Genomic DNA, 229874 nt, shown 5'->3' with positions numbered 1-229874 from the left:
AGGGAGAGAGAATAGGATAAGATATGAAGATAAATTGAGCAAAGAGGGAACAATGTATGAAGATGTCACATTACCTGTCAGACTTTTTACTTTTCATCTTTACCTCCTAAGATCTGTCTAGTTTGTGTTTTTGTTTTTCTCTCTCCTCTGTCTCTTCATTTTCTCCACTTGTCTTACAATTTTGTATTGCTATACAACCAGGATTGACACAATTCATTTTTTATTTCATCCTCTCCAAATGGACTTGTGTGGGTGCCTATATGAACACAAGCAGACACAGTAAAAATAAATGTGCAGCAAAGTATTCTTAATGATGCAAATTGTATCATTCAAACAGAATATTTTGGAAATCTCGTCCTATAGATTGCATTACAGTCAATTCCTGTCATTGTTCTGACAGAAAAACGAAGAATTCATTCAGAAATGATACCAATGATTACTGTAAAGCAAGGAATATTTGCATGCATTTAATTTTGCGAGGGCCAAGATTCCGGAAATTAAAGGCACGCAAAAGTTCATGACAGTTTTGAATGCATCTGCCTGTGTACGTTTGTATGCGTGGTAACTATGCATTGAATGTCAGAGGCAACTCGCGAAAATTTCATACCGTGAAAAAGGCCGTCGGCTTCAATTCCCAAAAATTTCATGCTGCAAAAATACTGTGTTTTACAGTCATATACAGTATTCAAATGATATGAAAGCATTTCTACTATTGGCTGCTACTTAGATCAATACATGGTGTACATGTACGTGTACCGGTATACAAAATGTGTCATACATGTACAAATTACATACGATTCTTCCTTGCGTCTTGCGCGGTAAAATGCCTACATTAACACAATTCTGATGTCTCATGGTTGTTTTGTTGATAAACAAAACATGGTCAGAGATTTTTGAATAGCTCTTACGAGTTCTTGTCATTTCACACACAAACATACACACACACACACACAAACAAACATATTCAAACATATTTCAAACGTGTTTGCGATTTTGGTCGGGGGTATAGGGTTGCAATTTGTTCGTTCTGTTTCTAGGCTGCTTTTCATTGCTTTCAGCTGGCAAAATCATGAGAACTTTTGTTGCGTGTCTGTATTGAGTGTACAGTTTAAAAAAAAAAAATCAAAGTGGTCGGATTTTGCTAACATTTGCGGTATTTCTTTCCTTGATAATATTTCCGTACCCGTATGTATTCAGAATTTTTTTTTTTCAAAAAAAAAAAAAGTGTTTTTTTTTTCTGGAAATCGGAAAGTTGACCTCCTTTGCCGAGGTTGTCGAGTTACAGCTACCATAGACGGTATGTTTGTGTTCTTCCATGGTTGATGAAGCAGCAGCTGGCCAGGGCCACTGACTGCGCGAGCTCGAGGCTCGAGGGTTATTCGTGGGGAGTTGTACGATACGAGTAGTGGTATCCGGGTTATCCCCAAATCGCGGTACTATCGGGTACCATTGCATTACCGCATTTGTGAAGACTGATATTGTCATCCTGTGTGTGAGGCCTGGCTGCTTATTAACGAGGTTCAGTGCATGTGAACAAATGTGTCCATCGTAGAAGAAAAGGCGAGCTAAGAAAGAAAGAAAATACGGATTGATGGGCGATACAGGGCTGTGAAAGGTCGTATAAATCTGAATCGCATTGTGTGAATCACTTTGATTGAGCTCTGCCTCTGGACTGCATTGCGACTGTGGACAAATAATCATTACCACCGCCACCAGGCAGGGCCGGGGCGGGGTGCTGCGGATCTGTGCTGTGCCTGTGGACTGTCTGAGTGTCGACTGACAACTGCCGACTGACTGTGTGAATAAATCTTGCTGTGCTTATAGAACTTCTAGTACATGTACTATTGTACTGACTATTAGTTATAGAAATTACTCTACCAGCTCGATAAAGGCGTGTTTCTTCAGCAAAACAAAGACAGTTGTAGTAGTGCCTGTGGTTAGTGCCCATCGTAGTGACCTGGCTTTGTGTGGTAACTGGTCGTTTATATTCTAGATCTATTTCTAATTTCTGTGTTACACCACTTGCTTAGTACAGTAGGCTTAGGACCTACAGAAATTTTATTGCCATGGGAAAACCTGTTAAACAAGGCAAGGAGGAGGTAACGGCCACCGTAAAGAGAAATTTTGCTCGGATTAGTGAACGGATAGCAGAGCTTCAGATCAACCATGCAGAATGGAAGAAGCTTGTAACGTCCAAGAAGGAATTTGACCTAGCCATCAATGGATGCAACACCAGCAAGTCCACAGTGTATGACATTATCAGAGTCATTATTGGTGCAACACTTGTTATCGTCAGCGGACTCTTTCTCTTCTTCGCCCTTTGCTCAGCCGGTGTAATTCCCGAGGAGTCATTTCTAGGATCTGTTCACTATGGATTGTCCAAGTTTATTGTCGAAACAGTTGATGGGGCAGAGCTCGATGGAGAAAAATGCATCATCCCTTTCCATGAGGCTCTGCAGGATTTGTTCCGACCTCCTGTTGACTGCAACATGTGCCTTAACATGACTTCTATAGACACTCGTGTTGACCTGAGCCCCGAGGAATTCAAGGAACGCTATGCCTACTCGGGACGTCCCTTGCACGTCACAGACGGCATGGACGGATGGACGGCCGTGGAAACTTTCAGCTTCGGGTACTTCAAGAAGATCTATGCCCCTGGCTCGCAGGCGCTGAACAGTTCCGAGAATGACTGTCAGTTTTTTCCATACAGGACCACCTTTGAGAAGCTCGGGGATGTGTTTGAAATGACAGAAGATGAGGCCTACTTGCGAGATAAGTCAAATAACAAGCCGTGGTATGTTGGATGGTAAGTCAAGTGTGCGCTCAAACGTCATCTCTTCTAGAAAATGTACTTCTAGAATTTGAAGGAGACAGTCAATTATTTTTTCCAAACAATACATTGTAAATAATCAGATGTATTTCCAGTTAGTATTGTGAGTTAGGCCAATTGAAGATGGTTATACCAGGAAACTCTACCGGTTGGTAATCTAACAATGTCAGTGTGTTGACAATTGTGAGATGTGTAACACTCCTGTTGCATGCTGGAGAAACCTCTACACTACATTGTATTGATGAAAGTTATAAACAGGAAATATTACTTTGTGCAAAGATAAAAAGATGGGAAGATGGGTAGAAAAAAGAAATTGTGTGAGAGGTAACATTCTCCAGTTGTGAGTTGAATGTTTCCAAAACATGACCATTATGTAGGAATTATATGGGAATCTGAGTACAGTGTAGTTCATTGAAGTCTGATATTCGTGACCCCTGGAATAATTAATAGATATGCTATACAGATATTCTTCTGTTACACTATAAATGCTGGTCCCATCTTGTCATTTTTCCAGGAGTAACTGCGACTCTGCTGCGGCCAACATGCTGAGGAAGCACTACAAGAAGCCGTACTTCTTGCCGGAAGACTCCGAGTCTAGTCGCTTCGATTGGATTTTCATGGGCAGCCCTGGCTACGGCGCACCTAACCACGTGAGCCATCCAGCTGTCTTCTGTTATTTTTAAGATTAAACGAAACCCTGTGGTGATGGACAATTCGCTTCAGAAAAAAACCCAAAAACATTAATATTCTGATTAGATTATTAATTGATTTTGATCATTAAAGCAAATAAAACAAAATGATAATCAGGGTTTTCTGAAATCTGACTGAAAACACAATTTGCAGTGGAATTGTAAGTGAATTCATGTTTTTGAGCAATTTCTTGTCCGGCATGCATACATAGTTCTGCGCAACTTCAAAATCACACGCATGGGTATCGCAAATTTGGTCTAAAAAGATATGGGAGACTGGAAAGCAAAAAGTCATGAAACATTTTTTTTTTTTTTTTTTACTATGGTGACATACATTGTATCTTACAGAATGTTGAGGGGGCCTCGTGTAGTTCATGATGTCTTTGTGGATGACAAATCAAGAAAATACTAAGGAGATTTCCACAAAATTTCTTTTTTCATGAAAAGTTGCACATTCCATTGACTTTTTACTGACATGTGTTAAGGGTAATATTACTCCCCCTGCATTCTGAAAGAGGTAAGTCAAAAGCTCTTTCGTTATGGCAGAGAGGTGAAAATAAGTTTAATTTTCTTTATATCTTCTTTATATTTTCATTACATTGTTGTCCATAATGATGTTGTGAAGTGTAGTGGTCTCCTTATCCAGCGATGATGGCACTGTAACTTCAAAAAGTCATAACTTTTGAATCGGTTGTCCAATTTTTCTCAAACTTTCACTCAATTCACATTTATATTTAGGCTTTGGTTTCCTTTTACCAGGTAGGAAGCAATTAAGTTTCTAGATAATGGTGTTTTTTTTTGTTTTGTTTTGTTTTGTTTTGTTGTTGTTTTTTTTGTTGTTGTTTTTTTTTTTGGTTTTTTTTTTTGGTTTTTTTTTGGGGGGGGGGGGGGGAGGAGGGTGTGAGACCAAATGCTATCTTCCCAAACATACTTTTACACTATGGTTTACTATTCCTTGTATTTACAGATTGATGCAGTTGATCTCCCCTCCTGGCAGGCTCAGGTCAAAGGTCATAAGATATGGACCTTGACCCCTCCGCCCGAGTGCTACTTTCAGTGTGGGTCCTCCATGGATGTCACTTTGCATCCCGGCTCAATTAGTAAGTTGGACACTCAAGAAGTCTCAAATTCATCAAATGTAGAATAATGTGTAGTACCGGTATAAAACAAACATAATGATATAGCGGCAGTCATTGTGTGAAATCCCTCTAGATATGTACATTGTATTGTAGTTGAGGGAATGGTATCACAACACATTAAAGAGAATTTACTAATAATAAAATGCTTGTTCATTCATAACATACACCAGCCTAAGTTGACAGTACTGTAAAAGTGGAAATTTTCGCGGTGTTGAAATTTTCGCGCATTTCGCGCAACCAGAAACTAGCGCGAAAATAAAAACACGCGAATATTTTTGCTTGCCATACGTTCCTGTGCGTGATGTCTTGATTCCGCGGAATTAAAAACACGCGAAACTCTTCTGACCCGGCCTAGTGCGAAAAATTAGTCGCGCGAAAATATCCACTTTTACAGTATTCTTCTGGTTTTGTGAGAATAAAAATATTTTTAAATGAGGGTAAAAATATGTTTTTCTAGGTAACTACAGGCCTACAATGTGTATGCCCTGTACATTGTATTATTCGTTACATGTTTTTAGTCAAATATTTTGATGCAAACTGTAGATAAATCCCAGTGTGTAAAATTAAATGTTAACGTTGGAGTGTGTGAATTTACAAAGAGTTGGGGGACAGAAGAAATACAACAAATTACAGGACAAAGTTTGTCAGGAAGCCAATATAATGTGCCAGGCAGGTAGGTCCAAAAAGGATTGAACTGAAGATATTGTGAAGGTTGTACAGACACTGATATCTGTAAATGCTGTGCCGTCAGAAAGAGATTTCATAGGGTTATTCTTTTCGAGTTATATGTTACTGTACCTGGTAATTGGTATGTTTGAATAGTCTGCCATCCATGTACTGTGTAAGATTGTAAACCGTAACAGAGCAACTTACTTCAGGCGAACCTCATGGTAATGACCTACTTGGGACCACTGAAATTTTCTCATCATATGTGGCATCTCGTCTTATCAGGGATAAAAACAAACAAACATAAGAATATAAAAGGAACAGGACCTGCACAAATACATTGTATCAGGTATCTTGCTATATCAGGATTCCTTTTAAAGGGATCATATAGTTTTGGTTGAGACCTGATTTCAGGTTTCTAACATTTTTTTGGTGAAATAATGAGAAACCTCTTATGAAATATGAAAGAGCATGTAATTGCATGAGGAATTCAACGTTTATTTGATGAAAATGGCTGAGATTTTGAAATGGCTGAGATATCCAAAACAGAGCGATTCTTATAAGTGTGGGACCCACACTTTATTACGATCGCTTTGTTTTACTTTGTTTTTGGATGTTTCAGTAATTCCAAACCCGATTTTCATCAAATAAACTTTGAATTCCTCTTAAAATGGTATGCTCTGCACTATTTCATAAGTGTTTTCTTGGTGTGTCACAAAAAGTTAAAAGCCCAATTCTCATCTCCACCATTACTGTACTATCCCTTTAAAGATGCTCTTTATCTGTCCTGTAATTTTGCTCCCCAGTGATGTTTCCTCTCTGTATTTCTTTCTGCAGTCATAGTTGATACAAACTCTTGGTTCCACTCCACCAAGGTCGTCGGCGATGAGATGAGTATCACCATCGGATCAGAGTATGACTAGAGTGTGGAAGGCCAACGTCTTAAACAGTCTGGAACTGCTCCATCTTTTGACAAAGACCTTCTTTTGTTCTTCATAGTATCTGCAATTGAAATGTCATTAAGCCATAATACACTGTCATCCGTCTTTTATCAGCCACTTGTCTATAGTGGATGTATTTCCAGAGTGGTCACTATAAAGGTGTTTGCCAAAATAGTCAAGCTCTGTCTCAACCGTTTGTGAAGTAATCTATGTTCTGTGGTAGTCTGTCTAGTGTTATCATTGTTAAGTGTGGTGTATGATGTATGGGAAATTTTTATTGCCCTGGTATATTTTGTGGTGAATATATCTATGCTTGATCAGTACTACAATAACTACATTTTGTGTTGTTTGAAAGTATGTTTTGTGGGTGCAGTGAATAGGTCTTAGAATTGGAAATTGGTGCTTTAAGATTTTGTAGTGATCATCATGTTGAACAAAATTTTTGTCAGTCTGTAATATTCATGTTAGGATATATTTTTGGGTGGAAAAGTTTTTTTTTCCCCTTAAAGTAGTCATGCTATTTTCTATAATGAAAAATAATGTGATAATGACCTGTAATTGTGGTGTGTAGAGTGACTTGGAGCATAGTTTATGAATTAACTTTGTACAACTCTTATAGAATGTATTATGTATATACTTTGGACAAATTTATCAAGCATTTTCTTTTAATACTGTCCTTTAAATTTTGTCTTGGTGCAAGATGTTAAGAAACAGATTATTGTTCATTCTAAGTCTTTCCATTTATGTAACAAATTGGCATTACCTGGAAGGGAAATGTGTAGTCTTCAAAGATCAGAGCTAGTGAAATCCTGCATGAATGTTTGATAGGTGGTGAAAACACCATACTGTCCACCCTTCATCTTCATAATCAACCTGAGATGATACTGAATAAGCTGTTATTTTGGCATACAGATATTTTCGCAAATGGGGAGGTCAAAGACATGGTTGTTTTCGCGACACCAAGGCTATCGTAAGTGCGCAATTACTAGCACATATAAACTAAATGTTAACATCAAATATTTCCCTCCTTTTATATGATGTACTTGGTATAGTGGGGTGAAAATTACAACGAGCAATTGTTGCGTGATATGTTTTGTCCACAGTCCAGGTGTACAGTTGTATCATTAGCCTGTCTACAGTCCACAGAGAAATGACGAACTGGCAAAATTCTTGTTCTGATCAACTAAAAAAAGTGAATGGTATGTTAGTGGATGTACATTGACACAATGTATGTCAGCAAATTGTATGGTAAACTGGAGCTATTGGGAGATATTAGTCAAGTTAGACATTTACAGCTGTACAGTGTACATTACAGCACCGTTACGAACATTTCACAAGAACAGAACCTAGGGCACTTTAAAGCGTGGTGCTGTCAAGTAAATGTCCAACAAACCCACTATGTGTGACACCTAATCTGTGTAACATTGGCCAAAGTTTTGATGTCTTTCATATATTTGTGCAGATGCATTTTGCTACGAGGAAGTGCAGTTTGAATTTTAGTATCAAATCCTGGAATGCAACCTCTTTAATTCCTTCTATTGAGGTAATAGACTTTGGGTCAATAAAACTTGACCTTTTGTTTTCCTATTACTATAGCAGAATTTGCTGCAAATTTTAAAGGTCCTGTTTACCTTTGGGAGCATTGATTTAGAAATGTTCAGGATATCACATTTGATGCATACATTGTATGTGTACATCAGTTGTATCACAAAACATCCTACTGTCTAAGAATTTTGCAATGGAACCTAAAATATATGGAGATACCAATATTTTTCCCAATAAACCCTAACTGTAGATGGCTTGGTCTGGAAACATTTTTATTATAACCATTGTTCACATTTTGTGTATTTAACAATACTTAACATTGATTATACTAATTCAAATTTTTACATTCGTTTTTTTCTATCCCTAACTCATATTTTAGAACTATTTTGTTATGCAGGATTTTAATTTCATCTGCAAATGGTAAATTATGCCTTTAAATGTATACTGTTCCAAGGGTTAATGGGTTTTGTATTGCAATTGATTGTAATCTGTGTACCTGCTACTCTTGTGGGTCCCGTTTCATAAAGCTTGTTATCAGTAACCACTGCCACATTTCTATGACAAATTTGCTCTCGGCCAATCAGATGCAAGGATTTCAGTAGCTTATAACAACTACATATGTATCGTTAACTTCCTTGTTATCGATGACAAGTTTTATGAAACGGCCCTGGTTGGCATCTCATGTTACTGTCAACTGTATGAATAAAGACTTCAAAATTACATTTTATTACAGTGTACGACACATTTTTGCTTGCATAGACTGTATCAGCATTATTTATTACGTTCGTGCTGTTGTGTTAGAAATGGGTTTGCTATTGCCTCGAGTTGATAAAGAGTGTACGTATGCAATTTATATATACAATGTGTGTCCCGCAATAATTGTCCCTGATGTGGTGATTGCATACACTGTATTTGAATACAGTTAAAGGCACAATTTACCATTTGCAGATGAAAGCATCAGTGCTATAAAATAGTTCTAAAATGTGAGTTAGGGATAGAAACAACCACTGTCAAAATTTGAATCCGTATAATCGATGTTAAGTGTTGTTAAATACACAAAATGTGAACAATAGTTATAATAAAAAATTTTCCAGACTAAACCGTATACAGTTACGGTTTATTGAGAAAAACCCTGATATCTCCTTATATTTTAGGTTTTATTGCAAATATTTTATATGGTAGGATGTTTTATGATACAACAGACCTACACATATGCATCAAATATATCGTGAAAATTTTTGAAATCACTGCTCCCAAAGGTAAACTGGACCTTTAAACTCGCATAAGTCGATCTTCTCGGGACTGAGCAAAACACATCGACTTAGGCGAGTTTCGACTTGTGCGTAAGTCGAAAAAAATCGACTTACAGTTACACAACGCGTACACATGTATAATGTACATGTATGTTGTCTACTCTGGAGCCGAGAGCTGGAGCGGTGTGCCCGATATTTGCCCTTCAGCATTGAATATTACCGTTATTCATTTCCAAAATTGAGAGCAAACATCTGACATTTATTCTAGCATCTTGTGGAGCCGATTGTTACCGCTGTTCATTTCCAAAACTGAAGGCAAACATCCGGCTTTTTTTTTTTTTTGGTGGTGGTCCGGCGTGCGTTTTTGGTGACCCCGGTCGCATATTAACCATTCGCGAAATCGTGATTCGATTCGCGAAAAGACTCCGCTAAGTATATAAGGCATAGATCGCTACACTCGGCAGGGGCGATACGTTGTCCTTTCACCAGGTCTGGGTAACGGAAACCAAAATCTCGCGTGAGTTCTTGCGTTACCTATCGTTAATGTCAACGAAACATCGTTGATTTGCGCTTGGGATCGTTACTCATCGTTACTACAAACGTTAATTTTCCCGATCGTTAGTTTGCGTTAATAACGACTCAGGTGAATCCGCTTGCGTTAATGAAATGTTAATGTTTATTTTGACAGTGATTTATTACACAATAAAATCTTATTCGACTTAGGCACAGTGAATTCAATGGTTTTTCCGTGAAAGTGTTCTTGGAATTTCATCGACTTAGGCGAGTATTTGACTTAAAAAATTCAACTTGTGAGTGAATTAATACACGTAAGTCAATGGGGAAAAATCGGGACTTTTTAAAATCTTCGACTTGCGCGATTATTCGACATATGCGACGTCGACTTAGGCGAGTTTAACTGTACCTTGATATTAATTGATAGGAGTGAACCTTGAAAAGTCAACATCACAAGTCCTAACTTTTCCCTGTTGTCATACCTTCTACAATTCTTCGCCTAAGTCTACATTTACAAGTTGACAAATCACTTATGTCAACATAGTTTTGTAGTCCCAATAGTGTAAAGTCCTTTGTGATAACTGCCTCATGTATGTCCCTGGGTATTTTTGCTTGGATAACTATAAACACAAGACACAGAATGCTCGATCTTTGAGGAATGTGTTTCAATTCTCTATGGTGTTGACCAATGCCCCAAAAATCAACATGTTCCATGCACTTAGTCTTGGAAGTACCGATGTGTGTGATCATGTCAACTGCATGTGTGTCTGTGTGTGCGTATGTGCATGTTTCTGTGAATGTCGACATGCTTACTGTATGAAGTTCTATTTAGTATATTAGTTGGGGTGAATTCCTGTGTTGTGCAGCATTTTGTGCAGCCGAGTATACTTATACAATAATATGCAGATGGTCTCGTACATGTATACAGTACCAGTACAGTACAATCTACTGTACAGCAACAATCCAAGACAACCACAAAGCCAAGCTCACAAAATGTACGTGTAGGAAAATTCTCAAAAGTTTATTCCACCTCAAACACTTCGAGGTAGACAAAAACAACAATAAATATAGGGAAAAGAAACAAACGGAAACGGTGATCCAAATTTGTCATGTAAAATCTACAACATCACAAGTAAAGCTGACTAAAGAAGTGACCAACTCTCCCTCTCCACAGAACTGTACAATCCTACACACCTTTGGCTTTTAACCTCAAAATATCACATCCACTGTGCACTTGTGTATCTGAAAACTCTATCTATAACTATTCTTTTTTTTCTCATGTTTTGTACAACTATGACACGTTTTTGTATCCATCATTCAAGTTTCTTGCATTTTGTCGTATCTTACATTTGACCATCAGAACACCTGTACACTTCACAGCCTCTTCACTGTTCCCTCTTCTCCACTTGATATTCAATCTTTCATAGTGCCTCGGGATATCCTCATGGAATCAATTCTCTGTACAAAATCAAATTGCATCTTATTTTTCTGCCAATATCCACTGTACAGCATCACCACCTCCAAACTCTGCTATCCAGTCTAGCCCTGTCCTTCGGCAGAGCTGGACAAACTACATTTCATGTCCACTGCAAACTGACCATCCACCCACTTGGTCACCTGAAACAAACCAGTGACCGCCAGAGATACCTCCTGGACTTTTCCGAGAGGAGAAACCGCCCACGTAAATTCATTCTTAGTGCACAATCGAATATTCATGATGCCGAAAGACGCGCTCTTTACTTGCGCTAACATCCTCTGACCCAAAAGGTCAATCTACACCATAAACGTTACAATATTTCTTCACGATATTTCAACATCTTGCCACTTTTCTCGCCAGCATTTCGGCAACTTCAGTCAGTACAGCATATATTTCAGTCCTCGCCAATGCCAACATGCCCAGGTTCCACACATCCAATGTTACGCACCACTTGGTGCATTACACAACCTGGAAATTGCAGCTTCCAATATCGTTCAACTCCCCCCGTTGGTGTTAAATTTCTTGTTTGTCATTTTGCTGCTACAATGTAATAGTTCTCTGCTTGCCTGATCTACGATCATCAAAAGATGACTTTTCCATCAACTTCAAGATGAACTAGGCATACAACAATAAACTTCTAAGCTACTGCTACTGGTCAAACAGAACCTAAAAACTAACATGCACAAATGAATCCAGGCACAAGTCTATTAAACACAACACTCAACTACAACACGTAAAACCATCATGATTTCATGCCTAGATAGATCTTGGATATGATATGAAACTTGTTCTCCCTTTCGTCTGATTCAGTAACGGACAAAAGAGGCCATTTTAAACATTCCCTACATAATTGCATAATATTTTTTTTTTCTGCAATATAAAGTATGACATTCACACACAGTTTACACCAAGGAGGATCGAGGGATTCACAATTGTACGTGGTCAGTTTGCGTCAATATTGGTCAGAAATAGAGTGAATTCAACAGTGTAAGTCTGACGAGGCACATATTCGATGTTTCGAGAGAGAAAGAATGAATACATCGACTGGAAAGTCGCCAGGGAGAAGAACTTCATGTGTAACTTCTGTTCTTTCCCCAAACTACAAAACTATGAGTAATAATGCGGACACATGTGATGTCTTGGAGCACAGCATCAATGATTTCATCTAAAGGCATTCACTTAAAATCATAAAACCATTTGATAATAAAAGACAGGTTTTTTCTTCAGAGGACCGAAAGAGGAAAAACACATTTCCAAACTGCGCAAACCTCACTAAATGTTGAGTTCCCTGACAATATCACACAGAATGCAGTGTTCATTAGTCCTATAAAAAGCTTACTATGTGTCTGATGCTGTTTATACAATCAAAGGCAAATATGTAAAACAAGTTCCGATTAATGAAATTGGTCACCAAAAAAAGAAAAAAAAATGGAGGAAAAAAAATCACACAGAAAGATAATCAATAGAACACTGCCTGTAGATGCAGGATGTAACCCTATTTCAGCATCTACCCCGAATACAGCATTTCTTTTTGTGTCAAAATACTTAGTCAGCATGAATGAACAGTTCCTCTATCACAAACCAAATAAAGTTGCTGTGTTGAAATTCAGCATTTTTTTTTTCATTCTTTCTATGTACCTTAATTATACAAGAAATACGTCATATTGATTATCACCTATATCACCTATTGTGAAAAATATGGAAAGTATTTTCTGTATAATCGTAGTCATCTCATAATCAACTCTCTGACTTGAATCTATAAATATATTCTGTGACATCTGAAGAAAAATAGAGATATTTGCCACACCCCTATGAGCTGAATACTAAATTGTGGGGCTTATTTTTCTCTCTTTTTTTTTTAAAGTATGAATTAAATTTATTTACATTCAGTAACACAAAGGATTGTTGGATATGTTCCATATAAAAATGGGTTCACAGTTGGCGAGTATCTTCTTGCTCCAATTGCAACAATCACTGCAGCAAGTTGTAGAAGAGGAATAACTTGTGACTTGATGCAAACAAACTCTGGCTAGAATTATTGCCAATTTTTATGCCACCTGACATAATAACAAAATTATCACAAAAAAAAACAAAACAAAACTCAACATTCTTCTTTAATTCTAATATGTGAAATAAAGATAACAGAGCAATGAAATCCAGATTCACTCATTGACAAATGTTTCATAACCTGTGACAGCAAGTTGAGATAAGTACCTTGAGCACTCATTAGATGTCATGTTGGAATAATCAACTGATAATTTAACTCTCATCCACTCAAAATATCTGATTCCACTCGGAACATGCGTGATACGTTGCTTTCACTCGAAAGCTCATATTAGAAATAATTTATCTTTGTTAATATGACTTTTATGCGAAGGATAGGTATTTGTTCTATCCCGGAGGATGTTTAACACAAAATAAGCAACGACCATGATGAAGGATTACATTACTGGGTAATCATGTGTCCAGCACATTAATGAGTGATGATGCTCAAAAAGACATAACACAAAAACTACACCCAAACTCTGTTTTATGAACCTTGAGGACTCTGCCATAGTACTTGTCTCCATGTATCTGCAGTGCACACTCAGTGGAGCCCATAGAATACAGGATTTTAGCATGGCATATTATCTGCAAGGGCTCCACTCTATGTCTCCAATGAACATTAACTGATGCACACTTAGGGTACTGTATAAGCTACATACTTTGTAGGGTGTTTTTTTTTTTTTTTTTTTCAAAGTGGTGCTATTCGCAAATTTGAACGGTGCACAAAAACTCTGATCTAAACATGAATGAGACATGCCCACGCAAACTGTGCATGTCCTGGTACGCAGTCCGCAGTACATAAAACAGGTGCATGGTAGTAATACAGTTTAATAGGCCTATGTCTTGGTTCGCCTGCTTGTGAACGAATTCCTGATTCCTGATTTTTCCGTCCATTACTCAAATCCAGGATTGCGAATTGCACCACTCGTTAAATTGTCTGAATGCCCCAATTCACATAAAATTAGACCAACTAAGTATACCGCTTATACAGTATATATGTGTACAACCTCATTCCAAGTGATAGTAGAGCCCATTGTAATGACAGCAATGTCGCATATTATCGTGGCAACTCCCCATCCTTGCCCATGGATAGTACATTGTGGTGTGACCAGCAATACATGATATTGGCCCCTGTTGCTACCTTTATGAATTCTGTCAATAGAGGGCCCATGGTAATGCTACACCTTAAAAAAAAAAAAAAAAAATGATTATAATTTTTCCATCAAAACTAGCCAGAGCACACATAAAGTACTCGGCTACATAAATATTGTGTTGGTACATGTACTTCATGTTTCAGCCGACACTTAAAATTGGTGCGGCAGGCTTTGTTAGCCATGTGAGGTAGGCAGGTCCATTCACAGCATTAAGGATAATGGACTGTATCAATTCTAAACATTTTGCTTGCCAGTACAACACGGACTGAGTCGACGAAAATGGGCTCAAATACTTAGTGAAAAAAAGAGAGCATCAAACCCTACCCACACTATACTCACTGGGATCTACAATATATGCCTCGCACAATATTCTGAATGTTTTGCTGCACGTAACCAATGTGCGAAACCTGATCAAAATTAATCATGTGAATCTCTGTTGTAAGTCCTAGGTTCAAATGCACATTGAAACTTCACCACGGAAATTGTTCCCTAATTTAAATTGGCACAAGGCATTTAAGTTTCACTTGCATACAACACATTTGCCTCTTCGCACCTTCCAGTGTGCCAAACCGTACACTGGAATTTGCAATTAAAAGAGAAAGAAAATGAGAAAACACCAAAAAAAAAAGTCAACAGTTATGCTCAGAATGAGAAGTTAGCCGCAAGTAGTAGAGCCATGAATAAGGAGCCTCTTCAAGTGCCGATTCTTGAAGGTAGCAATCACCTATTGGAATCAACCAGTTTTAATGTGTGTACAGCACATACTGAGGATCCTTCAGTAATTTAACCAGGCAAAAGTACTACGCTAAACTGACTCTACAATGTACACCCTTTGTGCATCTAAAGCCAGTTTCAAGCAATTCACAAACAATAACTTCCAACTTCTATGTGCATCAGTGGACACCAATACCTGGTTCCTCCAAATAAAAATGTTTCTTGGACTCTATGGCACTGCATCCATCTAATGTTGTCCACAAGTGATAATAAATCACAAGTCAGGCCAGTGACATACAAACATCCATGGGTAATTTGAAACCGTCGTTGCCTTTTTTTTTTCAGAAACTTTGTGGAGCCTTGAGCCATCTTGAGTTACACGCTGTTTTTTATTGCACTTCTGACGACGCACTCGCTTACTTTCAAGGCATGGCGGGTCACATCTTGCCTAACGAAACCAACCAACTCATAGGGATTGCCAAATGCAATACCTGATAGAAAAAAATGAAACGAAATGATTGCCAATGCTCAAAGAAAAAACAATAAACATAAGAGGGGAAATGAAATATTTCCCAACAATGTTGGTGTAAAGCCACATAACTATGTTCGTGGAGACTATGCATTTACATCCATAAACATGCAACTACTGTCAGTAGTGGCCTCTTACACATTGCACCTGTGAGCCAAACTCTGAAGTCCTGACAAAATAATAAAAGCAGACGATACCCACACAATAATCCTCACCTCCTCCTCCTCATGCACCTGACTACACTGCTTTCTTAAAGCAACAACTCGAAGTAGCAGTGACAAAAGAAAACAGTTCATGCCCGTCAATCAACAACGAAAATCATTCTCTTCTCCTAATTTTTGCAGTGTTCCAAAATAGTATCACACACAGGACAGGGCCAAAATGTGAATGAACCGACAATGAGCGTTATACGACATCTGCTGCAGGGATGCTAAAAAAAAACACCACCTGCTCTACAAACAAATCATTTAGAGTAAACTACAAGATGGTCAAACTATTATCACAACAAAAATCAAGGTTTGGCGACGATCGATATGCAGTGAACTACTGTAAGCCCCTAACTGGATCAACGCAACATTTATCTACAAACAAACAAAAGAAAAAAGAAACGTCCCTGTACAAATCATTATGGAATGTTGCAGAAATATACATGATTTTACACACGAAGAGAATTATAACACAGAAAAACAAATGAAGCTCAGTAATGCTCTGTAAAACAGAAATATAAAGCAAAATTGTACAATCACAAGCATCTATTATCCGTTTCTATTCATGCTCAATTTCCACAATGAAGGCTTACAAAAGTGACCTGATTTTCATTAACGTTGGACATTACCCTGTGTAGATCAATACATCAGCACAACACTATTATCTTAAATGACAATTTGATCACTGTCTTATACACACACACACACATGCACACACAAAGAAATATGAAATTACAAAATTACAACGAAAAAGAAAAGGAGCATCAAACTTTGATTGGCTCGCAGAAATAACAAAAGGTATCTACGCTATTCTAGGGCTAAAATCATGAAACACTAGCAGAAAAAAAAAGGTGCATTGGCAATATACAATTGTGCACTAATTGTAACGTACGTTCCATTTTTTAAACACTAACCTCCAAAGCACTGACAACGAAAAACTAAAAGAGTGGGAAAAGTGAGATAACTTAACACCATCTGATCCTTCAGCTTCTTTTTTTTTTCTATTCAGTAATGCATAGATCTAATTTGTGGTACTGGACAAATTGTGAAATTGAGATCTAAACAATTTCCTAGGTTTGTATAGTAGGCAAGCACACTTACAAACCAACAGGTGAGTTCTAAAAAGGAAAGCATGGACCAAATTTTGGCCATCTGCTGTACTAACTGTAATACCAAGGTACTCTATAATGGACCAACACTTCTGCACTGTAGTTTATCACGTAAAATCACAATAGGGAACCTTGCTCACATATGACTAATCTGTTCAGGTTGTATTCACAAAAATCTCTCAACAGCTAATTCTTTCCATTTTTCCCCCCTGGCTAGATTAAACATTTTGCGATTACAAAGTTATATTACTTCCCACAATTTCAGACACAGTTGATAATCTTTAGTGGTGGAATCCCGTTTGTGCCACTGTTGAGCGGTAACGCACCCTCTGCTCCGATGAGAAAGTTTTTCAGCCGCGAGAGGTATCTTTGGGAATACGCAAACTGCAAATGGATCCCACGAAAGGAAGTTGTGTTTCTGCAGCATACCAGGGACCTGTGGATTTCAGTAGCCTCATCCCAAAACACTTCAAAGAATGTCGGAGGAAATCACCAGCACGTTCTCACAAATTCAAATTGATTGAAGCAGCTTTTTAGATACTATAGAAGCTGTTAGTTTTGCAAACGAGGTCACAGACATATTTGCACGATGTTGTTTTTACAATTTGACACCGAGGCTATCATAAGTGCATGCCACTTAACTGCACATGGCGATATTTTTATGTGTTGTTGAATTCGCAGCTCAACAGCGATTTGCGAAATTCACAAAAATCAAACCCTCGCAAAAATAACAGCTTTTACAGTACTGTTTCATATTACCCTTCTGCAGAAGCTGGGAATGCAAAAGTCTCATTTGAAAAAAGAACAAGAGAAGCAACCTCAAGGATGCAGAGCTGTTTCCAGAGCAGATGAAGAGAAAATAGGTAAATACAGCACAGGACATAGCATACGACGGCGTGGATGCGACACCTGATGTACGAGAGGAATCAAAAGTACCGCTTGACAACGAGCTGAAAGTGCATCATCAAAGCCGTCACTTTCAGAAGAAGAAAAGAAGGCAAATATCCCGGTTTGATGCAGCATGGCTGGGAGACAAACTTCACGACGCGACATGACACATCGATATGTTGCATATTATGGATTATTAGAACGATAAAACACAAATCGAACAAAAAGCAGATGGCAGCACTGAAGCTGAGGTCCAAATAACAAAGTTTTACCATAGAATAGAACCGGAGGCTAGAAACACCTCTTACTGGCACGTGTACACAGAGCAAGATACAAGATCACACAAGATTATATACTGTGTCTACACTGCAGCCCTTATACGTCATGGTAAGACCGACTTGGTTTGTTTTTTGTTTTTCTAATCAGGTTAGTTGCATCCTAATTCAAACTTTACACTGATGTCAAAACCCGCAGGTAGAGATCAATACTGATTTATCTAATGCATGACATATCCAGGATTTGTATGCCACATAATGATGTGGTCTTCACAAAGCTCATGTCCTCACATAACATTTTCTGCATAATTACTGCTGGGAGTATGACATGCAGACCAGCATTAACAACTGAAGAATTCAACTCGGATATAAATTGAATGCAGCATTTGTATGTGTGAGGATGTTGCTATGGTAATTTGACTGCATATGGATCAGTCTGTGCAGCTTTAAGCAAATGGGTTCTATCAATACACACTGTGAGGCAGGAAGTAGAAATACACAATGTACCACGGACTCAAAATCTTGCTGGAAAAAGTTATTTCAAGAGATAATTTCCTTTGTGACGCATCTAAAAAGCATCATCTAACAGCACTCCTATCAATAATGTTAAATATATTTACGTATCGAGACACTTTCCAGAAAAAAAAAAAAAAAAAAACAATGGGGCAAAATTTTCACTCTATCAGATCCTCACGAAGAAAAGCAGCTCTTGAGGCCTATTACTGCAATGAAAATATTCAACAAATGTTGTCAAGCAGCAAGAAGGATTAGTCAGGCAAAACAAAATCAACACAAAGATAAACTGAACACATAGATGAGTCTATGTCATCATTTTGGCCATGTTACTACATCACTAGGAAGGAAAACAGTTATCATTTTTTTTCCTTGACTATCACACTTTGCACAAAATTAAACTTTCTATTGCTGAAGGTCATACACACAATAATAGAATGCATTCTTGGAACCACATCCAGAGCTTGACAGATTACATCTTTCTTTCCAGTATTGGACATCATTTTCGATACGGGGAACAACAACAAAACTTAAAATCATGAGATTATCAACTATAGAAAGATAGGTGAGTTTTTCCAAGTGCAGCAGTACTAAACATTTTGCATATTGTCAGGAAAAAAACATGAAATCGATATGCCGATAGCAGACATGCCGTGGGCAAGGAAAAGTTAAGGAAAATGAAATACTGAATCAGTAAAGCAACACTAAGTAAGATGTACTGGGACTATTTAGTCTCATACTTTAAACGTGCATGACTCTGAAGATTTCACAACAATTGAAGTACACTGCCCATGGTTAATGATGACAAAAATATACTCTCAATTTCTCTCTCCTTCTCTCTCTCTCTCTCTCACACACACTCTCTCTCTCTCTCTCTCTCTCTTAAGAACTTACGTAAGGACTTTTTTACTTTGATAACTGTGAGGTAAAATACAAACATGCAGATATCCCCAACAAGGTATAGCTTAAGTTCACACGTACAGTAACGACACGCAGTATACAAAAGAAGATGTCGTTTCTCAAACGATTGAATATGCAGCATTTCGTAATCAAAAAAGAGACAATTGCGAGGAATGTCTTCGTTGCACAGTCTGCAGCAGTTTTATCGACGTCAGGTGGAAATTCATCTGACTCATGCACCTCTACTACAGCAGTGTCTCTGATCTTCCTTTAATAAGTTAACTTCCGTCGTTAAATGTCTCCCTCTATGGGTAATCACTCTCCCGCATTCCCATTTGCTGCCTTCGTTCTGTCACTCATTAGTTGTTTTCTCACTGGTTCACAACTTGCCTCTTAGCAAATATTTTTTGCTTGTTTGTTTGCTTGTATTTAAGCCTACGGGCCTGGTGATCATTCTCCTTATTTTGACCATGGTACAACTACAGCTAGACATTCACTTGAAAAATTCACAGCAGCAGGAATTTACATCATTCCACCAAAAAGAAAAAAAATTGTTCTTGCTATGCTTCCTCCGTTTGTTTACTTTAGTAGTCTGTTTGTTTGTTTGTGTTTATTTGTTTGTGACTGATAGGTCACAGAGGGGTGGGGGGGGGGGGGGAGAGAAGAGTGTCCACAGACTGGTGAACATTGTCCTGAATCAATCAAGCTATTTTGAGCCACAGAGGGCACCAGAGTGGATTTGCTGGCCAACTACACTCAAAGAATCAACCTCTTGATTGAACCAGCTGGGTGGATTGGGGGGGGGGGGGATGGTTGTGATGTAACATATGCAATTGGTGACCAACACTTGGTATGTATGATCCCAAACTAGATTTAGGGAGAAAAGACTAGGAAAATTACATGTATTTGTACTTGATGGAGAATGATGCAAAGTTATGGACAGGCAGTCTTTGTAATGACCATTGCGAATTCCCCCAAATTTTAGTTGAAGAAGAAGAGTATATACTTGGAGGCCAGTCCATGATGGAACTGGCTGTAACAGAACCAGAGAAATTGATATCTATATCAATTCCCAGCTGAAATCATTGGAACACATGCAAAATGCTTTAGTACAATGTAGATATTGCATCATTCCTGTTGAGCATGATAAAAACCTGACTTTCAAAAGTCTTAAGAAAACATCCTTCATCCAAAATGCTGCTGGATACTACATTTCCTGTATCCCATTTAGAAATGCTTCAAAAGATTTCAACTTCCCTTCATTCCTGCACACTTCCTGGACAAAAAAATATATGTAATTAAGAGGCTATCTAAATAAACACACAAAATGACAACATTCAAAACTCCTACAGAGTTTAAAAATTCATGCGTGATCATCACAACAGCTGCGCCAATGCATCTTTGACTGACTTCCTTGACTTTCACACACATTCCCTAAAATGCTGCCATAATTTCTTCAAAAGCATTCACTTTTGTCAGTCCAAACAGCTTGGATTGAATACTTTTTGAAGTCATATACTGCTCTGCCTTGTGTTTGCTTTTTGTTTTTTATGTTTGAGTTGGTGGTTTTGGGTTGTTTTTTTTTTTCCTGCTGCTGCTCACTTCAAGCCCTTGCCTTGTACACGTCCATATTCCATTTCATGTTTGCCTGGTCCTAGTCCCATTCTCACTACTTCATGCACTGCTGTAGTATGGAAGACCAGATGATACTTTTTTTTTTTCTTGCATGACCTGGTTGGATGGTTAAAAACAGTAGCAGCATATAATCACAAAATACTCTGGAGTCATCAACACACTGTAAGAGGACATGATTAAGAAGTTTCATCACAATCACTGCTTAATAGTACATTGGCCATGACCACGAACAAAGAGATTGATGAAAAAAGGAAAAGAAATGTGTTTTTTTTTCCTTCTCTGCTTTTGATAATTTCTTTTCATCATCAACATCATCGTCACCTTCTCCTGGTCATTGAAACTAAAGGATATTACCATAACGCTAAAATGGACACTTCTTCATAGGGAAACTGTTTGGGACAGTTGGAATACAAACATACACACACACACACACACACACACACACACACACACACACACACACACTTCCATCTCTCTTTCACACAGACAGACAGACACATACACACACACATCACTGCCTTGAAGAAGAGTTACCAAACACTCCAGATGCACACTCGTTGATACATAATGACATTGCCACTATTTTTCCATCTCATTCATACTACTCCCACGCCATTCATCCTCTAACAGCACCCTCCTCCCTACATCTAAAGGAAAAAATGAAAACTACAACAACAATCAAGAAATAGTGCTACAGACGATAAGGCTCTAGTTTCTAGCGGAGACTTTGCTAAACCCACACGACGATTCCCTACTGTACAGGTAGACTGAATATCACATAGAAACGGAGACACTGCAAAAGCATTCTTTATTGACAGTGACAGTATAATCCTGATGCTTCGAGAAGATGCACTTTATTATTGCATTGTTGCCATGACGATAACTCCAGTTTCTCAGGAGCCCACATCCTGCACACTGGGGACATCCTCATACTGTTTGCTGTGACTGTTGTTCCGAGCAGAACGTCTCTTCTGACTGGATCTATTTCTTGCGTAACCTGGACTCCGATGGTGGAATAGCTACTGTTGAATTCGCCGCACAAGATGGCGACGATGACGCATCGTCGGGCTGTGGCACCGAGTCGGCAGATGATGGCGAGGGTGATGGTGGTTGTGGCTGCGGTTGTGGTTGTGGTTGCTCCTTCTCCTGTTCTTGTTCTCCTTCTTGTTTTGGCGCTGGTAGCATGTTTGGTGGCTGGAGCGATGCCGGCACTGAAGTGGTAGTACTCGTGGTGGCAACACTCGTGGAAATGCACTCCCCTCGCGACGTTTCCGACGCCTGGCGAGTCGAAGCTGATGTTTCCATTGTCGTGGTTGTCTGCGTGGCTGACGTTGAAGCTGACGTTGCTGATGATGATGACACTGTGTCTACCACACTGTTGGAGCACTCGAGGCTCGCAACAAGATCCCTGAGTTGGCTCTGTGTTGGAATTGCACAAATGAAGGAAAATTAAATTCCTCTAAAGATACATGACTGTCAGACCAGTGAATACAAATGTCAGTAAAGTAACCAAATATAACCGCTTGAATTTGATTTTCATCTCCTTTATACTCATCCTCTTGACAACAAAAACACCATGGTCCTGTTACTAAATGAAAAAGAAGATGAAATCAAGCTTCTTTTTTTTCCAAACTTAATACAATAATTTCCAAATTATAACTGCCAAAAACTTCCTACTCAATTTTTTTTTTCAGGAATGCACTTTGCAACTTTCCTCTCAAAGATGGAAAATGGAGGTCAAATTCAGTGATTACTCACTTCAGAAATTTGGCATCGTTTGTGCCCAAAAGATACTAAATAGCAACATTTAAAATGTTCAATATCAAAAGATAGGGCATAGATGTCTAACCTAACATCAGATCCTTTCCCAGAGATTACTTGCAGAAAAATCATCATCATCACTATCATCACAAAAATCATCCTCAAATCACCATTATCAACACAGCCTACCACGTCATCACTGCATAACATCAGTTGCCTATGAAACTGTATATGAACATAAAAATCTATTATATACATGAAGGTACCACTGTCAAAACCACAGTATATTTATCATCTTCATATACCATTACCACAACTATCACACCATCATCATCATCATCACTATCATTATAAACACCATCATTAGAATTATAATGAAATATCACCATTGTCCCATTATCATAACAATCACAATAACTACCATAATGATAATCATCATCATTAAAATCAACATCATCATATTGTATTATTATCATTATCATCATCATCAACATCATCATCATCACCGCCTCACAACCAACCTTACTTTCTCAATCAATTATTATCATCATCACCATCACAATCTTCTTACATAACCCGATCATTAGTGCCATCCTTGTCACTATCATCACCACAAATGTCACCATGACAACTCACTTCACTGTATCTGTACAGCAGCTTGAAGTTTCGTCCTGACATTGTGGTCTTGGTTATCACCTGTAGCGCGTGCCGCAGACAGTAGACCCTGTCTTCTCTCTCATTAACCACCTGCCAGGGACAGACAAACATGATAACAAAAAAGTAGGTTGGTACCAGCATTTAGCAATTCTTCAAGCAACTCTCACCACAGGAGCTCTGACTGTTACAAATGAAAATTTGTGAAATCAATTAACTTCAGAGCAACAGACCTACAAAATTTGGAGCATTAATTGGACCTGCAAGAATGTGAAAATGTTGGAAGAGAAGATATGACTTGTCCCTATGGAACCTGATCCAGTCACATTCTGTACTTAAGAGGTCAATAGTTCTTTTATTGATTATTGATTAGCTAAACATCTTTTATGCATTTTTGATATTTCAAATAATTTTAATGTCAAGAGAAAAAATTATTGGCAGAGCTTTATCTTGCAATGTGAAATATCTTGATATAGCATCAATCACATCCATATTCCATTAGGTCAAGAAATACAAAAGGGTATGTACACATAAAATTAATCAATTGACTATAGATACCAGTCTTCATTCAAAACTTTTCATGTCACAAACATGCCAGGCGACCGATGGAATGTTTGATATTCTTAGTTGCCATTTTGTAATATGATCTGTTGTGACATGGTTTTTCTTTTCATATGAATATTATGACATAGATATATTTCCTTTGTTGAAAACAAAAATGTGATGTGCCATGTTCAACCGATTTTGAATTTTTTTAGCCAGGAACTGGACAGATGTCGGTGGTTCGTCTCTAAACCAGGCAGTTCAAAATATGCTTCAAGAAACTATGGATCTCCAGGTGCTGACCATTGAGAGGTAGCAAAGCTGGTGACATGTATAGCAGCCCTTCTCTGATGCGTGCTGGCTCCGATTCTTGGACGATGAGGCGGCGGCGGTCGGCGTGGACTGACCGTCTACGGGCGTCTCGGACTCGGTGAAGCAGATGGAAGACTTGAGGCCGGCAGCGAAAAGTTGTTGGCGCAGACTCAGTTCCGTGTCTCTGCAGCAGATCGGGAGAGCGTATCGAGGAGCAATTAGTGAAATTTCCGGCCTCACCGACTGGGCGGGAAGATTGGAGGAGACTTTTTTCGCCCGTTAGAGAGCATCATGGTGCGGAAAAACAACACCCCCTGTCGTACGGTGAATCGCACATCACAATACTATCTGACAGAAAGCTGTAAAGAAGTCCAGCACAGAAGCACTATGCACAGTCCCACACCATGCATTGTGTGTAGGGTCTTTATAGAGCCGAAATGTCACGTTCAGCATAGACTCATGTAATGTTGCCTCCTCCTCACCCCACCCCCCTTCACCATTTTACCAATCAAGCACCAAAACAACAAATGGTCAACCCATATGGTCAAGCAATATCTACAGTATGTCATCAATGTGATTCTCCTTATAGCATAAAACAATGGGCTCAACCAGCATGTTGCTTAATGCCTTGTGGCTGTACAACTCATCACATTTTTCCTTTTTTCAATTCTTCGAATTTCGTTCAAATTCACATTCACAAAACAAAACATTTTACAACTTCAGACAAAATGCATTATACACAAACATTGTACAGAAATATGTCAATCTTTCATTATGACTCATTTGACCAAAAACATTTGACCATATATTGATATGACTCTGTATAAGAATGTAGCAGACAGTCAGTCGTTCAGTCAATAATTCATATCAATAAGCCACTCCCCTTTTTCAAAGTCATAATTGCACAATTGTTCCAGTTCTACAGCAACTTCACACATAAAGGATAAAAATCTTCCTTCCTTAATTCCTGCCCAAGAGGAAGTCCAGTGAAGATTTGTGCATCAGTGAAAGCAGATTTTGAGACCAGGACTTCCTTTTAAATACTCCCATCTTCTTTTGCATAAAATATTACGACTGTGACTAATACCAGTCTTTTGTCTTTGAAATTCAGTTTATCTTAATTCTTGTTTTAATCTGAAGTACATCTTATGTTTTGTTTATTAAAATTTATTTCATTCTTTTATTTCATCCCCTTTATGAAAGTGATTACAAACCAAAGAGGTTTTTCTCCTCCCCACCACTAGAGGGCGAACTATACAATGGTGTCAGTGATTTCACGGGGGGCTGCCATCACCCACTTAGTAATGGCGGACTTTGCGTACTGAAGTAACATTTTTACAGCACGTATTACACGAACTTGCAAAGTGCTGCCTGTGCGCTCACAAAACAATACAACAGGGCTTATGAAGAGTCCGCACTCTAGCAGTTACTGGGGAAAAGCTCTTTATTACAAACATGGAGGTGCATTTTCACTTCAGGAGATTCCGGCTGTCTGCAGACCCGCCACCTCCCCTCACCTGATAGCTGCGAGCTCGGTTCTGAGTTCCCTGAGGTGGAGCGGATCTATCTGGTCCGTGGCAGCATTTTTAGCTAGGATGCAAAGGAGATGTTCCAGGGAGAAGAGGGTCGGCTGTTTCAACTCCCGCGAAATCTGTCAGACAACAGGGGGATTGACATTCAATTATTTCTCTTCACAGTGTATAAGCTGTTATTTTCAAAAGGGTTTAATTTTCGCGCATTTTGCCGATCACAGTTGGATCACAAATTTAACAAGCAAAAATGTCACCACGCGCTGAGGTAATAGTGCATGTACGAAAGCACCATTCAGTGTCAATTTGTGTAAACAACATCTCGCAAAAATGTCTGTGATCTCCTCATTCACAAAAAAATCTGTTCGCGAAAATAACACCTTATAGAGTAGTTTTGAGGGGATGCGCCTTTCTTTTCAGAGGGAACATATACTTGTCAGCACAGAAATGTCTTATTCTTCACACAACATAAACGGAGTTATTGAAGGTTTTCCATATGCAAACATATTTATGCATATACATTGTAGAGGAGTATGTAGAAAAACTGACAAAACATGCTTATATGTATACATACAAACATACTAACATATCTACATACAATGTACATAGGTACAATTGTACCTATACATCTGAGAGGGGAGATTGTTGTGTATGGTACACAAATGTATAGCTTCTATTGATAATAGTAGTACAAACTTGAAAATATATCAGACAATCCCCATGGAGAGAACTCACCAACACTGATTACACACCAGCAATGGCTAGATAAATGCATAGACAGATGAATAGGTGCAGTGTCGATAGACAAACAGGCAGACACACCAACAGACAGACAGACAAGAGAGATAGATAGATGAATTTATAGACATACACATATTTTTTGTTGATGTATAAAACATTCAGAGATAATTTTTTAAAAAAAGAGAAACTTTTGCTGAAATACGGAGAACAAGATCATTTGACAGGATTGGTTATGCTGCCATCACCTGGCTGGGCCTTCATCGTACCTCGAAAGCTTTGAAGCAGTGTTGTAAACTGGAAGGCGAGGCGAATGGGATGCCCTCCGACATGCTGTACCCCGTGCAGAGGGTGGAGCGGGCCGCGCCCTGGGCAACGATGATGAACTCCCCCGGTTGCTGGAGGAGGCGGTAGACGGGAATACCATTGGCAGCTAGTACTGATGGAGGCACCTGTGAAGGGGTGGGGAGGGGTTCAAAGTGATAAGGCATATATCAATGACAGGTGCACGTGTAATTGAAATTTTGAAGTAATGATAGAAGTGTGATCATTATGGTGATGATGAACAGGGGCGGATCCAGGAATTCCGTAAAGGGGGGGGGGGGGGGGTGGAGGGTGCAAACAATATTTTTGATGTTACTTCCAGATTTCATCTCATTTTTTTTTTCTTTTTATTTCTTTTGTTTTAACGACAAATTAAGAGGGGGCGCGCACCCTGTGTGCCCCCCTCTGGATCCGCCACTGATGATTAGACAACTAACCCTTCATTCAAAGACTGTATTCTGCTATCTGCATTCCCAAGGAACACTAGACCATTTTGGTGATGCATGTATATTTCTGTGCATGTTCTGTTCACAGGCCAGAAGGCTTGCAGTCTTGCCCTACATAGCAACAACTTGTGTAAGCAAATTCCTTGCTAAGGGACTTAATTGAAGAGAGCTGGAGAATAAGATGATACGTTACCAGGCTGAAGAAAAAGAAACATCCATGAATTGGAATACATCACACAAATGGTCTATTGGGCAGTGAAATAATGCAGTTCTGAATAAAGATCTATACAGACATAACTCAGAGACAGACAGACAGACAGACAGACATGAACAAACAAAGAAGGAAAGAGAAGAAAGGGAGAATGGAGTAAGCAGGAAGAAATGCAACTATAAACAGTCACAGACAAGGAAACATAATACAATGAGGATAGTGTGAGAAAGACAGAGAGAGAAAGAGAGGGGAATCATGAGAATGAGAACAAAAGAGACAGACAGACAGACAGACAGACAGAAACACAGACACAAGCACAGCGAGAGAGAGGAAAAGGGGATAGAGAGGGAGAGGGAGAGCCAGGAGAGGTCCTCACCATGCAATGTAAGTTCTGTTTGTAGAGGCAGTGAGGTTCGTTGGCGCCCGATCTGGGCTCGTTTGATTGCAGCACATGTTCGAGATTATTGCAGTGGCTGGCCGGTACGCCATACCTGTATGGGAAAAGGGGAATACCATCATGTATCTGTCCTTCAAATACACTATACATCATATTTCTATCGCCGGCTAAAATCTCAAGTACAGCACATGGTACACGTGCAATTAAACGAACTTTGCGATGCAAAAGCATGTTGACTTGTGTTTATTTGTGGTACTCTCAACATCACTTCTATAATTATAATAATAATAGTAATAATAGAGAGACTCTTATAAAGCGCTCATTCTACCTAAAAAGATACTCATGGCGCTATAGAACAGAGTACATACAATGTAATGTATCATGTTACAACAATATCACAGAAGATAATAAGAACAATACACAAACAAACAATACGTACACATAAACATACAGGTAAACAATTGTCAATTTAAATCAAAAAGGTAGGTCTTGAGGTTCTTTTTAAAACCATCAATAGAAGATTCTTGTCGAAGAGATTTTGGCAGGCTATTCCAAAGTTTTGGGCCCATGTATGAAAAAGCATGATCAAATGAATACATAAATATAAGCTGTATATGTTATCATAATTTTTCGACTATTTTCCTTCAGATTACTTGGATACACCCATAAAAATAAAAATAAAAAATCCTTGTAAGTCAAGATTCTGCCAGTGACATCAACTGTCAATCACTGGTTAAGTACTAACATCAATAACAAAGGACAGTGGGATACACCTTCCCCTAGATATTAGTAACATGGAAACATGCAATAACACTCAGTCCAGGGAAAGGCACATAAATCTCTTAAGTTTATGGACTGATGATGTCATCGCCAGAATCTTGGTTTGGAAGTTTTCGTGGGAGCATCAGATTATCTTGGAGGAAAATAATAGAAAATGACCATAAAATATATATATCGCACATACTTTGACATTCTTTTGGCCACATAAGTGATGTTGAGGGTATCATAAATCAACACAAGTCAGCAAGCATTTGTATTGCATAGTTCCTTTAAGGATGATTAGTCAGAGTCCCAGGGTTTGTCATTCAAAGCATTCCAACTTATCATACTTGAATTTTACACAGAATTTTGCTGGCTAATTATCACTTTTGCTGGTACAGTGCTGATCACGTTAAACTTACCTACGCGTTACCCCAAAAACGCGTAGGTACGTGTACTTTCCGCGTTGCGTTTTGCCATACGCGTTCGCAACGCGTACACATTGTACAGCAAAATATTCCCCTCCCTTTCACTATTGTGGAATAGCGCCATCTCGCGGGCAACATTTCAATATCTGTATGTTCGCGCCCGCGCTCACACCGCAATGCGATCCACATCGGGCCGCGCCATGATATTGACTCAGAGTGAAAGAGCTTTATAACTGACTGTTAATTGAAGAAAAAGAAGAAAACACGTGTGCTTTTATAGTTTTAAGGTGTCACTGAGAAGGGGTGATGTATTCAAAAATGAATAAACACGTATTTTCGGCGTTGACTTGCTCATTTTTACCTGTCGGTGCTGAATATTGCTTTAGCTTTAGTTTCATTTTTATGGCATACTTGTTCTTCATGTTGATGTTTCTTTCAGTCCTTGGTGGTTGGTGTTGTTGTTTTGTTTTGTTTTTCGTGTTTTGTTTTAGTGTACGAGCTGAAATTTTCGCGGTGGTTTTATTTTCGCGAATTTCGCGAATCGTCTTTGAACCGCGAAAATAACAACACGCAAAAATAACAACACGCGAATAACTAAGGTTAGTTTACTTAGACCCTCGCAACCGCGAAATAAACAACACGCGAAAACGTCCCCCAAGTAGCTCTAGATTTGCAAAAATATCTGTACGCGAAAATTTCAGCTCGTACAATAATTCCTATCGTTCTGAACGCATACAACCGCGTTAAATCACAAAAACGTAACTTAAACACGTATTTTCGGCACTGGCTTGCTCATTTTTGCCTGTCGGTGCTGAATTTCTTCAGCTTTAGTTTCATTTTTATGGCATACTTGTTCTTCATGTTGATGTCTCTTTCATTCCTTGGGGGTTGGTGTTTTTTTTTTTCCGTGTGAGGTGACCTATTTTGTTTTAATTCTTATCGTTCCGAACGCATACAACCGCGTTAAATCACAAAAACGTAATGAATAAACACGTTTTCACGGCGCTGCCTTGCTCAGAGTCATTTTTGCCTGTCGGTGCTGAATTTCTTCAGCTTTAGTTTCATTTTTATGGCATGCTTGTTCTTCATGTTGATGTCTCTTTCATTCCTTGGGGGTTGGCGATTTTTTTTCTTTCTTTTTTTTTGTGTGAGGTGACCTATTTTGTTTTAATTCTTATCGTTACGAACGCATACAACCGCGTTAAGTCACAAAAAACGTAACGAACAAACACGTTTTCACGGCGCTGACTTGCCCTTCTTTTGCCTATCGGTGCTGAATTTCTTTAGCTTGAGTTTCATTTTTATGGCATACTTGTTCTTCATGTTGATGTCTCTTTCATTCCTTGGGGGTTGGTGTTTTTTTTTTTTCCGTTTGAGGTGACCCATTTTGTTTTAATTCTTCTCGTTCCGAACGCATACAACCGCGTTAAATCACAAAAACGTAATGAATAAACACGTTTAAACGGCGCTGCCTTGCTCAGAGTCATTTTTGCCTGTCGGTGCTGAATTTCTTCAGCTTTAGTTTCATTTTTATGGCATGCTTGTTCTTCATGTTGATGTCTCTTTCATTCCTTGGGGGTTGGTGTTTGTTGTTGTTTTTTGTGTGTGAGGTGGCCTATTTTGTTTTAATTCTTATCGTTGCATACAACCGCGTTAAATCACACAAAACCGTAACGAACAAACACGTTTTCACGGCGCTGACTTGCCCTTCTTTTGCCTATCGGTGCTGAATTTCTTTAGCTTGAGTTTCATTTTTATGGCATGCTTGTTCTTCATGTTGATGTCTCTTTCATTCCTTGGGGGTTGGTGTTTGTTTGTTTTTTTGTTTGTTTGTTTTTGTGTGAGGTGACCTATTTTGTTTTAATTCGCAACGTTCCGAACGCATACAACCGCGTTAAATCACAAACACGTAATGAATAAACACGTTTTCACTGCGCTGACTTGCTCATTTCTGCCTGTCGGTGCTGAATTTCTTTAGCTTGATTTTCATTTTTATGGCATGCTTGTTCTTCATGTTGATGTCTCTTATATTCCTTGGGGGTTGGTGTTTGTTTGTTTGTTTTTTTTTTGTTTGTTTTTGTGTGAGGTGACCTATTTTGTTTTAATTCGTAACGTTCCGAACGCATACAACCGCGTTAAATCACAAAAACGTAATGAATAAACACGTTTTTACGGCGCTGACTTGCTCATTTCTGCCTGTCGGTGCTGAATTTCTTTAGCTTGAATTTCATTTTTATGGCATACATATCGGTACTTGTTCTTCATGTTGATGTTCCTTTCATTCCATGGGGGTTGGTAATTCTTTTTGTTGTTTGTGTAAGGTGACCTACATGTATTTTGTTTAAATTCTTATCGTTCAGAAAGCATACAACCGCGTAATATAAAAAAAATAAAATAATTTGGATACGGTAAATCGCGGTAGAGTGCATTCTTCTTCACCACAGCCAGTTTCATCATCGAACCTTTCGACAAATGCAGGAGACTAAAGCTGTGATTGTTGTTTTATGAACTGTATTATTGACATGCAACGCTTGCGCAGCAGTGAAACAAAAATGTTATTCACAGGCTTGTAATCCTTTTTATTCCAACCCATTTGTTTACATATCTTAACCACACGCAAATCGAAGCGTCCACATCGTTCTCCAGCGCACCTCTAGCCCTAGGCCCTTGCCCGAAATGGGCTCTGGGACATTCCATTCAATGACGGGGTTTTTATTTTGCAACGTTGTCAACTAACTCTCATATAAGCAAGTTCATGCTACGGCTAATCTATTTTATGATGCATCATAATCTCATATGCTTAGATAACCTAGGTCGAATTTGCAGCTAGACACAGAAAAAGATTTGACATTCAATCGTGATACATTTGGTACAGGCACGTTTAACTACTCATTCACCCTGTACTGTAATCCATGTCTGCTCCGCGCGTGTTTTCGCTATCACTAAAACTTCGATCGCGATGGTGTGTGTGTGTACTGTACTGTACGGTTCTTCGGCGGGGGCGTGGGCCGGCCGGGTCGATCGGCCGGCGGTCGTCAGATCGTCGACGAAACATAGACCACGCACCGCGCGGCGCAGCACGTGACTTGGTACCAAGGCACAAACAAATTGGACATACGTTGTACGAAGTCGTACGGTCATTCAAGAGCTAAAACAAACAATGGCGAAATCAAACTCCACTGAAATGGTATTGACGCTTTAATGTAATGAGTATATTCCAAGTTCATGTTTGCCCGAGTTTTGAGAAGAAATTCTATACTTTCATTTTTCCTCGCACGAGAAAAGGAATGTGATCGGTGAACTAGCTACCCGTACCCATACAACAGTAGTGTGTACTGAAGAACAGTGGAGCGCGAGCAGCTAACACGCAGCTGCTAGCTTGTGTAGCTATCAAAGAGATTTTTCTCCTCCCCACCACTAATGGGCGGACAATGGAGTCGGTGATTTCATGTCTTCTTTTAGACGGCACAGATTGGGGACCCTAACCCTAAACCTAACCCTAACCCTAAAACCCTAACCCTAATCCAACGTGTTTCCCATAGGTTTAATACGCGCCATGCCCCAATCTGTGCCGTCTAAAAAAAACAAAACAAACAAACAAACAAACAAAAAAAAAAAAAAAAAAAACGCGAGCCCGCCATTGTACCGTACCACTTAGTAATGGCGGACTTTGCCTACTAAGTAGTAGTATCGACCACCCTTCTTGAAACCGACCGCGTATAATGCAGCTGTCATTTGTATGACGCACCTCTTGACCCCCGGGATAGGTGCGTCAAAGTACCAATGTGCGTCATACCTTTTAGGTACCATGACGTACCCTCCGTCACAAAAAGTGACCCACCTCTATGAGACATTGACGCATTAACCAGTCAAAATGGTGACGCACCTCTTCGTGAAAATGACTGACCCTTGACGCACATGTTATTCGCAGTACGTGCCAGACTGGAATGCTGCAGAGCTCTGTGTGCGCTCACGCAATTCGCTGCCTGCGAACTGTGTACACCGAACGGAACTTCGCCCGCGTGAATCCCTGTCGCCTACGGACCCTGGATGTTTACTTCGATCGCCGTGGTACTGTATCCCCATGCTGTGGGCGGCTGGGGAGCGTTAGTGTAGTAGCTTAGCTGCACACTGTAGCCAGCTGCCACGACAGTACCCTGTTTCGATTCGAATCGGGGTAGAAGCGTTCCGTTGTGCAATGTCTGCTTCTTTTTCTCTTCTTCTTCATCCGCTTGTCCCTTGCCTCCCAAGTATGAAATGATTTTTAGAGTGTTGTGTGTGTTTTTTGTAACGTTATTGCATCATTTTTCTGCAAGGAAGAGGTGAGTTTCTGTTCGTGTATTGATGTGCACTGCAGTATGTGCAGGTGAAAAGCGTTCGAACTGTCTTTCCCGAGTATCGTGGAAGCTCGATGTATTTCTCGGCCTATCAAAGGAGATCTCATACAACAGAATACTTATAACAAACTATTTTCCGGTCAAAATGAATTGATTTCCTTTGTTTTGTATCGTTTATTGACTTGATCCTAAGGATCTTGTCGCAATACCGAGTTTCCAATGTGTATTTATTTTCACCTTATTTTCGCGTAGCTTTCGGTGCTGTAAACTGTTGCTAGGGCCTAAGCCTACTACTAAACTTAACGTTTTTCACTGTCGTTTCTCACACATCGTTTGGTACGATTTCTTCCATTTTATATCACTTTATCCGTTCCCTTTATACTTTGAAGTATTTGACGTAATTCTTTCAAGTGTCTCGCACTGCTATTTTCGTAACGGCGATTTCTCCGCTTTGCTGCAATACTTTTTCGAATCGAAGCGACGAAGTTTGATACCAGCCGCTGTAGTGTGCCGTGTGTTGTCTTTTCTAAATATTTGTGTTGTTGGGAGGTGTTGATACTTTGTATTTGTTATTTATTTTTCTTAATGTTGATAGGAAAAGGCTAAAATGGTCTGAGTGATGTCTGATGGTGATGATACTATGCTGGTGTAAAAAGACGGCTTACTGTGAATGCTGAGCGTACGTGCCGTTCGTTCCATTTTACTTTCCCTCTTATTCTTCTTTCCCCCTTACTCTTCTTTTCCTTTCCAAGAATGATAAAAAAAAAGAAATTACATACACCTCACAACAAAATAGAACCACGTGCTACCAACCTTCGTAAAGTTAAATCTAAATGTTCAATATCAGCAAAGAATAAGGGGAAAGCACGAATGACAATAAATTAGAGCGAAGAGATTGTTTTACATGCAGTCTCTTCGGCTCGAAGAAACTTGACACCCCACCCCTCTCCCCTTGTGGAAATTTCCACAAAAGCAGGTGCCACACCCAGGTGCGTGCCAGACGGAAGAATGCGCGCACTGGAATAAACAGCGTGTAAATATCATGGAAATATCGATCGAAGAACCAGCTCATTAGTTGAATTAAAGGAATCATTGCAAAGATATCGTGATTCTATAGCCTTTCTTTTGGCGCATAGTAGGAAACATCAAACAGTCGAATATAATGTACTTGATCGAATATCTTATGTTCCCTGAACAATAAAAAAAAAAGATCGATTAATCAGTCAATTAAAAATGCAACTGAGCCAGAAATACTTAAAAGGTCTCGTATGCCCAGAGAAATTCACTACGAGTAGGTTCAATGAGATGCAGTCATCACCTGGTTAGACAACAAAATCATGACAATTAATTTCAGTTCACGCTCATGATAACTGCTTATTACTTATCAAAGTTTTGGCTATCAACATTCGTTCGTAGGTGTTTTTTGTTTGTTTTGTATGTTTTTCCTCGTGAAAGACGTAATGATTTCTTCGTATCGAACGTAGACTGCATGTTTATCGTTTATCCAAACAGTAGGCGCCTAGGCGTACTTTCTGAATATATTCAGAAATTTCTATCAACATTTTAAATATATTACAAGACTCCCAAATACCAGTTGAAAAAAATTAAGAAATCGAATTTTTTAGATATGAACAAAAAAAAAAAAAAAATGCGTAGGAAAAAACCACTTCAACCTCGAATGACTTCGAATTTCTCTAAACCGTTCCCTAGTTCATGGACATCCCATAGAAACGCGTGTTTTGATATACACGTTGCTATGGCAAACTATCTAGTTTCGCGAAACTACGGCCTGGCCACAGTAATTTTTTCCGTAACCTCCCGCCTCCCCTTCCCCGATTCGAAAACAGCTTGATTGAAGCCCCTGCCTATTTAAACACGAACCTTATTAAACCCAAGTTAGGTACATGGTTTATATGGCTAGTGTTTAAATAGAATTTACTATTTTAAGTTAATGCAGGTTTTAATAGACTCTCAGTAATGTTAGTTCCATAATCGTTTGTATGTGTTTTGGGGCCTGGCCTCTGCCATATGCCTCGCCTTCTGTATACGTATGTACGCGTGTACTGTATGTATACATGTACCACATGGTCGACATCACGCACGTGGTTTTGCTGCATGTTCCACGGTCGACGGTCGATGCTACACTACAGTGAATGCGATTGAAGGATAGCGAGCTTCGCGATGCCGCGGGCTGTATGTGATGATTTTAATCACAAATCGTGTTTGGTAGTGTGGTTTTGGAGCAAATTTGTACTCAAACTTTCTGAAAAGACCTTTAGTCTGACATCAGATAGAAAAAGAAGACATACGAGAATGAAGTGAGTATCAGTATGTTATAATAAAACTGATTGAAAATTGTGTCATTTTCGCGTTTCCAGGAGCCGGTGAATTCGGCCGACTCGCGATCGCGAGTTTGTTTTAGATGTTACGGAGGGATACCATGCCCCATGCAAGAAGCCTCGCAAAATTATACCATGACGGTCCCATTAACGAACCTTTTGACACACTCTGGTTAAATGACCGACTATGACGCACATAATGGGTCAGTATTGTGACGGACATTTTGCTCCCGTGACGGCACCACGCGTCATCAAATTGGTGGTACTTGACGCGACCATGACGCACATTTCCCGGGGGTCAAGAGGTGCGTCATACAAATGACAGCTGCATAATTCGCGCACTGAACACTGAGTACGCACTTCTCTGCGCGCAAAGCACATAAAAATGGATTGGCTTTGAATGTAGATTAGGCAAAAAAAAAAAAGGTTGTATTGGCGTAACATGAGATTTTCAAATAGGGTCGGTCGGGCGGATTTTTTTTTTTTTTTTTTGCTACCTGCATTTTACGTGTAAAACTCGTGCTCAGTTAACAGTTACAACTGCTGCACCGTATGTGCTGTGTTCATCTATTCTACAAATCATTTATGAGGCCGATATTACTCAAATTATACCCCTTCACAGAATTTAAAGATGTTGAAATCCCCATTCTGAATGTTTTCACTTCATATTGTACTATTTTGACTTAGATAAGATAGATGCAAATTGACCCATATGTACGATCTTTTCATCGCACACGGCGATCTCTATTACAGTCCCACATATACAGATTCGTGTAAGTTCTCCACACAAGAAACCTATGGCAAAACTGTGCACAATACATTGCAGTCTAAATGCCAAGTATACACTGTATAAATCTTGATAGAGTACGCGTCCGTGTTGGAAACAGATGACGTACTGATCAAGCGAGGCTATGCGAGGCGCTAGCGAGATCTCTCCTTCGTACATCCGATATCCCCAGAGCCGTTTCCACTTCCGGGTTTTTTGCGATCACGATCGCAGTCAACAAGATACTTGATATCGATAGCAAAAAAAAAATAATAAAAAAACATAGGGTCGGCGGAATTTTTAGGGTCGGGCGGGTTACGCCAATACAACATTTTTTTTTTTTTTTTGGCCTTGTGGGAAAACGCGATAATTCACTGTTCATTAATGGTTTTAATCAAGGACAAAATTTCGAATGAATATTTTCACCGAATCGTAATGACAGCACAATGTAATGTCTATGGAAGTTTCTAAAAGGCTTCTAAAAAGCTTCGTACAACACGGTGTTCAATACAACTCGGTTTACGTGCATTGTCAATGCAAAATCAGCGGTCGATCCTAAAAACGCGATTTACCGCGGGGAGCTGAAACGAGGCCACGCAAGTTCGTCGGCGATATTTTTGCACTGAAACTTCGAATCGAAAAGGGAACAACGGCATTTGATAGAGCTGGATTTTCTCAATCACGTAGGTCAAGTTTTTTACGTGAATTTCAGTGTTAAATATTCTTATCAAGCAAATGAACATTAGGCGGTCGATTAGTAGTAGGTCCAACCCTATACATTTTCTACAGCGCGTATTACGCGAACTTCTGAACTTTTACGCGAGTACGCACTTGATTTTGGCAACGTTAGGAATGCACCAAATAAACTTTCAAACTTTCAAACTTTCAACCAGGGCCCCGTTTCATAGAAGATGTTAGGATGTCAACTCTTGCTGGAATGGCAACTTCCCATAGCAACACATTGTGAAACTTCGTGGACATAAGGATTGCGCGAGCGGTGCGCACACGCGCGGATTAGCTATAACGTGTAATTTCTCGCATCAAAAAACGTATCTCGATGCTATATGTTGAAATATGTCATATTTCTTGTTGATGGCACGGAAGGGGGCGAAGCGATTTGAAAAGAAGACAAAATTTACTTTCTTTTCATGTTATGATCTTTTCCAGAGAGTATTTATCTTCGCTGCTTTTCAAGTTTTAATTTGGCTAAGCATGTTCACTTTTTGTAAAAAGTCTATGGAAAATGAAGAAATTTCCACGATTTCGTACGTACTCGCTGGTTTTCAACATCGATCAAATCAGAACCATATATCGTATCAACTTGGGGCGAAGTGTTTTGGATAGAGCAGGCTGTAATCTACATGACTATATAAAACTCATTGCTATTGGTTATTTAACTCCGCTGCTTTCTTAGGCTAAAACTACTGATCAATTGGAAAAACTGTCTCAAAAGTAGAAAACCTAGCGATGACGTAATGGGCGATACTATTCATCGCAAAGGGAGATGACCGGATGTACGTGGTATTGTACGTACGTACAGTCCATTGTCACTCACGCGAGAAGCCCGAATGTGACAACGGTGATCTTTCCCAAGGTATTTTAAAGAGGAATCCTCCTGTTTTGTCCGAAAAAATTTTTTTACAACGGCCATGAAGGTGGTTAAAATGATCAAGTATGCTTTAAGATTGGTGGAAGCGTACATAATTTCATGAAAAAATGTCTACATAGCCAGAAAATGAGGTAATGAATGAGGTCCTTCGGCAGCCAAACAATGAACGATCGGTTCGTTGCAATGAGTCCCACATGTACAAATTTGCGTATGGTTAATTACAGTACTGTACGTATACTGGCTTCCATCAGGTAGGTGGGGAGTCCCTGCTTTCATACTCGAGCTGTGGCTGTCTATGTAATCCTGAGGCATTTCAGGAAGCATTTTTGTCCGACAAAGCTGTCAGACAAATTTACTCTCAGGCAATCAGATGCAAGGATTTTTGTAGCTTGTAACAGTGTGTCCGCAGAAATTATGCTTCATCAAATGCCTCCATGCAATGCAGCGAACCCCTATTTTGATAATGGAAACGCCCCGTCTCTTTGCTATCTCCGTTCAAGCGTGAGATGAGTAAACAACGTGACCCGGTGACCTGAACGTGCACACACGTTGTTGCTCGGAAGGCTTGTGTCCGAAATTGGGGGAAAGTTTTCATAATGGCCAATCAGGAAGCTGCACTCTTGTTGTTACCATGACAATTGACATTCCAGCAAGAGTTGTTATCATATAAACTTTTTATGAAATGGGGCCCTGATAAGCCTACGGTGTGCTGCAGATTCTTGGGGCGAAATTTGCCTTTATTAAAGCCCTTCTGGTATTTTGAATTTGTACAATAATTCTTATTCTATATAAGATAACAAATAAAACTACTTCATATATTTACTATATATTTTAAAGCGTAATACAAAATATTTTTTTTTCAGTCTAAGAAAACTTGTTTCAAATAAAAAAAAAATAATATGTACAGTTCTTGATTCAAGTCTAAATTCCATGCGCCTTCTTGCAGTTACCCATGGATAAGATGCATTTAAGTAATCAGCTGTTACGGAGTTGTAGGCCTACTACCTACAGCCCCTATTAGACTGTAATTCTGGCTGTCATTTTATCGGTGGCGTTTATGATTTTATACTCTTACCCATAAAAAAAGAGGCAAATACGAACATTATGAAATGAGTAAGTTTTTGTCAGAATTCCTTATCAATATCAATTGTTGACATAATAGTTTTCAGATTTCACTTGCTTCATTATCAAAGCTGTTGTACATCTTAGTTGCTTCATAAGAATTCACCTTTGATTTATGATTTTACAAACGAATTTTCATTGTTCACCTATTTTTTCTTAATTTCATGTAATATTTCACGATGGCATGTGTAGGGCTGCCAACTCTCACTCATTTTGGTCCTTTCTCACTCTAAAACTTTATTTCATTTGCATGCATTTCTACTGATCTCACTCATTTTGACTCCTAAATTATAGCACTGGCCTATGGGAGTCTCACTCTCAACTAGTTTCCAATGTTGGCAGCCCTGGTGGTTGTCTTTCCATGGCAAGATGTGGCATTTTTTTTTTCCATCCAGGGTCAAAGAAGAAACCGACAGGAAGGAAATGAAAAAGGATAAAATGAAACACCTGCTCAGCAGGCTTTTTTTTTTTTATCGATATGACACAAATAGTGAACGTAGTACGGTACATTAGAAATTCGGTAAAGTTCTGAATAGGTCATTAGTGGAAAAATAAGCAAATAATTTGGGGGATTCCATCGGATCGAGATCTAGATCTAAATAGAAACTATAAGTACGCATTACAGCAGACTGGACCTGATACAAACCTACTGTCTAGCTATGATTATACATGTATGGTCTATAGACTCTATCTAACGTTAATAAAGATGTAGTGAACTTATAACACGTGGATCATTGACGTGCGTGACATCGAAGATCCTATATTACGATCTTTATTATACTAGTTGTGCGTTGACCTCTAAGCTAGCTGGATGAGCACAGATGAGCCGCAGACTTTACGCACCAAATCTCTACTGTACTGTGTATCTAACACACAGACACACACACACACACACACACACACACACACACTGCGTTCATTCGGCATGCAGCACACTGGGCATTTTGCCTCTTTGATATAACAAGGGTATGTGTACATGGTAATGGTAGGAGACTCTGTTGTGGTACCTTGTAGGTGTGCGCGCTACCTATCACGCCTACCGTACATACGGTGTATGTAATATAGAACCTCTTTGGTACACACCAATGGTACACACTGGCTCCCCCCCCCCCCCCCACACACACACACGATGAGATGAGCATGCTGTTGCTGCATGCTGCATGAAAACAGCTGCTAAACACGGGCAGCTCGCGGTACGGTACTGTGTGGCAGTATACTACTGCTGTGTAGGCACCCAGGAGATCCACGAGTGCAACAGTTACTTTGTACAGAGATAGCGTGTAGGCTATGTCGGTAGGATTGTACAAGAACAACAGTAGGTCTACTACATACTAGTACAAGTATACTAATAGTACGTAGGTGTCCAAGACTGCATTGTAACCGACACCCCATTACGACAATTATCAAGCTATAAATAGATCCCAAAAAAAATCAGTAACAATACAGACTGTAGGGCCTATACTGCCTTAAGGTGTTTGGTTCAGAGTTAATTTTCTTCAACACTACACTAGTTGAGAGTGAGACTCCCATAGGCCAGTGCTATAATTTCGGAGTCAAAATGAGTGAGATCAATAGAAATGCATGCAAATGAAATAAAGTTTTAGAGTGAGAAAGGACCAAAATGAGTGAGTCTCACTCTCAATGAGTGAGAGTTGGCAGCCCTGTTCTAAGCTGTTGACATTCATTTACAAAGATATACATACAATTTGTATCTTTCTAAATTACGTGAAAATTGCCTGTCAGATATGCATATTAGTCACTTTTTAGAGTAATTAGTAAAAGATTAAAAAGACAATAGTTCATACTCCGATGTTACTATCTGACTGTTTTGCAAAATGTCATTGATTTGTTTATCATAGCTGTAACTTTGATACATTTTTTTTCGGAGCTTTTCTTTTAGTTCTTACAAAGTTGTCTTCGCGTATACTTCAATTCTTTCATAATGGATGGTTCCCAGTTTGCTTTACATTGTTGTTCGTACTAATCACTACCAGGTTTTTACAGTTTTGTTGAGACAACGCAGTTTGTGTTTCCCAGCTGAAGAGAGCAGCGTAAAGCTTTTCTGTGAACTTGAAGGGAACATTTTGTTTACAGGTGTTTTATTCAATAATTTTCCCAATCAATTTCACAGAAGGTCCCGGACACAAATTGGTCTCAAATAACCCTATAAGGGACCGAAACTGGAAAAGGAAATTTAAGAAAGGAAATTCGTTACTTGAAATTTGAGCGGTTATAACAACCACATTCTGTGTAAACACCTAATCAAAATTGAATGGGGACAGAACTGCAAATCATGCTTTCGAATTTTTCCTTTTCCAGTACTGGGGACTTAAAGTTCCTCTGTTTACTTACTTTAGTTGTTACTGTTACATTTCGCGTAGTTTTTCTCTTTATGATAATGTATGGTCCATAGTTTGCTTTATATTGCAATTCGTACTAAATCACTACCAGTTTTTACAGTTTTGTTGAGACAACGCAGTTTGTGTTTCCCAGCTGAAGAGAGCAGCGTTAAGCTTTTCTGTGAACTTGAAGGGAAAATTTTGTTTACAGGTGTTTTGTTCGATAATTTTCCCAATCAATTTCACAGAAGGTCCCGGACACAAATTAGTCTCAAATAACCATATAAGGGACCGAAACTGGAAAAGGAAATTTAATAAAGGAAATTATTTACTCGAAATGTGAGCGGTAATAACCACATTCTGTGTAAACACCTAATGAAAATTCAATGGGGATAGAACTGCAAATCATGCTTTCAAATTTTTCCTTTTCCAGTACTGGGGACTTAAAGTTCCTCTGTTTACTTACTTTAGTTGTTATTGTTACATTTCGCGTAGTTCTCTTTCATGATAATACATGATTCACAATTTGCTTTACACTGCTATTACATTGCAAGCCGATATGAGAAGAAGGACGGGGCGCATGCCTAGCACCTCCCGCCACGCGAGCCAGAGAGTCATCATGCAGTCTTCTATACAAGAAAAAAATAGCGGAGGAGGTATCACTGGGAGCCGGCAAGCGATATCTGTTTTAATTTCTGAAGCAGTACGAGTCAACGGGCTCCACAGGAGTGAAGAAGATTAATCCCCGCCCTCGAAGCTCGAAGACTTCCGTACCATTATCTACAACCTGTGAGGTCCTTTCAACGACAGCTCTGATAGGGACATTCAACTTGCCACAGACTACCATCTTGATATAGACGCGTCTTGCTCTATACCATCAGGCGGGGTGCAGGCAAGGCCGAGGCTGGGCCCCTGAAACAACGGCTCTTTTTAGAGCCACCAGAGATTCAAGAAAGAACAAAGATATACTCTCATGATTGAACATAATATCACTTTCTCAACTTTCTTCCCTATCTTTTCCTACCCTACATTTATACGAATAGGAAGCTCCCTATTGCATGCATACGAAACTGTTTTTTCATCCCTCTTTTCCCTTGCCTCCATTGTAAGAAATAGTGTTGTGTGACATTGACAATGTTATTGCTTCATATTTCTCTGCAAGTGAGAGGTGAGTTTCTGTTCATGTGCTGATGTGCACTGCAGTTGAAAAGCGTTCGAAATTCCTTTCCCGTGTATCGTGGAAACTCGATAGATCTAGGCCTACTAAAGGAGATCTCACATACAAGGAATACTGTAAAACATGATATATTCGCGGCATGAATTTTTCGCGAATTGGAGCTGACGGCCTTTTTTGTGGCATGAAATTTTTGCGAACTGCCACTGGCATTCAATGCATATAGTGTGGACAAGAACTTTCGCGTGCATTTTAATTTCGCGAATCTTGGCGCTCGCGAAATTCGCGAAATTAAAATGCACGTGAACATTCCTCGTTTTACAGTACTTACATCAAAATATTTTTTCCGTTCCCAATGAATTCATTTCCTCTTCCTTCTTTGCTTTGATCGTTTATTGACAGTTGACTCGACGTACCGAGTTTCCACTGTACATTATTTTCGCGGAGTGTTCGGTGCTGCGAACTACGGCTATAGGGCCTACTTATATTTCTATTTTCATTTCTGTCGTTTCTGACCTTGTTTGTTACGATTACTTCAGTCTGATATTACTTAGTTCATTCCCTCTATATTTTCTTTCAAGTGCCTCGCACAGTACATGCACTTTCGGAGCGGCAATTTCTCTGCTTCACTGCAGTATTTCGTAGGAAGCTGATCCCAACCGCTTCGATGTGCTGTATGTTATCTTTTGTAATGTTTGTGTTGTCGTTGGTTGTGGGGAAAATTGCAGATACTTCGTGATTTTGCTAAGGCGTTTATCTCGAGTGATGATGGTGGTCGTGTTTCTTAATGTTGATAGGAAAAGGACAACATGATCTGAGTGATGGTGATGATAATGATGCTGGTGTGAATGCTGAGCGTACCGTGTCCTTCTTTTACTTTTATTTCATTTCTCCCTCTTTTACCCTTCTGGTTGGGGGAGGTGGTTGTGGCCTATAAGTTACCACATAATTCTTTATTATATATGTTGACAAATTCACTCTAATAGTTGGTAATTATCTTTCAATCATTTACTGATGATCAGGGACACTTCCGTTCCTGTTACTTCGGCGATGTCATTTCTATTGAGCATGTGTATCTATATACACTGGTCGTTTCGTGGTTATTACGCATAAAAAATATATGCGTTCATTCGATACCTTTACTTGCAATAATGCGAATCTACGCGTTCTATACGTATACATGTATTTAAACACAATAGGGCGGTTTTTTGATGCACAAATAATCTATCGTGCGTATAAGGTCTTTCACGATTTTTTAGAGACTATAAAAGCTCACATTATCCTAATGAATCATGTAAACATTTAAGACATCAAGCCAGATACAGATAGGTCCAGTAGGTCTATCATTTCCTGTTGACCAGGTTTATTTACATCGGTATATATACATCCGAACACAAACAGGCTTTCTAGCGGTTTTATAAGAGAAGCATACACGCATTTATTCATTGCCTTTTGCTGTTGCACACCGAATGTCTGCCTTTTGAAATGAATAATTATTATGCAAGTTTTCCATTACAAAAGGGATCTGCCACATTAATTTCTTTCTAACCCTAACCCTAGCCCTAACCCTAACCCTAACAGCAAAAGATAATAAATGCGTATATGCTTTAGAGTGAATTACAGTCAACACTATAAAGCATTTTTGGTAACTATATAGGCCACATAACCCCCCCCCCCCCCCCTGCCGCCTCGCCCAGGGACACTTCCCATTCCTGTTACTTCGGCGATGTCATTTCTATTGAGCATGTGTACCTACACGTTTGGTGGTTATTACGCATATGCGTTCATTCGATACTTTTACTTGCAACAATGCGAATCTACGCGTTCTATTACGTATACATGTATTTAAACTCAGGAGGGCGGTTTTTTTGTTTTTTTTTTTTTGGTGCACAAAATAATCTATTGTGCGTACTAAGGTCTTTTACGATTTTTTGAGACTATAAAAGCTAACATTATCCTAATGAATCATGTAAACATTTAAGACATCAAGCCAGATACAGATAGGTCCAGTAGGTCTATCATTCCCTGTTGACCAGGTTTATTTACATCGGTTATTACATCCGAACACAAACAGGCTTTCTAGCGGTTTTATAAGAGAAGCATATACGCATTTATTCATTGTCTTTTGCTGTTGCACACCGAATGTCTGCCTTTTGAAATGAATATGCAAGTATTCCATTAGAAAAGGGACTAGCCACATTAATATCTTTCTAACCCTAACCCTAACCCTAGCCCTAACCCTAATCCTTTACAACAGCAAAATAAAATGCTTTTTAGTGTTGACAAATTCACTTTAATAGATGGCAATTATATTTCAGTCATTTATTACTGATCCAGGGACATTTTCCATTTCTGTAACTTCGGCGATGTCATTTCTATTGATCATGTGTATCTACACGTTGTGATTGTAGCTACGCATATTAATGCGTTCATACCTTTACTAACTTGCGATAATGCGAATCGACGCGTTCTGTGTTTACATGTATAGACACAAGAGGGCGGTTATTTTTTTTATGCACAAAATTAATCATCTATCGTGCGTACTATAGATGTTTCGCGATTTTTTAGAGACTACAAAAGCTCACATTATGCTAATGAATCATGTAAACATTTAAGATGTCAAGCCAGATACAGATAGGTCCAGTAGGTCTATCATTCCCTGTTGACCAGGTTTATTAACATCGGTATATACATCCGAACACAAACAGGCTTTCTAGCGGTTTTATAAGAGAAGCATATACGCATTTATTCATTGTCTTTTGCTGTTGCACACCGAATGTCTGCCTTTTGAAATGAATATGCAAGTATTCCATTAGAAAAGGGACTAGCCACATTAATATCTTTCTAACCCTAACCCTAACCCTAACCCTAGCCCTAACCCTAATCCTTAACAACAGCAAAATAAAATGCTTTTTAGTGTTGACAAATTCACTTTAATAGATGACAATTATATTTCAGTCATTTATTACTGATCCAGGGACATTTTCCATTTCTGTAACTTCGGCGATGTCATTTCTATTGATCATAATGTATCTACACGTTGTGATTGTAGCTACGCATATTAATGCGTTCATACCTTTACTAACTTGCGATAATGCGAATCGACGCGTTCTGTGTTTACATGTATAGACACAAGGGGGCGGTTATTTTTTTTTTATGCACAAAATTAATCATCTATCGTGCGTACTATAGATGTTTCGCGATTTTTTAGAGACTACAAAAGCTCACATTATGAAATGAATCATGTAAACATTTAAGACATCAAGCCAGATACAGATCAGGTCTATCATTTCCTGTTGACAAGGTTTATTTACATGTATATACATCCGAACACAAACAGGCTTTCTAGCGGTTTTATAAGAGAAGCATATACGCATTTATTCATTGTCTTTTGCTGTTGCACACCGAATGTCTGCCTTTTGAAATGAATATGCAAGTATTCCATTACAAAAGGGATTTGCCACATTAATCTTTCTAATCCTAACCCTAACCCTAGCCCTAGCCCTAACCCTAATCCTTTACACCAGCAAAATATAATAAAATTATGGCCTATATGAGTCAAGTTACCAAATTATGGTTTTTAGTGTTGACAAATTCACTCTAATAGATGGCAATTATATTTCAATCATTTATTACTGATCCAGGGACATTTTCCATTCCTGTAACTTCGGCGATGTCATTTCTATTGATCATGTGTATCTACACGTTGTGGTTGTAACTACTAAATTTGTACGCATATTTATGCATTCGTTTGATACCTTTACTTGCAATAATGCGAATCGACACGTTCTGTGTTTACATGTATTTAGACACAAGAGGGCGGTTATTATTATTATTTTTTTTTTTTTGATGCACAATCATCTATGATGCACAATCTTTCGCGATTTTCTAGAGACTATAAAAGCTCACATTATCCTAATGAATCATGTAAACATTTAAGATATCAAGCCAGATACAGATAGGTTCAGTAGGTCTATCATTCCCTGTTGACCAGGTTTATTTACATCAGTATAATTATACATTCGAACACAAACAGGCTTTCTAGCGGTTTTATAAGAGAAGCATAACGCATTTTTTATTCATTGTCTTTTGCTGTTGTAAACCGAATGTCTGCCTTTTGAAATGAATATACGAGTATTCCATTACGAAAAGTTTCTGGCCGGCAGTTTCCAATTCAAAGTGGTACAAAAACAGATGTCATCAAGGAAGTATTGCCACATTTTTCTGGATGGCCCATTCTTAGCATCAATCTCCACAAAATCATAATTCGCTCAGCAAAAAAAAATATTCCAGAAGCACGTGTATTTTATTCTACATAGGGACCGAAACGCTCTTGTCCGTGTTAAGGGTGGGGCGGGAGAGGGGGGGGGGGGATGTATGTGGCCTATATGTTTTTAGTTACCAAAAATGCTTTATAGTGTTGACAATAATGCACTCTAATAGATATATTTCAATCATTTATTACTGGATCAGGGACACTTTAAATTCCTGTTACTTCGGCGATGTCATTTCTATCGAGCATGTGTATCTACACGTTTTGATGATTATTACGCATATTCATGCGTTCATTCGATACCGTTACTTGCAATATTGCAAACATACGCGTTCTATACATTAAACACAAGAGGGCGGTTATTCGATGCACAAAAATTTAATAATAATCTATCGTGCGTACTATAGATCTTTCACGATTTTTAGACACTATAAAAGCTCATGATATCGCAATGAATAGTGTAAACATTTAAGACATCAAGCCAGGTACAGGGAGGTCTACTTGGTCTATTATTCACTGCTGACCAGGTTTATTCACATTGGTATATGTATATTTATCAGAACACAAGCAGGCTTTCTAGTGGTTATAAGAGACATAAATATGATTATATTCAATATCTTCTGCTGCTGTAAGCCGTATGTCCGCTTTTTGAAGTGTATATTCCATTACGAAAGGATTCTGCACCGGCAGTTTCCATTCAAAGTGGTAGAAAAACAGATGTTATCAAGAAATTATTGCCTCATTAATGTCTTTCAGTGGCCTATTCTGAGCATCATTCTTCACACAATCATATTTCGCTCAGCAAAAATTATTCTAGAGGTAGCTTATTTAGGGACCGGAACGTTCTTGTGTGTGTTAAAGGAAGGGAGGGAGATGTTGTGGCCTTTGATAGAAGTTAGCAAATAATGCGTTATATTGTTGACAAATTCACTCTAATAGATGGCAATAATCTTTCAATCACGTTTACTACTATATTAGGGATACTTCCCATTTCTGTACTACTGCGATGTAATTTCTGGCGAGTACAATGTATGTTAATTCACACGTTTTGGTGGTTAATAAGCATATTGGTGCATTCGATACCTTTACTGGAAATAATGCGAATGTACGCGTTCTGCGTACATCTAAACAGAAGAGGGCGGTTATTCGATGTGTAGATAATCAATTACGCGTACTACAGATCTTTCATGATTCTGTAGAGAGTATAAAGGGTCACATTAATGTTTACAAGATTATTAGGATTATGTGAGCCTTTAAAATGCTTCAAAATCTCCCACTACATAACGATGGCGAGCTGCTTTTTTTTTCCTTCTATACAGTGCGTATAAGAGCCATTTTCATTGGTACATGTATAAGTGTTATATTAAGGTTAGCAACTAATGCTTTATAGTGTTTACAAATTTACTCAAATAGCTGGCAATATCCCTCACTCATTTATTACTGAATCAGAGACACTTCCCATCCCTGTTACTATAACTGCGATGTCAGTTCTATTGAGCATATTGGTATTGTGTATCCACACGTTTTGGTGTTTATCACGCATACGCGTTCATTCGATACCTTTGATGGTTACAATGCGAATGTATGCGTTTAACGTACGTTCTAACAAAAGTGGGTGGTTCTTCGACGAACAGAATACAGTTTGTAACCTATAAAACGTGCAAACAATAGAACTTTCATGATCGTCTTAATAGTAATATTTGCCTACATAATCGTGATGGATTTCATGAACACTTTAGACATCGTAGGTGTTTCACACTCAATGATGAGCATATTTATTCACATTATCCATTCAAACTGTGGTGGTTACAACGGAAATATATGCATTCTTTATTACCTTTTCTGGTTATGATGCGAATATACGGGCTTCACGCACATATCTAAACACAAGTGGACGTTTATTCAATGCAGACGTTTTTGGTTTTTTTTTTATTTAACGTCATACGATATATTTTTTCACGATCGTTATATACAATAGTGGGGAAAAAACATACATAGGCCGATAGAATCATAATGGAACTTAGGAACTTAGAAATCACGCAAGGCACAGATAGGCCGAATCCGTCGTGCACTATAGTGAAGCATGTTTGTTCATGTTTATGCACACTTTGTCTTGGTTGTAATCCAAATATACGCATCAATTCACTTCGTTTTGATGATTACAGCGAGAATGCATGCGTCTGAAATGCATAAAGAACCAATACAAGATTCGTAGGTGATATCTAATGTTACGTTTAGACCAATCTAAAATTGTCAACATAATAATAAACACTACCATCCATGATTCATTTTCACGTCGCTACCCTGCTTTGGACTTTCCAGGAATCCTTAGATGTTTATCAGTACCTGGGGACGACTCGTCAAAACATCATTTTGGTACTAATGTGACGTAGAATACACAGCGCGATTAAATGAAATGCTTAAAATATCATTATGTATACGAGGTACATTATTTTATCATCACTTTATGTTGACTTATATGTTTCAGTTTAAATATGGACACTTTCATCCAAATTTAAAAAAAAAAAGTATTTGAATATGATCATACATGTAAGTACAATCTGATTGTAATTTATGTTATGAAAGAGGTGTTATGCATATCACAATAACAGAGAAAACTAATTATAAGTGCACATTCTATTATATCATCGTACTGAAAATGTTCACTCTGTAACCATTTATTATCATCATACATATTACATGATATCATAGTTACACTGTGTAATAATATCAAATTATAAAAACGACATACTTCTTTTTCTTCTCTTTACCGACAATGTCGATGTACATGACCGTATAGGACCTACTCTTGTTAGAAAAGAGAAAGATATGATTTTACGAATACATGTATCTATCATGTTACACCGATAATGATTTCTCAATTACTCTTAATCATATCATGGAAGCTGGAAATATGCAGATGTCAGTTGAAATCAGTACTGTCTAAAGAAACCAGTTAAATGGAAGGAGTGACAAATAAGCATTGAAACAAAATCATTCATAACGCAGTCATAGGATTATGCCTCATTCACTTTGTCAAAACGTCGGGAAGAACCTCAAACATTAACCACTTCAAATTCTGTCATTCGGAAGTTGTGCATAACTTTATGATCAGCTTAAAGAAAAATACTTGGTATCCCAGAGTACGTAGTCCCCGTTTTATATAGGGCTACAGTTGTAACATATACATTTACCGGTACGTATAAAATGCAATATATCAGAATATAGTCATGACCGTAATTTCATGTTCACCCGTCTGCTGATGATAAACGCCTAGTTGCAATAAGCATATCTAACAACGCAAAGGATTGCATGGAACTTAATAATAAACGCGTACGGCAGGCTGTCATACGAGATGTATACATGAATACTTTAGCCATAATTTTTTTTTAATAAAATTTCATAGAGCAATTGAATATCAAAAAAGCTAAAACAATACGAAGAGTATTCAGTGATTCAAGCGGTATATTATCAACGCCTTTTCAGCTGCATGAGGATTCGTATAGCCATTCTAATTGTTCTTGAATTTCTAATGTATAGGCTTAGCAAAATGTGGAAAGGTTACAAATTCGAAAAGGACTTACTTGACTAGGGACAAAACAATCGAAACACATAATAGAAACTAAATATTCACTATTTCATCTCGGAAAATGTAGGACTCTGACAGGAAACATAGATACAATTGTATTGTGGTCAATAGAAATAGGTAAAAGTTGTTTATCACACATTTTCAGCTTAGAGGAGAAAAATAATACATCACCACTACCAGAATGGACAGTTGGTTTTCTTCTAAAAATGACCACTTAGACATACTGTGCATACATTAACAGACATTCACCAGAAGAAAATATGCACACACACACACACAAAAAAAAAAAATACAGTCTGTCCAAAAAACAAATAAACAAAAAAAAAAAAAAAAAACAGAAAGACACCAAGGTAATTTGGTTTTCTGAACCAGGACGGGGACTTTCAGCGACACAGGGTTTGAGAACAAGTGAATAGTAATAATGATAATACTAAACCCAGTAGAATACTCCGATAAAAGTTGTAAAACTGCTGCACCCATGTCCTTGTTTTCATGACATCATTTACACGAAATAGCTTTGAACAAAAGGTGTCGACAATTGAAAGTATTTGTATCAGATTGGGTGTGTATGCTCTATTGGTTTCCGTTGTTCACAGACCCGCTGGCCGGAACGTTCCCCTCTCTGTTTTGAAAAGTCCATAAAAAAAAAAAAAAAAACAAGCGTAGAATTCTTGTTGTTGCGCATGCCATAAAGTGTAGCAGACGGTTGTGCCAGTGTCAGTAAGTATGTCGAGTGAGGGTCTCGAACGTGGACACCAAAGCCTGGAAGATAAATGAAAGAGAAACGGTGAGAATATGAACGTTTTTTTTTTTTTTTTTTTTTTCTAATAACGCAAAGTAATAACGAAAATAAACTGCCACTTTGGGCTCGCTGCACGAGTACTCGACCCTAGGATCAACCCGATTTTGATAAATCTAACCTGACCAAGCAAAATAGTGAAAAATTAATTACACTTGAAAGAAAAGTCATGGACTTTTAATCTCTATAATATTTGGAAACTTTGATTTGTATTCTGCAAATGAGGACTCACTAAGCTAATGATGACGTAAATCCACTTTTTTTTCTATTAAAAGTAAATTGAATCGGAAACATTTCAATTCTTTTAGATGTACATTAATAATCGCAAATATCCATAAAATTAGCTACAGTGAACAGAGATATAAAAATTTATTACAATAATAGTTTACGTCTACATTTCTATTGACAGCTGAATAATATCTTAACGAACATTACGTTAAAAACAATTAAATTTCGTTGTAGTCATATCAAACGGTTGAATGTAAAGAAGGTATAAATTCCCATTCATAAAATTCACAGCACTACAAAAGTTCTGCATTTCTTCATATCTGATTTTAGGGAGGTTAACATAATTAGAACAAGAAAAAACAAAACAAAATAACAAAGACATCTATGCTTAACTTTATTTGAAGTGGATTTGAATAGATAATTACAGAGTACTACAGTTTACACTAACTAATCATCAGTTGCTGGAATGGGCGCAACCCAAATGAAACAGCGTTTTCATATCAAGGCGGAAAAAATATCAGAATATACGAAATGTGCAATTTCAAATATCTACATGACACTAAAAAAGTAAGTATCCCAAGTAACACAAACACAAATTGATGAAGTATCAGTAAAATATAGAATTCAGAACCAACAGAGAATTACTATTTGAATAATAAATTTCGAACAGTAAAAACAATGTAAAAAAAAAAAAAACTTACGTGTATAAGTAAATAACGGGTACAAGTTCGGCCGTAACAGGAACAGTGACAGCAACTGTTCATGGCATCACAAATTAATAGCAAAACAAAAACCAAACCAAACAAAATAAAACAAGATTTTATAAAATAATCTGACGAACGAAAAAAAAAAAAAAAAGAAGAAGAAAAAGCCACAAACATTTGAACGTGCACTCCTGGATAGATGCTGCCCCGGCGTCAGAAGTTCGAAGGCGTTCGCTTTCAGCGGTTTCTCCGGGTATTGTTTTTTCGCTTTCAGGTCGTTATTCCGAATGTTCGTAAAATACGGGAAGGTTTGTTAATATAGAATAACGAAACTCCAACGAAACGACTAACGAAACGACAATCGACCTTCGGAATAACAAACGCCACATACTAAAATTGTGTTCGAATGAAGCAAGCCTTTTCCACTTTCGACCTAAGGAATGTAACTATCGGTATTCGCAATTTGCGTGTTTCGGAATAGCGAACCCTCGGAATAATAAACCTTTCGAAATTAACATCATCCGGAAACAGAGATCAATGAGATAATAAAAAAAAAAGAATGATTGATCGCATAATTATCGTAACACGATAAAAATCAGATAAATGTCAACACCATTTGTTGAAAAAAGAAAACGAGATAAATTTCAACTCAACGTGTTCAAAACAAAAATACAACGAATTTCACCGCCATTTTATGTTAATAAACTACGTAGTTATAGCGAAGTGATAAATCATTTCACTTGGCTAATATTTTTACGACCAGCCTTATTTTTTTTTTTTTCATTGTTGACTTTTTTTTTTTTTTAGTCGGGAAGATGTTCATCATCGTGGTAGAAACTGAAGGAAATAAAGCGGATCTGTGTCACCAAGCGAGGTAAACACGAAAAAATAAATACTACTTTGCCAGACAAAGGTGAGACGAAGGCGTAAAACGTTTGAACGTGCACTCCTGGATAGCTGTTGCCCCGGCATCAGAAGTTCGAAGGCGTTAGCTTCCAGCGCTTTCTCCGGGTATTGTTTTTTTCGCTTTCAGTTCGTTATTCCGAATGTTCGTTATTTCAAAGGTTTTCCGAATGCGCGTTATCTCAAAGGTTCGCTTATTCCGGCTATTCATTAGCCGGAAAATAAGGGAAGGTTTGTTAATCTAGAATAACGAAACTCCAACGAAACGACTAACGAAACGACAATCGACCTTCGGAATAACAAACGCCACATACTAAAATTGTGTTCGAATGAAGCAGGCCTTTTCCACTTTCGACCTGAGGAATATAACTATCGGTATTCGCAATTTGCGTGTTTCGGAATAACGAACCCTCGGAATAATAAACCTTTCGAAATTAACATCACCCGGAAACAGAGATCAATGAGATAATAATAATAAAAAAATGATTGATCGCATAATTATCGTAACACGATAAAAATCAGATAAACGTCAACACCATTTTGTTAAATAGAAAACGAGATAAATTTCAACTCAACGCGTTCAAAACAAAAATACAACGAATTCCAACGTCATATTAAGTTAATAAACTAAGAAGTTATAGCCAAGAGATAAATCATTTCACTTGGAGAACATTTTACGACCAGCCTTATTTTTTTTTTTCATTGTTGACTTCTTCTTCTTTTTTTTTAGTCGGGAAGATGTTCATCATCGTGTAGAAACTGAAGGAAATAAAGCTGATCTCCTGTCTCACGAAGCGAGGTAAAAAAAAAAAAATCATTTTGTCGCGTTTTGTATGAAAAGGAGGTGCCGCAATTTAGTTTCAACGTTTGAGGAAACATGTATTAGCGGAAAAATGAGCAAAGAAAATGGGATTCTATCGTGATAGTGTCCGATTTTCTTTGCTCATTTACCACTGATAAAATATATTCATTTCTATGGTCAGTTTCCTTCTGTTTGCGTTTTAGAAAAAAAAATACAGATGTGTAACGATTTACTTGACGGACATAATAAAAACAGTTCTGACACCTCGTTTTCATAACTTTGAGAATCAATAATGAAGGATAAATTCGGTAGACCGTTTGGAACAGCAATATACAAAGTGAATGGCTAATTAACAAGTGCAAAACGTCTGTAAATCGATGTAGAACAACAACGAATCAACAGGTCATTTATGTAACTGAGAGCCCGGACAATCTATATTACCAGACACTTATTTTCTGTTGCCGTGAATTCCGTCCTCAGAGGCTGAAAAGCGAGCGAAAAGAAAAGGCACCAATTATTCACAAAGATCTTAACATTACGATTGTAAAGAACTAAGTGAATCACTCTCTTCTGTTCCACTGCAAAATTAATATTGTGTTTCAATGCGACATTTTGCGCGGCGCAAAATCGCATTGCAGTTACGCGCGATACTTTCACTTAGGCGCCGTAGATGGCGCTAGACAATTTAACCGGAGGAGATCCGCCGGTCGGTGCGTTCGCGTTGAAACGTGTTTGCGTACGCGTTACCGATGCGCGGTTCTACGCGTAGGTAAGTTTAACGCGATCAGCACTGTATGCCTTCTCTGCTAAAGGGCAAAAATTAGACACATCGAACTCTCAATGAAAAGCATGATTATGTACAATACCCTTTATCACTGACTCTGTCTATGGATTACGTAAATCCCCTCCACTCACTATTCATTACATTGACCTTTTCTGGGGGATTGACGTATTGCCACGCCTGACAGAATTTGTGTAATACGCATCAAGGCCAAGGTAGGTGGGCAGTAATTACTACATGGGATAAAACAAGTGGGAGAGTTAAAGTATTTTGCTCAGGCACGTATAGCAATGACATAAGAATAAATCACTGTTGTTGCTTTCGTAATGCACAAGTGCCTGGGAGATATCATTCATTGACTACAACCTGTCACCTGAGATGATCTGAACGGAGTCGGCATGTTTATTTGAGCCGTTTCCTGGATGAAGTGTGAAACGGGCCACTTCACTAAGTTGTCATGCTGCTCTTTGCAAAGGTGTGAAGTGGGTTTCTTCAACCCTTTGTGTGCTTTGAGTATTGATTGGCACAAAAACACCACAGTATCCTACACACTGTCCAATGTCCCTGGCATAGAAAGGGTTAATATGCTTGCATTATCACTCTCTCTCTCTCTCTCTCTCAAGCAGAACTTCAACTTTTTTGTCTTTATCTCTACGACACTAGTGCTCTGCCTCTCAGCAAGTGGGAATTTGGTTTGATTTCTTGCGACATCTATCATCTGGTCTCTCCAGGCCTTGAACCCATGACCTCATGATTGTAATACCCCTCTTCCACAGAGCTTTTAGCTCATCCATCACTCGCCTGAAGCGAAGTTTTCTTTTGTTTTGTTTTTTTCCTGGTCATCCACCGAAGCGTATCACATCACATTCCATATGAATCCAATTTGTATCGGTCAACTATCAGGTCAATGTCAGACGTGTCGGACGTGGACCGAGGAGGCAGGATCGTCCAATGAAGGAACTACCGGTACGCTCTGAACTTATTTCACCATGAGAAACCATTTCCAGGTGCAAGTCAGGTCAGTGTTGGCTAAGTGTTATTGTGTTGGTCAGTCCGATGCACGCCAGATTATGTTGTGCAACTATCAAGCATGGGCAGCCGACATCCAGTGACAGTCTTCTGTTTTGAGTGTTTGATGATAAACAGCTACCCCACAGGTTGACTTGAGTCTTAGTTCTAGGGCTCACTCTGGCATTATAATCACCCTTGGTGAGCCTTGGTGCGAGTCTCTTGAGCTTGTTGGCTCACATTTCATCAGAACTCATCAGAACGCTGACATTTTGGGGATTTGGGGATAAGACAAGTTTCAGATAGTCAGTGGTAGGGGCATAAGGCAGACACACTTCTAACTGAGCTAGCTTCGTACTACTCTTTGAATCAACAGTAAATGGCAAGTGACACAAGTATACAGGATAGACAGTCAGTCTGACACTCCCGGAATAAGAGATTAACCATTCTTACCAAATCTTACTAAATGCAAGCAAAGAGAAATTAACCACAAATGCACACAATATAAATGAAAAAATGGCAAAGAACCAATGGAATCCCATTTTCTTTGCTCATTTTTCATTCATATTATATGCATTTCTGATAAATTTCCCTTTGCTTGCATATATCATATATTCAACAAGCTGCATCAATTCGATGATCCCTCGCATTTATTCCAAACTTGATTTCTATCTGTTGGGTTTATGTCAGCTTCTGACCACACGAGCACTGAGAATAAAGGGGTTTCTGGGATGAACACCGCACTAAGGTTTTCCACGGCTCAGTTGGTCAGCGGTCTAGCAATCCAGAAGTCTCTGGTTCATATCCCGATGGAAACGCATTTTCTTTGCTCATTTTTCACTCACCAGATCTTGGCGGAGCCCGTGTGGAGAAACTCAAGCTGGGCCAGTCCCTGACCGTCCACCAGCCAGCTTTCCGTCCCGTACAGCATGGACAGCTTCAGCTCCGGGACGTTGACCCGCAGTCGGCCCGGCAGCAGGTGCAGGACGTTGGCCCGATTCTTGCCCACGTTCTTACAGTTCCAGTTGTGCCTGTCAGTGCCACATGTACACACACACGTACACACACAAACAAAGTAAACATACTTGGATTAATTGGTAACATGAAATACTGTACCCATGCATGAGCTGAACACTGCTGTACACTCACACGCATACATGCTCACAGTCACACACTCAGTGTGTACATAAAAAACAGAGAGTGAAACTAGCTATCCTTGAATGAGAACAATACAGACATAAGAGTGCACTGGTAATAAGAAGAAAATCACATGTGAACTGGTGCATGGTTGACCTTTGACCTTTGATGAATGAGCTCTTCTCCCTTTTTCATCTTTCACCCTGGTTTTTTTTTTCTGCTATGTTTTCTTTCATTCTAGGTTTGATACAGATAGCTATGAGGAAGCATCAAAATGAAAATAAACCAATTGCTTGTTTGTTTTATCTAGTGTTTGTTTGTCTTTATTCTAATATTTATTTTTTGTTTATGCAGTTGATCAGCAGAACAGTCACTGAAATGGTTTCAAATCACGCATTTATTCACAACCCACAGGTTTTGATTGTTCCAGCCAACTGGATGATGTACAGTCCAGGATATATCAATCTCTTGAAATAAGCCATGTTTCTTTAGCATTCACTCCAAGTCACTGCCAATGTTCCTATAATCAATTTGTCTGTGTGCATGTCTGTATTTTGACTTTGTAGACAAGGAGATCATGCGTGAGATAACATCTCCCCACTTGAACAAAGTCTTATATAAGATATACACATGACATGTATATATGTGCTCATTTCTCATTCAACACACGTTACTATGATTGGTAATGATAAAGTAATAATACAAAATACTGTAATCTTGCAAACTGAACAAAAAGAAAAATGGAATTCTGCGTCCATCGTATTACTACTTTTGTAATAGCACTATATTCAACAAAAATTTCAGGGAGTAAAAGATGTAACTATATATACATGTATGTGGCAAGATGGGGAAAGTGTTCAAATGAATCCAAAAGAACAGAAGAATTGGGGATATACTACAGCTCTTTTCAGGTTAGTAACTCGAGTGTTTTTAGTGCTTCGAAATTAGAGACACGATGCATATTAAATCATACTGCATATGATTTCAGGTGCCAAGTAAGTTGCAGGGGTCAACATTAGCGGATACTAATAGGCATGCTATTTTTATTTTTCATTTTTAAGTGGGGGAGAGCAATATCTGGAAAAGATAAAAGAACAGCAAAAATAATCAGTATAAGGTATGATGTGAGTATATATCTTGCTAATTAGTCTTTTCCAATCTTTTTTTTTCTTTTTTTTTCTTAATGAAGGTTAGTGGCAGGGTTTTGTGCTTCAAAATGTTAGCTGCATTTACATTGCATTTCTGTCATGCAGGGCCATTATTTCTGTTAGGCAAATTAAAAATAACATAGGCATTTCTGTTGGGCAAATCTAACTATGAAACCAAAATTGCAGGCATGATTTCTCTCTTTTTTTTTTTCTTTCTTTTTCGGGGGGGGGGGGGGGGGTTGCATGGGCTAACAAGACGTGAGCAGTTTAAAAATCTGCAAAATCCAAATGCACAATGTCTTGGGGGAGAAAACAATTTTGGCAGGTGCATGACTGTGGCAAAGCCCGTGCATAAACTACAGTGTATGTGACATAGATCATGCTATTAGCAAGATTAGAATTTTTCCTTTTTTTTTTTTAAAATGTCAGCCGCATGATGTTTCCTTTTGTTTTTTGCGAATGGCGCTACTTCTATGAAGGAATCTTTTCTTTTCTTTCCTTCGTTTTTCTTTTTCTCAAGACAGCACCACGAACAGGAGGAGAGGCTGGGGGAGACACTTACTTTGCATACATGTTGGCTCTATTAGTAGTAAATCCACTACAATTAGAGGGAACAAAACACAGAGAAGAAATTTGAGACTTCCAAAAAAAAAACGCTCCAGATCATGTGGAGATAACAGGATGCCGAAAAGTGCAAAACCGCACTCTGTTCAAGTCGACTTTTATAAATAGAGTAAACGCTTCACAAAAATTACAGGAGTTTCATTACAGTCATAAAAAGACACACACAAAAAGAAAACTCCATGCAAGAAAGACATTATGAAATTTTATATTTCACGCAGTTTGGTCCAACATATGTTAATTAGTTGAGAAGACGATTTTATGGCCTCCTCATTACTCTACAGCTGGCTTGCACATTGCTTGAAACTATTCCTAACATTTCTCTTCCCTGAATACCAGGAGTTTCATTACAGTCATAAAAGAAGAAAAACATGTTATAAAATTTCAAGTTTCACACAGTTTGGTGCTACATGTGCTAAGCAATTTGCGGTGGCAATTCTCTGGCTGACCTGCTAATGACTTTAAGGGACTGTACAGTACTGGTTGAGGTGGGAATTCATGTTTTGAACATTCCTATTAAAGTGAGATAATGAGAAACCTCTCATGAAATATGACTAGAAATGTCGCTTTGGCGACTGGTATGCCTCCGCCATAATGCATGATTTTCCCAATAGGTCTAGATAGTACATGTGGACAATGTGTGATTACATTTTCACAAAATTGGCAAAATATTGAAATGACAAGTTTGTCACAAATGTGTTGAATGTTCACCTTCCTTGACCTAGGTTTAATTGGATGAATAGGAGAGCATGTATCTAGGGATTTAAGGACTTTAACTCGACTTTGACCCATTCATACATTTAGGCATTGAGTAATTTTCAAGGTACAGGTGTGGAGAAAAAGTGCAATTTCTGAATTGAATAGTAAATTGTTACCATTTTCATCTGGCCCTTGACCCTAAAATTCATAAGATAATCACTTTCAGGTAGAACATGCATAATATGTACTAAGTTTCAAGATAACTTGAGCCACTTCCGAGATATGGAGGAAAAAGTTAGTTCAGCACTTTCACTTGATCTTTGACCTTTTGACCTTTGAGGCAAAAAAAGAAGAAAAAAAAAACTTTCCAGAGAATTTCTATTAGGTTACACATGTATGCATACACCAAGTGTAAAAAAAAAATAACCCTGCTGGCATTGCATGATAGGAGGGAAATAGTAAAATTTTGAAGTGTTGCACTTGACCTTTGACCCCTGACCTTTGACCCCATGAACCCTACATTCTCTAGATAATCACTTCCAGTCAGTATATGTATATACTATGTTCCATTAAGATACCTTGAACAATTTTCCAAGGTATGGAGAAAAAAAAGTTTTAATATTTTTACTTGACCTTTTGACCTTTGACCTTTGACCTCATGACCCAAACTTTCACCAGAGAATCTTAATTGGGTAATACATGTATACACTAAGTTTCAAGCAAATATCTTCAGGCATTCAATAGATATGGTGGAAATAGTGAAATTTTATGTATTTGACCCTGACCTTTTGACCTTTGACCTTTGACCTCATGACCCAAACTTTCACCAGAAAATCTTAATTGGGTAATACATGCATACACTAAGTTTCAAGAAAATATCTTCATGCATTCAATAGATATGGTGGAAATAGTGAAACTTTATGTATTTGACCTTGACCTTTTGACCTTTGACCTTGAGCATGTGCACCCAAAAGTTGATAGGCACAACTTCACCCCCTAATACACATACATGCCAAGTTTCATTAGGATACCTCAACAGGTTTTGATAGTTACCTTGTCCACAAAATTCATTACGGACGGACGGAAGGACGGACGGACGGACGGACGGACGGAAGGACGGAAGGACGGACGGACGGAAGGACGGACGGATGGACGGACGGACAACCCGAAAACATAATGCCTCCGGCACCACTTTGTGGCGGAGGCATAAAAAAAGCATGTAATTTTAAGAAGGATTCAACGTTAATTTGATGAAAATAGGATCTCTTTGTTTCACCTTGCTTTTGGATATCTCAGCCATTTCAAAACAGATTTTCATCAAATAAACTTTTGATGCCCCTTAGAATTGCATGCTCTTTGACATCTCATGAGTGGTTTCTGAATATCTCGCAAAACGTTAAAAGCTAAATCCTCACCTCAACCAGAATTGTACACACCCTTTAAACTTTTCCAAAAAAAATTTTCGTCTTGGCATAAAATGAAGAAAGAATAAATTTTATTTGCATCAAATGATTGTACAACTGTATTGATAGAGCACAGACAGAGGGTTGCCGCAAAGAAAACATAATTTTCATCATGTTTTCATCTACAGACCATTATAGCAGGTATGCAGCAACAAAATCATCATCGGATCTTATTTGCATATGCATAGTACTTGTTACAACCAATTTTGCTGTGTAATAAAAATGTGGGGACAATTTAACATTCTCGGACCTTCTTAAATTTTGTCCAACATCAACAAAACTTTTACCAGTTCTTGTTTATTGGAATTCAAAAGATTTTTGCTTTTTGTTCAACAGTAATGAAACTTCTCTATTTCTGTTTGTCTTGCTTTATTCTATTTATACAAGTCAACTTTGAACATGGGGTGACTCAACACTTTGATGTTTGAGTGGTGAAAGGCGATATTGCTCGCTTGTTAATTTCACTCATGTAGTCAATTTGGCACACTTCAATCAATCAATGCATTTGTCAGTCTTTTGGATTGAATCTGAAAGAGTGGAAACTTTTGCACGATCACCTTTTTGTGCTGGGCCAAACTCAGAGAACTTCATTGTTAATCCTTTTGCACACATGAGCATTTTGTAACATAATTTGAATACCTCAAAATATTTTTTTTTTGTGTAATCCATTTCACAATGATGTTGGTGAGCACGAATGAGCAAAAATTTCCACATCACCAAATATTGCAAGTTTACAGTATTCATCCTTTTGTCAGTACCCTTCACAAACCACAGAAGACTGGTTATGTCTTGCCATGCATGCAGAGAGGGAGTCTAAAATATTGCTTGAACACACTTCACAACGGGGCTTATAAAAACACTGCACTACGTCACTACAATGCTCGTATGATCATCACAAATGATTAACCAGAAATATCACGATATCCCTCTAAAAAGAACACAAATTACACACACAAAAAAAGATACTTCGATCCTTTTAAAGGAACACTTGAACCTGTAAGTCTCAGTATTCCTAATGATTTCCCCCTTGAGAGCATTTTTTTTTCATTTCTCATCACAAATCTGGAGTTAAGATACTGCCCATTAACTGTAACAATAACATAAACTTTTGAACTCTATTTGTCTCCATATTTCATCCAATTGTCTGACTCCCTTCATTGAAAAAGATGACATCCAAGACTGTTTATTCAACTTCAGACTTTCCTTTTTCAATTCAAACGATTCATTGTGCATGGTAACACTGTCCCCTGTTTTTTTCCGGAAGCTCAATGTTTGTTTTGTCCACTGATTAAAACCTGCCTCCATTTGAGGCAAGTCCTGAATTACAGTTAACGATTACATAGTGGCAGCTGCACAGTGATGATACAAAGGGTAGTAATGACCCCTAGTCTCTTTCGAGGCTTTTCTTGTTCGCTAAAAGCAATGTTCACCTTGCAGAGAGCGTGGCATTGAGCTGCCCGGTGTGAATGGCCACATGAGGTTCTCCAAGGTCCAGCATCTGCCAGTAATCATTCTGGAAAATGGATCCAAGCATAAAACACAAACCAAAGTGATGCATGAGAAAATTATTCAAAGAATCTGCTGACCATTCCTCATGATTGGCAAGACATGAAGTACATGCATATCTAAACAGCAGTGAGAAAGTTTAGGTAAAGTTTTTTTTTTTTTCAATGACCATTCCAGAAATTCCTGTTTTTGAAAGAGAGAAGCTAAATTTATGCAGACACTCAAGTGTTGGTCTGTGAATCAATATTTCCCCAATTCATCTGACAAAATAGCACAAGCCATCGAAAAATTAAAGTCAAGTTTTGATATTGATATAAGTGACCCAATGAGGTCCTAAGAACATACGAGAAATCAAACTGAAACCTAAATATTGTCTATATCAATACCAATTACCATTTCCCCATTAAAAACAAAACATCATACCCTCTTTATGTTGCTTCTCATTTTCCTTTCTACATTGTAATTATGAATCATCAAAAGGAGACTGGTCCTCTACAAATAAACTGTACCTGCAGTCAAACCTTCCCCAAAACCATTAAGCAAACTTAATTGATCGGTGAGATTGTGACATATGAATAGAAGGGTCAAAGGTCACTCACCTCTATGTTTTCTGGTGATGCATTCGTCCTTCTGCAGTGCATTTGTTGCGACAGGCCCGCCATGCGACAGTAGTTGGACAGCGTCGTGGGCCGGCCTTTGCAGACAACTTCCTCCGACCTGTCGACTTCCGTGTCTTGTGACCTCAATCTGGCTGCTGCCGTTCAGAGAAGTACAAAAAGGTAAAGAATGAAGACATTCATGGGGTTAGTCGCGACCTGCATCGTAAAGACACCCAACAACTGATCCCACAGCTGTAAATGTTGATGACTAGAATGCCTGGTGTATCTAAAATGTATTACAAGTTGTTGAAAGGTCATGTTATCTACCATTGTTTTTGATGGCGTGGTATACTCAACTGACATAATTGATTGCCATAATACTCTAGAAATGAAAATAAAGAAATATATGAAAATATGACTGGATATTATGCAAAAAGGAATATTAGCAAAAGAAATAAATTAATGAATTCAAATAGAATGGCTGGTGTAGAGTGTATTTACAATGTACTACATACAAGTCCTTGACAGTCCATGATATCTCACATTTTGTTGAAGGCATGGCATATTCCACAGGTACACTGTGTATGCTTGACTGCCATTGTACTTTTCAAATTTACATGGAAATAAATCTAATGGGATATAATACAAATAGATACATACATGTAGGTAAATAATGAATATATAGGTAGATGAATAACAGGGTTCGAAATTGGCGATGGTCCGCTGGCCATTGGCCACCCAAAATCACGTCGGACTAGCTAAAAATCGAAAAATTCTGAAGTTACTAGTCCGTCTGGCTAGCCAAAATATTGCTTCAGTGTCAAAATTGATTCTAAGTAGTCCGCCTGGCTAGTTTAAAAAAAGTGAAGTGCGACCCCTAGAATAAATAAGCACATACATGGAGAGAAAGTGAAAGTACTGGCAAGACAAAAAAAAAAAGCAATAAAACTGCAGAGGGTATTCAATTCCAAGATGTATGACGAGGAAGACTATTTGAGCCAGGTCAGTTAAAATATATCTTTGTTAAGATGTCTTCAAGGAAAGGTTCTAAACAGTGTCTACTAAATAGATTGAAGCATAAATATGTTGTGAAAATTTGACAATCTGTTCAAAAGTTATGAATTTGTAAAGTTTCAATTCCATGAGCTGCATTCCTTCGAGATCATTTTCATCTTCAAGTTGTGATAACCACTACAGCATCACAATTGATATCGTGAAAATATATAAAGAATTTCACAAAACTTGATTTCTTGTTGAAAGTAATCATCCCTTCAACTTGAATCTGAGATAACATGTTGAAAGCAATATCATTCTCCATGCCTTCTAGAGAAGGCAAGCCAAATGCTCTTTTCTTGTCCTGAAAAAAAAAAAATGAAAAATTTATTCTGAACACATTTATTCTGAACACATTTAGTAATCATAAACCAGTGAAAATGTTTGGGGAAACATTCCCTTTACGCAATTATATGTAATTAACACTCTCGCCTACTCCAAATCATGCATCCACAGACAGATATTGCTCATGGTTCCCAATACGATCAATCTCATTCTCTTTCCTTCCTTAAAGGGATGGTATAGTTTTGGTTGAGGTGTGGTTTCAGGTTTCCATTTATTTGTGAGATATTGAAAAACCTTATCTGAAATATGAAAGAGTATACCTTTCTCAGAGGAATTTAAAGTTTATTTGATGAAAATTGGTTTTGAAATGGCTGAGATATCCAAAACACAAAGAGGTCCCAATAAAAGGTGGGACCCGCCGTTGACCACTTTGTTTTATTTTGTTTTTGGATATCTCAGCCGTTTCAAACCAATTTTCATCAAATAAACTTGATGAAAATAAGAGGAATGGAATTCAGAGTTTATTTGATGAAAATTGGTTTTGAAATGGCAGAGATATCCAAAACACAAAGAGGTCCTAACAAACGGTGGGACCCACCTCTGACCACTTTGTTTTACATTGTTTTGGATATCTCAGCCATTTCAAAACCAATTTTCATCAAATAAACTAATTCCTCTTTAATAGAATTGAATGCTCTTTTATATTTCAGAAGTGGTTTCTAATAATCTCACAAAAACACAAAGCGCAAAGACAAAATTGACCAGAAATTAATATGATTTATCATGAAAAATTAAGCAAAAAAAATGGGATTCAATTGGGATTCGAACCCGAGACTTCCGGATTGCCAGACTGGCGCTCTACTGACTGAACTCTAGAAAGCCCTAGTACAGTGTTCGTCCTAGAAACCTTTACCGGTAATTCTCAATGCTTGTGTGGTCAGAGGCTATTGTTGTGAGTGTGTCTGACACACACACACACACACACATATTGACCTGACATAAACCCGAAGGATGTAAATCAACTTGGGGATAAATGCGAGGGATCACTGAAGTGATGCAGCTTTTTTGAATATGTAATAAATGCAAACAAAGTGAAAACTGACCAGAAATTAATATAATTTTTCAGTGAAAAATTGAGCAAAGAAAAATGGGATTCCATTGGGATTCAAACCCATGACTTCCGGAGGTCTCGAAAAGTGATCTCGAAATGGTCTCGAAAAAAGATCTCACAAAATGTTAAAATCTGAATCACCATCTCAATCAAAACCATACCATCCCTTTAAGAGGGTCAGATAAACGTATAAATATTCTCACCAACTTGTTGCTTCCTCAATAGTTCTGTCTCGATTTCCAGTTTCTGTTTTTCCTCCTTGAGTAGTTGAGAATTGTGGATGAAAAAACAAAAAAAGTGTTAAGGAGAGATTTATAGTGTCTTCATATCTTTGTCTATACACAGCTCTCGGTTAAAACAGAAAAGAAATAAAGATAACACTGTCTTCTTCGTCCCCTTTGTTATGCCTTCCAACAATAAAGATTATGTTTTGTCACGTACGATACAAATACCACTTCTTGTGTATTGCAAATTCTCATTTCTTCAATAGCCATAGAGATTCTTTCAGCTGACCCAGCAAGGACTGAGATGATGATGTCTGGAAAAGATTTCGAGTGCCACTATTGTCTGGCAGGAAAATTCAAAGTGCATTCAAAATTAGTCAATCATTGTAAGCAATACTTGAGCACCTTTGCCTGAAGGCAATAGCTTCCTTTGGTAACGCTCAATTTCTTTTTCTGTTAGTTTAAAGGTATTATATACCATTTGCAGATGAAACAAAAACCTAGCATTTGTGCTTCGAAATAGTTTGAAAATGTCAGTTAGGGATAGAAAGAACCAATGTTAGTCAGTATAATCAATGTTATGTATTGTTACATTTTGTCAACAATAGTTATAATAAAAAAATTTCTAGACTTTTTCTAAACCATCTACAGTCATGGTTTATTGAGAAAATTAGTGACATCTCCTTATATTTGTGGCTTCATTGCAAAATTTTTATATGGTATCTGTAGAATGTTTTGTGATATAAATGACAAATGTGATAACTCAAACATTTTTCAAATCACTACTCCCAATGGTAAACAATACCTTTAAATTGTCATCTGCTACACTCCCAATCAGATACTGTATATGCCACATATTTTGTGCGAATACTTCAAGAATAAATTGTGTGCATACTTTAAGAGCAATTTAAGTCTTACAACTCTGCTTTTCAATATATTACTCTTTTCCAACACTATATTTGTTTTGTTATTATTGCAAAGTGTGCATTGTTTTCTTGTTACATAATTATCTGTACATGTATATATGTGTATTGTGTATGACTCGTACTTCTAGTGTGAATTGACAAATGTGTACTTTGTATTCTGTATTACCTTTTGTTTGATGGAAATAAAGTATAATTGAACTGAAAACTGAATTGAATTTAAGACAGTCAATGAGAACTTACCACCTTTTGAGGTGAATATGATTAAATTTGTGTTATGGGAACCAATATTTACGCATTTTGTTAAAATTGCATAAATATCAGTCGACTAGCAAAATTTAAACAACAGAAAAATATATGGCATATCCAGTAATACCAACTGCATTAAGCTCTACTTAATAAAAAAAAAGCTGACTTTGCCAATCACATTACCAATCACAGATAACATTGCTTGAAAATGAATGTGGGATCCATGCATGATTACATAATTACCATGAACTTGAAAGAAAGAAAAAACTTTTTGACGTGGTACATTACAGAAATTTCAGCATAGTATGATGTCACAATTAAAACATGATCTGTTGTTTACAATCAGTTTTCCATACTTAAAGGACAAGTTCACCTTCATAAACATAAGGATTGAGAGAATGCAGCAATATTAGTAGAACACATCAGTGAAAGTTTGAGGAAAATTGGGCAATCGATGCAAAAGTTATGAATTTTTAGAATTTTTGTGTTGGAACCGCTGGATGAGGAGACTACTACAGCTTGTGAGTCATATGCGTACAACAGTATAAAGAAAATGGTACAGAAAATTCAACATATTTTCACTTTTTTCGCATAATAAAAGAGCACTTGACTTGCCTCTTTCTAAAGGCAGGGGGAATAATATTACCCATAACATTTGTCGGTAACGAGTCGGGGGAATGTGTACTTTTTTCAAAAGATGAAATTTTGTGAAATTCTCTTTATATTTTCCTTATATTGTTGTACGCATGTGACATCTAAATTATTCATACACTGCAGTAGTCTTCTCATCCAGCGGTTACTGCACAAAAACTTCAAAAATTCATAACTTTTGAACGGATTGTCCGATTTTCCTCAAACTTTCAATGATGTGTTCTACTAATATTGCTACATTCTCTCAATCCTTATGTTTACGAAGGTGAACTTGCCCTTTAAACTACGCTAGATACCAGCATAAATCATACATTGAATCACACTTTTTGGTGGAGCTGATACAGAACAGTTGCTTTTCCTTGAGAAAGGCTCCCTTATAATCTATACTTCATAATCCATGTTCACATTAAAGGGATCATGTAGTTTTGGTTGAGACCTAATTTCAGGTTTCTAACATTTTTTTGTGAGATAATGAGAAACCTCTTATGAAATATGAAAGAGCATGTAATTCTACGATGAATTCAACGTTTATTTGATGAAATTAGTTTTGAAATGGCTGATTTTTCCAAAAAGAGCAACTGGAACCCACACTTTATTACGATCACTTTGTTTTACTTTGTTTTTGGATGTTTCAGTCATTCCAAACCCAATTTTCATCAAATAAACTTTGAATTCCTCTTAAAATGGTATGCTCTGTACTATATCATAAGTGTTTTCTTGGTATCTCGCAAAAAAATTAAAAGCCTAATTCTCATCTCCACCAATACTGTACCATCCCTTAAAGTATTTAGTGAATTTTCTTCACTGATTTTGTTTCTTCCTGGCATTTTACAATACAGACCCAAAAAGTCTGTCAAGTTTATCTCGAAGAGACTGTCGCCATGACAACGGAGCCTACCTTCGAGAGTGTGTCGTAGGATAAGAGGTACTTGCAATACACACTGTCCAGCCGGGATACCCTTCCTTGTATCTGCGCATCCAAGCAAAAACGACATTCACTGGAAATTAATGTTCGCATTCACCCTGGTATTGTATTACGATCTGTGGTGTAAAGGCAAGACTCAAGGCAGCTTCAAGGCCGCCATGGCAAACATGGCAACTTTTATTGAACTCTAATGAGATAACCATTAAACATTTACAACCATTCTATCTATTGATAATAAAATGACTGTTGGAAGAAAATCAAAGGGATTTTTTTTTCATTATGAATAATATGCAGGGGGATACAAAAATGATGGTACCTGTAAACATTTTCCGCAGCTGTGCCTGCTTGATTTTAATATTTACTACTTTCATTTATATCACTTGGTCGAAAGACTTGTGAAGGGAGATCTGATAAGCAACACTAAACACAAGAAGGTGCAAAGGTTCGAAACCTGGGGGACTACTAAAGGTGTACTGGATTATTACGCCGTGTAATATCAGAGATTCATCAGATTCACTTTCTAACAAGATCTTCACGTACGGCATCGACACTGAGCATTTTGTTCACAGTAAAATGGTCACAGGCGCCCTTTGATGTATAGTTGCAGCAGGGTTTTGAGTGTCATAGGTCAAAACGGGTGTCTGATGTTGAACAATCACAACAGGTGTTTTTCATTTGATGGGCCACTGCAGGTGCCATCTTTGATAGCACCTAGTGTTTGGTGTAATAGATCTCAGCAGGTGTTTGGTGCAGTACATCTTAGCAGGTGTTTGGTGTAATAGATCTCGGCAGGTATTTGGTGTTGCACATTCACAACGGGTGTACGATGCTCATGGTCTCAATGCATGGCAAACGAATGTAGGGTGTAGAATTCAAGGAGTAAGTGTACCGATTTGGGTATGTGTAGCAGGTCGGCCACTTTGTTCCATCTCTTGTTGCTGTTGATGGTCTTCAGTCCCCCTTGCTGGGCAACAACCTTGGAGAATTCCACCAAGTCTATCTCACAACTGTATATCTGCATTGCACGAAATGGGAAGGGGGAAAAAAAATAATTAACATCGCAACCCCCTCACAACACACAAATTTCTCCTAATGTATCCACAACCAAAGTTGAGAAGGAATTCTCTAAGATTTTTTACACATTCTCATAATACAACAACAGCAACAATTTATTCATGAGTGAAGTTTCTACTCATCTATCGTCCATATCACAGATTATACATTTCTGAAGCTGAGTAAGGATTACACAACACAACCTCATCAGCAGGCAAGGGAAAAATGAGGAATTTAAATAACTTTAAATGTGAATTTCATAATGGCATGAAGCCAGAATCTGCCCATGAATACATCTATTCATAGACATACAGAAATTATGAGTGTATGCAGTCACACACAATCATGTTGCTGGTTGCTGCTGTCTGTGTCGTTTTGTGGCAGTTGCTGCTTATACAAATGTACCTTTGTTGTTGTTTGGTAAGTTACTGCCACTGTTGCAGTTGCTTGGTGATTGCAGCTTTTGTTGTTATTGTTGTTGTTTGATGGTCACTGTTGCTGCATTTGTTGTTTGACAGTTGTTGCTGCCATTTTTATTTGGCGGTTGCTGCTGCCTTTGTTATTGTGCTGGTGGTGTGGGTGGTGACAGTGGTGGTTAAAACTAATGCTGCATGCTGAGCGATCATGTGACCACGCTGAGCTTATCACATGACTATGCTGCAAGCTGGGCTCGTTCATGTTTAATCTTTTGTCTAGCTTGGGGCAAATTGAGTATTTCCTTCTCCACGAGCATCAAATCCTCGCCAATTCATAGATGTTGAGGGGGAGGCACAGACAGAAATATATATCTCTCTCTTAAGCTGGCAGCTCATACAAGAGGCAGCACTCTGAAAAAAAAGGGGGGATTGTACGATCAATTTGTAGTTGTCTTTTCCCCGACCTAAAGCCGTCTAATCACCATCATTACAACTTAAATACAGACACAAAGTCCTCGCTGACTGAGAACTATCTCACCTGAGGAGGGTTGTACGCCACTTTGTCTCTCTCTTCTAAGTGACGCTTGATGCACGCTAGCTGCTTGCTCCTTGATTTCCACCTAATCAAATTTGATAGAGGGAGTGTGTCAGTTCACATTCCTAATTCTATCAAGTGTCTTCTGGTGTGTCTGCCACACACTTTAATAATGATAATAACAAAAAATACAACTTGTGCATTCTAAATGAAAGAAAGCAAAGAAAATCATGCAAATGTACCTTGTTAAAGTGGAAATTTTTGAGAGAGTAATTTTTGGCACTCAGCCCGGAAAGATAAAGTTTGCATGTTTTTAATTCTGCGAAATGAAAAATATAGTATTACATACAGCAAGCAAAAAAAAAAAAAAATTGCATGTTTATATTTTTGCACTAGTTTCATGTTGCGAGAAATGTGCAAAAATTTCCACGTCACAAAAATTTCCACTTTCACAGAAGTAATTTTTATGGTGCATACAACATACTAGTAAAATTGTTCCTTAAAAATTCTGCAGTTTGATAATCATAAAGCCTATATGACATGTAGTAATTGCCATTATACAAACTATATCCACACCCACACATTACAAAAAAAAAGAAATAAAAAATACCATCCAGTATGGGTTGCATCTCACAGCTCTCAAAAACACCACACAAGTATTGACATACACAAAGTAATATGTGCACTAAGTTCTCTCTCTCTCTCAAGAGAGAGAGGTATACACAACCTGTATACTCTAATCAGGGCAAGTAGAAAAGGTTGCAATTGTAGGTACAATGTAGGTGGCCAATAGGGACAAACTGGCAGCCCACTGGAAGTTATAGCTGTAATAATATCACACTCATGCCTCCCAAACATATATCAGTGCATGAGGCCATAGAATGGTAGTAGTTACAATTTGTATTTGAGAGATACATCATGAAAAATCCTACTTTCTAGTTTCAGGATACAATATCTTCAGTGATTTATCATGCCATGAACTTTGATGTTGCAGATGAAACGTAACTTCTTTTCACTTCGTTAACATGGATCATAAAATCTCACCTGTGTCTTAGTCTGTGAATGTACTGCACTTCTGTTGTAAACCTTGTGTTTACATGGAGCTTGCACTCCGGCTGGGGGAAACAAAGCAAAGCAAGACAGTTGTAAATCATCACCCCCACTTTCACTTTCTTTCAGTTCCAAACACGACAGATTCTGAGACTCTAAATGAACCAAAGTGGACAACTTATTACAGAGATATTTCTCACCTGATTACTCAGTCAAGTGTCAAATGGAACACTTTGGCTCATTTGCTTCAATCTATTGTACAAAACGGCCTGACAGTCTGCTTCTTTAATTCATTGACGTTAAGACAATATGTAAAAAAAATTAGTAATCTAAGCAATGTTGGATCCACATGCAATGGCACACATACCTGCTCAGGTGTGGCCTTTCAGATTACCATGGGTAAAGGCTTTCAGAAGTTTCACCAACAATCCTAACTCAGAATATCAACGCAGCCAACAATCAAACTCTACACTCTAAATGCTTCTGCAACTGATAAATTTACATCAAGGACATATTTTTTTCCCATCTTAGAGGCAGTTGTCACCAAGAAAATACATACAGCCCAAGTTCTAGAGCACAGGTCTCCATAACCAGGTAAATTTTGGTATTTGGAAGCTGATGCCGACAGGCTAATGTGGCTCTCTTACCTTCCATCCATCAGGAGGAATAACCCTGCATATTCCATAGGTACTGAGCTGTTCAGCGATAGACTCCATGAAGGTCACGGGGTCACTCCACTCTTCAGGACTTGGTCTCAACACCAGGCCCTCCTGCACATCCTTCACAAACTCGCACGGTCCCGTCGGCACGTCCTGCTTGGCGGCACGGGCTGGCGACAGGCCGTTCTTGGTGCGATTCCTCTTCGGCGCCTGGGTCTGAGACTTCTTTGGTGACTTTCGCTGAGGTGTAGCCGGTGCCGTGACCTTTGGTCGCGCCGTCTCCTTGTCGTTCTTCAGGAGCAGTGGGTTCCTGACCTTCTTGGACTGGGTGGTGGCTTCCTTCTCTCCCATCTCCTCTTCATCCTCCTTGATCTTCAACTCAGTCAGCTTCCTCTCAATCTCGCAGTTGAGATGGGGCTTGGGGGAGATCATGCTGTCTTTCCTGAGAACATTGTTGTTGAGGGTGCAGTTGGTGAGCGGGATGGTCAGCTTCTTGCTGATGCCGTTTGTCGACAGGATGGTGTTCATGGCGTCTGCTTTGTCCAACAAGGAGTCCTCCATCTCCACAGCCTGCACCCTGTCCCGGAGCATCATGGAGCAGTTCCGCAACTTGCGGGAACTCCTCCTCTTGAACTCCTTCAGTTTCTTCTGCCTTTTGGCCGTCTTCAAGACCTCCTCGAGGGCGTCATCAATGGCAAGGTCTCGGTCACCATTTTTATGCTTCGATGGCACCTTCATGGAACAATCCTGTGAGTGGCACGAGCACTTCTTTTCCTTACGCTCTCTCCTCGTCCCTTTCAAGAGCTTGATTTGACTCAAAAGGGTGTGTCCATTTGCAGGACCTTCCAACTTCTCCAAGACGTGGTTGGACCCATTCAGGACACCCCTTCGCTCCAACTTGAGCCGATCGGACTTCCTGCCTTGCTTCTCCCTCAACTTGCTGTGCCTATTCTTCGGAGCCTCCTTCTTGCGGCAACTCTTGGCTGTTGAGGTAGCAGTGGGGGTTTGGTCCCGAGTGTTGGCTAGTCTATGGTTAGTGTTGTTCAAAGGCACGCAATTGTTTCGACCGGAGGTTCTCCCTGAGGATCGGCCCAGGCTGGCCTTGGTGCTGGTCTTCCTGCTGGGTCGGAGGGCATCCTTGCTGCTGTTGGCCTGGCAACGCTTGTTCTCCCAAGGAATGATGGGGATGAGCGGGGGTGGATGTCTGTTGTGGGGGATGGCCAGGATTGGCGGAGGCACTGGGGAAAGGCTCGGAGGCAGCTGTTGGGTGCTGCCCAAAATACTCTTCTGATTCGTCTTGAACGAGTTTCGAAGATTCTTGGTCAACTTTCCAGATGCCTATAACACAAAGAAGGACAAACAAATTTAGCTTCTCCAAAATATTGAAAGCCCATGAATTAACTGCATTTTAAAGGTACAGGGTAAAAATACATGTATGAAGTCAGGGTTTGTACTGATCACCATCAAATAAAAAAAAAAAAAAATGCCCCTGTGAATACAACAATTATCTTGTAAAAGTAGTAATTAAAGTAAAAATAACAGTATTTTAATATCAACAATAAGAGTAACTGGAAGAAGTGTAAATATGCATCTCTGCTTTCATGATCTGTCAAACAAATAAGTTAACTGAGTTAGACTGAGATGGAAGATATGATGTTGGGTCTCCAATGGTTCATGAAAGATTCACACATGATGTCATACTTTCTACAACATCACAAGTGTTCCCATAATCAGGATAATTATTTCCCAATTTTAAAGGAGACTTCCGGACGATTTTCAGGCTTTTGCATTTTAACATCTATAAATTGGGTATACTTGGTACTGAGTTTCAGAATTTATAGTAATTAGGATGAGGAATAAAAATGCCTTAAAAATTCACAACAAATCACAACGAACAAGGATGATGACATAGCAGCTTCACGTACGAATGCATGACTGAGTGCTCAAGGAAGCAGAACAAAAGAAGAAGGCATGCACAAATTCTACACAGGTGAAGTTGTTAAGCAAGTGGTATTGTAATGAAATTACATTGCTACATTACTGGTATATGTGAGCCTCGTATGTCATCGTCCTTGTTCAATGAATTTTATTTGCAGTTTTCAGAATATTGGCTTATCTACCAAAGGACCACAATAAATTCCACAAATCGATACACGGCACTATCGATTTACACATTACATGATGCGAAATTATATCAATTGTCTGGAATGCCCCTTTCACGTCTCAACTGCTTCGATCATAAAAATTCTACATGTACATAAAATACACTCTGTATCAAAGACCACCATCCAGGTTTTTTTTTGTTTTTTTTTGTACAATCACAATTTGCTTTGTGATATGTGAGTATCAATGACAACAAGCTGCCTCCTCTTCACCTTGAATTGTCTCGCGTCCAATCTCAACCGCCGCTCCTTCAGTTTCAGCTTCTGCTGCAGGAGGGCGGGTGACGCCCTGTTGGATCTGGGGGCCGGGGCCTTGGCGCTCCGCGGGGGCGTGGCAGTGGGCGTGGCAGTGGGCGTGCTGGAATCCTCCTCCTCCTCCCCCTCCAGTGGGAGGGGCTCGATGCCCGCGATGCTGACGTCCTCGCTGCCACCGACACCGTCGAAGCTGCTGCCGCTGCTCTGCTTCTGTCTGGGGGACTTCTTCAGGACCGGCCACCTGGCAGTGGGCGTCGGCTGCTTTTGAACTTTGAAAAGATCGAGACTGGGAGGTAGAGCGGATGTGCCTGAAATGAATAACAAGGTGATGAAGCCATTAATGAAAACTTATGTAGAATAGTTGTGGCATCCTCTGGCATGTAAGTGTTAAATATCCATATATTTCCTTTTCAATTAGTATTCATTTTCTGGGACTAAAACTGTGAAAGGTTTTAACCAACTGCTAAAACCAAAATCTACACCACAACATAAGGAGTGTAAATGTTCCTCTGCAACATTGGAGTTAGCAAATTTGAATCCTTTGCTGTGATGCCCAAAGTGGATAGTCACTTTGACTGTACCACTGTTTCAATCTATTGCCACATGGCTTCAAACTTTACATGTGGGTTGCACACCATTTCATTCACTCATCACAAGTTTCACAAGTTAATGAACAACAGCTGAAGAAAGTGTATGCATACATGCTTTTCAGCTTTGTTTGTTGTTGTTGCTTCTCTTTTTTTGCTCTTTCTCTCTCTTTTTCCTGTTGCTAATTCATTGATATGAGCTGATCACGGAGGGGTTACAAAGAAAGCACAAACAACATACAATGTACAAGGATGATGTTCTATACATATTGCTTCTCCCTCTATTCAGCAGGTAACATGAATCCTCATGAACTCCTACACCACAAAGGGCATGCAGGCTTTCCTCCCCCTCCCCCTCCCCCTCCCCCTCCCCCTCCCCCTCCCCCTCCACTTCCACCTCCCTCTAACTCCTCCACTCTTTTCAACTCAGATGTCGTTGTTGATGTGTATATGCTGGCATCATTTCACAATAAACGTCATTGTATTGAATGTACACATTTATCTACATCAGACCATTCCAGCCTCACATCGCTGTCATTCACAGGGAGGGAAAATAAGACAGATGCATAATACTGATGGGAGTAGCTTGGAGAGTGAATTGACAAGATGAATCACTGTAAAATCCGTATACGTCAAACATCAGTCATCCTTTTCTTCTCCCTCACAAAAGACACGGCAATCTACGCAAACTTTGGTATTTACGAGTGGTAGACGTATCTCATGAACTCACATGCCCACATTCACACAACTGCATTGCACTCTGACGCAAAGACACCCGCAGACGACGTACAGACATGACCTTTGAGGCAAATTTGTGATGCTTACGAAGGCAGCAGCAAACAATACATCTTTCTCTCACTCCACAAATTAAGTAGAACACACCAATTGTGGTCTCAGCTTGAACTAGATGTTGGCTAACAAGATCATTTACAATATTCAACACGTCTCTTTGTAGATTATGAAACTTCTGTCAAATCTGCGGGGGGGGGGGGGGCAATGGAGGGAGATTGGGTGAACAACTCCTCATGAAGACTGTTTGATGATTTTGCATGGGAAACCAAGTTTTTTGCCAAGTATGTACAGCTCAAAGGCACTTCCAAAATGACTCACTTAAAACTTTAGTGTGATCTGACTCCCCCCCCCCCCCCCCCCCCCCACCAGCAGACGGCTGATGAACGAAGCACAGAACACAATATTGTCCCTAATGACACACAGCATGCTACAGATGCCATTGAAATCTCCCAGCCTACTACGGGACGAGACAAATGCGCTTCCATTGAGAACTTGGGAGGTGAATTGCTCGTTTCCTGTTTCGGCTGAAGCACCACGTACCTAGACATGCCTGCATCGAAGTTATCTCACGCCACCAGAGACATTTTGCCGCTAAGTCCTTTTCCTGCTCGCTTTTCATTACTCCTCATTGCCGTTCTTTGTTCACAGAAACCAACTTTCCAGGAACAAAAGGAGAGTTCCCCCTTCCGAAGGAGGAAATAAACTCTGGGCACCAGCAGATCTCAAACGCAGCATCACAATTTCTTCCACTGACCTCCAAATTAACTCACGAGGTCCCCTTAACATAGTAAAATTAAAACAGTATTACAGCACAAACTTTACAATGTGAAAAGCACAGAGCTATAAGATATAAGAATGGGAATAAGGACTCACAAGATTTTGATTGGAGGGAAAAATCCCTTATAAATGAACAATATAGTCGCCTATCCCTAGTATGGTTACTAGGAGGGGGAAGTGAAGAGGGCAAGTTGGATTCTATGTCATCCACATACATATGTATTTTATATGCAGTCTCCATGGATGATTGCTGTTTGCTGGACTCCCTTAAAAACCTCTCTCCCCCACCCCCACCCTCTTGTTCTCTCTCATTCAATAATAAAGAAAAGACATGACTCACCGATTTACCGAGATTTACCGCTCTTCTAATTCGACTAAAAACAAGGCTGTGACTGAAATACGTGTACTTGTATTAAAGCTTAGACGTCAGATGATTGTGATGCCCATGTACAAGGAGGCCACAGCATGACAACAGATCCACAGACCACTCAAGATTTCTCGCATCCCCCATCCCACCCTACCTCCAAGAGGACAGTCTCCCTCTCTCTCCCCCTCTATCCCCCCCCCCCCCCTCCCCCTCTCTCTAATCCTTGTCACGTTGTTGAGTACTCTTCACAGCCTGGACATCGACAGAAGTACCACCAGATTAAAAAGAAAGAAAAAAATCATAAAATTTGCAGTTGGGAGACACGGGCAAATACAACCATCTAACACTCTTGGCCTTTTATTGCAAACCAAGTCCTTAATGCTCGAGATGATTAGGCCACAGGCATTTAAAATGCAAAACCTGTCTTGTCAGGGAAGGGAGAATGATAAACACAGTCGCAAATAAGCAAGGGAGAGTAATGAAAATGTAAGTGACTCTTCTGTCACTACATTATAACGTGAATGTGCCTCTTAATAGTGGGGGGAGGGGGGGAACAAGACTTTCCTCGGGTTTAAGAAAAACACCGAAGAAGTCTGCGATGTTTGTATCACGACCATGAGGATAATGAAACTGTCTGCACTTTGCGTAATCATAGCGTGAGGACATTCCCGCGCATCCCTGGACGGCAGGACTTCACAATAGAACCGAGATTAGCACCTTTTTATCAGTAGTTGCCTTTCACCAGTCTAGCATAGATACTGCATACTGCAAAGCCAGAAATGTTTGTGTGCATATTAATTTCTTGAATCAGGAAAGCCAAGATTTTTGTGAAATTAGAAATTAGAATGCATGCAAAAGTTCTTGTTTACACTATGTCTACGCATTTAATGCCTTTCGGCAATTCACAAAAATTACATGTCGCACAAATATCTTGCTTGACATTATTTCAGCATTCATTCTCAAACAGACACATGCAAGTTTTTCAAAATGTACGCCTGCATGTATGTAAATGTATGAATACATTTTTACCATCGTATATTTATTATGCATACATGATACAGGCAATACAGAAAATGTGAAAGAGACAGATAGAGGAAGAGCTTGGGAGGATTGACTCAAGAAAGGAGAATGCCCCAAATCGGGAAATATACGGTAAAACACAATATTTTCACGGCATGAAAATTTCGCGAATTGGATCCGACGGCCTATCTCGCGGCATGAATTTTTCGCGAATTGCCACTGGCATCCAATGCACATTGCCTAGGCAAGAACTTTCTGAATCGTATCCGGGCAATTACCCCCGGAGGGCAATTACCCCCCGGCCAAAAACTGGTTAGTGGTAAGGTAAGAGTAAAGATTAGGGTTAGGGTTAGGTTTAGGGTTAGGAGTTTGGGTTAGGTTTAGGGTTAGGTTCAGGATTAGGATTAGGATTAGGGCCAGGGGAAGGGTGCGGGGTAATTGCCCAGGGGGTAATTGCCCTAGACCCTTCTGAATGTGCAATTCAATTTTGCGAATGTTGGCACTCGCGAAATTGAAATGCATGCAAACATTCCTCGTTTTACAGTAGCAAAACGGCGTGAGAGAGGAGTTGCTGTGAAAGCTGTGAGGTAATTCCGGCCACCCCTGTAATAGGGGACAAATTTTAAACCCCCACAAAAACTTATATGATGATGATACATACACTCTTGTAAAAACTGTACATACATGTGTCATACATATGTTATATATACAAATAGAAAGAGAAAGAAAGAGTTAGAAAAAATAATGAATCTTTACATGTACCCTGGATTGAAGAGTCATTTGCGATTGTTGAATGTCATTATGATAACAGTTTACATTGGCCAACACAAGGACAGCGTATATAATTTTATCCACTTCTGGTCAAGTGTTTTCACAATAAAAGATTCTGGCACTTGACCAGTTTTAAAGGAGCAGAACGTGATATAGAGCTGTGTTTTCATCCTTTGTTAGATCCTTCATCTCTTGAAAACACAACAACGGTTCAAAAGTGCTGGTGTAGTTCCAATCATCACCGGTTTAGAAAGTTGAGTGTGGCGAACTATTCAGAGAAAAGAATGCACAGTTTCTATGGGTCCAGTGATCCAATAACTGCTTTCGTGTGTGTCGAAAACATGCAGTAACATGAAAAGGGTTCCCTGTAGAGGGTAATTTGGGTTTTCAAAAATGGAAAAATTTACTTAATGGTGAATTATGATAATTCACAGCATTATAGTTCTTTGCACTAAACAATTCCTTGTTCAGAGGCATGAGAGCAATCTGAAGTCTACCCGTCCATTCAACAGTGTAGTATCAGAAACCAGTAACATGCCATTCCCTCTCAGTCCCATGAGTTCATATTGATGTACAGCTTTGATGCTTCATCACTGCACCTTGTGGCATAGGCAGTATAGCAATGCCATGATACACTTTCGCATTAATCTGGCATAATTTCAACAAAATTGAGAGTATGGAGCCCCCTGTCAAAGTCTCTTCCCAGGTTCATTAATTCGAGTGGCGCTTGAACGCACTTCAGAGTCAATCAAATTGTGACCCAAAGTATGCTACCTCTCTGTTAATTAATTGATCATAGATAATAATATTAGTAATAGCACAGCTGAAGTAGTTCTAATAATGATGATAATAATACTGATGATGACAATGACAATACAAGGATATCATTCCCATTACCATCATTAACATTATCATTACTATTGATATTACTGTCATTGTTACCATTTCATTATGGCCATCATTATTTCGTTTGCCAGCTTGGGACATGATATATGACAATTCAGTAGCAACGATGACATCACATGTGCTAATGACGTTGATCTCTGCATGAGTCGCCCATTTCTGACAGTGGGCTGAAATTACCCTATCTCCCCGACATGCACAGCCTGCCGTTGCCTCCCCAACCTCAGGAATGGTAACAAATTTCCTCTTCAGTCTACTACTTTGCACAGTTTTTGCCATTTTTCATGAGCATGACATTCAAACAAAGACGCAGTCTGCAACGAAGACTATCGCAGTTCTTGAAATCAACACCATTTCTCACCGATGTTGTTGTCAATCATAACAGATGATGGTATTATCACTCAAGAGGGATTCATTAGATTTCTTTTCTAGACTGTCAATATGTAAATGATGCTCAATTTCAACCATGCTCACGCACAAAGGTAGCCTGTAGCCACAGTTTAGAAAAAAAAAAAATGGGGAAAATATGCCAATCCCTTTTCCATATTCCACACTCCATACAAAAATCAAGACATTCTGTATTCGACCCAAAACATATCTGAAAGCACTGCATACTCCACCAGTTTTCCCAGCATGAAGAGGCTTTGAGAAATACACATGTAGCATTAATACGACAACAAAATTGTAAATGTTTAAATGACAAAATAAGATAATTCATTAATTGATATTGTACAACATTAAAAAAGTAGTATACTTATTAAAGGTTTGCTGCTGTCTTCAGTGGAAATATGTTTGCACATTAAAGTTCTGACACACAAACGATACTACTGGAGTTACCACTTTATGCTGAAATAGAAACTTATGAATATGGTTTAATTTCCTCTGAAACAACCATGACAACCAGTAACACAACTGCAATTTACTATTTTCCTTTCGAGAAAGAAAGATACAGGTAAAAATAAAAAGAATAAATGAATGACTTACAAATAAATAATCAAAATAAAAAGGTATCAGTATTAAACCACACAAACATGTTTTTCTGGGACTTGAAAAAGTTGAAGTATACCACACAGATGCCTTACCTCTAAGACACAGGAATGTTAAGAAGTCTTCAGTGGAGGGACAGTGGTCAAAGATGTTGGACGCCTTGCTGATGACGGATTGTCCCCCATTCTGGACTTTGGACGGTGTGCAGCCAGGACTATAGGCCAGTGGGTAGGCAAACTTCCTCTGGGCTTGGACCTTGGCCCTGCAAGGGGAGGAGAAGGGTAAATAAGATTTAAAATATCGGGATGACGATCGCGATATACACAGACTCCAACTCTCCCGCTTTCGATGGGAGATCTCCCGCCGAAAGCCCATTTTTGCAAAATCTCCTGTTCTCCCGCTTGAGATTTGATTTCTCCCGCCCTGGCTCTGTGTCTCCCGCTTGAAATGATTTCTTACTTAATGCCATCGTATGTTGAAAATTAAGCCTTAGATAGCACGAGAGAGCATCTAGAACCCCAGAACCCCTGGACCCCGGCCACAAGGAACTTTGCGCTTTGCACTCGTGATGTGCGCTTCGCACACATCAAGTTGTAGTCTCCCGTTTGCTAGGTGTTTCAGGCAGGAGAATCTCCAGATCAGAAGGTGCTTGGGGTTGGAGTCTCTGGATATAATACCAAGAATCTTTATGCCTGTCCAGACAGAAAATATCCCGATCATGATAATATGCTGACAAAACTGTGTCACAAATGTACACACAAGTAGTTATGTACATGTATCAAGGCTGTATGCATGGTTGTTTAATGTGTATGTACACAGGGTGACCAGATTAATGGAGAACATTCTATATGATATAGATATAGTACATACAGGCTGACCAGATCAGTGGAGAATTTTTTACATGGTATACAATGTAGCTACAGTACATGTATGCGTCTGACAGGAAATACATTATAGCTCACTCAATCTAGAATGATTTAACCCATTCCAGAAAATTCTAGGAAGTGCTGGCTGAGTGAGGCACTGCCCTTGTAACCCAATGTGATTGGTAGTTAATTTTGGCAATGATGTTATGCACATATTAGGCAGTGAGTCATCCAGGATTCCTGGAATTTGGACTTGCTAGTATGTTCAGGTATGTGGCCCCAGGTTGGAGAAAATTACAGAATGTACTAGAAAGGGGTGAATGGATAGTATATAAGCTGGAGAAATTCTGAGGTAGGCAGAGTACCCAACACCTCTGCTCTGAGAGTTACGTCACTTCTGGCTCTGAAGCGACTTGTTATAGTCAGTCCTGTGTTACCTGCTGACCTGCTATACAACCTGTGTTTGTGGAGATAAGGCCTGGGAGACATTTTGCCTGCAGAGAATTAATTTGCCTACATTGGAGATAGACTCCATATTTTAGTGTCAACGGACATTATTACGGCAAAGCTGTGACGGGCTGGATTCCTTGCTGGACATTATAAAGTGAATCATCATTCAACGCATCAACTGGACGTGGTCGTCATAACATTTGGATTCTGCCCGTTTCCTGTGGATTCTGCACGTTTCGCTGTGGACGTATATCCTGGACTTTTACCCCGGATTAATACGGAGGATTATCACAACCTGCGCCTTTGGAGTTACGGCGGAGGTATCATTCATCGGTGCATCGCGGATCATTCATCTGTGCATCGAACATCGTATCTGGACACTGTCAAAGGATTACTTGCTTTTAAATTTGGCTGTACTACGTGTAAGTAATTCCACTACCGATTTATAATTGTTTCTATTGATCATTATTGTACTGATGTGAGAACTGATTACGAGTCTGTACCCACAATATCACTGTTAATAAACCGCCTGAACATTAGTTGATTGTTTCTTTTGTGCGATCATTCTCAGAGTGATTTTGGTCGTAACAAAATTGGGGGCTTGTGTCCGAGAAGTGAATGTAAAGCCAAAACTTAGAATTTGGAACGTTCCGGAATCCAGAATATTGGTACAGATAAAATACCAGTTGAGTTGATTGTTCAATTGTACATTGTGTGTAATACATTGTGACAATGTCAATCAGTACAATGGATGTTCAGGCATTTGTTCAGAGGACAGATTTGTCCCTCAAAGATTTGCAAAGGTTACGCAAATGTGATTTGACTGCTATTGCACAGCATTTGAATGTAGATGTTCCACAAGGTGTAAGAAAGGCAGAGATTCTTGACTTGGTAGCTGGTCACATGGAGCTCAAAGAAGAAATTGACACTCCAGATCAAGCTCAAATGTCAGATCAAACACGGCTTGAGCTTGCAAAATTGGAAATCAAGGAGAGAGAAAGAGCAAGGGAACTAGAACTGGAAAAAGAGAAGATGAGATTAGAAATAGAAAGAGATCAAAGGGCTAGAGAAATGGAATTAAGAGAAAAGGAACTGGAAATTAAGAAATTCGAAGTGGAGCAACAAGTGAAATTGCGTGAGATGGAAATTGCTCATGCACAGACTGTTGGAAATCGTGAAAGGGCTCCCTCTGAATTTGATTTGGCCAAAAACATTCGATTGGTGCCAAAGTTTGAGGAAAACAGAGTTGATGCATATTTTGTGTCATTTGAGAAGGTGGCTGACAGTTTGAACTGGCCACAGGAATTTTGGCCCATGCTCCTTCAGAGTGTGTTTGTCGGCAAAGCAGCTGATGTGTACTCATCTCTCTCAAAAGAGCAATCACGTGACTATGCTACAGTCAAGAAAGCAGTGTTGAATGCTTATGAGTTGGTGCCAGAGGCATACAGACACAAGTTCAGAAATTCGTACCGCAAACCAGGCCAGACACATGTTGAGTTTGCTCGTGAAAAAGAAATGATGTTCGATAGGTGGTACAGATCCTTGAAAGTGGATCAGGATTTTGATAACCTACGTGAGGTTGTTCTCTTGGAAGAATTCAAAAAGAGTGTTGCTTTCAGTGTGAGGTCGCATTTGGATGATCACAAAGTGACAAGTTTGCATAAAGCAGCCTTGATGGCTGATGAGTATGAGCTGACCCACAGAAATGACAACAGACCACCTTTCAGGAATTTCTCTGGAAATAAGAGAGACAAAAATCAGTCGAGCAATCCAAAGAATGCTGGTTCTGAAAAAGGCACGAGTTCTGAAACTTCATCGGCACCAAAGCCTCAATCTGACAAAGGGTCCAGTACAAGTGCAAATGTCATCAAATGTTTTCACTGTAACAAGACAGGGCATGTAAAGTCACAGTGTTGGAAGTTGCAAAACAAAACAAAGAAGGACATGGGATTTGTCATGTCAAAAAGTGTCCTACCCGAAAATAGTGTCCCTTTCAGTGAAACACAGGCCATTGAAAGTCGATCTCCCAAATTCAAAGATAGGCTGAAGCAGGTGGATGAGAGCTATCGTAGCTTTTTGTTTGATGGTGAGGTGACCCCATGTACTTCTGGTGAGGCAGGTAAGCCAGTGGTCATCCTGCGGGATACGGGGGCCTCTCAGTCGTTGATGGTGGATGGTGGTATGATTTTTCCACCAGATAGTGCAGTTAATGCAAAAGTCTTGATTCAGACTGTTGATGGCAGTTATATGTCAGTACCACTGTATAGAGTGGATTTGAAGTGTGACCTAGTTTCTGGTCCTGTCACTGTTGGAGTTGTTCCTGAGTTGCCCATGGTAGGCATTGACTTCCTGTTGGGGAATGACTTGGCTGGGGACAAGGTGGTTGCGTCTCCAGTTGTTTCGGATAAACCAGTGGTGGTTGCTGAAACTGAGCAGTTGCAGGAGGAGTTTCCTGGGATTTTCCCAGATTGTGTCGTGACTAGGTCTCAGGCTCGTAGAGCTGTTCAAGATGATGCGGATTCTGTTGATGTGGAGGAGAATTCCGGTGTTTGGTTGGCAGAAACCTTTTTCAAGGATTTGAATGATGGGGTTGCTGTATTAGGCTCCGAGGCTAACAGTGATGGGCTGTTTAGCAAGTCTTCCTTGGTTGAAGCACAGCAGGCAGACTCTGAGTTGAAAGGCTTGTCTCAGACGGCGTGTTCTGAGGCTGAGGCTGAAAAGGTCCCTGAGTGCTATTATGTCAAAGATGGCATTTTGATGAGGAAGTGGAGACCTCCCCATAGGCCAGCTGATGAGGATTGGACGGTGGTCCGTCAAGTTGTTGTCCCTCCCAGTTACCGCGGTGAGATCTTGAGGATTGCTCACGAGTTACCTGTTGGCAGCCATTTAGGCGTCAGAAAGACAAAGGATCGGATCATGAAGCATTTTTATTGGCCAGGGTTGAATGTGGATGTGGCTGAGTTTTGCAAGACTTGTCACACATGTCAGGTGGCTGGTAAACCACAGCATTCAGTGAAGCCGGCGCCATTGATTCCGATACCTGCGTTTGAAGAACCATTCAGTCGGGTTCTAGTTGACTGTGTTGGACCTTTGCCTAGGACTAGGTCGGGTCATAAGTACCTCTTGACAATCATGGATATGTCTACACGGTTTCCAGAGGCTATCCCATTGCGAAATATCACTGTTAAGACTGTGGTAGATGCTCTAGTGCAGTTTTTCACTAGGTATGGGTTGCCCAAGGAAGTGCAGTCTGACCAAGGGTCAAATTTCATGTCAGGCATATTTCAAGAGGTGATGTATCGTTTGGGTGTGAAGCAGCTGAAGTCGTCAGCTTATCATCCCCAATCCCAAGGTGCGTTGGAGCGCTACCACCAGACCCTAAAGACAATGATTAGGGCATTTTGTGAGGAGTATCCCGAGGATTGGGATAAGGGCATCCCTTTCCTGCTGTTTGCAACGAGGGACTCCCCAAATGAGTCGACGGGTTTCAGCCCATTTGAGTTGGTGTACGGTCATGAAGTTAGGGGCCCACTGAAGCTCATCAAAGAGAAATTCATGACTGAGGATGATGAGGTCCACCTACTTGACTATGTGTCAAAGTTTCGTGAAAGGCTTTCAAAGGCTTGTGAGGTAGCTAGGGAACACTTGAAAATGTCACAAGACTCAATGAAGAGAAAGGCAGACAAGAATGCCAAAGCCCGAACGTTCAAACCAGGTGACAAAGTTCTTGTACTGCTGCCCATACAAGGTGAACCACTGAAAGCCAAGTTCAGTGGCCCATACTGTGTCAAAAAGAAACTCAATGACGTGAATTATGTGATCAGTACACCAGACAGAAGAAAAGAACAGAGAATGTGTCATGTGAATATGCTGAAAGAATGCTATGACAGAAAGTCAGTTGGTGTGACATAGATAGTGGATATAGCACAATAGAAGTTAAGGGTGAAAAGTTTTCACCGGCATATCACTTTTACAGTGTATGTGTTTAGCATATCCATTAATGTATGCAAAACAGTTTGACATGATTGTATAAGCTTCGAGAATCCAAGCAATATCATTGTAAATGGTATCCATGAAAAGTAAACATGGAATTAATGCAGCTATTCAAAAGGCATGTGATAGTATGTGATTGTTGTTGCTTGATTTGGATTTTACCTCACATTCGTTGTAAATAACAATGAGAAATTGTGAAGGTAAAAGAAACCCTTGCTACGGCAAGGCTTTCTTTTTCCCATGGGGGATGGTGTCACAAATGTACACACAAGTAGTTATGTACATGTATCAAGGCTGTATGCATGGTTGTTTAATGTGTATGTACACAGGGTGACCAGATTAATGGAGAACATTCTATATGATATAGATATAGTACATACAGGCTGACCAGATCAGTGGAGAATTTTTTACATGGTATACAATGTAGCTACAGTACATGTATGCGTCTGACAGGAAATACATTATAGCTCACTCAATCTAGAATGATTTAACCCATTCCAGAAAATTCTAGGAAGTGCTGGCTGAGTGAGGCACTGCCCTTGTAACCCAATGTGATTGGTAGTTAATTTTGGCAATGATGTTATGCACATATTAGGCAGTGAGTCATCCAGGATTCCTGGAATTTGGACTTGCTAGTATGTTCAGGTATGTGGCCCCAGGTTGGAGAAAATTACAGAATGTACTAGAAAGGGGTGAATGGATAGTATATAAGCTGGAGAAATTCTGAGGTAGGCAGAGTACCCAACACCTCTGCTCTGAGAGTTACGTCACTTCTGGCTCTGAAGCGACTTGTTATAGTCAGTCCTGTGTTACCTGCTGACCTGCTATACAACCTGTGTTTGTGGAGATAAGGCCTGGGAGACATTTTGCCTGCAGAGAATTAATTTGCCTACATTGGAGATAGACTCCATATTTTAGTGTCAACGGACATTATTACGGCAAAGCTGTGACGGGCTGGATTCCTTGCTGGACATTATAAAGTGAATCATCATTCAACGCATCAACTGGACGTGGTCGTCATAACATTTGGATTCTGCCCGTTTCCTGTGGATTCTGCACGTTTCGCTGTGGACGTATATCCTGGACTTTTACCCCGGATTAATACGGAGGATTATCACAACCTGCGCCTTTGGAGTTACGGCGGAGGTATCATTCATCGGTGCATCGCGGATCATTCATCTGTGCATCGAACATCGTATCTGGACACTGTCAAAGGATTACTTGCTTTTAAATTTGGCTGTACTACGTGTAAGTAATTCCACTACCGATTTATAATTGTTTCTATTGATCATTATTGTACTGATGTGAGAACTGATTACGAGTCTGTACCCACAATATCACTGTTAATAAACCGCCTGAACATTAGTTGATTGTTTCTTTTGTGCGATCATTCTCAGAGTGATTTTGGTCGTAACAACTGCGTATGCCTGAAATCTACTGAAATGGTGGCCTTTGCCCTTGTGTTTGTGCATTATTGTGATGTGTGTTTTGCATGATGGGATATAAAAATATTGAGATTTTTGCTCAGGGTTCACACACGCACCGCATTGCAAATTATCACACTATTTCTGAAACTATCGCTATGATTTCATGATAATCGCACACTTTCTTAGGATTTGGATAATGATGTTGATCACGCTACTGAGTGAAATTTTTTGATCTTTTTTATCAAACTGGAAGACATGTCGCCTCAACATCACTATACACACATCCGATACAGAAGTAGAAACTTTTGTACAACTGATTTGTTGCACTAGGTCAGTTTCAGTGAACTTTGCTTATTCAAAATTCTTGAGGATGGTAGTATTTTTGTACATGATTTGGATATCTCTAATAAGTGACACATCAAGCGTGTTGTCATTTTTTTTTTTTGATATTTTCATCAGAACACAAAAAGTATGAATATTTCCACACTGAAATTGTTCATGTTAACAGTACACACATTCTTCCTTAGGGTGCATTTACAGCAAACTTTTCCGGCTAGAAACATGGTTTTGCAACTGTGTCTTGTGGTTTACAGTTTGCTATAGATGGTAGTCGTGATTACAAACTTGGTTTCGAAACATGGTTTCGATATGCACTGTGGAGATGTGGTTCAAAACCTTGTTTCGCTATACGAGAAAAAAGTTTTGAAAATCTTGTAAATGCAACTGTGATCTCAAACACAGTTTAAATGACGTCAGAGTTGAGTGCTCTCTGTTTGACCTACGTGAGTAACTGCCAGGGGACAAGCTGCGCATAATGAGATGCGCAATGGCACAGTCTGAGCGACAGTCAAAGACATGTTCAGGAGAAACTCTTCTGTAAATCCCCCACTGTAAACCATGTTTCAAAACCGTGTTTCTCGGTTGGTGAAATCTTACAAATGAAGCCTCAATTTTGCAGACAACTTGAAAGATCTCCAATTATACAAATTCGCAACGTTTAATACATGTACAAACTGTATGCTTGACTGCATTGAGCTCTATCGGTTACCAAGATTTCACTCTAAACCTACTCTGACATCAAACCAGCTGTTTGATTTACTAAATTTCTTTCCCCCCCCCCCCACCATTATTCATCATTTATCTCTACTCTGTTACAGAGACATGATCTGAATATCAAACAAAACAGAGCACTTTGCTGTATGTTTACAATGAAGGCGGTACAATTACAACATCTCACATAACAGTACAATCTATAGAGAGTCACGCCCAGATGTGATTGTTTAATCAGATACAGCAAAGATTTGATTGCATGCTAATGGGGGTGGCCTGACATTTGCTCCAGCAACAATTGCTCCGGTCTTATTTTCTACCAAGGACTTAGGGTTAGGGTTGTGATAGGGTTTTAGATTTACTTTGATGTGAGGATTAGGATTAGGGTTAGGGTTATGTTTGTGAGTAGAATTTCAAGTTTGGCTTAATGTGCAGATATTTCAAAGGAGCAATTGTCGCAGGAGCAAATGCCATGGAACCGCTAATGGGATAGCGGTAAAGCAGTGGCACCATCATTTCAGCACCTTTGTAAATGTGATTATTCTGACCGAGGTCATGAACTCAGAAAAAAACATGATCCATTTAGAATTTCTTCCACTTCTTCATTCTTTGTCCAAGCAAACTGAAAACTTTCTCTCATCTGTCCATTTCATTTGACTCCCTCTTCTTCAAGTCAGCTTCACTTGGAGGGGAGTTCTTGTTCACACTCTTCAACTTCATTCCATTTTTTTTTTCTTTCATTGTCATCAATATTTGTAGCAAGCATTGCTTTCCCTCCGATTGATGCCTTCAAAAATCAGATGGATTCACTTGGTTGCCTCTTCTGTCATTTGTTCCAACAAATATTGACAAACTGCAGAATTTACTGAGTGACCTGCACGTGTCAATATTTTCTCTGTCTGGAGCCCAACCCCATCCATCAGCGAAGAGTCAGAGTGAGGTGGGGGGAGTGGTATGGCAGTTCATAAATCTGTTGCCTTGCTGCTCTCGCAGATTTAAATCACAGCTACGAATAGCACACTCCCAACAGACAGTATATCAGTCAGTTCTGTATAGACCTATTCAGTTTTGAAACACTGTAACTTTAGTCAACAATGACTGGGGGAGGGGGGGGGGGGGCTTCCAAAATAAGAAGATAAGATGATTGTTGTCCACATTCAAGCAAACCAAAAAACTGCTTATTGAATCTCACTGTAAGCTCTGAATGTTGGTTTTCAAAATCATGCCAACTGCAACATGACTTTTCTTTTTTTTTATAATATTTATTTACTTCCATTCATGTACTGCCAAAACTAACAATTCAAATTTGGTATTACTGTACAACGTAACAAAAACAATTCCGTTTTCACACTTGGAAAAAGAAATTAATTGATATGACACAAGCACAGACAGACATACACACAAACACCAAAGTGCACATTTGCTTCACTAATGCTAAGTCCAGTTGTCACATGCACATGCACAGTCTACGATTGAATTGTTAGCCAGCTCATGGCTGACTGCCTATCAATTGATTTCCCCAGGTAAGACATCTAGGGACCTGTTAAAAATATAATATATATACAGGCATTGCTCAATTCACTTGCTACCCCACATACACAAATACAGCCATAACAATTAAATACTTCCTTTTTCATACATTAGTCACAAATATACAGCAACAACCTGCTATTAAAACGAAGATCCGTATCTGAGCAATCAGTTGTGCATGCAGGGATATCTACAACCACACAACCATTTCACAACCATCAACTTTATAATCTAGTGTCTTCTTCCAATTCCAAGAATATTTATCTATCAAACTGGAAAAAAAAAATATCCAAAATCTGTCATAAAGAATGCCATAAAAGCAACAGAAACATGAGAATATTTATCTCTAAATGGATCTCCTTTGTCAATCTTGTATTATCAAATTCAAATCCCAAGTAAATATTTTGTTACATTAGTGCTTGCAGGCTATCAAAATGCATATTGCAAACAATGCTTCAAAATTTGAAGCTTTTAATGTGTTTGCCTATTGAAAGATACAATAGTAGTTTTGTTGTTTATTGTAACTCTTAATCCCCTACCCCCATGAAGTGGGGAAAAAATTGTCACTGGCAAATCCACTGCTGTGCTATCTCTATAGACACAAACGCTAGCATCATTGAAAACTCATGACATGTTAAAAATGGTTCAGTTTAGTGACCCGCCTAATCATCAAATGTGCACCCAACCCGCCCCTATTTCTTTGGGGGTATCACACGTACAAAAGTACTTCTCATTGTTCAAAAACATATTGCATTTAAAGGGGATGGCTAGTAACTGATCAGTGGGAATCAGTGGGAATGCTGGGGGATGATCGTTCTTATTCTTGTGGGATTCATTTAAGAGTACATTATATATCAATTGTTGTGTGAAAATCATTTGCTTCAGAACGGTCTCATATTCAAGTAATGTGCAGTTTAATGCCCCTTCACTGTACAGGCATGCTAACATGGAAACATTAAACCATGGAGCTACTTAAGTAGCTCCATGATTAAACTGCGCTACTACTGACCACTAGAGACAAACTGTAGGTCTCTCTTCCAACTGATTCTCAAATAGGCAAATACAGTGACAGGAATGGGCTTCCAAACTGACCTTTACATTCAGCTGCTTTATTTATTTACATATCCATGTTCATGATTAAATCTATCTACTGTTTCCCTTTTCCCCTATCCCATGCTGACAGGGTATCTCTCCTATCTTGGTTATCTCTGGCAGGAGGTTATTCTCATTGATCTAATCATATGCCAACCCTAACACCAGTCTCCAGACGCAAGGAAGCATCACGGCCAGTATCTCGCTGGCTGCTCTGCGCATGTAAATACTTCCCCCCCTTTTCCGTGTTTTGTCTCGGAGCCGAGCCCACTCGAACCTGCATTGGCTTCAGCTGGCTCCTCCCCCTATTAGCCGATCTACTGCTTTTCCTATTGATTGAACTCTGTATCACCTCGGCTCTCTCTCCTCTCTTTTCTCTCGGATCCCCTGCCCCATGTAGTGAGCTGAACAGAAGTGGGTCAATTAGCGGTAGTCAATAACAATAGGGATCACTGGGGTCAATTAAAGGTGATACCTCCCCCCTTTCCATAAACACAGGCCCGGTCTGCTCTCATTGAGAGTACAAACAAACCCTACCCCTAGACTGGTGTCCGACTCACATGCACTCATTAAAGGAACGACTTGCATAACTCGCATGTTTCCCTGCAATGTCTTTTGTTCATCATATCAGTAAAACATGGAAACATGCAAGTTATGCTCAGTCTCGGGGAAGGTGCATTCCAATATCTTTAGTTACAACTTACGTGTAATCATATCAGTACTTTAACAATGATTGACGGAAAACGTCAATGGCAGAATCTTGGTTTGGAAGGTTTTTTGTGAGCGTATCCAAGTACTCGGAAAAGAACTTGTAGAAAGTTATCATGAAATGTATGGCATGCGTTTATGGCCACAAATGTGATGTTGAGGGTATTCTGAGTCAACACAAATCAACACTGCATTTGAGAGATTTCCATTAATCGTCTCAGTGCTATAACACTCTGAAATACTACACACATCTCATGATGGGTGGCTAATGGATGTAGTAACAGGGTTAGGCCTGACTTGCAAAGCGTCATGGGAAATAAAAATTGAATACGCAAATGAGATCTGAAGGCTCTTCCTTTTCGCCTGATGCTATGCCGATATCAAGCACTTGTCATAAATTTCCATGCACATCACAATTTCCTGTTTTGCAGGTACACCTACTTCATCCTATATTTGTATTTTGCATGTAATTGTGTTTTTCCTGTTACCAGAAAAACAAAAACAAAAACAAAACACACTAGCACCACATATAATAAGACATGAATTACAGTCTGTACAAAGGTAGTTTAAAAATTATATCTGCATAGAGTACAGGACTACATGTATTTAAAAAAAATGGAAGCAAGCACTATAAAGTCTTCTTTCACAGATGCACATATGTGGTGAAAACATTAATAATGTACATGACAACATTGCTTGTTAGCAAAAATGAATTACATAGCATTGAGTTATCCCACATCCAATCAGCTGCTCAAACTGCCCCTTCTGTTTGTTTGTTGTTGTCTTTTTTTTACTGTGTACAGGATTCTGTCAAGTTACCACGTGCTATTGGTTAACTTAAACATCTGGACGTGATTCTCGTCAAACTCTTTTCTGTACTGCTGCAGGATATTTTCTTTCACTCTGGATAATCCGGTGACAAAGAAAAAAAAAATCTGCAAAAGTTTGAAACTGAATCTCTGCTGAAGCATGCAGGTATACGACAATCATTATTCAATGCCACTCAATCTCCGTGACACTTCAAGGTCCTGGCCTACATTCGATGATGAGACCTAACTAGAACCCTTTCTGCACAAATTAAATAAGAATAAAACGTATGGCCCCAGAATGACAGAGTGCCTTGAATGATGTACATTTACTGCCTACCACCAAGTGGTATCATCACCACTTAATGGCAAGGTTGTTTTAATCACAGTTGTTTTACAATAAAAACCCACATAAAAAGCTTGACCAGTGTTAACAAAAAACAAAAACAAATGCAAAACAGAAACTGTGACCTCTAAATTAGACATGCGAGTGATATCCACAGGACATTTGCCCCACTGTGCAACATTTGTTCTGTTTTTGCTTCCCCCCCCCCCCCCCAACAATGCACAGCAAAAATGCTACCCAACTACCGGTATGCATTATTCTTTTCTTTTCTTTTTTTCCCCACAATGCATCATAAAAACGTGAATGATTTATGGTACTGACTGATGAAGAAGTAGTCTACACATTTGCATTCATGCATCAGTTGCAGCCACCATAAAACAAATGCGTGCGAATGTACATGTACTTAGGGCTCGTACTGATTACATTAACATACAATCTATCAGTCGACATCTTTTCTCCTTTCAGGGGTCCATTATGAATGGAGGAACAGAAAACGATAACAACAAGAACTGAAAAGCAGTACCTGTCCTTGCCAATTTTATTTTCCGGGAGCAAATCAGTGCTCATTTTTTGGAAAAGTTTGATTTCAGCTTATGTACATTCTAAAAAAAAAAAAAAAAAAAATCACATCTGACGATCTAAAACAAGTAGTTCTTATCACAGCTGCACATATAAAATTCACTGGATGTCATATCTTGAGAAGTATTCAGTTCCATAATTAGTACATGTAGCTTGTCAGATATGTCAATAAAGATCTCTGATGAATGTGTCTAGCATCAAAACTGGCATCACTGCTAGATATTATGTTTATGAAAATTAACTGGTTGATAATGCAAAAGCTATCAATGTGTAACTTGAACTATCGTTCGATCAAAATAATAATATAAAAAGGACTTTAGCAAAGAAGGAAAAACATACATCGTCTGACTTACAGCAATGGAGCATGTCATAAAATTAAAAATATCTTTAACAAAAGATTACCATGACAACAGTGAGGTAAACTGACAATTTCTGCAAGGCTTGGTTGCCCAGCAAAAAATAGCTGTTACATGTATCACTTGCCTTCTGTTTACAGGAAAATAATTGTCTGTCATGGTTTTATTTTCCTGGTTACTAGCTGACAAAAGGCAGGATATACAGTAATAACTACTCAAAGTCTATGAAATATTCAGATATAGAGGGCCATATAAAAATGGGAGACAGCCATTTGCATACTTGAATGTTCAAATGCAACAGTGAATTCTCATTTTTTTTTTAAAGATAGGTGTAAAACCGTGATCAACTGAAAGTGTTATTCGTCTACACTTAGCAGATATTTGCATGTATACTCTTTCTCTCTCTCACTCGTACAAATTAGGATTCAAACAGACACAAATTAGTGGGTTACAAATCTCGAGATTTGCATGGGAATCGTAAGCCCGAGTTTTTTGCACGTGTGGACACAAAAAAATCCCCACAAATTAGCATGATCAGCAGCACGACGCTAAACCCAAGAAATCTTGCGCTTATTTCTGAATTTGCTCCACGGTGACGGTGTGAACGCTTGACCAAATACGCTCGAGATTTTATATCCCATCATTTAAAGCGCACATCACAACAGCGACCACACCACACCACTGTGAGGAGCAAGAACAGATTTATCGATCGTCAACTAGCTGGCTATTTTTGTCCCTGTGAATGCTTGCAAAAATTCATGAGATTTGGAGCGCCATCACTATCCTGCTATTTCTTAGCATGTGAACACTTACAAAAAATCTCGAGATTTGGAGCTCGATCATCATCCCGCTATTTTGTATACGTGAATGTGACTAATATGAATCTGTGTTACGAATAGCTTTTTTTTTTTCACGCGAATTACAATGATCACTGATTCAACATTATGAGTAATGTACAGATTATGAATCCCATTCTCTCGCAAAATTATCACAAGCATGCAGATTGTGGCTTGTATTACACATACTTTCTCTCTTGCACAGTTTGGAAATTAATGTGAATCTTGTACGTATTCATTTTTTCGTCCATTTGAGGATATAAAAAAGCCGAGAATGATTTTCACGCACCCTTATCCCACATACAGAACTTCTCCCTTTCAATCAATGTTAAACAAAGACACATGGCACTTTTAATGATTATCATGGCTACCACTAAAACACTGAATCATCGGTGTATACTGAAGGCGATGAAGGGCAATTTCTCAATTAGTTGCAATAAACACAACTTGACACAAGAATTACTCGTTTGAACTTTCATGACTGTACGAAACTTCTTACTACCTGAAAAGGTAGAAATATGGAATATCAGTTGACACTTCTGCAAATCGTAAGTGTAAACAACAACAGGAAATTACACATTCTCTGCACCACAAGTTCAAAATCCCAGCTTTTGTTGTTGTTTTTTTTTCTCAATCTGACAACCTGCCTATAGAATTTCTGTCATTTGTGACTGCCCTTGGCTAATTTGTGGCTGCCCTGGTCAACCAGGCCACTCAAGATTTCCAGTCTTGCCGGCATTTACACTCACAAATATGAAAATACCTTAAGGAGCTGTTGACGCTTAGCTAACTGTTTTCTTCACATCAATGTATCCATCACACATGAGCACAAAAACTGGCTGCTTTCCAGTATTTCTTCCACCCCGAAGTCTTTAACTATTTACCGCAAACCACAGAGTTGGCAACATCTCGGGGATTTCATCGCCCCGTAACCACCGTCTGTGGGTTTTTCGGTTCATGTCCGTGCCACGCACAGTTTAATCTAGTAATTATGTACTTTCCTCCCTCGGCTACTTTTGGGGAATCACTTTGAGCCGATGGCCAAGTACGTGCAACTTGTGTAACAATAATTGCAGAAACGGAAGTGGTGGGTAACGACCATATGAGAATTATATCCACAAAGATCTCGGGTGAACTTTCTGCTACAACCGAATTTGATGGTTCATCTTCAAGATGAAACACTTTGCAGTGGCTTTATGATGGGTTACAGGTGAAACTTGGAATGTTTTTTCTCCGCGAGGTTCTCACTCGATGCAGGAGAGAGGGCATACACCACCTCAGATAGGAGGTTAGCTCTGACCAATAGTCGCACTTGACCAATCATACTTCATTCCTCTTTTACCCCAAAGTGATTGCAAAATATCTGAATTGGATTGACAAAACCAAAGGGCCACTCTGACTCTGACAAAACGTCCAAATTCATAAAATCATTAGTATCACATAACAATGTTTAACATTAACTTTCATGTTTCTGAAGTAAGACCTACACTTCAACATGGAGCACTGCCCTCACTGGCTAAAAATATAGTGTCACTAGAAGGATCTGTGGCTGGATATTGGTTTTTCATGTTTGCACACATGTGACTATCTCTGATGTCTATAGACCAGTAACTATGATGTCCCATTTGTTTGCTTTACTTACATCAAACTTTGAGCATGGGGCCATTGTGTAAACATGACGTACCATTTTGGGTGACAGCTGTAGGCATCAAATGATTTTCAGTAGCTCTTCAAGTGTGGTCTATATAATATGTTCATGTGAAGACAAGAGAATATTTCCATGAACCTAAATTGTCGACTTACAAGTATTTATGTAGGCCTATACAAGAGGTGGCTGCTTCAGTCCCACATTCCCATTTCCACGTAAGTGATTTTTATATGTGTGGGTCAATGGTCTCCAGTGGGTGTTTGGAGGATTTTGTTTCATATAGGCCTACTACAACTTTGTAAGCAGAAGACGCAGCACTTCCAATTAGAACGATAGCTCATTGCAAAATCACTTTTCAGCAAATTGATGTCGAGTCTTTCAGATGCAGTCACACAGAGCCCCATTGTCGTGACTGTGTTTGGGAAAATTAATGTTGCTTTCTGAAGCTTGCACTCGGTGAGGATGCTCCCCCAGTCTCCCAGACTTGAAAGTATGCCAGCTACCATAAAGAGGCCATTCGGGTGTCAAGAGTATGGAGTCTAACCAATCTCCCTATCTCTCATACTATATCACAGAGGGGAGATGGCAAGATGAAGGACATGGTGAAAGGGATAGGGGAGGGGTGGGGTGGGGGAAGGGTGGAAAAGAGGGTTGAGGAATGAAGAAACGTTCGGTTCCAGCCAGCTGAGTGGATACAATCTCCATGCATGTTGATCAACATCTAACAAGAGGTCGATGCACTCTTTGCAAATCAAATCCATGCCCGAGATAATTCACAAAAGGCAATATCGAAGTCACAAACGTGAATTTGGTATGTCCCTCCACCCCCCCCCCCCAATAGTTGTGTATATGGGTATGTGTGTGGAAGTGTGTATTTGTCTGTTTCATATATGTTCTGCCCAGACCTCCTGGTTTATTGTTCTTGGCAGGAATCAGCAAAAACTGGTGGATATTACTTGCCCGAATTTACCAGGCCAAACATGCCAGTCTCCGACGGCCAGACTAACATTATTGAGGGGTTCCCGATCGATCGGCAGACTTTGCGCCGTAATTGTGTCATTGCCAGAGAGGACGGAATCTAGAGTGAACTCGACTCCTTATCAGATCTGGATGGCCAATTCAACAGTCGGACTACGGAACCCATTATTATCAATTTACCTGGTGCTCGATGCAGGGCAGCTCTTTATGCCCCACATATGCACCTCGTGGTTCAATGTCATCAGAATCATCCCCGTAATTTTTCAGCGACACAATTTACGTCATCGTTTTGCATGCAGGCTGCTCGCTGATGTACATTGGAGGTACCCTCCCGAGGATTAGGATGTGGCATATAAATCACTTTTCATTTCAGCGGCCATTAAAGCATGTTCCATCTATGTAAGCCGCATTTCGTAATGGCACAAATCAGGGACAGAATTCTGCACGAAACAAGCAAGGAGCGGCCATTCACTGGATAATTCAAAGGCAATAAACAAGCTGTATGATTCCTCTTTCAAGTCTAAACAAGGCACACCCATCTAAGATGTTGAATGTTTTATCTTTGTAATGATCTACAAAAATGTGTCCGGTACTGCAGGCAAAGGAAGCAAAGGAGGGAGATATATTTCTTATTTCTTATATATCCCTGTAAATGTCTGTCAAATCATCCGAGGAATTTAGTTCAGAACAAAAATTTGTACATCAAACATCAAAGTGGTGCCAACATTCTTCTTTTTTTTTTTCTTCACATCGGTAAACCTCTAGCAAATCATCGCAGTAAACTTGTACTTGTTCATAAATGTGTTGGTGCTGGTTTTCATCAGGCTTTCTCCACAGTAATTAGCAGTTCTGCGGACCAAGCAGAATTTATGGCCTGTTTATCGCAAAATAAAACACATAAAAATTTACGTGTAATGCCCAGCCCTACGATGAAATGCTCACTGTTTGCGTTACCATGCTGATGAACAAGATCTACTGCAAATCATCAGGGTAGAATATTCATTTATAGTGTCTGCTCACATACATACAATACAATGTATATTATGGAATCATGACCAGGACAAAATCTGCCTTGAAAGTCTTGCTTGAAATATTTTTTTTAATACATTATATGACATTATTTGTCATTCGTTTTTGCTACATCATACTGCACTGCTAAATATCTTGATGTAATTGCGTCATTCATTTCAAAATGCACAAATGTGACCTATGTGTACATAATGTACTACAGTAAGATTCACATTGCACTGGAATTGGACAATGACAGTTACACATTGTTTGTATCCACTGTTTGAAATGAATGCTTCAAATCTGCTTGAATTTCATGTTTTCTTTCAATACCACTATCTTGCAATACAGAATAGCTTTATCCAAGAAACAGACATCATCACTTTTGACAGCATTTAACAGTTAATTCAAGTGATAATTCATGGTGCAATATAAAACATCAATTATCAAATCAATGCTGGGTCAGAACAGACTCTGTACACGAGGCATCATGACATAAAATGCTGTCAAGTAATTTTAGAGTGAGCAACACCACTGCAGACATGCCAACAGGGCTTTAATTCAATGGCATCCCCCATGTCAACAACGCTCCATTTTTGCCACATCCTCACACAAATATTTGCCCACACCTTTCAAACATTTGGCATCCACACGTCATCACAAGGGTGAACTTTTTTTTTTCTCCTTCTCATGCCTTGCCTCATTTAGTAGCACACATTAAAACAGTTTTAATTCGTCACTCTGTGCAGCTTAAAGGGATGAATCAGTCCTAGCTACAGTAGGCATGTTACAGTGCCACCCACCTTCACAAATCAATATCAAGGAGGTTCTAACAAGCCATCCGCAGGGAATTCATTGTTTCACATGCATCTTGATAGTTGAATAAAATTCAAAAAAAAAAATTAATTAAAAAGTCAAGGAGATGTTTTATTACAATGTGCATACTTTTGTCAAGAAAAGGAACATCTCCCGTTTCAGAGCTACATATTGTACTGTAGCGGAATATGGGAAACTTGGTGGGTGTGAACTTCAATAGCAGTTACGAGTACTACAATCATTCATGGAAAACCACACCTAAACTTACACAATGAATTCAAATCAATTGACTGAATATCAACAATAATAATTAGTAATGATAACAACCTACATACAGAGTTATCACATCAATTAGCTGACCCTGGAAGATAAAACCTTGAATCTATATAGTTGAATGTTTTATTTAGATTTGAATTATGATTTGTTTTGCATGGCCACTTATGGAGAAATAAATGCTTGTATTAAAGAAAGCACCCTTGGGGCCAAGAGCTTGAAGTCCCCTCTGAAGGGCTAGGACATGGAAATGAAGTCCTTAGGGGTTACAACCTATGCTTCCAGGGGGCCTTGAACCCTGGGACTTCATGATTGATAACCCATGGCTTTATCCACTGAACCCCAACAGCTCCTCCAAGAAGAGATGAAAGGACATTTTGAAGTAGAGCAAGATAATAAACTAGAAAAGTATTCTTAGAGCCAAGACCTCTGCCAAGTAGCTCATTTCCACCCACACACGCATTCTGAAAATAGCCTAATTTCCAAATGATGAAGAAGCCTTTGTTTATATTACTTCCTCAGCTTCCAGCATGCTGTGCGGCGCCTCCAGCAGAGCACACGCTTTATAGTGCGCATACAAACGTGTATATAAATATGCAAACCTCAAATACACGCAGCTTGAACTACTATTAGTTCATTGACCCTATCTGCCAAAAGATTAAAAATCCTTCAAAAATTCACTCAAATTCCTAGATCACTACCAAAATTTAATCATCTGTTCCTTGTGTCATTATCAACTTTTGCTGTGAGTTTCATCCAAATCTGTACACAACTTTTTTAGTTATTTTGCAAACAATATCTGGGTAACATAAAAGAATTCTGCCTATGGATTAAATACAATGTGGTATACAGCATACGACTAACATGTAAGCAAATGATAGGTATAGTGCACATCTTAGAGTGGAAAAAACAACAACCTTATGTGCATTTGAAAAGTTATGGGCATCAGTAGAATGAAGACTTTGACATCAGTAATACATCAATAATGTTGATCTTGATGTCATAATTACTACCATTATCACTATCATAGCATCATTTGTACGATAAATATAATGTATGCTTTCTAATAGCAACAGTAGGTTTGTGCTTCTTGGTATTATTCTCAATATGTTTGTGATCATTTCAACTTGAATATGTAAGGTTTCATCAGAAATAAAAACTAACTCCACATGCATTTACTCACAAAAACAGATGTACAATGTATACTCTATCGAAAGGACTGAAGAGTACACATATATCATATCACCAATGTACCCTTGCTATTCAAGTATGACGTGCTGAAAACACTCTCGATAATGGAGGGATATACAAACAGATAAATCATGGATGCGAGTTTCATATTGTTTCACATCAACACACAACACGAGGTTCACTTTCAATAAATGCAAGGTCAAAGGGTCGGATTCACGACACCATTCATTTTGCTAATTACACACCAAGCCAGGTATGAAGGCCATGTTCACAAAGGCAGCATCACGCACTAATACCAGGTGACAGGAGTAATCACCCCAATGGCAACAGTTGCCTACTGGCCCTTATTTGTTTTATAAGTTGAGTGTGGAATTGCTATAAACTAGGATTAAGCATCCTTACACCCTTTTCCCTTCTAAAGCAGAATACTACTCCAAATCCATGTTGAGTTTGATAGAGTAAAATCAAATCAATGGAACAGCAAAAGTTTCACTTCAATTGGAAATAACTCACTTGACATTAATTTTTAAGTTTCAAAAGTTTTGACAAAAAAGTAATATCTGTCACTCCACATACATGGGTAAGATGAGGCAATATGATATCAATGCCTTGTGACTACTTCATACAAATGACAAAAGAAAAGTCAAGTTTCAGTTTATAACTTAAAAGCATGAGCCCTGCTCACTTAAAAGTTAAAATTGAAGGATCATCATGCGTCTAATATATATATATATATATATATATATATATATACATATACATATATAAATTTATATATATTTAAAAAGACAACAAGTGAAGATTTGTGTAAACGTCAATGTGAGACTTATGGGGTGATGAAACCCCAACATGATTTCCTTTGCATTTAATTAGATATGTGCAATTGTGACTAATATCACTATTTTTTTGAACACATGGGACATTTTAACCTTCAATAATTTTCCTCATTTCATGTTTGTTTACTCTGACAATAAAAAACAAAATGTTCTCAAAGTTTGACTTTACCTTAATCTATAAAGACAACTTGACATTTTTCTTAAACCCTTTCTTTGCCAGGGAGTTTGGACAGTGTGTACAATGCTATAGAGTTTTCTGTGCTAATCAGCACTCACAAAACACACAAAGGATTAAAAGAGATTGATGGTTTTTGAAGTGAACACCTTCTTCCACAGTGAATCGTGATCCTCCTAACTAGTTTTACAACCACTAGTTTGTTTCGCACCTAGCCATTAATATCAAATCACATCGTACAGATGATACCAAACAACACCAAGCAACACGGAGGAGGTCGAGCGTCAAACTCCGAGCGGCATTTATGGCTCTTTCACGATATATGAACACGTCTGGCGGATGGCATCAATCGAAACCACTCACAGATAACTCAGAGTGAGAGAGGAGACCTCCTGATACGACAAACATTACACACCATTCAGCCTTATATAGCTGCTTCACACGCTGCTCTGAAAGCACTCACAGGGTTAAAACTAAAACATCATAATTTGCCAAGGTCAGATACGACACAAATAAAGCCGGCTCAATTCAGCCAACTTCTATTACAACAGACATACATCAACTGACATACACACTTACATACTTACACACACACACTCTCACACATAATACACACAGAACACAGATCCTTAAGTCACAAAAATCAGCTCATTTCATCATGGGCACACAGACTCTAGACTGTGCATGCTATTCTGTCCCTCTCCCCACTCCTTGTTCTCAAAGCTGACCTCTGAATGATAATCAAGATGGGTATGCATTCATTGCCCATCAGCATCCTCCATGTGAGGAAGAGAAGAATCTAAGAGCTCCTTGAAAGCTTTTTGGTATTGGGGTCACTTCAAACACAGACTGGAACATCCTCCTGACTCCATCCATTCATTTATTCCACTCCATTTCTTTGCTGAAATCAATACGTCACGGTTGACTTTTTCACACTGCATAAAACACTCTTATTTTCTACTCACACTTATGACAGATACATTTTGAACCATTTTTTGTCTTTTAGTTTTCTTTTGATTCTTGAGAGTTAGGTGGGAGTCTTATTGGCCTGGAGACTAGATGATGACCTGGTAGCAACTCCAGTCTCCACTGGTTTCTGAGACATTGTGGCGACATCTCCTGCAAACTAGCCTGGTCTTCAGGGAGTCGTGGGAGAATCAAACATGTTTATTGTTTTTCTTGAAGACTTTTTCCAGTCTCTAGCTTCTCTCCATCAGATGTGGCCATGTCGCTGAGACTAATTATTGTCCGTGACTTGGGAGATGTCTCGCATGAAATCTGCGCAACCTTGCGGAGAAATGTGACGACGTACTGGCAACAATGTGGAGACGTCTCTGACATCTCAGAGACGTCTTGAAGAAGTCGCTGTTTGATTGCAGCAACATCCCCATGACTTCTGGACAAATATAAAGCTGTTATCTTGATTTGGAGATATCTCGGAGGCGCCCAGAAGTTGCCACATGGTCGAAGCCAAAGCAATTTTTTATCTTTCAAGTTGCACGAGTCACCATTACTGATCAGTCACAGCAGATGCAGCAACATCTCCTCCAGTGAGGTACAATGTAGGCCCTTTGAAGAGAGGGTTCAACACCCTGAAATGAGTCTTCCCATCAAGCACACAAAGTGCAAAGACATTCTATACAGCAGCTGTGTTGCAAACTCCAAGATGTGTCAATCAACCACACAGCAACCACAATCACATGCACATATGAGTGCAAATATGTACCAATAGGGTATATGCATGCACCATCTTCAAATGATACATGGTTTGCTGGTGAAAGTGAATGGAGTTGAACCCAAGTTCCTCTTTAAACATGGCTTGGCAGTCCAAGCGGTCAGAGTAAAAACGGACATGCAGAATCTAGCAAAATTTTCACTGGAAAGCTCTTCTAGACCGCAAATGGCCAAAAGTGATTTGAAAAACATGTTCGCGAGAAATGTGACATGAAAGATGTCCTTGCAAAGAAACATGATCTAAGCTGGACCACAGACTTACAGAAAAACAAAATTAGCATAAAACGTGATTCTAAATATGTTGAACAGTAGAGAGTTCTTCATTGATCTGAAAGAACTCCCATCAATTGAAACAGGGATGGTCACTTATTCCACTCTTTCGTCATGCCTCTTCAAAAGTCTCATAGGCTTTTTAAACACATTTATCACCTTATTCCAACATAAGCAGTAAGGTGGCTCAGTGGCAGCCCATCTGCCTTGCAATCAAAAGGCTATGGGTTCAAGCCCCGGTGAGAGTAGCCGAGTACTGTTGTGCATAAACATGCAGACAGCTCCAGTATTAGGTAAGAACACTACATCCCTCAGATAAGACATACACTGTTACAGGGAGTTCCCATGTTTTGAGAGAGTCACAACTCACGCACATATGTGTAAAAGATCCCACTCCACTTCTTGGAAGGAGCTGGAGCGCAAATGTGGTAAAGTCGCACACTGTTGTACATACACACATTCAAAGCGGGCAAATAATGCCAACCACTGAGCCCCAGGTGACTAGCAACAGCCTGCAAAGCAGGTATCAACCCACCGCATTGCGCCACTCCAGAAACAAATGCTCTAAATACCTGTAAACATGGGTTTGAATTCATTCCACACCTGCAACTTCTATACATCATGCCTCTGACTTTTCCATTCCCACTGGCCCTTTTTAAGAAGACAGGTATGCATTTCTGACATTAGGGATTTTCAGCATAGAAATACATGCAGAGTAAAAATTTGCTCTTTTGGTCATCTGTCGGACAAACATACAATTAAGTTAATGAATGAGGAAGCAATTCACTCGGCCTCTTCCAGTCCGACTTGGCTTCAAGTGCAGCAAAATTTACCCCAAAACTGAATCAACTTTCACAGTTACATTCAAGATCTCAAGTTGCAAGTACATTTCCTACATCTCATAATCGCTCACACAGACAAAAATCTCTGGACAAAAACCGAAACCACCACTTCTCACTAAATCACTGGATCACTCTGTATCGGACTTGCATTGGTCCAAGAAGGAAACAGAGCAAAGATGATCAGTGAAGGATGCGTTTAGAGTGTCATGAGAATATGTCATGAGAATATCACACACAGAACACATAAAAGAGTGTTAGAACACAGGCATGATGTCATGTGATATGGCTCGCCACAAACCACTGCAAATTCACAAAGGGGCATAGGCATTGACAATGCTTTACTATGAAGACTGGAAAAGCAAATTTTTTCATGAAGTTTGATAAAGTGTAACTAATTTCTACCCTTTTAAGGTTATAACATTGCGGAGTGTTTTTTCAATGCGCTATTGAAAAGAAATTTAAAGATTTTTGTTACATTGTTAATCTAATCAAATTAAAAAGTGAGAAGGCTTTTATTGCCTAGGTAAGCAAACTTTGTCACATGAAAAAAAAGTTCACACAAAGTACATAAACATTGTTTAAATATACTTCATACCCCTTCTGGTTTATGTCACCGTTGATATCATATTTTGTATGTGTTGCTATAGAATCATGACTAATCATTTCCTACAACTGCATAATAGCTATACAGCATATGAGGGGAAGTAGGCTTAATATAACCATACCTCTCAGGACCAAAAGGTATACCAAAATACCACCAAAATAGCGTCAGTTGTATTGAGAAAAGTGACATTTCTCCATCCAAAGGATTAGAAAGCTTTTTCTTTTTACACGAAATGTCACAAGTCAACATTTATGATAGTTTGATCTCTTTAGATAAAGGAGTGAGAACATGCTCATGGTTGACTTTCAACAACTTTGTGACTGCAGAATATCACAGAAACTTCATTGACTTCTGGAACCACCTTTCTCCAAGACTAAAGTCAAGACAGTAACCAGCACAATAGCATACATTCTAAAACAGTGACACAAAAAGCAAGAGAGAGTGAAGAGAACTTACTTCTTGGGTTTACATTGGCCATCTTCTTCTCGCTCCTCTCCTGACGTGGAGGATGCCGAAGCCGGGTTGCTCTTCCTCTTAGTTCCCAATTTTTCTTTCACCATCCGCGGTCTGGGTTTTCGGGAATCCGAGGACGAGGTTGACTTTGCCTCATCTTGGCTCTCGGCATTTGAGGAGGCAGCGGAGGATGCCGCTGATGATGACGGCAATGATGGTACCTGGTTCCTGGTGCTACTGCGAGTTGAAGGACCAGTGATGGGTTCCTGCTTGGAGACCTTAAACTTGGTCCTGCTTCTCAGGTCCCGTCGCAGCGTGCGCAGCGGCCGCTTGGCCACTAATTTGGGTTTGGAGTCCTTGTCCGCAGTGCTAGGTGCTTGCTTGGGCTTGGCGGCAGTCCTGTCTTTTGAAGATGATGGTTGCTTCTTGGCCGATTGCTTGGCCTGACCCTTTTTCTGGTGGGATGCAGCATTAGATTTTGATAGTTGCTTCTGCAAAGGTGACGACGATGGCGGCGATTGCGTCAAATGCTCTGACACTTTGCTTTCCTCTGCAGATGCTGTCGCAGTGTTTTTACTGGTCGCTGCGCCACTGTGGTTAGATACTGATTCCTGAGTGCGGAATGGGCGCAATACATTTCCCATTGTACATGTAACTGAAGTTCGTAGTCTTTTAGCTATACTTTCCGAAGAATCAGTGCTGTCTCCTTCCCCTTTTATAGAAGCAACACCGGGACTACTCGACTTGGGGGAGCGTGCTCTGGTGGAAACAGCTGGAGGAGAGGACACAGGTTTTTTAGAGGCTAGTTTTGCCGACACAGATTTTGCCCCTTGTTTGCTGCCTTTGCTCTTACTTACTTCCTTTTTGGCTGTGGAACTCTTTGATTTGGAGAGTCCTTTTGGCTTAGGAGCTCCCTCTGCCTTGGATGATTTCTTTGCCTTTGATGTTTCCTTTGCCTTTGATGCTTCCTTTGATGTCGAAGGCTCCTTTGCCTTTGGAGAGTCCTTTGGCTTAGAGGACTTCTTCTTACTAGGAGAGTCCTTACTCTTGGACTGTTCTCTTGCACTCTGAGAACTGCCCGCTGGAAGGTCAGCAAACGACTCCTTCAACTCTGTCGATGACTCACCAGACGTGCCACTTGCCTCCTGGACTGGCTGCACTCTTGCTCTCTCGGTCAGTCCTGGATCGGTTAAGCCCAGTGGTGTGGGAGACTCCTGGAGTGCAGGATGTTCGGTCACAGTGGAAGGCGCGGGAAGGGTTGCTGGAGAGTCCGCTGGCAGCACTGGCATTGCTTGGTCTGTGGCACTGTCCGTGGGGTCCTCTTTCGACTGGTTCCGCTTGTCCGTGGTACCGACATCCTGGTCCGACTTGGGTCTGTGCAGGGAGGCATATAGGGCTCTGATCAGTTCTCGTTCTTCCTTCCAAAGGAGGCCTTCATTATATTCCTGCATTAATGATAAAAACAAACAAACAAACATAGGAAATGATTCATATTAGTTGACTGGCATGTACAACACAAAACTGAATACCTGCATAAAAATATATAATGCAATGAACAACCTAATGGTTCATTTCTGCAATGCAGGTGGACAAAGACATTTCTACATCCTGGAGAAGACACTGACTTTTGTCCCCTAGAATGCTGAAATAGTTGAAACTACACACAAAATACTTTGGAGGAAAATTTTAAGTTTTTTAACATGTTGTGAAGAGATTGAATGCTGCCCAGTGATGAGACTTAGTCTGTTTTTAGATGGTAAGAAATGCATCATATGTAGTAATTTTCTTTAAAATATTTTCTTATCGTACCTGGAATCATACAAAAGCTATGTCACAAACTCTTGGCCTGTTAATCGAACACACAGCTCTCAATGTGCATGCCTGCAAGATTACATGTGTGCATATGAAATACACAATACTTGAATAGCATGTGGTTGCTATGGAAATAAGTTCAAGGGCAACTTAAGTTCCGCCTCCATCGGAATGGGCTGTACCATCAAATGATAGGAAGGCTTCAGGTAGATTTAGTCCGACACATTTGGAAAATGTGTGCAGAGGTGATAAGCTCCACCGTTAGGAACATTCATGCATCCCATGCTGGCGAAAGGAAGTGGTTAATATAGAGCTGCACATAGGAAAACATAGAAGTAAATGAGGGAAGCAAATATTTGTACATTTATTCATAAAACAGATCTTTTTCCTGTAATACCCCTACAGAAAGTCATCTGTGGTGTAGATTAATTAACCCATTAAGGCCGATTTTACTACAGCACACATTTCCCATACACGTCTGCCAAAGTATACTCGGGACTCGTCCTCAACAAGTTAAGAATATCCCAACACTTTAACAAATCGGGGCAACATGCTCAGACTGTAATGTCCCCCTTCCTAAATTATGCAAATAAGGATAACTCCCTCTATTTGTACATGACTGGTCAGTGCACACTTGAAAGACTTGGAGACCACAGGGATTCAAGGGAGACCCAATTCATTTGCTGCTCACTAGGTTACATTTGAAACCACAAATAGCACTGGTCAGCGAATATGTACACCAAAGTGTACGCTCATTGGTAACAGTCAACTCCAGATGAGATTCTCCAACTGTGTGTGTATTTACATACAGATCAGTGATAAAGCTGTACGCAATTCATAATGGGGATTCTCAAATGCATAATTTGAGCCAGGCCAGCCTTTGCACTCCAAAATGCCCCCATGCTACCATGTCTTTCACATCAGGATATGCACTAAGCCACTAAAATTTAAAATTTTTAAGACATGTTTGAAGACTGGCCCTGGCCCATTATTTAGATGATTTGGTTGGTCAGAGTGTAAACAAACAACTGGTTGGCTTCTGGCTTTAAAAAAGCAAAAACAAAAATATCCTGGTAACGCATATCTATTTAAAGAAACCATGACAACTATAGAATATGGATATCAATGAGATATGATTGACATGACACTCATTCTAGAACACTCATTCTAAAACATTGATAATCATCAACTTGAATGATTGACATATTTATTACACTGTAAACCCAAGATCCCATGCCTATTATAATACCTCAGCATTTGGCTTGAGTTTGTGCTGCAAAAACTTCATTTGTTGTAAAAAAAAAATAATAACAACAAATAAATAAAAATATGAATCTGCAATGTGTCTAGGAAGTACTGACAAAGAGATATGGAGATCATATCAATGGGTGCATTTTATATTTTTATTGCAGTTCAATTTTAACAGAGACTTGATCGTCGAAAGGATTATTTACAGGGCTGTTCTCATTTCACTGATTGTATTCACACAGCATGCTTGACTTACTGGATATTTTTATTCATGGTATTTCATTTACTGTATGAGCTGAAATTTTCGCGGTGGTTTTATTCTTTGTGAATCGCCTTTGAACCGCGAAAATAACAACATGCGAAAATAACAACACGCAAAAATAACGCGCGAATAACTAAGTTCAGTTAGACCCTCGCAACCACAAAATCAGTAACAACACGCGAAAATGTCCTCCAAGCAGCAATTCGCGAAAATATCTGTATACGAAAATTTCAGCTCATACAGTATATGTACAGACAGAAGAAAATTACATTTTTAAAAGTGTGTGCATCAAAGTACTTCAATGAAGCATTAATGTATTGATGCATTGAAGTATTATCAAAAGCTTACTGAAGTGTAGCAAGTTTGAGCTATTCAAAGATAACTATCCAATATATATCTTTCAGCTCCTTGCTATTTGCAACTGATGGTACAGAAGTTGTTTCTGGATATATATTTAGGCCCCCAGGAAGGAAAAAAAAAAGCGCACGTTCATAGTTGCACAGATTTTAATCATTCAACAAGACCGGGCTCAAATCAAATGACCTTTAGAGATCCAAGATGCTAATTGATCGAATATAAATAACATCTGTCAAGGTGTCTGCCGGTGCTTCCAAAAATAAGAAGTAGAAAATAGGAGCACACCCTGAACAACCTGTCTTTTTTTATGTTATGTCCTGCAGGGGTAACCTGTACCCAAGGAGGTATCACAGTTACCTCCCTGCTGTACCCCTGATGGTAGCGGGTGGTTACCTGTTGAACTCCTTATGATTCATCGAGAATTCGACTTGGGTTTACCGGCGATGAATATCTCCACCCACCTTTCAGAACGAGATGCGATGATGCCGGATTATAATCACAAGTGCGGAAACTAAAGTCCCTGACTTTGGTTTTGCTCTGCATGCATGCGTGCCGCTTCAGCAGAAACTCCAAAATAGCAGAATTCTAAAGGATAAGAATCTGTGTTTTACTTCTTCTTTTGTTTGTTTGTTTTTTTGCATCGGGCCTGGATTTCAGCTGTATAAATATAAAATTTGCCTTATAACCATCCAAAATAAAAAAAGAACAAATGTTAGCTATGATATAAATATCTTGGTACGAGAACATGCTTTTTTTTTTTTACTTGCATTAGCTAAAAATAACAATTTTTCTGAATTTCATCTATAACAATTAACATACAGTTAAACCTGTCTATAGCGGCCACCCAAGGGAAATGAAAAAAAGTGGTTGTTATAGACAGGTGTATGCTATAGACAGGTTATCCAACTTTGTGTGCATTGCCTACATGTACACGTATCATCGCTGTATACAAGTACTTACACATACATGTATGTGTGTACGTATGCACACGTGTGCTTCCTGCATTGAGCAATGCCGGTATAAAATTATGAAATTGTTGTACAGCATGTGTACAGTCGTGAAGTATTATAACTGAATGAGTGATGAATGCAGCGGTGACGACCACTGAACGTTGCCAAGGAATAACTGGCACAGCTACAAAGCAGAAAAACACGCTGAATTATTGGCTCGGTTACGACTCCATCGGGTCTGTGGCTGCTACAGACAGGTTAAAATCTACCACGGGGAAACAAACTTTGTGACCGCTGGCCACGTTAGACAGGTGGTCACTATACACAGAGTCTTAACAGGGCTTTTCTTTGGGGGGATTTTTCAGTGGCCGCTATAGACAGGTGGCTGCTATAGACAGGTGGAAGGCAGGTTTGACTTTACATGGAAAATTGTGAAGGTATGACATCATCAACTTGCTCATTTGAATATTCATACGGACTGGTCAAGAATTGTTTTCCGCAAAAATGTACAATTTCAACATGTCATATCCTCCTTATTTCTTATCCTATTTTTGTCATTTTTCTATTGTTCTTTAGGGAATATTTCTCTCTTTCTTTTGAAGTCTATTTGTTTTTGGTGTGGATTTCCTCATTAATAACACATGTTTTGTAACTGGACGTCTGCTGGCACTTTACGTGGAATAAATTTGGATGAACCATGGTCTAATTCTATAACCACCTACATGAATTCAGGCCAGAGTAGTGAGCAATGGTCACAGAAAAGCACTTAATAACACAGCTGTACTTCTGTAGCCTGCTTGTCATCTCATAAGTGGAAACTTTTGTATGATTTGTATGTTTGCTTATGTTTGGCCAATTTCAGTGATCATTACTTGATTATGATTTTGTGAATGAGTGTATTTCTGTCTATGTATTTTGTTTGATATCTGAAATAATTTTCTGTGTTCTCATTCTCCCACTAGCTTGGTAGAGCACAATATAAACAAAAGTTACCACAGTGCAAAATATTTAATGTGAAGGACTATAATGTGATTTTGGACATGTTCAAAATTAAAAAAAAAATAAAAAATCGGCTCCAGCATATCTCTATGAATCCGAACATATAGCTAATGAATACAAAGAACGTCAAATATGTTACAAACTACAATACAACAAATGTGAACATTATGTTCAAATTTTTATGATCATTGGGAATTTCGTTGGCTCAATAAACTCTAGTGTGATGCGGCCATAATCTGTGTAAATGATACATACAAGTGAAAAGGAATTGAGAGGAAGATAAAAGACATGGCAGTTCTACTCTTACTGCACATGCAAGAAAACAGATGCTATTGCTAAAAAGTTCTTCAGGAGTTCACCGCTCTTGTTTGTTTGAAAACTGCACACAATGAGATTTACAAAGGATGAACGGCAGCTCGAATTCCTGAAAGTGACCAAGACAATGGGTCTGGCGCAACTTTCATTTGTGGTCGTACAACTGAGAGTACGCACACTTGAAGAGAAGTCTGCCCTCGATGACAGATCATTGTCAAAGAGAGAATCTTCTTCAACCTCACTTGATGCTAGTTTTGGTTTACGAAAAGCTTTCTGTGTGTATTAAAACAGAGTGGGTTATTAAGATGCTGGATTGTGCATGTAGAGTGAATTTTCAGGTGTTGGAGCACTGGAGATTCTAGAGATCTAAAATACTCTTGAATTTATGAGCCTTTTATGGACATACTCAAGAACCTTTACAAGATTCAGCATGCATGCATTATTTGAAAGATTAATTTCTGTGCTCGGTTTGCTAACATATACTGACCAATCAGAGCTGTGTGTGCTGAAGCTGTGATTGATTGCCATGATAGCTAATAAAATTGAAATATCTCGAGAGTTGAGATCACTGAAGAATAAAAACCTACGGGGAGGGTTTAAATGCTTTAAATACTTCCTTTTAAACAGCACGCAGTGCATCCAACAAAAGCAAAGAAGAGAAATTCATGGGGGGTAGTTTATTACGCAGGCATTGAGTTGAATACCAGTCACTGAAAATGTCATCTCTTTGTGAATGCATACTCATAGTAACATTGACAGTGACGCTACAATTGAAATTTATTTGCGTGTGATGGAACACACAAAGACGTTATACACTGCTCTAATGGACTGCACCAGTCATGATGCAAGCAGACAGCGAAAGAGGGGAAGAAAGAGGAGTGTGGTTCTTTTGAATTCTTCGCATTTCTCTGCTCACCACAAACTGGTCAAACTTTCGTTTTGACCAGGGAGACTCAGCCTTTCCATCAGTCATGCCTTTGTCCAAATCCTGAACCTCAAATTTGAGGAGTAAAGTAAAGAGCTTAAAATTGATGGCTCTTCACCCCAAGGATTCTTATATCTAAACATTACACCAAGACTCCTTCCAGTTTGCGGTTTTAAAGAAAGATTGGAATCATTTGTTTGAGAAAATAACAAATAAGTTACTCTGTTGATATTTTCTCCCTTTACTCTGTTCTTGTATTCTCCCATTTCTGAGAAATGCAGCTTTAAATGTAGCTTAGAGCACATAAAGCTGTATTTGTATGGTGTTTTTCAATGATAGGATGCATGCGGGTCATGAGAGGGTCACAACCACAAGCAAATGTGTAGCATTCCATGGTCAAGAGATACTGAACCAACTATTTCAACTTCCAATCCTTTTATTTTTTAAAGTATTCTTTTCTTCCCCTTCCCCTGACTATACTATCAAAAATACCTCCATTTACATTCCTTTATCATTCTCTAAAAAATCCTTGATTAACACCAGCGCAAATTAAAAAGCTATGTTTGTCATTGTTTCTGTGATATAATTACACCATATGAGGATGTAATGGCACTAATGAAATAGTAACTTTTTGGCACAAAAATGCTTAATGACAGACAAAGTCACTTGCCCTCCTTTCTGCTGCCAGAAGGTCATGGTGTTACACAGTCAGATCTTACACCCTGTTCACACCCAGCTCCTCCTTCAGAAGTAAACCCTGTTTGTAGGCAAACACAACTAATGGAGCAGACAGTGGTTGTGTTCACACAATTTTCACAGAAGTGGGTCATATCTTGGAAAGTTGAATACTTCAGCTTCGTGCAACTCGGGTAGTAGTGACATTATGACCTGGTGTGGTTGCTACTTGTAGCATTGAAAATGTGAAAATTTATCATTCCATGACTTTCTTATTCTAGGTCTGAGTTTGATGATTCTGCTTGTATGAACTTACTCTAGTCATTAAAAGCCAACATCGTAATGATGTGGTATTGTACTTCAAATCTTCTTATATGATCAAGCAATATTCAAAATCCTGGGATGACAAAAATATATCTCCTGCATGAGCATGCCCATGTGAGCTTTCAAGGCAAAATGGGAAAAACAAATGTTGACTCTGTGTATGTAAATCACAAATGTACATGAGTTCCTGCTTAGAACATCAACTGAAACGAAAATGCTTCCAGGGCAGACTTGAACTTTTCGATGATATCAATGTCGGCCGGGGAATTTGAAGATGCATCCCAGCCCATATCTGAAGACCCGAGGCAGACACAAGACATCCATGCAAGGCGCCACTTGTAATACCGTCTGGAAACAACATCAAGAGCAGTGTCCCCTTTAAACCTTTAGCTACCCCCCCCCCTCAGAAAATTAAAACAAAAACAAAAAATATCAAATTAGTTGTAGGAAGACAGCATGGAGCAAATGGCCGAACCATTTTTTTTTTTTAAGGAACAATGGCATTTGTGCCAAATAATCCCATGCCTCCCTCAATACTCTAAATTGTCCTCAATTGGCCACGCCATCACCAACTTGAGGACAAGGGGCATGGCAGTGACCACTCAATTGTATGATCTTGTAGAGTTCTAATAATAAGTGTACACTCAAACTGACCCTTGCATGACAAGCAGTGATACAGTTGTGGATGGTTGGTGACTAATTGGAGTATAGCATATTTTTGGATATACAATATTTGCCCCTTGATGACATTGGTTTGTGGTTTCATAAAAGCTGTGCCCCCCTGTAGTTTCGATAATTAGGGCCCTTTGTTTGTCTATTTCATACATTTAAAAGGATTTCGAAGGAAAAATCACCAAAATGAGGCAATAGAACCAGCAATTTATTTAACTTCTGTATTTGTTTCAGTGAAGCAAAGTCTCTATTCTTGCACAGCATTCTGAACACAAATTACACTGTACCTCATTAGATCCATACACATTATATAAATACAGTGCCTTCTGATAGTCTCACATAAAGTTTATGGAAAACGGATGTCATGCTCTGAAACATGAAATCATCAATTTAAAACAAATATTGACATAGACTTTAGTAAATATACTGAATACCTTGTCAGTGCTTCACAAATTATGTAATTGGTAAATTCTTGCACCCTCAAAATTCCCAACTTCCATAATGCATCAAATGATATTAACAGGCCCTGAAAAGAAAGCTAGTTACTGACATATTTTGCCTATAGAATACTTATAGAGTATTGCAAAGAGGCATATATCCCTGTAACATTTTGAATTATATCCCTGTAACATTTTGAATTAATGCATCAGCTGACAAATTGTTCCTGTAAATAATGGCAGAGGAAGGAAATGGAGGAGAAATTGTCGAACCTGACCTCACTGCACCTTTAAAGTGCAACGAGAGTTTAGGGCTGGATATTGCTGTAGGAGAAATTGATCGGGGGTGGAGTGCTATCGACAATCATAACATGACTACGTTAACAGTCCCCGATGGCTCGATAGCTTTATATATTCACTCCCTCCTTTGTCAGGTGGGATATTCCGGGAGAGGGAGCGCGAGAAGAAAGGGCAAGCAGAGGGGAAGAATCAATCCCGTGCATCTCCCATGACTGTTTCCTTGTCTCTGACCTTTTCGGGAAAGGTAAACTGGAGGTGACGACGACTGAAGGGAGTAGCACGGTTCCTGGGATTTTTGACTCACACAATTTCTTTTCCCACCATCTCTTGTTTAGCTCTCCACATTAGCAGCCATTTGCTCTCTTTCCTTCTTCACCATATGTTCTCTTTCTTCTCCTCCTCTACTACTACCACTACTACTACCGCTTCTTCTCCTTGTCCTCATCCTTCACCTTCTCTTTCATCTCCTCCTCCTCCTCCTCCTCATCCTCCTCCTGTTCCTCCACCCCCTTGAGGGGACTGGGTACTGATATTTGGATCATCATGGGGGTTCCTAATCTGAGATCGGCTCCCTGAAGCTCGAAATGACAGCTCATGTGACGAATGTACCGCTACATTCAATCGAACGTCAGCACTTGTGTAAAATGACGTCCCGGGGAACATCTCGAAAATAGCTGGCCCTGCTCAAGTGAGTGTGTGGTAGACAATGATGTAACCAGGGCGGAGAATGCAAGATGTCTGCTTTGGGCATAAAGGTTACAAACTGATCATTCTTCATTCTTTTTCTTTTCTTTTCTTTTTTTTTTTCTGCAGGAACACAATTCTGCTCAAATTATATCATGAGCATTGTTTTTTTATACACATCCAAAGAAAGGGGAAGGCTATCTTGGCAAAATGCTTGAAATGCTGGAATTTTTTGGCTTTTGTGTGGAAAACAACCAACCGGCTACTCAAAGATGGATACTCTCGTAGTGCTCATTACATATATTGCAATGATGTTCTCGTGGTCATTGCATGTTCATCTCACGTCAAATTGCATTTAACACTTTTATATGAGGATCTCTTTTAATAATCGTGATGTTCTCCCCACTGTGATCTTTCCAATCAATTTATTAGTGGGAGTCACGTTTCCTTTAACTCCGCTCGTGAACAATCTTTTTGAGTGCATGTGCTGTGACACAGAAAGTGAGTGAACGGAGGAAGGCGGAGGTCGCCTTAGCTGTTCTCTCCTTGTTGCGACCCTCCGGTCCTCTCCATGAGTTATTTAATGCCAGGATGTTACCACATCTGCTTGAAGTTACGGCTTACAAATTGAAGCCTCCTGATGGCGAAGGCTTTTGAATCCTACGACTCGACTCGGAAGCAGAAGTAAGATTTGTAAAGCCACTATTTGCTCAGTGTCAACTAAGCAGCTGTGATTGTTTCTATCAACAATGTCAAATGGTAGTCTTGAACCAAAGCCTGATGGGGAATTTTCTGCCCTGTAAATAACAGCCAATGCCACTCTAGGTATTGGGAAACTGTCAAAAGCTGTCTTTACTGTAAATTTTTGCACTCTCACATTTGAGGTTATACATGCAACACCAAGGAGGTACAGTTCGCCTAGTACCTCCTTGTTAATATGGGGTACTCAAAACCATGTGCCATTATAGGAGAACTCCGTTACCACAAAAACAAAGCCAGTAGGGGCTTGCTTTGGCGAAATCTGAGTAGGAGGCCCAAGCAGTATAAACAGACATGCCATCGATTTTTCAAAAGCATTTTCGAAACGGTCTGAGTAGATCCCAAATTTTGGCTACAGTATATAGGGCACCTGTTACTATTTATGTCTATGACATCATCCCCTCATCTAATTTGCATAGATGTACTTGCTACTAATACAAAGATGATGTGATGTTTACATCACAAGTTCTGGATGTTCTGCATTCTGGTGTGGTGTTGGAGTGTCCCAGTGATATTGTCACATGATTTAAAGTTACCTGGGTTCCCTCTTGTGATAATTAAGAGATCGAAAATTCCAATCACTCCACGTTGAAGAGGTCAGTTGTCTAATGCATGCAAATCACAAACATTTCCCCAATTTTCTCAGCTGAGCATCGAGCAATTTAATCCACCCATTCCTGCTAAAATACACTTAAATACCAGGATCCGGCTTGCATGCATTTCTAGAAGTGTTGCTATGATGGGTGAACCTTCCACAAGCTTTCAGGCTGTCATAAGTGAAATTTCTCATAATAACATCATGCATGGACTCTGAATGACTTAATGCACTGGTTAATCGTCAGATGTAGCGGAGGTCAACAATCTTTGTAACAAGTGAAAGTGAGATCTTGGCCCAGACTCCTCCTCCCTTCTCTTGCTTCATAAATCAGCATCAGACACTTGTCACCATACTGTAAAGCAAAATGAATGCAGACTTTTCTGCCTATGAAACCAGCAGCTATTTCTAAACTTGCATATGACTTGGCAGAGATTGCAAGCTCTCTCATTTTTAAAAAAGAAAAGACACAAAACAAAATGGAAAGGAAACAAAACGAAAACAAAACAAACTGAAAATAAAACAAGACAAAGGAACTGTCACCTCTGCATGTGAGCTGTCTAAGCAATAACTTTGCTTGTTGTTTTTTTGCTACACTGCTGTCTTTATATCATTTCATTACATTCATTTTCCACTTCCATCAAAGAATCATACATAATCGCAAACACAACATAATTATCGGAATACAAAGTATTTCAAATATTTACATCAGCATGTGAATTGTTATATGATAAGGTATGACAACCTGTGAACTTATATTAAAGTCATTTAGAATTAATGTCATATCAAATAATGGGTAAATAAGTCAGCTGATGAAAATGGAGGGGACTGTATTTAAAAACTGGTGCCTTTAACACAGAACTATCCTCATTTTGAGATGTTGCCTAGAGGCTCTGTTTAGAAAGATCACCTGTTACAATGGTCTTCCTTCAACCCTCTTACTACTACAGCCCAAAAATACCTTTGATGAGTTATGCATCACAATTGCTAGAAGCAAGAGGGACTTAATAATGTAAGGTGTGGAATCATACTAGTGGGAGGGGGGGGGGCTCAGATTGTTTGCAGTTTTGTTTACTCTGCGCTCATTGATAAAGCTCTGAATTATAGATGACTGTATAATTATGTTTACTATCTACATGGAACAGAATTCTACTGTTTTGGACATTCTGTGTATTTGATATACAAATAGTCCTGAATGAGACCTCTTGTTTTGTTCAGAATGCTGCACAATTCAAGAAATGCATTCTTTGGGGGATTCATAACTTCTTTCAGCTTTTACCTGATCTCTGAAACCTATAAAGAGAAGGAAAACTTCGTTTGCTTGTGATTCACTTAATTGAAAACCTAGAATCACCCAAAAAGAGTCACAATTTATCAAAGTTGGCTATACAAACTTATTGCAGTTAATCCTGGAAGCAGCAAGGGTGTTCTTAGCTTCGGTAACCAGCATATTTAGGCCTGACATGCCCCACAGAGGCTATCACATGAAATTTGCTCTCTCGCAGAGTGCAAAAAAAAAAAAATTGAGGCGTTCAATGTACATGTTAGAACTGACGCAAGAAGGATGAACCATGGTGCAAGAAAGCCATGTCTTTCGTACTGATAAAAGTTTTGAGTGTAATAAAGTTCTGAACTTTCCATATTTGATGAACAAAAGCTATTTATATCAGCAGGCCATCTATTATGAACCAGAAGGGGTACGTTTTCCGTGAAATTTTGCACATACTAAAAGCCATAACTCTGTTTACTGACATGAATATCAAGCTTTTCATGGGTTTTGGTCTACAAAAATTGATCGTCCAGACTGCATCCTGAAAGAGAGAGCTGGAGAAAAGGACATTGTGAATTACTTTTAAGCTACACTTCATGAGATTCTACCACATTTTATGGGAAGCAAATTCAAACATGACCATGAAGTGGATACCCTCACTTGATTCAAACATTCCATGCCAGATCTTGTTCATAGAAGTTGCATTCACACAGACAAAATAGCGAGATAATGATCGCGATCCAAATACCGAGATATTCTACACCTATTCCGATGGACAGAAATATCGGGTTAATTGCCAAATGCAATAATTTGTTGACCAAACTGCCCAGGTCTGAAATCCACCAGAATGGTGACCCTTATGTTCGTGCACTGTCGTGATGTGTGTTTTGAATGACGGGATAAAAAAATCTACAAATTTTTCGCTCCAGCTTTCACACACTCTATATGGTGCTAATCATCATGCTATCTCTCAAATTATCGCAATAATTCCAAAACAATGGCAAAATTTCTTGGGATTTGGATTGTGGTGCTGATCATGCTATTTAGAGGGATTTGAATGTCCACACAGGCAAAAATTTTTAAATTTATATCCTGCTAATTTGCATTGGTGTGGATCCTGCTCATGGCTTGATAGGATCATTGAGCAGGAGATGAAGCTATTATCTCAGGAGTCATGTTACAATAAGCAAAGATGACATCAGCGAAGCGCATTTTTTTTTTGTGTGTGTCTCTTGTGGAGTGGAAGATATGTAGCAAGAACTCACAGGGAAATGAAAAGAGAAGTTGAGAATGCTGCCATTTCTTACTGCCAAGCCCTTTGAGGGTCAAGATCATAAGTAGAGTCAGGCAGTCAGGGAAGAGTTTGTGGATTAAAATGATCTTATTTTGAATTTGATTACAGACGAACTCATTTTGAATTTGATTACTGTGAAAACAGAAATTTTTGTGAGCATCTTAATTTTTGTGAACTTCGCGAGAGTCAAGATATGCAGTGATTAAAATGCATGCAAAAGTTCTTGTCCACACTGCATGCATTGAATGCCAGTGGCAATACAGGAAAATTTCTTGGTGAGAAAATTGCCGCCAGCTCAAATTCACAAAAATTTCTGGCTTTACAGTACTGTTCAAAATTGTAATAACATGTTTCAAAAACAATTACTAATAAGTATTGGAATATCACTATTCTTGTTATTACAGTAAAAGAAAGAGTCATAACATGGTTGAATTAGAATTGGGATTAATGTTAAAATTTGGCTGCCATGATGGTGGTGTGTAACTGTACATCTTACATACACAAGATGGTAAAAAAGGCAGTGATGGGCCTGATCCATTATAGCAACAGGTACTGCATTACTTATGCAAATTAATGATTTATTTATATTAAAGATGAAGGGCAATTTTTCAATCAGTTGTAATAAAAACAAAACTATGCAAGAATCATCAAATGAATTAATATCAAGTAGTTGAAAAAGTGTAAATCTCTGAGTGCCCATATCTACCATACTAAATGTATCCCATAGGCAGTAATGTAAGAATAAATCATTCAGTAAATGGTAAATTAGAATGATGACATTTGTTCATAAATCTCTTGACAGTAATAGCAAAAATATATTATATGTTTTAGTGTTTCTTTTTTGCATTTTGAGCATCAACATATAGATAGCTCTGTCTGTGAAGTTTGACAATTCATATCATTCCCTAGTGAGATTACAAAATATATTACTTGCACTTTATTTACCCTTATGGGCCTTGGAGTCAAGAGGCCCATACTTTGAATAGGGAATCGTGCCCATACATTTTCTGTGCCTGACAGTGCGTGTTAGTTCCCCAGGGTAAATGGGTCTCGTTGACAGTCCCCTCCACCCCCCCCCCCCACCCCATCAGATCGAATCCTTCTGTTTCAAAGAGGATTTCCGTGCGAGACGGCCAGTATTTCTCATATTGTTATGATTAATTACAAATCACATATCTGCTATGATTACTTACAAATCCCCTGGTGGTAGTGATCAATTGAAGCCTGATCACCGTTTGACAGCCACTCGAGTTGAGAATCATTATTGCTTTTCATATTTCAGTGTTTGCATTTTGTTTTTAGCTTCTTCTTTTTTTTGCTCTTTTTTCACTCTTTCTGTCTCAAAATGTTAAGTTCTCACATCTTCGTGCAATATAATAATACTGATTGTTGGCTGCATTTACATGTATCTTTGCGCAACACTATTTCAGGTAAATAATTCAATTATGGCTATCTACATAAACCCCTACACACCACAAATCTCAAATGGAAACCCTTCCAAAAATATAAGAATGCATGACTTCATAGAACCATCAAAATGTGCAAATGGTAAGGATGATGAAAGTGCTGTGATGTGCTGATTTGACCAGGAAACCAATGATGATGATGACGATGATGATGTCCTGTAGGCATATTGGAAGAGGTCCATCTGATATAAACTTCTTCTGTGCGCCTAATTCTGAAGCAGAGATATCTGCACACGCTATTGATTGTCTCTCCTCAGTTCTGCAAAAACTTTGCTACATTCCCACAGAGTGGGCACATATGAAACCAGGGCAGTTTCGCAGTAGCTGACTTCTAATCAATGATTAACATATGATGCAGTTTTTTGGTACCCTGGAGCACCAAATAAAAATCTGCCATTTTATTGAATTACTTTTTTTTTTAGCACTCTACCTTGGGTTATCGAAAAGAGGGTGAAAGTATAAATTTGTAGTGCTTTATGGAAGTGAAAATTTTGTTGCAGCAATAAGCTCAGCAGTGCAGCAGCATCAAAATATCAGTGCTCAATACTATACCAAAACACTGGTACCAAAAACTGCATCATATGCAGCAAAGTACTCAAAATGTCCCATAGGATATTCTTCCAATTTAGACTCAAAGGTATGAGATGCATACAGTTCAGGATCCTTGTAGTAACTAACTGCATGGCACCTTGCTCCAGGCTCATCTCTTAAAGGACAAGTCAACCTTCATATGCATTATAAGGATTGAGAGAACGCAGCAATATTAGTAGAACACATCAGTGAAAGTTTGAGGAAAATTGGACAATCCGTTCAAAAGTTACAAATATTTAAAGTATCTGAGCAGTCACTGCTGGAAGAGAAGACTACTAGAGTGTATGATGTCACATGCGTACAACTATATAAGGAAAATAAAAAGAGAATTTCACAAAACTTTACTTTTTGAATAAAGTGCACTTGCTACTGACGTATGTTAAGGGTAATATTATTCCCCCTGCCTTCTGAAAGAGAGAAGTCGAGTGTTCTTTTGTTATGCCAGAAAAATGGAAATATGTTGAATTTTCTTTATTCTTTCTTTATATCGTTCTACTCATGTGACATCACAAGCTATAGTAGTCTTTTCATTCAGCCGTGACTGAGCAGAAACTTCAAAAATTCATAACTTTTTAACGGATCGTCCGATTTTGTTCAAACTCTCACTGATGTGTTCTACTAATATTGCTGCATTCACTCAAATCACATGTCTATGAAGGTGAACTTGTCCTTTAAGTAAGATTCAACAACTTTGTGACCCAAACAGTGAGTTATCATCCCACCCCACAAATCAATTAGCCAATGTTGCAATTCCCTCTGTGATCTACAAAGCAATCATCAAAATATACTGTACACAAAGCTGCTATCTACTTCACCAGTATTTTCTAATCGATGAGGTCAACGTTCGTGTTTTCCTGCTGTGTTTGTGCAGACTGACAACTGCAAATTACAAACAAGATTTCATATGTAGAGTGATGTTCACATTATGGTCTGCTAAACACTCCCTAGACCACTATTAGTGTTTCTCCGACTGCTAAGCCCAACAGGGATAAAAATAGGGATAGAAATAAGGAAATCTGCGAGGCCAGTCTCCTTTTCATGCTACTTTGGGATTTTCAGAGCTAAATGCAGCACCTCCCTTTCCCTTTCCCATGTCTGGAGTCAAGCTCCTTACAAGTTGGTTGGTCTAGGTACTTGAGGGGCTCTGCTGAATTATGTCTCGCGGTCACATTTGCCAAGGAGTCACTTTCTTACACCAAAGAAATGGTTTCTTGGGCCATTTTCACATGTACTGAGAGTACTTGATTTAAATCACGATTCTAATGATGCATCGGTAGAACCATAATTCAAATGACGCATTTTGGCCGTGTGTATGCAAACTGGAATCGTGCACAGTGATCGGAATCATAATTCAAATCATGATTCAAATGATGGCGTGGTGGTGTTTTCCAACCACAATTCTCCAGAATTAAGGAACAAAACAGTCGTGTGATACAGTTTGACGTCCAAATCGTGTTTTGGGGGGCGGAGCTTACAGAGAGTGACCTTTCAACCGCTTCCGCAGAAAAACCAAACTCCTCAAATGCTCACACTGCAGTCAACATGCACGCTACTTACACGCAACTTACTGGTCAAGAGTGATTGATGGGAACTCGACAAGAAGCTACACCTCCCCACCTCGCTCTGAAAATTAAAAACCGCAAAACTAGCGAAGCTTTCCTCAGTTGTGTGTATGGACGATAATTCAAATTGTAAATGTAATCGCAATTGTAATTAGGCGCTGCAATTACGTTCCTCAACCCGTGTGAAAACAGCCTTAATTTATTAGAGGCACAAGCTGCTCTGCCTTTCTTTTTCTCATTTCTTTTCTTTTTCTTATGCTCAAGCAATCATGTCATGGTTTGTGCAGGAGAAAATGCACACTGGCAGGGCAGGCAGAACATTCTGACTTTTGCAGGAATTTCAAACACAACACCTTTATTTTGAAAACTTTATTCGGAAAACCAATACATTACCACAAGTGTGCAAACATGAAAAACGCACTGTAGCTCATGCAACACAAGAATACTGATATCATACGACAAAAAGTTCTGAATGGCAAGTTAAGGGCTACCAAAAAGAATCACACACATTTTAAAAACACCAGTTGGCAATTCTGGAAATGGACTGGTCCCATTCACGTAGTTTTCAGTAGTACATCTGTGGGCTTTTTCAGTGGAAGAGTATATGTACATCTTACACGGCTTACAGATTGTCCTTTTTACACTAATTTCCTTCTTTTTTTTTTTCTCATCTTAAATAGCTAGACCTCTTTCCGCTATGATCGAAAAGCAATAATCTAGTTTTCATGCAGAGTTCAATATTATTAGGAACACGCTTGTCTCACAACTTTGGCAGGTCTGTGATTCCGTTTTTTCCCCCTTTTCATATCAGGCTAACCTTTTTCTCCTAACCACATGAGCGTCCTAATTAGAAGTTAGAGAAATCGAGCAGCCCCCGTCGGCTCAGAGTGAATCAAGCGCAATTGTCACACAGGATTTCAGCACACTCTAAACTGACTAATGCCAGCTCTAGGCCAACAGGGGGGAGAAAAAGAAAACCCTCACTGTCATTTACGCTATGACTGCGTGGAATCCATACATTCAAAGTGCGTCATCGCTCTTCCAAGGATGATCATAGTTTGATGCGTGTGAGCAAGCTGAAAACGAACATCACAACTGCGAGACAGCTTCCGCACACCTTGGCACAAGAGTTAGCCTGAATGATGACTGTTTGTTTTGAATGAGAGCCATGACATACAAGCAACAGACTCATGAAAAGTTGACAAAGGTAGGAAAGACAACAACAACATCAAAAACGCTGCTATTTATGTAAACTGAAATTCATTAGAACCTTCCTGAGAGAACATGATGGTGCTTGTCTAGTATTCCCCCAATTCCTTTAAAAAACAAAAACAAATATTGAACGAATGACTAAGTATGTTACACATCCCCCCCCCCCACCTTGTATTTAGACACTGAAGCCGACTTATTCCCATTTCCACTACCAGTATATGCCCGAGTGTTACATCACTTATTTACCTCAAGCAGAGTGATGTAAAAAAATGATAATGATAATAATAGAAATGTTGCTATAGCGACTGGGATGCCTCAGCTATTTCGCACTATTCTCCTAATACGTCTACAGAACATCTTGTCAATGCCAGACAATGGTTTCATAATTAGTAAATAATCACTTTCAGTGTACACCAATTTTCATGGCAAAACTTTGAGCCATTTTCAAAACACGGAAAAAATAGTTAAATTTCAGGATTTTCTATTGACCTTTGACCCCTATGGCACAAATCTTCACCTACCGAATCATTTTGCAGTATATAGTAAGTCATTCTAAGATACATCTCTGTATGGAGAAAAATAGTGTAATTTCACCAGTAAGCAGTGTAATTCTAGCATTTATAACCTGACCTTTGATCCTTGACCTTTGACCTCATGACCAAAAAAGTTGCCAAGGGAATCTATGTCAGGCAGTACATGCATGTGTAATAAGTTTCATGAAAATACCTCAAACTATTTCTGAGATACAGAGAAAAAAGCAAGATTATAGCATTTTTACTTGACCCTTGACCCCATGTCCTAAAACCTTCTCTGGAGAATCTTTACCTGGTAATACATACACTAATTAAAGCTTTATGAAAATACCTTCTGGCAATGCAGAGATACAGGGGAAAATAGTGAATCTTTAGCATTTGACCCTGACCATTGACCTTTGACCTTGCACCCACAAGTTGATGGGCACAGCTTTGTCAACTCATACATACACATGCCAAGTTTCATTTGATATCTCAAACGGTGCTAAAATTACACCGTCCACAAAATCAATTACGTACAGAAAGACGGACAGACAGAAGGACAGATGCTACAACAAATGGATAGATGGATGGACGGTCCGGCAACCCCAAAACATAAAACCTCCGGTGACACTTTGTGGTAGAGGCATAAAAAAAAAACCAGAAAAAACATAGAATAGCATTTAAAACCAGATATCTTCACATGCATGAAACTTTTGCGAATTGTAGTTTAGCCTCGTGTAAGCACACTTGAAAGTTAGCAATTCTTAGGATTAGTCGATGATTACATCTGCAAGATTTTTTTGTGGTTAACGCTTTATCCACAAGTCGCGGAGGGGGGGGGGGGGTGGGATCCCCCACTTGTAGTTTTGAATTGTGTGGACACAATAATCAACGAACTCGAAAGTTAGCATGACCTTTCCATGAACCCCATGTCCCTTAGCTTCCACGTCAACCTCCAGTGTATGGAGTACACTACTGTATCGTTGGATATTAGCAGGTTTATTGCGAGCGATGTGCGTATGTATTTCTCCTGGTTCCATGGTGTAATCATCGAGTGGGACTCTCGCTCGAAAGTGTAATCTTAAAGATTAGGTATCTTGTGGATGCTCATCGTAGTTCAAAGGGTTAGCCCCCATCGTCTATGATTAGCTATCATCATAATTAGCCTCCTTGTGAACGTAGCTAATAAAAAGAACGAGTAGGACTCACAAAGTAACACCTATTTTTGACATACACTACAAATTAGAGTTGCCTTGAGGCACATACTATACACATAGGTCTATATGCACATCAATTCGTAATCAAAAGTCTCCACTGAAATTAATTTCAAATCAATATATCATCATCATCTAAACATACTCCACAACACATCAATGCAACAGGGAAGGTTTCCTGTCACTAAACCAGTCACGTTTGCTGATAGCTCGTAAACAAGAGACCGAACGATTCCAGCCTGCTCCCACAGCAGAAAAACAAAACACAAAACAAAGAGGACACAAAACACAATTATATCCGCCCCCATTATCACCCTACAATACCTAGCAGAAATGATTTCCATACGACATACGTGAACGTCCGTCTACAACATACCTGATACATTATCATGCAGGATATCACCAACAATAAAAAAAGTGAAAGGCATGATCATCACCCTTCCAACATCCCCTCATTCGCACAGCACACTTCCTTGAACGACAGACCGCTCTCTCCACGCACGTCAATAACACACACAGTTAGCAAGTGAAAGTAATCATTAACAGATATTCTTATTCCATACACAACATTCATTCTCCCCCACCCCAACTTCCCTATCCCTTTATCTCTCTCTTTCCTCTCCGCACGTACACTGTACGTCCCCCAAACAAAGCCTTTCGGGAGGTTTCACACTTGCACGGAGAATTCCTTGGTCGCCGTGTTTCTGCAACAATATTTGCGGATGTGCGTGAGAATTCTGGAGTGTTCGGACACCGGAACAAGTCTCCTTGCCAACGACAAACTACAAATGACATTCAATTTAACATTTTGCAACTCTGTCACAAACTTTGCAGCCTCTCTCTCTCTCTCAAAAAAAAAAGGAGAAATAAAGTTGCATATAGGCCTATTCCTCCATACCTCACATGCAAGGATATATACATGATGATATCAAAATGGGATCAGCCTCAAAAGGCTAATGACCTGCTACTGCATTCCTTCACCCAGTATCTCAACTTCAGCGTCAATCTCTATCATACGCTTTTTACCAATAAATACTATATTTGCCATTATATATATATCTTCTTCTTTTTTTTTGGGGGGGGGGTATGTATGAGTGTATTTTGACCGATTGCCTTTGTGTGTACTCTAATAAATTTGTGGAAACATGAAAGTGGAATGATAATGTGCTAAACATAGAAGAAGTAAATGAAAGGTGAAAGTGTGGTGAGAATGCTAAAGTGAACCTTGAATTAACATTTTCTGTTCCAGGGACTTTGGAATGTGAGTAGAATACTAGGGATTTTTTTGTGCTAATTGGCACTTAACCCGTTTCAAACAGGAAGCTGGTGGCCTGTGCATTAAGTCTATGGGGATTTCAAAATTCAGTATTAAATGGGTTAGAGCACACCAACAGATGGAAACGCCTCTGGACCACATATTGAGATTTGAAGACTTGGTTTGTGAAGAGTTGTGTAGAGTCTGCTGCCAGATTGTCGATTTTAGAAGTAACATGATGAGCATGAATTTTTCCTATATGAATACTGTACACGCCATATATTTCGCGAGTCTAAATTTTTGCGAATCCGGAATTTCTGACGATTTCGCGAGTGGTTAAATTCACGATCGTGGAGTCAAACGGAGAAGAGTACACTCGTACGTCACATTCACATCGGAATCAGAGTCAATATTTTTGCGGGTCTTTAATTTTGCGAATAGCACCTGACTTCCGAAATTCGCGAAAATAAAAACCTCGCGAAATATTCGGCGTATACAGCATTAAAAAAACTACATTCACAAACAGGTTCTTTTATTAGTGTGAATCCCCTCGACTGTCATTTCCTGGACGTCCTAGTTTCTCTTCCAGTGCAGGGTTTCAGACTGAAGTGCCCTTTGTTCATAGTAGCTGTGGCTATCAGAAAACACGGGACCATTTAGACAACAGAGTGAAACCACTTTTTAAAGGAAACGCAATCATTCTTCTACTAGACTTTGGGGGTATAAAGTAATGGCTCTACAACATACTTTGTGCCACACATCAGAAAAGAGTGTGTTACATCTTTTTACAAAAGTTATCAATGAGTCATGATGCTCAGGAGCTCGCATCAAATTGTATTGGCAGACCAACATAGAATTGAACATTTCCATTAAATCTGGGATGATACTTCACGAAAATCCACACATTACATTTTGTCCTGTAGCCTGTATCACAATTAGTCTGGCAATCACAACAACAAAAATAAATAAATAAATGAATAAAATTATTCCTTGCGCTACTTTCGTCTGTGTGTGTTAATGATACACACATGTTCAATAGTTTACTGCTTTTAAACTATCACTGTAACTAGAAAAGCACTCTGAGAGCGCAGACCTCCACCAAGCATGCAGCTCATTTCCAGCACTGATCTTGTTCTTCCATAGAGATATCAGTGATTTCCACCCATACGTACTTATATAGCATTGTGTGCTGAAAGTCGCCCGATTTCCCAATATAGAAGCCTTTGTTATGTCATAAACCTTCAGCTGCAAGGCGCGCCTCACCCTAGCAGAAACTAGAGCATGCACTTTAGTGCGCGCATGCAAACCTCAAATACGCGCAGCCTGAACTCCCAAGTTCATTGACCCTACCTGCAAAAATATCGAAAATTCTTCATAAATTCCCAAAAAATTCTCGGATCACTACCAAAAGTTAATCGTTCGTTATTTATGTCATTCTCAACCTTTCTCGAAAGTTTCATCCCAATCCGTTAACTACGTTTTGAGTTATTTTCACACGGACAAACAAACACACAAACCAACGGTAACGAAAACATAACCTCCTCCCTTGGCGGAGGTAATGATAGTTCAGCATCCACTATACATGAGTGATACACAGACTCGCAATATTTTCACACATTATGCACATGTGGTGGTTATGACTGGGTGCATGGACGGGGCTAGAAAGATGCGGTGTTCGTTTGTAAAGCATTCAAACAACAGAGTGTCAACCCAGTAAAAGACTACACAAAAATTGTCCCATTATGGAGTAGATTTCATTCTTTTACATGAAAATAGTCATGATACAAGTCTATTGTGTTGATGAGTGGGGTTTCTGTCATTTTATATAGCAAACACAAAATAATTGTCAAGTGGCAGCTTTAATGTTGACTGCCTTTCACTGACTTCTTAACTTCCTATTACGAGTTTCAAGCTGCAAAACCTTGCTACCCCTCAAATAAGTAAATAAATAAATAAATAAATAAATAAATACATACATACATACATGATACAATATTCCTCTGGAAAACAGACTGGTAATATACACATTAGACTTCATATGCTTCAAATTACTATGTGTGTATCAAATCTCTGTACCAATATGATAGGTGTATGGCAGAAGGCCTCAACTCTACAGACTTTATACAGTGTAGTCTTGAAGTCCTTCTGCTTCTAAATTCATCACGCATCTTTAGTCTTCATTCATTGCAGTCATCCTCTTGGAAACAGTCCAAATTGTGATTAGCTGAAAGCCGATTTTTGGAGATCATAACAGCTAACGTAGTGGGCTGATAAATACTCTGGTAGCTTTATCTGATAAGCCATGGTAGTGCAGTTATGCACTCCAGAAGTCATCCACAGCGAGTGCCGGTGAGCCCAAGGCACGGCTGTGATGCATTCCACGCCAAACAATTCCACAGTATCAGGTAAAATGAGTGGAAGAAATTCCACTCGGTGCGTGAGCGTCATTCCGTCAATGAACGGCAACTTCAGCTGTTTCCATGGCATCTAATATGACTCTGTCAGTTCGCTGGAAATTTGTACATCTGATTCTTAGGCAGGTCTTACTGGAATCATTTTACTGCATTTAAACAGCCATTTCCCATCCCCATTCAAAATCCTACCGAGGGGAGTATCCCCAGTCTATGAATACATATAAATATGATGGAAGTTTATGCCCACCTACATCTAGTGTACAAGATAGTGAGGATTCAAGACTAGATTTCACCACACAAATCCCCTTTGCACAAAAAAAAAAATCAATAGAAGACGCACAAACATAAAATGAAAACGAAAAAGAATATGACTCAGAAAAAGAAATTAAAGCTTGCTATCACTGGAAAAATTTGTTCCGATTGCGTCATCCAGAATGCATTTATTGTCTCATGATTACCATCAGTCTATATGTAATCAACCAGAAGCTCCCAATATCACATGTATGAAAGACAATAAACATAACATAGATGATCTAATATATTCATAAATGTATGAATACTTTTGTGTGTTAGGCAACGTTGAGTCACATTCCTTATTCTTAAAACATTTCCCTCACTGCAGTCATCAAAACAAATGAAATGGCGGAGACAGTAATCTCATCGACTTTCCGTCGCTGTGAACCACCATATGTCTCTGTATTTTCGATTTTGGCTGACGCTCATAAACAATGAAATGATAACAAGCTGAATCATCCCACCAAATAAACTGTTGTCATTCCCGCAATTATTCATGATGGATTTGTATGATTGTTTTGAGGTGCCTTTACTGCTCCTTTTTGGCTTTTGGCGCTTTTCTAGCATGACTCCAACAAATTAGAACAGAATAATTCTCACTCGACACAAAAATAGTTTCTGCAATGTCTGGCAAGTCAGAGAAGGGGGCATTCTCTTTTCTTTTCTTTTTTATGTCATGGACAACCTTTCTAATAAAGGTACCGGTACAATCTTTGAATATATCAGTAAATCAATTGGTTGTCAATGGCAACCTTTTTTTAAATAAAGGCATGCATAAAATTTTACTCATGCATTGACATTCATTTTGGTGTTTCTAGTGACCAGCGGATAGTCTGTGAGATTTGAAATTTATTGTCTTAATGATATATCAATTCCAATTTATGCAGTGAATATTATAGACTTGAAAAAGTGCATTGTCTAATTGCTGTGCAAAATTAGTTTTCAGAGGAAATTTTGAATATAAAAATAGCATGATCGTTTTTCATCTTTCAGGGTTTGTGAGATCAAGGTGTAATGAGATGACTGGGAAAAGACATCAAATGTCACGGACCGGCACAGTATATCTAATGATTCTACCCTGCATCGCCTGCAGACTACCGTGATGTTTTCCCCCGCTACCGTAACGTGACCCTGGATTATTACATGCCCCATATAATGTGCCTACAGAGGAAGTATTATACTATAAATAATCATCACATTGCATTCATGCCATTCGATTACCCTTCCCCCCACCATCATACCCTGAATAACACGGTCACGCTAAAACTGACTTGGTCTCCTAGCGTAGACATCTATAACTCGCACTAATGTTCATGACAAAAATGCATCTGGAGCTTCCCCCGCTGAGACATACAATGAGTATATATCTATTACCCATCCATCTTTAAGTTCTTGTTTCACCCACGCCATTGTGCCAACACAGTCAATCTCAAGATTTGCCTAACGAGGACAGAAAACAAAAAGATAAAGCATGCATATAGGGGCAATTAAGATATAAAAGAGCATCACGCAAGGATGGATGAATTTGCTCTGACTGGGGAATATCGGTCGATGATAGTGCCACCAATTAATACTTTCCTGTGTGGGTTTTGTGGAAAGATATCGAGTGGGAGGGGTGGGGGGTGCTTGCACATGAAACCGCAGAGATGGGACAAGATGTGGGACAAGGGCCCTGGTGTAACGAATGACGAGGTCTTATGCGAAGAAGCGACTCTGCGCTGCTGCACATCCCACGCACAAAGGCATCGAATGGGGCAACACGCTGTCACAGGGAAATCATAACCACCTACGACACAATACTTGCGATCAAAGGACTCACAATTACAAACTAGACTATTAATCACAACTGCAAACAGCATTAAAGGGGCCCTGAAATCCAAATGCATGTTGATTTGTGTTGATTTATGATACCCTCAACATCACTTTTGCAGTGAAACGAATATGTAGAAACATGCCATATATTTTTAACGATTTTTTCTTATATTTTTCTTCAGATTACTTGGGAACACCCACAAAAAAATCCTTCCAAACCAATCAATATTAATATTCTTGAGATGACCTCATCTGTCAATCATTGCTAAAGAACTGAAATGTTTAACAAAAGACATTGGAATGCACCTTCCCCTCAACTCATTAATATGACAGAAACATGCAAGTTATGCTGAGTCGAGAGGAAGGTGCATTCTAGTGTCTTTTGTTAAACATTTCAGTACTTTAGCAATGATTGACAGATGAGGTCATCTCAAGAATATTGGTTTGGAAGGATTTTCTGTGGGCGTTCCCAAGTAATCTGAAGAAAAATAGAAGAAAAAATTGTTAAAAATATATGAAATGTTTCTAGATATTTGTTTTACCGCAAAAGTGATGTTGAGGGTGTCATAAATCAACACTAATCAACATGCATTTGGATTTCAGGGCCCTTTAAGTTAAGCCTTCTCAGGAGTAATAATCACAAAGTTACATGCACAAAGAAATTTAAGCAAACAGCATTATCAACCTGCATCCATTTTTGTTGTCTTTGGCAAGACTTTTAAAGATATACTTTAGAACATTTTTGCCATCACATACTTTGACAGAGATTTTCACGTCCGAAAGAGTAGCTCTCTTTGAACTTTCATCTCTGCAAGTCTGAACAAGTAGTGCTAAATTTGTTGTCCTTTGTTTTCCGGAACTGTGGATATGAATAAAACAATTCCCCATCAATGCCATCCTTCATTTCATTGAATCCTAAAGATCCTACTTGAAAACCGCACAGCCTGTTTTTAATTATTTCCTTGCTGACAGGAAACCTACATAATGCAATTGTGCAATGAATGTGAGATTCCGTCACCACAAAACCTGATTTAGGGTGGTTGTTGATATTCTAACTTCTAAGGCGCATATCATTCGATTGTGAATATTTGCACCAATAAAATACTACAAGCAGTAGCCTGTTTCTAGCCACATTGAATAAAGTAGAAATAAAAAGATGGAAATCTACACATCATAGCTGCTACACTAACTTTACAGATGGGTAATCTTTCATGGTCTTCAGATTTGACACAAGATCTGACCAAGCGTTCAATCTTCACGCTTTAATATTCTAGTTTAGCTCCCAGACATTTGGTTCTTTACTGGGGTGCTCTTATAATATACCTTCCTACAAAATGCTTCTCTATACATATGGCTATATATCGAGCCAGAGATTGTTCCTTTCCCAAACGTACATATGCGGTGTCTCATTGTGGGTTGCATATTTGGCTACAAATCTACCAGTTTATCAGTTTGGATTCCCACAAGGCACTTCCAGTATTGCCAAGGTTCAGTGCATGCTGTATAATGTATCTGCCCCTCAAAAGAGTTATTTGGAAAGATTTCAACCACTCTTCCAGTTGGCCCGTACTGCAATGAGACTCATGTGAATGTTCCAGTACTGGGTAACTCTCAACCATTACTCTCAGCAAACTGTTTGCGTACAAAAGTCAATGGAAGTTTGAGGGAACAGCCTTGAAAGGGTTTAACAAAACAAGTTTCTGAACCATAATCACAAACAAGACCTTTTTGAAAGTCTGAAACCCCTAACAGACTGACCACAACTCCCCACCCCCCCATTGTCCACTGCCCTGCCTAGGGAGTACTGCCCTCCTGCAAACCCTCTCCCATAAACAAACAGATAAGAATGCAGGTCAGCTGAGGTCACTCTGAGGTCAGCAGCCTTCACCCAAAATAAGGTCATGAGGTATTACATGTATACACCCTATCCCTTCTCACCGTATTCCCCATAAAGCCACTGCAGTTTGTTCATATCATATTGAGAAAAAAAAAAACATTTCAAATATAACACAAGGCGCTCTATAAGCACTAGCCCGATTGCCTGGGGCAAGTGAAAAAAAAAAAAAAGGTTAATAGGCAAGTGTTTTGAAACAATAACATGTTTGTTAATTTACAGATCAGCAGTTGCGATCTTAACAAATTTAACTTGTAGAGGGAGACAAACTTAAGAAACTCACACCTGAACCTTTACCCCTCTGAATAATATCTTTCTTTCAATAAGGAAAATGCTAGCCTGACTTCGGCAAGCACAAAAAGTTTTGAAACCACGTCTACTGTTTTTTTTTTTGTTTTTTTTGGGGGGGGTTTTTTTTTTTACTGTTCCCACCTACAAACCCACAAAGTCAACCATTTAGAAGCCCCAAAATAATGACTGTTTAGTAATGCAATGCACTTTAATTTCATTTCAGCGACTTTCAAACCCTTACATAAAGAAGCCCCAATTCAATGCAACACCAACACTTGACCAAACCAAGTTTGTTACTCCAATGTGTTTAAACATTAACGTGTAACATGCAAATTAATGTGAACTGTTTATTCAAATGATTGTGTTTTATTATTAAGCCCTTTTCTATGTCCTTTTCTTGTATTTTCAGACTTTCTTTTTGGGCAAGTCGTACTCATGTTGGGGCAAGTGGTAAAGAAAAAGTGATGTAGCACCCTGTTAACACAGGTACAACAATGTAAGTCCTGGACGTTTTATGAGGCATCTTCTCATCGTCAAATCTAATAAAATTCCTCCAAATTATGAATGATGTAAGAAAGCAAAGTACAGGTGTAAATGATCAGCGCAAAATGTAGTGCATAAGGAATACGGACCTCCGTTTGCCGCATCGTTAAATTTCAATCTCCTTGGAAATAAAAAACAGCCCCGTGTCATTACACTGCCACTCATCACTGTAGTTATGACTGTCCTTTGCTGAAACAAGCCTTATTCCACAAGGAAACTTGCATCATTCATGTGTACAGTCCATCAGCACAGTATTACCAGCATGATGCTCAGTCCAACATGGCCATATAGGACTCCCCCAGGAAAACTGGCAATTTTCTGCGAATCTTTCTGAATTTTTCAGTAGGACGACAACATCACCATGTACGAACCATATCAAGCAATTCTTGGATGCGCTATTAACGTCACATTAGTGCGGTCCAAAACCCACACAAGGTATCATCTGTGCTGTATACATTATCTAACATTGTTCAGTTTGGCTGAACCCACAACTTGAGCTCGAGGAGAAAAATTATCCTGCCTACTTTCGGGAAAAACGAAGATTCTAAAGTCGGAAGCAAATAACAGAAAAGCAATTTTGAAGATGATACATCAGAGTGTAAAGATTCTTGTAAAGCCTCTTTCTAGGCCATCACTGCAACAAATTTGTTTAATTTGTAATATTCTGCTATTTATATGTAGATTGTATGTGTATCATTTCATTTTACTCATGTTTGTATTCTCATATACACTATATAATCTTGTATATCTTTTGTGTCATTATGTGTAATCTACAAGAATTGTATTTACTGGTTTGTCATTTTGTTATTTATATTCTTTATTTGTACTCTCATACCCCGAGAGGGGGTCGAAAGAGTCAAAATTCACTAAAATTCACAACACAGGGGAGATTTTGAGATTGCACTCCTAATGCTCACGATGTAGCAAAAATACAGAGCAAATCTCTAAATGAACTTGTAAACACACACACACTCACAATCAATAAACTAAGTGAAATTGTATGATGAAACATGATATATACACACAAAATGAACAAGTAAACCCATCAACAATTCACAAAACATTTTTTCCCAGACATTCTCTCATTTTGTGTAAAAAAATAAATTAATTTAGAAAAAAAATATCAAGCTGGACAGACTATCGCATTGTGATGCATATCAAAAGAGTAAATATTTGTGTGTGTCTGCCTGTCTACACACAAGAATTAATGATTTTGCATCACGTTGCTAAAACTGATATTCAAAGACTAAATTAATTTCGAGAGTATGTGAATGGGACTACACTTGCTTTTGCCTAGATAGTTTTATGTGCATGACGTTCGGAGAGTTTATCTGATTTGTGATCGCTCTAATCACGCATATGATTGATACCGTGTGGGGGTTTGCATGAACTGGCATTCAAAAGGATATTTTGCCACAGTTTCTCTCTAATTCGATTTGATGCAGCGATGATGTCATCATTTGGCAAAGTCTCCCTTTCACACTTCTCCACTTACCCTCATTTTTTTTTTTTTTACTTGAAAGGGAGTCGCTAAGAAAATCCTTGCATTGAATTAGTGAAGGATTGTAATAATCTATGGCAATGATTGCTTTATAAAAGGGCAAGAATTGCAGTTTTGAAATCATCAAGATGATTATGTTTACAAACCTATGGAGAAAGCTACAGTAAAACTCAATTATTTTTGTGTGATTAATTCTTCGTGCTGAGCGGCTCAAAAACATATTGGCGGGTTCTTGAATTCACACTACTCAATTGTCATCCCATTCAAAATGGGCAGAGAAAATTGTGACGATATTTTTGCGGGCATCAGAATTCGCGCTAGCCAGAAGTAGTGCGAAGTACATGAAAATTCATGTACCGCGAAAATTTATGCATTTACAGTATGATGCAATAGTGCCATCACCTCACCTGATTTCATTTCCACACAAGGTTGTAAACAAATATCGCTAGCTGTTTTATGAATACATGCAAAACTTTCATTTCATAAAGCCACATCCAATTTTGAGTCAATTCTTTACCTACTATTCCATCCATTTCATTGACTGTTTAAAAAATGGAAGTGATCCGAGGTGTGTAAAATTTATGCACTAAGCAATATATCACAATAGAAACAGAACAATAACATCAGAGATATCAAATTTTGTGCAAAAAGAATATCAACATGTATATCTTTTAAATTATTAACAAGCAAGGTTCAGTGAAATTGGATAGGTGTGAAGATTCATCTCGCAAATGCTTCTAGTTTAACAGTGCACTGCAATTGTATCTGCATGTACACGTATTAAAGTCAACTCAAACAAGGGATGACACTGCACTACATTCTTCTATTCAGATTCACTTACGTTCCAACCTCAAAAACATTTTGTTATAGAACACTTGAATTGAGCTAAGACCACAGGGTACACAATTGTCAAAGCGCTTTAAAGGGGTGGTACAGTAGAGATGAGAATTGGGCTTTAAAGTTTTTGAGAGATACCAAGAAAACACTTATGAAATAGTACACAGCATACCATTTTAAGAGGAATTCAAAGTTTATTTGATGAAAATCGGGTTTGGAATGACTGAAACATCCAAAAACAAAGTAAAACAAAGCGATCGTCATCAAGTGTGGGTCCCACACTTTATTAGAATTGCTCTGTTTTGGATATCTCAGTCATTTCAAAACCAATTTTCGTCAAATAAACGTTGAATACCTCATAGAATTACATGCTCTTTCATATTTCACAAGAGATTTCTCATTATTTCACACACAAAAAAAAATGTTAGAAACCTGAAATTAGGTCTCAACCAAAACTATACAATCCCTTTAAGATGAGAACAGCTTCCACTCATTGTCCCTCCCCCCCCCCCCTCCTTCCTCCATGTAAAAGAAAGAAATAAAGAGAAAGAAAAAGGAGGAAGCTCTGTGTTTTCTACCATGGGAATAAATAAATCATGGGTGTGTATACTTGATTCACATGTCTATAATACACTTGCTGACAATAGAAAGAGGGACATAGCAATGCAACTGTAGAAAAAAAAAATACTGAAAATCATCCTGACATTGAAGTATTTCCTCCCATTGTTAATGCGTAAATATCCGACAAAGTCTTTATCTGAAAAACCCAAACAGACCTCATGATCAGACACCTGCAAAACCTTTTAAACAACCCTGCTGAGAACTTATCATTCGCCCTCACACACGAGTATAATAGAGTCCCCCGTATCGCGCAAACTGTTCGTCAGCAACTCCAATCATAACGCAGACCATCTACACGTATTATTCTCCTCTGTGTTTGCCCACAATGGAGTAAACAGAGCATCAATTCCCCCGCATCAAAGTTTCACATAACTCAGCGTCGAGTTCGGGATTGTCTTTTGCTGCGGCTAAAAAAACGTGAACTTGTCACCTGATTTACCCTGCTACATTCTTGCCCCTCGGAACAGGGACACCCCCCAGTCCTGAAGTGCAGTCACCCATGCAAGCACATGATGCAGGCCTAATGACTGACGGAGGAGGAGTAGCTATGGATTTTGAAGGTCACCGAGAGGTCAGACAGACGGACATACTCCGACACAAACACCTGCGGTGTAGACTGCAAGTCTTAGGACCCCTCATACACACAGCAGGGACACCATTCATGTTATTGTAGTGGTGATTATAAAGACCTCTTTTTGAAGTGTAGACTGCAATTATAAAGCTTAGTCTTACAGTCTGAAAATAGCTGAATTCAACTTGAAGGCAAAGGCTATAATTTGAAAGTACATGTAGGCACTACCCTATAAAAAACAATGACAAACAAAGGAAGGCTTTATTTTTGAAAATGTGATGTTTGGTGAAAGGAAAAATTCCCAATCTTTTTAAGAAGAAAAAGCGCAAAAACAGCAACAAATTACATATTCTTCTCACATAGAATTTAAGTATTCTAGCTGTAAAGCAAACACCCTTTATCGGAACCTGATAATCTTTTATGGAGGTATTAGGGAAACTGTACTTCTGTCAGTCAATTTTTAGTGGGAGCAAAAAACTTGGATTGTAAAGAAACATGCAAGATGCAAAAATACAATGGTCTTCATCCAATTTAGTCATAAATACATGACAACACACACACACACAGACACACACACACATGTATGTCGGTACACATTTGCCCTTAATTAGCACATCTCTTGCTCTTCCGACCAAACTTTGGCAGCAGATGACGATCAATAATAGACTCGTCAGAGTCAACATTAGTCAGGATGTTCCATGCAGAGAACTCAACACTGTGACAGCCTAATCATGTCTCTTTTCAAGTAAAGTCTTGATTCCCTCACATCCAATGAGACTGCCCCCCCCCCCCCCCCCCCATGTCGATCTGCACATGCAAACCATGTTTGAGCTCTCGGGCTAAATGCTCTCTGTAGCAATACTTCTCGGTGTCCACCGCATTTCATTACCGAACATGAAAGATTTCATAGTGGGGGAATTTTTGTTGGCATTTGGCCACTGAGATACCAGCAAAAGACCTGGACAAAAATGTTGGTTACTTTTCTTTTTACAAGCTTATCACCAGTACAAAATCAACAGTCTGCAAAATTCAAAGCCCTTAAAATCTAGCTTAGCTAACCATGTGTGAAAAATCAGACGTGTGAAACTTCACATTTTTAGTGTGATCAGTACAGCATGCATGAATGGTTGGTGGAACATACTGTATGTACCAACCAATTTAGAGACAATGAAAAAAAAAAATCTTTGCATTATCTTTGATGTTTACAAATGCTAAAGAAATCTTCCGGTTGCCATAACAATAATAAATGCACCTTATCTTTTTAGCAGCCAACAGAAATAAAATATGAGATGAATGCTATCAAATGGCACACACACTATGTGTAGTCTTTACTTTCAGGCACAATGCTCATATTTCCGAACAAGGTACCCCCCCACCCCATATTCTGCCCATAGGGGCTGTGCTATCAGAGCTTGAAGTCGATGCAGTACTTTTGCACAAATGCAAAAAACACACATACACAAAAAGTCAGAGATTTCTCAATTCTAATTCCTCGCATGTTACATTCATATGCCCTCTAAGCATAATCAGACACACACACTGCATACTGATAATCTGTAAGATACTGATGAACCATGAACACAATAGCAGTGTTAGCACCACGTACGTTGTTGTTATTGTTTTTTTTTTCTAGAGTACATGTGAAAAAATAGAGAATATTTCCTAGTAACAACACAACAGACAAATTGGTTCTCTAACCAAGCAAGAATAAGTCACAAGTCAGTTAGGAAAATGCTGGAAATATCTTGCATTCTTGTTTATGAACTAATAAAATCAGGTGGGACCCATCTTTTATAAGGTCCACGTTGTTTTTGGATATCTCAACCATTTCTTCTTGCTTTTTGTTTCATACACTACTGTCTTTATTCTCCTTTAAAGCAACTTTGGCTCATACTGCAGGCAAGCAGCTGTCACCATCTTCCAGAGAGAACTTCTGTCAATCTTTGTCTTTGTACCAACAATCAAACAAGATCAAAACCTTCTGATAGCCGATAATCAGTAGGCAAAATCAACTACTCAAAATGCACACATAGAAATATGCACTGAAATAGCATTGGCCAGCTGCGACCCTAACCGCACTGGGGTTTTGCAGCAGGAAGTCAAATTCCACTCAACTCACCAGCACTGAAAGACAGAAAATGACTAAAAAAGAACTTGTGTGACCGATGAATCAACTTGACCTCACCCGTTTTAGCCATCAGGCTATTTTCTGTGTCCTCTGAAGGTCAGACTCTCTCGGGCCACAACTGGAATTTGGTGGGTCTAATGCCCTTTTCCCTTTCCCTTCTAATATTAATCCATACGCATGTAGTGAAAGGAACCTGCTAGGCTCTCAGTAACTATAAGCACAGGGTTCAGACTTTTTATTATTTAGGAATTCCTGTCTAGTTACAATGGTATGAGACAGTCATCAATCTATGACAGCTGTAAGGTACCATAAGCATTAGATTCAGAAATATCAACACTATCAACAATATCAACAGCTATGATCACATAGAAAGACCGATAGATACTGTACACGCCATATATTTCGAGAGTCCAAATTTTCACGAATCGGGAATTCCCGCTGATTTCGTGAGTGGTTAAATTTGCGATCGTCAAGTCCTGTACAGAACGAAGAAATGTACACGCATACGTCACATCCACATCGGATCAGAGTCAATATTTTCGCATGTCTTTAATTTCGCAAATAGCACCTGACTCGCGAAATTCGGGAAAATAAAAACCTCGTGAAATATTCGGCGTATACAGTAGATAGATAGATAGATAGGTAGATTGTATTTAGATAGACAGATTGATAGAGTGATAGCGATAAAAGAATAGACACAGAGCTCAAGACAAAGAGAGGGAGATGATTTTAATACAGTCAAACTCGGATACCTCGACGTCGGATAAGCCGAATATCACTTACCTCGGGGGCAAAATGAAAGTCCCGATTGTTCCGATGAGTTTCCGTGTATTAAAATTCGCGTAGCTCGAAAAAGATAACTCGAAGTTCGGTTACCTCGAAGCGAAATCTAATGTCCCGATCTTAATTAACTTATTATTTTTCCCAGCATGTTGCTCGAATCGAAATTGCAAACATCACTCAGCATCTCCGATTAAGCGCGCGTGGACAGCGAAGACATGTCGAAAATGTTTTCACACTCGATTGTAAATATTCTGAGACCAGAACAATCGCGCGCCCAAGAAGAAATACCCGATACACAGCTGACAAGGAAAATCCCCAACACCTACCAACACACGTACATGGTATGCACATAGCACCCGTGCCAATGGAGTGCTTTACGATAGCACTACGCGCTGCCCCATCATTTGCTTTTCTTTAAAGGGATGGTACAGTATTGGTGGAGATAAAAATTGGGCTTTAACTTTTTTTGCGAGATACCAAGAAAAAACTTATGAAATAGTGCAGAGCATACCATTTTAAAGGGATGGTACAGTATTGGAGGAGATGAGAATTGGGCTTTTAACTTTTAGCGAGATACCAAGGAAACACTTGTGATATATTACAGAGCATACCATTTTAAGAGGAATTCAAAGTTTATTTGATGAAAATCGGGTTTGGAATGACTGAAACATCCAAAAACAAAGTAAAACAAAGCGATCGTAATAAAGTGTGGGTCCCACACTTTATTAGAATCACCCTTTTCTGGATATCTCAGCCATTTCAAAACCAATTTTCATCAAATAAACGTTGAATTCCTCATGGAATTATTATGCTCTTTCATATTTCATAAGAGGTTTCTCATTATCTCACCAAACAAATGTTAGAAACCTGAAATTAGGTCTCAACCAAAACTGTACCATCCCTTTAAGAGGAATTCAAAGTTTGTTTGATAAAAATCGGGTTTGGAATAGCTGAAACATCCAAAAACAAAGTAAAACAAAACAATTGTAATAAAATGTGGGTCCCACACTTTATCAGGATTGCTCTGTTTTGGATATCTCGGTCATTTCAAAACCAATTTTCATCAAATAAACATTGAATCCCTCTTGGAATTACATGCTCTTTCATATTTCATTAGAGGTTTCTCACTATCTCACCAAAACATGATAAAAACCTGAAGTTAAGTCTCAACCAAAACTGTAGATCCCTTTAACCACTGTGTTTTGATTTTTGATCGAGACAGTCATACCGTGCGCGTAGATTTCTCAACCTGCTTACGTTGACAGTTATATCTTTGCCATTAATCACGCTCCACTGTCAAAACATCAATCTCCCTCGTAGTGCCTTTTTTTAAACTATTCACATTTTTTTTTTGCCTTTCACGAAGTTTACTTCCCCGAGAACGCAAACACTGAAACTTTTTTTTTCCAGCAATGCGATTATGAAAATCTGGAAGTATAGGCCGATCACAATGAAGAATAGAATACACAGGGCTCCGCACTAAGTTTTATCGGGCCACCAATATCATTGATTTTTATTTTCTGGTGGTCGAAAGTAAAATCTGGTAACAAAAAAAAAAAAATCAGGAAAAACATTAGAAAAACTAAATCGGTCCTACTAAACATAGACAAATTAATATTAAGCATTATTGAAGTGATACAGATGCCCATGTCTAAAACAAATGAATAGAAAATTCAATCATCTTACTCTGTGTTTAAAGATTTGACAAATAGGCGTAGAGATTATTTAAAAAGTTGATGCCCATTATATTGAGGAGGTCAAAACTTACGTTTGAAATGAGAAAATGGGAGCATTTGCTGACATTTGTTAGAATCCGACATTTGTTTTAGCATTGTAAAAAGCCGAAAGTTACCGTTATTAATTTTTAAATGTAAAAGCAAACAACCGACATTCATTTTAGAATCTTACGGAGCTGAATACTATCCTAATCCATTTCCAAACGTGAAAGCAAACATCCGCTATTTGTTTTAGCATCTAACTGAGCGGATTAATACCATTAATCATTTCCAAATGTTAAAGCAACAATCTGTTATTTACTTTTGCATCGTACGGAGCAGAATATTACCGTTATTCATTTCAAACACCCGACATTTATTTCATTATCGAACGGAGCCGAATGTTACTGCTGTCCACTTCCGAAAGTGAAATGAATCATCTGACAATTATTTTATCATCGCACGGAGCCGAATGTTACTGTTTTTCATTTTTGAACGTCAAGGCAGACATCAGACATTTTGGACCATGAAACGTATAGCTGAATGTTACTGATATTTATTTCGAAATGGTCCGTAGCAAATATCCAATATTTTTTTATCATCGTATGGGGCAGAATGTTACTGCTGTTCACTTCCAAACATGCCAAACGTAAAAGCAATCATTCGACATGTATTTTAGCATCTTCCGGAGCTGAATGCTATTGACATTTACTTTCGAACGTAAAAGCACACATCCGGCATTTATTTTATCAGCGTACGGAGTTGAATATTATTGTTATTCACTTCAGAACATCAAAGCAAACATTCGACATTTATTTTAGCATCTTCCGGAGCTAAATGTTATTGCAATTTACTTTCGAACGTAAAAGCAAACATCCAGCATTTATTTCATCATTGTCAGGAGTTGAATATTATTGTTACTCTTTTCCGAACGTCAAAGCAAACATCAAACATTAATTTTACCATTAAACGCAGCTGAATGTTACTGTTATTCATTTCGAAATTTAAAAGCAAACATCAGACAGTTATTTTAGCATCATATGGACATGATGGAGCAGAATATTACTGCTATTTTCTTCCGAACATAAAAACGATCATCTGACATCTATTTTAGCATCTTCCGGAGCCGAATGCTATTGCTATTTACTTTCGAAAGTATAAGGAAACATCCGACATTTATTTAACTATCGTACGGAGTTGAATGTTATTGTTTTTCATTTCCGAACGTCATAGCAAAAATTCAACATTTATTTCAGCGTCTTCCGAAGCCGAATGTTATCCTTATTCATTTCCGAACGCAAAATCAAATATCTAATATTAGTTTTAGCACCATACGGAGCTGAGTCTTATCGTTATTCATTTCCAAAAGTATGAGCAAACATCCGACATTTATTTTAGTATCATACCGTGTCGAATATTACCGTCATTCATTTCCACAATTAAACGCAAACCCCTGACATTAAATTTTATTTTAGCATCTTATGTAGCCGATTGTTACCGCTGTTTATTTTCAAAAGTAAAGGCAAACATCCGATTTTTTTTTTCTTTTGTGGCGCGATCGGGCCACCAAAATCTTTATTTCTGAAATTTTGATTTCATTTCCGATTTTCACTCAATTCATTCATATAAAAGTTGATTCAATTCAAATTGACAAGCATGCAAACAATCAGTAGGCACTATAACAGACACCATGTTGAACATTGATAAACGTCGAACATCGATAAACATCGGATAAGTCGAAGAAAATTCGACGTACGCGTACCTCGAAATTCGCGTACGTCGAACCATTTTCTTCAGTCCCGACGAATTCGAGGTATCCGAGTTTGACTGTATTGTTATAATTGATATAAAGGCCTACTATATAGACACATAGATAGATATACACATCTTTATCAGTCTTCATCTTATTATCACAAAGCGGGATCTTTTAGTGCCACTTTAACCCATTGAGGAAGGGCTGACTTTGCGGCAACACACATTTCCCATAGACATTTGCCCGAGTATACTCGGGACTCATCCTCAACGGGTTAATCAGCAGTGAGGAATGTGGGGTTTATTTTCTATGAGTCCATCAGTTTGTTTAAAGACATTAGTAATGTTATTATTTTGAGTTGAATACCATTCATAATGCAAACAACCATCTGCACATGCCTTACTTCTGTCATATATTTGTTGTTGCAAAGCTCGCTGCACCGATTGCCTTGTCGAGCTTTGATAGAACTACATGTATAAACGCAGACAGCTACAAAGCCTTTGCCTCTATAAATCGCCTTTGTGTCTTCCTAAATAATACGTCATTTTCACACGAAAACAGTAGCTCGAGTTGAATACACAGGCCCCAGGTAACTTCAATGTACTACTATTAAGTAGCTTTTCCAACAACGCCTTCTTTTTAAATCATGTTCGTGAAAAGGATGTTTGGCATTGCCTTTGAAACTATGTCTGAACTCTATTTAGACAGGGAGGTGCGTCCAATGGCCTGTGATATATTTACCCTGTGGAATGGAACACTGTGTGATATGAGATGTTATTCTTGTTCTGAAAATCCGACTGGAAGAATGCAAAGTGCACAACAGATAAGCAAACATACTGTCTGCACTCTGATGCGTGATATATATCTTTCACAAAACCTTAATCACTGGGGTATGTCGAGTCAACTAAAAGGCCAGACGAACAAACTGGGTCTCCTACCTTTTTTTTTTTTTTTAATAGGTTGTAATAACCCATAATCAAAACAGCAATTAGCAGTCTACTAATACCAGACGCTATCATGTTCCTAGAGCTCATGAGGTCTAAGCTTGCAATGTCAAGCATTCAAAGGCGGATCCAGAGGGGGGCACGCCAGGCGCGCATCCCCTCTTTATCTTTGGTTAAAACAAAAGAAATAAAAAGAAAAAATGGGGGTGCATGCGCTCCCCCCCCCCCTCCTTTAATTTCGCAAAGGCGCCTCCCCTTTATGGAATTCCTGGAATTCCTGGATCTGCCCCTGAGCATTCACGGTAAAAAGCAATAATCTTTTCTTCTTCTTTTTTTTTCATGTGGCAGAAAACACAGGTCTGTGCTCTATTGCAATCTCAAAATAGGACACAATCACACACACGAGTTATCAGATTTTGCATCATGACACAAAACTGAACTCAAACACTTGGTTGCTGCAAATAAAGCACTTTGAATCTCCAGGTGGACTACGCATGCCTAAACAAATGACCACAGCTTGGCCCCAGGTCCCCGAACGTGCAAAACTCATATGCCGTGTTGCATTATGGGATTTAGAAAACTGATGGGTTTCTTTGCGTGCCTTTCACACACACCCAGCAGGGCAAATTATCATGAGAAGTTCTTTTGAAAAATGAAGTTGGACTGACATTTGCACAAGTAAAAATTTTGTGTGTGTGTGTCCAGACACCAAGAATGAATGGTTTTTCAAATCATGTTGCAAAACTTTGATTTTCAGAATATGTTTCGGTCATGTGTGAATGCAGCTTATGTATAAATGCAGCTGATGAGGGATGAGATTGCTCCTGAAGTGTCCTGTATTTGTTGCTCTTGCATCCCCAGCGGAGAGTAAACAGACTGAAACCCCTTTCAGTAACTCCCCTGGCTAGCGCCAGGCCCGAGCTAAGTCGTAAAATTTTGAGTTTATGAATGGGTCGGGCCAAAGTGGCCCGCACCAGGAGCGGGCTATTTTGGCGCTGCTGCAGCTAGCACCAGGCGCGGGCCAGGCACGGGCCTGGCGCTGATCGAAGAGTTTATGAACGATAGCAGCGCCAGGCGCGGGCCAAAATTCCTTTCACGGTCAAAGGTCACAGCTTACGCTGCTCAGCTCATAAGCACGCGGCATGCACATCAAATATTGCGCAAAAATGCACTTCCGCTCTGTCCATGACGTGTTCAGTTACCATGGCAGTTATCCCTTACGTGGCCGAGTTCGTGAATGGGTCATCATAAAAGTAGCGCGGCTCTGCTGTAGTTACTGAACGCAATTTTTACTGCTTGGCACGGGCCAAATTAGCTCGGGCCAGGAGCTGGCCAGAAATGCATGAGTTCCTGAAAGGGGTATGAGCGGGGTTGCATGGGAGCCTATTCGGAGGGTGAATTCCTGAGCCCAGGAATGGCATAGCAGTCTCATCTGTTGGACTGATCATAAAACATGACTGGTAGGGTGGGGGGGGGGGGCAAAAGGGGACTTCTTTATGGGTTCGAAAATATTTTGGCTGTGAAAATTATGGTGCCCTCAACCATGAGATATTGCCTAACAAATGGCTGTTAAAGATAATCCAGTAGTAGCCCTCAAAGACATGGTGATATTCCTTCACATTTCTGATGACATGTAAAACTTGGGTTTGTTCACATTGATCCACTAAGGTGAATGGTGTGTGTGTGAAGGGGGGGGGGGGGTAAAGGGGAGGGGAGTCATTTGTGACCAATCAAGATGTGTAAGCATTTCCAAAGCACTTATTGGATGAGCTAAACACACATTGGAGTCAACAACATTTTCCATAGCATGAAATTTTCATGAATTAGAGCCAATGGCCTTTTTGGCAGCATGAAATTTTCGCGAACTGCCATTGGCATTCAATGCATAGGCACCTACAGTGTAGACAAGAACTTTCACGTGCATTTTAATTTTGCGAATCTGAGCTTTTGCGAAATTCATGACATCAAAAATGCATGCAAATATTTCTGGTTTACAGTATGGTAGTCTCCTGCCTGCTCAGCCCCTCTGATAAATGAAACTTAATTCTTGAAGGAACACAAAAGTTGAATCTATGTCAAGAAAGATTACTCTTTCCACAATGCAGATGACTGTTAACTATATTAGCAGAGCTTGATTTTCACCCGAGTCAAAACTGTTCTTTAGAAGCACCCAAAACACCCTCACATGTACGAAGCAGTGTACGCTTTCCATCAAATCCAAATTCTAAGCCAAGATGGACCCAGAATAAAGAACATAAATATCAATGACGATGGTCATGTAACCAATTTGGTTTCTGGGCTACTTTACCGTATTGGCTATACGTCAGCGAGGGACACCCATAAGCGTAAGCAAACCGCGGCTGGAAGATGAAATGGCATGAAAGTCAGTGAGGACAATCCATCTCGACAGCCAGGGAGGGCAGCAGTCTAGGATGCAGTGACCTCTGGCTGACCTCCACACCACTTCATACAGACGGACGGACGACATTCCTCTCCTCACACCTCACTGTCTCCCTCTCTCTCTCTCTCTCTCGTCATCGTTAATATCGCTTACAAGAGTGCGGTCTGGCTCCCAGCGCTAAAATAACCCGTCTGCCCATATCTGGGTTCGTAGTCCGGCCGACCGAATCGGGTCGAGCTGCATCGACGCAATCTTGATGTGACCTGGGTGGTAAACAATTTACGGCTCTTCGTGAAATAATCATGTGTCACCAAGTAGCAGTGTCACAGCAAAGTCCCAAGATGAAATGAGCATGCTGACGTAGACTCTATAAATTGTCGATCCAGAATATTATATCTTCTCTTTGATGCTGAACCATTGGGAAGGAAAAGTAAACATTATTTTGATCTTTGTAATTTGTACAAAAAAAAAAAATGACTAGTCTAAATACAGCTAGGTGCATAGACACTTAACAAAGGTAGAACGGGCAATGGTGGCCATTTTTTCCCCCTCTCTTTTTTTTAAAGTGAAGCATTTAAAATCACATCTAATGGCTGCCCGAGTACTCAATAGAATATTCTGCTTGAAGCGTATATTATGTGTCATACCAATACAAGTTTTGGTAAAATATTCAAGGTTATAAGTGTCATAAACCAGTCATATTTCAGTCAGTACTCTTCATCATCAAGTCCACTAAAAAGCAAATCTGTAAAAAATGAAGGTCTTATTGCTGTTTGGAGGGGCAGTGGTGCATATATGTGAGAGCAAATGAAAAAGACAGAGTAGGCCTGTGTGTGTATATATTTGTATGAGAGAGAAAATAGAGAAAGAGAAAGAAAGTATGTTGCCACTGGAGTGACAAGACCTTAGGCCCTACAGTATATCTCAAATTCTAGTGAAAAATCACTTCTCTGAATGAATTGTCTAACGATCAGTTAATAGTGATGTCCTGTCTAAATCATAGCTGTCTTATCAAAATAAATAAATTAATTAATAAATCTATTTAAAAAAAATAAGCAACCACAGCATGTCAAAGGAAAGGTGATCCCATTCACTATAGTTTTTTGGTTGCCATGTTTTTTTGCTTTACTGAACATTTGATATTTTTGACATACAAGGTTTTGTCACCCCAACAGCCATGTGTATGTGTGTAGGCCTGTGTGTATGTGCTATGTACATGTGTGTGAGTGTAAGTGTGTGTGCGCATGTGCATGTGTGCATGTGTGTAAATGAAATAATGGAGGTCAAATTAACCCCCTCCCTACGTGACAGTGATGGCTAGAACAGATGGTGGGATATTGTGTGTCGGTAACGGACACCATCTCCCATCCAGGTGGTAACACCACCATGCACGCATCCTTGGTCCTGTGAAAGCTGTGATCACAGGGTGAACGCACCCCTTTGTCTGTATGTGCATGTGTGTATATAGACCTACAGTCAAACTCGGATACCTCGACGTCGGATAAGCCGAATATCACTTACCTCGGGGGCAAAATGAAAGTCCCGATTGTTCCTATGGAGTTTCCGTGTATTAAAATTCGCGTAGCTCGAAAAAGATAACTCGAAGTTCGGTTACCTCGAAGGGAAATCTAATGTCCCGATCTTAATTAACTTATTGTTTTTCCCAGCATGTTGCTCGAATCGAAATTGCAAACATCACTCAGCATCTCCGATTGAGCGCGCGTGGACAGCGAAGACATGTCCAAATGTTTTCACACTCGATTGTAAATATTCTGAGACCAGAACAATCGCGCGCCCAAGAAGAAATACCCGATACACAGCTGACAAGGAAAATCCCCAACACCTACCAACACACGTACATGGTATGCACATTGCACCCGTGCCAATGGAGTGCTTTACGATAGCACTACGCGCTGCCTCATCATTTGCTTTTCTTTAACCACTGTGTTTTGATTTTTGATCGAGACAGTCATACCGTGCGCGTAGATTTCCCAACCGTCGGGGCGCACCTGCTTACGTTGACAGTTATATCTTTGCCATTAATCACGCTCCACTGTCAAAACATCAATCTCCCTCGTAGTGCCTTTTCTTAAACTATTTTTTTTTGCCTTTCACGAAGTTTACTTCCCCGAGAACGCAAGCACTGAAACTTTTTTTTTTTTTAGCAATGCGATTATGAAAATCTGGAAGTATAGGCCGATCACAATGAAGAATAGAATACACAGGGCTCCGCACTAAGTTTTATCGGGCCACCAATATCATTGATTTTTATTTTCAGGTGGTCGAAAGTAAAATCTGGTGACAAAAAAAAATCAGGAAAAACAGAAAAACTAAATCGGTCCTACTAAATATAGACAAATTAATATTAAGCATTATTGAAGTGATACAGATGCCCATGTCTAAAACAAATGAATAGAAAATTCAATCATCTTACTCTGTGTTTAAAGATTTGACAAATAGGTGTAGAGATTATTATAAAAGTTGATGCCCATATATTGAGGAGGTCAAAACTTACGTTTGAAATGAGAAAATTGGAGGATTTGCTGACATTTGTTAGCATCCGACATTTGTTTTAGCATTGTAAAAAGCCGAAAGTTACCGTTATTCATTTTTAAATGTAAAAGCAAACTACCGACATTCATTTTAGAATCTTACGGAGCTGAATACTATCCTAATCCATTTCCAAACGTGAAAGCAAACATCCGCTATTTGTTGTAGCATCTAACTGAGCGGATTAACACCATTAATCATTTCCAAATGATAAAGCAACAATCTGTTATTTATTTTTGCATCGTACGGAGCAGAATATTACCGTTATTCATTTCAAACATCCGACATTTATTTCATTATCGAACGGAGCCGAATGTTACTGCTGTCCACTTCCGAAAGTGAAATGAATCATCTGACAATTATTTTATCATCGCACGGAGCCGAATGTTACTGTTTTTCATTTTTGAACGTCAAGGCAGACATCAGACATTTTGGACCATGAAACGTATAGCTGAATGTTAGTGATATTTATTTCGAAAATGTACCGTAGCAAATATCCAATATTTTTTTATCATCATATGGGGCAGAATGTTACTGCAGTTCACTTCCAAATATGCCAAACGTAAAAGCAATCATTCGACATGTATTTTAGCATCTTCCTGAGCTGAATGCTATTGACATTTACTTTCGAACGTAAAAGCACACATCCGGCATTTATTTTATCAGCGTACGGAGTTGAATATTATTGTTATTCACTTCAGAACATCAAAGCAAACATTCAACATTTATTTTAGCATCTTCCGGAGCTAAATGTTATTGCAATTTAGTTTCGAGCGTAAAAGCAAACATCCAGCATTTATTTCATCATTGTCAGGAGTTGAATATTATTGTTATTCTTTTCCGAACGTCAAAGCAAACATCAAACATTGATTTTACCATTAAACGCAGCTGAATGTTACTGTTATTTATTTCGAATTTAAAAGCAAACATCATACAGTTATTTTAGCATCATATGGACATGATGGAGCAGAATATTACTGCTATTTTCTTCCGAACATAACAACGATCATCTGACATCTATTTTAGCATCTTCCGGAGCCGAATGCTATTGCTATTTACTTTCGAAAGGAAGAAACATCCGACATTTACTTAACCATCGTTCGGAGTTGAATGTTATTGTTTGTCATTTCCGAACGTCATAGCAAAAATTCGACATTTATTTCAGCGTCTTCCGGAGCCGAATGTTATCCTTATTCATTTCCGAACGCAAAACCAAATATCTAACATTAGTTTTAGCATCATACGGAGCTGAGTCTTATCGTTATTCATTTCCAAACGTATGAGCAAACATCCGACATTTATTTTAGTATCATACCGAGTCGAATATTACCGTCATTCATTTCCACAATTAAACGCAAACCTCTGACCTTTATTTTAGCATCTTACGTAGCCGATTGTTACCGCTGTTCATTTTCAAAAGTCAAGGCAAACATCCGACTTTTTTTTCTTTTTTTTGGTGGCGCGATCGGGCCACCAAAATCTTTATTTCTGAAATTTTGATTTCATTTCCGATTTTCACTCAATTCATTCATATAAAAGTTGATTCAATTCAAATTGACAAGCATGCAAATAATCAATAGGCACTATAACAGACACCATGTTGAACATCGATAAACGTCGAACATCGATAAACATTGGATAAGTCGAAGAAAATTCGACGTACGCGTACCTCGAAATTCGCGTACGTCGAACCATTTTCTTCAGTCCCGACGAATTCGAGGTATCCGAGTTTGACTGTATATGAAAACTTTACAGGTTGTGTAAGATCTTGAGAAAGACGGTGTCTGGAATAAGAATTTCAATCCAGGTTCTGAGTAGACAGCACAGAGAGCTTTCTCTGTCCATCCCATAGGTCACACAAGATGTGATATTGCATGTGCTGTGCACAGCATGTGACCTCTGGGCAAAAGTATTTCATTAATATCCTTTTCAAGCGCAATGACTTCCTTTTTCAGGAGACGCGTATCTGAGGGTGGGGAGGGTGGCTGCAGCTGCATTCCTCCTTACTTCAAAAACACACAATTATGGCTCTTTCAACAACAACAACAAAAAGGAAATTCCATAAAAATGAGGAAAAAGACAGAAAATACCCATGACTTTCAGAAGGTTCAAATCTGCAATTCTTCTCGAAAGAAGGGAAGTTCCATGTCTGTTTCTGTTTATTTCTTCTTCTTTTTTTCATGGCTGCTGACATATAATGCAGCTTCTCAAAGAAGCACACTGTTAAATCAGCCTTTTCCTTTCAAGCATCATCATGAAGACAGAACACAAATGCGCAACTTTGTGCTGACGTTGAGAACATGGAACACACTATCGTAACGTGATGTACCAGGCAAGGGAAGGCAAAGGAAAGGATGTAAACAAATTGTTCTGCAGTCTGAAAGCAAGGCTACCAACACATGCCTGGATCTTCAATGAGAGCCAGGCCCAGAGGAGGGAAGAGTCAGATTAATAATGCATTTGTTGGTGGCAGCTGAGAATTATTAACTCACTTCGAATTTCCTGTTCAGACTAAAAGCAGGCACCACAATTGGTCTCAGCCCAAATTGCTTGTTGCATTTGGCGTTTCCAATCACAGTCATTTGGGCACGGCTGAAACAGACTCTCTTGTTCTGCGCCTTTGACAGTTTTGTCATACGCACAGAAAATATCAAGTCATCGAGGAGATCAGATCACGAAGAGCATCACCATACAGAAGTTGCCAACTATGTGTACATCCCTCTCCCAAACCCCAAACCCGCCCAACCTTCCCAGCCCCTCTCCACCCTGCACTTGTTTTCTGCTCGTCGCTTTCTCAAAACATTTGTTTTGGTTTCTTGCCCGGCAAAGATGATGTCATCGCTGATGTCACGAACGATGCGATGGGTGATGTCATGCAGATGTCAGCAACGATGTCACGTCACATCTGGGGCTCGTTCCCGACGGCAAACCAGATCCATCAAGGCAGGCTTGCACCACCGGCAGGCAGGCAGGCAGGCACGTTCGCCGTTTCGGATATTCCAGCTGCGCCTCGTGGGGTTTTGGGAGCAGCAACAATAGGAGAAGAGTGAAGGAGTCTATAGGCACCATCCCACCCCCCAATGCCCCCTTCCCCACCCCTGATGACATCACAACACAATATACTACCAGACCTCTCATGCCACTACACTGCATTGACAGGTGACAGTAATCTTCCCTAAAACCAAAAGTGCGAAATCGTTCATATCCCTGATTGTTTCTCGTTTAGGGGCAGCCTTCTTCACCATCATGAGTAGCAATCATTTCGTGTTTGCCATTGGATGACAACAAATGCCAAGCAAAATCGTCTCGCCCACACCATGAACTCCTTCTTGGGGGAAATTTGTTGACAAACGCAATGCCTCAGAGAAGGCAACCAACCCCTCTCAGTAGGATTTTCACAGGAATGTTTCAAATTGTTTTTACATAGGCAACATTCACACTCTGAGACAGAAAATTGCACTTTACTCAGTTTCTCTTGCATTACGTGCTTGAGAATGAGCTAATCAAGGCATGGTTAAGGTGCATAATCAAGAACCATTTCCACATCACTTATGAAACATAGTGACCTGTGATAAAGACTCAATAGAACACTTTTTCTAGGCAGGTTGGACAACACATTTTGTACACTCACCGTCTAATCCTTATAGTAAAAATTGTGACATACTCACCACAGGTAAATGTAACTTCTGCTAAAGTGCTGAAATAACCATCGCATAATGCTTGAAATGTAAACAGAAGAAAAATCATCATCCTCAACAACAAAATTGCCCATGACTACAGAAACTTAGAAGACCTGAATAATGTTTTTTTCTCCCTTCAATCACACACTTCAACGTGATATCAATAAAAACAACAAGATTTGAGTTCATTCTTTGGCTTTGCAGCAATGCATTTGTTGAGGACTTGAATTGTTTCCCTCCACTTGTTACTTCTTTGTAAATATTTTTTTTTTTCTAAATGGACACCATCGCATGATGACAGGCCAACATGATCTGTGATGTCAGACTTGTGAACATGATATGATTAAGAGGGGAGGATATTTCTGTCTGCAACAAAACAGACAACGGGCTGTCCTTGGCTCTCTTCCAGTCATCACACTCCATATTTCATCTAAAGCTACCCATCCCCAACCCCCCCCCCCCCCAAAAAAAAGGAACAGAATCTAGCTCTGGCAAAAATGATGGTGAAAGCAGACACGGGCATAGATATTAGGGGGTTAACCATTTAGGCATGCACGTGGCTTCCGCCAGATTTCATTGGGTTGTGTACGAGGAGACAGACTTCTTGCGGACAAAAGACTCCGGCCTTGTGGAACACTTAACTCCCTTTTTTGGTGGGGCTTTGAGAATCAATACTTTGGTGCACCTCAGACACAACACACTGTGTGGGAATGCCTCTTGACAACTCCTTCTCCACCCCTTATCCCATTTTGTCCTCTATACATATATACTCTATTACACCACACCTATCATTACAACCACCCTAGCTCTTGTATCCTTAAAGGGAAGATAAACCCCAAGAACAATGTGGACTGAGTAAAAGCAGCAACATTAGAAGAACACATCAGTGAAAGTTTGAAGAAAATCGGACAATCGATGCAAAAGTTATGAATTTTTAAAGTTTTGGTGTTGGAACGGCTGGATGAGGAGACTACTCGAGGTTATGACGTATAAGTGGACAACAATACCAAGAAAATATAAAGAAAATACTACAAAAACCCATTTTTCATGAAAATTACAAATTCCATCAACTTGATATTGACACATGTTAAGGGTAGCAATTATTCCCCCTGCTTTCTGAAAGCGGTTGGTCCACTGCTCTTTCATAATTCTAGAAAAGTGAATTTTTGTTGAATTTCCTTTATATTTTCTTTGTATTGTTGTCCACTCATACGTCATATCCTCTAGTAGTCTCCTCATCCAGCGGTTCCAACACCAAAACTTTAAAAATTCATAACTTTTTCATCGATTGTCCGATTTTCCTCAAACTTTCAATGATGTGTTCTACTAATGTTGCTGCTTTCACTCAATCCACATTGCTCTTTGGGTTTATCTTCCCTTTAAAGGTAGCAAATAAACCTATTGCACTAGAAGTCCTAAAAACACTGTATTTTCACAATACTGTTTCAAGACTTTTGATCCTCATTAGGAAGTGCCATTTGTTCCTCTAAGAATTCTATCAAATTATCTTTATATACTTGACTACTCTAAGCAAGATACCTTCGCGGCATTAATTTTTCATGAATTGGAGTCGATGGCCTTTTTTTGTGGCATTAAATTTTCATGAATTGTGGTTGACATTCAGTGCATATAGTGTAGGCAAGAACTTTCATGTGCATTTCAATTTTGTGAATCCTGGCTATCGCAAGATTAAAATGCATGCAAACATTTCTTGTTTGACAGTGTGAAGGATAGGACAAAAAGTTTCATAGATTTTCTGTTCACCTACTATTCTCATTGTGAAATCATCAAGGAAATACATAGTCATATTTATCAGAGAAAGTTTCGAGCTGTGAAAAAGGCCGTCGCCTCCAATTTGTTAAAATTTCATGCCACAAAAATATCTCGCTCTACAGTACTTTGTCCTTCAGGCAGGACTAAGCTCAACTCGGTTATCAACAACAGAACTACAGAACTATAGCAAAGTTTGTGGTCAAAACACACTGCTGGTAATGTCTTTAACCCTTTCTGTACAAGGGACTTTGGACAGTGTGTAAAACCCAATAGGATTTTATCTGCCAATCATTACTCAAAGCACACATAGGGTTAATTGAAGCTACATCAAAGGAGACAGTGAGTCTATCCATGTTTTGTCAACAAATCTGGGAGGTGTGGTAGAAGGTTGCAAGTGTTTTGGCAACATTTGGGTATACTTAGCAATACTACATGTACACAGTGATCCAGCGCTCCACACACACAGCTCTGTGTGAAGTCACACTGATCAAATGTTTTTCCTCTTTACGCATTCAACATGACTGAGAGATGATACCACATGCAGACCATAACAAAGCGGACCGAATTCCACCTCCTCCCTTCCCCACCCCCCCCCCCATCACTTCCCCTTTTTCTCTAGAGCCTTATTATTGTTTAAAGAATTCCAGCATGAGCACAAAGCAGTCTAACTGGCATACACTACTAGTAGCACACAAAACAAACAAATCCAACTTGGCAATAACAAAAAGAACAAAACAAAATAAACTGGGCTGGGGTCAGACAGACAATAAAAAGTCACTAAAGAATTCACATCTCCCCAGTCTATAAATAGATGAAGGTCAGCAATAAGATATCAGTGGAAACAGCCCCTGTTGTTATCACTGATGTCTGTTTACACTGATCAATGACATAGCCCCTGTGATGAACAAGAGAGGTGTACATGTACATGTGAATGGGTGCCTACATAATATGAGTAACTGCTTGTTATGGAAAGGTCTGTTTGACCTGTGTGTAACACTAGTGACCTTGCACTGACCTATAGGGAGGCCATGGCCAAAATGATTGACCTTTTGTGCAGTAAAGGGGGGGGGTCATTAAATACAAACAAAGATAGAGCATCAATAAGAAGAACTCTTTGGGTATTCTGCCGCACTAGAAAAGGAGCTTGTGAATTTTATTTATCTGCTGCTAAGAACTATTCTTTCTCTATTCTTGACAACTGTGGCACACAAAGTGGAAATCACCCCCCCCCCCAAATCACAAACGCCAGTCAGTTTTGGCCTCCAACGGGGAAGGACGTATCATTTACTGACCCTTGTGTCAATTGCTGTCAATTATCAAATTACGTAAAATCACACAGCTGACCCAGAGGGAGGTCAGCTGACAGAGAGCCAGTAATAGCCAACTGATTTTTCAGAGCTTTCACGATGAAATATTTTTCTTCCTATTTTTCTTCCTCGTCTACTGTAAAAGTGGAAATTTGGCGCAAGTGATTTTTCGCTCTTTACGGCGCAAGATGAATTCCATATTTTTAATTCCAGAGTCAAAAAAGGAAAATATGCACCATATAACAAGTAAGAAATTTGCATGCATTTATTTTCACGCAGGTTTCCTGTTGATACACCAATGCAAGAATATTACTACACTGCGAAAATTTCCAATTTTAACAGTATTTCATCATCTGTGCCCCTATTCTTCTAATAACAAGCAAACACTTGTTCCCTCTTGCCTCAGCTTAACCGAAAGTTAATTACTACTGACTTTAAGGATTTGCCGTATAGTTGAAATTGATCAATACTGCTACATCTTTGAAGCAACAGCTTTAACTAAAGATCAGTTGACGTTGTCACGATGATCAGTCTAAACATCACATAGATGAAGGAAACATTGGTCTCATTTACACTTGTGAAAAAGTAGGATTTGAATCACAACTACACAGTTGTCTTGATATTTTTGAGTGTAAACATCCATGGAAAACTCTTGTGAGCTAGGCACTGTCATCACTCAACCAGTACATGCTTGCCATGTAGCCTAACCTAACTATGACCACAAGGTGAGCTATCGTCCCAATGTTTTGGGCAGTGAGAGCAATGGGATAGAAAAACTCAATCTGTTCCTTGCATATGATATCTATCCTTCTCACACAATCCCTTTTGGAAGTATTGCATGGGTCCAAACATTTAAAGATTCCTCTCTCTCTCTTTTTTTTTTTTTTTTTTTTAGGGGGGGGGGGTTGATCTTACTTTGAATGTGAGAAGATCATGCCCTCATCTTGAGATTTAGATTTGGCTATGAACAGATCAAGATTCGGATCTGATTTATATTGGCGTGTGTGAACGGCGCTGTTCTGGGGTATCCTGTTGTATGCTCCACAGAGCACTTGTCAAAGTAGGCCAGAAAAGAGACTTGGCACGTTGCCAAGGTGAAGGGCTATCAGTTTGCTAAGTTGTCCAGTTTGCACCTACATAAGATAAGAGTTCACAGGCACTAGAAGCTTTCAAACACAGGAATTATACCTGAGTCAGTTTTTCCATCATGATACAAAAATCAATTTTATTTTTACCATTCACACGCTGAAAAAAAAGAAGGTTAAATCACATTTAATCTCCAGACTGTGCATGCATAAACGACAACTGGAGCATACAACCCCTGGCACCCAAGTGTGCGGACCTAATGTGGCAAGTGGCATTATGGGATTTTAAAAAGAAATGAAGCGTCTCTCTGCGTATCATTCACACATTCAATGCTGGGCAAATTACAGAAGCAATAGAGCTTCAAAAAAAAAAAAAATCAAGTTTGGGTGATTTTTGCTACGCAATGCATACATTGTATCACAAGAGTTGATGATTTTGTGTGTGTGTCCACGAACAAAAACTAATGGCTTTAGCATTGCATAATTTATAAATAAACGGAAAAAAAAAAATCAACTTTTAAAAACAGTGAATATCAGGTGTATGTGAATAGCTTTGGTGTCCAGTATCTGCCCTACTTGTGGTAAAAGTTCACAGCCACTGGCTGCTATGGTACCTACAACACATTCTGAGCAATGGCTGCCGTGCAGGGGACAAAACCCACCAAAACTGTCTTGTTCACGGTAAATGCGAGAAAAGCTCATAACGGGTGTCTGCTGCAAATTGTTTTGAATAGGTCCATTGATTTCAAGGCCAGGGTTGAATAGTTTAGAATGTCATTGAGAATCAATGGAATGAGATGTGATGTACAGAGTGATACAAAAAAATAGATAGATAGATAGATAGATAGATAGATAGATAGATAGATAGACAGACAGATAAAAGGGAGAGTGAGAGAAGTGTAAATACAGCCCACAGTACTTTACTAGGTCAGATGAATTTACTCATGGATGGTGATGACATGGCTCAGGCAGCTCAAAACCAGGTCGAGGTAAGATGTACCTTTGGCCTCCTTTGGCACTGTCATCAAAGGTCAAGGAGAGGAAAGGGATATGCTTCCAGTATATGGCTGCCCAGAAGTGGGTTAAGCAGTAAACCAAGTTCAAGTTTATCTATGTAGCAGGCTGCCAATTCCTACTCAAACTCACAGACGACTTTAGCACGACTTCTTTACATTCTCTTCTTTTGTCAGCCCCGTCACAAAGGGCGATTGTCGCAGACTAGACATTTATCACCCCCTTGAATCGAAGCTTTTATTCCTATTTTTGTCTACCCTGGTCTCGATTACATCTCTTTTTCACAGTAGCACACGGTAAACAGTTCTTGTCCTTTAACAGTTCTTGTCCTTGATACTGTCGCAGCAAGGAACTCCGTCTCTCATGACAAATATGCATATTTACAGTCTGGCAACTTGACTAAAGCGAGCACATTCTTCACAGATTCCACATTTATTCGTATCATGAGGGATTTACAGTATTTTATCTGCCATACCGATACACTGAACATTTCTGTATCCCTATATCAAAGACTCTTATCTGTCCGATGCATCTGAATCACCATCAAAATTCCTGAGAGCTGTCACCTTCCACGGGCGCCATATTTGAAAACTCCGACATCCTGCACTGCCTGAGAACTGATTTCCTCGGCTTGGAAACGAACAGTTTTGAAGGTGGAAAGATGTTCTTTCAGAAAAGTCCATGATATCTCACAGGGGGACATCACTGTAAAGCTCATGTTTATCGTAAAATGTTTGACAAATCCAATTTCAGGAGATTGAATGAATTCACAGGGACCTTGTAATGACGTGTAAACCCCATAAGAAGTTGTAGAGGAGAAATCTAATCATGATGATCAATACTTCAGCGATGTTTCAGGAAACGTACAAGGCAATAAAAACAGTTTCGAATTACAGGAGGAAATGAAAGCAGCATGCTGATAAGACTCAGAGTGAAAACAGGGGTCTTTGAAGAGGTCATGACATTAACATAATATACAACTGTAGTAGGTCACCTGATTCTACCTTGCAGCCAAAGTACCTTTCTTACACTGTAGTCATGTGACCTTGATATTGCTGCCACAGAAATCCTGCTTTAGTTTAAATGTTAATAATTCCACTGCATAATCTATCACGAATGTGGATATCACCAGTGCATTTGTGCCACTTCATTTTTACCTATTGAAAGAGATCTAGCCATGCTTCACTGCTATTGCTAGACTCTTGATAAGGCCAGGACAGACATTGTGTTAGCAGTAGGCACAAATTCTTTTTTGGCTGTTGAGGAATAGTTGCAATATAGGCCTAATGCTAGCATATTACTGTTTGTGTTTGGACATTTATCGTGATCACAAATGTAGCACTTATGTGCTTATGAGTGAGCTTCAATAGGACCAACAGCTTTAGAGTTCCCACCAAAGGACCTCACAATGAGGGTAGCATACTTTGGCTTGGGGGACAGCCATATTGCTCCAAGAGGACTTGAACCAGGGACCTAATGATTGTGAGTCTGTGGTCCCAGCCACTGAGCCACAAGCATTCCTCAGTCTGCAAAGGTGGCTGCAAAAACAGATACCACTGCTGTAAATGTAGATACCTATGAATATTAACCCATTGAGGATGATCTGATATTGCTATAACCTGCATTTCCCATAGACACCTGCCTGAGTATACTTGAAACTAGTCTTCAATGGGTGAAGTTTAAAGACCCTGTGGCGTGGAAACTCATGGACGGCCCAATTCATTCGCTGCCCACCGGGGTACATTTGAAAACCAGAATAGCACTTTTCAGCAAATATGTGCATCAGCTAAGTTCATCGGTAACAGTCGACTCCAGTTGATATTCTGCTGCTGTGTGTGTACTTGTACCTAGAGATCAATGATAGAGTTGAACCCGATTCATTACAGGTATTCTCAAATATATCGTGAGCTGGACCAGCCTTCCCAATCCATGGCATCCCCATGCATCAGGGCCTTAAATATCCAACTTGTTAGCATTCAACTTGTTGAAACAACTTTATCATGTTTCATATCTCTCACAGTTTCTGAAAGATTATCAATACCAACTATATGCACTATAATGTTTCTATTTGCGGTTGATAAATGTCTGAGGCTATTTTGCTACAGCATTAAAGGGGCAGGTGCAAATGTAGACAATATGCTCCTCCAAGCTCACTCGTTTAATCTGCCTAATATGGTATGCATCAAAACAATTACAGGATTAATGAGTGCGCTGAATGTAAGTTAACTTGACACCCCCCACCCCAGTTTTCCATCTGAAATGTCAGTGGCACATTAATGGTTAAAGGGAAAGCAGAAAGTGATAGTGATACGATCACGGTCAACACGGCTTGGTCAGCCGACGGAGGTGGCATCCTATGAACCACTCACTCCTGGAATGGATTCCCACTCTCGGTTCTCATGTGACTCTTATACAAGAGTGCCTCAACGCCACGGAGTAGGGGCCAGTAATGACACCAATAACAAATGCGCTCCATTTGAGTCCATGCTTCATTGGCTTCCTTAATCAGCGGATCGTTGCCGACATCCAACCCAGCCAGACGACCCACAGACAGCGGTGAGGGAGATAGTCTATTTTTTTCCTCCACTTGCTGGTCCCCGAAATGGCGCGCAGGAAGCGAAATGTCCGTCAAAGGGAGCGGATGCAACGCCGGCAAACGCATCTCACCAAAAGGATGATATGGTACATTACAGCCATTCAGTACATCACATCTTGGTACATTTACATGTATACCAATTCAGTGTGTTGTGGGTAGATTAGAACAATATTCTCTTCATTGGAAGCACATTACATTGATGCAGGACTTCTAGAACACTCGGGGGTATTTCACTCATTGATAATGAGCCTATTTCAGAGCTTGTGCAGGGAAATTTGTTGGAAGTCACAGCAGCAAACCTCTGCAGATGAAAGGATTATATTGTTATATGTAAAAAACATTAATTTGACAGCAAAATTCAAATTTTTGAAGAGATGGGAAAACTGCACAAATCAAGCATGTTAAATGATATTATGCCAGAAAAAAAAAATAATAAAAGCCTGATTTTTTTCACTTCTGATGATTACAACATGCAAAGTATCTATAGGGCAAAAATCCTGATTGGCAGCTGCAGTATAGAACTGCTGCCCTCAACGCTGTGGCGAGAAATCCTCAGAACTACAAGTGGTGTGTAAAAATATTTCCATTTCTCACTATGATGATAGAAAATCAGTTTGACAAGTCTCTCTAGCACAAAGCCCTCTTCAGGGTACATTATACATAAAAATCTTGTCTGACATTACTCAAAGCTATTACATTTACCTTACGACAGGAATGTTTCAGTTGTTTCATGGAAGTTATATTGTGACGAGAAATGAAAGTTACCAGAGCACAAAATGGTGTCAAACATTTCTGTTCAAGACTTCCTACAATTTGTTTTGAATTTCTACAACACCTTTTCAATTTAACATAAAAAATGATTTGGTAATACGATGTCAAAGATGTTAATTCTTCTTTTGTCTTCTTTCTTACAAATACTACAATATGCATAAAACAATTGTAACAACCTCAGCAATCAAATCCATAAAGGAAATTAGACTTGGCAGAGTTTATCCCAGTATCATAATTCACTGGTTTCTTTCAAACACTCCATGTCATAGGAAAGCGCAAAACCAAGTAGATGAGACAATGGACAGACCAACAAACTGGCACAGAGACAGACTGACGGACTGACGGACGGACGGAAGGAAGACTAGAAGGATCGGCATCCGGGAGGAAATCCAGCAAGACAACAAAAACATGTGACATCTTCAACACTCTTATAAAAGCAGGGGGTATGGAACCATGATATACAAAAACAATGCCCTCTCCACCCAAAGGTGGGGCTTACAGTTTAAATGTTTTGTTTTATTTGTGCGTGTGTGTGTGTGTGTTTTTTTTTTTAAAGTTTTGTTTTGTTTGGGGGTTTTTTGTGCATTTATATGCATCAATAGATATTTATGTTGAGGATCTGGAAAAGCAATGCACAGCAATCGCATCCTCCTTAAAGCAGGAACCCGGAACCCCTCTGGCAGAGGGAACACCCCTTGCCAGATGCAACATGCAATGCGAGTAAAGGCCCCCCTCACTCCGGGACGACAGAAATTGCCCATGGGCGCTTCCAACAGGCATGACCTCCAGTCTCTAACTCTGTCTGACTCTTGTGTCTGCTTCAGTGTGTCCTCGCTCATAACGAAGTTGAATTCGCATCAAAATTTAGGTTACCTGCACACGCTTCCCTCGCTTCGTCAACTAATCAGGGAGACGTACACATGGCATCATTGATTCCCGGTCATAATGTAACGTGTCGCTGACATTGTGGTTCAGTGGATGTCATGACAGTTTCTCAGTATGGAGGTCCCAGGTTTGAGTCATGTGGCAGTCAGCATTATAGTTCCCCTACACGCACCCCCTGTTCAGACACAAGCCAGTTTATACCAAAACTTGATAAAGAAACGACGTATAAAGAATCATCGCATAGCCGACAGACCGTTCAGACGCTGATCTCGGCCATTCTGGAAAACGTTGTATAGACGTGCAGTTTCTCACTGCGCATGCTGTTATGGTCATGAGTGACAGGTATAGGATCACCTTTCGTGCGCGCTCCAATTAAGCCCCGCCCAGTTATACCGTTCTATGGTCGCCATGTTCAGACGCATAATAGACATGACGGAATGCTGATTCGTTATCAAGTCCTAGTTGGAAACAATGCTCCAACTGTCGTTTCGCTATAAATCGTTTCATTATACGTTGTTTCGTTAGTCAGCGTTTAGACGTATCAATTCATCGTATAGCTATACCGTTTTGGTATAGCTGTACCGTTCTAGTATAAGTTTTCTGTGTCTGAACATCCTGATAGGCACCGCCCTTTCTCCCCACTGCCTCCCAAGGGGAATCCCTTGAAGGTGATTTATCACTTTTTCAATCAATTCTCTCAAATAAAACTGATTTGGTATAATCTTTGAGTATAGTTCTTTATAAATTACTATGTCAGATTAGTGCGCGGACATGCCCTGTCGAGTAATTTTGATTTTTTATTTCATCTATCTTTGTGAGATTTCTATTCACGCATCCCCTTGTCTTTACCATTATGCATCACTCATCTTTTATAAGAAGGGATGGATAAAAGTACTTACCATCTTAATTAAAGACATACTCTAGAGAGTGGCTGGTCATTATGAATCAATTATCTTCCTGTCTGTTAGACAGATCCAGTTTGGCACATTTTTGAGCAGCGGCATCGAACATGGGTTCACAGGAAAAAAAGACTGTTGCGACTCCTGTCTCTTGAACCTCCTTGGTGCAACAACCTGCCTCTACAAATCTGTACTTGAGCAACTAAGAAACACAACTCCTAAATTATGACTTTAATATTTTACTGCTATCACTGAAGACATAATCAACACTTCACTACCCCCAACAGACCTTCAGAATTGACACGCTGACAGCAATGAACAATCCCCAATCAAAGGCACCCAAGACCAAAACATTGTTTTAACTAGAAATGTCGCTACGGCGACTGATGCCTCCGCCATAATGCATGATTCTCCCAATAGGTGTATAGTACAATGTCTTGACAATGTGTGATGACAGTTTCACATAACTGGCAAAATATCGAAATAACAGGTTTGTCAGAAATATCTTGAATGTTCACTTTCCACGAACTGGGTTTGCTATAATTGTCTATTAAAGAGTGCAGGTACACATATTTGGGGAATTGAAAATTTTTACTTGACTTCTGACCGACCTTATTATAAGTTTATGCATTGAGTATAATTTTCAAGGTACATGTATGAAGAAAGAGTGTAATACAGTACAAATGTTTTTTCTTCATTTAGACCTGACCTTTGACCCTTAACCTTTGACCTTTGACCTTCTGGCTGGAAATTTCCAAGAGAATCTCCATCAAGTAATACATGTACATATATCAAACACTTTTAAAACTAATAATGCAATCATTGCATATACTAGTATACATGTATGAGGGAAATACAGTAGTAACATTTTGAGGAGTTGACCTTGACCTTTGAACCCCTGACTATTGACCCATGACCCCTAAATTCCCTAGATAATCCCTGCCAGTCAGTACATGCATATGTACCATGTTCCATGAAGATACATTGAACCATTTGCGAGAAAAGTGATATTGCAACATTTTCACCTAACCTTTGACCTTTTGACCTTTGACCTTATGACATGAAACTCTCTCTGGAGAATCCTTACGCAGTAGTACATGTCTACACTAAGTTTCAAGAAAATAACTGCAGGCATTGCATAGATATGGGGGAAATAGCAACATTTTTAGCATTTGACCTTGACCTTTTGACCTTTGACCTCTTGTCAATGTCACTAGAATCTACTCAACTAATTGTCCCATCATACATCATCCTTGGACCAAGTTTGGTGAAAGCTGCTTCATCCAGTTTTGAGTTATCACATAAACAGATAAATTTTAGGATTTGACCTTGATCTTTGACCTTTGACCTCTGTCCGATTTCACTGAAAAACTAATCAAGTAATTGTCCCATCATACATCATCCTCCAACAAAGTTTGGTGAAATTTGCTCCATACAGTCTTGAGTTATCGCGTAAACGGATACAATTTCATGATTTGACCTCGACCTTTGACCTTTGACCTTTAGCCGATTTCACCCAAAATCTTATCAAATCGTTGCCCCATCACACTTCATACTTGGACCAAGTTTGGTAAAATTCCAGTAAATATTACTCAAGTTATCGCGTAAACGAAAGCGGACGGACGTACGGACGTACAGACGTACGTACGGACGGACGGACGGACGGACAACCCGAAAACATAATGCCTCCGGCACCACTTTGTGGCGGAGGCATAAAAATCAGATAACTGAAATAGCATTATATAAATGCACCAAGTGCCTGTGAACGATTACTCAAATAAGTTGCTGATTATTTTTTCCCCGTATGAGTATTCTTCATCTTTTCCTTTCTCCTTTCATCTCCTCCCTTCTATTTTTTTTTTATCCTCCTCCTCTTCCTCTTCCATCTTCTGTCATTTTATCTCTATAAGGAAAGAAAGATGTTGCCATCCACCAACTGGATTCAGTGATGTTGCCATCCACCAACTGGATTCAGTGATGTTGCCATCCACCAACTGGATAGCCTTTAGTCAGACCTCGTGGCTTGGGTTTATATTCCACACCACGTGACTTACTCTCAAGACTAGCTTGTTATGGTGGAGAACGGCGCGGCAAGGGGCGAACGTGCAACCGAGAGGGGTCAGAGGGGTCAGCCACTACGCCTTTTCGGACATAGCCTTGCCTCATCTCCCTAAGCCATGAATTGATGAATAATTTGCACAGCATATGATATGCATCATTCATGGTTGGTATAGTCATCCATCTACAGTACCAGCTGAGCGTCGGGTGACCCGTCCGAATTTACGGATTGTCTCCAAATCGTCCATTATTTCTCTTGACACTCAGGGGCACAGATGTAGATACATGTATTTTCCATCATAGAAGAGGATTTCTGAAATTGCAAACTTAAATAATGATCACTGATGAATCACCTGATGAAATGATATCTTCACGTGAAAAAGTATAACATTTTATCCATTACACACATCATTGTTCAAATAGTTATCCTTGATATATAAAAAACAAACCAATAAACAATCAATGTGTACAAGGTAACTGCCTCAATATACCACACTCTTCTGGTATCCAGTTGGAAGCCTTGTGTTTGTGTGTGTCGTGTCCAATACAGAATGTACCATCTTCAGTTGCATAAGATTTGCAGATTAAATGAAGGCCAACATCATTTGAACAATACCATTGCTGATCCGACCGCTATCATTTTGGTATTTAAAGAAACTGAGGAGAGACAATAGATTGCAAGAAATCCAATCCAAACGTCCTTTTGGCAGGTGCAGCTCTCAAGTGTTCGCCCATGCCTTGCTATTGGTCTTGAATAAGATGCGCAATGTGAAATATAAACCTGAGCCACAGGGCCTTTACCTGAAGGCTCGTAAAAAGGTGGACAGTGGTGTGAGAGAGGACTACCAACTTGCTAATGGGAAGAGGGGTGGGGATATCTGGTTCAACAAAACCTCCACGCTGGCAGACACTACCCAATGGTCAGTAGCATATAAATTGGGATGAACGGTCGAAGATGAGACCAATGGGCATCTCTCGGTTGATTACTGACCACGTCCTAGTATGGACAAAGTACTTTGTCCACTAAAATGACATATCTACACTGAATTCCATGGACACACTATAAACAGTCATGTCCCTCACACATGGATGAAAAATTCACTTCATGCCTTATCAAACAATTCTGAAAATCAAACTACCATCTACATCTGTTGTGAAATATGGCATGCTGTATGTTATCATGCAATGTTTTTGACACATGGATAATCAACTGTCAATTGCGGGCTGTTGGCATGATACAGGGCAGGGGATGGTAAATCTTCAGATATAAAGATAGAGAAAGAGAGAGACCAGCCTCCTGATGATCGACACCTGCCAAGCTCATCACTGTCTTAATCACAAACTTTGACGCTCTGCTCTGCTCTGCTTTATTCAAGCCTATTATTGCTCCATTTTGGCAGCACTACATGGAGGATACTTCTAATGTTCCCTTGGGATAAGAACATGACGGATCATACACCCAGATCAAGATGGCAGTGTTTATAGTACACCACACATCCTTAGTAACTGATTGGGGGGGGGGGGGGGCTGAGAACGCAAGCAAGTACAATGTATACTCTACGCTTCAGTCTTTTGCAAGAATGTCTATGTTCTGTTTTCACATCCTCTGGGGAACACTGGAAATGCCAGATGGCAGGTAAGACTGTAAACATTCTTCAATTACACCAAAACAGAATTCATCCAAGTTGGAAACACAAGACAGCAAGAACTTGGCTCCTGTGTTTTCACATCCCAACATACATAATATTTCTTTCTGTAAAGGATGTTGTTCCTGAAAATGATCCACACGTTCAATGTTTTACAGTACTGTAGTTGGTGAGTTCCAATCAACAACAGGATGTTTCTTAAATAGGAAGATGGAGAATTGAAAGTGACTAGAAAATGTTCCAGTTGCATCTTGATAATGACAGACACACACCCATTGATGTTAAAGACTAAATCAGCTCTTTTTAGACCAGCACCCCTACAAAAGAAGGAAATCTACAAGGACTGCATACTACTGAAGCAAGAGTAACTCAACCCCTGAACATTTGCCACTGTAAGAGGAATACAAGAGGACATCTATGAATCTAACGTCTGACCCCATCTTATTCAATGACTAGCCCACACTTCCACAAAAAAAAAAAGTTACAACAACCTACCATCTTTTTTTTCTTCTTTTTTTTTATCCGGAAATCCAACTTATAACTGTTTTGATCCAAACAATTGTTTGCTAAGGCAAAAACTCCCCCAGTTTTAATGCTGTGCAAGGACAGCTTCGTAAGCGGACGGAAATGAGAGTGAAATGATTCTCAAATTATAGCTCAGGAAGTCATCTCTGCAAAAAAGAAAAAAAAAATGTTACTAACTTCCGTCATTTTACAGGGCAAGGTAAAAACACATGACAACCAGGATGTGAAGTGCATGCATGGCCAACATGTCAAGAATAGACAGAGGATGCCTGCAAAGTCTGCGAGTATCAAATTTGAAATGTAAAACACAGATCTCTCCGGATCGACATCTGGTACAAACTCTCTCCGGAGCGCATAATCCGCTTTATTGATTTCCCCTGTTCCTACAGCTTTAAAAATACCATTCCTCCATTTGATCGGGATTCAATCATCTGAGGCAATTGGCACCATTCCGAAGATCCACATATCTCTAATTTGGGTTTTGACTGTCAAAATGCTATACTTGACTTCTAGAGGTGTAGTCATTCATTCAACATCACAATATATACTGGACATTTCTATCTTTGCATATCATGCCCCAAAGCAACACAGGCAGACTCTCATGAAATGCAGGTTGTGCATAAATGTGCTTGAAATGAGCTGATTCGATCTGAACACAAATTTATTACACATACAGAATATACACAAATATCATAATACGCCATATATTTACAATGTAGCGAGTCTAATTTTTTGTGAACCAGAACTGCCCAATGATTTCGCGAGTGGATAAATTTGCTATCGTAAAGCACAGTAATGAATGGAGAAATGTATGTGTGCATGTCGCATTTTAATGCATTCATGTCGGGATCAGAGTCCATATTTTTGCAGTCTTTGAATTCACTAAGAGCACCTGACTCGCAAAAATTTGCAAAAAATACAAATCTCCCGAAATATGCAGCATATGCAGTAAGTCAAGTTCCTGGGTCATCTTTCCATCTAGACCAATGTCTCAGGCATGAGCAGACTGGTTTTTTGTATCAGTACATAAAATGCCACTTTTTATATATATATATTTTTTTTCTGTCATCATTGTCCTTGTACTACCTCTGATTCAATTTCTTCTCTGCCGGAAATTTCTCATTAAAACAGAAATCTTCAATTGGGACTTTGGCCTCCAAGAACTGAGTTTCAGCCAAATCAAGCTCATGATCATCTCAGTGAAATGCAATGTCATACTTCATTCTAGTTGCAAATTTGATTGTACTTGATCTAGTTATGTCTCTGTCACTAAAAAAAAAAAAACCAAACCCCCCCCCAAAAAAAAAAAAAATAAAATCCTTTGAGAAAATTTAAGAAGAATGACACTTCCCTATTTAAGTCAATACAGCATAATCAGATCTTTCTCATTTCAATGCCAAATTGGATCATATACGATCTAATAATAAATGTTTATGTTATGAAAAAACTAGAAATGTCGCTTTGGCGACTGGTATGCCTCCGCCATAATGCATGATTATCCCAATAGGTCTAGATAGTACATGTGGACACTGTGTGATTACATTTTCACAAAATTGGCAAAATAATGGAATGACAAGTTTGTCACAAATGTGTTGAATGTTCACCTTCCTTGACGTAGGTTTAATTGGATGAATAGGAGAGCATGTATCTAGGGATTTAAGGACTTTCACTCGACTTTGACCCATTCACACATTTAGGCATTGAGTAATTTTCAAGGTACAGGTGTGGAGAAAAAGTGCAATTTCTGAATTGAATAGTAAATTGTTACCATTTTCATCTGGCCCTTGACCCTAAAATTCATAAGATAATTACTTTCAGGTAGAACATGCATAATATGCACTAAGTTTCAAGGTAACTTGAGCCACTTCCGAGATATGGAGGAAAAAGTTAGTTCAGCACTTTCACTTGATCTTTGACCTTTTGACCTTTGAGGCAAAAAGAAAAGAAAAAAAACTTTCCAGAGAATTTCTATTAGGTTACACACGCATACACCAAGTGTAAAAAAATAACCCTGCTGGCATTGCATAAATATGAGGGTAATAGTAAAATTTTGCACTTGACCTTTGACCCCATGAACCCTACATTCTCTAGATAATCACTTCCAGTCAGTACATGTATATACTATGTTCCATGAAGATACCTTGAACAATTTTTGAAGGTACGGAGAAGAAAAAAGAAGTTTTAATATTTTTTACTTGACCTTTTGACCTTTGACCTTTGACCTCATGACCCAAACTTTCACCAGAGAATCTTAATTGGGTAATACATGTATACACTAAGTTTCAAGAAAATCTCTTCAGGCATTCAATAGATATGGTGGAAATAGTGAAATTTTATGTATTTTACCCTGACCTTTTGACCTTTGACCTTTGACCTCATGACCCAAACTTTCACCAGAGAATCTTAATTGGGTAATACATGCATACACTAAGTTTCAAGAAAATATCTTCAGGCATTCAATAGATATGGTGGAAATAGTGAAATTTTATGTATTTGACCTTGACCTTTTGACCTTTGACCTTGACCACGTGCACCCAAAAGTTGATAGGCACAACTTCACCCCCTAATACACATACATGCCAAGTTTCATTAGGATACCTCTACAGGTTTCGATAGTTACCTTGTCCACAAAATTCATTACGGACGGACGGAAGGACGGACGGACGGACAGACAACCCGAAAACATAATGCCTCCGGCACCACTTCGTGGCGGAGGCATAAAAATATATTGGTAGCCTAATGACCTTTGACCATCATTACATCTTTCCCAAATACACACTGGTGAGTGAATCAAAGTCTATGAATGTTTTACATGATTTTACCTTCTGAAGTACAAACAATAAGAAAGAATCCCTGCATTCCTTAAATAAACAATAAAACTTCATAATTTTACCTTGACCTGCAACTAGAGAGTGCTCACATGTGTTTACGATGTAAACCAAAATGCATGTACAGGTACATCTCTAGTGATTTGTACAGTGTGTGCGAATATCATGAACTCCATGAATTTTATGAATTACTGCTCTTAGTATATCATTTTCTTCCAGATGAACAAAGTCCAGACTTTATACATTGGTGATGGCTTGGCTTTCATGCATATTCAAATATTCAACAATTTTGTCTTTTTTCAGATTTTGTTCTGATTTGTTTTGTTTTGTTTTGTTTCCTACTTGGCACAATCACGGGCACAGGGATTTTGTGTATTCTATCTCAAGAACAATGTCTGGCTAGTTTTCTCTGATTACATTAGTTATGACACTCAAACCTACACACGGCCTTCACCAACGGAGGAGCACCGACCAATTATACCATACTTAGCTCATAGGGGGGCTTCAGCAACTGAAATAATTGACAGTTTGTATCCAGGCTAATGACACAAATGAGACGGATTTTCTCCCCGCATTCCCGACGTCACAATCTCAATTCTAATCCACAAAGTGGCCTAAATTCCAAATCAAATATACACTCAGACACACACACACACACAAATGCACTTTCATAAAGAAACACACTTGAACTTTCATCAAAGTTGACATCAGCATTGCCACAGATATGAAATCAGGTCAACTTTTCCAACAAAGGTCATTTACATAAATTTGATCAGAAATTCACGGCAAATGTACTGTAAAGCAAGTGATGCAGAATAAACTTGACCCTCTGAGCAACAGTAGATAAAGGCATTCTCTTTGTACTAGATTCCGGTCTGCTGAAGATTTCAGGCAATAACCTGTGGAAAGTGATGTCAAATACCCCTTTCATATTGGATGGTTTCCAGTAGGTACACCTGTTGGAAGTTTTTCAATGTGAAGAGTCCCTCTACTTATAGAATTTATTTTTCACCAACACAGTGAAATACCATCGGCAAAGAATGTAAAACAGGTTGCCCTTGATATCGTGGACAGAAATAACTGAAAACATTTCATAATCCATTTTGATCTTACATGCCCTTTTGGGCTACCTATAGATAACCTTTTTGGAAATTTGGTGGCGCGACATAAATTCTTCGTGGTCCCAGGCCACCGCTAATATCAAGTGCTGGGTAAAGTCAGTCTGAAAAGGGGTATGGCTGACGGGTCATTCACATTTTGCTGCTAATAAGGAACTGATCACCAAAGGATAATGGGAAGGGAAGACAGTCAGACAAATTATTAAACCACAAGATTAAGCCTCGTACCTCTGTTATTACCCCTCGCAACCCGCTTGAATGTGATATCAATGAGATCTGATAGGCTGGCTCTAAAAGGGTTAAGGGGAGTTTGAGAGTCATTAGGGGTGAAAATCCCAGTTGTACCATGGCACGGGCAAGAAGAATAGCACCCAGGTACTACTAATCAGTGTCTTGGCAGGAACGGCTGCCTTGCATAATAACAACAGATTGCTTGGACAGTGGCAAAAGAAAAAGAAGAAAAAGGAGCAACAGCATGTTTTCAATTGCACTAATGTTGTGTGCATGCACTCTCGCACACAGAACGGAGGTTACTGACACGACTTTATTTCTAATCAGCCCTATTTATTCATGGTGGTAAGTTACATCACATCATACTGTCTCAAAGACACGTATACAATAGCCCAAACTGATGGTCTAGAAGACTGTAATGGGCAACGCATGAATGTAAACTCAACCCTACGTAAAAGGACATCAGTAGCTTTGTGAATGTTTTGACCAGTGAAAAAGTGGCTCTGCTTTGTGGGACATTACAAAGATATTCTCGTTAGGAAAGGTTTGTTCTTTATTATCATTTTCTTTGTTAGATACAAATTCACCAAACAACAGAAATCTTCAAATATTTTAAAGGTCATAAGTGCAATGTTTCATCTACACAGTACATCCATAAATCCTTGTGAATAATGTAGTTACTAAAAGAGGCTACTTCATACTAACATTTTCAAGCAGAAGCAACATGATTGTGCTGTGGGATGCTGTACAAGTATCAAAAAATTCTACATATTTTTGTAAGCGCTAAACACCGTGAAAGAAAACAGCTCGCAATGACTCCACACGCTCACTCAGTCATCACCCCGCAGCCAAAGAGACACAATTAAGGTGTGCAACATTTGCAAACTAAGGCATGCTGATTTAGAGATCCAATGTTTCGCTCGAGATCCAACTGGCTTCTTTTGATCGGAAAACTTGCAGAAACAAGCCGCTTCCTCCGTGTACCTCGGGCTAAAGACAACCGAATGAGCAGGACACAGGCAACATAGAGAGTTGAGGGAGAGAGATGAGGGAGAGAGATCTGAGAGGGGGATGGGAGAGGGGGAGGGGGAGAGAAGAAATCTGGGGGTATACCATCTCCAGGAGTCATAATCAGTCATGGTTGAAGTTTGTTTGGTTCCAGTGCAGTCAGGCGAAGGAAGGATGTGAGTTTTCCTACCTCAGAAGCAGCATTCACACACAGGACTTATCGCTTTTTACAGCGTAATGCAAATTTTATGATCACTTTTATTTGCCAGCACTCACAACAAAGCATTTTTTTTTTCTCTCTCTCTGGAACAAATGAAGTGCTTTAAAGTGCTTTAAATCTCCAGACTGCACATGCCTAAATGCCTAAACAATACCCAGAGCATGATCCCAGGCACCTATAGTCCAGAGTGCGCTGACCTAGTGTGGCAAGTTGCATTATGGGATTTAAAAACAAACAAACTATGGTTTCTTCACACGCGCCATTTACAAAGGGCAAATTATCATGAGAGTTTCACCGAAATAATAAAATTGAACAGGATTGATTGTTGCATTGTAATGCATATTGCAAGAGTTAATAATTTTTAGTTCACATGCCGAACTGAACAGTTTTCACATCACATAGTAAAAATTGATTTTCTAAAACTGTTCATTTCCGGTTTGTGTGAATGCAGCTTCTGTGAGAGACGTGATGATAACAAATTTTTGCACGTGAGGCTTTGACAAGGCGTGGACAATATTTATTTTGCCAATGATATTTATGGCAGAATGTTTTTGTAGCTCAAGTGTCCCAAAATACACTCTCGTGGTGCCCAGTCGGACAACCTTGGAAGAGGTGCAAGATATGTGCATGTCAACACAGAAACGATGCCCGTGAATAATTTCAAATTCTTAATATTTTATTGGACAGGTACTCAGACCATTATGTCTTCAGATTTCCCTATTTAAGAAATGGAGGCTGAAACTTTTCCCACCAATCATTCAAGCTGTGCACTCCCATCACACTTTCATTTCTCATGTCCCTTTTATTAACGGCGGATCTCCAAGTTATGCAATTATCTCCCTCTATGCAGTTGCTCGTTGGCGGTACATGTGACTCACCTACGTACACGCAATTTGATGCGACACTTAATATGTTTCAACTGCCGAGAAGGAAAAGAACAATGCGTCCAGGGAGGAAACTTAGAAGAGCGATACACACATACAAACAAACTGACAAACACACCAGAAAAAAAGATGCAAAAAAACACCTCTCATCGCAGTCACCAGCTAAGAGGGAGGATGCGGTGACACCGAGAAGCAAGCGGATACGAGGGAGAATGCTTGCTCCCTGAAAATAGAACATCACTCATCGACTGCAGTTGGGGCGTGCGGAGGGACGGACATGTGCCAGGGAAAGATGCGTAGATGACTAGCCGATAGTGGCCCGTCAAACAGTCATCACGACACTCACCACTATAATGTCACACTGAAAAAACAATTTTCAGATTTGAAAAAAAAAAAAGAGACGATATCACTACATTTCCATTCTGTTTGACATACACATGGGAGCAAAAGACATTCTCAAGAGAGAGAATCTTAAAAAGTAGTAAAGAGACCAGAAAATGATAATACGGCACACCAATTCACCTTCAAAAAACAAAGGAGACCTATTAAAACAGCATATAGTACCCCTGCCACTCTATTTATAGTCTCGTCAATTTTACCAGCCTGATTAGCTCCATCAATCACTCCTACCAAGTTTCGTTTCTCCACATGGTTGCTGCACGCTGTCGTAATCACTTCAGAAGTTCTACATCTCATATGCCCTGCTTTCACCTTTGACCCCTGACCTATGAGGGAGAAATCCTACAAATCTAATCAGGAGTTACTCTTGTTTTTCTCTATCACACTTTCCCTGTCTACAAAGATTGGCTGAAATTTGAGAAATGATACATTGCAGCACCTCATAAAGAGACTGATCAAGATATCTGACCTTGAACTTGACACAGCATAGACTGTTTTCTGATGATTCTAGCTCACATCACGTCAGATTTGATTTAACACGGTATTTCTTGAGTTATTACACAAGTTAGTGACATTCTAGTCTCTAGCAATGATCATGAAACTTCATCCTATTAAATTTACATCTACCCAGAAATTTAATAGCCCCATCATTGGTTATACTTGTATCAAATCCAAATAAATGTCTGTGAAGGCCTTCGAGTTTTGCTAGACATCTGAAACGGGTAACTTTACCCGCGACTTAAAGACTTTGGCCTTATATGGTCCATTACTATGCAAAATTAATCTCTGCTCAGTCAAAAACATGTGTTTATGTTGAGCTACCCTTCAGTTATGGTACCACATAAACACACACACAAAGTAAAGTGTAGTGTAGACGTATGAACGACCAGACAGCAAAATGGCAAGGATAACCAGAAAACGAATGTGTAGGAGGCACCGAAAAATGGCTCGAAGCAGACTGACGCATGTCCATTCCTGCAGTCACTCTCGATAAAATTCCCGTCCTGAATGCGTGCCATATGGGAGTGTAGTTAAAGGCACTGCGCTGGTTCAGCTAAAGTTCAGAGCTACTGTTTCCTTCTCGGCAAATGCTAATGATTGCCAAGTACTGAGACACAGCCTCGGGGCATGGATTCCCTTTTTTTTCTTTTCTTTTTCTTTTTAAATCCTGGTCCTGCTGCTTGGTTTCTCACGTTTACTGTTTCATGCTGACTGTCAGGTCTTCCAGCCCGTTGCCTTAGTCCTCATCCTTTCTTTTCACGTCACAAAATACCTTATTTCACCCTTTGTGTGGCCCCGACACTTTTGCTTATGACTTGTGATGATCTTTCATCAGCGTTCAGTCGTAATCCATCCAAACTTGACCTATTTGTAGATTAGCAAAGCTCACTTGGGTGCAGCAATGTGCCTGGATTATAGAGTTAACCCGTTGGAAGACAAGTCCTAGGTATATTCGCGCAAGCGTCTATGGGAAATGCGTGTTGTACGAAAATCAGCCCGTCCTCAATGGGTTAACAGGAAGGCTATGGTGAGTTTAAAATGAGGATGGGGGGGGGGGTTAGGTAATCTGTATTCGTTGACAATTAGTTTCTCGACATCTGCGCCAATCCGCTAAAGCTCTCCAATGTGCCAGCCAACTGACAAACAAAGCACACTAAAGATTTTAAATAAAAATGATGATCATTCTTGCAGAGCCTCACTTGCCCACTGTGCTAAGCCAGGAGAAACACTAATTAATGAACACAATGAGCATGTACAATGAACACATTCCATCAATGGGGCAGTCATCCCATCCAGAAAACCAAGTTGCACGCTAGATTCTACTTGTCTAAATGACGAATAAACCACACAAAAAACAATTGAACAATAACTGAGAAAAAAATAAATAACTGAGAAAGTTATAAAGTATAAGCTGATGATCTGTCTTCATATTCAGCACACTATCACTATCACATCATTTTAGAATGCCTTGAAAATTGTGCAAAAATGTCAACTTTTCCAAATGTAACATGTTTCCTTTGTGTATCAACAAAATGTATAGAAAGGACAGGAAATTACTTGTATACTACGGCAAAAAACTTTGTTTGGTGCCACATGTAGTTTTTGTGAAAATATTCAAGTTTTCAAGGAGCTCTTTTTTTTTCCAATATCCAACTTCAGGCTGACGAAAAAAAAAAAATGTATTAAACTGAAAAATTGATTCAAATCAACAAACATGTTTTCAAGAGGTACATATCTGCCAACATCCTTTTTCTCTATGTATTATACTTCAATTTATTGTTTTATCATTCCGGTGGGTATTCCACCCACTTTTACAAAATATATGCAGATATATTAAATACATCAGATCTCTGTTTCCTGCGTAATAGTATTACACCTACTCACATCCTTTTCCAACTGTTTGCAGAAAATCTGATAACTGTCAAAAAATACTGACTTTCCAGCTATGCGTGGGAACAATTCTGTCTGATGCAATGGAATGATCATTCACAAGTCATTCAAAACTGCGAGAAATAAAAACGTTCTTCTGCTACGACAAGCAGCCACTTCAAATAATTTCTTCCTTAAGAAAGAATTCAATGCAATTTCAATGCATGCCCACAGGAATTTTTTGTCACTAATTCTGAGGTCAAAAATACTAAAAAAAACACAAATATTCTACAGACAATCTTCACGCCATGTACCTACCCCCGCTCCTGCCATTGGCACTAGTTTCTCTTTTATCTAACCAGTTATTGTATCTTCCCGTGTTTCCGTTTTCTTCACCTTGCCTCTCCTACAGCCTAAAAGGGCAACCAAAGTGTCTTACTTGAGTTTAGGAAGAAAGGAAAGAGACGAGGGGGAAAAATATTTCACAGTGGCCTCGTCTTCTCACCAGCTCACATGTATTCGAAACGTCATGCATTTTTATGAAACGTCTGCACTAAATGTCAAGGTACCTTTGTCGAATACATCGATGACAAAATTTCGGCGAGACCCGACGCTACTTTCAAACACACAAATTCTGATGGATTAAGATTGTCTTTTAACACCTGCTACATTCATTTAGTATCTTTGATTTTTATCATAATTATTACTGATCAATGTGAGACAAAGAATGCTAAAGAGTATTGAGAGCTATCAAGGATACTAGCAATTAGTGAAAATAAAAGATTTCCATAAACACACAAAGTACTTTCATTTTATCATTGAGAAAGGAATTGTATGTGTACAGAAATGTATACACAACAATGCAGTTAAAGTTCACTTGGCTCCAAAGAAAATTGTACATCACCGTGAAACATGTTGCTATACAATAAATTTATCAATTTTCTTCTTCATTTTTCAATTATCTGTATTTTCACCTGCTTGATGGGTTGCCCTTGTTTAGCTACAACCTATTTAAGAAGAGGCTCACATTAAGTGAAAAAAAAAGTAGCACAATGCCTCTTGCCAACACTGTTTAGTGAAGAAGATTTCATTCATTTCCATGGTACAAAATTGATCAGGCAGTTCTAGCCTGTACACAAACTGTATCTACACATTTAAAAACCTTTTATGCATACATTTAAATTTCACCAAGCACAGTTGAGTAGTTGTGTTAAGGATGCATGAGTAATGGAGTCCTGAAATTTGAGGTGTGATTTGATTTATAAAACTGGGAAATATGGTTTCCAAATTTTACATATTTTTCTTCTGCAATGGCATTCAGGATGCGACAGAATGTATGCAAAAAGCTCCATTCCAAACATGAAATTCCCATATTTTCTTTGCTTGTACTTCCTGGAACAATAGCCGATCAAACATTCACTCGATGAAATCTTATTCCTTAAACAGTCATGGATCATGCACGGTTGGGAAGCACATAGGGGCTTTACAAGTCTGGCTGGACGCGTGCCAACACTGCTGCCTTCCCACATTCACAAAATATTATCTAATCAATGCGCTAAATACCCACAACTGCTGGCTGCGTGTCAAGCCCACAAATCGAGGCAGCTATGATATAAATCAATCACAATGCAATGCTCGGAGTCAAGTCGGGTTTTGACGCGCAATTACATGCATTAAAAAAAAGAGATTTGTTGCGTCGTCGTCGGCTGGATCAGCCAACACCGACAGCAATGATGACATCACAGCCACTCCACATCCCCTCCTTCCCATCTACAACAGTCTACACTCAGGAGAAGTTCTCCTACAAGAAGAATCCAAAAAGGACCCTATCTCCCCCCCCCCCACCCCGATGCTGCTCTTTCAGGGGTTATGCAAGGGTCAGCGTTTCAAGAGCTCTGCATCTGACCGCGCAAGGCCGCAGTCTGTGTGGGCTGGCCGCGTCCGAAGGGGGAAAAAGGGGCCCAAGCAGAGCAGGACGGAAGTCGCATCGAAAGAGGAGAAAGAATAGGGATTCATTTCACTGGCGTGGCCATGCTGGCATTGGCCTTACGGTCACAGTACAGGGGATATCCCCTTTCATCTGAACCGGTTCGTAATCACAGCCAAATTGATAAACATCTAAGCACGAATACTGCTCTCAATATACTCACGTCATCACACACTTACACGTCCTCCGATGTTTACTTTGCCACGCACGATGTTTGTGCATTGGCATTGAGGGTGTCGCATGACTTTACATTTGAATGTGCAGCGATCTTATTTGTACTCCCAATATTTTCCATTGGAACTACCACAAACATGGCCTGTATACACACAAAACATAATCGTGTCATTGTGCAATCTACATATCACTTTTGATATTTTGAATATGAAGTATTCTCATGAAAATCCCACGCAACAGGTAAATTTCTTACAAGACACAAAAATAGAACAAGAATAATATATACACCACATCACATTATGAGACTATTCCTAGTTTTATAACCAGTAAGCTCTTAAAAAGTCAAATGTACAAAACTTTATCACACAAACCTCCGACACTGTTTCATGGCATAATGGTAACATCAATCTGTAAAATTTTTACTGATAATTGTATTACCAAACCTAAAAAGTAATTTGGCATGTGAATCACATGATACATATGTACACAACGTATAAAACTACAAATTTAATTAAAATGCACTCACAAAAGCTGTACTCTGTCCAAAATTTCCTGTTAGCCTCAATATGCCTGTTTAACAGCTAAATGGTTTCAAGGTTGTTCGGAACATGTGCTGGAAACTGTTTCTAGAATTTCAATCATTACAAATCCCTGTATCTTAATGAATTTGGTAATGGTTCTTATTTTCTCAATAAAGAATTGATCAAAGGGGAATTCTTGTGCTCTTATGCAATTATACTGTGCATGTTGTACACATGATGTATTAGTGTGGAGGAGGCTTGCACATACAGTACATACAATGTACATGAACACTGTACATGTAAATGCTTGGAATCTTATTGCAGTTTATCTAACAGTTATCTGGGTACACTGGATTTGTTCTGCTAAAGAAGAAGAAAAAAAAAAAAAACCTCTGCAACAAACAATACCTTATCCACAACAGAAACAGTCTACAGAATTGTACTCTCTGTTTAAAAAAAGAAGAAGAAATAATACATGTAATCTTCTAGCTGTAATTACTGTATGATACTTCTCATTTTATCTATATTCAGTGAACTATATCAGATATAGTTTATTAAAACATCCTTTAAGTTCTAGGAAATTGAAGGTACAGAACAGGAATATTTTTGTGTCTACGAATGACTCTATAGTACAGCTGTACTCTATGATTAGAATGCATTCAATGATCTAAGCACAGGTGGAGTTACATGTAGCTGTTCTGTTTAGTCTTCTTTATTTTTACACGCTTCCATTCATTGTCCTCAAAATATGATCTCAATAAACCTTTCTACCACAATGGAGTATTTTCTCTTCTGAAATAACGGAAACAAAACGAACGATCACATTTTGTTCGTCCGCTTCTAAGGATCTGTAAAATATGTTTCAAAATAGGAAGCAAAAGTGGAAAACAAAAATTATTCTTGACAAACAACATGCCCAAACTGGGGGTGAAGAGGGAAAACAAATCGAAGAACAATCTAGTAAGGATGAAACAAATCTATGAAATGGAGACACTGCCACAAAAGTGACAGATGAGATTCCAGCAAGCAAACACTGGTACACTTTTGTACAATGTTGCAGCCTACAATAGTGTATGCTGTTCAGATATCCCAGTGGAACAATGGCCTGAACCACAGCAGAATCTCCAGACTTCAGTAGGCCTATCTCAGTATTTGCAGAGTGTTTGGGGAGGAGACCTCGCACCACACCACCGGCTCTCTCGTCACAGCCAGCGAGCATTCGGGTGACTGGCACTGACCTTGGCGCCTCATAGGACCTCAAGGACCAAAGGTCACGAGTCTGACAAGGTCATGACCCTCATTTAGCCAGTCTAGACCGATTTTGAAGAGGAGCATGATGAACGTTTAGCCGGGGCCAACATGGCCGCCAACAGAGCATACATGTGGGGGTATTGCAGATCCACGCTCTTCATTGCACTGGGCAATCACAGAGCCTCATTAGGTATCAAAATTTTGTACATGATTCCAGATGCTACACCACTTGTCCACTTGCCTCGTGCAACTGAAACTCACGGTACAACAAACATAAAATGTATAAGCATTTACCTGCTGAAGGATTTGTTAGATTCATGCTATAGTATCATTCATGAATGTAATTCGTAGACCTCATACACTGCAGCAACAACCATCAACACCAAAGAGGTTGTAGTTGGTCACTGTCAAGAACAATTTGAGTTCATGTGTGAAGGCATATGAACTCTCTCACACAATCTCAATCATATTAGTATGCCTCTACTTTTAGGGCAGCTTCGTAACTTGAGTATCAGCAAAGTTTGATGAGTGAACTCTTGAAAAGATAACAGAAATTATAACAGCATCTGCTTCGTACCTACTTCAGGATAGCCACAGTCTACATGAACATGTTTGCAATGAATTTCCTAGTAACAGGACATGCACAAATGGATGACTGTGAGAACAGATTGATCAAAAGATACTGAACAATTTCATTCTCTTAGAATATTTCAAGACATAGAGCAATATCCTACGCCCAAATTTGAGAAGTTGGTGGGGTGTGAATTTAACGTGCATGCCATCATCCTGAAAGTGAAAAATCTTGTATCCAATCTAATACTGGATCTATTAAGAACTCAGGAAGATGTTCATTACGGTTAAACCAGTTTTACAATGTTTTTGAAATAAAACATGAATGACTGTAACTTGCACAATGAAGGCTGTCTGTGACAACTCTGAAACTTGTTCAACACTCATCAGTGGCTTGTCTGATATAGCTCCAACTAATGTGATATGCCATTTCATGCCATTCTTACTGAATGAAGCATGTAAAATGATTAATCATGTCTGCAGCTTTTAAGCAGTGTTTTTTGTGTGTGTGTGTTCTTTTTTTTTGGGGGGGGGGGGAATCAATGACTCAGAATTTTATCAACAAATGAATGAAGGGCAACTCAAGACGCAGACAAGAACTAAACATGAGCATGTCGCTGCATATGATTAGGTCCACCCGAAGAGAACAATGCCAAAGAGCCTGGTCCGCCATACGGCCTGTTCTAGTTTGCATGCCACCATTTCCTTTATTGTGACACCTCATTGTCTGGGGGTAGCTTGAAACATGAATGCAGTGTGAGTGAGCTATCCACTGAAAGAAAAAGAGAGTAAAAGGGGGGGGGGGGGGTTAGGGGTGATGGACAGAGAGAGAGAAATGAGACGTGGTGCATTGTGGGATTGCTACCTACTGTGATAAGCACCCAGCCTCTCTCACACTCAGTAGGATTGATGAAGCTGTATACCGAGGCAGCTGCAGCTGCAAGCCAGCGAGAGAGCAGGAGCTGCCAACCGGCTTTGTCCGCCACTGTGGCCATACATCCCAGGGCGGTTCGTCTCCTAATCCATGGGAGTCTCGCCACTCGCACACTTGTACCAGCCATACATGTGTGATGCGCACACAACATCAAGATTACACGATTAGGTAAAATGTGCACTGCTGGGCACCTCCGGAAGATGGGGAAAGTGGCTCATAGTTGAAAAGCAAAAAGTTGTTCATACAGCACTTACATTTATTTACTTCCTTCTGCCTCTTAAACAGATAAAATCTGAATGAATATTGATGGTAACTAAGGTCCACTTTTCATAATCTCTAGAATGCATTTCAGCCATCAGGGCCACACTCTCCTCATCTCATGAGACGTTACCATGGATACGCATCCTGCATGCGATGTATTCATCTGGCTTGGTTCCTCCCCACTTTAACGATTCTGCGTCATGGTTTTAAAGCACCTCACTAGAACAGAGAGATTATCTGCCATTGACCGGAATGTATATTTGTACATCAAGTATAGAAACCTGATCAGGTGTGAACATGACTATTTAGTATGTGTGTAATCCTGGATGCAAATATTTTATTGGTATGAGGAGATACACGACCTGCAAACTCTGTATCAAATCCTGTACACTTAAATGAGGACAGTTTCCTTTGTTCTTTCTTCTTCTTTTTGAAGAACTGAATTAAACGGCCAAAAGGACACTTGTCTTTCTTTTTCTTTAACCTTTGACCTTGAGTGCATGACACCTTCATGGGTGATGGTACATGTCTATACATCGGCTGTGGAAAGGGACCCAGACATGGCAAACTGTTGTCTTCATCAACACTACTGACATATACACACAAGTGTACGTTTCACAATAATCTTACCAATATCATTTCTTAACGTGCAGAAAAACAAACAAACAAACTCATCCATCCAAACCAGTCTTTAATTTATAGCAGGGTAACAACATCCTGTATATTTTGTGGTAAGCATCAATGTGACTTATGAAAAAATCAGGAAGAAAGAAAGAGACACTTCTCATGGGGGAAAAGCAAGATTTGAGACACTTCATGGACTGAGCCAAACAAAGAATGTTGACTGCAAATGATGTAGAAGTCACATGGCCTACATCGAGCAGATTCTATTTCTGAGAGGAAAGGGGCCATCAGGGATTTACAGGTTCAGACGTTCAGTAGTCACAATTTCCCATTAATTTGTCAAATTCCAGAGAAATCGTATTTACAGGCTTTTTCTCTTAGTGTCTGCAAAGTATTTGTACACCATTACACTTAAAAATAACTTTCTCTTGTGGAAGGAATTGGCCTGCAGTCATTTCGTGTTATTTTCTGCTTCCTGCACGTTCTATATTTCAACTTGAATCAGACAGAATTAGGTTATACTATCGACTACATAGGGAAAACAATACAATCACCTCCCGATGTGAACAGCAATGGCTCACTGGATAGTATCCATTAAACATATCATATTACATACCATCATTTTTATATGTAGGCCTACATGTACATGTAACCTACTTTAAGAGTACGAGTTACTAGGTTTTGTGTTTTCCTTCTTTCTTTCTTTCTTTTTTTTTTAGCATCAGACCAAGTTTATGCACCTACTTTGTTTATGATCTACAACGTGTAACAGTTTAATAACAGCATCTATCAACACACACTTTTTGACATCTCTGTTTCAAATAATGTCTGTTGTTATTTTCTGTTGGTTGCAGAATTCAGGATAATTTCCACATCAAAAAAATATTCCATGTGGGTAATTCCATGAAGTTGGGGCACAAAGTGTGACATTTTAGCATAACTCAATACTAATTCTACTTTGTTTATGATCTACGACGTGTAACAGTTTAATAACAGCATCTATCAACACACACTTTTTGACATCTCTGTTTCAAATAATGTCTGTTGTTATTTTCTGTTGGTTGCAAAATTCATGATAATTTCCACATCAAAAAAAATATTCCATGTGGGTAATTCCATGAAGTTGGGGCACAAAGTGTGACATTTTAGCATAACTCAATACTAATTATGCTATACATATATTGTTTATAGGCTTTATATTTGTATTGAGACCATACATTTTCCTGGAAATTTTGTGCCATTCAGACTCAATTTTGATGAAGTTATTAAAACGATATGTAACGGTGTCCTGTAGCATCGTGACATGTCCATGTAGCATCGTGATAGTTAAAATCTGGTCCTAAAAGACAAATTAATACAATTAGCTTGACCAAAATTTGATATAATATGCATAATTACTAGATCAGTCAGATAGCTAAATATCTTAACTCTCCTTTCCACAGTTTTACTTTTACAAGAAAATTACACAATGTGTCACTATGCTACGTGGTGTCCACCAAATGTCACAAAAAAGGACACCGCATAGCATCGTGATGCATTTTGTAATTTTCTTTTAAAATTAAAACTGTGTACAGGAAATTTGAGATATTTAGCTATCTCATTCATATCTTGTAAATATGCATATTGCATCAAATTTTGGTCAAGCTAATTGCCATAATTTGTCTCAGTAGGCGTTTTCACATCAGCCCGATAAAAATCCAAGCTCAAGATATTTTTTAATTTCCTAAGTCAGAAAATAACGCGCTATTTCGAAACATCGGGCTGATGTGAAAGCGCCTTTAGGGCCAAATTTTAAAATATCACGCTGCTACAGGACACTGTTACATATTGTTTAATAACTTCATCAAAATTGAGTCTGAATGGCACGAAATTTCCAGGAAAATGTGTGGCCTCAATGCAAATGTAAAGCTTACAAACAATAAATGTATAGCATAATTAATATTGGGTTATGCTGAAATGTATTTTTTAAATATCACGATGCTACATGGACACTGCCCAAACTTCATGGAATTACCCATGTACAAAGTACATTTGTATGCTATACATTAACCTCTTCACATGAAATGGGTAGTTTAGAGAGTCTTGATGATAATCACTCTTTGTTTATAATTTCTGTTTCAACATTGTGTCAGATTGGGTATTCAAGTGGTCTTTATCAATATCATCATCTTCATAAAGTACATTTTATACATTGCAGAATGTGAGTGGGACGCTCAATATTGCTTTTATTGGGCAATCATCTCTCAGATCCTAGTTTTGGCAATGAAACTTTGCGGAGCTCCGCCAAATATCAGACAGACCAAAAGTAGGAAGGAAGCTCAGTCTGTATCATGTGGCAAAATAGGAAGGAGTGCATTTCGTCTCGGGTGATAGAGTAAGAAAAACAACAACAAAATACTACACTCCCGCATCACATAAACCTAACACTGTGTCACTAGATGTGGGAGAATGGAGGGAAAGGAGGGAGGGAGGAGGTGTAGAAACTAATAATATAAATTCTACACTTCGGTCTTTATGTTTAAGAAACAAAACAAATGACACATGAAAGTTTCCAAGCACTTCCCGAATAGATACGCTCTAACATTTCAGACGGAGCAGATCTTCAACAAAGAAACCAACATAAACTCCACACTTTGTCTTTTTGAAACATTTGTGGGGAAAAAAAATACATGTGTACGTGTAAATTTTTAAAAAAAAGTTCCCATTGGGAACAAGTACTTCCCAAACAGAAAACGTGTGAACTCTAAAATTTCATACTGAACAGATCTTTAAGGAAGGAAACCAAAACCCAAAGAGAAATGTGGATTGAGTGAAAGCAGCAACATTAGTAGAAAACATCAGTGAAAGTTTGAGGAAAATCAAACAATCGATGCAAAAGTTACAAATTTTTAAAGTTTTGGTGTTGGAACTGCTGGATGAGGAGACTACTTGAGTTTATGACATCATGTGTGGACAAAATCATAAAGAAAATATAAAGAAAATTCAACATGCTTTCACTTTTCTAGAATAATGTAAGAGCACTTGACTAACCGCTTTCAGAAAGCAGGGGGAATAATTACTACCCTTATATCATATCAAGTTGATGGAATGTATAATTTCCATGAAAAATGAATTTTTGTGGAATCCCCTTCATATTTTCTTTATATTGTTGTCCACATATGACATCATAACCTCTAGTAGTCTTCTCATCCAGCAGTTCCAACACCAAAACTTTAGAAATTCATAACTTTTGCATCAATTGTCCAATTTTCCTCAAACTGTCACTGATGTGTTCTACTAATGTTGCTGCTTTCACTCAATCCACATTTCTCTTTCAGTTTTGGTTTCCTTTAACATGGTTCTCTTCACTAAACTTGACTTTTCACATGCCCCTCCCCATTTCTTCTGCCTCATCCATACAGGATGTCTGACCCAATTTAATCAATCCATCCTGTTGTACATTGTCATTTCAATAAACCGCAGATGTTCTAATGTAACTTCATATGTTTTTTGTTCTTTTGTTTTAGGGGCTATAAGACAATGTCAGATACCTAATTGATGTATCACTTTCATTAATTGCCATTTTGACGCAGGAAAAAGTGAAGGTGAGTTACACGGATACTGTACCTTTCAAGGTTGAATTAGTGTACACAGTCATTGTATGTTTCATTTTCCTTCTTGCCCTGTACAGATATCTTTCCATGTAGTGCCAATGTTGTATAGCTATAGCACCTCCTGCATACAAAAGTTCAAGCCATTTGCTTTTTTAAAGTTCTAAACCATCTCCCTATGCACAAAACTGACCGAATATTTCTGAACAGATTATGTTGATTTAACTGCCCGAGAGGATCAACCCTTCTCATGTGATTCTATTTTTACGTACCTGCGGGGTATTTTCGGGCAGCCTACAACTGTAAATCTCGACGAACTGAATTTTGCGGCGGAAAAATTCAAGGTCATGGCTGCCAAATTCAGTCATTTCGCATGGATGATGCAGTATTCACACAGCAAAGCAACATGGTAATGCGTATGATGCCTACATCCCAATGAATTAACACTAATTTATACTGTCGCCTCATTTGCCAGGTATCGATGGACAGTTCTTGTGTAAACAGTCCGCAACAAAATGAATGAAACAGTCAATTACGCTCATTGCGTGACAGAGTGGTCGTCAAGTTGATCTTGCTTGAACAAAGTTCCTGACAGCATTCATTGTTTTCATTGCCGTATCGTTCACTCTCAAGACGGGTTCAACCTCAGTTTCGTGTTGACAAAATTGTACATCACCTAAACGCACCTGGGATGCATTTGATTAGCTCCAATTTATCAACACTGGTAATTGCTTCAAAATAGTGGCAGTGAAATCTAGTACAATATCTGCGAGATTGCTACCAGCTGAAACATGACCAGTCATTTTACCCAAAATGCCATCGATGACTACTGCTGTCGATGAGTACTGCTGTCTCGGATAGTCGCCAATGACATCAATGGCATCAAATATGATGAGTCTCTGGTGCAATGCGACATACATTGTATAATACACATTAATCATTGTTGGAGATCATTTTTAATGAGAATGGTTTGCTTTAGACCATGTACCATCAAAACAATACTAATGAATTATAACCATAATCAATTACAATAAAGAACATGCTCCCTATCACAGACAAAAAAGCAACAAAAAAAAAAAATTAGCACTACAATTTGTACAGTGTCAAGTGTACCTATGTACTTTTAAAGCAAAACACAGTTTGTTTGGGTGTTGTGAAGCATGTTCTGCATATTACTGCACAGAAGTCATGGTCGCACACTGTATTAAAGTGACAAAACTTTATCCCTAAATATTTTTCCGGTATTTGTCTTTCTTGCACTATTAAAACCCAAGAGATAAATCTGCTTTGCTTTAAACTTCTTTTATTAAAGACAAAAACATATATATTTCTCAGCGCACTCATACTCTCTCACACACAACACTGTGTCACATGTTCACAGAAACCTTTGTTCCTGCCATGATTTCTAGAAAAGTAAAACTTGGTGCATGTCCAAGAATGGAAAGAAAATGATTGATCGTGGTCTCTCAAGATAAGGACAAGGCAGAAAGAAAAAAACAAAACAAAAGGAAACAAAGAAACAAAACAAGAACCTGACTGGCATACAACTTGGTATCTTTTAATCTCTCCTGGACCCTATTTTTACTCCATTCCATTCATGTCTGGCCTTTGTAGTAGACGGCCAAGCAGCATTTTGCACCACCTCTTTCAGTCCGTTCCTCGGTTCTTTCTTTCACAAATTTTTCTTACCTCTGGTTCAGCGATAACCAATGGAAAGCAAGAAAGAAAAAGTAAGAATGGGGGGGGGGGGGGGCTAGGTGGAGGGAGGGGAAGGGGATTCCAGGCAAACAATAAGGTGTGTGGAGTAAGCCAGGTGCAAGAACAAGTGAATGAGTGTTTTGTGTGGCTACACAGAAGAAGAAAGGTGCTTGCTTGAAGACTGAAGAAGACTTTCACACTTGCAAAGAACTCGTTTCTAAACGTCCTCTGTTTCTAAACACATTGTCTGTCAATCGAATTACACTTGCATCTTGGGTTAGAACGCAAATTTGAGTGATGTTTTTCCCCGAAGCATATTTCTCAAATCACATTTGGCCTATCATGGTCCGGCAGTGTCTTCCAATCTGTTTCTGCCTGATTACATGGGTGCGTGTTTGTACTCCGAAGTGCTTGATCTCTAAAATACACTTGAAGGGGGTGGATCCAACCAAGCTTGACTTTGTATTCATTTCTACCACCTGGGGTGTGTGCACATGGTACACCCGCATATACATATTGCAGGCCTACATGTACAATTGCATGTCAGTGCTTCAAGAGTTGCGAGTTTGATTGACAAGGTAAAATGCAACACAGCTGCGATCGATGTGGAATGCACCATGTACACTGTTCATTAGCTGGTGAATGAGACTCATTTTTGCTTGTCTGAACGCTCAAGGGAGCATTCAGAAATGCATTTCATATGAGTTCTTTTGCAAGTGTGAATACTCCCCTCTCCCTTTGAACGAGTACCATTTGTGGAGTTTTCCAGCCATTGTCATTCCTTATATGGCAAATAAATGACATTGCATGAAACTTTCAATGAACAAAAGACATGTGAGTGGTGAAAGAGTGCAAAGTTTCCTCAAAGGGAAGGGGAGGGGATAAAAAAAAAAAAAAAAAAAAAAAAACTGTACATGTAGTAACCATAACTAAACCATGGCTACTACTGACGCATTCTAGTAAAATACCGTCCATGTCACTACTCATGCCTTCCAGATTAAAAAATTACCAACATTTGTAACATGATGCAATGACCAATTATCAAATGGTTCTTGAATTGAAACACTGTACAACGTAGTTATCTTTTCCCGTAGCACTGGCCACATGCATCCTCTGCAAGACATAGACCTACACAAACATCAGTGGCAAGTGCCAAGTAGAGATGCTTACCAACATTTGCCACAAAAATCAGATAGGACACAATAGAATTTGAGAAACAATCTTCGTAGCCAAGTGAGATCAGGAACAACAGTGTGTATTAGTGGTTCTCCCATTGAAACACTTGCTCATAAAAGCAGGTGAAATGCAACAGTGATTTTGTTTTGAACAATACAAGGAACAATAAAACATTCTGAGTTTGGAGAACAAACATTTCAGTTACCGTATCTTGCACATGTCTCTGAATAGTCTGATAGCATATAAAACAGTATCTTTCTTCTTCTTTTTTTGGAACAAATATGTTCCTCATATACATGCCAATAGCTGTTCTGATTTCTTCTAGTTTTGCATGCCCCCAAACTAAACAAACTCACATGTGCTCCATACTGATTTGGCAGCAGGAAACAGTCTGGAGGGTCTGATCGCTCGGATTGACTCTCTTTGGGAAGTATTTTAAGTCAACTCAAATTCTATTTTTACTCTGCGTTGGGAAGGGCGCGAGTATACCACTGGCAACCCTAGATCCCAAAATGTTTCGTGTCCCCCTATGAGTCAGTGAGGGAAGCCATGTTCGAGACCTCTCATCCTTGTGAAATTAACGGTTTCCACTCGGAGTGCAGGATATCAATCAGAAGTGTTTCTTTCAGTCACGGTTATTAATTTTCTTTTTCCAGGTTTTTTTCTTTCTTTCTTTCTTTCTTTCTTTCTTTGGGGGGGGGGGGGGTGTTGGGTGACTGGCAAGATTCTGTCCTAATATTGGTTGCATTTATGAGTCGAGCTGCCTGAATGTCTTTCTGTTTGCACACATACTAATCTGTATACTGTACAGTACTTTTAGTCACACTAGTTAATATCTCCGGGACATAAACTTTGCATCAGTACGGATGTTGACAAATCCCCCGCATACAGACTGTGCAAAATTAACAAATCTTCCAGCATGCACATATAAGTGCTTCTGGATGCAAGAAAAAGTTTTCTGACACATACAGTCTAGAAATTGGATTCTCATCAGTTTTTTGACTGACCTGGATGAACAATTTCATGCACTTCCCTGTCATATAGGAACAGCGAATCTTCTTGGTCTATCAATCCTCCTCCTTATCATCTATCAATCCATCCATCTATCCTTCTCTCTATCCATCACTTCATGCATCTACTGTATCTCATCATCTCAACTCTTATCCATCACTTTCTCTTCCTTCCTCTTTTAATCACTTTGAATCCTATAAATGTTCAACAACCACTGCAAACGTTGATATTTTCGCACAATTAATTTGTGGCTCGAAAACATAATCGCGGGTTCTTGCAATCGCGCTGTGCAATTGTCAACCCATTCAAAATGAACAGAGAAAATTGTGAAGATATTTTCACAGGTTTTAGAATTTGCGCTAGCCAAAAGCAGTGTGAAATATACGCAAAAATTAATGTAAAATGTACCACGAAAATTTCCACATTTACAGCACATGTGTACACATTTAATGTATATCACACAAAAATGTTTGTCATACTGTATACCTCGATTAAAAAACAAATTCTTATGAAACGAGCATATCAATGATTTTAAAATTCCGCAAAGACATTCTCCTTTAAGATCTGATTTCGACAAAATCTGAGCCACTCTCTTTGTGCAATCTTAATCTACACCATGTGGAAACGTTGCATTTTAAACACACACTCAACTGCCATTAAAGCCACACATGCAAGACGTTTCTTTCCAGAATTCTCACTGCAACAGTAAACCATCATTGGTCGGTAGAGTACACAAGTGAATCGTCACTTCACGACCGGTAGATGAACTGGTCAGAAAAAATCATGCCACAAAAACAATATGACAGCAATCCCACCGCACTTCACCATCTTGCAACTGTGTTTTCTGATTACTATAATTCTTGTTTTTCCCCCCTTCCTTTTACTTTCCTTCTCGCAACTTACCGATTTCTTCTGAGTAATGATCCTCTTAGGACGCTTTTCCATCTTGACAAGCAATCATGCAGCCGCGGAAGTACCAGGCCGTTAATGATCCACCGACTTCTCGATTTCTCGGGAGCAACCTGCAGCACACAAAACGTTCAGTTGGACAGACGAGCAAAATTCTTTCAAATCTTATAGAAAAACAAAAACTGTGAGACAAATTTACAGTGCATAGTTTACGATGGCATCTGACAAAGGTACAGCTTTGTAACAACTTGTACGAAATTGACGCGTCCTGTGTGTTGAAGACGGAATGCAAGAATGATGGGCCAATCAACGGCACCTCATTTATTGTCAGTACACTGCAACATACGGTGTACCTGGTATGCGAGCTCATGTGTAATGTATTTCCGGCCATAAACATGTTTTACTGTATGTTGAGCTACAGTCCAACGACAATCGTACATGCATCTTCATTCATTCTTCTTGTCTTTTTTTTTTTTTTAGAATGTCGTAGACAGTTTTAACGATGCAAATGCTTCCTCTATACAAGCACATGGACACACTCAAACACATAAAAGCATGTACCTTTTTCTTCTTTTTCTTCTCTTTTTTTTTTTTTTTTTTTTTCAGTCCGCACTCACTTACAAATTGTACTTCCATGTGCCTCAGTCTTAAAAATTGCAGCAAAATGATGCTGTTATCTTCTGTTGCACGTACCACTGTATTTCATGTCTTTTTTCTTATCGGGCGGGAGGGGGGGGGGGCATACAATATACTTCAAGCCTCAATCAAATCTCTTCTATGCACATATGGCTGTACAGAAGCAATAGCCATACTTGGCATGAAATCTCTTATCTCTGTGATGAAAAAAAAAAAATAAAAAAATCAGAAACTCTCCAATTTCACATTACATATTAAATATTCACATTCAGGACATGTTGTACAAATTGTATGCCTGTTTGTGTGACATACAATGTAAGTACTCTACTCGTACATCAAACACCACAGATGTACAGTGTACAGCATGTATTTATGTTGTACCATACATGTAGCTCCACTCAAAACAGGATACTAAATTACCAGGCATTTCATTCATGCTAGTAATGCTTCCATTCCACAGTTTAAATGCTCAGACTCATGCAACATCATGGCAGAGTTTATAATGAACGCACAGATCTATCTACAACTTGCCTTTGTGATGGCCTTCATTTACGTATCCCATAAAAACCATCATTTTAACCTCTCCACAGATTAAAATACAGTCTATTACTCTGGTTCAAGCAAGACCCCCTCCCCCACATGCAATGCAATTTATAATATATTTAATCTACATAAATTACATTTACATTCGACAACATACTGCATAACAGGAAAACAAATAGCTAATAGCTACAATTTGTGTAATAGCTGAGGTTGTCTGGAATAAATCAATTTATCTGGAAACAGTAAAACTCTTTCACAGGAAACACCCCATTTTTTTCAACATTTAATGATCTTTCACTCATTGCTATTGATATGATATGGTCTGTACTTCATAATTTTACCATTACTAACTGTATGTCACTTTCACACCATATTCACTCATGCCTTTAATGAAAAAATAATGGGGCAAAAATATGAAAACAAGTTGTTGGCCAAGAGCAATTCTGTACGTGCACAGAATATGTTACTCTACTGCTTGCCAAGCAGTATAATCAAATGCGACTGCAAACACTGTATTGTGTTCATGTGGAATTTATATCGCTTTAAAAGAGTAGCGTTGATTATTTTGCCTCTGACGAAGATTCTGCGAGGATCGAAAGCTCAGGCCCCTTCTGACTCCATTTCACTCTACTGGCTCGCCATTATTGGATAAGCAGTTTTCAGCAGCCTCTTTTTTTTTTCTGCCTTAAAAGTGTAATGTCATACTCATCGCATATTGAGTGTTTTATTCAAATCGAACAGAAAAAATATATCAAAATGTCAAGAGCTTAGACTTACACATTTTTTGTACAAAATGTGATATTAGTCACATTCACAACCAAAAATTAGATGACATGGCAAATACATCAATCCCTCATACATGTAAGCCATCCAACTGGCTGACAATATGTCATAAAAATTGTTTGTCTCATGTCTCAATGTGAACAAGACTGCCCTTTAAAACGTCATGATCACTAAATCGTTAGAACTCTCAAATTAATTGAGTTTGATGGATTCAAGTCCTTTTCTCCGAGTTCATTTCAGAAAGGGAAATTTAGTGATGACTTGTGAGCAAATCTATTAGGAAAACTATAGTGCTGTTTTTATTGCACTCAAAATAATGTTGTTGTTTTGTTTTTTCTGGTCGCAATCCTGATCATGACCCAAAATTTTGAAATTTCTACAGTGAGAATGCAAACAACACATTTTTTTCAAGCAATTTGGATTGCAATCCACATCGCACAAATTAGTGCAATTTTGTGCAAAATCATGCGAAGCTGTGAGAGCGGTGACCGCAAAAAATTTCGAGACTTCATATCCCACAATGCACTGCTCGCGTCGGGCCTTGTTATTTTTATCAGCTCTGGCATATTGAATTGGCATCGTGACATAGTAGACTTTACCATTCATGTACACATGCAGATCAGCTCCTCACAAATAATCATGACCCAAAAAGTTTCGACATTTTTTTCATTCTTTTTTTTTTTTTATAGAACAGTAAAATCAAGAAGATTGAACCATGATCGTGACCCAAATTTCAAAATTTTCATAATGAGAGCGTTGGCACTTGTAAGGGACAACTCATACTCAATTGGTGCCAGAAGATGCCGCCACAAGTATTTACCGGTACATGACATACTGTAGGCTATACACCAAATATTTTGTTAGGTTTTTATTTTCGCAAATTTCCCGAGTCGGTTGCTATTCACAAATTTAAAAACACATGAAAATATTAGCTCTGATCAAGACATGAATGTGACATGCACACACATTTCTCCATTCAGCACTGTACTCCACAATCACAAATTTAACCACTTGTGTAATTGTCAGGAAGTCCTGATTCGCGAAAAATTAGTTTTCCCGACTATAAAGGTACATGTAATTTTTAGCGTATACATTTGTACATACAGCAGGGCTCGACACTAACGGTGGCCCGGTGGCCCGGGGCCACCAAAAATGAAAATCGGGCCACCAAATTTCAAAAAAGGGCAAATTTGGTGGCCCGCCTCGGGCCACCAACATTTTTTGAAAAGTATGTCAATAAATTCGCAACTTTTTGCGCCGGAAATTAGCAGTTAAATTTGTTTAAAGGATGGATGAAAAGGACTGAATGAGTGCCTGAGAGTGAGTGTTGCAAGTTTGTTGAAGTTTATTTATGAGTAGATATGTCCAACTTCTAATTCTTACTATCATAAAACTTAAATATTTGACTCATTAAAAAAAAAAGGACTTTTAATGTTTCTTATTGTTTTTTTTCGGGACACCAAATTTTTCTCTCGGGCCACCAAAAATTTGAAATTTAGCATTTTGGTGGCCCCATCGGGCCACCAAACAAAAAAATTAGTGTCGAGCCATGCATACAGTAATGTGAAACTCTGAAATCATATTACTTCGCATTTTACCCAAATTTGAAAACAAACAAACTGACAAAATGTCACCAAATTCTGTTTGTTCAAACTTCATGACCGAAGTCTACTTGCACACGGAAGAAAAGAGTATTTCCCCTCAATTTGATTCTATGGCATGAATTCAAAGAAAATTGTTTACTCACAGCATGGGACCGGAGAGCATGTGAACCACATAAAAAGAAAGAAACCCACTTACATTGTTCTGAAAACTATGTTTTTTCAATCAATAAATGAATATGATGGTCAGATTCACATGAGTGAACATGGGCATGAAAAGTTTCAACAAGAAATCTATTTCAGTACCCCTTCACAGTATAAATTAGATTTCTAATTTGCGTTAAAAGCTTTGGAATTTTTAAAATAGAAATGTTCCACATGTATACACTGTACATGAACTTCCAATCTCATCTGGCCATTCCAAGAATACATAGTTAATACAAATACCTGCATGTGAAGTCAATTACCAAAACTTCATTTTATGATATAATGCATGTTCTTGCTGAATTTCAGTGTGGAGACTCCAGTGTTGTATTAAATTTCTTTTCAACAAAAATAACGTAACGTACAATGTACAGTGCGTACATACACCCAGTAAATTATGTACCAATGCCGATTAAGTAATTGTCTTGCCTCTCCACATTGTTAACTCCTCCCCCCCCCCCAAAAAAAAAAAAGTGTGTTTGCTTAGATTCGCATGGTTTCCATCAGGCAGATGTGAATGTAACCGTGTCCACAGTCAAGGCAGTTCTTGCATATGAAAATATAATTTAGACCACGATATGAAATTGGCCTAAAACAGCAATTTAATCTTCTACTGCAGAATGAAAGCAGCATCATTCTTTTAATCAGTACAGAGGTTTACGTTGCTACAAATTGTACTTTCACTCCACTGTACATGTTGTAGCTCAAGCACAACTCTTTAATAACAAATAATGTGGCACTGTTGGTTTCAAAACATGAAGTTGCTGTGTGTAACCCACAGGATGGGCATAAAACTGCTAACATACAGTACAATGAAGGCCTCACACCGTACATGTACATGTAAAATCTGGAATTATAGCACTCTCACGCCATAGCTTGGCTTGTGATATTTAAAAAAAAAAAGAAGAAGAAGAAATAAATCATCAGAAAAGGCTGCCCATATCATCACATCTGATAGAGTCAATCTAACCCCACTGAATGATCATGTATCACATTCATCAATGGCACAATTGCAGAGTGAGCAATTGCAATTACAGGTGGCAACTGAAGGCTGCATTTCCTGTCAAAACTAAAGACAAAAAATATTTAAAAACCATATCTTTTGTCCGACTGCCCATCAGTCAGTTAGCCATCATCTCCGTAATGCAGACCCCCCCCCCCCTCCCCCTCCTCCCCCCCCCCCCCCCCAAATTAATGAATCATGGGCCAACAGTGTTCTGTTTAGTGTTCTGTTTATGTCATGAGGTACCAATACATCAGCTCTGTGTGTCAAACGCACGGAACGTTTGGCACAATTTGAGAGCTGGGGAAGGTCAAAGGTCACCCCGAGGTCCCTGAATCTCCTACGGTGCCTGTGTAAGTGAGGCTCGAGATCCCGTGAAGGCGTCACAGATCACAGACATGCACATGAGCATGAAAAACATTGGAGGAGGGGATCAGTGGAGTAAATACTGCAAAACCTTCCTGTATCTATGCCATGTACCAGTACAGTGTACAGCCAGAGCCCTCACAGAAAATTAAAATACTTATTTCTGTTTCATATCAGGCTTCACAATAGATGTTATCAAGGGCAATATACAGTGTATTTCAAAAAATGTGCAAAAACATGTATCCCCACGTCATGGAATATCCCTCACTTTAATACCCTGGGTAATTTCAATTTTTTTTTTTTTTCTGTGTGCATTTTAATAGCAAAGCTCTTCCTCGCAATTGAAAAGGCTTTTTAAAATTATGTTACCAAAGCAAACTATTAGGCTCTATAATACCTAACATGAACAGCAATGGGCTAGAATAAATGAGAATTTAATTTCCTATGCTATCAAACACCTAAATGAATAGTAAAAGAAAAAAAAATCATAAAAGTTCTAGCACCAAATGACAGATACTAGGTTTCTCAGGGGAAAAAAAGTGGCTTCAACCTTCAATGGTGTAATCCCTCCTAGTCCTACCACCTTCGCTGGTACATGCGCAATGTGCTTTACCTTGTACAATGTAAATGTGATGGCAGATGCATTGCTTGTGCGGCAGACAATCATTGGTACATTGCGGCATCTTAGAACATCTGCCGTTTTCACCAACATGCTTTTGCAAATTGTCCCCCATTGTACATCCACCGAGTGTTTGCATTTAACACTTTGTTCACACCCCCATCAGCATGACCGAAAAAGTTCCAATCTTTTTTTTTCCCCCTCTCTCCCAGTGTGCACGATATAACTGACACGTACAATGTACAGTTCAAGAGCTTGAATAAACACTACAGTAGCTACGAAAATTGGCCTAAAGAGCATCCAATTAGTATAGCATGCATGGAGATTTAGTTATGTGGATAAAGCTTAGAAGTAATGAAAAAGAGATGATCAAACAAAATTTCATCCACTTGACTAAGCAGGAAATGTTATTTGTAAAAGGCAAATTGAACTCTGGAATAATAGCCTGCGTTTCTACAATTGTATCTGAAATCTATAAATTCTTGAAACTCAGGGAAGGAAAGGCAAGATGAAGACGTACAAAATTTTGTAAAATTACTTCCCAATAAACAGTACAGCAAGTTCTTCTTATATATACAAATGCACACATACAAACTTGTATAATGCATAAACACAGTCATACACAAACACAAATACATACACACACACACACACACACACACACAAAAATTGGGTTTAAATCTGCAACTCTCAATGAACTCTCCTATTCAAAACTCTGCTAAGTAACAAATACAGTAAAAAAAAAAAAAAAAAAATAGCCTTATCATTTCTTCTTCTTACAAAGTGAAAATCCTCAACTGAAATATTTACTTTGGCTCTAGTCTTATGGTTTTGTGTTTCATTTGGCACGCACATACAAACTCCTGTACTCCGGTTGAAATTAGGGGGGAAAATGTCACTACATAGTAACGTCTTCATAATTCTACGCAACAAAATGTGACAATCATTATGACAACAGAATTAGCATTTGATGCAGATAAAATCACGTGTGCCTCACATTCTCTGTTCTGAACCATAAAGCCATCTCACCATGCAAAATGATTCCTTCTCTGTGAAACCTAAAGCAATAAAATAAAGTCTTTTGTTGTTGTGTTTACCTTGTGTATATAGAAAGAAAATCATTCCAACAGATATGTGAGATTTGACTAACAAGCATAACATAACTTGATGGGGGGCAACACAATCATAAGCATAAATCACTTAGCATTAAGATTTCTCAATATATTTTACTGTTTTAATGCTTCTATACATGTAGGCCAACAGCAACAAAATGATAAATCTAAACATATTGCACAGTTCTTTGCTCACTTTTCCACTAATAGATTAAGATTTTAAATGATTACTTTTTTATGCCCCTTTTAAATTTAAAACAAAAATTAATCATTAAAATTTTCTAGAATAGAAATTGATATCTGATATTTTTTGTCATCTGTAGTGCACGGTATATTTAAAATAGACAAAAACTGTAACTGCCTTGTAAGCAACAATATGTATTGCTTAGATTGAACTAAATCTATGATTATAAATCTTATTGAAATAATGGCCCAAATAAATCAAGAATTTATTTTCATAGCTTTCCTGGAGGTGTATAAAATGGTTTAGGTCTAGTGATTTTGCAAATTGCAGTTTCTAAAATATGGCTGCCATTACAGGGTTGAACAACTTATGCTGTCACTTTGCATATAGGGCTAGTATATGTGACAGTGTGTGCTGGACAACTCTACATGTGTAGTCAGTTACATGTACATCTTGATCAAAATGCACCATTTTCTTTGTACTTAAAATGACAAAAGTACAAGTAGAAACAACATTGAACAAAGCATATAGAACTGAATTGCATATATTGAGCACAGGAAATAAAGTTAAATATTCCAGGTACATGTACGCTTGTACTGTACTTGATTCTACAGGACTATGCCTCATGGTTACATTTTCTTGGTGTATTAGATCATGAATTTATCCCTCTGTATAGGAAAGATTTTATCCCTCTGTATAGGAAAGATTTTTGTGTGTGCGTATGCACAAAAAGAAAAAAAGAAAATCCAAGAATATTGATTTTCAAGTTAAAGCAATGAGGCTAATGTCATATAAATGTGCAACTAAATCCCATCAGTTGTAGTACTTATCACATACAATGGGAAATGGCATCTGCATTCAAATGTTGAGAATACAGTATTCATCGCATAATCGGGCATCTGATAATCGGGAACCTCGCTTAAATGACATACGCTTCCCAGAAACATTTCCAATGCATGTTATTTTCACTGGATAATCAGGCGGGGACCTCTGATAAACGGGACAATTTTTCTTCAAGTGATCTTTGATTTTGTTGATATTTTACACAAAAATCTACCAAAATACCACAACAATATTTTAAAGATTCCCTATCAGTTGTCGTTTTCATCAAACTTACAAAGCAAGCTTCGGACTGGTGTGTTTTGACCTCCGTCCATCCAGTATACGTACATGCATAGCCATGAAAGCGCCGTGTATAAGTATCCATGCCATTGCAAAACACATGCTTTCACGAACATTCTTCTCCCCTACATATACGCAAAGCCATGTGCAGGGAGAGCTAGAGGGTCGCGCCGACGGGTAGCGTGGTTGTGTATTCATGTACATGTACAGTACCATGGGTGTATGCAAGGGGGGGTCGGGAGGGTCGTACGACCCCCCCAAATTTTCAAAAGGTCCATTTTTTGTAAAAGATATTTTTGTTTTTTGAGGGCTTTTTACTCTATATAGGCCTACAACAGGAAAAAAAAAAGTGACCAGGTGGTGTAAATTTCGTAACTTAGTTTGAATATGCCATAATTTACCTTGTTTCTAAGCCCCACTGCCATGCCGAAAAAGTCACTTTTGTATGCACCAAATGGCCCCATTTTAAGATATAAAATTCAAAAACTCCCGACCGTGGGAGGGGGGACACCCCCTCCCACACCCTCCCCCCGCTCGGTCGCTCCGCTCCCTCGCAAAGGTAAAGGTCCAAAAATTTTGATTACGACCCCCCCCAGAAAAAATCCTGGATACACCCCTGAGTACGTCAGTATGCATATGTGTGTGTGTGTGTACAGTGTGTGTGTGCACTACATGTACATGTCGTATGCCGTTAGTGTATGGTGAGTGCTCATCGCGAAATTGGGCACCCCACTTAAAGGGGACGTGTTTGCTTCTCCCAACCTGTCCCGATTATGCGATGAATACTGTATCAGATTTTCCCCATTTTTTTATGGTTGGGTATAGCTCACAGTCCTCTTGATCTGTAGAAATGAATGTTTATTAGACATTAAATTTTATCAAAAGCCGCGGAACAGATATTCAAATAATTTCATTGAAAAACAGTGAAATTCCACAAAAAGTGAAGACTGTTTTGTTGACTGTCAAAATGTGACATTTTATACAATGTACCGGGTACTAGTACCGGTACATGAAAACTACACAAGGTATCATATACAGTATGTAATTTGGACAATTCACAAAAAAAGCGAGCAAAATTACCAAGAGAAAAATGCAAATGATACACTAAAATTAAAAACAGACATTTTTGTCTATGGAGAGAATGCAGCTTTCACTTCTGCATTGCTATCACATATTGTATCATACATTCATGTATGATTTAGCTCGCATGAAAATTTCAAAATCAGGAATTTTCCATGTTTGCAGAACTGCATTTGTACAGCACATGGAACTGAGTGATACAGTATATAACAATGTAGATATGTGATACTAGTTCCTGAAAAAAAAAAAAAAAAATCTTACTCTACTTACAGTACTTGACTAAATTTACTCCAGATGTATTTTGGTCATTATGACACATACATGTATGTTTTCTTTGTAATTCCTGCTTCTGTATCTGTTCAACAATTTCTCAAGATCACGGTAAAAGAAGGAAATGCATAAGATTTCCACATGCACAGGCCATATCCTCCACCAAAAACACATTATCTTTAACTAGTGATTGTTCCTCACATGTGGATTACGATGGGGTCAGAATAAGGGATTGGACAATAGAGGTAAAAATGTACTGAACACCGTGTTTGTGGCTACATTTAGTTGCACTGCCCGAGGATATGTTAAGCAGAGGGTTCAGACAAAACGTACAATCTATATTAATCTTTCTCCAAGAAATTGTGTGGTGATGTAATTTCAGAGACCATGTCAGTTCTTATGGCCATAGACGCCACATGGGGGCGGGGCTTCGGTTTCTTTCCCTCTTTATCACAGTGGCACATTTTAATTAAAGACATTATGTCGATTGAAACTGCGAGATGGAGGGCATAATTTGCAACTGACTTTGAAGTATCTATTTTAAAAAGGGCAGCTTTCTACAAGACGTGCAAAGTGGCATTTGCACACCAAAAACAGCGAAGTTGTCAATACCAGATGATTTTTCGATAATCTCTCAGGTGACTAAACTTTAGGCCTACCTTGATTTACTTTGTTGGATGTTAAACTGTCATGCAATAGCAGGACGATATAAAACTAGTAGGTCCTACAGTCCTAGTACCCTTCTTCTATTAAGTATTACATCTTACACCGAGTTCCAGAGCAAAAGATCCCAGGCAATGAACAGATGAAACGGCTCTCAAACTTACCTTGTGCATAAGTTAGCAATTTTGTAAATACTACTAGTACATGCCCTACAGATTACCAATTTTTATCTTATCCCTCAACTTAATTTGATTTCTAATACAACTCTATCCCTCGCGTATTATGTACAATATATCCTCATCTGGAAACGAAATCGCTGAAATGTTTTTGTAGTGGATGGTGCACCGCATATGGAACTCTTTTCTTTCCTCTGAGGCTCTTGTTCCACTGGCACTGGATTCTATCTCTAATTCTACTCAACACTTTTGACAGAAATCTGACCCTTTTGAGACTCTGAACTTCATCTTTAATGTGCCAATCATGTACTTAGCAAGATCGACTCTCAATGAAAGTTCGAAGTGTGGCTTTCTAATCATTACTGCTCTCGAAAACCATTCATTGCCACATCCCTTTGGAGAGCCGGTCAGTACTCAAACACGAGCTACATTAGGTCGACAAATGGCCAGCCCTTCTACACCAGTCGCCGCACGCCGCGGCACCGGGCGAGCTCTTCGCGCTTTCAACCCCGTTATGACCCTTTCTGCATTTGGTGCTGTGCGGCGACAGTGGAAGGTGTGTACAGCGGCGCGACACACACACAAGGGGTGCGGGCCACTGGCTGGGCGACTTGATAACATCCCCTATTCGCCCAGTATCTCCAGTCTCGCTAGACGCCGTCAACACACAAGCCACAAACTCACCTAAAAATAACGCGTGCTGTGTCCAAATATGTATTCCAAATATTCATCCACACAGCCGGGAATACCGGCCAACTTTACGCAGCTCTAATGCATCCTAACATGCGGCGAATTTAATAAATTCCAAGGGTAGAAAGCTGGACCTGACAACAAAGAAAGTCTCGCGACGGGGCCATCTTGCTCCAGTACATGTGCAAAATTTACGACAGTGCGCATGTGTAGACCAATCAAATTAGCCGGTCATTTAATGTGATACGCACGTGTGTTGTTGTTTTATCAAAGTTGGTAGAATCATTTCCGGAAATAAAAGTGAAAGTTCGAAGCGGTAATCCCCTTTCCTGTACTTCCCTTACACACGTTCTCTATGGGAATTATGATACGTGCTGATAGTCTTTCTCCCAGAATAAATAAGCACTTGTAAAAAAATTCTGATCTCTTGAATCAAAGCTGGAAAGGTTTCCCTGAAAGCCCATCAAACTTCTTTGAATTAAATTGCCGCTTTCGGTTCCAAACACTGGCATGTTTCATCGTCATAAACGAATACATGTATTAAATACAGTATTCTATTGAAATACTAGTAGTTTACTGATGGTTGCAAAACTACATGCTATCGCAGATAATCATCTCATATTACCTCAATGTACTTACAAATCTCAGAGGTGGATATCCCAATCGCAAATCGTGTCACGTTAGCTGTAAGATGTGGCCGGATATGGTAGATAAGGAAAAAGGGATTAGAAACAAAAAGGGATTAGAAACAATTGCCGCTAACGAGGGTCACTGCACATTCATGACTTCAAGAAGCCATATACTTTTAGACACTGAGGAGATCGAGGCAAGATACCTTCTGTTTAAACAGTTGAGAGCAGAATTTAGTAGTGGGTTGGGGTTTTTTTTTTTTTTTTTGGTTGTTTTTTGTTTGGTTTTGTTTTGGTTTTTTTTTTTTACTTAAGTCTCATGTAGTTGCAATATACAGGTAAGGATGGTGATCAGGTCATCAACGTGGGAGTCTTTACGTCATTGCCACATACACGCACACACACAAACAAATAATCACGCACATACACAAATATCTTTGGCAGTGTAGGTTGTCCAAGTTGTGGAGATGCATTTTATTTGCCGCCCACGTACGCTGTAGATATACTCTCATTTTTATACACTCTATACTTTTGGAAGACCGAGAAGACTTGTGCAGACGTATGGGGAAATCCCTTGGCATTTTTCTTCCAAAGAATAAATAACGTTTCCTCTCGGCTTTTTTCTCTCTCTGTCTCTTGATTCTCGAGATTTGAGTGGGCGTCTATTATGTGATATTCTTACAAAAGTTATCGTATATCACATTCTTGCGATCTGTTTGGTCAGTGCCGTATACGGCACTGTGTTTGGTTGCAGTCTACTGCCCTCTACGATAACAGGAATGTATGAAAGTGGCTGCCAGAATTCGGGGGAAATACCTCGGAAAATGCATGTAGTGTACGATATCTCAGTATATAATGATATACTTTTGAAGTTTTAGTATTAACTCAATTCAGTATTAGTCAGTTTATTATTATGATAATCTATTTTTTAACATCACTTCAATTTATTTTCTTCTACTTTAATTTCAGACAGTCGTGAAGATTTGTGTCAATCCTTCTGGCGCTAAAAACAAACATTTATTAAAAAGATTTGAATTTTGAATACGCGTGTTTTACACTTAAGGTAATAATTTCTAGGTGGATTATAAACATCTATAATTAGTTTATGTACACATAATTTGTGATCAGATCCTTTATATATATTATTATCAGTACATATATTTCGTAATATATATTATTTCAGGACTTGAATTAATTCTATTTCAAAATGCTCAACAATATTTAGTTGACAATGAATACCTTATTTTTTGAATTATCTTTTATTTGGTGAAAATACATGTAAATTCAAATGAATTGAAATTGAATAATTTGTGAGCAGTGAGACGTTTACCCGCCTAGTGAGCAGATTATGCAAATTGGCATAATATAGCAAGAACGTCGAATAAAATGAATTTAAATTTTTGGAAGCGATTTCCAATTGTAACATCTTAAGCTGTGATGACGAGAAAGGTATAGTCAGTGTTGTAGTTGTTTTAAAGAACGAAAGGAGAGAGAGAGAAAATGGGTCCCTATACAAATAATTTGCCCCAGACAGCACTTAACATAAAACAAACATTCATTCATTATAAATCTTATAGAGATATAAACAAGAATATTCAGTCATTGCATTTTATTGATGTAGTGGGCATGGAGATTATTGCTTGTTCATGATAATATAAACAAATTGCTTTCCATACAAATAATGAATTATCTGTAATATTAAAGGCACTGTTAATCACTGGAAGCAGTGATTAAAAAAAAATAGTTATCATATTTGATGCATATGTGTAGGTCAGTTGTATCACAAACATTCTACCATCAAAATATTTTGCAACAAAGCCTAAATCATAAGGATATATCATTATTTTCTCACTAAACAATAACTGTAGATGGCTTAGTCTATTGGCAATTCTATTATGAAAATTGTTCAAATTTTGTATATTTAACAATACTTAAAATTGATTATACTGATTAACTCTTTACACTGGTTATTTCTATCGCGAACTCACATTTTAGAACTATTTTGAAGCACTAAAGCTGGGTTTTTGTTTCATCTGCAAAATGATAAGTAATGCCTTTAATGGTTGACTCAGTTCAATTCTTAGGCCAATGAAAATGAAAGAATGGATTGAAAATTCGACAAAACAACCACCCAGTGTCAGCTTCATAGATACCTAAACCGTAAGTCAACTGTCTTACAATTATTATTCTAGAATTAGAGCCAGTGAGGTGAAAGTTGGCAGAAATCCAAAGCATCTTAGATCTGGACGTGTTTCAAAATAAATGTCATGTCTGGAGCCAATTGACTTTTCACAGAATAACCATAATATGAGTATACGATGCTAATTTAAAGGAACTATGCAATTCAAATGCATTATGATTTGCATTGATTCATACTACCCTGGTCATCACTTATGTGGCCAAGAAAAGAAGATAATGATTTTCATATTATTTCTTTTTCATTCAGAATTTTTGGATGTGACCACGAACAAAAAGACATCCAAAACAAGATTTTGCGGCCAGTGATACAATCTGTCAATATATGCTAAAATATAGGCCTGCTTATATAATTTCATAACCAAAGACATTAGAGTGTACCTTCCCCAAAACCGAGCATAACTTGTAGGGCCTATGGTTTTCTGCAATGTTTTTGTTACCTAATTATCATACTGGCATGGAAACATGTTGTTGTTGTTGTTTTAAAGAACGAAAGAAGAGAGAGAGAAAAATGGGGCCCTATACAAATAATTGCCCCAGACAGGAAACATGGAAACATGAAAATTATGTTTGATCTACATAGGGAATATATTATACATAATTTATCCTTTGTTACTCTTTGTTACTCAAATCAAGTAAATGATATACTGATGTAACCGTGATTGCCAGGTTACTTATAGAATCTTGGTTTGGATTTTTGTTTGTTTGATAGGCGTATCCAAGTAATCTGAAGAAAATTAGACAAGATTATATAGAACGCAATTAGATATTCATTTGGTCACAAATGTTGAGGGTATCATGAATCATCGCAAGTCAACATGCCTTGCATTGCACAATTCCGATTCAAAGTGGAATATGAAAATTTTCACACATCATACAGTAATCCGGCCGACACATTTGTTTATCCACTTTGTACACGTCTACATTATGTATTTCGACACTGAAACTATATAGGCCTACGAAGTTGTAAAATTTATCGGATTGAGAAAGTCCTTTTTCCTTGAAACCCGGACCCAATCCAGACATCAAAGACTTTGAAAAAATCAATAAATGAATGGAGACAAAAACGCACCTGGTAATGATCCGGGAGCAGCCCAATTTATGTTTTTTTTTTTTTTTTTTTTTTTGGGGGGGGGGGGGTTATCCATGGAAATGAGAAAGAGTGGATCAAAGAATATATGAACATTCAAAATACGTTCATTTTTTATATCATTTTACGTTAATCGTATACTGTAACAACTGCAGTGCCCGTGTCCCTCGCAGCTGCCCAGCGCCTGCCGCCAGCAGCTTGCACCACTGGTACAGTTTATCACCACCACGTGTGTGTTGATGTTTTCCTGTGTCTACTACAACGAAGATGGCGCTACTCAGGTTAGATTACGGTACCTGGATTTTTCTCCGGATTCTATTGCATTTCGTGTTCATCAAATCATGTTTTTCATCTTACGCAGATGACAACTTTAAAGAGGAGCTATTGATTACACCCCTCGCCAACGGATTTGTTAATACACATTTTGAATTCACAACGGAATGGAACTCAACCCTTCCTCTTGGTAAGACAAACGATTAGTGATGGTGTGTAGTCCCACTCTAGCACTTACGCGTCGGTGTAACGCGACCAGACGCAGTGCGCTAGCGCGTGTGTACAGCGACAGGGCTGTGCCTGTGTATAGTTAGTGTCGGTGTAATCTATTGTTGCTGTTTTCTAATCTACCATTTAAATTTTATGTAAAACTTTAACTAGACCTAGACAGTCTGTACACAGCCCAGTCGCTGTGCTCCGCACGGCGTCTGGTCGGGCTATCATTTATTTAGGGAGGGGTGCAGTGCCAGTGGTATCATGATCATCGGCCCTTTTGTTGCTAAATCCGAAGAGTCTAGATTCTATTCATTTTCGCAAGTCAAATCTGCGGACTTCTACGTTCTATATGAATAATTTACATCAAAGTTGTGGGTGTAGCCATATGGGTACATGTGGTGATTCCAAGCAAGTCCAATCAAGAATATGGTAAATTAATATCACGAAAAATTATGATTACGAAAACCGGCTTGAGTATGAACCTTGAACGTTCCATGTGTTGTTTTGTGCTATATGCCAATTTCCTCTGGCATGGGCTATTTTGAAAGAACCATTAATTTATTGATCTTGTATATGTTCAACATCTTGCACTGATGGAGGATGGAATCTGTCAGTGTACGACCCTAGCCTAATAACATGTTATTTAGAATAGAAAGTCTAGACCATCTATATCTAGTCTAACTCTAAAAAACTAATAAGGTATGGCATACAAGCCAGGCCATTCAATTTACTGAGTAGAGTCTAACCCAAAGTTGATCTTGATCCAGTAATGTATGAATGATTTGTTGCTGGGTGTGTGACGTGTGGAACATGTTGCATGGTGTTAATTGTAAAAAGTAAATTTAACTATCCACTGCCAAGATCAGCAGAATTAACTTTGGGTGTATTAACAATAATCTCTGTATTGTATCAACAATTAATGTACTTAAAAGCAGTTTTAGCAAATTTATGGAATTATTATCCTCCATGATTAAAAGAATAAGCATCATCTTGTAGACAGAACTATCAATACAATTTTATCAATGATGTTTCAGTATTTTTGGACACACTTAGAAAATGCAGAGAGCCAGAAATATTAAAACAATGATTTACCTCTATTATTATCCCTTTCCTCCCCATCACCCTACCCATGTCTCTGACCTTGGCCCCACCCACCTCTGTTACTGGGATGCTTTATTTTCATATCTCTGCAACATTTAGAGAGCCTCCACTACAATCTCTTCCCCAGGCCGTTGGGCCAGGTTATCAGGAAGCACAATGTCCAGGAGATGCATCTCTCTCTCACCCAGGGCCTGTGGAGGCATGACAAGTGGGGATTCCCACAAAGGGGCGCACCACCAGGCACCCAGTTGTGGGTGTGGTTCCATGAGGAAACTAAAGAGTAAGGCACCACCATATTAACTTGATACCATGAAGGAATAGTATTTGTTTGTTGTGCTGTATTTTGTTTTTGTCTCTCTTTTTTTTTTCATACCAGTGATTAGTAGATATGGCTGAATTGTTTGTATGTTATATTTTTAACAATCAAAATGGAGACAGAATGCATTGATGCTAAGAAACACTTATGGATAATTTTATATTGATTAAATCCTCCAATGTCTACTTCGATTTGTACATTATATCTTTATATCGACATGTGCATCATTTGTTCTTGTTTTTGCTTTGTTTTTTTGTTATACAGACTGCCTAATTGTTATGAATTTAAATATATCAATAGTGTTCATTTCATTTTTAGGTGGTTATTGCTCAAGACATTTTTTTTTTTTCACTATGCCATTCCTCCAAATACAAAACTTCAAATAAAAATGATAGTAATAATAGTGCATACAATTTCTATAGCACCATTTTCCATTCTGATTGAATGCTCAAGGCACTTTACACCAAAGCAAAAAGACCGAAAATACACCATAAAAGATACCAAATGTTAACATCTGGAATTAAAGATTCAAAAGAAAAAACTTAGATGCATGATGTATTGATGTTTTAATCAGGGGGCCCATTTTTGTTTGAAATGAGAGCACAATTACTGTTCGATGTATTCATGTTTGTAGTTTCCCTTTTGATTTGATATGTCAATAAGATGTCATCTCTTGTTTCATGTGACACAGTGTGGATCAGGCCTGGGCGGAGCTGGTTAATGCACTCTCGGGATTGTTCTGTGCATCTCTGAATTTCATTGATGAGACGAACACGGTGCAGCCGCAGCTCTCCTTTAGACCCCAGGGTGTGGCATCAGGTGAGATGAGTTGATCAGGCGCTTTGGATGAATCATTGATATGATGCGGATATTTGTTGCAGCACCATTGGTAGCAATCAAGTAATTGCCACCACCTTCATACAAATTAAATTGTATAAAGCCATAAAGTTTCAGAGATCTCATTTTTGTGGTTTCAACATTGGTGTTCTATCTGTTTATTATTATTACTCTTCATTGTCAGTGTTTCATGAGGTAAATTCAAGAGTTGTCTTTATTTGCCAGTATTTGTTTCAGCAGTGGAATCTTCCAAAGCCCGTTGTATGCTTAATTCATACTAGCAACTGATTCTTAATTTTGCAATGCATTTCAGAATATTAAAGTACCTGGTTAAAATTTCCTGTTTTTGCTTATGTTCGGTCAAAAAGGGTAATTACACTACAGTTTACTCCAGAAAATAGAAGGAAGGGTACTGAAACAGATCATTAGAACACAAAGACAATGTTCAAAATCTTGATTTTATGATCAAAAGTGAGCGTGAAATTGTGAGCATGCTATAGCTGCATTCAAAATGATTGACAGAATCAATATTTCACCATTTCAGTGACACAAATTTATGCAAAGCAAATGAAATTATATATATTCTGACTGTTCATGGGATTATCTGACGCAGGTCTGTTCAAATCACTATTGATGTGACATCACATTGTCTCTAGTATTTTGCTCATCTATAGTCTTCCCGGTATTAAAGGCTGTGGGGAGCTGAGAATGTGATGTGAATGGCCCTTGTAGCCAAGCAAAGACCAAAACTATCGTATTCTGTCATAATTTGAGTAAAATATTGGGTAAAGGCCATTTTTAGGGCCTGTATTGTATCATATGATGGTTGTCAGCTTTCTTAATGGACACAAGATTTCCTTTGATTACAAAGAGATAAACTAGCACCTTCATTATTTTGATTAAGAGAGAGAGAAAGAACCACAGTACTCAAATTGATAAGGGAACTTATTCATTTGTGTGTTGAAGATAAAGCTTTTTTTTTTGGGGGGGGGGGGGAGGGGGCAGCATCTACTGTATGTCTGATTTTATTAAAAATGAACATGATGAAATTGAACTTATGCATATCTCTTGCCATCCTGCTGGATGGTTACCATGTTGATTACAGGGTTCTATGCCAAGAAAACTCACCTTCTGCGATATGCCACTCTGCCACGAGAGATAGTTTGCACTGAAAACCTTACTCCCTGGAAGAAATTACTGCCATGTGATTCAAAGGTGAGCATCTGTTTGCCTTGCCACTTTTTTACTGTATACATACGTAAGTGTGATAATGCAGGGACGGATCCAGGAATTCCGTAAAGAGGGGGCACCTTTACAACATTAAGGGGGGGGGGTGCATGCACCCCTCCCCATTTTTTCTTTTTATTTCTTTTTTAACAAAAAAAATAAAGGGAAGGGGCGCGCGCCCAGTGCACTTCCCCGTGGATCCGACACTTAATAATGCACTGCAAAAAACAATTTATATTCCACTGCAATGATAGAGACGAGGAGAGTAATTTGAAGGATTAGTTTTTGACTCTGTGTCAGCAGTAATGTACAGCTCTCACTCAGTACAATCATGGATATCACCTATATAGGTTCAAAGGTTATTAGCAGCCTGTTGCCATTTACTGTGGTTTCCACAATTTGCATATTTTTGTTGAATAGAGAACAGAAAAAATGCAGCTTGCTATAGCTTTAGGCTGAAACATAAATCTCTGAAGGCCTCAAAATTCATCTTCCACCATTTGGAATTTGCTTGCAATATATATAAAGGGTGGACTCCAAGAAATTACCTGGCTGAGGCTATTTGCCAGGATGATGAGCTGTTTTCGAATATTTTGAGATCAAAGTGTAGAATAATTTCTTTTGTAGTACACAACTGAGCCCTTCTCGTTCAGCATTGTGGGTAGGTAGAACGTAACCTGGTGATTGCTTGTGCCCTAACAGTCATATTTTCCAACAAGCTGCATGCAATTTACTCTACTGCAGAAGATTGGTGGATACTGTCATGGCGCAATTTGTCTATCATCAATCATTATGACAAATTACATGGCAACCCTGATGGGGTAAACTCCGAGATTGTAGTACTTCCACAAACCTTTTTGGCTAATATTTTGCATTTTTGTCATTATCGAATTGGTATTGTGTTGTTATTACAGTTTTATTTCACACATTTTTAATGCATATGTGTACATTTTGGAGCAATAATCAACAGTTTTGCTGGCATATGAGAACTATATTTTCACTTTAATTTAAAGTTAAAGTACTTTAAAGCTAAAACTCATCAATAAATACATCAACATGCTCTGGCCATGAGTATTGTATAGAAACAAACAAAAGGAACTTATACCCTCTTTTCTCTCATATCCACCACTTCAGGCAGGACTTGCATCGCTGTTCAAGGCGGACAAATTGTACAACACACACTACCACTCCCTTTCTGTCCATCTTCGGCCAGTCTGTCGGCTGGGTTCGGCTTGTCAGGAGTCGGCTGTGGAGCTCAGCCAAGCGTTGACGGTCGTCTTCCGTCCCCAGGCCCACAGGGGGCAGACGACGCACCAGGAGTGGTCTCTGAGGGTGCTGTTTGGCAAAGTTCTTGACGGCCCATGCCCAATGGCCTCGACCAGTCGTGTGGTGGTGGATATCTCAAGGAATGAGGTATGACTGGTTCACTTTGCTTTATTTTGATATTGTATCATGTGATGGAGTAGTTTTTACGTTCTCCATCCAAAGATCCATTGGTCATGAAAAATTGTATCCATTCTGTACCAATTATATTGACTCTTATATTATAAAACCAGAAACATTTGCAGCATGAAACTTTCATGTACTGGAGTAATAGCCTGTTTTGAGGCATGAAACGTTTGCGAATTGCCACTGGCATTCAGTGCATTTTGTAGACAAGAACTTTTGCATGCATTTTACCTTCGCAAATCTTGGCTTCTTTAGAAATTTGTGAAAGTTTATGCAAAATTTTCTGGTCTTACAGTAATTTGCAAGTATAACTAAATGACCTGTGTTAATTTGCTTTATGTGGATTGCTTTTTACAGCACTAGTGATGAGTAAATATGGCTGATACTGACCAGTTTGGCATTCACTTTCCATGATAATCTTATCTATATTCATTAGTTGCTGTACACTGTTTTTACCTCATGATAAAATTTCTGCAGTGTGTATTGCTACCCATTTTTATCATGGAGTGATGTTAATTGAATGATGTTTGTGCACTTCTGTGCTGTGTAGTCTGGGAACCCAATCACCATGAGCCCTCCTCCTTTGGAAGTCCTCCAAAGGTCAGCGGGAGATGAGGATCGAGTGTATGCTATCTACGATGTCAAGCAGCTGGCTGGAACCAAGACAAATATCGCCATGGCTTGGAGTCAGCCACTCAGATATGGTAAGTACATGTACCTTCTTCCATATTAAGTTCACTTACGAATATATTCACACTTGTAAAAGTTTCTCAACCGAACCCTTCCCCCATAAACTTACATCTTACTCTCTCTGTCTAATTTTTCGCTGATCATTTGTAATCACTGGGTGTTATTTTGTGTTGCTAGGTTCAGTGGCCCCGCCCCCTTTGCTGGCCTACCGGTATCTGTCTGGCTACGGGCAGGAGAAGGGGGGTATCAGCTGCCTCCTGAGGAACCAGCTGACCACACCCCTTAAGGTCATCTACACAGAGACCATCCCCTGGTATATGAGGCTCTACCTGCACACCCTGAAGATCAGGAATGCTGGCGTGGACATCAAACCAGGTATACAGATTTGCCGTAACAGAAGGAGAAAGGCCTTAACATGTTTTAAGTATACCCCCCAAACACACAAACATAGGCTTTCCAATACTTAAACTATCCTCTGCACCCTACACATATACATACACTAGGCTTTAGATGTTTTAAGTATCCCCCCCCCCCCCATGCACATTGGCTTTCAGATGTTTTAACACACACAAAATCACATGCACAACTACCTGTCCTCACTCAAGATCAGAAATAAGGGTATGAACTTCAAACCAACTTGTATTCATTAATGTCAAAATGGTGGGAGTTTTAAGAAATTTTGTCTTCATGCCCTCCGGATCAGAGATAAAATATTTCAGATAATATATTTCAGGAGTAGGCTTACAACAGTAATAAATTGCTGAAAATTGGGAGTACAATAAACCAATTAATTGTTGGGATATTAAATGATTTCAGCTGACTGGATGCCACCAGCCCATTATTTTTTTCAGTCCTACCAGGCATCCTACCCTTTGTTGGTTTGTCATTCAGTGCTAAAAAAAAAGACAGTTTGCGATATAAATGTCTGTCTTCTTTAATATATTATATCAAAAATAAAGAACTTTCCACTATTTGGGACCTCTAGCGCAGGATAGCATCAAGTAGCCACAAATGAATAAATTACTTTGTCATTACGAAATAGTTTTGATGAAACCTGTGTCTGATTGTAAATGTCGTCTAAGTCTTGAAATTGGTTTGAGCTAATGCCCAGGATCTCTACAGCTTAAAGAAAAGGTAATGCAGGTATGTAGTAGTGAGGATGTATCTAGTAGCTGTGTGGGTCTCTGGTTGCATCCTCCACAGACAAGGTGGTGTTTGTGCCCGGGAAGGACCGCTCCCGACCCTACCTCCTGGAATTGGTGCTGACCCTGCCTGCGACCTCTGACACAACCCTCATGATCAGCTTCGACAAGGCCTTCCTCCGCTGGACAGAGTACCCTCCAGATGCCAACATCGGCTTTTTCATCAAGTAAGTTCTTGTGTCTCTAAAGTAGGGTTGAGGCAGTGCTTATTGATATAAATTTTCGCTTAATCTAGATGCGGATTTAAGTGTCAGTGAGACTTTCTGCCTGTAAGAGTGGCAAGCTACCTTTATGAAACGATAGCTAAATACCTGACATTTCTGTGACCTATGGCATGTCGAGGTAACTATACACAGTAAAGTGCTTCCCTCGTAATGACAAGGTCATGGGTTCAATGCCAAGTTGACATATCATAGGTGCCTTCAGGCCAAAAATCTGAACCATAAAGCCACACTTTGCTTACGAGCAAACAAGAATATTGTCTGAGTATTGTGGCAGTATTCAAAAAGAGCAACCGTGTGAGGAATGCCTTGCAATGGGTTAAGTATTACTCAGGCCTCAAATGTTGGCCTGACACCAATCCAGCAGCAAGAGTCGGATCATTTTCAAGTGTGTGTGAGAAGAATGATGTGTATCCAGTAACTGGAGGGAATAATTGCAGTGCATTTTTAGAGGAAATGATAGTGCATAATATTCTAGTAAATACTTTTATGACAGCGTGAATATGACATGAAACCTTCAAGCAACACACATATGACATGTGCTCTTTGTTTTTGCATGCCTCTGAATGTCTTTCACAGTTCTGCCATAGTGAGCGTCATTCTCCCAAATGCTGCCAACGTCTCAGGAGCCGGGCTAATTGATGCAGACAGGTGTGTTATGATTGCCATTCCATTTTGTCTACCAGATGAACAGCTGTGAGAAAATTTGGTAGAAATTTCTGAGTACATTGGGTCTTCTGCTAGAGAATGGTTAAAAGCCCTGTTATTTTTCACTTTGAAAAGGTGTTTATTTTATGTCTATAGTGTGTGCATGATTTCTTTTGTTGGTCCATTTATTTGCTTTTTCAGTAGAATAGCTTGTAAGCAGAGTCTGTACTTACGAGATATCTTGTATCTGTGACTATATAAAGAGGCGATCTCTTCTAAACCGTGCAGATATATGCAGGTGGTGTATCATATTTATGTGTGTTGAGGCTTTGAATTTACTTCAGCACTGAATAAAGCTATATGCTGTATGTAAATACTTTTGCTAATTCAAAGTACTATTTGCTGATCTTTCCACGTCACCCAGTGAGGGCAGCAGACAGCCTGGCTTCTTCCTGCGGCTGTACACGGAGCCCCTCCTGATCCAGCTCCCGACACCAGACTTCAGCATGCCTTACAACGTCATCTGCTTGGCCTGCACTGTGGTGGCCATCGCCTTCGGCTCCCTGCACAACCTCTCCACCAGGAAGTTTGACTTCGTCGAAGCCGCTGCCGCCGCCGGCAAGAAGAACTTCCTGAAGGAGCTACTGTCAAAGTTCAGGAGGGGGAAGAAGGATGGTCGAGATGATGGAGGCGGGAGTGGAGATGGGAAGGAGGAGGAAGAGGAGGAGGAGGAGAGCAGAGAGGGAGATGATGAAATGGAGGAAACGGGAATACGGAGAGAATCTGGGGATGGGGACACTGATAGATGATGTAGGAATAGTTTCAATGAGTGTGTGTATGTGTGTCTGAATGTGTTTATGTGTGTGTGTGTATGTGCGTGTGTATCTGAACTGCATGGGTGACTGTGCATCACGAAACGAACAAAAAGTTGCGTGCCCTCATTTTACATAAGGACTCAAAATAGGTGAAACAGGTAAAGCTAGTCAATCTTGACTTTTATTTTCTGTAAGAGCAATCCTACACTATTCTTGAGTGTGGAATCATAAAAGGAATGGGAAATTATATTTTCAAAATTTGTTAGCATTTTTTTTTGTTTTGTAGAATAGTGTGAATAGGTATGTCATAGAGGCCCTTTTCACTTTCAACTCTGGTAACTTTTGGAAAGATGATGCTTGTACTTTGAAAGTTAGTATCGGTAATGGATAGAATGTATAGATAGAGCATGCTTAATTTCAGCTTAATCAGATAATCCCTTCCTTGTTGCTAAGGCATTTAACTTCCTGTTTTTTGTCCCTTTCATTTGCATAGCTGGCATGGCTTGTTAAGATTAAGTGCTTGAATAGACCCTATACTTCTGAGCCTTTTTTCTCAGTACCTGGTACACACTTTTCCAGAGTGTATGCTTTCTTTCATATATGCAGATCAGTTAGTTGAGTTCAGTTGAATTGAGTTATACATCATTTTAAAGCTTGGAGTCGGCTCTTTTGGAATCTGCCCTAAACTAAAATTCCATGTCTGGCGTCTTTTTGTTGGTTTTGTGATGCAGGGTCTCATTTATAGATGCCTTGTAGTGTGGACCAGTCCAAGAGTGTACACCAGTCACCAGTGTATTCACACAGTGGTTATCCTGTGTGGGTTGCTCACTATGTGTCATAGTTTCATATAAACACACTAACAAAGAAACTGCATTTGAAATGTAATTGTGTTTTTAGAGATACAGAGTGCTCCAAGAGCATGAATGTTCATTTTCTGGTTCAGAACCAGAAAGGCACCGACTCTATAAACTTGATACAGTTTTAACACCATGTGGGTTCTCACCTTACAAATAAAGGAGATCCTAGCTCTCTTCTTATTTGTCTTAACATCTACTGGTATGTCCATGGTTGGGTTGCCCAGCGGAGTGGTCTATGTTCGAGAGCCTGTACATTGTACATGTTTATGATGTATGTGTTTGTTATTTGTGGTGGAATACATTATTTGAATTCATTATTTCAAACATTCCATGTTAAAGTTTTCAGTAAAAGCCACTACTGATGATGCTACAGTGTGTTGACTATTAAAAAACTTTATCACCTATGTGACAGCACTCTTCTGCTGTAATTCAGTGTTCAGTCTTGTCGTCAAATTGCGATGCTAGTGAGTTTAGGGCTGTAAAAGCAGAACCCTGTTCTGTGAACCTGGTTTAGCAAGAAATGTTGTTTTGTGCGAAGTGTAACACTCACATCATCCTTAACTTTCAGCCCACAGACAGCAATAACGTGTGTGGGTGAGAGAACAACTCGTGTCAGTTTCTCACTGGTGTAGTGAGATGCTGAAGTCATGAATAAAAATGATGCATTATTCATGTCATATGCAAATGAGAGGAATGTGACAGGAGCCCTAGTAACCCACCGAGGATGAACTGATTTTGCTACAACACATTTCCCATGGACACCTGCCCGAAAGTATTTGACACTACGGGTAGTCCAAATAGGTTAAAGGCATAATCTACAATTTGCAGATGAAACAGAAACGCAGCAGTAGTGCTTTAAAATAGTTCTAAAATGTGAGTTAGGGATAGAAACAACCACTGTAAAAATTTGAATCCATACATTTGATGATAAGTATATTGAAGTACACAAAATGTGAACAATAGTTCTACAGTTATGGTTTAATGAGAAAAATACCGATATCTCCTTATATTTTAGGCTTTATTTTGAAAATTTCATATGGTAGGGTGTTTCATGATACACTAGACCTACACATATGCATCGAATGTGATATCTTGAACATTTTTAAAATTACTGTTCCCAAAGGTAAACAGGACCTTTAATTTCTGGTTTTTTGTCTCGCTGGAAGTCAAGACATCATAGGAATATTCTTCAGAATGTCTTTTTACGTATATTTCTCTCATATTTTGTTATGCATTGTACCAGTGTTCTTTCATGCATCACTATGTGCCACGTAAATGCCATCTGCCGACTATAACCGGTCACCAGGGCAAACCGCAAGGGGGTCAGTGCCATTTGCTTTTATGGGGGGAGTTCATTCATGTGCATGTGTCATACATGGACTCCTCATTTCAAAGAGCACCGATAAAGCAAACTGTTGTTATTGCAAAGTACAGTGCACTCTCTTTATAACAAACATGATCATATGAATAGATGTTGTTACAATGAAGTAGAAATCCAGGTCCCAAGACTATTATTCATATATCCTTATTCACTTGTGATATACTTATAACAAAATAAAACTGCTGGTCCTGAGGACTTCGTCGTAAAGAGAGTGGTGTGTAATTTTTCTTGCCTCAAAGTTCAAAGTGTCTTTTATTATTTGATTATGTGGGGTTTTTTGTGCTTTCAGATTTCAATGTAACAAGCTTAATTCACTTGATCCAATAGGTTTGTTATAGGGAGAATCCTCTGTACTGTGCTAAAGATGGATCTTGAAATTCAGGATTATTTTGGAGCATGAAGCATTTCACAACTATAGTTTGATATGATTTAAGCGTGACTGCTCATGAATATATTGCGATTCTACTGTATGAAACTTGTAGTCCCATACATGCAAAAATATCTGTGTGCATTTGTCATGAACATTCATTAAACATGAGATAAATACTGTATTGCAAATTGACAACCTGGTAGCTCGGGGGGGGGGGGGGGGAGATGTTAATTTGGATCTTGTGAGAGTGATTATGAAGAGAAAAGTTTTGCAACTATTTTATGCCGTTCTTCACTGTGACTACAGGTTCATGTCATTTTCATTCATCTTGCACTATCATTCCTTTAAAAATATGTTTATATGGTGCAATTTAAGTAATCATCTCTGCAATTGTAATATGTACAGCTTTGAACTTTGGAATAAACTGCATGATGATGCTTTTGTACAATCCAAAATGCCGACTTGAGTTTTTGTCTTCTCTCGAACAGTGGATCATTACACCAACCAGGATTTTTACTCCCCTGTTGTATATCAAATACGATTCAAAAATTTAAGGTGGACTGTGGTGCCCTGATTACAGCAGTTGATGATACATGTAGCAATGTCTGTTGTGTTTTCTGCTGTATGAACTTATCACCCAGAATAAACACATGAGCTGTGCAAGCATGATTTATTATGAATTGTTCTGTCTGTTCATGCATATTTTTGTAGAAGGAATACCTGTGATTACACCTTGCATATCCCTAATACATGTACATACATCCTTGCCAACAAAAACAGATCAAACTGTTATCGCACTGCACTATTAGTATATGGATCACTGTGCTTTGTACACAAAAGAATTCAATGTACACACACACACACACACACACGTTTGGTGATATGTATGCGATTACAACCCTTTATCCTTTGAAAGTCAATCACCATTGTTTGGTTCATACAACATAACACAATTTTGTGGGAGAGAGACACAAGAATTGTAGGTTGAATGTTATACATGTGTGAAATCCTCTTCATTGACCATAAACAATTATGTCATATTACAGATTATTGTCCCTATTAACAACAGAACGAATATGAAGTAATATTATTTACCTTTTATTGTTCAATGAAATATCATATCACGTATTGCAGAAACCAGAGCTGGAAGTACATTTGTATAGAAAGGGGAGAGATATAAAAAAAAAAGAAAAAAGTCTGAAGTCATGTACATGATAAAAAAAATGCACATAAGACACAGGGGTGCTAATTTTCTGGCTAGCTATGTTTGTGTATATATATATATATATATATATATATATATATATATATATATATATACAAGTATATACATATATATACATATATACATATATATATCAAATATACACACACACAATACACACACACACACACACGGATATACATTTAAGTACACATGTATATAAATATACATACAACAATGTATGTATCTTTCAATTAAGTCATATTGGAATTCAACATTAATCAGCGTACAAGTACGTAGGCAGATGACTTGCTTGAACTATAAAAGTTATAAACTCAATACACTGCACTTCCGAGGATGGACTCAAAGCCGTCGATCCCGTGATCGCTTGTAGGCATTCAACGCTTCCTAAGTTACGTATAAAAACAACTCCAATTCTAATCAATACGGACTGCCGTTCAGCTGCACAGCGAGAAATCAAAGCCAGTCATACCGTGAATTGTCTATCTAGGTGAATCTTACAGTACCAGTGTCACGACTTCGCAGGCACAAAATATATATAATGCTTTGTAGCTGTCCAAATGCCCACCTTTTTGTTCTGTAAACTTAGAGATTACAGTGAACGCACATTGGCCTCGTCATAATTTTAATTATTACAACCAAAGTTGCCGGAAACAAAGAAGGGGTAAGATAAACGCACTCATAAATAGAATCCTGAAGGGGGTTGTTGACTGTTGCACCAGTTGCTTCGTAAAACCGCTCTACTAACAGACGCCGGACCCGAGGTGCATGTCGACGCATCAGTTCAGGTAATATTGTTGTCTTTACGTAATGTCATCTTACCAAAGAAAAATAAATCACTGAGTATGCAACGAGGTACATGCCCCTGTCGCGAGAAGTCGTATATATTCACTGAAACTAGTATTTAAAGAGCAGATTTTTCAGGTTGATACGGCTGACCAAAGAAAATAAGCTTAGCACAGTATACGTCACGACCTGGAGGGCAGCTGTAATCTGTGTAACATATTGTCAGGTCCGTAAGAAGGGACAAGCGTTTGGCCTAGCTGTAGGGCAATAATAGTATTCGTTATAGTACATGACACTCTTTGGTTCGGTACTTGGAGGTACATTATTTTGTAGTACTGTAGTGGGAGCGTTTCGCCGCGGTTGCCTGCTCATAACCCGGGCTCGCAAATATTAGCGCTTGCTTTGGTGGACAAGTTGACTATATCAAAAAACAAACACAGAATATATCAGACCTGTCACTAAAGCTTATATCAAAGACATTTCTACTCTGAATTCAGTTTATCAAAGCCGATTAAAAACGTTCACCCTCTGTCCTTTATTTCCTAGACCTGGCACTAGGGGTATATGCGTCTGTGCCACAACATGCGCTTTTTGCGTTCCTGAATATAAACGCAACGTATAAATTCTGCCACTTCTCCCGAACTGCGGGATAGGCATATTGCCTGATACTTCAAGTGCCTTATCTCATCTAAATGATATAGAGTTGATAGAGCAATGCCTAAATTATGTTGTATTAATGATCGAATATAGGAACTTTGAGCGTAACATAAAATTTGTGTTTTACGGTATATATCACATCTCTCTCTCTCTCTCTCTCTCTCTCTCTCATACACGTACATGCACATATAATATGCATATAATATATTTCATATACTAATATATGTGAATACATATACATGTATTATATATATACATATATAGATAGATAGGTATATAGGGCATGCATACATACATACATACATACGGGTGTATGTGTGTGTGTGTGTGTGTGTACATGTTTCATATAATCATTTTTACATAATCACAGTGACTTGAGTTCCTCCATTATCTTGCCTACATCACCATACAGCATGGCGGAGGAGTCGACAAAGCCAAAGTCCCGCATCACCTCCAACTTCAAGGTGAATCACCTTGGCGACCGAGATTTCTCCAGGATACTGGAGGAGTGTCACGACTATCCTCCCGAAGTCACCCCGGACACTGTGGCCGTCACGGCGCACACCAAGCTCTCCGATCTCACCCACCCTCTGGTCCCCTCCATCAGTCTCTCCAGTACCTATAGGCTCGGGAAGGCTGAGAAATTTCACGAATATGTCAAGGTATTGATATCTTCTTGCTCTAAAATTCTCCATGTACAAGCGAAAAAGTGCATTGTCAGCAAACATTAAATGTCATAGTTTTTTTTTTTTTGAACAGACAAAAAGAAACAGACAAAAAGAAGTCAAAAGAAATCCTCTTATTCTTTGATTTATTGTAGGCAAGACATTAAAATGGGTACTAGAAACTATCGCACCAACAAAGATTGCATGAGTCGGAGACCTGACAGATATCGGTATGCAAACGAGGAAACACTCAATTTATAAAGAAAGACATTCGTGCCATGTAGACAGAAGACGCGTCAGCATTGTACTGCTGACATACTAATGATAGAAACAAGGTTGCGCTTTATAATATTAACCCAAAGATTTAGGCCTATTCTTTCAGTCCCATTATGAGCAACGCATTTATATGCAATGTCAATGTGAGATTTTATTACGCTGACCTTGCGAGGGTAAGAGGATCGACACAGTTATTGCACATGAACTATGCATCGTTAAATTATTAAGCAAGCAAACGAGATTTTTTATGTTACAATAGCTACATGTATTTAAAAGCTCAGCGAGTCATGATAATTTCAATGCGGTTTTATCTCATTCCGAATTCCATATAGTGGCCGTTTACAGTTTTTATTGTCACATTGCTCAAGTAAATGTTGTAAGAAAAAAGGCGTTTGGCAATGATTAGCGAGAATGTGTTTTCATTCATTTATCTTATAATTTTTCTTCTTCTCAAGTGATTTATATTATGTTTGTTTTGTTTTTTATATTTATAGCGCAGCTACGTCTACAGTCGCTATGGTAACCACTCGTGTGACAGTGCTGCCCACGCCATAAACTCCTTGGAAGGTGGAGTAGGCGCCCTTGTCTTCCCGTCTGGGATGGCTGCTATCACCACCACCGTTTTGGCCCTAGTGAGGGCGGGCGACCACATCGTAAGCCAGGATTACTAATTACTTTTCACTTGTATAGATTAGAGAAAGATAAAAAAAAAGACAAAGAAAAAAAGGTAGGCAATTGACCGAACAGACTTTGAGTATGGACGTGTACGTCATTACAGCTATTTTCAGGCCACTTCAAATTACAAGCATTCTGCTTCTATGAAATTTCGAAACTCCGTTTTTCCAAAGTCTGTTTTGACATTTCTATTTCCAAACTCCGTTTTTCCAAAGTCTGTTTCGACATTTCTATTTCCAAATTCCGTTTGCCAGTTCATAAGTTGGTTAAGAGAAGAGTGATTCGTTTTGAATAGAATTTCTTTATGAATTATAACGTCATTATCATTATTGTCACAAACATCGCTATCATCATTATGATTTTAATCACCATCAATTCAATTTCAATTTAATTCATTTATTTTCATTTTTCTTTTTCCAACAGAACATAACACAGAATAAATCAGGAATTATATCATAAACCAATCAATTTTGCAAAGGACAAATGATACAGATCATGCAAACAATGCATACTGGCAAAAATACAAAGTTATGCTTCAGTTGAGAAAAAAAAATTGAGAGGTCCACTACAAAGCAAGCTCGTACATTTTGAAACACTCAAAAAAGATCTTATAATCAACATCAACAGCATACAACACCATTGCATCATTAACATCATCTTCACCATCGACATTATCATAATTTGCACATACGTATTATTCGCACCCTGCAGATAGCCCCAAATCCCGTGTACGGAGGAACCAGCGTATTCCTAAAATCCATGATGTCAGATTTCGGCGTTGAAACCACCTTCGTTCCTGCTGGCGACCCAGAAGCATATCAAAAAGCCATCCGACCAAACACAAAGGTACGACGGCTGTTCAAGTGGTCCGATGGAATCTGATGGTAACGGCAAAAGGCATTATCAGGGGGTGATTCATCAATATAGTCAGCGCTGACAAGTTGTCAGCGCTGACTATTTCAGTAAAATCCTCGGTTTCGATTGGCTGAGACGCTCTTGTCACTGACTGTTGCTATGGTGATTGTCAGGGCTGACAATTTTAACTTTTCAGCGTTGACAACTTTCGTGAAACGGTGCCCAGGTCAGGGACAACGGGGATAGGGCCTAATTCTTGTCTGCATCATCTTTATCGACGTCTAAATTGTAAACAAATTTTGTTCGTTGTCACCATGTTGACATTTAGATTTTGGAAGAAAAAAAAAAAAGAATATAGAATTGCCTTAACTTTGCAATGACTTCCACCGTCTAGTTAAAGGAACCCTTGTTCCTAATTGTAATTGTGCTATGACAGAGAACAATTATTGAGGATCTCGATCTTCCCCTGTGGATGCCTTTGATTCTCCCTTCTTGTTTAATCTCCCTCTTCTCCTTTGTAACCTTCTCTTTCTCCATCCTCTTCAGTCTTCTTCTTCTTCGTCTTCTTCTTCTTTCCTCCTTCTTCTCCTTCTCCTCCTCCTCCTCCTTCTTCTTCTACAAAGTGGAGAGCTTTTATAGGGTAAGACCTGCCCTCTTGACAGCCTTCAACATTCTCTGTTGACTAGTTTTTATCAGCATTCCTTACAGTCTTACTTCTCTTGTTTTGACGGTCCAAACTATCTTTCCTCTCAGATTCTTTACGGCGAGACCCCGGCCAATCCCACGATGACCATCCTTGATCTGGAAGGGTTTGCTGAAGTGGCCCGCTCCGTACCAGGAGCCATCAGCATGTGTGACTCCACCTTCGCCTCACCTTACCTCCAGGACACGCTGGCCGCTGGGGTGGACATCGTCTTCCAGAGCTGGTGGGTCAGGAGAGTCGAAATAGACAAAATTGATATCGAAAGTTAATAACACATCTGACATTGATGTCACTTTCTTCTGAGTGTCTCTGTCACTCTTTTTCTTCGTCTTGAATGTTCTCATTTTCATCGTTATTTTCATTTTCGTGATCATCAGCACCACGATTATTGACAGTCATAATTATACGCTAGCATCAGGTACAACTATTTGTTGTTCCACTACGACTATATTATTATCTCTTTCATTGCTCCATAGGGCATAAACCTTAAACCTTTTGTAATATTCAGTCTTAATCGCTTTCTGTTAAACTATGTAAAAACGTCATGTTGTAAGAGTGGCATTATCCAAAAAAAGGGGGTATTACCAAGGTATGTCTTTTTGTGCTTTCACTCACTATAACAGTTCAAAATACCTGGGAGGTCACAGCGACTTGATAGGAGGTTCGATGAGTACTAAGGATCCTGAATTATATCACTTTCTGACGGAATATCAGAAGCAGCTTGGCAGTGTGATGGTGAGTTTAACTCCATTTGATTCAGTTTTCTGCTCCGCTACAGCGGACATCAATCTATTGACCAGCAATCAGGAGATTCTAATCCCGTTCGGGTGCACTTGACATCTGTTGTTTCTTTTGAACGGAAATACAAATACTAATACAAATCCGATCTTCCACAGGGTCCATTCACCGCCTCGTTGCTCCTGCGAGGAATTCGCACCTTGCCCCTGAGGATGGAGAAACATTGTAGTAACGCCCTCAAACTGGCCCAGTATCTCGAGTCACATCCAAAGGTGAGGTTATATCGATAATATTCTACTGTACCTCAGTATTCATTAAATGTGTTTAGCGATTATGCGCAGTGTGTATATCACAATAGTATCAATGGATCCTTTGTGGCAGTTATAAAAATTAAAATACGGTGTAATAATTTGAATTGGGAATACTGTAAGATAGATCGTCAGAGTTTGATGACAATTTGTGTACCACAAATGGAATCGTTCATAAAAAACAAAATCAAAGAAGCAGATTACGCAGGGAAACATATGTGGGACAATAGGCCAAAAAGCTGGTCTTCAAAGACGCAAATATACGAATTGATGAATGAAACGAATTTCATTCGATCGTACAAATGACTGAAAAGAGAAACGAATGATGTATTACCGGTAGATAATTTATGTCGTACTGTAATCATGGTAGGGTTTTCACCTTACGCCTGTCTCAGGTTTCGACCGTCTCCTATCCGGGGCTTCCCACCCATCCCCAGTATGAGCTTGCCAAGAAACAGATGAAGAAAGGGTTCGGTGGAATGCTAGCATTCGAACTGGTAGGCGGACTCGAAGCTGGTAAAGCCGTCATGGAGGTAATGGACAACTTTCACATATCTGTTGATATTTTTACCACTGTCTATTTTTTTTTTATTATGATCATTTTCTCCTTTACCTCAGATATATACATATATATGTATATATAGATATAGATATAGATATAGATATTTCAGGCACGTCTAAGTCTGTTTCTTTTAAATCTTGCACTCAATATGATATAGAATGTCGAGACTATTTCTTTTCTTTCTTTTTTCTTTTTATCCTCGCATCACTGCTATGTGATGTGAGATGTGTTTGTATTGTTGTTCAAATGTCAGTGGAAGCAAAATTTCTACGTCTTATCATAGATCGATAAAGATGAATCTGAATCTATCACTTTGAAAAAAAAACAGCAACAACAAACTGCAAACGCTATTTGCAATGTCTGCCATGACATGATCCCAGCTGCATTACGAAAAAAAAAATCACAAGATTATTCAAATTTTGCCACACTGACAACTGTCGTGCGAGTACGAAAAGAAAAGAAAAATGTGAAAGGCTGCATCACTGATTAGGAGGGGAAAATCGTCAACTTAAATGATTAAACGGATTTCTCTTCAGAACATCAAACTCATTGTCATGGCAACGTCCCTCGGAGGCACGGAGAGCCTGATGCAGCATCCTGCATCCATGACTCACGGGGATCTGGTCATGACGAGGGAGGAGCGTCTAGCCGGAGGGATAACAGACGGTCTCATCAGGCTAAGGTGAGTTCAGCTGATGTGGAGTTCTACACCTAGTGGACGTGGCAGCACTAATAGATTCTGTTGTTACAAGTTCGACTTTGCATCGGAGGCCATACAGTAACATCGTGTACAATGTGGGAGTATAATGTACATAATTATGACCCCAACATATGAGTGTTTGTGTGAGAGAGAAAGAGAATAAGAGATGATAGACAAAACATACAATTATGTGCATATACATATACAGATGAATGAAAACATAATTATATTTTAATATATATATATTATATATAGAGAGAGATTGTAATAATCGTTCATTTCAAATCGCATGTTTGTAAGTGTGCATGTGTGTGCATATTATTGGGAAAGAGCTATAGAGACCGGGTCTTGTATCTTTTGTAACTCACTGGATTTGCTATTTATGACGGCCATTGCACAATATTCAATCATGATCCTTCAGTCAACTATAGTTACCTGTCGACATGCTCAAAGAAATGCATAAGTTTGGTATAAGAATGCGATACCTGAAGCCGGAGTATATGTTTACTAAGAAAATAATATTGGTGGAATAGAATAGAATTCATGTACATGTACGTCCATTTTCTTATTCCCGCCCCGCCTGCCTCCCTCTTCTCTCTTCGTTTCTCATTGTCTTTAAATCGCCTTCTAATTCATTCCATGTTAACTGCAGTGTTGGTATAGAAGACCCAGATGATCTCATCCGTGATTTGGAGCAAGCATTGAAGAAAGCGTGAAAAATGAATCAACGTTCGCTGAACAGCCTCAGAAGAGTCCAGTATGATTCTACGCTAAAGAACTTTTACACCGACTGGCGCATCTTTACAATGATATCTGTACGAACTCATGACAGCAAGCTCCTATATTGTAGCAGGTAGAAAGTTGTGACGTCATTACGTAGGATGTTTTGCCTGGATAATCACTAGACACTGATGAGAACATTTAGTTGCGATGAGCGTCCGGTCTCACAGGAGCATCAATCTTCTTCGTTAATGAATATTTCACGATATTTGTCCTCATCATTTCTTTATCATTATTTTCATATAGAACAAAGTTCAAGTGAAAAGCTCAGTCTATTCTCAGCGCTAATGTACGCATGGAACGATGGCAAGATTAATATTACAATCCGTGCAATTAATTTTCTTCCATTAATGAATACACTATGTCGTATTGATTCAGCTGTTGGTTTATTAAGTAGAACAGGTATAGATAACTATTTGTTAAGTCTCCTGCCAGTGGCGCCCCAACGGTCTTCTCGACTACGGGATATGTAAGATATTATGGACGGCCCTCTGAAGCAGGAACGTCACACTATATATGCCACAAATATCAGAACGTGTTAAAATTCACCACGGTTTTCTCCCGCGCTCATACCTTGCTGTTGTGTTATAGATATTATCATGTATGTTGATATATACGTTTGCAGATTAAACCGGTAAAAATCGAAACAAAACAAAACAGAACTGAAACACATTCTCCTGTGTTCTGAATTCTTCAATACATTGAAACAGTAAATGTTTGCTTGTTTGAGTGTCATAGATGTGAGTTGTATAGCAAAAATAAAATAATAGAACCTCAACAAATTTCCCCCCATACATTTTTCTTTGTTTCCATGGTATAAGTTCCTGAGACAATATTGCTCCCATGATAAAGCCGCACGCTAATCCATACATAAAACCTATATACCCACAAACATAACACTAACCCCTACCCTAATCCATACATAAAACCTACCCACAAACATAACACTAACCCTTACCCTAATCCTAATCCTCACATGAAACTAAACCTAAAACCCTTTTCACAACCCCAACCCCAACCCTAACCCTAACCCTGTAAGTCCTTGGAGAAAATAAGACCGGAGCAATGGGTATAGACCTCAATAGTTCTCTCTGGTTTTGCATATCGAAGATGAATGCATGGACTTAAGAGATACTGTTCAAATTTTGCAAGAGATTGTATGACTTTGAACACCAGTATATTTACGAAAGTTTATCCAACCCAACCAACTTCCGCACCACTGCACAAAAGCTGCCCTGATGTTCACTCCTGCAGAAAACTGTTTTAATGACCAAAACAACTTACGACAGTAAACATTCTGATGTCAGTACATGTGTCGTTAAAAAAAGAATAAAAAACACCGTATAATGATTGCTTATTGAATTTAGATCTTGTCGATAAGGTCTCTGAATACAAAACACCCTAAAAGGTCAACAAAAAGTCCAATCAAACTAAAAAAACACCTTTCACTTTTCGTCTTTCTGAGCAGTTAATAATGCATAATTAATGAGTGTGCGTCGGTCCAGTGTTGGTGTCTGACCTGTATATACCGGCAATATTTTTGATACATGTATTTTATTTTATTTTTTTGGTGGGGGGGGGGGGGTGGATGTGAGTTGCTGGTTAACGAACATTATCCTTTTCAAGCATCTGTCTATGATAATAGTCTCCAACATTTTATACTTAGATTTGTCTAATTTTGTCTCCTTTATATTATGATTATATGCACAAAATGACACTTGCTCGTTTTCATTGTGTTTTAGCAAGAAAAACAATGCTGTACATTTAAAACATGCAATCATACCTGTTTCCAAATATTTCCACTGTTAGCTTCAAATATTACTAAACAGCTTTATTAAGTTGACTTTTTTTTTGTTATATCCTTGCATGGAAAAAATAATGTAGAAATCTAATCAAATCAAACAAAACACCAAAGCCCGTCGCTCCGACGATTG

General features: G+C 38.9%; 5 protein-coding genes and 1 long non-coding RNA gene across 7 annotated transcripts; 4 read left to right on the top strand and 2 right to left on the bottom strand.

The window, feature by feature from the left end:
* The first annotated feature begins 2066 nt into the window (after positions 1-2066).
* LOC140232765 (uncharacterized) lies at positions 2067-8527 on the top strand. The gene is made up of 4 exons (XM_072312880.1): positions 2067-2806; positions 3345-3480; positions 4487-4619; positions 6162-8527. Exons 1-4 carry the CDS (start codon positions 2067-2069, stop codon positions 6245-6247), a joined length of 1095 nt encoding a protein of 364 aa, XP_072168981.1. The 3' UTR covers positions 6248-8527.
* Positions 8528-22003: 13476 nt separating this feature from the next.
* LOC140233477 (uncharacterized) lies at positions 22004-106336 on the bottom strand. Its single transcript, XM_072313597.1, has 18 exons — positions 105696-106336; positions 80921-81087; positions 74580-74929; positions 72193-73542; positions 71540-71610; positions 70499-70580; positions 69381-69506; positions 68465-68536; positions 65723-65777; positions 63071-63225; positions 62396-62478; positions 56743-56928; positions 27917-28031; positions 26829-27011; positions 25810-25943; positions 24284-24476; positions 23420-23530; positions 22004-22441 (listed from the first exon to the last, which is right to left on the bottom strand). Exons 1-18 carry the CDS (start codon positions 106334-106336, stop codon positions 22004-22006), a joined length of 4512 nt encoding a protein of 1503 aa, XP_072169698.1.
* On the top strand, positions 54945-68450 carry LOC140233478 (uncharacterized). Of its 2 annotated transcripts, none has more exons than XR_011901541.1 (5): positions 54945-55104; positions 55793-55907; positions 56746-56876; positions 63108-63250; positions 68406-68450. It is a non-coding gene; the product is annotated as an uncharacterized lncRNA (long non-coding RNA). The 2 variants fall into 2 exon arrangements; XR_011901542.1 differs by lacking the exon at positions 68406-68450 and adding an exon at positions 66010-66686.
* Positions 106337-106385: 49 nt separating the features above from the next.
* Positions 106386-193011, bottom strand: LOC140233357 (uncharacterized). The gene is made up of 3 exons (XM_072313464.1): positions 192435-193011; positions 106437-107137; positions 106386-106404 (listed from the first exon to the last, which is right to left on the bottom strand). Exons 1-3 carry the CDS (start codon positions 192474-192476, stop codon positions 106386-106388), a joined length of 762 nt encoding a protein of 253 aa, XP_072169565.1. The 5' UTR covers positions 192477-193011.
* A 14663-nt stretch (positions 193012-207674) lies between these two features.
* On the top strand, positions 207675-216396 carry LOC140233356 (GPI transamidase component PIG-T-like). The gene is made up of 10 exons (XM_072313463.1): positions 207675-207870; positions 209097-209277; positions 210005-210132; positions 211256-211365; positions 212512-212790; positions 213377-213530; positions 213694-213891; positions 214720-214885; positions 215519-215590; positions 216012-216396. The coding sequence occupies exons 1-10, from the start codon at positions 207675-207677 to the stop codon at positions 216394-216396; spliced, it is 1869 nt and encodes a 622-aa protein (XP_072169564.1).
* Positions 216397-220990: 4594 nt separating this feature from the next.
* On the top strand, positions 220991-228566 carry LOC140233031 (L-methionine gamma-lyase-like). The gene is made up of 10 exons (XM_072313138.1): positions 220991-221023; positions 222091-222340; positions 223114-223272; positions 224006-224140; positions 224903-225075; positions 225476-225587; positions 225749-225862; positions 226294-226431; positions 226997-227142; positions 227813-228566. Exons 1-10 carry the CDS (start codon positions 221004-221006, stop codon positions 227874-227876), a joined length of 1311 nt encoding a protein of 436 aa, XP_072169239.1. The 5' UTR covers positions 220991-221003; the 3' UTR covers positions 227877-228566.
* Positions 228567-229874: the final 1308 nt, after the last annotated feature.

This window comes from Diadema setosum, chromosome 9, assembly GCF_964275005.1.
Source record: "Diadema setosum chromosome 9, eeDiaSeto1, whole genome shotgun sequence".
Classification (NCBI taxonomy): Eukaryota; Metazoa; Echinodermata; class Echinoidea; order Diadematoida; family Diadematidae; genus Diadema; species Diadema setosum.
The sequence above is the reverse complement of the archived record's forward strand: the minus strand, read 5'-3'. Positions and strand labels throughout refer to the sequence as shown.

Excerpts from the sequence above, each read along its gene's own strand:
- LOC140232765 (XM_072312880.1), top strand. The coding sequence starts at position 2,067 with ATGGGAAAACCTGTTAAACAAGGCAAGGAGGAGGTAACGGCCACCGTA. Across the intron at positions 3,481-4,486 it reads GCTACGGCGCACCTAACCAC|ATTGATGCAGTTGATCTCCC; the intron begins GTGAGCCATCCA and ends TTGTATTTACAG. Across the intron at positions 4,620-6,161 it reads TTTGCATCCCGGCTCAATTA|TCATAGTTGATACAAACTCT; the intron begins GTAAGTTGGACA and ends TTCTTTCTGCAG.
- LOC140233477 (XM_072313597.1), bottom strand. The coding sequence starts at position 106,336 with ATGGGAAATGTATTGCGCCCATTCCGCACTCAGGAATCAGTATCTAAC. Across the intron at positions 25,944-26,828 it reads ACTGCTTCAAAGCTTTCGAG|ATTTCGCGGGAGTTGAAACA; the intron begins GTACGATGAAGG and ends GTTGTCTGACAG. Across the intron at positions 23,531-24,283 it reads AGCTTTGCTACCTCTCAATG|GTGGTTAATGAGAGAGAAGA; the intron begins GTCAGCACCTGG and ends TGTCCCTGGCAG.
- LOC140233357 (XM_072313464.1), bottom strand. The coding sequence starts at position 192,476 with ATGGAAAAGCGTCCTAAGAGGATCATTACTCAGAAGAAATCG. Across the intron at positions 107,138-192,434 it reads TCATTACTCAGAAGAAATCG|GAATATAATGAAGGCCTCCT; the intron begins GTAAGTTGCGAG and ends TCATTAATGCAG.
- LOC140233356 (XM_072313463.1), top strand. The coding sequence starts at position 207,675 with ATGGCGCTACTCAGGTTAGATTACGGTACCTGGATTTTTCTCCGGATT. Across the intron at positions 207,871-209,096 it reads GAACTCAACCCTTCCTCTTG|AGAGCCTCCACTACAATCTC; the intron begins GTAAGACAAACG and ends TGCAACATTTAG. Across the intron at positions 215,591-216,011 it reads GGGCTAATTGATGCAGACAG|TGAGGGCAGCAGACAGCCTG; the intron begins GTGTGTTATGAT and ends CACGTCACCCAG.
- LOC140233031 (XM_072313138.1), top strand. The coding sequence starts at position 221,004 with ATGTCGACGCATCAGTTCAG. Across the intron at positions 225,588-225,748 it reads AGCAGCTTGGCAGTGTGATG|GGTCCATTCACCGCCTCGTT; the intron begins GTGAGTTTAACT and ends GATCTTCCACAG. Across the intron at positions 225,863-226,293 it reads ATCTCGAGTCACATCCAAAG|GTTTCGACCGTCTCCTATCC; the intron begins GTGAGGTTATAT and ends CGCCTGTCTCAG.